This window comes from Tauraco erythrolophus, chromosome Z (genome assembly GCF_009769465.1).
Source record: "Tauraco erythrolophus isolate bTauEry1 chromosome Z, bTauEry1.pri, whole genome shotgun sequence".
NCBI lineage: Eukaryota > Metazoa > Chordata > Aves > Musophagiformes > Musophagidae > Tauraco > Tauraco erythrolophus.
The window spans coordinates 10,602,525-10,828,675 of NC_141496.1; the positions used below are offsets into that span (position 1 = coordinate 10,602,525).

At 45.3% G+C, this 226,151-nt stretch overlaps 6 protein-coding genes and 1 non-coding gene across 11 annotated transcripts; 4 read left to right on the forward strand and 3 right to left on the reverse strand.

Moving 5' to 3' along the window:
- Positions 1-1,776: 1,776 nt before the first annotated feature.
- UBAP2 (ubiquitin associated protein 2) lies at positions 1,777-121,557 on the reverse strand. Of its 3 annotated transcripts, XM_086630044.1 has the most exons (29): positions 121,513-121,557; positions 92,967-93,106; positions 88,037-88,114; positions 86,165-86,275; positions 80,916-81,069; positions 79,070-79,147; positions 69,066-69,120; positions 67,775-67,878; positions 62,604-62,663; positions 61,370-61,422; positions 55,793-55,860; positions 53,802-53,991; positions 52,926-53,139; positions 51,194-51,468; positions 49,921-50,099; positions 45,464-45,674; positions 44,236-44,275; positions 41,360-41,543; positions 38,773-38,839; positions 36,534-36,729; positions 35,163-35,254; positions 32,854-32,904; positions 10,434-10,512; positions 8,756-8,970; positions 6,742-6,841; positions 6,551-6,658; positions 4,706-4,773; positions 3,466-3,657; positions 1,777-1,913 (listed from the first exon to the last, which is right to left on the reverse strand). In XM_086630044.1, the coding sequence occupies exons 2-29, from the start codon at positions 93,063-93,065 to the stop codon at positions 1,818-1,820; spliced, it is 3,417 nt and encodes a 1,138-aa protein (XP_086486170.1). In that variant the 5' UTR covers positions 93,066-93,106; positions 121,513-121,557; the 3' UTR covers positions 1,777-1,817. The 3 variants fall into 3 exon arrangements, with proteins under 3 accessions (XP_086486170.1, XP_086486172.1, XP_086486171.1); XM_086630046.1 differs by lacking the exon at positions 62,604-62,663 and having other exon boundaries at positions 32,854-32,901; positions 49,927-50,099; XM_086630045.1 differs by lacking the exon at positions 62,604-62,663 and having other exon boundaries at positions 49,927-50,099.
- On the forward strand, positions 17,550-18,122 carry LOC147526313 (interferon-like). The gene has a single exon (XM_086629511.1). The coding sequence runs from the start codon at positions 17,550-17,552 to the stop codon at positions 18,120-18,122; it is 573 nt and encodes a 190-aa protein (XP_086485637.1).
- LOC147526314 (interferon-like) lies at positions 21,574-22,146 on the forward strand. Its single transcript, XM_086629545.1, has one exon. It carries the CDS (start codon positions 21,574-21,576, stop codon positions 22,144-22,146), a length of 573 nt encoding a protein of 190 aa, XP_086485671.1.
- On the forward strand, positions 25,598-26,170 carry LOC147526315 (interferon-like). The gene has a single exon (XM_086629391.1). The coding sequence runs from the start codon at positions 25,598-25,600 to the stop codon at positions 26,168-26,170; it is 573 nt and encodes a 190-aa protein (XP_086485517.1).
- LOC147526316 (small nucleolar RNA SNORD121A) lies at positions 50,369-50,453 on the reverse strand. Its single transcript, XR_015222952.1, has one exon. It is a non-coding gene; the product is annotated as a small nucleolar RNA SNORD121A (small nucleolar RNA).
- Positions 121,558-144,963: 23,406 nt separating the features above from the next.
- DCAF12 (DDB1 and CUL4 associated factor 12) lies at positions 144,964-170,659 on the reverse strand. Of its 2 annotated transcripts, none has more exons than XM_086628856.1 (9): positions 170,457-170,659; positions 169,405-169,659; positions 159,816-160,022; positions 158,532-158,592; positions 154,084-154,277; positions 152,991-153,056; positions 152,150-152,312; positions 148,037-148,221; positions 144,964-147,252 (listed from the first exon to the last, which is right to left on the reverse strand). In XM_086628856.1, exons 1-9 carry the CDS (start codon positions 170,526-170,528, stop codon positions 147,094-147,096), a joined length of 1,362 nt encoding a protein of 453 aa, XP_086484982.1. In that variant the 5' UTR covers positions 170,529-170,659; the 3' UTR covers positions 144,964-147,093. The 2 variants fall into 2 exon arrangements, with proteins under 2 accessions (XP_086484982.1, XP_086484981.1); XM_086628855.1 differs by having other exon boundaries at positions 152,150-152,336.
- Positions 170,660-173,593: 2,934 nt separating this feature from the next.
- On the forward strand, positions 173,594-220,676 carry UBAP1 (ubiquitin associated protein 1). Of its 2 annotated transcripts, XM_086629182.1 has the most exons (8): positions 173,594-173,628; positions 197,299-197,339; positions 202,477-202,601; positions 207,023-207,952; positions 216,378-216,413; positions 216,826-217,023; positions 218,473-218,574; positions 219,969-220,676. In XM_086629182.1, exons 2-8 carry the CDS (start codon positions 197,306-197,308, stop codon positions 220,107-220,109), a joined length of 1,566 nt encoding a protein of 521 aa, XP_086485308.1. In that variant the 5' UTR covers positions 173,594-173,628; positions 197,299-197,305; the 3' UTR covers positions 220,110-220,676. The 2 variants fall into 2 exon arrangements, with proteins under 2 accessions (XP_086485308.1, XP_086485309.1); XM_086629183.1 differs by lacking the exon at positions 216,378-216,413.
- Positions 220,677-226,151: the final 5,475 nt, after the last annotated feature.

Sequence of the window (226,151 nt, forward strand, 5' to 3'; positions counted from 1 at the left end):
AGCTGAGCAAGCTTGGCTCTACCATCAGACTGGGGAGCAAGGCATTAGAGAGGAAATTGCTGCAGAACTGCAGAAGAGCCCTGCTGGAACAGACAGCATAAGGAAATGGGAAAACACCCCCCTTTCGTCTTGCCTGGAGATGAGCGTGCCTGTGGCTGACTGCACTGTGCTGCCTGACCCCACGGCACTGAGGAAGGTGCTGGGGAAGAGGAGGGTGCCAGAGAGCAACGCAGCTCCCCACCTCCAGGCATGGAAGCACTGCCCTTCCCTGCCCACGGCCGTAACGGAGGATGGAAGTCGGGCAGCTGGGGACAAGAGAGAAGCTCTGGCTGAAGTCCTCACAAGGGAGTGCCCCTCACAGCTGCTCTGCAACAAACCTAAGGCTTGAGTGGCCCCTGTGCATTTGCACCAACTCTCATGTGTTGCCTTTTGCCACTTCTGGACCCTGACACACGCTTAAGGACTGACCTAGACCTGTAGGGTAGCAAATGGATTTCCATCAGCAAGAAGCTAAGTGTGTGAAGATGGCTCAGCACCAAGGCGCACTCACCTTTGTCACAGTACTTGGCATCCCCCTGCAGATCCGTCTGCTGCTCTGACCCTCCCAGCTGAGCTTTCGTTGCAGGAGCACGTGGAAAGGGACAGGCTGTAAAGGCAAAACTGCTCCTGGAGCCTTTGAAAATGCAGACAAACACCAGTGATACGCTCAGATCTTTATTAGGTGGAGGAAGGGCTAAAAAGAAATGAAACTCCTAAAACATTCACCGCACTGGTGCAGGACAAGAAGGACCAGGAGTTGCCTCCACGGTCTTTGTTTTAAAAAAAGTGGGGAGGGAAAGGTGAAGTTTCCATCCGTTAGCTCTGGCTTTCCTGGGCAGGGTGGCTCGGGGCAAAAAGAGGTACAAGACACAGCTTATACTTTTATTTAAGAAACCGCTACATAGTTTTTGCCTCTAATGATGCAAAGGAGGTTCCAGGACACACTGAGCCATCCGAAGTCTCTTGCTAGAGAAACAAAAAAACAAAGAAACAAAAAAAAACACAAACAAAAAAGAAAACCCTGTCTTTTTTTTTTTTATTATTCAAAAATTCAAAAATAAAAAGGCGAGGCTGCAGCTCAGGGCCACAGTGACCAAACTGCCCATGAGAGTTCATCTTCCACAGCAAGAGGGAGGAAAGAGACAAAAGAAAGGGGAAGGCCTAAAAAACACTTTTTTTCTTTTTTTTTTTTTTTTTTTTTGTCTTTAAAAGTAACAGCTATATTGGGGGCTGGGGGCAGAAATCAAACTGACAGGACACATCTTGATATTTTTTTTTGGGGGGGTGGGGGGAGAGGGTGGCACAAGAAGGGCAAGCCTCCTTATTTGCCTGAATTTAGAACTGCATTAAATAAATGGGCTCCAGCTCCAAAAAAATGGCGCAGTTCGTCTTTGACAGAGTTATAAAGCCCATAGAGCTTGAAAAAACAAGGAAGGATGCCCTGGTGCAGATGGGAAATGAATAATTAGTTTTCCTACAAAGTAAATAAAACAGGCTGCAAGATGCAGAAAACCACATTTAGGCTCTATTACATTTACAAATACATACATAAATATATTACATACAACAGCAACTCAAAGAGGAAGCGGGCGAGTCACACAGAGGATGGATGGCTGGTTGCAGTTCTCCCCGCACAGACATTTGGCTGAGAGCAGTTACTTCTTTTCCTAATAATTCTAGGAATGGGCTTCGGCTTTTTTTCTTTTTCTCTTTTCTTCTGTTTTTTTTTTTTCTCTTCCTTTCCTTTCATTCTCTCCCCCCTCCCCGGTTTTTCAGATTTAGTTTGTCCAGTATGGAGAAGTGCCATAGGCGGTTTTGGTAGCCTGAGACTTTTGCTGCATGGTGCTGGGTTGGTTGCGTTGGCCAGATCCACCCTAGAAATCAGAAAGGAAGGAGACATGGGCATCAGTGCTCCCAGGAAGACAAGCCTACACGAACATCACCAGAAGAGCTGCCACACCCAGGGACAGCCCTGACACCCACCAAAGCTGCGATGCTCCCCCCCAGAATGGATCCATTTCTGCTCTGTAACATCTCCACGCCTCACAATCCAGAACGAACGGCCACAGAGACACTAAGCAGGAGCATGGGGATGCGCCATCCCACCCCCCTCCCACCCAAGACAGGTTCAAGCACAAGAAAGGAGAGGAGCAGAACTGAGGACAGCAAAGCAGCTCTCTCAAGGTGAATGGAGGTGGTGCACCAGCCAAGGATGTCACACATTCGGAGAGAAAAGTCACTTCCTATTTCTAGACTCTAAGGCGGAACACTCTTTTTTCAGGAATATTTATAGTGAGGAAAGGAAAAAGCAGGTGCTGGTGAAACCAAATCAGAGCCAACATGGAACCTGCAAGGAGACGCTCCACTTTTCCCTCAGAGTTACAATGCGAGCGCTTGTGTCCTGCTCTCCTGGCGCAGCCAGGGGACAGCCGCACCTGCCTCAGCTTTACGCCTCACAGCCCATCTCTCCGCACCCCACATCAGGATGGCCCCTCCGCAGAATCACAGGCTGGCTGAGGCTGGCAGGGACCTCTCAAGGTATCTTGTCCCACCCCTCTGCTCAAACAGGGTCATCTAGAGCCAGCTGCGCAGGACCACGTCCACCCAGCTCCAAGGACAGAGACTCTAGAAGCTCCCTGGACAATCTGTGCCCATGCTGGGTCATCATCCCAGTAAAAAAGTGTTTCCTAATGTTCAGACAGAACCTCCTGTGTTTCAGTTTGTGCCCATTGCCTCTGGTCCTGCCTCTGGGCACCACTGAAAAGAGCCTGGCTCTGTCCTCTTTGCACCTTCCCTTCAGGAATTTATATATATATTGATAGGATCCCCTTGAGCCTTCACTTCTCCAGGCTGAACAGTCCCAACTCTCTCAGTCTTTCCTCATAGAAGAGATGATCCAGTCCCTTCACTATCGTTGTGGCCCTTTGTTGGACTCTCCAGTACATCCATGTCTCTCTGGGGAGCCCAAAACTGGACACAGGACTCCAAGTGTGTCTTCACCAGTGCTGAGCAGAGAGGAAGGATCAGCTCTCTCAGCTTGCTGGTGATACTTTGCCTAATGCAGCCCAGGATGCTTGGCCTTCTTTGTGACAAGGGCACATTGTTGGCTCATGGTCAACTTAGTGTCCACCAGGACCCCCAGGGCATTTTGTCCAAAGCTGCTTTGGCCCCCAGCACATACTGGTGCGTGCAGTTGTTACTCCACAGAGGCAGGACTTGACAGTTCGCCTTGCTGAACTTCTTGAGGTTCCCTCCCCAAGCTGGTCCACAGCATCGAGTCTGTCAGTCTGCAATCACTGTCAAGGCCCCTTCCCAATGAGCAAAACAAAAACCAGAAGGAAGCAAAAACCCCCTAGATCCTGCCGGGAGGTGGGGGGGAGCGATCGGCCCTCTGGCACACTGTAGAGGCAGAAGAGGCTGACTCACCTGCCCATCTTGCTGAAGATGGTGATGCAGCATCTGGGAATGAGGCTGCTGATGCGCAGGCAGGATATGGAGAAATGGGGCTGGAGCATAACCTGGGGCAGCACCAGGGTTCAGGGGCCCAGTTGATCCGAGAGCAGACGGCAGGCTGAAGGGAGGCGGCGTGCCAGCGTGGAATCCCTGCTTGTCAAATGTCTGCATGGGAGGTGAGGAAGACAGCATCAGAGACTGGTGTGAGCAGCCTCATGGTGACTAGACAAGAAGAAGAGTGGCCCAAACACACATCAGCTGAAACTTTCACCAACCCTGTCAGCAACCCAAGTCACATCAAATACCTGTGAGCACTTCAGCAGATGAGTTTCGGTCCTGTTCTCACTCATATTTCTGCACTAATGCCTCTGACTTTATTTTATTTTATACTATTTTATTGTATTCTATTCTATTTTATTTCATTTCATTTCCACAGCTACTGTGTTCCTTTTTTCCTTGACCTCTTTTTACTCAGTAGGACACGGGATGGCAGCAGCTGCCTGAAATCAGTCCTTCACACGTTGTGCAGGCTCAGCCTGGAGTTACTTGACCCATCCAAGGAGGCCCAACAAAAACAAAAGAAGAACTTGCATAAGATTTTCCTCCCACTGGCCAAAGCTTGACTCCTAACGCTAAAGTGTGTAGCTGAGACCTGGCTTCTTACCTGTAAGCATGGATCACAGCCACCCACTGATTCCCCTGGCTGCAGGTGCAAGGAAGACAAAACAGGAGCTGGACATAAGCCAGCTGCACATCACAGCTTGTCAAAGTACTTTGTGCTTTCCCTGAAAAGCTGTAATTTGAGCAACAGCCACAGGAGAGCATGGGACATGAATGTTAGGGGTGGGCACTACTGACTGGTCTCTCTGGTGAAAAGCAAACAGCCTCCTGACTCACCTATTTGGGGGTTATTTTGACTAAAAACACTGATGCCACCACACTTGGTTTGCACCCAGGGCACAGCATGCGTGGGTGAGCGTGGGCACCATAGAGCACTGCGCCTGTGCCAGCAGCTGCCGTCAGGAGCTGACACGGCAGAAGTGGTGGGACAGAAGGTGAGACTCCTCTCCAACAGCAAACAGCGCAGGGAATGCAGCAGCCTGCTGACCCTGAGACTGACCAGCCTGAGAACGGCCCCAGCCACCAGTGCTCCACAGGAGCAGCCATCGGCCTGGCCTCAGGCCACCAGGGAGGAGTGTCCAGCATTGCTCACCTGAGTCTTGTTATAGACTGAGCCACTGATATCAGGCACACCTGTGTTACTTGAGGTCACAGAAACACCTGGAAAACAAACAAAAAAAAAAAACACCAACAATGAGAAAGTCAACCACCACCCAGCATGAGTCCTGTGCTTTGATCCTGGCACCTCTGTTGGCCTCGGTGGATGTACCTTTGTCCACAGCCACTACACCACAAGCCCTGCTGCTGCTGCTGGCCAGCCCAGGGTTTTCCATGCTCTCAGACCCATGCCAATCCCACACAGGAACAGAAGAAAGGGCTTGGTTCCTTGCTCCTGCTGCAAAGCGGGAAACCATCGTACTGGGATAAGTCGCTCATGTCCACGACCCAGCGGTTATCACTTGGATTCAAATGCACTTAACTAGGCAGCAGCTGGCTGCACCAAACTCATTTAAGCTCATGAAAAGCTGGCTTACCCCTAGGATTAGGGATGTGTTTGGTTCTAGTGCAGCATTCAAGAGCTTTTCAGTAGCGCACTGAGTGATGAGACTCAGCATCTGCTATACATTTAACCCCTTGCCATTTCACATCGTGTGGAAGGGTGAGGTCTGCAATGCTCCTCTGCCCTGAGAAAATTAGTATCGCTGAATCATAGAATGGTTTGGGTTGGAAGGAACCTCAAAGATCATCTAGTTCCAACCCCCCTGCCATGGGCAGGGACACCAGGTTGCCCAAAGCCTCATCCCACCTGACCTTGAACACTTCCAGGGATGGGGCATCTACAACTTCTCTGGGCAACCTGTTCCAGTGCCTCACCACCCTCAGAGTAAAAAATTTCTTCCTTATATCTAATCTAAATCTGCCCTCTTTCAGTTTAAAGCTATTACCCCTTTTCTTAAAGGGGTAATGACTCAGGATGGCTTCCACCTGGACCAGCTGGTGCCACAACAGGCTCAGAAACACTCACTTACCAGCAAGGTAGTTCTCAAACCAGCCACTTGTTCACAGTCTTATAAAGAGTCTAATCATTTCCCTTGGATCAGAATAAAACAAGCAGTTCCTTTGGCCAGTGAGTCAGAGGACTGAACTCAGAAGGTTTTCACTGCTCTACGGCTGTGCCCTTCCTAGGACAGTGCTCCTTTTTGGCTTGCTCCTCCACAGAGGAGAGAGTGATCAGCTCTTGGCTGAAGACAGTCCAGCTGGTGCTTCAAATGCTCAGAAATGCTTGGTATTTGCTTAAGCCCAAGGGTGAACTAGTTAGTGCTAAGCAGTTCAGTGTACATTTCTCAGGTCTAACCAGCATGTGCAGAATAAAGCTTTCATGTAAACTGCATAAATTCTTCAGCCTTACAGTCACAAAGGAAACATTTCCAGGCATGAAACAATGCAATGAGTTACAGCATGTATGGACAGCAGCTGAAACAATAGCCCAGAGATGTGTGAACTGCCCTGCTTGCTCCAAACACACAACTATCTCAGGTGCCTACCAAGAAACTCAAAATCTAGTCATTATTTGGCAGAGGACCATTTCAGCAGCAGCATCCAACTGCTTAGGCTTCAAAAATACAGCATTGCTGCAGGACCACTACTCTTCAGCAAAGAAAACTTGGGCAGAGGCAACATCCCACTACTTCTCCCATGTATAACTGTGGACAAAGCTGTGCAAGAGCCACAAAAAATCCTTATGCAAAGTTCAGCCACGAGGTTTAGAAGGAACACTTGGGGCATTAAAAAGCATTTTGTATACGGGAGATGGAGAAACAGCTTGGATCATGACCCTGTTTAGAGCTGGCTGCTGTGTTGACTGCACAGCACTGGCAATACTGGGAGTTTGCCCTAAATCCCACACTCAAGAGCAACCTCAAGTCTCACGTGTTACCTTTCCCAGGTCCAGTGCCAGCAGATTTGTTTTGTGCTTGAGATGACCCACTGTAGCCTCCTTTGCTGTAATCTCCAGCTGCCGTTCCCTGCGTTAAGTCATCATAGCCTGCCGGTGTGTACAAGACAAGGTGTTACAGTGTGCAAGCAGCTCTGCAGATGCTCACGTGAAAAGCGCAGCGGCAAGCATACCCGCTCCATAGCCGTGCTGCCCGTAGCCACTTGCTTGCTGGAAAGGAGTCGACGCGGTGTTCAGGTTGACTCCATGCTGTTTCGCAGATGCCGGAGGTACCTGGACAAAGGAAGGGAACAAAAGGCGCTGCTCAGTGCGGATCGGCATGAAAAACCCAAGTTCCCTCTGCCCTCTAGTGGGGAAGGCACCGCCAGCTCACGTGGGAAATATAATCTGGAGTTCGGAGCACTGGGATGGTGTGGGACATGGCACTCATGCTTCCAGCAGTGACTTGCTCTAGTGGCTTCGTGCAAGTCTCAGGTTTTCTCCTGGAGCCGCCATTCTGACTGCAGTGCAGCCCTGTCTCACAACAGGCTGCGTATTTCTTTCATACACTGACTGTAAACAGCGGATTTTTACCCACAAACCCAAGAAGAAGCAACCACAGTGCTCTTCCTCCAGAACCAAATGAAACATCAACTCCTGCCTGAGGCTGTTTCATGAGGCGAGGACACATCTGGAATATTGTGTCCAGTTCTGGGCCCCCCAGTTCAAGAAGGACGAGGAACTGCTTGAGAGAGTCCAGCGCAGGGCCACAAAGATGATGAAGGGAGTGGAGCATCTCCCTTATGAGGAAAGGCTGAGGGAGCTGGGTCTCTTTAGCTTGGAGAAGAGGACACTGAGGGGGGACCTCATTAATGTTTATAAATATGGAAAGGGTGACTGTCATGAGGATGGAGCCAGGCTCTTCTCAGTGGCATCCAATGATAGGACAAGGGGAAATGGATATAAGCTGGAACATAGGAGGTTTCACTTAAACATGAGGAAGAACTTCTTCCCAGTAAGGGTAACAGAACACTGGAACAGGCTCTCCAGAGAGGTTGTGGATTCTCCTTCTCTGGAGATGTTCCAAACCCACCTGGACACGTTCTTGTGTGATCTGATCTAGATGGTCCTGCTCAGGCAGGGGGATTGCACTAGATGATCCTTTGAGGTCCCTTCCAATCCCTAACATTCTGTGATTCTGTGATTCATAAAACACTGTCCTACAGGGCCCTAAAATAGACTCATCTACCCTTCTGCCTGAAGCATCACCTCTCTCCAAATAACCTTCTTCCTCCTGTAACTATCAGCTCTGCTCTCTGGTTTAATGGGGTCTCTCCTCCATCCTTGAAAGAGTTTCCCAGGCACTCTCAGCTGACTGAGCTTTGGGTTTCCCCTTGACTCTCCAGAGACTGGTAAGGGCTTTCAGGAACATTAGGTTCATGAGCTGCAGCTGTCCGCTATTTACAGTAACCTGTGCAGGAGCCCATGAGTTATGGCCTTTTAAATTGCCCGTTTTCTTGGAGAAGGGATTGCAGTTATTTTCTCACGCTTGCACATTTTTGGAGATCTCTTGCAGACTGCGGAAGACACTACTACTCCATTCTTGTGAGACTCCACCTGGAGTATTGTATCCAGCTCTGGGGTTCCCAGTACAAGAAGGACCTGTTAGAGCAGGTCCAGAGGAAGGCCACAAAAATGATCAGAGGGTTGGAACTCTTCTCCTATGAAGAAAGGCTAAGAGAGTTGGGATTGTTCAGCCTGAAAAAGAGGAGGCTCCAGGGAGACCTTATTGCAGCCTTTCAGTACTTAAAGGGGGCTCATAAGGAAGATGGAGAAAACCTTTTTACCAGGCTCTGTAGTGACAGGACTAAGGGCAACAGTTTTAAATGGAAAGAGGGTAGGTTTAGACTGGACATAGGGAAGACCTTTTTTACGACAACGATGGTGAGGTACTGAAACAGGTTGCCCAGAGAAGCTGTGAGTGCCCCCTCACTGGAAGTGTTCAAGGTCAGGTTGGATGAGGCTTGGAGCAACGTGATTTAGTGAAAGATGTCCCTGCCCATGACAGGGTCGTTGGATCAGATGATCTTTGAAGGCTCCTTCCAACCCAAACCATCTTGTGATTCTGAGATGTAGAAGGTTTGGGCTGGAGAGAGCAAAACCAGAGAGGCACAAAGGGAGGGTTACAGTTTAGGTTGTCACACTTACGAACATGGTTGGCCCATACTGGAATGCACTGGGTACACCGGGCACACCAGCATAATAAGGTAAGCCAGTGTAGCTGTACCCTGGGGGCAGGGTCGGGTTGAGGAAGGGCTGCTGAGTCGTATGGTGAGTCTGCGTCTGGTTCTGCTGCGGCTGGGCGAGTGTGGTAGCAGGAGCAGGGGAGGCAGAATCCCCACGGCCAAATTTTGCTACGTCACCTGCAAAAGAAAGAACTGATCAGAAAAGCTATCAAAGCCACTCCAAAAGTGGAGGACTCAAAGGATTCAAACTCTCTGAATACAAGTAGACAACTACAGAAGAGAGCACATCCTACACTTGAAAGTTTGCGGTTGTTCATGGGAAGCGCTCTCCTGGTCTCTGTTCCTGATGGCCACAGGGACATTGCCTGTTTCTGGCACGGAACTCTGTGCCATGGCTAATCCATTGATAAAATGGAGATACCAATACTTACCTATCTCACACGGTCTGAGCAGATTCAGTACTATCAGGTCATTGCAATAAAACACGCTAAAAGCAGAAGTATGGTAAATAGCCAAAGAGCAAATGGTTGTTGGGTTAAAGTGTGACTCTCCTGGAGGTTAAACTGTTTAGCTAAGCTTCATGGGCTGAAAGCAGGTTAGGATTTATAGGCAATGATGGGCATATTTTTGTCAATATCTGTTTATTTGTCAAGCGTGACTAGTTAAATGTCTGGTTCCTCACACCACCAAAGTTCTGGAGACAGTAGCTGAAGGCCAGGAAAGCAAGGCTTGCATCGTGGGCCACCTTATTGAAGAAGCAGGAAGGGAAATACGGTTATTAACCCAAAAGCAGCCTCCCGAGAGAAGTGATTACGAAGCAGAAAACTACCGAATACTTGCATCTTCTGGCAGCCTACAGACCAGCACGTTCACTTGTTTTCTATGGAGGTGTCATACATCAATCACATCTATCCCATTCCTGACCAGTATTCCTTCTTGCTAGTTATCAAGAAGTATGACAATACTTCATAACATCATTATGGACATTATAACATCTATGGCTACAGTCTTAAGCTGTAATCAGACAGCAGTGGATGAAAACCACTGGCTGAAAATCCCAGATGGCATTAATGTGATCTTTGCACAATGATAACTGAAGAGCAAGAGCAAGAAGGAGGAAGGGCGTCTTAGACCACATGCTTTTGGGAATGCTCCATTACACTGGAGAGAGTGAGGGAGAGTCTGCTAGATGCAGCTCCTGCTGGGAACATACAAATGCTTAAAGAGCAGCAACAACGTATGGGGAGCTGCTGAAGGGGGCCTATTCCAGTGCCAAAAAAGGAAAGCAAGCCAGCTGAATTTTGAGAAGAATGATTAAGCTATGGAAGACTTTTCAAGCACCTGTATGGTCTCGGTGAGGGCACTAGATGACACTGCATTTACATTTGTAACAATTCTGCACTTATTCTCAAAGGCTATCCAACTTATTCCCAGAGGTCACGTACCAATTACTGACCAAAACCATGAAGAAAGACCAATGTCAGGGTTGAGAAGGAGATGCTTGCTTTTGTTTGACCAGTTTGGACTAATGGGTTTAACGGCTTACAGAAAGGAAAAATGATTGGTCTTTCAGCAATGCAGGGTGACCTGCATTTAGAAACCAGCACACCTCCCCATCCTTGTCTTTAAATAGCACTCACCTGAGTATGGGTTGTTAGTAAGGCTCCCATCTCTGCCTGTCAAGGTTGCAGGAGCAGGGAATGTAATTCCATAGTAATCCTGGGAAAGAGGCAACATCGTTCATTAATAGTTAAAACTGTAACAGAGCTGGACAGCTCTTACGAATCCTATATTACATGCCTAAGAAAATTCAAAAAGGAAGAACTAAAGGAAGTTTGGGCAGAAGCTGCTGACCTTATCACTTACAGCAGTTTTAGATTTACCTGGATCTTCAACTTCAAAATAAACCTACTTAATAGTAATTTTTAATATTATATACAAATATTTCATCTCTTAACGGCAATGACTAAATGTTTTCCCCTCCCAGTCCTCAGCTCTGAGCTGTCATCTTCCAGTGAGACTGCACCCAGAGCAGCAACAGACTATCAGGAAAGATCTGGGGTCAGGCCAGCACCGTAATCGCAACGTTGGATGTAGTCTAAAGGTTTTACACTCTTGTACCGTGGCCTGTTTTCTGAGAGTGGAAATGTCAGCTAAGAAAACAGCACAAACATTTAAAAACTTAAAAAAAAAAAAAAAAACAAAACGGAGAAAAAAAGTTACGACCTTGTGCTGGTTTTGGCTAGGACAGAGCTAATTTTCTTCACAGTAGCCAGTACAGGGCTGGTTTGGATTTGTGCTGGAAACAGTGCTGATAACACAGGGATGTTTTGTTTATTGCTGAGCAGTGCTTACGCGGAGTCCAGCCCTTTTCTGCTCCTCAACCCACCCCGCCACCGAGGAGGCTGGGGGTGCACAAGAAGTTGGGAGGGGGCACAGCTGGGACAGCTGACCAAAGGGATATTCCACACCATATCACGTCATGCTCATATAATGGTGGAAGGGGAAGACATTCGGAGCGATGCTGTTTGTCTTCCCAAGAAATCATCATGCATGACGGAGCTCTGTTTTCCTGGAGACGGCTGAACACCTGCCTGCCCATGGGAAGCAGTGAATGAATTCCTTGTTTTGCTTTGCTTGTGGCTTTTGCTTCACCTATTAAACTTTATCTCAACCCGTGAGTTTTCTCACTTTAACTCTCCTGATTCTCTCCTCCATCCCACCGGGGGGGCAGGGAGTGAGCGAGCGGCTGCATGGTGCCTAGTTGCTGGCTGGGGATAAACCACGACGTACTTGATGACTGGAAAATTTAAACTACGTTACAGCACAGCTCTGATCAGTAGTCTCTAAAGCGAGGTGTGCCAGACAATCCACTCGGGTGCATGAAGAAAATGTTTCTGGTACCATTAATAAACAAAAGTTTAAAAATTTTAAAATAGTGTTTGTTTAACCTTTCTCTCATACTTTTTTATTTTTTATTTTTGTGTATGTTTTATAACATATATATTAGTACACTAGTATATGTACATCATTTAGAAATAAAAATATATCGGGGGACAGTGCTCACAAATTTTTTATTGGTGAAGTGTGTGATCAAAAAAGGTGGAGGCCACTGCCTTAGATTATTATTCTAGCTCCTCTACAGAAATGTAAGGCAGTCCTCTCCCTAGAAAGCTCATGCTCTGAGATGACAGCAAAACCAAAGAAGCATTTTGTCTTCAGTTTGGCAGAAAACCAGAAAAGTTTGCCCTCCCCTCTCTGGGTGAACTCCACATGTGGGGCTGGTACTCTACTAAGATTTTTTCCTCCCGATTCCTCACCATCTCCAATCCATCAAGAGTTAATGCTTTAACTGCTAACATATCCATTTCCACATGTTCTCCAACACTGGAAAAACATCCTCCTCCTTCACATCCCTCTCTGCAAATCCCCCAGCACCTCAAACGCTTTCTCTGAGTTGACAACACCTTCCACCCTGCTGCATTTCTGTGCATCACCTCCCTGTTTCCTACACCCACTCCTCCATCAGTGAACATGAAATAATCCAGCAACGATTTAGTACTGCAGGTGCTTTCTGTAACTAGAAATGGTGCCATATTTCCTCATCCTTTCCTTCCTAGGTAATTCCATGTTATCAACTATGGCAGGAATCACTTAACAAAACACAACCAAATTCACATGAAAAGTAATAGCAGGTGACTCAAAAGCAACACTCCTGTCCCCTTCCAAGGAAAATGCCCCCAAAAGCAGATACGGAGAGTAATCTCTACAGCGTTTGGTGGATATGAACTGGAACTGGCATGTTACCATTCTCCTCTATATAAACCAGACAAAATATAGCCAACTTCACAAGAGAAAAGGGTGTAAGGATTGCAATTATTTCCACTGGCTCTCAGATGGCGGAAAAACACACCAGCACTGCATACTCCTATCCCACACATCTGTGCATACACACGTTGAAAATAAAAAAACCTTGAGAAATTTGAGCACAAGCCAGTTGCCTTTGTACATCACGCCCACCCACAGGTAAACATCAGAAAAGACAATCTACTCTTTGAACACCACAGGTATTTCCTGACCTACAAAAGGTGCACGGCAGAAGGTGCCTGAACTCAAAACTGAAATATCTGGAATTCAGTCAAAAAGTGAGACAGAAAAGGACTGGACAACGGTAAGTTATCTGATGTAGCAGATCACCACCAAGCAGCTTGCTAGGTAGCATGCACACCAGCTACGTATTTGTAAGATCTCTGCTACAAAGCACTCTGCAACAGACTATCAGAACAGAAAACATACGCCAATGTAACACACACACACACAAATAATAAATAAACACAGAGAGAATTTACAGCATCAACATACACATGCACCCTCAGCAAATCTGCTGACAACACCAAGCTGTGTGGTGTGGTTCACACGCTGGAGGGAAGGGATGCCATCCAGAAGGACCTTGAGAGGCTGGAGAGGTGGGCCTGTGAGAACCTCCTGAAGTTCAACAAGGCCAAGTGCAAGGTCCTGCACGTGGGTAGGGGCAATGCCAAGCACAAGTAGAGGCTGGGCGGAGAATGGGTTGAGAGCAGCCCTGCGGAAAAGGATTAGGGAGTGCTGGTGGATGAGAAGCTCAACGTGAGCCGGCAATGTGTGCTGGCAGCCCAGAAAGCCAACCGTATCCTGGGCTGCATCAAAAGGAGTGTGGCCAGCAGGTCGAGGGAGGTGACTCTGCCCCTTTGCTCTGCTCCCGTGAGATCCCACCTGGAATACTGTGTTCAGCTCTGGAGTCACCAACACAAGAATCATAGATTCATAGAATGGCATAGGCTGGAAGGGACCTTAGAGATCATCTAATCTGACCTCCCTGTCATGGACAGGGACGCCTCTCAACTAGACCAGGCTACTCAAGGCTCCATCCAACCTGGCCTTGAACACCTCCAGGGAGGGGGCATTCACAACTTCTCTGGGCAATTTATTCCAAAGTCTTACCACCCTTGTACTGAAGAATTTCTTCCTAAGATCTAATCTAAATCTGTTCTCCTTCAACTTAACCCATTTCCCCTTGTCCTATCAGTGGACACTCTTGTAAAAAGTCCCTCTCCAGCCTTCCTGTAGGTTCCCTTCAGGTATCGGAAGGCAGCTATTAGGTCCCCCCGAAGTCTCAACTTTTCAAGGCTGAACAATCCCAGCTCCCGCAACCTGTCCTCATAGCAGAGGTGCTCCAGCCCCTGGATCATCTTTGTGGCCCACCTCTGAACAAGCTCCAACAAATCTGTGTCTCTCTTATGGTGGAGACACCAGAACTGGACACAGTATTCGAGGTGGGGTCTCACAAGAGCAGAGTAAAGGGGGAGAATCACCTCTCTTGACCGGCTGACCGCGCTTCTCTTGATACATCCCAGGATGCGGCTGGCCTTCTGGGCCGCATGAGCGCACTGCCGGCTCATGTTGAGCTTCTCATCTATAAACACCCCCAAATCCTTCTCTTCAGGGCTACTCTCAACCCACTCTGTGCCCAGTTTGTATTTGTGCCTAGGATTGGCCTGACCCAGGTGAAGGACCTTGCATTTTGACTTGTTGAAGCTCATGCAGTTTGCACTGGCCCATTTCTCAAGCCTATCAAGGTCCCTCTGTGTGGCATCTCTTCCCTCAAGTGAGTCCACGGCACCACGCAGCTTGGTGTCATCGGCAAACTTCCTGAGGGTGCACTCAATGCCGTCATCCATGTCGCTGACAAAGATGCTGAACAGCACTGGACCCAGAACAGACCCCTGAGGGACACCGCTTGACACTGGTCTCCATGTAGACATTGCACCATTGCACTCTTTGAGTGCGACCATCCAGCCAGTTCTTTATCCACCGACTGGTCCATCTGTCAAATCCATGTCTCTCCATTTTAGAGACAAGGATGTCATGTGGGACAGTGTCAAACGCCTTGCACAAGTCCAGGAAAACAACATCCATTGCTTTACCCACGTCAACCAGCGCTGTAGCTTTGTTGTAGAAGGCCACTAAATTAGTCAGGCATGACTTGCCCCTAGTGAAGCCATGTTGGCTGTCACCAACCACTTGGTTATTTTTTATGTGCCTTAGTACAGCTGCCAAGAGAATCTATTCCATGATTTTACCTGGCACAGAGGTAAGGCTGACTGGTCTGTAGTTTCCAGGGTTGTCCTTGGTCCCTTTTTTAAAGATGGGGGTTATGTTGGCCCTTTTCCAATCTGTAGAAACCTCACCAGACTGCCAGGACCTCTCAAATATGATGGCTAGTGGCCTAAAAACTTCAGCCGCCAGTTCCTTCAGGACCCATCAATGTATCTCATCAGGTCCCACGGACTTGTGCACCTTCAGGTTCTCTAGGTGTTCCCGGATCTGATCAACTCCTACCCTGGCTGGTTCTTCACTCTCCCAGACCCAGCCAACATCCTCTGTGATTTGGGTGGTGTGGTTCGAGTGGTTGCCAGAAAAGACTGAGGCAAAAAAGTTGTTGAATATTTCAGCCATCTCCACCGTCCTTAGTAACCAGGTCACCTGTATCCTTCCAGAGGGGCTCCACATTCTCTCTCATTTTTCTTTTTTCTCTCACATATCTTTAAAACCCTTTTCTGTTATTTCTAATATTGCTGGCCAGATTTGACTCTGTCAGGGCCTTAGCTTTTCTAACCTGGTCTCTGAGTACACGAGCAACTTCCTTGTACTCATCCCAGGTTACCGGTCCCTGCTTCCATGCTTTGTGCAATCCCCTTTTGTATTTGATTTTAGCCAGGAGTTCTCTGTTCATCCATATAGGTCTCCTGGTGGTTTTGCCTGATTTGTTCCTTTTAGGGATGCAATGCCTGTGAACTTGGAGGAGATGATCCTTGAAAGTCAACCAGCAATCTTGGCTCTCAGACCCTCCAGGGCTTTATCCCATGACACACTACCAAGGAGGTTCCTGAAGCAGCGAAAGTCAGCTCTTCTGAAATCGAGGGTTTCAAGCTTGCTGAGCTTCCCCCTCTTAGCTGGCCTTAGGATCTCAAACTCCACCATCTCATGGTCACTGCAGCCAAGGCTACCCATGAGTTCAACATTACCTATCAGCCCTTCCCTATTGCCGAGAACGAGGTCTAACATGGCACCTCTCCTCGTTGGTTCCTCTATCACTTGGATAAGGAAGTTATCGTTAACGCATTCCAGGAATCCCCTGGATTGCTTGTTCCCTGCCTTGTTGTTTTTCCAACTGATGTCAGGGTTGTTAAAATCCCCCATGAGGACCAGGGCTTGTAAACATGAAGGACATGGAGCTGCTGGAGCAGGTCCAGAGGACGGCCATGAAGATGATCCGAGGGCTGGAGCACCTCTGCTATGCAGACAGGCTGAGAGAGTTGGGGCTATTCAGCCTGGAGAAGAGAAGGCTCCGGTGAGACCTTCTAGCAGCCTTCCAGTACTTAAAGGGGGCCTACAGGAAAGCTGGAGAGGGACTATGTAGTGATGGGACAAGGGGCAATGTCTTTAAACTGAAAGAGGGAAGATTTAGATTAGATCTAAGGAAAAAATTCTTCACTCTGAGGGTGGTGAGCCACTGGAACAGGTTTGCGAGAGAAGTTGTGACTGCCCCATTCCTGGAGCAGTTCTAGGCCAGGTTGAAGGAGGGTTTGAGCAACTTCATCTAATGAAATGTGTTCCTGGCCCTACCAGGGGGGTTGGAACTAGATGATCTTTGAGGTCCCTTTGAATCAAAACCATTCTATGATTCTGAAATCGATTTAAATTAAAAAAAGAACACACTACTCTCCAAAACCTCAGGAGAAACGCTCAGTCTTGCTGTATCAGCAGTCAGTGCTACTCTCACTGCTGGAAGTTTCCCAGGAAGCAGTGACGACATGCACTTGGCACTCTGCCTGCTTTCACTTTCTAGATGTAAGCACAATAGCATGTCAAATTCCTACTTGCTCCTGTCTCGCAGACACCTAAAGTTATGTAATTGAATAACAAATTCGAAATATAATAAAACCCCTAAAATATGAAAATTATAATCATTCCATGACCACAGCATGAAAAATTTATTGCAAAATTTACGTATTTATTTCAAAACATCAACATACTTAGGGATAAATAACTTGGACAGTACAGGGGATGACAGGAAACCACAAAAACATTCAGTAAGATATGTGAGACAAAGGAAAACCTCTTCCACGTGCAAAGCAGCAGATGTTAGAGAAGGAAAAAGAGAAAAGGTTGAAAAACTAAAAATATTTGTTAATAAGATATAAACGAAAACACGTATTGCCTCATATATACATGTAATATAAGACCATGAAAGAAGAAAAACACATGTTGGTATGCAGAAAACTTGAATGTAAAATCAATGCAGGCAAATAACAAAAGAGATGAAAAGTAAAATCTGAAAAACATCCCTACCACAGCTCCCTCGAAAGCCTCCACTGCTGCTGTGCCTTCACTTCCACAACAAACCACAACGGCAGAGGAACCAAGCACCGCCCCACACCTCGACAGCAGTCCTGGGAAAAACCAGATCCCTTCCCAAAGGCAGACCCAACTTGGGCTCACAGTTGACAAATGCAACAGAATAACTTAAAAGAAAATAAACAGAAAGCAAAACTGAAAACGAAAAAGGGAAATTCTACATAGATGAAGATGATGATGAAAGGAAAGCCTATGCATCGCATAAAGCCAGCCACCCGGCAGCACCCCAAGCACAGAGCCCACCCGCACCACCACCGAGCCTGACCAGGCTCCTGCCCAGCACCACCCACAGCCCCGACATGGCTGCGCCCGCAACCCCACGGCCCCGCCGCTGCCACGCTGCTCCGGCGCTCCTGCTCCTCCTGACGGCTCTCGCCGCCGCCCTCGCCTGCCACCACGTGCGGCCAAACGAAGACGCCTTCGCCTCCGACAGCCTACGGCTCCTCCGCATCATGGATCCCAGCCCGCCACCGCCCTGCCACCACCACCACGCGCCCTTCTTCAAAGACACCCTCCTCCACACCCACCACCCGCAGCACGCCGCCGCTGCCGCCCTCCGCATCCTCCAGCGCCTCTTCGGCATCCTCAGCAGCCCAAGCACACCGCCACACTGGGACGCCCAGGCACACCGACAGCTCCTCAACAACATCCAGCATTATTTACACCACATGGAGAAATGTGTGACAGCCAACAGAATGCTACTGAAAATGCAAAGGACCCGCCACCTGCTGCTCCACATCGACAAATACTTCCGGCACATCCAGCACTTCCTCCGCACCCACGACCACAGCGCCTGCACCTGGGACCACGTCCGCCTCGAAGCTCACGCCTGTTTCCAACACCTCCACAACCTCACCCGCACCATGCGCTGACATCGGCCCCGCCACCCCCAACAACCCGCACCCCCTCCGACGCCTCGGGACCACCGCCCCACACCCACCTCCGGCCTCCCGCCTCCCCTCCCCGACGGACACGGCCGCTGCAACCACGGCCCTGCACCCTCACCCTCCACTGACTGCTCCTCTATTTATACAACTTGGATTATTTATTTGGACAATGGATTTCATCTATTTATTCACTTCATTATTTATTTCACACCAAATAAAGATCTTTTCAAAAACCTTGACAGTCTCTTTCGTCTCCGCAGTACATGAACCGGTTTTTGGGGTGGGGGCAAGACACCTCCACTCAACACCGACTCCAAGCCCTGCTCCAAATACGGCTCACCTCTGCGCATAGAATGGTTATGGTCCTATCACTACACGCCCTTGTAAAAGGTCCCTCTCCAGCTTTCCCGTAGGACCCCTTCAGGTGCTGGCACACTGCTACAAGACCATCCTGGAGCCTTCTCTTCCCTAGACACAACAAGCCCAACTCGCTCAGACTGTCTTCGTAGGACAGGTGCTCCAGCCCTCCGATCATCTTCAGGGCCCTCCTCTGGACTTGCTCCAACAGCTCCATGGCCTTCTTGTGCTGGGGACTCCAGAGCTGAACGCAGGATTCCACGTGGGGTCTCACGAGAGCAGAGCAGAGGGGCAGAATCACCTCCCTCCACCTGCTGGCCACGCTTCTTTTGATGCAGTCCAGGACATGGTTGGCTTTCTGGGCTGCAAGCGCACATCGCCGGCTCATGTTGAGCTTCTCGTCAACCAGCACTCCCAAGTCCTTTCCCTCAGGGCTGCTCTCAATCCATTCTCCTCCCAGCCTGTACTTGTGCTTGGGATTGCCCCGACCCACGTGCAGGACCTTGCACTTGGCCTTGTTGAACTTCAGGAGGTTCTCACAGGCCCACCTCTCCAGCCTCTCAAGGTCCCTCTGGATGGCATCCCTTCCCTCCAGCATGTCCACAACACCACACAGCTTGCTGTCATCTGCAAACTTGCTGAGGGTGCACTCAATCCCACTCGCCGTGTCGCCAACAAAGACGTTAAATAGCACTGGTCTCACTACTGACTCCTGAAGAAAGCCACTCGTCACTGGTCTCCTCCACTTGGACATCGAGCCCTTGACCGCAACTCTTGGAGTGTGACCATCCAGCCAATTCCTCATCCCACCGAGTGGCCCATCCCTCAAATCCATGTCTCTCCACTTCAGAGACAAGGATGTCCTGTGGGACAGTAGCAAATGCTTTGGACAAGTCCACGTGGATGATGTCAGTTGCTCTTTCCCAATCCATCAATGCTGTAACTCCATCACAGAAGGCCACCCAATTAGGCAGGCAGGATTTGCCCTTAGTGAAGCCATGTTGGCTGTCACCAATCGCCTCCTTATTTTCCACGTGCCTTAGCACAGTTGCCAGGAGGATGTGCTCCATGATCTTGCCGGCCACAGAGGTGAGACTGACTGGCCTGCAGTTCTCCGGGTCTTCTTTTTGCCCCTTTTTAAAGATGGGGGCTACGTCTCCCCTTTTCCAGCCAGTGCGAATTTCACCAGACTCCCATGACGTCTCAAATATGATGGATAGTGGCTTAGCAGCTTCATCCACCAGTTCCCTCACGACCCGCGGATGTACCTCATCAGGTCCCATGGACTTGTGCACCTTCAGGTTCCTTAGATGGTCTCGGACCTGATCTTCTCCTACAGCGGGCGCTCCTTCATTCTCCCAGTCCCCGCCTTTGCCGGCTGTGACTCGGGCCGTGCGGCTGGAGCTCTTGCCAGTGAAGACTGAGGCAAAGAAGTCATTGAGTACCTCAGCCTTCTCCACATCCCGGCTAGCCAGGTCTCCCGTTTCCTTACGGCGAGGGCCTATATTTTCCCTAGATCTCTTTTTATCACTGACATAGCTATACAAGTTTTTCTTGTTGCCCTTGATGTCCCTGGCCAGATTTAGCTCTACCAGGGCTTTGGCTTTCCTAACCTGCTCTCTGGTTGCTCGGACAATTTCTCGGTATTCTTCCCAGGCTACGTGTCCTTGCTTCCACCCTCTGTAGGCCGCCTTTTTGTGTCCGTGTTGGGCCAGGAGCTTCTTGTTTATCTATGCGGGCCTCCTGGTCTTCCTACCTGACTTCCTCTTTGTTGGGATGCACCGCTCCTGAGCTTGCAGGAGGTGATCCTTGAATATTAAACAGCTTTCTTGGGCCCCTCTTCCCTCCAGGGCTTCATCCCACCGCACTCTATCAAGCAGATCCCTGAAGAGGCCCAAGTCTGCTCTCCTGAAACCCAGGCCAGAAGGCTTGCTGAGCGCCCTCCTGGCCTCCCAAACAATCTTCAACTCCACCCTTTCGGCCCGCGCCCGCTCTTCTCTCTGCCACCTCCCCAAGGAGGCACCTGCCTCGACCTCGTTGCAAAACCTCTGCCAGGCTTCAGCCATCGTCCTCACAATCAGCTCTTGACCGTTTGTCTCCTCAACGTTTCCCACCTCCCAGCCCGCCTGACACCCACTGACCATCAAGCACCTCTGCGCTCCTCGGCACACGGAACACACGGACCTCTTGCAGCGGGTCCACACACGGGCCACAAACACCAGACCAGGGGCGGAACACCTCTCCTCCCAAGAAAGGCTGCGAGTTGGGCTTGTTACGCCCGCAGAAGAGAAGGCTCCATGCAAGACTCTTCCCTTTCTCCCCCTTCCTTTTTCCTCCAGCCTTGCTTCCCCATTCCCGCCACCTTCAAACACAGCAGCGGGGGCCGCTCCATCCGGGAACACATCCCGTGCCCAAGTGCCTACACCCACAGACACCACCTCGCACGCCGCCGCCAGCCCCAGGCCCTCGCTCCACCACGGGGCTCCCCCAGCTCCGCCAAGGGACGTCACTTCACACAACTCTTCCCAACACGAAAAGAAAAGAGAAGACGAGGCGAGACCAGCTCAGAGGAAAACGACGGCGAGCCACAAGTGAAAGGAAAACAGACCACAACCAACACCAGGGCACCACAGACGGAAAAGCCACTGGGGCAGGAAGGGAAACTTCAGCTGCAGAGCAGCCGCCCCGCAGCTCGCCCTGCCGGCAGCAGGGAAACCCGGACACAGCTCCCGCCACAGCTGCCCCCAGGGGCTCTGCCCCAGCGCTTCCGCACCCCCCGCTCAACCACCACAGCCAACCTGCCCCCGGCACACCACCGGCAAAGCACTGCCCCACCGCCCTCCCCGCTCACCGCACGCCACGCCACCGACGCACTTCCACACTCCCCCACAGCCACCATGGCCAAAACTGAAAACCACAGCCGAAACTCGCTGCGATCGGAAAGCGAGGAAGGGAAAGCCGCGGCACCGCATAAAGCCGGCCACTCGGCAGCGCCCCGAGCACAGCGCCCACCCGCACCACCACCGAGCCTGACCAGGCTCCTGCCCAGCACCACCCACGCAGCACCCACAGCCCCGACATGGCTGCGCCCGCAACCCCACGGCCCCGCCGCTGCCACGCTGCTCCGGCGCTCCTGCTCCTCCTGACGGCTCTCGCCGCCGCCCTCGCCTGCCACCACGTGCGGCCAAACGAAGACGCCTTCGCCTCCGACAGCCTACGGCTCCTCCGCATCATGGATCCCAGCCCGCCACCGCCCTGCCACCACCACCACGCGCCCTTCTTCAACGACACCCTCCTCCACACCCACCACCCGCAGCACGCCGCTGCTGCCGCCCTCCGCATCCTCCAGCGCCTCTTCGGCATCCTCAGCAGCCCAAGCACACCGCCACACTGGGAAGCCCAGGCACACCGACAGCTCCTCAACAAGATCCAGCATTATTTACACCACGTGGAGAAATGTGTGACAGCCAACAGAATGCTACTGAAAATGCAAAGGACCCGCCACCTGCTGCTCCACATCGACAAATACTTCCGGCACATCCAGCACTTCCTCCGCACCCACGACCACAGCGCCTGCACCTGGGACCACGTCCGCCTCGAAGCTCACGCCTGTTTCCAACACCTCCACAACCTCACCCGCACCATGCGCTGACATCGGCCCCGCCACCCCCAACAACCCGCACCCCCTCCGACGCCTCGGGACCACCGCCCCACACCCACCTCCGGCCTCCCGCCTCCCCTCCCCGACGGACACGGCCGCTGCAACCACGGCCCTGCACCCTCACCCTCCACCGACTGCTCCTCTATTTATACCATTTGGATTATTTATTTGGACAATGGATTTCATCTATTTATTCACTTCATTATTTATTTCACACCAAATAAAGACCTTTTCAAAAACCTTGACAGTCTCTTTAGTCTCCGCAGTGCATGAACCGGTTTTTGGGGTGGGGGCAAGACACCTCCACTCAACACCGACTCCAAGCCCTGCTCCAAATACGGCTCACCTCTGCGCATAGAATGGTTATGGTCCTATCACTACACGCCCTTGTAAAAGGTCCCTCTCCAGCTTTCCCGTAGGACCCCTTCAGGTGCTGGCACACTGCTACAAGACCATCCTGGAGCCTTCTCTTCCCTAGACACAACAAGCCCAACTCGCTCAGACTGTCTTCGTAGGACAGGTGCTCCAGCCCTCCGATCATCTTCAGGGCCCTCCTCTGGACTTGCTCCAACAGCTCCATGGCCTTCTTGTGCTGGGGACTCCAGAGCTGAACGCAGGATTCCACGTGGGGTCTCACGAGAGCAGAGCAGAGGGGCAGAATCACCTCCCTCCACCTGCTGGCCACGCTTCTTTTGATGCAGTCCAGGACATGGTTGGCTTTCTGGGCTGCAAGCGCACATCGCCGGCTCATGTTGAGCTTCTCGTCAACCAGCACTCCCAAGTCCTTTCCCTCAGGGCTGCTCTCAATCCATTCTCCGCCCAGCCTCTACTTGTGCTCGGCATTGCCCCGACCCACGTGCAGGACCTTGCACTTGGCCTTGTTGAACTTCAGGAGGTTCTCACAGGCCCACCTCTCCAGCCTCTCAAGGTCCCTCTGGATGGCATCCCTTCCCTCCAGCGTGTCCACAACACCACACAGCTTGCTGTCATCTGCAAACTTGCTGAGGGTGCACTCAATCCCACTCGCCGTGTCGCCAACAAAGACGTTAAATAGCACTGGTCCCACTACTGACTCCTGAAGAAAGCCACTCGTCACTGGTCTCCTCCACTTGGACATCGAGCCCTTGACCGCAACTCTTGGAGTGTGACCATCCAGCCAATTCCTCATCCCACCGAGTGGCCCATCCCTCAAATCCATGTCTCTCCACTTCAGAGACAAGGATGTCCTGTGGGACAGTAGCAAATGCTTTGGACAAGTCCACGTAGATGATGTCAGTTGCTCTTTCCCAATCCATCAATGCTGTAACTCCATCACAGAAGGCCACCCAATTAGGCAGGCAGGATTTGCCCTTAGTGAAGCCATGTTGGCTGTCACCAATCGCCTCCTTATTTTCCACGTGCCTTAGCACAGTTGCCAGGAGGATGTGCTCCATGATCTTGCCGGCCACAGAGGTGAGACTGACTGGCCTGCAGTTCTCCGGGTCTTCTTTTTGCCCCTTTTTAAAGATGGGGGCTACGTCTCCCCTTTTCCAGCCAGTGCGAATTTCACCAGACTCCCATGACGTCTCAAATATGATGGATAGTGGCTTAGCAGCTTCATCCACCAGTTCCCTCACGACCCGCGGATGTACCTCATCAGGTCCCATGGACTTGTGCACCTTCAGGTTCCTTAGATGGTCTCGGACCTGATCTTCTCCTACAGCGGGCGCTCCTTCATTCTCCCAGTCCCCGCCTTTGCCGGCTGTGACTCGGGCCGTGCGGCTGGAGCTCTTGCCAGTGAAGACTGAGGCAAAGAAGTCATTGAGTACCTCAGCCTTCTCCACATCCCGGCTAGCCAGGTCTCCCGTTTCCTTACGGCGAGGGCCTATATTTTCCCTAGATCTCTTTTTATCACTGACATAGCTATACAAGTTTTTCTTGTTGCCCTTGATGTCCCTGGCCAGATTTAGCTCTACCAGGGCTTTGGCTTTCCTAACCTGCTCTCTGGTTGCTCGGACAATTTCTCAGTATTCTTCCCAGGCTACGTGTCCTTGCTTCCACCCTCTGTAGGCCGCCTTTTTGTGTCCGTGTTGGGCCAGGAGCTTCTTGTTTATCTAGGCGGGCCTCCTGGTCTTCCTACCTGACTTCCTCTTTGTTGGGATGCACCGCTCCTGAGCTTGCAGGAGGTGATCCTTGAATATTAAACAGCTTTCTTGGGCCCCTCTTCCCGCCAGGGCTTCATCCCACCGCACTCTATCAAGCAGATCCCTGAAGAGGCCCAAGTCTGCTCTCCTGAAACCCAGGCCAGAAGGCTTGCTGAGCGCCCTCCTGGCCTCCCAAACAATCTTCAACTCCACCCTTTCGGCCCGCGCCCGCTCTTCTCTCTGCCACCTCCCCAAGGAGGCACCTGCCTCGACCTCGTTGCAAAACCTCTGCCAGGCTTCAGCCATCGTCCTCACAATCAGCTCTTGACCGTTTGTCTCCTCAACGTTTCCCACCTCCCAGCCCGCCTGACACCCACTGACCATCAAGCACCTCTGCGCTCCTCGGCACACGGAACACACGGACCTCTTGCAGCGGGTCCACACACGGGCCACAAACACCAGACCAGGGGCGGAACACCTCTCCTCCCAAGAAAGGCTGCGAGTTGGGCTTGTTACGCCCGCAGAAGAGAAGGCTCCATGCAAGACTCTTCCCTTTCTCCCCCTTCCTTTTTCCTCCAGCCTTGCTTCCCCATTCCCGCCACCTTCAAACACAGCAGCGGGGGCCGCTCCATCCGGGAACACATCCCGTGCCCAAGTGCCTACACCCACAGACACCACCTCGCACGCCGCCGCCAGCCCCAGGCCCTCGCTCCACCACGGGGCTCCCCCAGCTCCGCCAAGGGACGTCACTTCACACAACTCTTCCCAACACGAAAAGAAAAGAGAAGACGAGGCGAGACCAGCTCAGAGGAAAACGACGGCGAGCCACAAGTGAAAGGAAAACAGACCACAACCAACACCAGGGCACCACAGACGGAAAAGCCACTGGGGCAGGAAGGGAAACTTCAGCTGCAGAGCAGCCGCCCCGCAGCTCGCCCTGCCGGCAGCAGGGAAACCCGGACACAGCTCCCGCCACAGCTGCCCCCAGGGGCTCTGCCCCAGCGCTTCCGCACCCCCCGCTCAACCACCACAGCCAACCTGCCCCCGGCACACCACCGGCAAAGCACTGCCCCACCGCCCTCCCCGCTCACCGCACGCCACGCCACCGACGCACTTCCACACTCCCCCACAGCCACCATGGCCAAAACTGAAAACCACAGCCGAAACTCGCTGCGATCGGAAAGCGAGGAAGGGAAAGCCGCGGCACCGCATAAAGCCGGCCACTCGGCAGCGCCCCGAGCACAGCGCCCACCCGCACCACCACCGAGCCTGACCAGGCTCCTGCCCAGCACCACCCACGCAGCACCCACAGCCCCGACATGGCTGCGCCCGCAACCCCACGGCCCCGCCGCTGCCACGCTGCTCCGGCGCTCCTGCTCCTCCTGACGGCTCTCGCCGCCGCCCTCGCCTGCCACCACGTGCGGCCAAACGAAGACGCCTTCGCCTCCGACAGCCTACGGCTCCTCCGCATCATGGATCCCAGCCCGCCACCGCCCTGCCACCACCACCACGCGCCCTTCTTCAACGACACCCTCCTCCACACCCACCACCCGCAGCACGCCGCCGCTGCCGCCCTCCGCATCCTCCAGCGCCTCTTCGGCATCCTCAGCAGCCCAAGCACACCGCCACACTGGGACGCCCAGGCACACCGACAGCTCCTCAACAACATCCAGCACCACGTCCAGCAGCTCCAACACTGCCTGCCAGCCAACGGCACGCTCTCCCAAGGACAAGGGCCCCGCCACCTGCTGCTCCACATCGACAAATACTTCCGGCACATCCAGCACTTCCTCCGCACCCACGACCACAGCGCCTGCACCTGGGACCACGTCCGCCTCGAAGCTCACGCCTGTTTCCAACACCTCCACAACCTCACCCGCACCATGCGCTGACATCGGCCCCGCCACCCCCAACAACCCGCACCCCCTCCGACGCCTCGGGACCACCGCCCCACACCCACCTCCGGCCTCCCGCCTCCCCTCCCCGACGGACACGGCCGCTGCAACCACGGCCCTGCACCCTCACCCTCCACTGACTGCTCCTCTATTTATACAACTTGGATTATTTATTTGGACCATGGATCTCATCTATTTATTCACCTCCCTATTTATTGCGCACCAAATAAAGACCTCTTCCAAAAACCCTGACAGTCCCTCTCGTCTCAGCCTTTGGGGTGGGGGGAAGCCACCTCCATGCAACACCTACTCCAAGCCCTGCTCCAAACACGGCTCGGCTCTGCACACACAATCATAGAACGGTTTGGGTTGGACGGGACCTCAAAGATCATTGTCTTCCAACCCCCCTGCCATGGCCAGGGACACCCTCCACTACACCACCTTGCTCCAAGCCTCATCCAACCTGGCCTGAACACCTGCCGGGTTGCGGCAGCCACAACTTCTCTGGCAAACCTGGTCCAGTGCCTCACCACCCTCAGAGTAAAAAAAAATTCTTCCTTAGATCTAATCCATGTTCCCTCTCTAAGTTTAAAGCCATTGCCCCTTGTCCTATCACTACACGCCCTTGTAAAAAGTCCCTCTCCAGCTTTCCCCTAGGCCCCCTTCAGGTGCTGGCACACTGCTACAAGACCATCCCGGAGCCTTCTCTTCCCTAGACACAACAAGCCCAACTCGCTCAGACTGTCTTCGTAGGACAGGTGCTCCAGCCCTCCGATCATCTTCAGGGCCCTCCTCTGGACTTGCTCCAACAGCTCCATGGCCTTCTTGTGCTGGGGACTCCAGAGCTGAACGCAGGATTCCACGTGGGGTCTCACGAGAGCAGAGCAGAGGGGCAGAATCACCTCCCTCCACCTGCTGGCCACGCTTCTTTTGATGCAGTCCAGGACATGGTTGGCTTTCTGGGCTGCAAGCGCACATCGCCGGCTCATGTTGAGCTTCTCGTCAACCAGCACTCCCAAGTCCTTTCCCTCAGGGCTGCTCTCAATCCATTCTCCGCCCAGCCTCTACTTGTGCTCGGCATTGCCCCGACCCACGTGCAGGACCTTGCACTTGGCCTTGTTGAACTTCAGGAGGTTCTCACAGGCCCACCTCTCCAGCCTCTCAAGGTCCCTCTGGATGGCATCCCTTCCCTCCAGCGTGTCCACAACACCACACAGCTTGCTGTCATCTGCAAACTTGCTGAGGGTGCACTCAATCCCACTCGCCGTGTCGCCAACAAAGACGTTAAATAGCACTGGTCCCACTACTGACTCCTGAAGAAAGCCACTCGTCACTGGTCTCCTCCACTTGGACATCGAGCCCTTGACCGCAACTCTTGGAGTGTGACCATCCAGCCAATTCCTCATCCCACCGAGTGGCCCATCCCTCAAATCCATGTCTCTCCACTTCAGAGACAAGGATGTCCTGTGGGACAGTAGCAAATGCTTTGGACAAGTCCACGTAGATGATGTCAGTTGCTCTTTCCCAATCCATCAATCCTCCATCACAGAAGGCCACCCAATTAGGCAGGCAGGATTTGCCCTTAGTGAAGCCATGTTGGCTGTCACCAATCGCCTCCTTATTTTCCACGTGCCTTAGCACAGTTGCCAGGAGGATGTGCTCCATGATCTTGCCGGCCACAGAGGTGAGACTGACTGGCCTGCAGTTCTCCGGGTCTTCTTTTTGCCCCTTTTTAAAGATGGGGGCTACGTCTCCCCTTTTCCAGCCAGTGCGAATTTCACCAGACTCCCATGACGTCTCAAATATGATGGATAGTGGCTTAGCAGCTTCATCCACCAGTTCCCTCACGACCCGCGGATGTACCTCATCAGGTCCCACGGACTTGTGCACCTTCAGGTTCCTTAGATGGTCTCGGACCTGATCTTCTCCTACAGCGGGCGCTCCTTCATTCTCCCAGTCCCCGCCTTTGCCGGCTGTGACTCGGGCCGTGCGGCTGGAGCTCTTGCCAGTGAAGACTGAGGCAAAGAAGTCATTGAGTACCTCAGCCTTCTCCACATCCCGGCTAGCCAGGTCTCCCGTTTCCTTACGGCGAGGGCCTATATTTTCCCTAGATCTCTTTTTATCACTGACATAGCTATACAAGTTTTTCTTGTTGCCCTTGATGTCCCTGGCCAGATTTAGCTCTACCAGGGCTTTGGCTTTCCTAACCTGCTCTCTGGTTGCTCGGACAATTTCTCAGTATTCTTCCCAGGCTACGTGTCCTTGCTTCCACCCTCTGTAGGCCGCCTTTTTGTGTCCGTGTTGGGCCAGGAGCTTCTTGTTTATCTAGGCGGGCCTCCTGGTCTTCCTACCTGACTTCCTCTTTGTTGGGATGCACCGCTCCTGAGCTTGCAGGAGGTGATCCTTGAATATTAAACAGCTTTCTTGGGCCCCTCTTCCCGCCAGGGCTTCATCCCACCGCACTCTATCAAGCAGATCCCTGAAGAGGCCCAAGTCTGCTCTCCTGAAACCCAGGCCAGAAGGCTTGCTGAGCGCCCTCCTGGCCTCCCAAACAATCTTCAACTCCACCCTTTCGGCCCGCGCCCGCTCTTCTCTCTGCCACCTCCCCAAGGAGGCACCTGCCTCGACCTCGTTGCAAAACCTCTGCCAGGCTTCAGCCATCGTCCTCACAATCAGCTCTTGACCGTTTGTCTCCTCAACGTTTCCCACCTCCCAGCCCGCCTGACACCCACTGACCATCAAGCACCTCTGCGCTCCTCGGCACACGGAACACACGGACCTCTTGCAGCGGGTCCACACACGGGCCACAAACACCAGACCAGGGGCGGAACACCTCTCCTCCCAAGAAAGGCTGCGAGTTGGGCTTGTTACGCCCGCAGAAGAGAAGGCTCCATGCAAGACTCTTCCCTTTCTCCCCCTTCCTTTTTCCTCCAGCCTTGCTTCCCCATTCCCGCCACCTTCAAACACAGCAGCGGGGGCCGCTCCATCCGGGAACACATCCCGTGCCCAAGTGCCTACACCCACAGACACCACCTCGCACGCCGCCGCCAGCCCCAGGCCCTCGCTCCACCACGGGGCTCCCCCAGCTCCGCCAAGGGACGTCACTTGACACAACTCTTCCCAACACGAAAAGAAAAGAGAAGACGAGGCGAGACCAGCTCAGAGGAAAACGACGGCGAGCCACAAGTGAAAGGAAAACAGACCACAACCAACACCAGGGCACCACAGACGGAAAAGCCACTGGGGCAGGAAGGGAAACTTCAGCTGCAGAGCAGCCGCCCCGCAGCTCGCCCTGCCGGCAGCAGGGAAACCCGGACACAGCTCCCGCCACAGCTGCCCCCAGGGGCTCTGCCCCAGCGCTTCCGCACCCCCCGCTCAACCACCACAGCCAACCTGCCCCCGGCACACCACCGGCAAAGCACTGCCCCACCGCCCTCCCCGCTCACCGCACGCCACGCCACCGACGCACTTCCACACTCCCCCACAGCCACCATGGCCAAAACTGAAAACCACAGCCGAAACTCGCTGCGATCGGAAAGCGAGGAAGGGAAAGCCGCGGCACCGCATAAAGCCGGCCACTCGGCAGCGCCCCGAGCACAGCGCCCACCCGCACCACCACCGAGCCTGACCAGGCTCCTGCCCAGCACCACCCACGCAGCACCCACAGCCCCGACATGGCTGCGCCCGCAACCCCACGGCCCCGCCGCTGCCACGCTGCTCCGGCGCTCCTGCTCCTCCTGACGGCTCTCGCCGCCGCCCTCGCCTGCCACCACGTGCGGCCAAACGAAGACGCCTTCGCCTCCGACAGCCTACGGCTCCTCCGCATCATGGATCCCAGCCCGCCACCGCCCTGCCACCACCACCACGCGCCCTTCTTCAACGACACCCTCAAAATTCTTCCTTAGATCTAATCCAAATCCCCTCTCTTTCAGTTTAAAACCATTAACCCTCGTCCTATCACTACACATCATTGTAAAAAGACTCTCTCCATCTTTCTTGTAGGCCCCCTGCACGTACTAGAAGGCTGCTACAATATCACCCCAGAGCCTTCTCTTCTCTAGACACAACAAGCCCAACTGTTTCAGTCTGTCTTCACAGCAGAGGTGCTCCAGCCCTCCGATCATCTTCAGGGCCCTTCTCTGGACCCACTCCAGCAGATCCATGTCCTTTTTATGTTGTGATCCTCAAAGCTGGATGTAGTACTGAAGGTGGGATGTCACGAAAGCAGAGTAGAGGGGCAAAATCACCTGTCTTGACCTGCTGGCCACGCTTCTTTTGATGCAGCCCAGGATACGGTTGGCTTTCTGGGCTGCAAGCGCACATTGCCGGCTCATGTTGAGCTTCTCATTGAACAGCACCTGCAAATACTCCTCACGGCTGCTCTCAATCCATTCTCCACCCAGTGTGCACTTGTGCTTAGGATCTGATCGACCCATGTGCAGGACCTTGCACTTGGCCTTGTTGAACTTCAGGAGCTTTGCTCAGGCCCACCTCCCCAGCCTCTCAAGGTCCCTCTGGATGGCATCCGTTCCCTCCAGTGTGTCAACCACACCACATAGGTGGTGTCACCATCAAAGACCAGGGTAGGGACTTGGCTGGTTGCTCTCCTTGCTGCCGTGAGGATCTTGAATTCCACCATTTCACGTTCACTGCAGCCAAGGATGCCCTTGAGCTTCATATTCCCCCACCAGCCTCTCTTTATTGGTGAGAACAAGGTCCAGCAAAGCACCTCTCCTCATTCGTTTCTCTACCACTTGGAGAAGGAAGTTATCACCAATGATTTCCAGAATGCTTATGACATGCTGTGTTGTCCCTCAAACAGTTACCAGGGTGGTTGAAGTCCCCCATGAGGATCAGGGCTCATGAACGTGAGGCTGCTTCTGTCTGTCTATAGAGGACTTCATCTTCGAGGTCTTCGTGGTCAGGTGACCTGTAGCAAACCCCCACTACAATGTCCCCTCTCCCTGCCCTCCCTTTACTCCTGACCCATAAGCTCTCTGTTGGCTCCTCATTCATCCCCAGTGCCAAGCACTCCAGCTGGTCTTTGACAGAGTGTGTTGAGGTTTCGCCCAGCTGACAGTTAAGGTACCATCCAGCTGCTCTCTTACTCCTCCTCTCCTCTTGGTGTGGTGGAGAAGAGAAGAAAGTAACAAGAGGCTTGAGAGTGCAGATAAGAACAGGGACGGATCATCCACCAACCATGGCCTTGGGCAAAACAGACTGAGCCTGGAGATTGAGAGGCAGGTGATTTTGCCCCTCTACTCTGCTTTCGTGACATCCCACCTTCAGTACTACATCCAGCTTTGAGGATCACAACATAAAAAGGACATGGAGCTGCTGGAGCGGGTCCAGAGGAGGGCCCTGAAGATGATCGGAGGGCTGGAGCACCTCTGCTATGAAGACAGACTGAAACCGTTGGGCTTGTTGTGTCTAGAGAAGAGAAGGCTCTGGGGTGATCTTGTAGCAGCCTTCCAGTACCTGAAAGGGCCTAAAGCAAAGTTGGAGAGCGATTTGTTACAAGAGCATGTAGTGACAGGACATGCGGTAATGGCTTTAAATTGAAAGAGGGTAGAGTTCGATTAGATGTAAGGAAGAAATTCTCCACTGTGAGGATGATCAAAAACTGGCACAGGTTGCCCAGAGAACTTGTGGCTGCCCCATCCCTGGACGTGTTGAAGGCCAGGCTGGATGAAGCTTTGAGCAACTTGGTGTATGGGAAGGTGTCCCTGCTCATGGCAGGGGTGTTGGAACCAGATGATCCCTTCCAACACAAACCATTCTACTACTTAGTGATTCATTGGATAGTTAAAATCTTCATTAACACGCTCAATTTTATTTTTTTAATTCAGGACATATACCTGGACTCACCTTTGACTACCTGACTCTGCCTGTTCCCAGACTCCACATGGAAGACCTGGCGCTGACTGTGACCTTTAAGTATGGCATTTATCCAGTGATACTCCTTTTCCAGATCACTGCTCATTGGATCCACTTCTGCCTCTATGGATGCACTGCATCACTTAATCTTGTGACTTTTCTCAATTACATGGTACCCAACTTTCTCTCCAAGATCCTTTTCCTAGTTTTCTCCAAACAAAATTCTTACCTTTTGCAATCTGGGCTGAGGGCCTCTGTGAATCTGTTCGACATTTCAGCTTCTCTAATATGCCATTTACATGCTGAATTCAGGTTAGAAAGAAAACTCTGTACACTCTCCCTCCTGCTGCTCACCTGCCTTTGTTGCCATCATGCAAACATAAAGATCTGCACCTACGAGCACCTCCAATGCTCAGTGTTCAACTCGCCTACTGGCTGCCCATCTGTATACTTGCTGTTCAACACTACCTCTTGGTAAAATAAAAGATTCACGCTCAGATTTCAACTGGATTTGATGAGGTGTCATAGTGTTGCTGCAACAATAAAACATTTCTCCACTCAAAACCACACAGCACACTTGCTTATGTTTACAGGATTTGCAGATGGATGAATGCATGATGCAACAGTTGCTCTGTATCAATTTATACCGCCTACAGAAGCTGTTTGTGGATATTTAAAAAAACAGAACACGGAACACAAGGATAAGCTCTTAATCACCACCAAATGAGCCAATTTGTGTTGCACAAATTATCAACATTGAAGATAAATTGTTTGAAATTAAATAAACCAAGCAATTTACTTACCATTGGCAGCCTGGATTGAAGCATCTGGAGATCATCATAACCATAAATCTGCTTAAAGACAGATAAAAATACAACATCATTGTAACACTTTTCTCTGATACTGAACAATTTGAGTCTTTAAACAGAGTCTGACCTAAACCCAGTCTATTTTAAAGGTGTACAGCTATACATCGCACTGTGCCATCACGGCGCACTATAGCACGTTAAAGCTAGTAGATCTAAGCTTATAACGGCTTGTCACTCTGATGCTGTTTCTTGGTGTTGGCACCCCTCTGAGGAGGCTTTTACTGTCCCATCTTCCATACTCTTTCCACAGATGCATCATTCATTCACTTGAGAAAAACCTATAGGGCATTTGGATTTGGGAGTAAGAGCAACAGCCTTATTTGCCGCCATCATTACTTCTGAAAATAGCAGGATTTAAGGTTTGATGACTAGACCACAAAGCAACCTATGGTATCCCCTTTGATTCAGTGCAATACAAAAAGATTATCAGAATAACGTTTCTGATTCAAAAAACAGATAACCAAAAATATGCTGCTCCTGGTCAGACATCAAAAAGCTATGTGCAATCTTTCAAAGACAGGCAAGACACGTGGCACATTTCAACCATTACTATAGTGGGATGCTGTGTCAATCTGCTCGAGGGTAGGGAGGCCCTTCCGAGGGATTTGAACAGACTGGATCGTTGGGCTGAGGCCAATGGCATGAGCTTTAATAAGGCCAAGTGCAGAGTCCTTCACTTGGGGTATAAAAACCCCAAGCATCGCTACAGGCTCGGGGAAGAGTGGCTGGAGAGCTGCCTGGCGGAGAAGGACCTGGGGGTCTTGGTTGACTACCGGCTTGATATGAGCCAGCAGTGTGCCCAGGTGGCCAAAAAGGCCAATGGGATACCGGCATGTATCAAGAATAGTGTAACCAGCAGGAACAGGGAAGTGATCCTGCCCCTGTACTCGGCACTGGTGAGGCCGCACCTGGAATATTGTGTCCAGTTTTGGGCCCCTCGCTTTAAGAGAGATATTGAGCTCCTGGAGCGGGTCCAGAGAAGGGCGACTAAACTGGTCAAGGGGCTGGAAAATAAAACTTATGAGGAGCGGCTGAGGGAGTTGGGGCTGTTTAGCCTGGAGAAGAGGAGGCTGAGGGGAGACCTGATGACAGCCTACAAATACTTGAGAAGGGATGGTGGGGAGGTGGGGGAAGGGCTCTTTACATTAGTGATGGGTGACAGAACAAGAGGAAATAGGTATAAGCTTAGTCAGGGGACATTCAGGTTGGATGTTAGGAAGTATTTCTTCTCTGAAAGGGTTGTCAGCCACTGGAATAGGCTGCCCAGGGAGGTGGTTGAGTCCCCATCCCCGGATGTGTTTAAGAATAGGGCGGATGATCTACTTAGGGATATGGTTTAATGGGTATTAGGGACGGTTGGACTGGATGATCTCTAAGGTCTTTTCCAACCTAAAAATCTATGAAATCTATGAAATCTATTCCAGTTATCATAGAATCATAGAATGGTTTGGGCTGGAAGGGACCTTAAAGATCATCTAGTTCCAATCCCCCTGACATGGGCAGAGAAATCCTCCACTACACCAGGTTGCCCAAAGTCTCATCTAACCTGGCCTTGATGGGGCATCCACAACTTCTCTGGGCAACCTGTTCCAGGGCCTCACCACCCTCAATGTAAAAAATTTCTTCCTTATATCTAATCTAAATCTCCCCTCTTTCAGTTTAAATCCATTGCCCCTTGTCCTGTCACTACACGCCCTTGTAAAAAGTCCCTCTCCAGCTTTCCTGGAGGCCCCCTTTAGGTACTGGAAAGCTGCTATAAGATCACCCCGGAGCCTCCTCTTCTCCAGGCTGTCAGTCCCAACTCTCTCAGCCTGTCTTCATAGCAGGGGTGCTCCAGCCCTCGAATCATCTTCGTGGCCCTCCTCTGGACTCGTTCCAGTAGCTCCATGTCCTTCTTGTGTTGGGGACTCCAGAGCTGAACACAGTATTCCAGGTGGGATCACAAACCTGAACGAGTCTAATTTTACTCAAAGGGCCTAAAACCTGATACCACTGAAAACCATAGCAACACGCACGTTTACCTTCAACAGCAACCAGATCAGGTCTGTACCAACAGTTCTGCAGTTTACTACCAACAGTAAACGCCCACTGAGTATATTTCACATATTCTCCAGCATTTGGAACAAGAATTCCAGGTGCAACACGTGCCAAGAGAAATGCCTTGGCACAGACAGTGCAGGTCTGAAGGGTCCACTGGCACCAAGGGTTAAGCAGTCAAGGACAGGAACAATTAAACTGCTTACTGGGTAAGCTGGCAGAAGTCCTCCAGGTCCCACAATATACTGGTTATGCAACAAGGGCGGTACACCTTGGGGCAGGTTTGGGGGAGCTTTGCCTGTAGAATCAAAACACAGACACTTTAAGCCTTTAGAAAAGAAAAGGATTCAGCATCGAGACAAGATAGTTCACGCACCCTGGCAGCTGCACTGTCATAGCTTGTAAAGAGCAGAACTATGCAGAAGAATTTTGTGCTTTTTGCTGAAAACGCTCAAAATAGCCTGAAGAGTTTAACCATGCCTCAAAGAAGGGAAAGCACAGGCTACTTAAGACTGAAAACAGTCCCATCAGCGTGATTTTGTGATTTACCTTGTCCAAGAGGATTACAAGACTTACACAAACTTCTCCTTTCCTCTATCCTCTCCTGAAGAGAAAATTTGGGCATCGCTCTCCATCTGAGAGAGCAATTCTCTCCTTTCATCTTCTGCTCTGTTAACACATTCCTCCTTACTGCCAGCAGTAGTCTCGAAAGCACTAAACGTTGCCAGCATACTTTTTGTGGGTGACTTATTGCAGTTCAAAATAGCAAGGAGAAGGCAGTTGAAAATAGCAAGGAGAAGACTGAAACAGTTTCAGTTCAACTCCATGAAGCGCTGCTAGGAAGCAGCACAGTAAAAAAATGCACTTTTTTTACAAGGTGCATTACAAGTGTTTTACAGACACTTCATTTACAAGGTACGGGAATGAGAAATGAGAAATCCTTCTGCAAGTAAGTTTGATCTTAATATTTAAATCATTCACTTCCCTCCATAAGATTTCCTTTTAGCAGTTCAGGTTGATTAGAGGAGCAAGAGAGAATTTAGCACTTCAGTGCAAGAGGCCTCCCCACCTTCTCTCTCTGTGGACCCTTTTTCTGAAGTGCTGTTTTGCTGTGGAATGACCCAGACGTCAGACACTTTTTCTTTTTTGTAAATGTGGGAGTAGTGAGGTGGCATACGATAATGTGGACACTGCAGTATATTTTGATACCGCCAGATGAATTCAAGTCACAGAGAAGACTGAAATTAAGACTCATGTGAAGTCAGCCAAGAGCTGATCACAGCCTGGAATACAAACTGAGCAAATCTCCTAGTCTAAAACTTCCAAAGTCAGAACTGCTCTGGTGCCTATTTATAAAGCTCTTTGGGGATGGAACGTACTATATAAATGCCACATAACACCCTAACAAATATTTCAAATACACAAAACCAGCCAACTTTATTTTATACGCCAGCAAATAAAGCATGTTGAAAATGCTAGTGAAAAGTGTGGATGTCTTAGCGTAGTGAGATGCTCAACTGACAGCCCTGCTGACTGAAGTCCTCTATTAATCCATGAGATCTGTTAATATCGCGAACCTGAAGACACCAAGGGAGCTGCCCGTGTGGTAGCAGCTGGTATAGACACACTGCTAACGCTCAGGCCAAGGCTGTTTGTAGTGTTCATACTGCTTGCCATGCTGACAACGGAAGAGGTGGTGCTAGTGGCTGAGGTTGAAGCAGTTGAAAAGGTTGTCGAGGGCTGGAGCGAAGATGTGTTCTCAACACTAGTGTGCTAGAAAGGAGACAAAAAGAATGAAGATCACAGAGCAATAAACCACAGTGAAAGATGCTGGGATAAAAATCAAAACTAATAATCTTTTAAGTAACAACAGCACATGCAAAAGAAAAGGATATGCGTTATCTATCTACCAAGCAAGCAACTAAGTTGCATGCTTGTGGTTTTTAAGTATTCAAAGAAAATTATTACATAAGAGTTAAATTCAAACCGCTGTATCATCACAAAACTGTACCACAGTAACTCAAATGTCACTCCACTGCATTACTTCTGGCCCTTTGCTTGTATACTCCTTTAAGCTAGTACTTGTTACGTTAAATAAACTCCTATGTTCTTCCAAAAGGCAGTATTTGTTTTCAAAATACAGAACGCTGCTATTGTGATTTCCTCAATGCACTTGCGGAACTTAAAAGATTAGAACTGCAGTGTCCCACAACAGAGTCAATGTGGCAAACTGAAACGCAGATCAGGTGTATTACAGAAGCAGTGAGGATAAAGGATTTCCTGGTTTGAATCCAGCACAACACAGTGCCTTAGCTGTAAGCTGATCACACTTGCAAAACAGTGTCATCAACAGACAGAAGCCAAAACAACTCTGACAACAGAAAACAACATTTGCATAACTGTGAATTTTTAAGTTACATATTGAGTAGCGCGGGAGCATTAAAAACCAAAACACAAGCATAAAGAAAAGCAGTGACCTATCTGCACACCCCAACTCGGACTGTACAGAAGCACCACACCACAGAACGAGGCAGTGTCTCTCTGATTTTTGTGTGTGCAACCTCATCTAGAGCACTGCGTTCAATAACGTTTGCCTTGTTACCTCAAATGCACTGAACACACAGGTGACAACAATACCAAATGGTGAACTCTGAAATCAGTGAGAATGAAGCATTTCTCATGACATGTATCATTCCATCGCCTGCATTTTGCCAGCTAACCTCTCCAGTGGAGACTGCTAATAGCCCTGTCCTGGTTTCAGCTGGGACAGAGTTAGTTGTTCTTTTCAGCAGCCAGAAGAGCTCCGTGTTTTGGTTTTAGTCTGAGACTTGCTCTGAGAAGAACGCCGACAGCGCACTGATGTTTGTAGTTGGCACTGAGGTCTCAAGGACCTTTCAGGTGCCGTGTTCTTGCCAGTGTGCAGGAGCACAACAGGATAGGGGGGAGAATAGCTGGGACGGGAGGTCCACGACTCTCCTTATGATTCGTACTTAGACTTAGGATGGAGGGCCAAACTGGCCAATAAGTATTTCATATCATGTAGCGTCACGCCCAGTATAAAAGTGAGCGACAGCCGGACAGAAGGGCCTTTGCTTTTCCGGGACTCTCACTTTCGGACTCTCGGAGTGCTCCCTCTGTCCTGCTCTCTGTTTTCGGGCCTCTCGCTCATCCGGGATTGCGGTGTCGGGACTTACCTGTTTCGGGATCGTTAGTTCGGGACGAGACGGGCCTTGGTCAAGGGGTGGTGAGCAATTATCCCATACATCACTCGTTTGTGTACATCTACCATTGTACATACATGTCTATATATTGATATATTAGTAGCAGTAGTATTAAATTTTTCTTATCTCGACCCACGGGTCTCTTTCCCTTTTCCCCTTTAATTCTCTTCCCCATCCCCTGGGGGTGTGGGAGGGTGAGCGAGCGGCTGTGTGGAGTTAATTGCCAGCAGGGCTAAACCATGACAAGCCCACATTTGGAGCACTTCCAGACAGCTGAATAAAATCTAAAGATTTTATTTTTTTAAATACATTTGTTAGAAGAAATTCTTTCTTTATTCCATCTCCCCTTGCTGGCACGAAAATCTCCTCTGCAGTTGTGTGACTGGCAAGTCTCTGTAATAGCTATTCCCGACCTAGCACAAATCACAAGTGGTAAGGACCTCCTTTACCACTAGATGGTTGGAAGTCCTTCCCTGAGATAAGGTTCTTGTTTCAGTTCTTAGCATACTGGGACACAATGCGCTCTGAGAGGGTCTTAATCATCAGGTAAACTGACCACACGCCAAACATCTGTTGAAATGAAAATAAGACTTACTGCATGTGATGTGCTTGAAGACAACACTGAGGCAGGGGACAGACTGCTCTGATGATTGGAAAGAGAGCTAGAAAGAAATTGAAAGTAATTAATAAACCCAATTCTTCCCAAAACTATTTTTAATATATATATACACACACAACCAGAAAGTAGGTAGCAGGGTATTAAAGAATAAAAATTGTGTGAACAGATACACACACAGAGTAGCTAAAAACAAATTGCCTGTAGGGGTGTGTGCATATATATAGCCATACACACACCCATACATATATATATATATGTGTGTGTGTATATACACACACTCCTACAGGCGTTTTTTCCTTTAATTAATATCTTATTACCTTTTAATGAAAAAAACTGAAGTGCAGAGACAACTATTACTAACAAGAAACATCTAAAACACCATTCATTTGTATTTATCAATTTACTAAGTTTTTTATAAAACAATAGTTGCTTCAGGAATTATGTAGCAATGACTCCAAGACACAAAGTCTAAAATCAGAAGTAGGTTCACACAACACATGGCTTGTTTATCCTTCTTTCCCTGAGCAACAGCTGCTGCCTGCCACTGGTCACAAGTATTAGTTAGGCGAGGCAGTGCTTTGGTTTGACTCACTATGGTATATCTCACATTTTAATCTGCATAGAACTAGTTCAACCAACTCGAACTGCAGGGTATTTGGTCTAAAACTCTGCCAAAAGCCCCAACACACTCTTAAAAGATAGGGTTCAAAACAGCAAATGAAGAGCACCTGTGAAAGCCTCAAAATTAGCCATACTACTACAGAATATGGTAATTTCATGAAGGCCAGTTCATACCACTACACCCCACCAAAAGCCACTTCCTCTTTGAAAAGATGAATCAGAACTATCAGTTCAGTTTTATACATACACTGTAAAACACGAAAATTGAGAATCCCCTCCTGAAAAACATCTGCAGACAACTTTGTTTCAGGAAGCAACTCTGCTTTAGCACCACCTTTCTTCCTTGCTGTCTGGGCCTGTGAACTTTCGGCAGTACCAGTAGCATCGACATTAATCTGTAACCCAAAGATCTTTAAATACCTCCCCGAAAGGTGACTGAAACTGGTTCTTAGATATATACGCTGACCAAAGTTACACCTCACGTTCAAGGTCAAGAACATAACTTACAGTACAGTTCGGAACAAACAGAATACACACTGAATAAAGGCAAACAAAACAAGGCCATGAAAAATACGTATGGTTTGGTGCTCAACAGGCCCCTACTCGTGTGAAACCAGAAGCAACAGAGATCCTAGCCATAACAGATAATTTCATATTCTCTACAGAAACAGCCACAAGAAAACAGAGCAGTTTTCATAACAAAGCTGCAGGCTAAATTATATGCCTTAATTTAAGGGCAAACATTTCCGGCAGCTCTTCGAGGTGTGGGACCAGAATAAATCTTGGCAGTTTCATAGATTTAATTTCACTTCAATTCTTTAAAACTACTCCCCATCTGCAGGAATTACAATGACACCACTTCAGGCAACAAGGAAAGAAATAGCTCAGTCCAACATTCAGTTTTAAACCACTTCTTCGCTCCCTCTCCCCAGTTCTTCTAATAAGCCTTAATTCACCATCTGACCTATGGTAGAGACACAGAGAAGAGCCACCAGCACAACCAAGTCAGGCACACTTGGAATTCGGGTACCATCTTTCCATGGCACTTGGTATCTGCTCAACAGCATCAACCCTCCAATTAAAATTTCCACCAAATGCACACAGCTTTTAAACCAGCACTTGTGAGGAGATGACATTTCTAACGTGAATGTAGTAATTCTTGTGATGCGATATAGTTACCATTTCATTCAACAAAACAGATTAGTGTATTAAAAGAGAATCAACCATATCCTAGCTGTGAAACTGACAGCTAGGAAAAAACAATGATATCCCATCAAATTAGTTTCCTACATTAACAAATACAGCACAAAGGTGAGTATTAAAAATACAACTCAACCAGTACAGCCTCAGGATCTCACTTGACTGAGGATGAAGCTCAAGTAACAGGTACTGACAAAATCAGACAGATGGTGCAAATGAGCTAAGTTGTGCTGAATGCACTTCCAGGAACAACAGTCTGATATTTCAAAGTGTCTTAAGGGGATGTCTTAGAAAAAGAAAGCACACACTTTCCTTGTGGAATTATTTCTGGGTTTTAACTTCAAGAAATACAAATATATATAAAACTACAATATTTCATAACTAGCTAGGATTTCACACACTAAACAAACAGCAGACACTGTGGATGAAGTAGGAAAAACAAACTGGAGGAATCAATTTAGCTAATTTAGCTGGCATGATTGAAGCAAAAGCCCCTTGAAACACAAAGTTGTTTATACACCTTGAAAACTGGAGCACGGCAGCTGCTCTATCATTAAGAGGCACCCGAGAGCTTATACTCTGTAACCAGAACATCCTGTTCTCTTCTGAATTTCTCTCCTAATTCTAGTTAATGTGAGAAAAGAGGACTCTGGTTTCTGACCGCCCCCCCACACAATCACCCTTACATCTGCCCTTTCCCCAGAATTGAACCCCTTTCACTTTATCACAACTCCTACTGTACCTGCTCAACTGGGAAAGCGAGCTGCTGGCCAAATCACTGGACTGAGGCAAGCTGGGCAATGCTGCTGCGTGCTGCGATGCTGAAGGCAGAAGCGAAGCAGTGGTGGATACCACACTAGGCAGAGAACCGGCAGAAGGCAGCGAGGGAGAAGACTCTGTCTTAGGCGCTGGAACTGATGAAGTAGCTGCAACAAGTTAAAGAGAGGCATTCAAAGACAAATTCCAGCATACCTGACATCCCAGCCTGGATTCAGGAACGCAGCAGTGTTCTTCCTGTGTTTTACAAAAACCTGACCATTGAAAACCAGTAATAGTATCAAGTAATCTGGCTATTAAGGAAAATTCAAACAGTGACAGAACTATCATTTTTTCCCCTTCAAACTCTCCATCTACAGTAGATTTATAATTTTCACTGCTACACATGTAGTAAACTACAGTCACCTGCACTTCACCTCTCCCTACCTGGATTGCTAGCTTTCGCTTGCAAGTCAATCCTCATTTTAAAATTCCTTGCATTTGGTTCTGCAAACAAGAGTCATCTGTGTCTTTCAAGGCACTGTATAAACCTAGTTTTACCTACAGCTCTGCTTCTTCATTCCAACTTAGACAGCACCTTTGATGACCGAGACTTAGATTGCTGGAGTACAAAAGCATACATAACTTAACAGTTTGGAGTACTCAGTCAAACGTGTAATGCAGTAGAATAAAAGAAGCTACAAAAAAAGGCCACAACTGAGCACAACATTAAGCACTTTTAATGGCTAAACGGTTGTCAACTTACTTTATGTGACCTAGGTAACAGAAAGTGTTTAGCTTTGATATTACTTTTTGGGCTACTCAGAGTAAAACTTGTTTACCACAGATGTGTCTTACCAAAGGACCACTATACTGTAGTAAGACACTGAATAACTCTACTGCCCAACATAATTTCCAGCTGTCTCTACACTTATCTCTTGTCCTGTGAAGATAATTAGAGGCACTCATCCACCAATAAAATTCAGAAACAGAGTTTGAGCCCTGCCTTCTGCTGGGCCATGCTTCCACACCACACCAAAGACCACTACCCGTATCATCACTAACTTGCAATGCATGTGAAGACAGTTTTAGAATGGTCACCAAACCGAATTCTCAGATATGCCTGGAAGTTATGCATCACTGTTTGTTCATGTTACTGGTTTGGTTCCCTTGCTATATGACCCAGGCTGGGTTACTACTGGGTGCTACGCAAACAGGAGTCAAAAGGTCCTGGCCTTGGCAATAAGTATGAGCGAAACTGACAACCGAGAAGGAAATTCAAATGACAAATGGAAACATGGTTATGAAGGCTGCACTATATCACCTGATACCTCCTGGGAAGATTCATATAAAAATAAGGAAACAACATTTACAACACTCAATACACAAATTTCCTCCTTGAAATAAAAGCAGATGTCCTCAATACAAGGGATAGAATCACCACCTTCTTTAAGACCCTGTACCAGATTGCCTGAACACAATGTGCAAGACAAAGAAAACGAGGAGACAAGTAGGATGGTCAGATGCTTTGATCTAAGGGTTTAGAAGCATGAGATCCGGATATTAAAGGACAAAAACAGCAAAGATGAGAAACGAACAACTAAGAATTTTATCAGCACAATGAGAAGGGAAAAGGCCAGCACTTTCAAAAGTTAAAAGAGAATTTCAAAATAGTCTGGATGCATGAAATAGATACGTGGAAGAAGACTCATTCCAGTTCATGCACTTGGGATACAGAAAAAGACCAAAAGTGTTCTCAAAAGAGATCTGGCATAGAAAAAGAGACTAATAAAGCTGTTATAGAATAATCACAGAAATATTAGGAATTCTCAGATCTTGGTGTTCCATAACAAAGACAAATCCTCTAGTGAATTTCATCAACTGTTTATTAGTTCTGTACATGACAGTAATAAAGTTTTCCACTCAAAGAGTTGTCTTTATATACAACAATCTTTTAAAAGCTAGCTCTTTGGGCATATACACTTCTTTTGCCCATTTAAGTTAAACTTGGCACTAACAAAACACTGTTTACAGGTCTGAATAATCAATTTCTTTCTACTCAGAAGTATAAAATAAAAAGCTGCCCCACTAATGACCTGCCTGAAGACACCTTTAAGAGGAGGACAGACCTAAAATTGAAGTGCTGGAATTCCAAGAGATGTTAACTCACACTACTGTCCTTGAAAACTTCCAGAGCGGCACAAAGGTCAGAAGACCAAATACTACATTTCAATGATTTTTAAGTCCAGGAAGAGAGGTACAGGGGTGCTACAAGTAAAACACCAGATTAGAAACAGGCCAAGGTGAAGATACCAGTAATGCCTGTATCAGAGCCAGTAACTGTTACTGTTACTCCACTGCAAGGCAGCAAGGAAACCAGCAGAGGGAGCATGCTAGTCACCCTCATAGCCACGGGCTTGTAACCGGGCACAAGCAGCAGGATACCCGCTGGGAGGGAACAAAGAACATGACTGTCACTACAGCTAAACGCTACTCGCAAGCAGCTTCCCGACTGAGAATTGCAAGAACTGGCAAGAAATATTATTTTAAATTTTACTTTTGTATTTTTATTTTGTATGAAATACTTTCTGACAGGGAAGTTAAAGAGAAACAGCAGGGAAGTAGCTTCTCTAAGACTGCTTACAGCTGCAGATTTAACAGTGCTGCTTTCATACTTCAGTTTAGCCACGAGGCGAGCGGTATATCCCATGCAAGTACAAAAACTCAAACGGGTCGGCCAAAAACTAGTGAGGGAGAACAACATAAAACACTGAACCAGATGTCACTGCTACAGTTCTGCACACAGCTAGTAGTAAGGAGAGATGTGAAAGTCCTGTGCGCAGCCAAGCTTTGTAAACTTACTGTCAAGAGTTGCCTGTGTTCTAACACCACCGTGCCCGTTCTGTAAACAAAGGAGAAATGAATGAATAAATCATCTTAGAGCTATATTAAATTTTCAGACTGAATCACACATTGAACATGCTTCATGCAAAATTCTACATTCATTCTAAACTGAAAGACAAAAAGGAAGAAAATTAACTATTTACTGCCTTTAACAAAATGACATAATAGTTGTCTCAAGTGTCAGGTGTCCTAAACATACAGAACCCCATACACTACCCATACTACACCCCATCAGCAGGAGACCTTCCCATGTACTGTATATAACATAAACTTCAGGTTCACACCGATATGAAAGAAAGAACTGCATTAACATATACAAAATGGTTGTGCTTTTGATCTAATGCAACTCACAATTTTAACTATCCAAGTTACACAGAGACGCCAATTTTTTTCCATTGAAAGATAAGACTTGAGAAGCACCAGTTGTTTTTTGGATAACGCTGGAGTACAGAAGTGGATAGTCTATGCTTGATCCTCACCAGTACATACGAGCTAGTGCAGAAGACAAGTGTGACTGAGCCATTAGAGAACAAAGGCCAGAAGTAAATAAACTTACAAACTCTCACATGTTCCTTAAACATTTAATAAATTAAATTCTCCTACAACAAACCTACATTCCATACACAAAAAGAGTAGGTGCTTTGGTATTTCCCAAGAGGGATGCTCTCTGTCCTAGATTAGACCTCTCCCTATGCTTTTTAAAATAAAACATGAAACGAATTCCCACTTTTGTTTAAATCCAGCAAAAGACTAACGCCAGAGGGGTCACAAATAGTTTGGGATCTATTTGCCAGATGCAACAAAAATTTACTAAATAATATACCTTTGGACAAAAACTGTCAAGTTATGGCAAAGTAACATGACTAATATTTACACACAGAGATTCTTCTTTTTTAAAAGCTAACCTTTGTGGAAGGAAACTCACGCAGAATGCTAAGTGTTACTAAGAAAAAAAGGTCAAACAGCAACTTAAGATGTCAAAACCCGTAAAATCAGAGGCTTTCATGTCCCACATACCGTATTCCCAAAACCAGCTACACAATAGGAAAAAGCAAGAACAAGTAACAGGGTGGGCTTGGGAATCAAAAATACCACCTGGCTTGGTTAAAAGTATTAACGTAGCAGGATAATCCAAGTCTAAGAACACTTCAGCTCTTCCAAAGTCTTATTTCTGAAATTAACTCACCGTAACTGCAACAGAGGTTGATTCAGACGGAGACATGGAGCTTTGGTACGCTATCCTACTATGCACAGAAGTCTGGTCATAGGAGGAAGTGGTTGTTACTGGGCTAGTGCTCTGGGATGAGCAGGTCAGACTGGAAGAGGTGATGGCAGAGGTTGTGTACGTGGACTCCTGTACTGTACTGGATATTGGCAAAGAGGTATTCAAAGGATCACTGGAAAAAGTAAAAATTATTTATAATCTTGGTAAATGACATCTCAAACACCTTCATGAAAATACCAGTTCCCATACAGTTATCTACAACTACCTTGAACATGCAGTCAAATCTACATTATTTATACTAGAAAATCTAATCATGAAAAAAACAGATAATTTTGCTTTGATCCCCAGTAATCACTGCTTCAAAACCATCAGCTGCACTAAACACCATTCACCTTCCTCCTGCCAGCCCGACCAAAACGACGAGTTTATACACAAGCACTTTTCAGTCATGTTATTTCCACCCTCTCTCAAAGGAAAAATTAATGATCATCATCTGTCTTTTTTAAACAATTAGATCCATAAAGCCTGGTATATGATGAGAAACACCTAGTCTCTTTTTACAACAGAATTCTAATGTTACAGTAACAGTATAATGGAATGAACTATGCAAAGAGGAAAAAAAAAACATAAAACACTTTAAAACATGCAGGAGTGTTTTACTTTCTAAACAGCTTAAATCATTTATAGAACTAGAAATGAATGTGAAAGTTCATTTTTACTACTATTTCTGAACAAACTTCAGGAAGCTTCTTACTGAAGTCAATTTTTCATAGAATCATAGAATCGTTAGGGCTGGAAGGGACTTTCAAAGGTCATCTAGTCCAACCCCCCTGCAAGGAACAGGGATATCTCCAACTAGATCAGGTTGCTCAGGGCCTCATCCAACCGGGCCTTGAACGTCTCCAGGGATGGAGCATCCACCACCTCTCTGGGTAACCTGTTTCAGTGTTCTACAAATCTCATAGTAAAAAATTTTTTCCTGATATCCAACCTGAATCTACCTCCCTCTATTTTAAAACCATTACCCCTTGTCCTATCACAACTGGCCCTCCTGAACAGCCTCTCCCCATCTTTCTTGTAGGCCCCCTTGAGGTACTGGAAGACCGCTATAAGGTCACCCCGGAGCCTCCTCTTCTCCAGGCTGAACAGCCCCAACTCCTTCAGCCTGTCCTCATAGGAAAGGTGCTCCAGCCCTCTTATCATCTTCGTGGCCCTCCTCTGGACCCTCTCCAACTGGTCCATGTCCTTCTTATGTTGGGGACTCCAGAACTGGACGCAATACTCCAAGTGAGGTCTCACGAGGGCAGAGTAGAGGGGGAGAATCACCTCCCTCGACCTGCTGGCCACGCTCCTCTTGATGCAGCCCAGGACGCGGTTGGCCTTCTGGGCCGCAAGAGCACATTGCCGGCTCATATTGAGCTTCTCGTCCACCAGTACTCCCAAGTCCTTCTCCTCAGGGCTGCTCACGATCCATTCTCCGCCCAGTCTGTATTTGTGCCTGGGATTGCCATGACCCAGATGTAGGACCTTGCACTTGGCCTGGTTAAACTTCATGAGGTTGGTACGGGCCCACCTCTCCAGCCTGTCGAGGTCCCTCTGGATGGCATCCCTCCCTTCCAGCGTGTCGACGGCACCACACAGCTTGGTGTCATCAGCGAACTTGCTGAGGGTGCACTCCATGCCACTGTCCACGTCACCGACAAAGATGTTGAAGAGGGCCGGGCCCAACACGGACCCATGAGGGACGCCACTCGTGACCGGTCTCCACATGGACATCGAGCCGTTGACCACTACTCTCTGAGTACGGCCATTGAGCCAATTCCTTATCCACCGAGTGGTCCATCCATCAAACCCATGCCTCTCTAGTTTAGAGAGAAGAATGTCGTGCGGGACAGTGTCAAAAGCTTTGCACAAGTCCAGGTAGATGACATCCGTTGGTCGACCCTTGTCCACCGATGTTGTCACCCCACCGTAAAAGGCCACCAAGTTGGTCAGGCACGATCTGCCTTTGGTGAAGCCGTGTTGGCTGTCACCCACCACCTCCTTGCTCTCCATGTGCCTTAGCATGGTTCCCAGGAGAATCTGCTCCATGACCTTGCCAGGCACAGAGGTGAGGCTGACCGGCCTGTAGTTGCCCGGGTCCTCCTTGTTCCCCTTTTTAAAAATGGGGGTTATATTCCCTCTCTTCTAGTCATCGGGGACCTCGCCAGACCGCCACGACTTCTCAAATACAATGGCCAGTGGCTTGGCAACTTCATCCGCCAGTTCCTTCAGGACCCGCGGATGGATCTCATCAGGTCCCATGGACTTGTGCACCTTCAAGTTCCTCAGATGTTCCCGAACCTGCTCTTCAAGTACAGTGGGCGGTGGTTCATCCTCACAGTCCCTGCTAGTTCTTTCCACAGCTTGGGTGGTAAGACAAGAGGCTTTATCAGTGAAGACTGAGGCAAAAAATTCATTGAGTACCTCAGCCTTCTCTATGTCCCGGGTAACCAGAGCACCAGTATCCTTCCGGAGGGGGCCTACATTCTCCTTGGACTTCCTTTTGTCCCCTACATACCTATAGAAGCATTTCTTATTGCTTTTTATATCCCTTGCCAAATTCAATTCCTTCAGGGCTTTAGCCTTCCTCACCTGATCCCTGGTCACTCGCACAGCTTCTCTGTATTCCTCCCAGGCTATCTGTCTCCGCTTCCACCCTCTGTAGGCTAACCTCTTCATTTTCAGTTGGTCCAGGAGCTCCTTGCTCATCCACGCAGGCCTCCTGGCCTTTTTGCCCGACTTGTTCTTCGTCGGGATGCACCTCTGCTGAGCTTGGAGGAGGTGCTCCTTGAATGTGGACCAACTTTCCTGGGCCCCTCGTCCCTCCAGGGCCGCCTCCCATGGCACTTTGCCCATCAGGTCCTTGAAGAGGCCAAAGTCTGCCTTCTTAAAGTCTAGGGTACAGAGCTTGCTGAGTGGTTTCCTTGCTGCCCCATGGATCTTGAACTCCACCGTGTCGTGGTCACTGCAGCCAAGGCTGTCCTTAAGTTTCACCTCACCCACCAGTCCCTCCCTGTTGGTGAGCACAAGGTCGAGCATGGCACCCCTCCTTGTCGGCTCCTCTATCACCTGCAGGAGGAAGTTGTCATCCACGCATTCCAGGAACCTCCTGGACTGCCTGTGCCCTGCTGTATTGTCTCTCCAACAGATGTCAGGGTGGTTGAAGTCCCCCATGAGGACCAGGGCTTGTGACCGCGAGGCTGCTCCTATCTGGCTATAAAGCGCCTCATCTGCTCTGTCCTCCTGGCCAGGTGGCCTGTAACAGACCCCTACCGTAACATCCCCTATCCGTCTCCGTCCTCTAATCTTGACCCATAAGCTCTCTGTCAGCTCCTGCTCCGACCCCAGGCGAAGCTCCACGCATTCCAGCCGGTTGCTGACATAGAGAGCGACACTCCCTCCTCGTCTCCCCTTCCTGTCCTTTCTAAAAAGCTTATACCCCTCCATGTTGACACTCCAGTCACAGGAGTCGTCCCACCACGTCTCCGTGATGCCAATAAGGTCGTAGCCCTGCTCATGTGCACGCATCTCCAGCTCATCCTGTTTATTTCCCATGCTGCGTGCGTTGGTGTACATACACTTCAGCTGGGCCTCCGACAAAGCCGACTCGCTGGCTGGAGCGACAGGGGTTCTCTTGGACGGCAGTGTAAGTTCGTTTGAACATACCTGCGATCCTTCCCCAGCCTCTGGACCCTCAGTGCTGGCACTGGTGCCATGCTGACAGCGGTATGAATCTGACTTCTTGGCTGGAGCGGCTGGAATTCCCTTCTTCTGTTCTACGGGTACTTCCAGCATATCTTTATCATTCTTGATATTCCCCCCCTCCCCCTTCAAATCTAGTTCAAATCTAGTTTTGAATAAATAAGGAAGGAAAAAAATAAGTTACTGGTACACTGGCATTTATCATTGGCTATTTTAGCATTTCAGTAGGAGCTTCAGCATACTGAAAGCCTGGTGTCTTTTCTCATCCCATAGGAGCATCAGATCTGTGATCTGGTGCCAATCTACTGACACACATATATGGTACAGGGGTCATCTTTCCTAGATGAAAAGCATAAAAATTCGGGTTGTGAGGAACAAACCCTCAAACAAATCTGAAAATCAGGACAAATATACATGAGAAAGCGATTCTATAAAGGGTCACTTATTATAAGGTTATGTACCTTCGTGCAATCTCCAAATTCACATCAACCCACCCAGGGAGATTTTGATTGTCACCAGGAAAGTAATTTCTCCTTTAAGATGCCAGCCACAGAAAACACTCAGCCTTACAGGTCATCATATTTCCCCGTCCCATTACACGGTAACTGTGCCTTGGTGAGGCACGAACTTGACCTCCTAAAGAAGATAAGTAAGTACACACAAGGGGAACTCACACATACTTTACAGATTTTGAGTACAAGCTATTGTTGGTTGCCTGGCTGGTATTCTCACTGCTTGAAGTTGATCCAAACTCTGGGAGTGCAGGCTCTGATCCAAACTCCAGAGCTCCAAACTGAACATTTAACCCTGTCACATCCGCTGATCCAGGCATCTCCACTGCAGAGGCAGGAATCTTAAAGGAGGAAAAAAAAGCCATAATACCTTTGCATGCACTGTATTACAGACATCAGCAACTGACACCCTCTACTCCCTTAGTTAGACCGCAAAAAAAAACCAGTTTACATCACATAAATTATCTTCATTCTTGTAACCTGAAATTAATTCATTGATGCTGTGCCCTAATCTGGAGCTGAAAGATTAAGCCAAACTATTCTACAATATCAAAGTGTCATCTGTGTCCATTCCCCTTCAGTCCATGTTCATCTTGTGGCTACTAAGTCAACTCAAAATCACTCAGCAACAGTCATTTTCCACACAGAGCAATCAGATCTGTGCTTGGAAAAGATAAGATCATTGTATTTTGGACCTAAACACTATCCTGCTTAGAAATTTCTGCTTTATAAACAAGAAATAAACCTCAGTCTTTGCTCTCCTTCTCCCTAGCAACTTATATATAGAATACAATCATAGAATCATTTAGGTTGGAAAAGAACTTTAAGATCATCGAGTCCTACCATTAACTTAGCACAGCCAAGTCCACCGGTAAACCACGTCTCTAAGTGCCACATCTATCCAACTTTTAAACACCTCCAGGGACGGTGACTCAACCACTGCCCTGGGTAGCCTGTTCCAAGGCTTGACAGCCCTTTTAGTGAAGAAGCTTTTCGTAATACCCAATCTAAACCTCCCCTGGCACAATTTGAGGCTGTTTCCTCTCATCCTATCGCTTGTTACCTGGGAAAAGAGAACAACCTCCACCTTGCTACAACCTCCTTTCACACAGTTGTAGAGAGCGAGAAGGTCTCCCCTCAGCCTCCTTTTCTCCAGGCTAAACAACCCCAGTTCCCTCAGCCACTCCTCACAAGACTTGTGCTCCAGACCCTTCACCAGCTTTGTTGCCTTTCTCTGGACACGCCCCAGCACCTCAATGTCTTTCGTGTGGTGAGGGGCCCGAAACTGAACACAGTGTTCAAAGTGTGGCCTCACCAGTGCTGAGTACAGGGGGACAACCACTTTCCTACTCCTACTGGCCACACTATTTCTCACACAAGCTTTTCTATTTTCTTTTTACGTTTACTAAGGACAAACCACCACTGAATTACCCACCTTGGATGCTGGAGTTATCCTCCGTTTTGGTGGTTTTATCTGTTTCTGCTGGGTTTGATGAGCAGTGACTGCCTGGTTATCCATAGATATAGTGGGGAGCTGTAACATTTTGCTAACAGCTGTAGACGTGTCAACTGGCGATGGCTCTCGGAGTTTTACCTGGGAGGAGAAGGACTCCAGCCCAGGAGGAGGAACAGGAACTGCCTGCATTTGTTGTTGCTGTCGCTGGGTCAGCTGGCTCAGAACTGGGGATGGTTCAGGCTGGGATTTAAAGTCTAGTCAGTGTGGGGAAAAAAAAAATATCAAAAGTAAAGCATTAAACTCCACTTTTCACGTTTCTACTATGAAAGAATCTTTCATAAGGGTGATGACATACTCGACAGCTATATTTTTATAGCTTGTGCAAGTCTCTTTCAGGCATAACACATGCTCCACATTGAACATTACCACAGCAAAAATGAGGTCAACATTTGACATTCTTTAAATAAAGAGCTGTGGGCAAACATTATTTAGTTTTCTTCTACAATACGAAAACAAACCTATCTAGACAGTCACACAATATTACCGCACATCAGTCCTCAAAAACTGTTATGGATGACTTTAATCAAACACTGCAAATTTCACTGCAATTAACTGTGCTGATAAAACACGATTATTTCCAAGGGGTTTGGAGATGCAATTTAGAGGTATTATGAGTCAGAACTTCCTGCCACTACAAAGGAGAAGACTTTCGCAGAGATAGGAAGGCATCTACCATCCCAATCTCGCTGAAAGTCAAGGGACACCGAACACCAGCAGTTTTTTTTTCCAAGTCTTCCCCTTTCGTATTTTTCAGACACTGAAAGCCAGGCAGTGGCTCAGATTGCTGGTCAACAACCATAAGAGATCCACAGCATTTGTAATGTGAAGTTTTTTTAATTCAGTTGGTAAAGTGCATTAGAAAGCAACTTAAAATATACATAAACATTTTTTCAGATTGCTGCACGGAAAAGATTATAACTGCAACCAAATTGGCTGCTTATCTATCTGGAAAGATATGCACACACGCACGAGACAGATACAAGAGCTATCATTCTTCACAGTGAGAATATTGCTAGGAACTACACTTGAAAAAACAACTTTGTGTCATTTTCACTGTTTCTATCAATTTTACTGAATTAAATGAAAAATCGATACAATTATGAATAGACAAAATGGGTAATCTGTATCATTCTCAGCGCATTAGAGAAAGAACACTGTGATGTGATGCACATTATGTAGAAATTATACAGTACTTATTCAAAATTCATGTAATGGTCAGAACGGAAAAATTTGAGGGAAAAAAGACAAAATATGGTGCAACTTTATACTCAGCTAGAAGCAGCACAGGCACCATAAAAATTGAGTATTTTCCAGGATTTGCTGAGAAATAAAGTCAAACCAAAGTTCCACTTCAATATTCAAGCACTTTAAACCTAAGATGTCATTACATGAAGTGTCAACAACTTCTAAAGATGCAATGACATCTATGGATAGCCTTAAGCCTACCAAAACTTAGTTTGAGATACACTCGTAATGTCTGTTACCAGCAAGTAAGTGTAACTCTTACAATGCTGTAACCAACCATATTATTAGGATTACATTTTTTAGAAAAAGTCTTTCATTAAGGCCATTTCAAACTGTCATTGTTGTTAAGAAACCTTAAGGGCCAACAGAGATAGAAAGAGAGAAAAAGCTGTGTCAAAGCACTTACCAAACTGATTAAGAACTGAGGACTGAGTAATGGGCGGTTTTAGATCCCAGGATGATGTGGTAGTCGTGGTGGTGGTGGTAGAGTTACTATTGTTTTGTTGAGAGGTAAACTGACCCAATCCTGGAGATTTCAACTGGTCCAAGATTTGGGATCCAGTAGAGTTTGCCAATTTAGAGGATCCGAGCTCTCCAAAGCCAGAACAAAGTACTGCAGACTATCAAAAAAGAAGAAGGGAAGGAGCGAAGTTAAGTATTTAATAAACAATTTGAACAGAGCCATAGGGTCAATGCCTGCAGCTGCTATTTGGCAGCAACTAAAACCTCTTCAGCCCCAGATTACTGGCAAATGACAAATAAAAAATTCAGTAGCTGTAGGATATGGCCAGATCTTCTCTGATTTTCACCAGTAGAACTTCCACCACTGTGATTGCAACGAAACTGATTTACTTGAATCCATGCATTTCAAAATAGCATGTATTTACTAATAGTTGAATTGATTTTCAGAGAATAAATACAAGTGCTCAATTGCAAGCCCTCATAATTGATTCAGAAACAGGCAGGTTTCCACAAAAAAAAAAAAAATCACTCAAGATATGTGCTTGGAAACAACACATCATGGCTTTCTGACATTGAACTCTTCACTATGACCAAATTATTTCATGCTAAATCAGAATGCAGTAAATGCATCTAATCTCTACTCAAAAATTTTGTGTATGTGTGAACAGAAGGAATCAAATTCTTAATTCCATTCCTTCAACATTCACATCTGAATTTTACAAACACTGAAACATCTCATTTAATGACTGGTACTGGAAAAGTTGTTTAACGTGAAATATTTACTCATGAAGAGCATTTAGAAAGGATAAGATAATTTTACCAGACTTTGAGGAGAATAAGAGTTTATAGCACTGGAGCCGCCAGTTCCTGACGCCAGCTGGGTGCTGTGCTGAGAATTTGTGAAGACTAGGGCTTGGCCAAAGGTCTGCTGCTGAGGAGGCTCAAAGGAGTTGCCTTCTGTCTCTCGGGTAGAAGTCACAGGCTTTTGAAGCAGCGTTACCAAATCAATGCTGTAAGAAAAAACAAAGTTTGGCTGAAATAAACATGATGATTAGGCTGCACTGAAACTGAAGAAAGCACTAAGGATACTAAAGCTGCCATACCAGCCACAGAATTATTACTGATTAACAGTCTTTTCAAACATTGCTTAGCTGTCATACAAGAAGAGGTAGAACAGAGATTTTTGACAAAGTAATGTTCTGCTAGCTGAAACTTTCCACTACAGTTAGAATACAAATGATCTTTGCACTCTTTTCAAACATTATCAAATTTATAACATCACATATCACATAAATAACCTATATGATTAATATAACCAAGTAACTGGAAACATGTCATAAAAGATACCTTATGTTTAGGTGGATCCTGCCTGGAAGCCCATTACATATATCGATAATCCACATTCTACATATATCACACTATCCCTTTAAAAAGAGTAAGGGATTAAAGTCCTACCTCTGTATAGGATAGGTATGAGGACAGTAAAGAATAAAGTCACACATGCAGCGACTGAGTGCTTACGTGATGACAAGGAAGTCAGAAGAGCTGTGGAAATAAAAGCTAAGTTTCTCAGATAGTATGTACATATCCAAAATTACCACACATACCTGGAGCAGGATGAGAAATAGGCATTTTCTTCTATTTAGCATGGCTTACTAACCCCTACCACATGTTTAGCATAGGTTTATCCAAGGAAGAGCAAAGCATGCAGACAATAAAAGAAATCTAATATAAAAATTCTCACTGAAGTTTATCCTAAATGCACTGCAGGCTTGGGCTGAAAAGCTGCTTCCAGCACTTGCATTAGCATAGATTTCTTAATGCCCAAACCTTTCTTATGGCAAATTAAAAAAAAAAACAACAAAACACACCACCAAACAAAAAAAAAACCCACCAGAATTTGAGTTGATGAACTAAAATATTTTCTAACATAATTTGAGGGACATCCACTAGAAGAATATTCGCATTAGAACAATGAACATGTGAGCATATCACCTTTAAGAAGGAAAGGAATACAAACTGTAGACCAACTGACACCATACCTCCTCTAGATCACATCAATGCTATAAGGAAAATTTTGCTGCTGTCTGGAGGACAGCAGTACAGCTGTATCAGGATGTTTGGGAATGTTAGGCCACCTAGTTTTCAGATTTTGTGCTATCCAACCACCGAAGCCTTCCTCACACAACTTCAATCCACCCTCCTGGCACCTGAGGCTAATGCAGGCAACTGATTCCACATCACCATCAGCCTGGCATCCGGTGAAGACAAAGGCAAGCAAAGGAAGGCAGCAACCATCATATTTTTGGTTCTCTGTCTGAACTCTGTATCACCGGTTAAGGCAACCAATTGTGATGCTTACCAGGAAATTCACCTTCTTGCCCATGCAAGCTTTTCTGTAAGCACATTTGTCAAAGCACTACATTCTGAACACTTTTTGCATCTACAGTGGAAGGCTTTCCATTTTCTGGACAGCAAAGCCAGAGCTTCCTTTTCAACAGTAGAAAACTTTTCTTCCCAGCTACTTTTCTTCCTGCCTGTAAGACATCTTTGTGCAGAAAACAGGGTCTTCTCGGTATTATGCTTCTGGATACAGTAAGTTGGGATCTGCTTCTGTAGTCAATAATAGGTATCACAGGAACCCACAAAACCAACAATTTCCAAGCAAGATTTTCACAATTTTGAAATTAGACTGACCCATCTTTGACCAGGGCTGCCCTGTGTTTCATTCAACATTTTATCTGAGCAAGCTAGTATTGCTTCACCAAGCAGAAGGTTTTTAAGGTATAGGGAAAACATGGAAGAGCCTACCTTTGCCCAGGAGTCACATGATTGTCAGCTGGAACAGACGAAGCAGTGAAGACTTTTGTTTCAGAAAGCTGAAAAAGAGAGAAAGGGAGAGAAAAGGTATTTTAATCACATACATGTTCACGCCTCACTGCTGTGACATCTGTAGAAATTCCATCTCGGTCATGCTCTTTCTAGATAAAAATAAAGTGAAAATACCATTACAATCGATTATCCTGCAGCTCTGCTTAAAAAGAGAAAAACACATAGCCAAACCTCAGCAACGTCTTCTCCACAGAATCAAGTACTAATTTAATTAAAGTGTTAGCAAATTTGATCCACTGAACACACACAATGGTATACCAATACAACTACATCAGCTTGAGCAATAGCTTAACTGAAAAATATACCAGTAGACAGTAATTAATGTGACAACTGGTATGTCATCAGTGCAAAGATACCTTGTGCAGACAGAATTCAGGACTCCACAGAGCAGCTCTGATAAATCTTGTTGCAGAAATCTAACACACTGCACCATTCCCACTCATTTCACGTGTCCCTGTGTCTCACATTACCGTCTGCATCACCAGTGGAAGCAGGTTTGCACTCAGGCACGCACAGTGCACTAGCACTCATGGTTCCTTCTTGGTATTTCTGCTAGGGGCACCAATAACGTCTTAAACCAATTGCTCTGTAAGCGTGAGTTTGAAAACAATAATAAAGGGAGAACCACGTAGTTGCTTACACCAGTATAACCAGTCAGACCATCCACAGTAGAAAACTACTGCTTTCACCATGCTGTTAACGATAGATACTTGCACAGGTAGCTGAGGAAGTGAAGCTGGTTGGCTGGGGTTTTTGGCAGAAAGCAGGCGATCTTGTTTTGTATGTGGGTTGGTTGGTTGCTCTTTGGGTTTTGTTTTTTGTTTGGTTTTTTTTTTTTTGTTGGGGGCGGGGGAGGTTAAATAACTTTTATTTTTTTAAAAAATAGTAGTTAAACAGCTACAAATTCCTAAGGGTAACGAACTTCTATTGACAGGAATACTTGCAAAGCAGAACAGGTCTTAAGCTAGTACAGGTTAGGTTTAATCACATAAAGATATGCACATATAATAGTTATATTTTAAATTACATTTGCACAAAATCACCTTTAACTACTTTGGAGTAGCTTTGTATTTAGACTAAAGAATAACTGGCCGACTCGAATACTCACAAAGAATCTCTTTAGAATGTGACATTTGAATACAGCTCCTCCAGGAAATCATGCATTTTTAACTGCATACATTGTTAGCAACTCAGTTTAAAGGACACCGCGGACAGAAGCCAATTTCATCTGCCATCCCAGGACAGCTCTACTGAAACCACATACATCCCTGAACACGGTCATCTGATCAGGACTCTCCCACGAAACACTGTTGATTTAAGCAGGACGCAGAACAGCTGACTGGGAGCAATCACTTACCACCCAGAGGCAAAGCTCAAAAGTTTCATGTGCTCTCCACACACCCGCTTACGTGCGACACACTGTGTCAAGAAAAAACGAGTACCACCACAGTTCCTCCCTCCACTTCCTTCCCTTTCTTTGCTGCTCATACAACCTACTTTAATCTCATCTTTCTGGAACACAGCTCTGTCCCGTGCATAATGTTGCCAGCCTGTAACTCTATGTACTGACCAAAATGAAGAAAGAAGATTCAGCTCAAGCACGTTTCCAGTTAAAAGGGCCGTTCCTCTATTGTTCAACCCCTTCCCCACTGTACATGTTATTTTAGAATGCATGCTGTATTTCTTGTAGTGTTACGAGACTCCTCCATTATGTGGCACAAGGAGGTGGCATGAGCAGCAGCCTATGGTCCACAATCCCTTGGTAAAATATTAAATTCTTTGTAATGTCAACAGTTTCTTATGCTCACACAACCCAGGGTAAGAACAACTGTGGCCAACACACTGACGAATCCTGAAAACCAAGCAAACTGAGGAGTCTGAGGACGTCTGTGACAATGCAAAAGCATGCTTGACGTATGAGAGGGGGAATGTTCTCTTCAAGTGAACCAGCATGCCAAACAAAAGCCTCCAGCCACCCGCTCAGCTACATTGAAGCTTACGCTACACCCTGTGGCAAACTCACTGCCATAAGCCCGAAACATGCACCTAATTCAGAAGTCTGCTGGGATCACGGCGTTAGTCACAACACAAGCTTCATGGAGCCACAGCTGATAAGTTTTATTATGCAGATGTATTTAGTATTTCTTAGAAGGAGTATTATCAGCTCCTAACAAAGTCATTCACGCTCCCTGTATGCGACATTCACAAATCTGGCGTTTTCCCAGAACTGAAATGGTCGTGAACCATTTGGAAGCGTCCGCCTCGCAAGGGTATTTCCTCCATCCACAGCGAAATGCCTGTGCTTTTCAGCTCCTTTTCCTATGATAAAAATCATTCTCCAATCAAACAGACAACGTATTTAACAACTAGCTACCAGCTCCTATGGCCAGTTGGTAGGTGAGGAGAACAAGAAAATATACTCCTCCAGCATCCTCATCAAAACTCGACATCAACAAACCAGAAAAATAAAAACCTTATTACTGTTTTGATATGATGTACTGAACTTAAAGAAATTAAAACAAGTTCTCATGCTGCTTCCTGGTAAAGGAAACACTATCACTAAAAGACACTTTTTTCTTTCTTTTTTTTTTTAAAGTGTTGCTGTTCTTTCAGTCAAAAACTATGACTACACATACTGTACAGAAAATGTTTGCCTTAATCCACTTTCCAGGAATTTGTATGTATTCTATTTCTCCCCTTCTGATAGTTTCTGTAGTTAAACTTTATTTTCTTTAGCCAGAAGAATATGAACACAATTTTAACAGGAAAACCCAGAGACATCTACAGTACCTGAACATTTGTCTGGTCCTTCATTGTCCATGCCCTGAATAGCCCTTCAACAAAATATCCCTGCAACTAGTTTCCACTTTATTTAGTAAGCTGGCAACCTACTCTACTTGCTCAATACTCACTACTAAAGACAAATACCAGGTAGTACTATTAGATTAGAAAAATCTAATCTTTCCCAAGTCAAACAACAATAAATTTCACTCAGCTGCCCATCACTTGTATCTGACTAGAAAACAAACATTTAAACAAAAATATTCTTTAGAAAAACACTTGGTCTTTATCTGCAGACAACAAATACATCACCTTCCTTGGTTGTTTTAATCATTAGTCATGCTGCTAGAGCTGTTGGTCTATTTTACAGTTAAACCTAGGGCTCCATTTTGCAGACATAGGCTCACATTATACCTTTTTCTGCTACACTAAAACCACAGCCCATTATATGCTACTAAAGTAACTTTTTCAGATTCAGTAAACTAAAAATCTCACTCTCAAGCACCTACTCTACCAGTAAATAATTTTCAGCTATTTTCCACAAGTTTTGTTTTGTAAAAGCAATGAATAATTGGATGCAGTACTTTGGAATCAAGTTCAGGAGAGTTCACATACAGAAATATCACTCAAAGAATGATTAAGAAACAGGGAAGAATGCCTACAGGCAAAAAGACTACAAGAGACTTTTTTTTTTTGGTAACAGCATCAGCCCTTTAGGAGATCATGCTGAGCTGTTCTATTTTCATCATCCTCTACAATCCTGAAAATTTTTCAGTTCTTCCTTTCCAGAACACAGCCTCTTGTTCTGGAGGTGTGCCTTCATTCCTATAAAACAAATAGGCACTTGGCTATACTAAAGCACTTTCAATTTGAACAGACCAAGTCTAGTAGAGGTCCAAATTTCTTTGCATGACTGGTTTACTTACAATTACCATTCCAATAATTTCTGGATTTCCCACACATTTTATTCGACAGTGATTTTATTTTTACTTCGAAATCATTGATAAAGACACTAGATGGCATCTAGCCTGGGACTGGATTCCTTTATAGCCCTCCTAGAAAAGCTCATGTTCAGTAAGGGTCTGCCTGCAAAAGATTTATTTGCCAAAATTTGCAGGGCAGATCTGAATCCACTTAATGTGTTTTGTCATAGCATGAATTATTTTAAGAACAAAAGATGTAGATCAAATCTCTTACAAGGACACACTCTGTCTTCACAGTTAATTTGTAATTTACTTAAAGACCAACATCAGGTTAATTTGAAGTAGACCTATTTTCCATAAAACTACACTGAATGGCACAAGTTGTATTCTTACACCTCTATGTTTTTTAAGTCAGATATTCAACTTTCCCTTTATTTTTCACCCAGGCATGTTTTAGGCTAATGTGTCTGCAGCTCGCCATTTCATTCACTTTTTCTGAACATCAGCACCTGAACAACCAGTCCTCTAAATTAATAAAAATTAACAGGTTAGAGATTTCATGTGCTGCTCTTTCAAGTTTCATGTGCAAATTACTCAGATTTGATAATTAATTTTAAAAGAAAAATGTATCCCTAGTTAGCTCTGGTCAACACCCCTCCTGTACTACACATGCTGTATTGCACCAGCAGCAAATAGGAGCGAGAAAAAAGGCCATAAATTTTCACTATTCTTAGCCCACAGTCCTGTAGAAATAGAGGAGAAATTTAAAAAAGATGCCAGCTTTTGAGGCCAGTAACTGATACAGAAAACCTAAGAATTTTAGAGTTTCTTTTAATTTTCTCAAAAGACATAGCCCTCTCATTAGGTAAGGACAGAGTTTTCCTATCTGTTATATGACACATTCACAAATCTCTAAGGATAACACTGACACACCGCTCGACAGGAGGAGGCAAAAGGGATGACTTCCCAGACAATCTCTCACTCTTCTGAAAATAAACCTGAAATAATGGATGTTCCTATAAAAGACAAAACAACTTCTTTAAAGCGAGGCTTTCCTTTCCATGTTTCTTGCTGTCTCGTTTGCTTTCTGAACAGCTTAAGCCCTAATACAGTAACTGAAAACCTAAAATCACAAAGGCAATTTTCACACGTGATCATCACAAATGCCAAATATTTCACAGACCAGGAGGACATCTCTTGCCTGATAGATAAGGAGAACCAAAATTGGTGTAGTACTTTAGAGAACAGATCATGACAAAACGACAGGAATGAAGCCATTAAGTGCTAACATCAGCACGCTACTTAGCTTCTTTTTTTAACATTATGAAGTAGACCAAGTGGAACAACTATGCAGATTTCAAACAAAAAGCATCAAATGAGGAGTCTAAAGTTGATAGTAAGCTTCAGCACTTAATTACATAAAAGTCTTGTGATAATACGGCTTTAAATCTCTACACAATAGCAGGAGGAACTACGTAGTTAACACCCATAGCATTAAGCAGTGGAGAACTATCATTCACAAATTCTTAATTTGGGGTAAAACTTAAAATTTTATTATCTATATATTATCCATACAGCAAAATAAATTAATATTTCTTGATTCAATTTTATTTTTAAAATAAGCTTATCTAAATATATATATTTTAAACAGGAATTACAGCAAGAAACACAGTAAAAATATCATTGCATGAATACAGTAAAGTATTATTTCGAACATTTAGTTTTTGAAGGCAACACGGAAACTATGAAAAGGGTAAACAATCAATCGGTCTATCCAACAAGGTACACTTACATCTTCATTCCAGTCTTCTGCTGTCCATTCTTCTATTGAGTTTTTCCATGCTCCTATTGTAATTTGGGGAAGGAAAGAAAAATGTTACAAGCTAAAAGCACATCGTATTTCAACCCTTCTGCTTTACAAGCAATCCTGTTTTCATTATTAGTGGAACACAAAGTGAGGAGATGGTAGTTGGAAACATGGGAAGCTCTAGAAAATTGGTCTGCAGGTGTAAAGTTCTGTGAGGATTTTTTTTCCCCTTTAATTTTTGATCTTGGGAGTATCTTAGTCACTATGGTTCCAGGCAATTTGCATCAGTGCACGTCTGCAACCAGCGATTAATCCTAAGCATTGGAAGAACTTCCTCTGATGTTCACAATGATAGTGACAGGTTACTCAGTCCTCCCACGGGATCTCCCAAGTTTCATGACGAAGTTCATACAGAGGCCGAACAAAACACAACCACAACAACTGCTCCAACATCCATAATCCTACTTTCAACATACTCAAATTCAAGACCTAATTCAAGCCTCTGGAGGCTCCTCTCCAAACTGTTAACTCTCCCCTCAGGGCAGAACAACCCCAGTCCCTCCCCTGACAGAGCAATTTCGTTTTATACATACATAATTCATACAACAGCAGCAGAAGAGCGAGTAAGCTTCCACTGCAGTTCCAAAACACTTCTTCCCACAACTTGTGGCAGAGTTTATCCGTCGAACACTGGAGCACAGTGCGCAGTCCACGGCACGCCACAATGGCAAAACCACGGGAAACGATCCGACAGATGCAGAAACCTGACCCCTTCCATAGGAAACAGCGGACACAGACATGCAAGAGCAACAAACGGACTGAAGGCCTTGTCCAGCAGCGTAAGCACAGGGAAGGTTATCCCAGCAACAACCAGAGCTTTCACTCTAAACACATAACCACGAGCAAAGAAAACACCAGCAGTAAAGTTCCTGCTACCATCACCTTTAATCAAGTACAAAAGCAAAAGAACTACTGCTTTAATCATCTCCTTTCACTTCACCAGGAGCCCTCTAAGACACATTCATCCAGAAACAAGCCCCCTGGAGACAGGATCAAACCTGGTTGGCACTAATGCCATCCCTGCATTAGTGCATTCTTCTGTACACCTTTACAAAGCAGCGTCCCGGGCAGAGAAGGGTCAAATGGCACTGACCCAGTGAGGTGAACAGGTCTATCACGAAGATACACACACAGTGGGAAGAAGAGAGGGGGTTTATACCTTGGAATCCAAAATTATTTGGCAGGTCCCAAGCAAGGTAACATCCGCTCTCTGTTGGCTCTGTGGAGCAATGTAGAGTTGCCTGAAACATCTCGCGCTCACATTGTACCAAACAGCCCCTAACCAGGTTTCTACATGCTGTGCAGAAATCAATGCACTTGAAAAATAACTATTAATCACGTCTGAGCACAGCAAAACTACTACAATGCCTCAAATTTCTAATCTGCACATTTCCACAGAAATTGTGGAAAGGAGAAAAAGCCCAATGAGCAGCAGTTTTTAGAAAAACAGTTGATTTTCTTTCCCTTCTCCTGACGAGCACAGGATCCCTTCGTCTGGTATTTCTTCTTTAAAGAAATAAATCCTAGTATTTTCCCTGCTTATATTTATCTCCCATTAGGCAGCAAAAGGCCGGCCTTTGTAGAAGACAAACCTCGTGTTGGTGCCAGGACTCTTTCAATGAGCTTGGACTCCTCTAAAACAAACACAAAAAGAGCTCAGACAAATCAAGCCCAACTCTTGAGTATTCCCCATCACTTTTGGAAGACCAAACCTGTTTGGAATAATACCTGGGACATTTTCCTCTCATTCAAATTAAACATTTATCTGTTGCTCCTACTTATGAACATGGTTCGGTGCATTTACTCTTTTTTAATACCGAACACAAACCTTCACCCTTTTATTAGTTCACCCAAGCCGCTAAGTTTATTGCTGCTGCTTATTAACACTTCAGCTTCCCAACTCAATCCTTCCAGCCTCAGTCATTATACTGCTCTTCTCTATACTAAATCCAGCTTGCTAATGCCTTCCTCCTATTGATGGGATTCAAAGTCTGATCTTGCCACAAGCTATCAATTTCCTTTTAGTCCAAAATCCACCTTGGCATTATTGCAACTCCATATATCCTCTTTCCAACCTTTACCCCGAAGCCTTGCAAAGCATCACAATTTAAGACTTTTCTGTTTTCCACTGAAATTATGCTTTATGTTTTCAAGGATCCTTGACATAGCAACTTTAACCTAGATAGCTATCTGTGAATCTTTCCTGTTTCCCTTTGTAACAAGTTCAGTTTTAGAAAGTTGTAATGCCAAAAAAAAGTAAAATACATGTTTTTCTTAAGTCTTCTGCTATTTTCCTCCAATTCTTTACTTCCCAACACACTATTTGATTTTTTTTTCCCCTTTTTTGAATAATCAGTCACAGATATTAGCCTCAAAATAATTTTATTTTGGTCTATCCCAAATTTATGTTATAATCCTTTCCTTCTGGATTACATTCACATTCCAGAATGAGCTGAAGGTTTCCTTAAAATGTTCCTTCTGACTTTTACTGCAGTCATTAAAAAAAACCATAAACAGTTCTTTGTAACTTCCAAGCTACACAATTGCCTTCTTGCCCCTTGACAATTACACTATAATTTATTTTTTCTTTCTTGTCATTCTTCAGTTTCAGAGTCATTTAAGGCTGCTCATAACCAAAATAAAAAAGCAAGTTTTATTCTGTGAAATTTATGAAACTCTATCAAAGTAGAGGTATTAGTAAATTCCTAGAATACAATACCATTTTTATAACCTACTTTGAGGAGTGACCACCTCCAACATAACTTATTTCTAAGAACTGCTGTGATTTGTTGTTCAGGATCTCCCACTGACTTGTACATTACAAAAAAGGTAAAAGATTGAACACTCAGCATGTTTGTAAGAAAATATCAATCATGCTGTTCAAGTTTATTCCCCTTTGGATGAGGACTGGTCATTTTGTTTCCTCCCACCTGTCCCTTCTCTTTGCCTTTCAGTTCTACATTACTCATATAAAAATCAGGATGCAGGAAAACCCACGCCAAATTATTTGAAATACAATTACACTTAAATGTTATGAACCATTAAAGATTCACCCTTTACTCTCTTTTTATTTCAACCAACCACACTAAATTTTACCTCCACAGAACCAACTAGCTTTTCTACAGGATTACATGATGGTGGGGAGGTAGGGGAAGGGCTCTTTACATTAGTGTTGGGTGATAGAACACGAGGAAATGGGTATAAGCTTAGTCAGGGGAGATTCAGGTTGGATGTTAGGAAGTATTTCTTCTCTGAAAGGGTTGTCAGCCACTGGAATAGGCTGCCCAGGGAGGTGGTTGAGTCCCCATCCCTGGATGTGTTTAAGAATAGGGTGGATGAACTACTTAGGGATATGGTTGAATAGGGATTAGGGACGGTTGGACTGGATGATGTCTAAGGTCTTTTCCAACCTAGAAATCTATGAAATCTATGAAATCTATGGTGCACCTAGAAACATCTTTCATTCAGGCTACGTCCTCTGGCATCTGTAACAACTCAGCAAAAGAGGTTCTAGAGCACTTTCAGAGCACGTGTGGGGCAAATACATTTTGGAAACAAATAGTGTGGGGTTTTTTTAATTGAAAATGTTGATGTTGATCCTTTCCCAGCACCCTCTAAAAGAGGACATAGTTAGTAAATACTCAGAGAGTTTATATTTGCATGATGTCTTCAAAAAACATTTTGATTCTCGAAACTGGTTTTATTTCTCCAGGTAGTCACCCAGTTATCTTCTTTTTAATGTAACTGCAGATGAAAACACATTAATTTTCCAAGTAGCTAGTATAAGTTGATTTTGGTGGTGTTTTTTTTCTTTTTAGATGAAAGAAGAAACAAGTCAAGTTAAAGAAGAATAAAGTGAGGGATTGCCATCCTGTCCATCCACTGTGCATATTCTTTTCTGATATCTTTCACTACTCCACTGCAGGCTTTACAGATTTCCAAACATACACATACCTCTCATTCACATCTTTACTAACTCCACATTGGTAACTTATTTTCTACTGAGACTGTTGATTGTAACTAACACAACAGCACTGTAAATTAAGGAAAAAACAACTGAAAAACAGTTACTTGTGATTAACAAGCCAAATCAACAGTTTAACTTTGGACAACCTGTTTCCAGTCCCACACCTCGTCTGACACTCTTTCCCCCTACCCCTGCTTCCATCTTCCTTCATAGCACTCTCTCTTCTGCTTTAAAACTACTGCCCCAGCTGCAGCCTCCTCTAATAACCCTCAAGAAACATCACAAGCTTGAAAGTGCTTCCCACTCAGACAAAACTAAATGATTCAATTTTAAAGCCTACTCTTTTTAAAATAAGAAATCATTTATTTCTCATCATCTTCTCCATACCAGGCTCCCCAACCTTCACATGCATGCCTTCAGTTGCGTTACTGAAGTTCAGTGCAAAACTGAAGTTCCATATGTCAGTTCAGTCCAAAAAGTAGTTCCAGATATCAACTAGTACACTTTGAATTTCCATTAATCTGCTTGCTCTGCAGAAAATCCCTCATGCAGACACATTCTCGGTCTTACGAGGATCTGTTTAGTCACACCAAGCTACTCTTATTCCTAAGTAGAATTATTCCACTACTGAAGACTGAGGAGATGCCTACAAGGAACAGAGGTTGCCACAGGGGAGGCACACGAATGGTACTCAGAGCTAGCAGAGAGGGTCACAAAACGTTCGAGTTCGCTTGGGAAGTGGAGCAGAAGTCAAAGTCCTTCATAAGCCACAGCCTTACAGTTGCATTCATTGATAACTAACCAGTGAATTTTCTACCTCTAGTCCAGTCTCATGTCTTTCTTATATGTTCTCTTTCTTCAGTTAGTTAGCCTTATTGCTTCTGCAATACCTGTGACTTCATACTCTGCCCTCTGCATATATATGGCAAACAATAGTATCAGTATTCCTACGTGAATTTTCAAGTCATTAGGTGTCCTCCTAACTCATTATCCGACAAACTTATTTGAAAAACTAATGTGATTGAAAGTAAAAGGTGCATTTCTGTTTGTGCTATAACCTCAAGTCGTTTCAAAAGTAATTCCCTGGAAAGATGCCACATTCGGGCGAAAGCGTTCCCTTTCAATAACCCATCAATACACTCAGTGCCACCCTCCCACACTGGACTAGAAGGCACTCAGAGTGACAAGACAGATGCCTAATAAGTCCTCCCAAACTCTGAGACTGTTATTGTCTTCTCTGGTTTAGTGGAAAATGGCTTGTATGAAGTTTAAAAAGGTGCCTCTCACGCGGCTCATAGCAGAGCTCAATGGAGCACACCCCGGCCTCCAGCACCAGTCCTCTCCTTCCACACTTGACACACAGGCTGATGCAAAATCACCTGACTAGGCTTCAGAAACAAAGAAGAGTTACCCTTTGCTAGGGTTAAAAAAAATAAATTTCTCTTCTATCACTCAGTGGTTCCCAAATGTGGACAATAACATACATTAATTTCTCCATCCTGACACAGTTTTCTTTGTCTTAATCTGTCACAGAATATGGGAAGTAGCAAGGAATCCTGTTTTCCCAATCACAGACAACCAGGTCTCATTCTTCTTTTCTGAATTGCCATGACAGCACTGTTAAGTGGTTCCTTTCCAAACTATGTCTGTCTCTTGCCTTTGGCCAGGAGTGCATACTTCACTCTTGAAACTTCATACAGAAACACAGAGCTGCCTCTATCTTCTGACAGGCAGACTGCTCTTTTGGCTTCCACTCAAGTGCTTACTCATGCTTCAGTTAATAATTTTTCTCTTCAAAGGTGGCAGATCTTGGAACTTTCCTCCATCACAGAGACTTGCATCCTTACATTCCTGTGTTGTACAGGTGGGGCTTCCAAAGTCATCCCAGTGCCACTGAGTGCACTGATATTTGTGAACAGTTTTTCTTTTCTTTTTCTTCTTCTACTTAAGATATTCACACTGTATTGCCCCATGTCTATGGACCAAACACTTTAGCAGGACTTACACTCTTTAACTACATTAGGTGAGCTCTCAAGCAGTACTTAAGATATCTCAACAGTTCTTCACATATGAGGTTCTTCCAATAACTCTTCAAATCCCTTCCTCTCTCAAGGGATTGTTAGTACTTAAACAAAAAAAAATTGCAAATTGCCTTCCCTTCATTCTAACCAGAGAGTCACTCAGGCTACAGCATGTGCTCTGCACATTTGTAGCCGTAAAGCTGTAAAAATGAACTCATGTCTGTGTAACCTAAGATGTATTCACATTTTCAGAAGTTAACTGAACACTAATAGAATGGTTATTTTAACTGCAATTTGCTACAGGTCTTCATGTCAATCCTTCCACTTCTTGAAGCATCTTACCAGTTCCATTATCTGCATCATTCTGACCAGTCTCCCAAATCTCTGATTTTGTCCCAAAGCCATCAGTGGCAGAAGACTCCGTATAGTCTGCAGGGTTAAATGTCCTAGAGTTTCAAAAGTTAAGAAATGGGAGAGAACACATGGGTCATTCAATGAACACAAGTGTCATCATTTTTAGCTGAAGTTGCATTAGATCTAACATCTTGATTTCCACACAATTTATCTTGATAGCTTTGGTTTCAAAAGGAATTTTTCCTCTATGAGCAGACACGGATAAAAACGGGAGTAAAGAAGTAAGAGGAGAAAAAAAGTGAGTAGACTGTAAAAAAAAAAAATTTCTGTAGAGAAACTGAACCAAAACAACAATTCTTGAAAAAGCAGTTAACAGCATATCTACTCCTCCCAGTCTTAGAAAGCGTTACTTTATATGCACGATAAACCCCTCTCAGCTGGTAGTTTCTCAGCAGGTAGCTGACTGACGAGAAACCAGTATCACGCCCTTTGAGAGCACTGGATCTGCACAGGACAGGAGTCGGAACATCAGTAAGATTATTTCACAATGTGCTCCTGACCACCAATGTCAAAACACACGGATGCAGCTAAAAGGTCAAAAAAGATTACTGAAGAAAAACCTCTTTTCAGTTCACCATCTAGGAGTATGAACAAGAAGCATTATTAGAGAAAGTAGAACAAGCCTTCTGTTCATCATGACATCACTAATATTACATAAAATGTCATTAAAGGCAAACACTGAGTTAAAGTAGAGGAGACTACACCTTTGAAGCAAGTAATTCCAACAAAACTGAGAACAAACTTTAGAGCTGCTGAGTAACTTCTTTTGATTCTGTTTTAGGGTCCAAACAGGTAAAGCATGAAACCTCAAAAACAGAAGAAAGTTAATAATCGCCAGTCTTTCTAGTTTTATAGAGAACTTGCATGTTCTACATTACATCGAAACAAATCTGTTTTTAAATTGACCTAGGACTATAGGCACCACACAGAACTTTCGGCCTCCTAGGCACTACGTGGCTGCTACTGATAGACACCAACAGCTTCTCCAAGTTTGAGATATTAACATTGAGCGAACTTATATTAGGTTTGTATAGGTGTGTCTAGTTAGAAATACTGGTTTAAAACAAAAATAATCCATTAATCATCTAACAGATCTGTAAATTTTTGCATCCATCATGGTTTATTGAACATACAGTAATATTAACACATTCAGTGGCAATATTAATATTGCCACTAAGTTTGATCCTTGTCAAAAATCTGTGCTCTGCATGTTTCTTACCCCATGCCTTGGGCTGAAAACCTCCCCGCTCCTCTCCCTCTGCCACGTCCAAACCCTAGGAGAGAAAACACCATTTAACAGCAACAGCAGAGGAGCCGCCAATCGCTAGTCTGTCACATTAGAAAATATTATGATGGAAGAAGAAAACTACCACAGGAAAATTTTATTTACTTCCCAAATTTCCTTACAGGACAATTTGTTTCCCTAATGCATGCAAGTGAGCCACAGTTCATCTAAGACTACGCGTTTCCGTAGGACTTGCAATCCTTTGCTATCTTTTCTGTATCTAGTGAAATAGCTCTAAATGCCAAGAAAAGGACCTAAAGACCCATCCCACATGAGACTACTATTGCCAAATCCTTAGATGCTGTTCAAAATTTTGTCTCTACTATCTCACTCCTGCCTCAGAAGTTCTAGAAGTTTGGCCTCCTTGTATACCCTGATCTCTCAAGAAATTCCCTCTAACTCCTTGTCTGTAATGAGGAAGTTTAAACACTCCAGTTGATTCCTTTTCTGACTCAGTCCACCTGTCCACCCCTACCCTCCTGCACTTTCACCAACCTGTGACCACATGTTCCTTCTGCTTCCCCCTTAATCACAGTTATTGTCATGAAAATTACCCAATTCAAATTACTCAAACAACCTCCTTGCATTCACCCACAAGAATATTAATATCTATCTTAACAACAACAAATATGTGTTGCCTCCAAATTTGGCTACTAGTTTTAGTTTACAAGCTTCCTCATACGGCGAATGGCTTTATTTTTACGTGTTGCATAGTGCCAACGAGGCATGAAATTGTGTTACTTAACCATCCATAAAGCACACATCTATGAAAACTGTTAGAAACTATTTCTTACATGGGGCATATTGCTACACAGTTGTTTTGGCGTTTTTTTTTCCTTTTTAGGACCTCAATATCTGAGGCTTTTCCAGTTCGTTGGGTTTTTTGAGGAAGACTACGATTGTCATTTTGTATTACAAGAACAGGAGGACGGCAAGAGCAGCAGACTGAGAACAAAACAATGTTTATTTTAACGACGAAATTGTGGTAATTTTAAGTCACCAAGCAACGACAAGTTTACAAGAGCACAAAAGTTATAAAGCTACTTCACCAATATACAGGTTGTCCAAACATCAGAATTACCCACAATAGGCTGTTTCAGTTTGGATCAAAATTATCCCTTACCTTCACAGGACCACCTAAACTGAGTAAGTACCTCCAGGACATGGTAAAACCACTTTCGGAAGTTCCGATTTTAATGACTTTCCCTTCCCTCCCCTCATCAGTCATCCTTCCCCTTGCCCTCGTTCACTATCCAAGACTTAAAAGACATTTCTGAACCTCTAAAATTTCCAAGGACTTCTAAGAAGCATCGAAATAGCAGCATAGCTTTACCCACATTTTGATGAAAGAGTTCACCCACATCCTATATAAGACGACAACTGGTAGCTACAGAGGAACCATGGAAACCTCCAGAGGAAAGATTCCCACCCAGCAAGACACAGAATTGTGGCGAGACAAGAACGAAGAAGAACTCAAGTCTGACACTAGGCCAGGCCTACTATCTCCACGTCTTTCCCTCTTTGCTCTCTTTTCACAGTTGGTTGGAGAAAAGACAGACCAATGTTAGGTGTGCTGGGTTTGTGTGAAGGGGTTGTGGTGGTGGGAGAGGGGATTCGCTCCCTGTGACTCCCCCAGTTTCAGAGCCGGGTCAGACCCATCTCTGGCCACCAGATCGGACTCCCATTCTCCTCGGGGTTGAGCCAATTGGCACCTCTGTGAATTGCCCTATTTAAGTTGGGACAAAGGAACCAGAAAAGGTGCTTTGCCCTGGAGTGAGGAGAGAAGGGAGGAGGGCACTGCCCCCACTCCCTGGCTCCTGGCCAGGCGGCTGCCCGCGCCGGGCCAGTGCCACCCACTGAGGATGGCGGTGGTGGAGCCACCGGAGGAACCTGGGGAGCGCCCCGCTCCCAGGGTGCCGGCTGGGCTGAGTTCACCCAGAGAGGGCTGAGATCTGAGAGAAGCGGTCACACCGACACCAGGTCAGTGAAGATGGAATGGGATGAGGTGTGCCAGAGCTGAGTTTCCCCTGCAACTGGTGGTGAGACAGCAGCAGCCCCCCTGCAGCCAAGATGGACTTGGTGGAGCAGAGACCCACTCGCGGCCCGTGGAGAAGCCACGTCGGAGAAGAGATGCCTGAGCCTGAGGACAGTCGTGGAGAATGGGACACATGACAAAAGTAGAGACGGATCTAGAGTCTGTGTGACGACCCACATCAGAGCAAGTGGCAACAACTCCCTAAGAATCCAAGACTGTGGTAAAGCCCGCACTGGAGCAATCTGTTGGAGAAGGATTGCATCCTGCAAGTAGGACTCACGCTGGAGAAGTCTGTGGATTTTCCTTGTGAGTAGGGGATCCACTGGAGCAAGGGAAAAAGGGTGTAACAACATGGGATGAACTGACCTGCACTCCCCCATTCTCTGTCCCCCTGCGCCACTGGGAGAGGAGGCAGTGCCAGGAAGAAAAGGAAAGAGGGTGAAGTGTTGTTTTTTAAGATCTGGCTTTGTTTCTTTTTATCCGCTTAAGTAACTGCTAATAAATTGTTTTGCTTTATTCCCAAGCCGAGTCTGTTTTGCCCGGCACCATTGTCGGTGGGTGCTCCTTCTCTGCTCTTTTCTCGACCCGCAGTCCTTTTGTTACGTTTTTCTCCTCTCCACTTCAGTGGGGCAGGAGTGAGCGAGCGGCTGAGTGGAGTTCAGTTGTCGGAGCAGCCTGAACCACGACATTAGGTAAGAGATAACAACAGCTGCAGCCCAGCCATCGCCACTCCTCTTCACCACCCCTAACGACGGAGCTGTGCTCTTTGCTCTGCCATAACCAGCCACGCTCCAGACCCTGCTGTACCCAACTGATTGTAACTCGGCCTCTAACCTGCTTGCTCAGCCTACCTATTCCACTGCTCTTCTCTCCTTTGCCCACCGAAACCCCCCATCTGGGAAGCTGATCCATGGCATAACAGGGTCGCAGCACTCAGATGCACAGAAGTCAGTGCACTCCGGATTATCTTTCCCCAGTAAATAATTTGAGAGTAGAACCAGTGAAGGAAGTTTACTTGGGGACACTGTAGGGGCCATCTATGTAATAAATTTACTTTCTGCAGCTATGAATACAGCATTAAACAGCATTTAGTAATGATGCACAGAAGAGAGATTAACGCTTTTTTGACAAGCTCAGCTACAAGACCGATAGGGAGCTGCAAATCACAGAAACAGTCAAGTAGAAATATTTCTGAGTGAGACAGACATTAGGTACAGAGAGATTAGCTGGAATAGCTAGCATGAAAGTACAAACAGATTTTAGAGAAGGAGGTAAGTCTCCTCAGCCTCCCAAGTGCAAAAGCCTGAAAGAATAACCGTAACGTATTAAACAGGAGACAAAGTTTTAGCAAGCAAGGCATATGTACGATGCCATACCTGCATGAGCACAACAAACTACCGGCTAAAAAGAGCAATGAGAACCTCTAAAAATTTTAGAAATCGCTAAAAAGAAATCATATTGTTCCTGAAGTTCCATGCACAGTTTTAGACTACTTGCCAGCAAGGCATTTTTTTATACCAGATCACTTTGAAAGTTAATCCTGAACTTGAATTTCAAGCGGGTTCCCTTAACTTCATAAAGCTGTGCCTATGCTTTCTGTCAAAACTGCAATTAAGTTCAATCAACAAACCCAACAAAAAGCATTCTAATGAAGACAAAAGGGAAGTGCCAAACCAGTGGGGTTACAGAAAGCACTAAATTCAAAGCTAGAAAAGACAGTTATGAATAACTAACTCAAAATACGGGACAGTGAGTACTCACCACTGACAGACCACCCTAACTCAGACACAAAATCTCACACATCATGGTCATTAGTGCAAGATGCCAGCGGGAAGGGCTGGTACTCTCTTTGACACTAATCCCTAGATCACTAATATATCCTTAAATTCTCATGCTAAGAAAGTTACTTCTCTCAGCTGCCAAAATTAAAACATGACCTTATAAGAACTAGAAGGCACAGTCCTCTAACACAGAGAAGTCAGTCACGAAGCAACTATGAATGCCCATCAGGTATTTGCAAACTTTTGACGCTTTTTAACAGTGACTAAAAGGTCAGTGAGCGAATGGGACTTCACACTGCAATTCAGAACAGGGATCCAAATTCCAAGCATGCAATCTCACAGGAACTTAAACCCATTTAAATCAGAACTACTACAACCGAGGTCATCCTCACCAGTGATCACAAGCTCTGCTCTCTTTCCTGCACTGACAGTTTTGCACATACCAGTGAGTGAGCACAAAACCACCATCAGAAAACAAAATTTTTAGTTCACTGTTAGATCAGCTCTCCAGATCAGTTCATTGCTTGTTAAATGCCAAAAAACTAGTCACCTTTACATCAGGATATGCCACCAAAAAAAACTGTTGTCCGCGGCTACCATGTTGCCTGCTCCCTTTTTTCTTTTTTGGCTTGGTTAGTTTTAAATTTACATCAATCTTCTGATACAGTTCAAGTGCACCAGTAGACAGACAGGACCAATTCCTCCCAGCAGTAACACCAGTTTACACTTGCAACACAAAAAGTATAGCTTTAACACTACTCTAAAAAGATGTGTATATATGGTTTAGGTCACAACAGTCAATGTTTACAAAAAATTTTTTCCTGTGGTAATTCACAATTAGCGGTTCTTCCATCAACATTTTTACCCACCCACAAAAAATGGACAAGTGAATTAGCAGGAGCTTACTAAATCTTCTAGTGAGTCTAAATGGATAGATTTTCTTATAATCAATCATCACACTGAGCACAAAAGCAAAGGATGGACATCAGGCAAAGAATAAAATTACTGCCCTGCCTCATATAAACCCCCATAACATCTCTTCACATTCCTTTTAAACTTGGATCTACAAATAAAAGCCTAAAGTATCAAGGCAGCATTGGTTATCCATTTCTGTTCCAGGAAATCAGGACTGTGGAACTGTGTTTAAAGTTGATTCTGACCAACATTCCTGCTACTACCCCTTATACAACATAATTTTAAATTATAAACTCTTTAAAACATCGTTCTGTTTTCTTTAACATCGTAACTCTGTTCAACTGTGTATTGTGGGGCTTTTTTTCCTGTTGTTCTTCAGCACATCTCCTTCACTGACTAGGTTCACATTAGCCATCACTTACTCAATTTATATTTTTATTCTCTGGAATGAATTCTAGAGAAGTCAACACTTATACCTAGGCAGGCGGCGAGACTTTCTGTTTCCACTAAAACCCATTGGGAGTGCAAAACACTCATAACAACACAATCCAGTCTTCATTCTGGTACCGTCCATGTTTGGAATGAACCGTTCATCTCATTCACAATGTTCTTTCCCCAAAAGAAACGCACACTGTGCGGGAGCATGAGAAAAGTGTGTTGTACCACAACTCCAAGGGGCCTAGTCCATCAACTTAATAGCCCGTTCCATAGAAAATCCAGTTCGCTCAGCTTGCAGACCTCAATTCTTCCACTGCCAACACAGGTGGCTTTATTTCAAAACCCAGATTTTCACACTGACAGGTTTAAATTGGATGAAGATACTTTCAGAAAGAGGTCTAAGAACAGCTGAAAGGAAAAGGAAACGCAGATGGAAAGCACAGGCAACAGACTAGATTTGTGCTTATCTCCGATTATACAGTACCTGAAGAGCCCTAGTCTCTGCTCTGGAAATGCAGAGCCAGCCACCCGCACACTGGACGCCGAGGTGATGGAGGTTTAAGCCTTACAAAGAGATACGGAGGCTAAGTATAGAAAGTTTGTATACGAGGCATTCCCTAGTACCAAAACAAACACTGAAGTTATATTTAATAATCCAAACCACTTTTATCTTACTAGTCATCTTAAAGCTAGAAGCATTGGATCAGTTTTATACACAGCATGTACTATTTTTAGAAGCACGTGCAGAGGACTTTCAACTCTAAAGTTACGTTAAAAAGAAAATGAAAAAAACTTACGTTAAAGCTAAATTCCGGTTCATCTAAACAAAAAAAATTTACATGACACACAGCTTCTTAATCAATGCAGAACCAACTACATCAAAACTAAACAGACTTCAGATTGTAACCTCCAGAAGGTCTGCTCTACATTCATGTTTTAGAAAAACCAACATACTTCCTAGTTCTGGCAAAGGAAATCCAAAATACATCCTGTGTCAACTGTGCTAAGCTTTTAAAACAAGAAAGTGTGTAGACATGCAATTGTGGTTTCAAAAGCTCAATTTTTTCAAGGATAGCATACTTCTTATCTAAAAAACATTTTTTTTAAAAAGAGAACAAGAATACAAGCTGGACTATAGTCAGACATTTACAAAAAGGGTGAGCTGCTTTGCTTTCTTACACATACATTAGCAGAAAAAAAAAAGTTTGAAAGGCTCCTTGTCATGCTGGCTAAGTTGAAAATTAAAATATAATGTTTCTCCATCTCATTTTCACTTCTATTTTGCTAGAAAAAAAATCCATGGCATGTTCATGTTGCTCTGCAATAATGAAGAGGAATAAAGTAGAGGAACAGAATTAAAACCAACATATCCCTTTTCACTTTGCAAATGAGGACAATTACTACACATGAATCTGTAAACATTTCTATGCTGAATCAAGTCCAAAAGTTCATCTACCTGCTATCCCATTATCAGCTATGGTCAATTAGATATCTAGGGAAGAGTACAAGAACTAAAACCACAGTGCAGTTTCTTTGGATGCTCTCATAGTCTTCAGCCATTTGTGGCTTACACTTCCTCGGCCAAAGTAATTTATATACATCAAAACCCTCAGTGTTTCTCCCTCTTCTTGTTGTGGTTCTTGTTTAGGATGAAATTGTCAAGTCTCCGTGTATAAATTTTCAGCACCCACAACATCTTAGTGAGAGGAACTCCCCAGGTTAACTACATGTACGAAGAATCACTTTTGTAAGTTCACTTGGAACATGTAACCTACTGATTTCATTTAATATTCTCTCATTTGCATACTTGCTTGAAGTTGTGTTGATTTCTCCACAGAACCTTCTCTGTAAAAATTTTACAGATCTCTACCATGCATCTTCTCAGACCTCTCTTTTGCAGGCAGAGAAGTCCTAGACTGTTTTGTCCTCACACCTCATAAATGCAGTCTTCCCAGTACCTTCAAAAGCCTTTTCTGGCTCTACCACATCCTTTTCAACATGGGTGGAGGACAGTGGGAGAACAGAGCCAGTCCTGCACTTAGAATTGAAGATGTGAGAACATTACAAAACACCAGTATATAAAAAAAAAGTGCCTGTAAAGTTTGTAAATTTGTATATAACACTGCAGCTGACAAAAACACAAATGAGGAAACGTTTCTATAGCTGACAATCCTAAAGACATAACTATGTTCCTCCACAACTCCCCCAAGAGATTCTATTCCAAACAGTTTCAAATCCTTGCAATACTGACACGCAAATACAATCACTTTGATGCAATTATATCTATCACCATTACAGCATTTTTTACATCTAAATTAAGCTCATTCAAGAAATTCAGTTCTGAAAAGACAGACAGATGGGAAGGGTAATCTTAAACAGAAATTCTTCGACTTCTTTCCAAGCCAAAGTTTACACCCTCAGTTTAGCAAGCAAAGATTAAAGGTAGAGCAATTCCAGCTGGTACGCGTCCTGAAACATGTACTGTGATGCATTTTGCTTTCTGTTAATCAGTCAATAACGTGAACCTTCTTCAAATCTCTGACCTCCTGATACCAGCAGCGAGTTGTGTCCCTACACTGTACACCTACTGCACTATAAACTTGCAAGGAATGTTACACAGTCATTAAGGGAAGATCGACTGCACAAGGAAGCTAGTGCCTACAGCACCTAGGCTGAAGTACTCACTGGACAGGGATTTCCCCGTCAGTAAACAGCACATTAATACCCCAAAGTCAACCCCATTTCTGCTGTTTTCAGTGCATGTCATTTCTTAAAATTAGGCTGTACCACAGTCAAGCAGTAATGTGATGGCCCAGCAAACCTTCACCTAGAAAGCAGCCAGTAAGATAACTCCAGTCTGAGAAGGTAGCTTAAAATAGACAGAGACAGAGCGTTGCTCAGATATTAGCTGACCCCTAATTTCGTATCCAATGCCGAGATTCCTACACACACACACTCCGCATGAAACATTTCTAAAAAAGGCTTCTGTGGTGATTACCAGCAATGTATTTACTTTCAGCTGAAGCACTTTATCCCACGTTTGACTACTGTGTGTAGCAGAAAAGAGAGACTACTGAATGAAATGGCAAGAAGCTTTTTTTATTATTTCTACTAATATCCAAAGAAAGAAGGTCATGCATCCCTGAAATACAGAGAAGTGAATTACACAGCTTTATACAACTCCCTGCAGATTTCAAGGGCTTGCACTATAAAATTAAGTTTGGTATTTCCTGCCACAGAATACACACACTTCTAATATAATGATCCTGAAGTCCAATGGGTTTATCACAGACAGTTGAGAATGCTTCATTAAGATACTGTGCTCACATGAATGTACAGTCTAAAGTATCTGGTAGAGAGATACCGCAATACTATGTATGCTAAGCCACTGAACGGAAATGATTGAAGTTGTTTGTATTTCTCCAATCAGACATGTCAATTTGATCTGATGATTAAGTGCTGTGGCTTCAGACATGTGATATTCATCTAGAGAGCTACAGTGTTGACAACAAAAGCAGTATATTGTTCATAGGGTTACAAAGCAAAAAACAGACCACATTTGAAATTTATCCCTAAGTTTCATCCAACAATTCAAAAAAAAAATCCTACCTTTATCTTTATAATTTGAGAAGAAAGGATTGTTTTATAAAATAAGTATCAAAAGACTTGCATTCCATCTACTAACAGTGCTAACATACAAAAACCATAGCTGTGAGCTATAAGACACCCTCCTCTGCAAAGCTACCTGTCTGCACACACCATTTGGTATTTGCTGATTCACACAGACAACCGAGTCATTCTTGAAACCCTCTGGAAGCTACACATCTTTTCAACTTCCCAGTTTTTCCAGATGCAGATCTGGAAACAATGAAGTTGGATGTGTCTGGCTTTGAATGCCTCACTACTGGATGTTCCAAAGAGAGGAGAGTCTTCTGAAGGCAGAATTCTTCACAAGTCAGACATTACTTATTAAGCACATTAGCTCTGCTGTGCACTTGATCAATTTATCTCATTTAATACCCACTTCTCCACACAACCTGTGCTGTACCTAGGTTACTCATTTTCATTCCTCCTGCTCTCAGAAAAAACAAGTCTCTGTCCACTCCAATCTGTGAAAATCCAAACCAGCTAAACATCCCTTGATTCCACATAGAATCCACATCATTTTCCCATCTCTTCTACAGGACAGGATCAGAGTTGCACCAAAGATTTTGCAGTATTCTTTCTCCACAGCTCTACTCATCAACTCTTCCATGTCAAACCCCTTCTCTTACCAAAAAGCCTCTAAGGTGACTTGTGCTTCCTCTGATTGGGTACTGAAAACAGAAGGTAAGCCTGACAACTGGATCCACCCCAAAGGAACACCACAAGTATACATCAAATCCCTCTTTGAGAGCCCTACAGATGGAATCTTGTAGTTTCCTGCTGCCAAGGTACAGTCTGAGGAGCCCAGTGCACTCCCACTCACAGGAGGCTGGCATGAGTGGATGTGGGAAAATGGCTCTCCATAGCCAGAGCACACCAGCCTGCTACACAGGAAATTACCATAAAGGCTATTTGTGTCAATTCTTTTAGGTTGTTCTGAGACCAAGACACAACAATGGGTAAGGGTGGGGGATGTACCTAAATTAAAGGTGGCTGAAGTGCTTATGGAATCAAAGGATAACCAACAAATGCTTAAAAAGAAGTGTTTAAAGAAAAATAAATGGGAGAGTTCCCTTTCAAGACATGAAATCAGTGCCAGTCCCACACCAATGCCACCATCTCACCTCTCCCACGGCCACGTTTCCCACGGTCTGAAGGCCTGTCTCCTTGATTGTTGTCCACTCCATTCTCTTCAGCTCTAACTGTGGAGAGAGGGCAGCTTAAGAGAAGCTTCAGAGACTCATGCATGAGACAATACAGCTGTCTGCTTAACCTGAACCCCAAAAGAAAAGGCAAGATTTTAAAGTGGGCTGGTCAAAAGATGTAAGTCACCGCTTTTCTTCGGGGGCCTAGCTGCAAGCAAGTTAAGTTCACTTTGCACTGGACAATCAGGAGGCAAAATGTCTAATAAGAGGGAAAGGTCCCTCAGCAGACACACTTTTGGTTTTTGAAAAGAAAGTGCAGTGTTTCGCAGCCTACACTATTAAATTAATTACGGCCTCGCCTCTTTAGCAAGGTAGGAAATACAGCTGCCTCATACTATGCTTCCTTGACAAGGCACTGGGTGGCAACAGTGAAAGGATAAAGGCTAACCAAGAACACCAGCTCTTCTCCTGTCTGCCCACACCACATCCCTGCACAGAGAAACTTAAAAGAACTCTCCTTTGTATTTAAATCAGAGGGATGGTGACTGGGTGAAGGTGAAGCATTGGAAAAGCACTGCAACTTAACTATTTTGTGGAAAACTCCTGAGGATGTACTCTGAAAGATGGCTGGCTTCTTCAAGACAAAAAAAAAAACAAAACAAACAAAAAAAAGACTGGCCACTGGCCACTTAAAACACTGCTGAGATTTTGTACTGCACAACTTCTCCTAATGGCAGCAATAAAATCATTAATGCTTGGACATAAAGCTAGGAAGAGAATATCATGATTTGGTAACCATCTGAAAAATCTTTAATTCCAGTTTACAAGAAGAGACAAGCAGCATCTGGCTCTGGCAAAAATTTTGGTACCTCCCTTTGATTTTGATGGATCTGATTTCAATTTGTTCTAAGCATAGCTGCAAGTTTTATAAATATTTTTTCCTATCTTGACATTACTCTACCTACAAAGATTCACAATGTCCTTGCTGGCACAATATTTGAATATATTCCAATAATGAATGAGAAGAGTTGGCTAATATTGTAAATATTTTTCTTGCTTGTAAGCAAAAAGCTAAACATACTTCTTTCATTCCAGTTTCTTTGCTCATCTCTCCGTGCTGTGTATGATCTTTAAAGGCAATGTATGCAGCTTTGATACTGCCGATAAAACTTAGAGAAAAAAGCAATGTATATCCAATGGTAATCTAACGTGATGCTACCTAACTTGGAAACATCAGTTTGCTTTTGTACAATGTAGTATTGCATCTGTATAAACTGCAGCAAAGTTCTAAATGTGTCAACTCACAAAGAATTATCTCTATTGCAGAAACTCACCTTTGAATGGCTTATGTGAATAATGTATGCTAGAGATTAATAATGATCCCAGTCTTTTCATTCCCCTTATGAGAAGATGAGAACATCTTCAGGTTCTCCCACTCATAAAAGGAGATGGTGTCAAAGCCGGATGATTTTTTCATTAAAAGAAACAAAAAAGTATCAGCTGTGCAGCGACATAACTTGCTCTCAAGCAGTCTTACAAAGACTCAATTCTAAAACTTACATAAAGAACAGCAATTTGTACAAGACCAATTAATGAAAAAAGGACAGAAACTGAAGTTAAATTGTCTCTGAACAAGCACACATCATCCCAAAACCAAGTCACAGAGACAGACTAAGCATGCCTGTTGCACCAACAAGTTACGATCCCATCAGCGTTGAGCTACAGCTCAGACGGGCTTTACTCTACTAAGAATTCGCTTTCATTTCAGCCAGTTCCAGCTGCAAGAAAAGTGTCTCAGTCTTTGAAAAGGAACCCCTATACGTACACTCTCGGCCACGGCTGCCTCCTCTTCCCCGTCTGTTGGAACTTCCCCGTCCACGACTCACTTCTCTGTCCCCTCGTTTTTCTCTGTTCTCTTTGTTTTCTGAACTTTCCTTTCCAAGGCTTTTCTTCTTTCCCCCTACAGTCTCCCAAGAAGTCTATTTGGGTAGAATAGAATTAGATACAAAAGTCAAAAAGGAACACAGAGCTCTCAATGCATACTTCCACCTCACACCCCTCCAGTTCATGGAAACAAAAAAACAACAGGTAATTGCATATGTAATACCTTGCAAACTACACTGATACAACTGGAAACATGGGCTGTATTTTTGGGAAGTGATGAGAAAGAAACAAGTTTTAGAAAAATCGGATTGTCTTATGGAATGTGAGAATCCCAAATACTTCTGGCTATAATGGATTTTTACCAGTTCAAGAAAGCCTAGATATGACCACAATGTAGAACATCTGCAAAGCAAGCAACAGTCTCCCTCCAAACTACCTCCATAAGTCTACCAAGGGAGCATGCAGTGAATTTCTCCCAGGGAAATGAAAAAATGTTTATAAGCATCATTGAGCAAGAGAGTGATGAGACTAAGTACATGGCCTAAGGGGAAAATAAAAGAAAAAAGAAAAAACATTATCCAGACGTACTAGAATTCAAGCATCAAGAGACAGAATGGCAGAACAACAACTTGGGAAAACTGGAGCCAGGATAAGCCAGACCATTCACTCTTAACAGCTACAGCTCTTCATGAAGAGCAAAATACAGGAAAAACTATGTCTAAACAAGACGAGGCACCAAGGTCCAAACATCAGTCTTCAGCTTTAGTATTAAACTCCATCTTTAAAATAAATTCAGGGATCATACCAGCTCCACAGGAGTATCTGTAGGAGTTGAAAATAAAATGACTAAACACTTGCTATGAAAAGCACAGCACCTCATATATTATACAACTGCACAGTTCGTCTATTGAGCCATAGTGGCAAAGCAAAGAAGAAAGGTATTATTTGCAAAACATTAAGGTGGCAGATGGGTTTATATATATGTACCCATCTCTAGGAGCTTGGAATCTAGGGAAGGTATTTAAGCTGGAAACGTGCATAGGCAAACGAGGTGCCATCAACAGTGAAGCACTAAAGCTTCTCCTCTGACAGGCACCTGCATTGAACAAAAAGGTTAGCTATCAGTACTTCCAGGTTCTGTTCTACCTCTTCTCAATTCAGGCAGCAGCAAGTCAGATGCCCTCATAAGGTAAGCAACAACCATCTAAGCCCAAGCTGCCTAAAACTGACAAAACTAATGCCCCTGAGAAAGCAGGTAGCAAGGCACTTTACAACTTACAGTTTCAGTGTCTCCTTTGAGAGAACAGGTACAAAGAGAATGGTTACTTTCTCTTGTTCTTGACAGGGTATTAGGTGAGAAAAAAGGCTGAAATCACATTTCAACTTCATCTCCAGTATAGAAGACTACACCGTCATAACCAATTTAGGTAAAGCACAGACAGCACGGATTAGAAGCACAAAACTACGCGTTCGAGCAACACAAGCTTATGTGTGCCACAGAAATCTGTTTCCTCCCGCAACTATCATACGGCGTCACGTGCCGTAGCCTGTGTAACTGCATTACACACTAAAACACTGCTAGAGCTTTAGAGACACTTCACAGGAGGAAAAATAACTGCACTGACAACTGCAAGAACCAAATCCATAGCTCAGAATGCACTACTGTTTCACTGGTGGGCATGGTGCCAAAAGATCTTTGACCATTTTAAGAAATAACCAAAACTGGATGATCCTGCAAAGCTTAAGAGGAAGAAGCCTCTCCTTAGTAACGTTTTACGTGGCTTGGGAAGGACCAGTAAAAGGACAACTATGAAAGCATCGCATCCATACTTTCCCACAATGTAAGTTCAAGGAAAGCCTTGAGAAGTTGGGCATGTCCTTCAAGATAGAAGACGGTGCTATCTCTGGGCATGGGAATCCATCAGAGACTATCAAAGATGCCTGCTTCTGTAAGGGAGCTAACTGATTACGATTTCAGTTGAGGATGCCTGAGGCAACCCAAATAACAGTTGTCAGCCTGACCTTCGAAAATAAGTGACAGAAGCCTTCTGTGCTAGCCTGATCTGAGACGGGAAGAAGAAGAATCTGAAAGATCCCTTTCATTCTAAATTCAGAGGTTTAGGAAGTAAAACATGGTCAGGCATAAAATGGATCCTATGCCTGTAGAAAGTTAAATGAATAGAAGTCTTGGGCAAAGAAAATGCCTTTCTCTACTCTCGTCCATAAGCCTCTATCTACCCAAAGCCAGACTGTCACAATTGTTTCAAGTGAAAAGTCTTCATAAAGACTAATAGTCACACAGCAAAAAGCCTTAAAGATCACAGCATCTAAAAAAAATAATAAAAGAAAGACAAAGCTGGCAGAGTACTAAAGAAATTATAAACAGACATTCTAGCTATCACTCCTTGCTCTTCTAATTCCTCAAATTGGATAGACACATCTTATTCCAAATGAGGTAAAACCAACTTCTAGTTCATCAAAGCAGAGTAAATCTAGAAAAAGAGATTTGGAAATCTGACTTCAGAACTACTAGCACCTTTGCTTCCAAGCTTACCTCAAATCCATGGTTAACTGTCCTGGAGTATAACGGCCTTAAAACAAACCCTTCAAGTTGGAGGCCCATGAACTTCCATAAAGAAGAAAAATTTCTTCATGCTCTGATGATGAGGACCCTTCAATTAATATTCCTTCCTCTTTGAGCCCTAAGTTCTCTGTATTTGTTTCTGAGTTGCATTTTGTCTACAGAGAGCAGTGAGTTCAGAGGGACTTGTCAAAAGAGCAGAACATGCGGATATGTTGCTTCCAATTGATAAATGAGCTCAGAAAGTTTCTTCTATGCCACAATAACAATTTGCTAAAGTAAGAAAGCATTTAAGATTCTCTATCAACCAGAACACTATTTGCAACTAAAAAATTGCAAATACGAGAAGTATGAGAGAATACAAAAACAGCACCTTACCAAGACAGATTTAATCAAAGTAAGACACCCTCCTCCACTCCAAACTTGTCCACTCACTCAGTATTATATACTGTGTTTCAGATGACCTTAACTCTTACAAATGAAAAGGATGGATGTCATGGTTTGATGTGGAGGGGGGGTGGTTCTGGTGGCAGGAGAGGGGTTTTGCTCCCTGCGACCTCCCCGGTTTTGGAACCGGGTTAGGCTTAGTTCTGGCCACCAGATCAGACTGCCATCCCCCTCGGGATTGAGCCAATAGGGCGCCTCTGCGAATTGCCCTATTTAAGTCAGGACAAAGGAACCGGAAAAGGTGCTTCGCCCAGGATCGAGCAGAGAAGGGAGGAGGGCACTGCCCCCGCTCCCTGGCTCCCTGCTGGGCAGCTGCCTGCGTCGGGCCGGCGCCGCCCACGGAGAATGGCGGCGGCGGAGCCAGCTGGGGAACTCGGGGGCACCCCACTCCCGGGGTGCCAACTGGGCTGGGTTCACCTGGAGAGGACTGAGATCTAAGAGAAACAGCTGCATCGACAGCAGGTCAGTGAGGATGGAGCGGGAGGAGGTGCCGGAGCCGAGTTTCCCCTGTGGCTGATGGTGAGATAGCAGGCTGCCCCCCTGCAACCAGGACGGCCTCGGTGGAGCAGAGACCCACTCGCAGCTCGTGGGGAGAAGATGCCTGAGCCTGAGGATGGTTGTGTTGGGGTGCACGACAAGGCAGAGAGGCATCTGGAGTCTGCGTGACGACCCACGCCGGAGCGAGTGGCTACAGCTCCCTAAGTACCCGAGACTGTGGTAAAGCCCACACCGGAGCAATCTGTGGGGAGGATTGTTTCCAGTGGGCTGGACTCACGCTGGAGAAGTTTATGGATTTTTCCTCGTGGGTAGGGGATCCATTGGAGCAGGGGAAAAGGGTGTAAGGACTCCTTCTCCTTTAAGAAAGAAGCAGCAGTAACAGCACGGAATGAACTGACCTGCACTCCCCCAGTCCCTGCCCCCTGTGCTGCTGGGGGGAGGAGGTAGAGCCGGGAGGAAAAGGAAAGGGGGGGGGGGAAGGTGTCGGTTTTAAGATCTGGTTTTGTTTCTTTCTGTCCTCTCAAGTAATCGGTTTTTGTTTCCCTTTGTCCTTCTAAGTAATCATTAATAAACTGTTTTGCTTTGAGAAAAGCTCTGCCTGTTTTGCCCAGGACCATGGTTGGTGGGTGCTCCCTCTGTTCTTGTCTCAACCCTCAGTCCCTTTGTTTTTTTTTTTCTCTCCTCTCTACTTTACTGGAGAAGGAGAGACTGTGTGAGTTTTAGTTGCTGGTTTACAGCCTAAAACCACGGCAATGGAGAAAAGAGAGTCTCCTCAGTCAGAACGGTATGTGTCTTAGATTTAGGGTGTATGGGGGGCAAGTTTCCTCATTAACCATAAGCCAGAGCACACATCCTGACAAATCACAGGAAATACTCAATGTTCAGAGTTATGAAAGGAAGTCCGGGTTTCTGTCTCTATTTAGACGAGATGGAATCTAGTTTACTGCCTCAGATATACTGTAAGAAGTCCCTCCAACTGCAGCACAACCTATGTTCCTGATACCTCCTGGGACAAAAAAACTGCTCTGTGCAACATTATAAATGACATTATTTGCTGTTATATACACATTGTTCAGCCTCCTCCTCCTGTTTTTCAATGAAGTCATGCAAATAAGCAACACAGTGAAAGAAGCAACTATGTCCTGTATCCCCTTCTGCCATCAGTAGTGCCGTCAGTGTAACTTTCAGATGTGGAAACCTCCTCCAACTTCAACAGTGGCAATGCACGCCTACAGAATTTGCACAACTTAGAACATATGCCTGCCCTTTAGGTTTATAAAGGTTGCCCCTTGTGGCAAACACTTAGTCTCAGGTCTCAGAGTTGTGGAGATGCTACTGAGTAACTACAAATATTGCAGCAAAACACAGGCTCATATCTGACAGGGCACTGAGTTCTGCTGCAGAGTTAAAATTGCTTTATGTAAACGAAAGCCAGAGGACTCTGCAAGAGACAAGCTGAACATCCACAACATTTTCAAGGCTCAGCCTACTCCAAGGCATGCATGCAGTAAAGAAGTTGCCCTGGGCTCCATTTCCTTCAAAAGAATTTCAATGGAGACATGGAAATTGAAAGCTTCCGAAATACAACTTTCCCAATCACCTCTTAGAAATAAGAAAGGCGCAGCAAACCGAAAGGGAAGTTTAATATGAAAGTAAAACCTTACCGTGTCTGAACTTCCTTCCAGCAGTATGTTGATTGCTCTGTTCACATCCCCATTACAATCATGTAGTGCCACTATGCACTCATCCTGGTTTTTCCCCGTCACTTCCATAAGCTGGCAGTAAAAGTCAGACATGTTAAAATATCCAAATTATCATCAGAAGAAAATAAGAGTTAGTACCATCACAGATTTCAAGAAAGTGCATAGCGACTGTGTCAGGGCAAATTAAACTCCTAAATAAAGGTATCTGCATATTATAGGCCTGCTTGGGATTCAGACCAGACACAGGATGAAACACAAACTAAAAGGTAAACAAGAAAGCAGACTTTTACTTTTTTTTTCCTTTAACTTTATCCTTGTGGCAAATGATGTCACTCTAGAGACAGCAGTATCTGACAGTAAAGACAAGGATAGCTCCAGTATCACCTTCTCTCCCTCGCTACCAAACATCTCCCTCTTTAACCCACTGCATGAGAACAGACATAAGGTAAACCATGGCAAAGAATAGATCTATCTGGAAAAACATCCAGACTAAGAAAAAGGTTATTTTTCAGCCAGATTAGCTCCCTCGATCCATTTCAGCATAACACCACACAAAAGGCAAAAGTGACGTCTGCTTAAGGAGACTTAGTATTGAATTACGCTCTGTGGACCTGCGATGCATATCCTGAAGGAGTGTGGGATGGAAACAATCACACTGTCATGGGACATCCAGCAATTTCATCCGAAGCAAAAAACCCCTACCTGAGCTAGAAATACATATGCACATAAATAAATATATATGTAAAATATTGGAGATTTCCTATGCAGAATTTAATTTTATCCTTCCCACTAGGAGAGCTACAGGCACTACTGATGAGGGTCCTTCAGAAAGTACAAGACTTAACTTCTGGCACAGAACGATATCCACAGCACAACAGGGACCTGGATTCTCAGCACTGCTCAAATTAATGGTCACAGTTTTAATCTGGTAATGGAAACTCAAGCATCTACACCTGAAACTCAGCATGGTAGAGGAAATGATGTGAGATTTCATTTCCACCATGTAATTCTATCATCCTAATGCATACACAGATCTAGGAAGTCAGATTTTTTTATATATATTTTTTAAAAAATAACACCTCAATTCACCTTTAAGCTATGACTAGATTTTACTTTTCCTGAAAAACAGCCAAGATGTTAGAAAATACAGCTTACACAGGCAACGTATTTTTCCCCATGTGCCTGTACAGGAAGACAAGTTGAATGCACTCTTTATTCCAACAATCATTAAGCATCAGGACCATGCTAAAGAGATACAGCCTGGAAGAGAGATCAGCACAGATGAGTTTTAGCTTAAAGGCTTGTCTACAAAGGAAAATACACTGGTGTAACTACACGGGCAGAGTTACGCTGCCACATAATTTCTTGTAAACAGACTTTACAGTGCAGTAAGAGCACTTTTTCCTAGTTAAACTAGGAAGGAAGGACTCTTTACATTAGTGATGGGTGATAGAACAAGAGGAAATGGACATAAGCTTAGTCAGGGGAGATTCAGGTTGGATGTTAAAAAGTATTTCTTCTCTGAAAGGGTTGTCAGCCACTGGAATAGGCTGCCCAGGGAGGTGGTTGAGTCCCCATCCCTGGCTGTGTTTAAGAATAGGGTGGATGATCTACTTGAGGATATGGTTTAATGGGGATTAGGGATGGTTGGACTCGATGATCTCTAAGGTCTTTTCCAACCTAGAAATCTATGAATCTATGAATCTATGAACTTACGTCCTTCTGAAAAAGGTTTCATCTAAATTAGAAACAGATGCTCTAGCTCCAAAATGTAAGCCAGCTTTGGAGCACTTTATTGCAAGGTACAAAGACTCTGTGCCGTGAGAAACGTACTTGTTTCACTTTATCTTCAAAGTCTGCGTCGTTCTTATCATAGATCATCTGAGCAAGGCGAATCTGTTCTGCTGTGGCCTGAAAAATGCAAACATCCCATAAAGTATACAAAAGGTAACAATGTATTTTTTAAAAGTGTCTCCCAGTTTCGTCTCTTTTTTTTTTCCCCCACCAGATTCTCAAAGACAACATACACAACAAGCACAGAGGAGCTATGGGGAAGGGATTAACATCTCCCCATGCCTATTTTGTAGTTAAAAAGTTAGCTGGGACAGAATTCGACATGTTTTCATGTGTTTGAACAACAGTTAAAGGTCACCACATAGACAAGACAATCATATGATAAAACAGAATTCACCACAGAAGCCAATGCGTTCACATTACTTTTATTTTAGTATCTACCACTCCGAAGTTAGAGCTTTATCATAACAAACTGGCAACAGTATTTCTAAATTAACCACATCTCTGATGATTCCTGCTTGCATCACCTTCCACAACCCTCCCAACAACAACGTGACCTTGTAGTATCAGGGGCACTTAAAAAGAGGCTGAGTCATGCCTGAAGATTTTGATGGTGAACAGCTGCTCTTATGTTCTTTATAAGCCAATACTGGTTTCTCGAAACTGCCAAAGATCTGACTATTCATGAAATATTTGGTGCTCCTGTAACATTCCCGGACCACGAATCCATGCTGGCAACTTCTCCAAAAGCTGAAAGACTAAAATGGATGGATGCAGTAAAGTGCCCTGAACTGACATCAGCTACGGCTGCTCCAGGGAGAAAGCATTTCGAGAACACTAATGTCTCACCATACAGGCCACTTCACGTATGCCATTTGCAGTCTACCTGAACTGCACGCCAATGAAAACACCAAAGATAACTCTGTGCTACATGATCCTGGAGATAACTTGATTTCTGCTCAAGCAGAAGACGCTTCCATTTCATGTTAGAGAAGGCTGATATTGAAGAGAGCCAGGACCCAAAATGTGAGCTGATGTGCTGCGGAAGACAACTTCTTCCAGAAGGGGACCAGCTCATCCACCGAAATTCTTGGCGGGAAGGATTCATCCGGGGCAGCTGGCTGAATCTCACCTTTTGGAGTCTCACTTCACAGGACACTCACATGAAATTCTGTGCCTCCTAAGTTCAGACCTAATCAGCCTCAAAGTGCTTTGCTTTTGGAGTTTACCACAAATACAAGCTCTAGAGGAGGTAGCCAAGTGTAAATGCTGAGAGGAGTCTAAAAATTACTCCACCGTACATCAGCAGCTGCTTATTTTCTGAGAAGTTACTGCAGCTGTCCCAGCTCCTTGAGGAAAGCGGTATCTGCTACGCTCAGAGGCAACGTTCCAAGACAATTAGCGTTTGTAACAGAGTTAAGTACTGTGTGCCACGTCGCATTTTCCAAGTGTCATGCTGACAGCTTCATACGTCAGTCGGCAACACGGAGGAGAGCCTGCTCTGCAATTCCCTGTGCCAGCCCTGGTGCCGCCCGCCATGAAAGCCTCCCAGTCACTGCAGTGCTCTGCGTGAAGGAGCTCGCTCTTGGCATCTGCTGAGACCTCAGCACAGAGCAAAACAAAACCTGCTGGTTTCAGGAATTACGCTTTGTTGATCCATCTTCTCACTCAGACTTCAGCCTCCTCAGGCCCACTGCAACTTTTAAGCTAGTGAAGAGATTTCCTTTAAAGATATCCAGAGTAAAAACATTCAGACAATGCAACTTCTGTAGAGACATGACCAGAAACAGGAAGCCATTAAGATTCAGTTTTTCCATACACCAAGCTTTTTTCAAGTCCACATTAGAAGACAAAAATATACCAATTTTATAACAGTATGAAGTGTCTAACGGTATCTTCAGTTTTCCTGTGTAAGCAGAGAGCTTAGAAACACAAGCAGGTGCAATACTGCTAATATGTATGCCAGCGGATTACACCCAGGTGGAATTGAAGATTCGGAAGAAAAAAATAACAATAAGAACCCACAAGATGTGTCTACTACACAAATACCAAATCATTGTCACAAAAAGTTTTGGTTTTACCCCTAGAGAGTGGTGGTTGTTTATTTTTAAGGCACCATCATTACAAGTAACTGTGTAGTATCCTATAAAAGAGTATAACTGACTTTTAATTGTGACTATGAGAACAGTAGCATTCTAAGACAGCTAAAACTTTACTCACCCTTAAAAGATAAATTATCTTTGTGGTGTAACAGACTGAAGGAAACCTTTAACTAACAACTTCAAACTAACAGAAAACAGAAGCGTGCAAATCACAAAATTAAGTGACAGAAATAGGGCTAGATCTTATAATAACATGGTATATTTATTATCTAGAAACAATGCAAAAGAACTGCAATGTAATTTCTTAAATAAGTTAATTTATGATCAATGTGATACAAGAATGAAATGTCCATTTGGGAAAGCAACATTACTCTACATTCAGAAAAATTAACCACTGGTGACTACACTGTAAAACCCTGTTGATCTGTAGAACCTGACTAAGCAGGAAGGTCCATCTCATATCTAAACAACAAAAAATGGTACATTAGAACATAATTGCTGTATGTCAAATAACCATCTTTTCCACTGAATTGATCAAATCAGTATCTATGTCTCAGTTTCAGCTGGGACAGAGTTAGTTCTTCTTTTCAGCAGCCAGAAGAGCTCTGTTTTGGTTTTAGTCTGAGATTCATTAGGAGAAGAACGCCGACAGTGCACTGACGTTTACAGATGGCACTGAGGTCTCAAGGACTTTTCAGCTGCCGTGTTCTTGCCAGTGTGCAGGAGCACAACAGCATGAGGGAGAGCATGGCCGGCACAAAGGGTTCACAACTGCCCTTATGATTTGTACTTAGACTTAGGATTGAGGGCCAAACTGGCCAATGAAGTATTCCATGTCATGCAGCGTCATGCCCAGTATAAAAATGAGGGTCAGCTGGAAAGAAGGGCCTTTGCTCTTCCTGGGCTCTCACACTCCAAGTGCTCTCTCTCGCTCTATTTTTGGGCCTCTTGCTCATCCGGGATTGCGGTGTCAGGACTTACCTGTTTTGGATCATTAGTCCAGGACAAGATGGGCCTTGGACAAGGGGTGGTGAGCAACTACAATGTGCATCTCTTGTTTGTATATATATTTATCAATTGTACATATATGTACATGTATTAGTAGCAGTAGTATTAAATTGTTCTTAACCCACGGGTCTCTTCCCCTTTTCCCCCTTAATTCCCTCCCCCATCCCCTGGGGTGGGGAGGGTTAGCAAGCGGCTGTGTGGAGTCTCGTTGCCAGCCGGCCTAAACCACGACAATCTACCAGGCCAGAAGTAGAATAAGCTGACAAAAAGCAGAAAAAGGTCTGTAAGACTTAATGCTTAAAATCAATGAATCACATAGGCTGCAAAGGTCTTCTGGTGATACTCAGTGCAGACTCCCACTGAGAGCATGTCCCGCCAGGGGAGCTGCTTGGGGCCAGACAAAGATCCCACCACCTCTCTAATCCATGACTATGTTCATGGTGAACGTTTTTTTTTTTCCTTTTAACAGCTGGAATTTCCAGTGTCCCAACTTCTGCCATTGTCTCTCTGAGAAGAGTCTGGCTTCACCTTTTCTATACCCTTTCATGACGAATCCCTGGAAGCGTTCAAGGCCAGACTGGATGAGGCTTTGGGCAAGCTGGTGTAGTGGAGGGTTTCCCTGCCCATGGCAGGGGGATTGGAACTAGATGATCTTTGAGATCCCTTTCAACCCTAGCCATTCTATGATTCTATGAATCTGAAGAGAAGATAGGACCTTGCCTTGCCTTCTTGGGGCTGAAGAAATCCAGTTCCCCGTGCCAACCCTCATTCATCTCGTGCTCCAGTCTCTCAGCCACCTTTACAGCACTTCACTGGACTCACTCCCATCTGCCAATGTCTGTCTTGTGCCAGGGAACCCAAAACTGGGGAGAGTGCTCCACTGCTGTTTTGCAAATGTCAAAAAAGGGGAAAAGACCACTTCTGTCAACCTGCTTGCTACACTCCTGCAGCTTACTTCTTATGAAGTAAAACCAAGTTCAAGTTGATCTGTTGAAAGTCACTTTCTAAATCCACCCATTAGCATGAATCACCACTACACAAAGCACTGCAGTGCAAGGAGATGATAAGGGCTTGAGCTCATGTAATTAATACTATACAAGACAGAACAAGAGCCCCTCCATGTTGAAGATCAGTCTAGAAAACAATAAAAGTCACAATTTCCCAGGGGAGCACCTCTAGATTGAAGCACTCTCTGTCAGCAGAAAACTGAGGCAATCCTTGAATTGAGTCCAACTCTGAGAAGTACCTGACAAGAGAAAACGAGTTGCCAGGAGCAGCCTCTGTAACCCAGACAAGCACACAACTACTCTGCTGCTGAGAATCAAGACAACGGGGTAAGAGCTTAATTTCAATCTCGCAGATACTCAAAATAATTTTACTTTGCCAGTGGACGGCCACCTTCTCTTTATGAGGACAATGCACAAGAACTTTAGGATTGGGGACTTATAGACGTGATGAATCATGCTGTAGAACACAGTATGCATCTAATGAAGCTTTTCCCACCCACCCAAATTCCTCTACCGACCAGAAATCTTCCAGCATCATGAGGCTGGAATATGGAAAAGCTGAGATCTGAAGACACTGAGGTCACAGGACAGAAATTCTGACACAGGTATAGGCATAGAATTCCTCACTGACGGGAAATCTTGAAGAACACAAAGCTTCTTTACAGGCAAGAAGACAAGAACAACTTAATGCTGTGCTAGATTACTGAGCAATTAAAGCAAGATACCAAACACACTCTTCCAAAACAGATTATTTTCCCTCCATCTTTTCTCAGTTTTTACTGACTCATGGAAGAAATACACATCATTACATGCTCGCTTTCAACTTAAAGAAGATTATACAGTAGCACGTACCTGTACTACTTGTTTCTGTGGTTGTGTTGGCTGTGTGGTTGAAATCTGCGTTTTGTCCCGAGTGCCCCGGGTACGTTCACTGCCCACCGAAGTCATCATATACAGTATATACAAAACAACGTATGTACAAAATAGAAAATCTGAAAGGAAAGAGGGAAAAAAAAAACCACAAACACATGAGTTAAGGCAGGGTACTGATTGAATACCCAGATAATATACAAATGCAGTAGCTTGAACTCTTCCTGCCTTTACCACGAACTCTAAACAGAGACTCCTGAGAAAGCAGCTTTAATACACTATCGTTGGATTTATCACAGCCTTTACAGTAAAAGGGCAAATGCAGTGGATAAAAAGCGTTTTTGTTAGCTGATTAGGATCTGTCTAGGTCTGTACTTCCCAGAAGACATCTAAATCTCAAAGCTTTTTCCAGTTACTTAACATACAGAATTTTCTACCAGCTACTCTGCTGAAGTTTCAGCTCCAGCTGTATCACTCCTTAAATTTCTGTAATACCTGCTGTCTTGTTTTGATGCCTGGAATTTAACCTCCCTCATACCCACTTTGCTAATGCAAAAATCACATTCACAAACCAGGCAGTTGCTCTCTTCCCTATCATCAAACCGCTTTCCTGCACATTTACAGAGGTCACGGCCAATGCCCACTGTAATTCTTACCTCTTATTTATAAAAGTGGTGATGCTTGCCTTTAAATCCAGCCTCTATAGCCAGTATTTTGTTTTGTTCTCTCTAATACTTATAGAAGTTATTCACAAAACTACCTATTACCCTGCTTTAAATACACCTTTGTTCTATGGCAACAAAGAAACCCAAAAGAAAACCCAAATCCCACAGACACATCACTGCTATTTCGTTGGTGGCAGTCAGCTTTCACTCCCATTCATCCACTAGCATTAAAATTATTCGGAAACAATAAATTTATTATTCCCCCTGTGTTTGTATAGCATCAATTATAGGCTAATTGATGAGAGTGGTTTATAGTAGCTAACTGGAAACAGATCTCTCAACTGTTTAGAATGGTCACAGTCAACTGCCTGGTTTCTGTCCCCGTGGCACTGGAAAGTAAAACTGCAAATTTAGGGATCAACCTCCAAGTGGTGCACCTGGGCAGAGGGAGAGATGCAAACAGGCAGCGAAGCACTTTTACTGCAGCCCCCAAGTACGAACGTGTCTCAGCACACAACTTCTCAGGGCAGCAGCCTGGGTGCGAGCTGGCTGTCACCGAGTTCAAAGCACAGCAGTGCTCAGATGGAAACTGAGCAAACTGCCTTGATGGAATGGACAAAGATGTGTTCGATACCCGACTGCTCGCTGGCACTCACGAGCAATGGGAACTCCCCAATAAAGCTGCAATGAGATGCTTCAGTTTAAACATTGATTGACAGGCTTAGCAGCCTCATCTAGAATCAAAAAGACAATTAACCCCATTATCATCTAAATCTTTTCTTCACTTTAGAAATACATTTTTCTTGGCCGTAACTGAACCTCGACATTGAATTTCTTTATGTGCTACTTAAAGCATTCAATAAAGTCTGAGAGAAAGTGTATTTCCATGAACTCTTACATATTTAACAAGAAAAGGCCTGCCTTTACCAGGAACTGACTGTCGTATGAGCTGAACTGGAACACCGTGTTTCTCCAGCTTGATGAAAATATTCACCAAAGCTAATCTGTCTCCCAGTCTCTTAAGGCAGTCTAATTTTGTTGCCTTCCAAGCTCCAGAACACACAGGCCTTCAGAGCACTGCGCTTGACAACCTAAAAGCCAGGTATCGTCAGAACAGCGGTTATTCAAGCTCCTGACAACATGTTCCATGGAAAGCAAACTATTAAGTAGACCTGGAGACACTCCGAACAGTAAGTTCAACCCTTATCGCCGACTATCTCATCGTAGCTGCCCACTGGTATTTTAAACACGTTACGGACAGTCTTTGGCTGAGTTTGTAGAAGAAATTACTTCTGCTCTTTGTGCTAAAATCTGGTTTATAAGCTTTGATGACTAGACTGCCAACATCTAAAAACTAACTCTATATACACAAATAACAACCTTCAGGTTGTTTGGTTTTTGTGGTGTTTTTTTACCAGGGTTTTTTTGGGGGGTTTTTTTAATCAGTCAGCTCATCACGATTTGAACCTAGCACAATGCGCAATGAAGAAAAGCCCTGAACAGAGAACACGACAACGAGCACTAACCACTCTGAGAGACAAGATAATAGTTTCAAATATGATTGTCTGGAATTAGCCCATTGTGATTTAAGATACGTTGAGAAATTTTAACTCCATTGGGTCTCAATTTGTTCATTGTTTCTGAATTAACATCATATTTACACAGATTCTGGTACCTAGAAATCTTACATCATGTTTATACAGATTTTGGTACATAGAAATCTTGACGTATATTTCACTGCTATTTTCTCTAATTTCACCAAAGCTACTCAAAATATCGGGATCCATGTTTCAGACACGATGGCTGTACACACACAATAAAACAAGGAGTCTTACATTTGTTTGTAAAGCATACACTGAACTACAGCCTACACTTCTGATAGACAGGCAACCTACGGTACCCGAAGAGGACTGTGTCTTTTCTCTCTCTTCTAACATGTATTTTACAGTATCTCTGTGCCAAAGCTGTTTAAGCCATGTCTGTTTTTCATGATAAAAGGACACTTTCAGGAAAAAGGCAGGCACACAAACGTTTGAAACACTGCAGAGGGATGAAGGAGCACAGGAAGCCCAGCCTGCCGGTGAGAACAGAGCCAAACAACCTGAATGGTATGACGGGATCTTTAAAGAAGATCCTCATCTTGCCGACTTTGTGGCCCATGAGCAGCACAATTTGGCAACAGGTCTCAGTAGAAAACCAGCAAAGGTGAGAGCCTCTTCCTGGCAGCAGTATGGACTTGCATTTGCTTCAGAAAAGCGTGGAAACACACCCTCAACTTGACGTTCCCCATCAAGCCAACACAGACATAGAATCATAGAATGGTTAGGGCTGGAAGGGACCTTCAAAGGTCATCTAGTCCAACCCCCCTGCAAGGAACAGGGATATCTCCAACTAGATCAGGTTGCTCAGGGCCTTGTCCAACCTGGCCTTGAACGTCTCCAGGGATGGAGCATCCACCACGTCTCTGGGCAACCTGTTCCAGTGTTCTACCACATACTATAATGCATTTCAGACACAATCCAGTCTTCTCAAAAGCACACTGGCAGCTTGGTATAAAGAGAGCTTTCAAAATAAAGCTATTTTATTTCCCCTTAGCTGGCTCCCATTTTCTACAGGCAGCATCCAGACACAGCAACCAGCCCAGCCCCAGCACACACGAGGAGCAGTTGAAGGGCCCAGCTCCACCACCAGCAGGGTACTGACCAGGGAAACATCACACCTCCCTGGCACAGACATGCCTTCACTACACTGGGCTGAAGCTTCGCACCCTACCACACCTACTTTAAAGTACCAAAGCAGAAGGCAGGCAGATAGCCACTGCCTTCAAATTACCACAGTGACTACAATTTCAAGTGTTAAGTGGGATATTATTAATTAATAAGACAGGGCTGAACACGAACATTTCCTTGCTCACAAAGCGGCTTCTTATTCTCTCCAATTTCTTATATTAAGTCTGTTTGGCAGGCTGTTGTCATAGCAATGAGCAGGATATCACAAACTGATGAGCTTAATTTTAACTACAGATCAAATGAGGAAAGAAGATTTGAGACTGGGAGGAATGCAACCCTTAATTAAAATCAGTTTGATAAAGATCAAAAAAATATTCAGACGAGTAGATGTTTCAGTTTCCATGTCAGGGTCTGGTTCAGTGCAAAAGTCCCTCATCAGCAGATAACACTTGACCTTGTAAACACACTGCAACACAAGTAAGCAGCCAAGACAACTGCATTTTGAAGAAATAAATACAAATTAAATGAAACAAAACATCCAGAGCACCAGCAAAAAAGGAGATTGGACTTTCCAAAACTGTGGGTAAAGAAAGTGGTCATACTTTCTTTCACGACAATAAAAAACAAAAACCAAACCAAACAAGATTGCTGTGAATCTTTTTTTCACTGATGTAATCTAGTCCCTCCAGACAAAGGCTATCTTTACTTCTACTTTAAAAACAAACAAAACACCCCAAACAAAACAAAACAAAAAAAAAAAAACAGCTTGATCAGTACTTAAGAAAATTGTTCAAGTACATTTAGCTTCTCAAGGACTAAGGAATTCAAATTTCAGCACTTCCTCATAAAGCAAATAACTAGACTTAAAAACCGAAAGTAAAACAAGCATTTAAGAGGAAAACCACCCCAAATCTCAATGTTCTGTTTTACTGTTTCCGTCTGTACAGCAAGTTTAGCCCAAGGACCTACACTACAACAGTAGATACAGTATTGTGTAACGAGCTGTCACTAGACTGGTTTCCAAAAGCAGTACCTAAGCACTGGTACCTCAACACTCAACTTTCCTAAACAGACCAAATCCCACTCCATCCCGAAGTCTCCATGCCATAAGTCTTATTCAACACATTTAGTTGTGGTTGTGCTCTGGATTTTAGAAGCAAAAGAGGAAGGCAAAGAATGAAAGAGTAATTAAATGCATGTCAACACAAAAAGCAGGTTTTTAAAGCTATCATAATTATAGAATCAAAGAATGGTTTGGGTTGGAAGGGACCTCAAAGATCATCTAGTTCCAATCCCCTGCCATGGGCAGGGACACCTTCCACTACACCAAGTTGCTCAAAGCCTCATCCAACCTGGTCTGAACGCTTCCAGGAATGGGGCATAATGCTTTCTTTGATCATTTTGTGCAACTTCCCTTCAGCAAGAAATCTAGTCCTTTTAGACTCAAAGAAGTCAGAAAAGCTAGAGATATACAGAATACAAATCGACTTGACAGGGTGGCAAGCCCCATGAGACACAGTGAATCTATTACTGAACTTCCAGGAACAAACCACGCACAGCAATGGCATCTGACTTTCAAGAATCCTTCTGAAGTTAAATTTTCACTTCCATCAACTGAAGAAAACATTTGCAGTTTCAATTCTTTTCCTGAGGCAGCCTCAAGAAAGTTATCTTCTTGACTCTCTGGACAAGGAGCTTTGATAAAGAACACTCTGGAGAAATCTCTGTGAACACCTTAAAAGTGTGATTTCCTTTTTATACTCCGATCACAAAGCTACTCAGTCAAGGATTTATCACAATGACAGAGCTTGGAAAAGACTACAGGACACTGCCTCATGATGGCATGACTACTGTACATGAACAGCGAGTCTAGATTTTACTGCTACAGCAGTAGCATGACAAGAGCATGAAGAATAAGAGCAGAGGGAAAAAATTATGTCTGCAAAACCGGTGACATGCAATGCATGTCACTCAAGTGCTGTTGTCCTAAGAATCTCTCTACCTTTGTTGCTTGAAAGGGGAAGAGTTTGCAAGAGTCAAATGTTTCTCAAGAGCAGTGCTGTTATTCAGTGTCTTATACTGCCTCAAGCCAACAATACTGAGCTTATGGATTCTGGGAGGATTCATGTCTCACCTTACAGTCTTCTACGGTAAACAGGAAGAATACTGATGGCCAGCAGTAGACCCGCATCACCATCAGAACACCACAGGGAAGAGAAATTGTACGACCTCTATGCTCTTATGTTCTACCAAAAAAAGAGGACTACTGGGAGTGGCCAGAGTACCAGCACAAACATACGAACTAACACATACACTTCCAGTTGTGCTGGCAAAGTGTACTGAATAAAAAAGTGAATGCTCTTACCCACCTTCCTTAAAACCCACTGAGTTGTTAGTTGAGATTATTATTCTGCCAAGTCAATCTATAACTAGCTACAGAAATAAATAATTTCTCATTACCACCAAAAAAAAAAGTTCATTTCAAGGATTGGTATTCCCAAGGAAATGGCATATACAGGAAGAAAAAGAAATATACAAACAAGCCTTACAAATAAAAGAAAAGATAACATTGTTTTCAAAGAGAAAGTGCTCATCCTCAAAAGACTGGAGTAAGGCAAAGGCCAGTCACTTATCCAGAACCCCTCAAAAGCATGGTGCAGAAAGGTGGCTGAATAGGTCATATTTTCCACTGGTAGAGGAGGTTTTAATCATGACAGTTAAGAAATACCATTAACATTATTTTTAAAAAATCTTCTATCTCAGAATATCTGATCATTGCTATTATCCTAGTGTCTCTGCCTAACAGACGTGGTTTACGTTTTAGTATATACTGGCGATTATCCCAGCTTTAATCAAAGTCTGCCAACCACACCCAATAAATATCCAGTGAACTTGCCCTCATAATCTCTATAAATATTCAAACTTCAGAGGCAACAAGTGCCTTTATTCATACAGAAATTGCTGAAGGAGTAATTCAATTTTCCCAAATTCAACTTTCACTGGTATTAAAAAACAAAACAAACAAACAAAAAAAACCCAGACAATTGCATTAAAATCAGAGAAGCCTAACTGACTTCCACCTAGGGCTTTATCTTTCACACAAACAAGGCAATCTTCAGACTGCTAAAAACCTGGCTAGCAAAACCCACCCAGCTCTGCTGCTGTCAGAAGACAACACTCCTGAGGGATTCTGGACCATAAAAAGGAAGTTAATGCCGTAGAAGATTCAGAGGACTTGACCTTATGTTTCAGACATCACTATCTACAAAGTCACTGCTCTCATCTTTTGCTTCCTTTCTGCAAGGAGAATGTCATTTTAGATAACAACCACTTGGACTTCCACGTGCAAAAAGAATAAAGTCCTGCTCCCTGTCCTAACTAATTATAAGCCCCATGTTCACAAGACCTGCAAGATGCACTAGTTACCAGCACTTACCATTGACTGTACTGAAACTTTAAGTAACAGAAACCCAGTTAGAATAACTGTGTATCCATGTCTACCTAAGCACCAGTCTCAGAACTATCACAACTAGAGGATCTTACTAGATCACAACACAGACCAGATCACAGTTGTTGCCAGGAACTAGACACAAAGGAGAAAAAAAAAAAAAAAAAAAAAAAGGCTGCACTGCTCCACATGTAAATATAATATATAGAAAACGGGAATTGTCTTTGAGAAGTAGCAATCATGGAGATCCTGTGAGGAAGGAGCAACAAGTTCACTTTTGAAGTATGTTTCTCTGCTCAGAAATATTTTAAGAAAAGCTCTGGCCTGTCCTGATATTCTAAGACCTGAAGGAAAAAATTAAATACACATTCCTGTCATTTCTGATGGAAGGATCTCATTTCTTGCTCTCTGTCACAGTAAAGGCTTTTCTTATGCGAACCCTCTCTAAAAGCTACCAAAGTAAAAGAGACCATATATTCCCATCACTGACCACACCATATGCTGTCCTGAACTGTCAACTGGCTCAGTATGTCAGGCTGGGAAGCATACAGAGACCACAGTGGCTCAGATGTGGTTCCTGGTGCCTGCACAGCCATGCACACACACTCTGCTTCCTCTTGCTACAGGAGGAAAGAAACACCTTCTCTCCGAGTTCCCTGCTCTCTTATTTTCTAGTCAAAGGAGACACAAGAAAATACTACCCAAGCCAATACACGGTATCCTCCTGGTTATTCTCTCTCTGCTACATTCAGTGGTGAAGAACCACCAGTACTGCAAACCTCCTCTTCATACCTGTTTCTCTGGGTTCACCTCCCCCCCAAAAAGGAACAGTCAACAAAGAAAAACAGAAGGTCCTCGGTGTTTTCCCTCCCAAAGTTTCCTGAGTAGCATCCAGTGAAAGGGCACTACAGTGTCTACAACTTCCAACAAAGCAGCAGCTAGCAGAACTACCACCTACCTCCCCCCTGCAACAAATACTCAGATTGAATTATACACTGCGTTAACTAGGAGGCTTGTAAAAAACATGAACTAGTACTTCACAAAAGGAAAGGTTTATTGCAGCTGAGGAAAAAAACTGAACTAGCAGGTTTCTCAGGGTTGAAAATCATTACCCTCTGCGGCCAGAACTAACACAGCCTTCCTAAAGTCACACGCAAGTGGAGGACAGCTGAGCAGAGTTTGGGATTAAAAAAAAAACACGACTAGAGTTTTAGTTCCCATATGGGGTCTGGCTGTGTATTCATTCAAAGTTCAACCCGTAGTGCAGGTAGAACTCAAACAGTTTATTCCATTAAAATCAAGTTTCAGCTCACACCTAACACCACACAACTGCAAGCTGTCACCAAAAACGGCATTGCTCCTCCCCTACTCCTTAACCACATAACACTGCTACTTACCTTCAATGAGACTAACGATCGTGCAGCTGCAAAGGGAGTGGGTTCAGTGAGCTGAACCCCAAGCAAACTCAACCCTCTAAAACAAAACAGTGTGTCAGTTGAAGGAGCTTATCCAGTGGAAAACTATGTGGCTATACAACTGATGAATCTGACACAAAGGACACAGATGGAGCTCAGGGGGAAAGGGTAAACTTGCATTTCAGCACCATTGTAACACAGGTAAAACGTGAGGCTTCACATTCCGTTTTCCTAGCATCCAATATAACAAGACTTGATCCTGGTCAGGCTCTCTGCATGCCACAAAAAAAAAAAAAAAAAAAAAAAAAAGAACCACAAAAACAAACCCATCTTGTAGGAATTTTAAAAAATAAAAAACTCCTGGGAAGGGACTGTGCCAGCAGAGTGACCTTGAATATATCACTGTCTTAAAGCATATATCTTTTGATCAGCAGTGGGAAAAAAGAGACTTGTATCACCTTTACTGAGGAATACAACTTAATGCTCAGCCTCTCAGACACCTGTTAGGGTTCAGTAACTTGCAGCAAAGAATACACTAAAAAAAATTCAGAGGTGCTTCTACCCAAACAAAAGGAGGGTACAATCAACATTAGGACAGACAAACATAGTTCATAGTAATCAAGAATACGGTCCTTTCCTCCAGCCACAGAAGTATCTGGCTACATTCAGTTTTGGTTATTAAACTAGTGACTCAAACTACCCTAAAGCAATTTAGCCACCAAAAGCAATCTTTACTGATTTTATACACACAACTAAATACTTGTTGCTTTTGCTGGTCACCTTTAAATTTCACTTTTACAGAAATAATACACTTAAAAATCCACCCTTCCCCTATCAAAAGCCTCACCTTCAGAAGGCTTGCATCCTCTGTAAGCTCAGGAAAACTCACAGCAGTTCCTTCGAGGGGCAAAGGAGGGAACCCAGACAGACTTGTCTGGGAAGATAAGGATGGGTAACTTGCAAGCCCTTCAGATGGTTCCCTCCATCAAAAAAAAAAAAAAAAAAAAAATCAAAAGGCAAAGCCTCTGCAGACTGTAATAATTTGCACAGCCTTCCAGTCTATCCGAGCTGATCTCAAGGGTCAGCTAGAAGCCCAGGTAAGCTCAGGGCACACACACACAGGCATACATAGCTGTAGGGGAGGAAACAGCTGCAGAGTATGAGTTAAACCAGTTGTAGATATTTTCTTCAAAGAATACACATAAGTACATATGATCCCATGTCCACTTGAGTTAAGCTATCAATACTAGAAGGAAAAAAAATATTTAATTAGCCAAAGCATCCCAGATAAGACTAAGGAACATCACTAAAGCTGCGCAGCACAGATGACCTTCCTGTATTAACTGTGACCGACTTGTTTCGAAACGACTATTCCCCATACCTCTGGTGATAAGTCAGCAGGACACTTTCAAAACAGTTAAGCTTGGGCTAAGCCAGTACATACATCACCAGCTACAACCATATACCAAGGTCCCTTCAGGTTTGCGCATAGGCCATAGCACCAACTGTTAAGACACAACAGTTAAAAAAAAAATTCAGGGGGTCATCCCCCTATCAGTCATTACCATTACAATCAACAGCTGGCTTCACCCACAAGATGAGTAATTCATAGAATGATTTGGGTTGGAAGGGACCTCAAAGATCATGTACTTCCAACCCCCTGCCATGGGCAGGGACACCCTCCACTACACCATGTTGCTCAAAGCCTCATCCAATGTGGCCTTGAATACTTCCAGGGATGGGGCAGCCACAATTTCTCTGGGCAACCTGTTCCAGTGCCTCACCACCCTCAGAGTGAAAAATTTCTTCATGCAACAGCAAAAACAGGAGAAAAAAAAAGCCGTTAAAGAATGGAAAAAAACTTTAAAAAAAAACTTATTAGGAAAGTTAATCCAGAGTAAACCAGTAACAGAACAATAAAAAGATGCTGAATCGTAACAGGAGCAGGAAAAGACAAGTACTGGAAACTGCCAGCTTTGGCTGTTGAACTGTAGCCACACATACTTCAGCAATTTGCTCTGATGTAACACCCCATATCTAAACAGCCCCTAAAATTAATTGCTGTTTACACAGAAAAGCAAACCCCGTAGGAAGATCCAAGTTGAAACCCAGGTACTCTAAACGACAGAAGGAAATAGCTAACAGCAGCCAGGAGCCGGGCTGCCAGGACAATACCCAGAAGGGGGAATTCACTTTGACCAGGGTTCTTGTAAACAAGGTGGCACACAGGAAGCATCAGAAACCTCAATGCCAGATCACCAGCACTCTCCCTGCCCCCTTCAGCTCCCTCCCGTGTCACTGAATGGCACTCTCCTGGAACAGCTTCCAAAGGAATTCTTTGAATAGAAACACATACAAGCAACAGGACTAAAAATAGTCAAGCAAGAGCAGAGACATTTGTTACGTTCCTACACTGGTGGAAACACGCTCAACCGCATCAAAAAAACGGGCACCTACGTACTTCACAGTAGAACTGACAATGAGGAACAAAGCAGAAAGTGCCACCACAAAAAAAAAAAAGTTTTGGAGAAGAGGATTAATTCAGACTCGTGAACACACATTACCACACGAAACAAAAAGCAACGGTTAAATCACAAGCCACAAATGCTATAAAAGCAAATGCACTACGTAATTAGTATGGCCGTATCTATAAAATATGCTAAAAACCTCATGATACCAGAACTCTTTTATTCTAACTTCACAGCTTTGGGAGCAACACCAAAGAGCACAGGTATCATTCCTGCACCTGTACAGAGACCTACTCCTTGAAGTAGATAACACGGGAAGATGACTAGTACGGACCACCACTTGTGATATGCTCACATATTCGGAAAACCAAAGAAAACCAGGAGTCTTCCTGAAAACACTTTTAAACAAAGCAAGATATTCTAGAACATCTTTCTAAAGTTTTCCCTCAGATGATGATATATCTCAAGGTTCATCTTAGGCAAAAGGAGAATCCACCAAAATAAAAACCTAAGTTTTTCACTGTCACACAAATGACTGAACATAAAGTTCCAGAAGAGGAAAAGAAACAATCGTGTATAAGGATTACTAAAGGTTTCCTTCCTTCACAATCTTATGCTTTTACTATGCCCAAAATCTTGATGAAAACTCATGGACATTTGGGTAAGTTCAGCTTTCCAAAGCGAAGCACTGCGAGAAGCTGAGTCCTTTTTCAAACTTACTGCCATGTGCTGAGACACGAGCAGCCATGGAAACAGCGCCAAGAACTGATAGCCGAAGGATATCACTCTTCCTTCTCCACCAAATTTGAACTGCTCTTCCGACGGTCACGACCATTGTTAGCATTTTGTCTACCTTTAAACATGGTAGCTTTTATTAGTTTCCTTTGATACTAATCCTTATCTTGACCTGCTTCAGTCAGAAAACTTGGGTTTACCCCAAGCTTTCCCACATGATTTTGGGCACCACTTTCCTCACAAACACAACTTCTCGACCTGGTGTCAGGTGTAAATATATTTACTCTTGTTCTGCCACTTTAGAAGTTTACATGAGGTCAGGTCAATCAGATCTGCACCAAAACAATACCAAACTACTAAAACAGAGGACTAAGAATTTGATGGATGGACCACTCGGTTAATAAGGAATTGGCTGGATGGTCACACTCAAAGAGTTGTGGTCAACGGTTCAATGTCCACGTGGAGACCAGTGACGAGTGGCTTTCTCAGGGGTCAGTACTGGGGCCAGTGCTATTTAACATCTTTGTTGGAGACATGAAGAGTGGGATCGAGTGCACCCTCAGCAAGTTTGCAGATGACACCGAGCTGTGTGGTGTTGTGGACACGCTGGAGGGAAGGGATGCCATCCAGGGACCTTGAAAGGCTGGAGAGGTGGGCCTGTGAGAACCTCCTGAAGTTCAACAAGGCCAAGTGCAAGGTCCTGCACGTGGGTCGGGGCAATGCCAAGCACAAGTAGAGGCTGGGCGGAGAATGGATTGAGAGCAGCCCTGAGGAAAAAGACTTGGGAGTGTTGGTGGATGAGAAGCTCAACATGAGCTGGCAATGTGCACTGGCAGCCCAGAAAGCCAACCATATCCTGGGCTGCATCCAAAGAAGCACAGCCAGCAGGTGGAGGGAGGTGATTCTGCCCCTCTACTCTGCTCTCGTGAGACCCCACCTGGCATACTGCGTTCAGCTCTGGAGTCCCCAACATAAGAAGGACATGGAGCTGCTGGAGCAGGTCCAGAGGAGGGCCACAAAGATGATCAGAGGGCTGGAACACCTGTGCTATGAAGACAGGCTGAGAGAGTTGGGGCTGTTCAGCCTGGAGAAGAGAAGGTTCCACACAGATCTTCTAGCAGCCTTCCAGTACTTAAAGAGGGCCTACAGGAAAGCTGGAGACAGACTTTTTACAAGGGCATGTAGTGACAGGACAAGGGGTATTGGCTTTAAACTGAAAGAGGGGAGATTTAGATTAGGTATAAGGAAGAAATTCTTGACTCTGAGGTTGGTGAGGCACTGGACGAGGCTGCACAGAGGAGTTGTGGATGCCCCATCCCTGGAGGTCTTCAGGTCGGGTTGGAGGAGGCTTTGAGCAACGTGGTGTAGTGGAACGCGTCCGAGCTCATGGTAGGGGGGTTGGAACTAGATGATCTGAGGTCCCTTCCAACCCATATCATTCTATGATTCTATGGTTCTAATTTCTACAACCTCATACATACAACGTGATAGAAAGGTAAAAAAAATGTCCTTCACACAGAATTCAAAACTAAAAGCAGGAATAAAGTCATCCAAGCTACTCTTGTGTGTTTAATATTTAAAAAGAAAAATGAAATCCATCTCTTACTTGTTAGTTTCTTAAGCTTTTTAAGAAGATATCAAAGAAACAAGCTGCTCACGTATTATAGAAACATTGAATGGTTTGGGTTGGAAGGGACCTCAAAGATCATCTAGTTCCCACTCCCCTGCCATGGGCAGGGAAACCCTCCACGACACCAGGTTGCCCAAAGCCTCATGCAGCCTCACCTTGAACACTTCCAGGGATGGAGCACCTATAACTTCTCTGGGCAACCTGTAGAGCCATTGCCCCTTGACCTATCACTACATGCCCTTGGAAAAAGTCCCTCTCCAGCTTTCCCCTAGGCCCCCTTCAGGTACTGGGACACTGCTACAAGACCATCCTGGAGCCTTCTCTTCTCCAAGCTGAACAGCCCCAACTCTCTCAGAGTCTTCACAGGCGAGGTGCTCCAGCCCTCCGATCATCTTCGTGGCCTCCTCTGGACTCACTCCAACAGCTCCATGGCCTTCTTGTGTTGGGGACTCCAGAGCTGAACGTAGGATTCCACGTGGGGTCTCACGAGAGCAGAGTAGAGGGGCAGAATCACCTCCCTCCACCTGCTGGCCATGCTGCTTTGGATGCAGCTCAGGACACGGTTGGCTTTCTGGGCTGCCAGTGCACATTGCCGCTCATGTTGAGCTTCTCATCCACCAGCACTCCCAAGTCCTTTTCCTCAGGGCTGCTCTCAATCCATTCTCCGCCCAGCCTCTACTTGTGCTTGGCATTGCCCCAAGTGCAGGACCTTGCACTTGGCCTTGTTGAACTTCAGGAGGTTCTCACAGGCCCACCTCTCCAGTCTCTCAAGGTCCCTCTGGATGGCATCCCTTCCCTCCAGCGTGTCCACAACACCACACAGCTTGCTGTCATCTGCAAACTTGCTGAGGGTGCACTCAATCCCACTCTCCGTGTCTCCAACAAAGATGTTAAATAGCACTGGCCCCAGTACTGACTCCTGAGGAACATCACTCGTCACTGGTCTCCACGTGGACATTCAATCGTTGACCACAACTCTTTGATTTCGACCATCCAGCCAATTCCTTAGCCACCGAGTGGCCCATCCCTCAAATCCATGTCTCTCCACTTCAGAGACAAGGATGTCCTGTGGGACAGTAGCAAATGCTTTGGACAAGTCCAGGTAGATGATGTCAGTTGCTCTTCCCCTATCCATCAATGCTGTAACTCCATGATAGAAGGCCACCCAATTAGTCAGGCAGGATTTGCCCTTAGTGAAGCCATGTTGGCTGTCACCAATCACCTCCTTATTTTCCATGTGCCTTAGGACAGTTGCCAGGAGGAGCTGCTCCATGATCTTGCCAGCCACAGAGGTGAAACTGACTGGCCTGTAGTTCCCTGGGTCTTCTTTTTTCCCCTTTTTAAAGATGGGGGCTACATTTCCCCTTTTCCAGTCACTGGGAACTTCACCAGATTGCCACGACTTCTGAAATATGATGGATAGTGGCTTAGCAACTTCATCTGCCAGTTCCCTCAGGACCCGCGGATGCACCTTATCAGGTCCCATGGACTTGTCCACCTCCAGGTTCTTAAGATGGTCTCAGACCTGATCTTCTCCTACAATGGGCAGTTCTTCATTCTCCCAGTCTCTGCCTTTGCCTTCTGTGACTTGGGCTGTGCAGCTGGAGCTCTTGCCAGTGAAGACTGAGGCAAAGAAGTCATTGAGAACCTCAGCCTTCTCCGTATTCTGGGAAGCCAGGTCTCCCGTTTCCTTCTGGAGAGGGCCCACATTTTCCCTAGTCCTCCTTTTATCACTGACATACAAGTTTTTCTTGTTACCCTTGATGTCCCTGCCCAGATTTAACTCTATCAGGGCTTTAGCGTTCCTAACCTCATCCTTGGTTACTCGGACAATTTCTCACAATTTTTGTGTCCGAGTTGTGCCAGGAGCTCCTTGTTCATCCATGCAGGCCTCCTGGTCTTCCTACTTGACTTCCTCTTTGTTGGGATGCACCGCTCCTGAGCTTGGAGGAGGTGATCCTTGAATACTAACCAGCTTTCTTGGGCCCCTCTTCCCTCCAGGACTTCATCCCATTTTACTCTTTCTGTCCAATTGCTCAAAGTTTTACTGCACTTAATTCAGCATTTATTTTCTCTTCAATGTAAGTGGGGGAGAATCACCCATAGGCTTCTTCTGAGACCCACAGTTACTGTTCCAGCCCCTAATCTTTATCTTTTCTGCAAGTCTGGACTGACCTAAACATTGTTCAGCTGCCATGTGTTTCCTGTCTCTACTAGGAGGTACTCACTCTCCTCCACCATTTCTTTCCAAGTCAGACCAGCTTATAATAAAACTGAAGAAAAATGCAAAGAATCTTTTTTGTAAAGTTTGCAAAATCTGAATGAGCATGTAAAGTTTTTCTTCAATTCTTTCCTATTAATACATCATTAAGAAATTAATTTTCTCAGAAATGCATTCGCTTATTTTCTTAAAGTTTACATTCTTTTTAAACATATTTTTGTATTCTGCTGGGTTATTCATCACTAAGCTGTACTAACCTAACAGTCCTTTATTCCACAGAGGTATGCCAGGTTTATGTACCATGCAAGGCGATACTAAAATGCCTAAGAGGAGAGTCTGTTTCCTAAAACATCTCAAGAAGGTACTAGTCACCAGTTTATTTTACCATCAGTCTAAAAGACCAAGCAAAATGACGTGACTCACTTTTGAAAGAAAAGGGAGCTGCGCTCTTCACGTCGTAAGTTTCTGAAACAGTTAGCTTATTTATATTAATTGCAGCACCTCACCCTCAGCACACATGTGAATCCTGAGATTGCATCTGGAGCACATATTTTGCTAACTGTGGTGTTCAATTCTAACAGCAGCCTTAAAACACTACAGGTAGCAGCTTTAGAAACCATATTGCACCTATAAAAACCTCACTCAACTAATGGTTTGGTGATGACAATCTTTCAAATCTTTTCGGCAGAAGATGTGCTGTAAAAGTCAATTTTCTCCAAGCAAACCAAAAAGCAGTATGTACACAGAAGTCAAGCAAAGGATGAGCAGGGGATAAACAAGACAAAATATTACAAGTTTTAAAAATCGCATTACAAACTTACGCAACAGCTTTTTAATAACAATAATAATTTTCAGTTATTTACAGAATGTTACGCAAAAATTCTAGCACAAGAGGGGACTGTTAAGCATACTTGCTGTAAAAGCCAAGATGACACTGTAAATAAATCAAGAAACCAATGGCAGGAAAGTTTAAAACGCAGAACAATATAATTTTTTAATGTGTTCTCAACACACAAAGATTGTTTTTCAAGTGGGAAGAGTACACTGCCCAAAACATGGCTTTCTGAAAACTATCAAGAACAACCTCATTCACTAGAATAAAGTAAAACTAAAAATTTTAAAAGGAAAAACGCAACTTGTCGATCTGCATGACTCCTCTGGGAAGAGCAAAAAAGTCCAAGCTGCACACACGGTTAAGGGGGCAGCATTCACCCAAAGCTGTGATCAGCAGAAAGCAACCTGCTAAAAGGCTGTTCCCTGTCTCACCTTCGGGACACTGAAACTTCCAGTTCTGCAGGGGTTTAAGGATGTTTTTTTAAAGCACGCAAGCCTCATCTAAGTAGGTACTGTACTTTTGGTTCCTCCATTTTCTCATGTCTAAAATCCAAAAAACAATGCTTACCAATCCTGGTGCTGTGCCCTAAAAATCTAAGGCAGGAGATGTCAGCATGACCTTAGTTTTAAGATCCCAGAAAAACCCTGCCACAAAGTCTGAGTTTTGGAGATTTATTGTCATGGAAGTTACTGTGAGATCACAACAACATCACAGGAACTTCTTTGTAGGATCAAATGCGAGAGACTGATAGAATGGGATAAAACAGCTCCCAACACACAGCATTTAAGCATTGCTGAGGATACATGCAACTGCTGAGAACAGCAACTTCAAGGATTAGAATTTTTACTTCCACTTATTCATGGAAGTCTATTTGAAGAGCTACAAATACATCCAAGAAAAACATTTTTTGCCAGAGGAAGAAAAAAAGGAAGTAAAAAGCATGTTTAAATAATTATCTCATTTCCAAAGCCAGAGACATAACTTCCCTTAAAACCATTCTAAGTTCTCAAATGTTCTATACACAATGAATAAAACCCAGAAAATTCCCAGAACACAAAGCACCAAGAGTAAGGCCTTCCATATCAGAGACGATCAGTTATATTTTAATGTATATTCTAGTATGCAAGCACATTCGAGAACAAAAACCTCTGTGCAACTGATTTATCCCAATTCTCAACAAATTAAAAAAGGAATAAAATAAAGAGCCCAAGGAACGCAATATGAAGTGAGAAGAAAGACTAGGATTAAACCTGGTGAGTCAAAAAAAAAATAAAAAATCAAGCTTATAAACTAATGTAAACCCACAAAAGGCTGTAATTTTACTTCAGAGGCAACTGAAAAATAAACGTTTATCTGGAACTCACTTGCCAGTAAAGATTTTAACATGACTGAAATACAAGTTGTTGTTTAGAGGTACACTGATGTCAATCTAAAATTCTTACGGTGTAAACAACTATTTCTTCAGTTGAACTCTTCCAGAGCTTTAGTTAGATATCCGACTGCTGTAAAAGACTTTAAGGACTATGTTCCAGAAACATATGATAATGTTTTAGTTAACCCTGAGATCTTTGTAGCTATGATGTTTTGGATTTAAATACAATTGGAAAATATTCAAAGCATCTTCTTTAGTATAAGCTTTTGGGAAGCTTTTGTTTTTCTAAATGGTCTGAAACTTAATAAAATCTTAATTTTATACCATTTTTTTGAAAAGTAAATTGAGGGCATCTTTCCACTTTTTCTTTTAATTAGAAATTCAGGTCATTTTAAAAATACATACAACTTCTGAAAAAGAGGGGTGGCGGCTAAATACTGTAGGTCAGTATTTCAACGAGCTTTGATACATCCCAGAACCTGAACTGCTTGAAAGATCAATTCACAACAAGTCCTCGAAGAGCTAAGCATACCACTTCTTCGAAGCTGGTCTTTAAGATTTCAAGACAGCAGAGCTCCACACTTCTCCAGCCATAGACATCATAACTAGTATAAGTATGACAGAGTCATAATATCCAAACACACATTTTGATAAACCAAACTAGTGTAAAAGTCTATTTTCAGTCTCTTATGAACATCTTCAGCTGAATACGTTCAGGCTTTGACTGTAATAAAATAGGTAGAGTTTAGATATACATTTTAGCAAGGTTTAGCACAGTGTTTGTGTTATGCTTACATGAGGTCGCTTCACCTGGCAGAGAAAGTGAGAAGTCTGAAACTGAGATTTTTTGGGAAATGTAAGAGGTGATAACTGTCCATTCCATTCAACAGGACTAGATGAATCTCTAAACAGAGCTAACTTTCCCCACCATTAGAGTGCCAGAAGAGATAGCTTATTCCCTTCCACTTCAGCATGTCTCCCTTAAAAAAGAACAAAAATATTATCTTAAAAAAACTTCCCCAGTACTTTCACAGCATGCCTGTTCGTACGTAAACTTCTGGGAAAAAAGCGAACTCGTCAATGCTGCACTCCACACACTCATAAGGGCAGAGCAAAACGCATTTACAGGAATACCATGAGAAACGAGAGGCAAAACAATCCCACGACTTCCCAGTTGGCATTACTGAAGTCTCACCGCCACCGCTAACAGACCAACACTGTTTCACAATGCTGCAACGCAGTCGCTGTGTCCAATAATTCACACACAGATTTAATATCCACAAGGGAAGCAGAGAAGAGAGACCTCTTCCTCCTCGCTAAGTATTTCACCAGGGCTCATCACTCCAGGTGTTAGTTTCAGTGCAGTTCATCAAAGCAGGAATTTTGTTTGTTTGTTTGTAAAGGCACACCTAAGGTTCTCTAGCATTAAAGACTTGATTTCTGCTGCTGTGAGCCAGACTCTGGATAACTGGAACAAACAAATCAAAGCAGCAATCTATCGTATCAGAGATGAAGAACACCAAACTCTTCCCCTGTTTTTTCCCCCACCTCAAACCTGCCTTGTAACTACCCTCAAGCCACATTGTCCTTCAGCTCCTTCACAGGCAACTCATTCTGTCCCTCGCCCTCTGCATCCTGCATTAGGACCTCTCTGTTGAGTCAAGGAGAGGACATACCATCAAAAGAACATTCTAACTGATCCTAACTTTTCTCCAATACCATGGAGCAACCAGAAAGTGAGGAAAAGCTGTGCATCAGGCCTTCCATCAGGCTCTGTCAATAAAGGGGACCTACAACCATAAAACCAGTTCCTGGCCACCCACCACTCCTTCATAAAGTCCTGTTCAGGAAAACAATGACAACTCTCGTTTGTTCTCTCCCTCATTCAGTCTCAACCCCAAAGAACTACTTGTTTTTTCTGCTAGATGGAAGAAGCTTTAGTTGCCACAGTATGACTCAACGTTCAAAACCTGCTTGTTCTGGCCTGCAAGGTAAGATGCGTCACTCAGTATGGTTTTGTGCTCCATTTTTGCTTAGATATTAAAATCAACTGGAAAGGGCTGGTTCGGCGGTTTCCTGCCCCGTGTTTTATCACCCTTTATAACAGGTAGGTCATCTCATAACTAGAGAAACACTGAGGATGCCTTCTGTGCCTGACCAACTTGGTGGCCTTTTACGATGGGGTGACAGCATCGGTGGACAAGGGTCGACCAACGGATGTCATCTACCTGCACTTGTGCAAAGCTTTTGACACTGTCCCGCACGACATTCTTCTCTCTAAACTAGAGAGGCATGGGTTTGATGGATGGACCACTCGGTGGATAAGGAATTGGCTCAATGGCCGCACTCAGAGAGTAGTGGTCAACGGCTCGATGTCCAAGTGGAGACCGGTCACGAGTGGCGTCCCTCAGGGGTCCGTGTTGGGCCCGGCCCTCTTCAACATCTTTGTCGGTGACGTGGACAGTGGCATGGAGTGCACCCTCAGCAAGTTCGCTGATGACACCAAGCTGTGTGGTGCCGTCGACACGCTGGAAGGGAGGGATGCCATCCAGAGGGACCTCAACAGGCTGGAGAGGTGGGCCCGTACCAACCTCATGAAGTTTAACCAGGCCAAGGGCAAGGTCCTACATATGGGTCATGGCAATCCCAGGCACAAATACAGACTGGGTGGAGAATGGATCGAGAGCAGCCCTGAGGAGAAGGACTTGGGAGTACTGGTGGACGAGAAGCTCAACATGAGCCGGCAATGTGCTCTTGCGGCCCAGAAGGCCAACCGCGTCCTGGGCTGCATCAAGAGGAGTGTGGCCAGCAGGTCGAGGGAGGTGATTCTCCCCCTCTACTCTGCCCTCGTGAGACCTCACTTGGAGTACTGCGTCCAGTTCTGGAGTCCCCAACATAAGAAGGACATGGACCAGTTGGAGAGGGTCCAGAGGAGGGCCACGAAGATGATAAGAGGGCTGGAGCACCTTTCCTATGAGGACAGGCTGAAAGAGTTGGGGCTGTTCAGCCTGGAGAAGAGGAGGCTCCGGGGTGACCTTATAGCGGTCTTCCAGTACCTCAAGGGGGCCTACAAGAAAGATGGGGAGAGGCTGTTCAGGAGGGCCAGTTGTGATAGGACAAGGGGTAATGGTTTTAAAATAGAAGGAGGTAGATTCAGGTTGGATATTAGGAAAAAATTTTTTACCATGAGAGTTGTAGAACACTGGAACAGGTTGCCCAGAGACGTGGTGGATGCTCCATCCCTGGAGACGTTCAAGGCCCGGTTGGATGAGGCCCTGAGCAACCTGATCTAGTTGGAGATATCCCTGTTCCTTGCAGGGAGGTTGGACTAGATGACCTTTGAGGGTCCCTTCCAGCCCTAACGATTCTATGATTCTATGTTGATCAGTTATTTTAATGGATTTGTTCATTGAGAAGAAATATAAAAGTTACATATTTTTGCTTTCCTCTCTCCCATGACTGAAGCACTCAAAAGCGCTCCCTAGCAATCCACAGAGCCAGCAAGGGAGATAAATCATATGAAAATTTGAGGTAAGTTTCCTAGCAGAAACTAAATCTCAGTGACGTTTCATTTCAGAGGACTGTACTAAAAGAGCCACCCCAGCAATTCTCAGATTCAATATCCCTAACTAAGAGGTAATTTTAAACATCTAACTTTATTTTAACTTTTGTCTACAGTTGTGGGGGTCCTGGGGATTTGAGGTAAGAGGGATGGATTTGCAAGAATAGGAAAAATCATAGAATCATTGAATGGTCTGGGTTGGAAGGAACCTCAAAGATCATCAACTTCCAACACCCTTGCCATGGGCAGGGAAACCCTCCACTACAACAGGTTGCCCAAAGCCTCATCCAGCCTGGCCTTGAACACTTCCAGGGATGGGGCATCTAAAACTTCTCTACGCAACCTGGTCCAGTGCCTCATTCATCACTCTCAATGTAAAAGATTTCTTCCTTATATCCGATCTAAATCTCCCCTCTTTCAGTTTAAATCCATTGCCCCTTGTCCTATCACTACACACCCTTGTAAAAAGTCCCTCTCCAGCTTTCCTGTAGGCCCCCTTTAGGTACTGGAAGGCTGCTATAAGATCACCCTGGAGCCTTCTCTTCTCCAGGCTGAACAGCCCCAACTCTCTCAGCCTGTCTTCATAGCAGAGGTGCTCCAGCCCTCCGATCATCTTCAGGGCCCTCCTCTGGACTTGCTCCAACAGCTCCATGGCCTTCTTGTGCTGGGGACTCCACAGCTGAACAAAGGATTCCACGTGGGGTCTCACGAGCGCCGAGTAGAAGGGCAGAATCACCTCCCTCCACCTGCTGGCCACACTTCTTTGTTGGCTTTCTGGGCTGCCCGTGCACATTGCCGGCTCATGTTGAGCTTCTCATCCACCAGCACTCCCAAGTCCTTTTCCTCAGGGTTGCTCTCAATCCATTCTCCGCCCAGCCTCTACTTGTGCTTGGCATTGCCCCGACCCACGTGCAGGACCTTGCACTTGGCCTTGTTGAACTTCAGGAGGTTCTCACAGGCCCACCTCTCCAGGTCCCTCTGGATGGCATCCCTTCCCTCCAGCGTGTCCACAACACCACACAGCTCGGTGTCATCTGCAAACTTGCTGAGGGTGCACTCGATCCCACTCTCCATGTCACCAACAAAGATGTTAAATAGCACTGGCCCCAGTACTGACCCCTGAGGAACACCACTCATCACAGGCCTCCACTCGGACATCAAACCGTTGACCTGAGCTCTTTGAGTGCGACCATCCAGCCAATTCCTTATCCATTGCGTGGTCCATCCCTCAAATCCATGTCTTTCCATTTTAGAGACAAGATGTTGTGTGAGACAGTATCAAACGTTGATCCAGTTCCCCTCTAATTTAACCAGGACTTGTGTAATTCTGCAAAGTTCTGGCTTTATTCTCATTAAAAAGTACTTTTTAAAATATTTTTATGCATATAGCTTCATAAAATTAATTCCTCAGCATGCAGAAGTACAATAAGACTTCAGCCTAAATGCTGTATGTATATTAAACCATCAGTCACAATCCACGCAGTTCCTAGACAGAACATATACAGCACTTGTGCAATTCTATCACTATCAGACAATCAAATGTTTGACCTGTTTCTTCCCTCGCAGAACTACTGAATGACAGTCTTCAGTTCAGACAGAGCCAAGACAGGCACCTACTCCTTATCTGCAAGCACAGAAACTATTCAGATTTGAAATATGCATCTTACTGCATTATCACAGCACCTTCTCTAAACACATATCCCAAAGCCACCCACCTCTCCACCTATCAAGACTCATGAATTACTGCTACCACCACCTCTACTAAATTCAATCCTTAATCCACCTCCTTCTCAAAGGCATGTAAGAACATATGGCCTTGAGTTGGCCTGAAGGACTACAGATTTCACTATGCCAAGTAGTTTAACCTAAAGAAGTAGAAAGCTTTGCAAAGGGTGTCTCATCAAGGTACATAAACAGCTGAAGGGAAGGTGCGCAGACAGAGCCAGGCTCTTTCCAGCAGTGCTCAGCGACAGGACCAGACACAATGGGCACACACAGAAACACAGGAGGCTCTATCTGAACAACAAGAAATGCCTTTTCACTGTGAGGGTGACTGAGCACCAGCATAGGTTGTCCAGTGGAGTCTCCACCCTTGGAAACCTTCAAAAGCTGTCCAGACACAGTCCTGGAAAACCTGCTGTAGGTGGCCCTTCGTAAGCAGAGGGAGAAAAGATGACCTCCCGAGGTCCCTGCCAACCTCAGCCAGTCTGTGATTAAGTAAAGAAAAAAGGGAAGGAAGTCCTATAACAGAAATGCTGTTATCAAGAATAGCCCACGAGCTTCATCAGGGACAACTCTTAAGCTCTGGCATTTCTGCTCTGACAGTCACATAAAGAAAATCAAGAGAACGTCTATCTTCAATTAAATCAGGTAGGGCAAAAGTCACTGGGACTTTATTTCCAACAACATGTCCTATTACATCAACTGGTAAACAATGAAAACTGGAGTATAGGCATAAAGCTGCAAGGAGTTTCACACTTGCAGTCACAACAGAGAACTATTCGAGAAAGCTAATGAGCATTTTTCCTTAATACACAAAGAAAAGTTCCTGTGTCTCATGGTTAGCCCGGTCGGCCACTAAACACCATGCAGCTGCTCCCTCACAAGGCTGGGAAGTGCAGTACTGCTCCTCCTCATCACATTCAGTCACCCAAAGTTAACTTCAGTAACTTAAATCCCTCTTACATCAGTCTCAAACTGGATCACAAGTCAGTGATCTGAAGAACGTGTGACTGAAAGCTGAAACAAAAGCCCAGTAACAGAAGACATCTGTCCCTTGGAGTACAACCCACCAAAAGCAGAATTTCTCACATACAAGATATTATGTACAGTCCAATAGCAGAGCAAGGTTTGGCACCGGGATCCCTTTCAGATTCACGCTGCTGAAACTGCATCTAAAACAACATGCAAGTTGGAAAATCAAGGAAGAATGTAAACGCAGAAAGGAAAAAAAAAATAAATCAGCAACAGCATTCAAACGCAGGGAAAGAAGGACAATGTGATAATATGAGATATTGGTCAAGGTTTACCATAAAATAGTCATGATCCAGTTAACGTTTAAAACCAAATAGAAAGAGAAAACAAAAAAACTTTCAGAATTTTCATTATGATTTACATCCACCATCCTCAAAACGTTTAATAAAACAAATACAGTAGAAAAAAATATTTTGTTCTCTCCACTCAAGAGCAATCGCAATATGGTCTCCAAAGCATCATCCGACTCCCAGGAACAGCATTTTAGTCGAAAGAAATACAACTGAAATGTTCTAGATGAAATCTATGCCACACACAACAAAACTGCAACAAGACTTCCTCTCTCCACAGCTAACCATTAAAAATATTCAGGAATATGACCATGGCTACTGAACTCAAATTTTACACCTTCAACCACAGGGCTCCCTAACAGACTAAGACAGACTTTATTTCCCCCCAATTAAGCCGGGATAAAAAAAGTGCAAGCTGATGATTCAAATCTGGAGGTTAAAAGAGTATTTTGTGTTTTCTTCATTTAACTTTGGATTCAAATATTAAATCATTCTGTAACGCAAATTCTGTTGAACCTGCATCTTCTGCAGATCTAGAACAAACTGTGTTTCCTGTATGATAAAGTGAAAAAACAAAACTATGAATTCACCATAGGACTTCACAGACTTCAGACAAACCTTATGTCTCGAGAAAGATCAAAGCTCTCTCAATATGGCAAACATTTCATTGTTTTTAATGCAAAATGCTACACTCAGCCAGGTTAAGGACTCTTCCAAGACAATCTGTTGGAAGACTGATTTCAGAAGCTGGGAGAGAGAGGGAAAAAAGCTTGGTAAGTTTACCTTCAAAAGAAACCACAGTATCTTGCAGCTTTCACAAAGACAGATGGACAAAAAAAAAAAAAAAAAATTCAGGAGAATTGAAAGTAGAAACAGCTCCATCCAAGGGAACTGCAAAGGTATTCAAATAACCTATCTTAGAAGTTTTACAATCTAGAGAGAACGTAAGTAAAACAATACGCTGAGCAAAATAGTTATCATGTAGCAGGCTGAGCAAGCCATGAGATCTTGGGCATCAGACTGTCATCTCTGATCTATCTGTCTGTAGTCACTGTTTACTCTTTGCAGCATTCAGAAGTAGTGGTGGACAAAGGGCCAACGGCATCACACCTGCGAATGGACTGACGGCGGAGCCTCAGGTGAGCAGGGAGCTCTGACGAGCTGCCAGCTCAGATGGCCAAAACTAAAGAGCATGGACTTCCATCTCAGAGCAAAACAGAGAGACGCTTTGTACCATTTTTGTAAAACATGAACCTCCAGTAACTGCAAAGGAGCTACTTCACAATCTTTCATTCTGGCTCCCGCTTTAACGAATGCAACCTGTTTAGGGAGGTTGAATGAAAAACAGTACAAGTCCAAATGAGAACTTCTCTGAAAAGCAGAGAGGACGCAATGAGTTACAAATGAGCAGATTGTATCAGAAAAAAACAAAAAAAAACAAACAATGCAACAAAAGCTCCAACACAGTAACAGCACCGAAGGGGATATTACTTGTATTTCCTCCAGCACTTTCCATTCAACAGTTCTGAAGTATACAAATACACCACCAAGCTTCTTTAATCTGTCATGTCATAAAGGGGACAAGTCACTTGGCTTCTCTTCTACCAAGGTCATCCAAGGCTGTTGCAAACTCAAGGAATTGTGAGTGAACATTACTATTAATAGTCGTGTTATCAATACTAATTATTAACAGACTATTAACAGTTTATGATACGTACCTTTCTCAAGCACTATTAATCAGCACACAATTATGCTACGATCAGTATCACCAGGGGTCACCAGCAACAAACACAGAATGCCATTTTTTGGTATGTTTTATGACAAAAGCACCACTCAAAACAAAAGACCATGGAAGAAATATAAAGCATGAAAAATCTGCTTCTAAGTTCTAAAATGGTAGCTTAAAAACGGGAAGAATTAAAAAAGTTGGAAAAACAACAGGTTGTGCTAACAGACAAGATTTCTTTGTTGGGCTTTCCCTTAGCTTCATTACATTTCAGTGGTGAGCCTGTAACTCCAAAGTCCCCTCGAATGGTCAAATTCTTTTGCAAGTCATGGCACCAGAAGCTTTTCTGAGCACTGGCCAAAACAAGGCAAGTGAAACAGCCTAAATTTCTGAATTTCCACGTGTTCCTTTTTATTACTATAAACACTTTTCCAATGAAATATGCTAATAAAACTGCAACTAAACCAAAGCAGAATAGAGCTTGCCTGATTCCCACTCCTCCCTCCCCCCTTTATGTTACCAAGATTGCTGAGGTTATAAACACAAAAGCTAGCTCGTTTTCCACACTACGCATCAAAATTGGTTTACACCAGTTAGTCCAGTTCCTCCATGTAAGCCTCCAGGACTCCCAAAACATCATTAATGCTGCAGAGTGATTTAGCCTTACTTCCTTTCAAGTCACCTAGTGGAGGGTTAAAAATAAATTCTTTAAGCAAGTTGGGTCAAACCACCACAGAGAGATTGGGCCCAGGTATAAATACTGAGTCAGCCAGGTGGGAATCCAGACCCAGATTCCCCTAGAGAGCATGACACAACCACGGGAATTGCTGGAAGGGCCTGGTAAATACTAAAAAAGCAAAGCCTGAGAAGGCTGAGTCGTTGCTGTTTGTTGTGAAGGGCTCCATTTCAATGGCAAGCACTGCTCTTCCAGGCCTGCACATCCTCTCCCTCCCTCCCCTTCACACACACCCAGCTCCAATTTCTCTCCTTGAAAAAAACAGCTGCTCTCATGCCAGGACAGACCCTCTACTTCACCAGCCACTGCCGCCCCGGAGGCTGTGGCCTTGATCTGCTGCTGTGAGATAAGCACTCAAGCATTTACTCAAACTGAGATGACAAGGGACCGATTGCTCCTTGGTAGCTAGAGAAGAGCTTCCCCTCGCATCGCTCCACACCAAACCCGAGGTTTCTGTTCCACACGGCTGTGTGCTCCTTTGCACACACCACCAAGAAGGCTCTGCACATCCATGTGCCTGATGTTAACACATCTGCAAGCGAGAAGCTCCAAACCAGGTTTACCCTGAGCGGCTCCCAGGTGGCATTCAACAGCACTGCAGGCGTTCCAGCACGTATTTTTAAATCTGTTTCACATCACAGGGTTCAGATCGTTGCCATCAGGCTCGAAGGTGCACCAGGCCCCTTTCCACACCCAGTTTCTTGCAGAAGGGTTTCTACCAGTTCACTTTCCCGCTGTAATTTTCTTCAGCAACGACAGCAAACACAGGAGAGCTTTCTTCCTCAGTTTTAGATGCAACACAAGCCCACCCAAAAGCAAAGCCCTGCCCTGAGTTCCAACTCCCAGCAAGCACACACAACCAGGGGTGAGGAAGGACTAGGCAAAGCAGGTTAAGGGAGACAACAGTTCATTCACCGCCATGTCCTCAAGTAACCCACTGTTGCTGCCGAGATGCTATTGTCAGTGAATTCCGTGGCTACGACCGCGACACGGATGCCCTACCGACTCCCCACCAGCGAGGGAGCACCCGGGAAGGACGGGCGAAAACAACATGGAGGTAAAGCCCCACGGAAGGCACAGATCGGTAGTTATTCACACAGCCGTTCCCCCCGGGGTTGCCAGGCCTCCTTTGGCCCGACTCGACATGAGGAAGGGGCCCGCAGGCACGCAGCTCCCTCCGCCAGCCCCGCTCCGCCTCGGAGGGGTCCGGCTGCACGCCCCTTCCTCACGGCCCGCGGAGAAGCAGAACCCGCCGGGTGAGAGCCTCCCAGCTGTAAGGGGGCGAACACAAGGCGGACGGGCCGCGGGACCCGCTCCCGCGAAGGGAAACGGCTGCAAAGCTGACCCGCCTCTCCCCGCACCCACCGGCGGCCGGGCGCGCTCCCCCTTCCCACACGAGCCCGGACCGGAGACGGGCGGGAGCTGCCCGCAACCGCGGCCTGCTCGGCGGCCCCTGCCCGTGCCCCCGGCGGGGAGGAGGGGGCCGGCAATCCGGGGCAGGGCGAAGCTCCCCCCGGGCGGCCGCCGGCAGAAGTAGGGCAGAGCCGCCGCCCCCCGGCCCCTCGGCGGCGGGGAAGGAAGGGGCGGCGGGGAAGGGAAGGGGCGGCGGGGAAGGGAAGGGGCGGCGGGCCCGGCGGGGAGGGCGGCCCCGGCAGACGCCGCCGCCGCCGCCGCCGCCGGACAAAAGCTGCCGGCGGGACGCGGTAGCCCGCCCCGCCACCGGCCCGTCCCGGCTCCTCCGCTCGCCGCGGCCCGCCGCCGGACCGGCGGGCGGGGGAGGGGCGACGGGCCTGCCCCGGGCGCGCGCGGGTCCGCCACCCCCCTCCCTCCCCCCCCCTCACCGCCGTGCGCGCGGGGGGGGCGGCGGGGGAGGGGGACGCTCTGCCTCCCCCGACCCCCCTCCCCGCGGGCGCGCGCGGCCCCGGCCCCCCCCGCGCGGTACCTGCCCAATGTGCTCACAAAGCAGCAGCAGCAGCGGCGCCCACCACCGTCACGTGACCGCCCCGCGCCTCGCTCTCTTCCCCCCTCCGCCTCCTCCGCCTCCTCCTCCACGCGCGCGCGAGGCCGCTCCCCCGCCACGTGACGCGCGTGCGTAACGCGACGCGCCGCGCTGTGACGTAACGCGGCGCGGCGCACCGCCCCACCCGCTCGCCGCGCGACTCGCCCTTCGCGCGGCGGCAGCGCGCGCCCGCTGGCCCTTCCGCCCGCCCCGGCAGTGCGTGCGTGCGTGTGTGCGTGCGTGCGCGCGGCGCGGGAAGCCGGCCTCTTCCCCCGTCACGTGACGCAGAAGGGGCCGCCCCTCGCTGAGGGGAGGTGGCGCGGCGGCCGCCTCCGCCCAGGGCCGTGGGGCCTTCCGGCTCCGGGTGGCGCGAGCGCGGGCCCGTCGCCGGGAGAGGCCCCGGGGAAGGGCCGCAGGTGCTCCCGAGGAGAGTCGGTGCGCCGGTGGCGCCCGAGCGGGAGGGGCCCTGTGCCGGGCCGGGCTGGGCCGGGCGGCCGGGGCAGACGGAGGCCCAGCGCTCGCCGGCGCAGCACGAGCGCTGCTGGGCGGGTGAGGAGCAGGGCAGCGTTCGGAACCGCGGCTCAGTTCCGCTCTTGCTCGCTGGAGGTGCGGTTCGAGGTCTGGAGCACCTCTGCTATGAAGACAGGCTGAGAGAGTTGGGGCTGTTCAGCCTGGAGAAGAGAAGGCTCCGGGGAGATTTTCTGCAGCCTTCCAGTACTTAAAGGGGGCCTACAGGAAAGCTGGAGAGGGACTTTTTACAAGGGCATGTAGTGATAGGACAAGGGGCAATGGATTTAAACTGAAAGAGGGCAGATTTAGATTAGATATAAGGAAGAAATTTTTCACTCAGAGGGTGGTGAGGCAGTGGAACTGGTTGCCCAGAGAAGTTGTGGATGCTCCATCCCTGGAAGTGTTCAAGGCCAGGATGGATGAGGCTTTGAGCAACCTGGTCTAGTTGAAGGTGTCCCTGCCCATGGCAGGGGGTTGGAACTAGATGATTTTTGAGGTCTCTTCCAATCCAAACCCAAAATTCTATAATTCGAACCGGGAGCTCGGCTTTTTTAAGTTCTACTTATTATTTTAAGGTGGCTTTTATTTTCTGCCCCACAGGGTTTTGTTAGGACTGATCATGAGTGGTTTGTGTCACAAGTTAAAGCCTGCTCAGGTCGCCAAGTTATGTTCATTATGTTTGGTGCCTCAGTCCCAGACAGTGTTCGGGCTGAGCCGACGTGGGTTCTTGGTTTTCTAGAGCTCCCTTGTTCCTTCTCTAGTTGTTGTTCTCCTGTTCTCTGTTGTCATCTCAGACCTGTTTTAACATCCCAAACAATCCGCATGGTTAGAGAATCAAAAGGCCCCTTCACACTCTGTCTTCACAGTGGCTGAGATCCATGCCTGAGCGGTCAGGAAAAGGGAACCAATTCTGCACTTAGATTAATTTAAGTGTTATTCTCTTTGCCAGGCTGGACACAGAGAGGAACCCCATGGACGAGGGGGGACAAGAAGGACTCCCAGGGCAAAGGATAGCTGCACTACAGGAGGAAAAGGGCAAGAAGTACGCTAGGGTCTAACAGAGATCAGCAAGGGGGTAGCACAGCAGAGGGATATCAGATTACTTGATGCAGCTTCTGGCAACCCGGACTGAACGGTGATGGGACAGATGGCAAGAAAGGAAGGCTGCTTCACTCCCCAAGAAGGGGAGTTTCAGGTTGTGAGCCAGGAAGAAAAAACTTTTTCCCTTTAGGCTTTTTCCTGCTATGCGTTTTTCCCATTCTGTACAGCACCTCTGGTTGCCTAAAATGTAGTGGCTGCACCTTTCTGGCATCCCGTCTTTGTAAGGCCTGGCATTTTAAGGCAGAGCTTGCTTAGCTTATGTGGAAACTGTTCCCTGCTTGGTGCTCTGCTGAGCAGGTAAGGTTGGTGAAGGTGATGGGGGCACCAGATAGCAGACTGTTCAGCCCTTGGTGCCTCCAGTGATACATCTCATGGGTTTTGACCTTTTCTGTGGCTGTACTTCCTTTACTGCTGTTTGCTCATCCTCTGTCCCTTGACCCCATACTACCCACGTAAGGAGAGAGGGCATCAAATCTCATTTTGCTCTAAGCAATATCTCAAAATTAGTGAGTGGTGTTCATGCTTCTGCCTTCACTGCTTAGACAGAGCAGACAGATTCAGGTGTCCTGCATCCTGGACTGACCTTGGTATTTATTTCATAGATGGGCTGGAGCTAGGACAGTTCCTACTGCTTGGAAGCAGCAACACCTCCCTATTCTGATCTTTTCCCAATAAGAGAGGGTCCTTTAGAGCTAAATAGAAATTCAGACCAAACAGTGCACAGGTAGTGTTGATTTTCTTGAGGTAGCTGTTGATACTTTATTACTATTGAGGAGAGAGAATTAATTATAGCTCTACATAAAGTTTCACAAGCTTTGTGGCAAACATGTCTGCAGCTCCGTAATCTGTGCAGGTTTAATCAGTATTATTAGCATCATGACTTGGCAATCCTTTGCTAATCAAGATGAATATTTGATGTGCAGCATGCTGCAACAAAGGCTGAGAGCTCTTGCCATGCTGTAGTCAGATGGTGTGGTGCCAGCTGGAGTGTGTATCGAAGATCACACGGAATCCAGCCCAGGAGCATTTGGAATAGGAGAAAATTAAACAAAGATACCAGGACTAGAGCACTGTAGACTGCTGTGCATGGAGTAAATATAAATGAGAAAATGGGATATTTCACTGCCGAAATTTCCAGAGGAGAGCTAAAGGAATAAACTGTCAGAGGCCTGGGGATACAGACCATCTCTCCAAATATTCAATACATCAGGCTTGAGGAGGAGGCCCAGCCCTAAACACAGCGAAGGTCTGACCAGGCCTGGCAGGCAAATTCTGCCTGCTGCCCATGTCAGGACTTCATCTGCTGTTACAGGGATATGTGACCTTTGCAGTTTTCCAACTACTAAAGAACAATCCAGTGCAGGTACAGATACCGCCGGACTGTATGTTTAAGCGTACCCCAGGATTGGTTTTCTCAGTCACCTACTGCAGATTCCTTGAATAGCCTGCAGTCCACATACAAGAGGCTGGAAAACACTGTTCTGGTGCTTTGGCACCCCACTTGCTAGTAGTCATGTTTGGGAGCTGGGAGGAAAACACTTGCGTTACTCCGAGTATCGCCCTGTTCCTGGTTCAGAAGTATACTCTCTTTCTGTGTTACAGACAAGAAATGAAAACCATTCGTTCTTCAAAGGCTTGGGCTGCAGTGTATTTTCCTTCTTGCTCATGTTCTTTTCTACTTTCCACTCTACCGACCGTTGCCCCTCAGACTCATGGGACAGTTAATCCAACTGAGCTAAAGTTCAGAGACATTTTTCACAATTTATTCTGAGGATTTTGTTTTCTTTGTGCCTGCTTTTCCACCCAGTTCCATCACTTGGTCTAACAAAAATGCTCTTCTCTGCAAACTATTCTTACAGCCTTAACCCATGACACCCGCATCCACAGCACTACGTTTCTCCAAAACACGCTCCAGTAGCCTCAGAGAGACACTGCATCCAGTCGTGCCGAGTCTGTAAGGGAGAGGCTCCGCGTGAAGAAACCAAGCTTGACTTTCAGGTTTGAGTTGAGTTTGCAGGGAATTAGGAATCCTCTCTAGTTACAGTGGAACAATTGAGAATCCTGGATGCAAAGTGGGGTTGTCTCAAAAGATGTTATCCTTGGGCGTGCCGAGGATTGCTGCTACATTTAGACTTGGGGTGAAACTCACCCAGATGCTGTCTAGAAACAGGACCCAATGCATCAGAATGCGTTAACATGCACACAAAAGCAAGGCTTCAGCAACGTCTGTTCTTGAAAGCGTTGCCATTTCAGCTGCAGAAGGAAGTCCTGGTACGGATGCTGCCCATTGATTCAGAGCGTTGAAGGCAGGAAGTGTAGTAATAGCATAGTGCCTCATCTCTGTACTGCCCAGGCCATTAAAATTCCGAACATCTTTGGGCTGCATTAGTCTCTCATACGTCAGCATCATCCTGGGAGTTCACATTAGACTGCTTGATCGTCCTTTAGAGTCAGTGCGTGCCTGGAGACTGCCCCTTGCAGCCCTAGGTCCAAGTTTTCTCACCTTGTAATTTGGCTGTATGAAAAAGGTGATGCATTTTCATGTGACTAGATTCTGAAATTGCTCTGCACAACCACTTAAACCCCACTGTTGTTTCCCATTCCTCCAGCTTTTCCACAGAACGTTTTATCTGCGGTGACCTTGTACTGTTCAACACAGCTGGGCCTGATTTTGATCCTGCAGAACGTTGCCATAAGCACCTCTTTGTGGGAGGATGTTGGCAGTTGTTAGTCTGTGTAGTAAGTGCTCAGTTTGTTCTGTCAGAGTCCCCAGTTTAATTCCAAGACGTGCCCACTGTTACCTTTATCAGCCAAACAATCTCTAAGAATGAAACAGGCTTTTGTTAAACAGACTTATTTTCCACACAGCCCTGTTGCCTGGCATAAACTGTATCTCTAGCCTTGAATTCTCTATTAATCAAGTCTCTTATCAGTTTTCCATTATTTTGCCTGTGACATCAAGGAAAGTAGTCCACAAGTATCTGGTCACCTCCCTGTGCCCTGGTCAAACAGTGGCATACTTCCAGCCTCTTAAAAATTACCAAAGAATAAAACTACCTCTGTGAAGCCAAAAGTTTTCCTGGCCAGCTCTTAAAGAACTTGGCCAGGGAAGTGACTAGATCATCGTTAAAGGTCCCTTCCAACCTGCATGTCCCTGCTGACCCAAACCATTCTGTGCTTCTGTGAACTCTAGGGTGTAGACACCTCAGGGCTGGTGACAGAAAACCATTTTTGACTGTCAAACGTTACTTTGCACTCATCAGTCTATAAGCTGTATTTCTTCTGTCCCACTGTGACACTGCTAGAGCATCCTGCTTCTTAGTGGAACAAGCAGCAGGTATTTTTGGAGCACTTCTACTTTTATAAAAATCTGCTAGTGCATTTAAAACTCTCTACAAGTGAGGCAATATGATTGGTAGGAACTTTTTAAGAGGTTGAAAGTTCTTGGAAGCAAAAAAAATCCTTTCTAACTTAAGTTACAAACAACTCAGAAGTTTACCAGCCAGAGACACCAGCTGCTCACATGCAGAACTAGTTCACTCTGGGATGGCTGTTTAGCTCAGCAGCAGCTTCGGTTACTGGTCCGCACCGGCATCCTCGTGCCCTGCTAGAGACTTTTAAACAGCCTTGCACTGTGTTGCACAGTGCCTCTTGCAGTGCTTACAGAGCACCTGCCGGTATCAGCTGGATTCTAACGGCTCTACTGGAATCTCAACCCTCCCTCACTCTAGATAGTGTAAATTTGCCTGTGATTGATGGTAATTAACTAAGAGTGGCGTAAAGTGGAAGATGGATGTTGCACCGTTTGCTGGTTTCCCCCAAACTTCATCTTGGAATAAATTACAAGCATTTTTATCCTGTGAATACATTTTAGGAGAATGTTTTGAATTGCATGTCCAAGGACGCTTGCCAACTGTGGTTGAATGTCAGTCACCTGCTTTACATTACAACAGGGCCGTTTGTAGCTGCAGGAACAAATCAGCAAGCCCAAGAGACCTTGAGGCGTCAGCCTCCCCTCAGTCCCTTCGAAGGTGACAGAGCAAGTAGTACTGAAAGCCATTTCCAAATGTACTGAGGACAAGAAGGTGACTGGGGATAGTCAGCATGGACTTACACTGGGGAAGTCATGTCTGACCAACCCGATCACCTTCTATGATGAAACGACTGCCTCGGTAGTCAGGAGGGGAAGGAGGAGGGGGATGTTGTTCACTTTGACTTCTTCGGCAACGCGTTCAACAGCGTTTCCTGTAACAGCCTCATAGACAGATCAATGGTCTACAAAGTGTATATGGACAGTGAGGCAGACTGAAGACTCCCAGAACTGCTGGGTTCAAATGGTTGTGATCAGTGGCACAAAGTCCAGCTGGAGACCAGTCACTGGTGGTGTGCCCTAGGTTCTGGGACCAATACTGTTGAATGTCTTCACTGATGACTTGAACAGTGGGACAAAGTGCAGCTTCAGCAAGTTCTCAGGGGACACAGAAGTGGGACGAGTGGCTGATGCACCAGATGGTTGTGGTGCCATTCAGAGAGACGTCAACAGGTTGGAGAAATGGGCCAACAGGAATCTTACAAAGTTCAACAAAGGGAAATGTGAAGTTGTGCACCTGGGAAGGAATAACCTCATATGCCAGTTTGGGCTGGGGCCAACCACCTGGAAAGCAGCTTGGCAGAGAAGGACATGGAAGTCGTGGCGGTCAAGTGGAACACAAGTCCTTGCATGAAAGGCTAACACCATCCTGGGCTACATTAGGAAGACTGCTGCCAGCAGATTGAGGGAGGTGATCTTTCCCCTCCTCTCACCAGTTCAGCACTGGTGAGACATCTGGAGTGGTCTGTCCACTTCTGAGCTCCACAATACCAGAAAGACATGGGCATGCTGGAGGTAGGGGGGTGAAGGGTCACTGAGATGATTAAGTGACTGAAGTACCAGACACACAGGTACAAGCTGAGAGCTGGGATTGTTTAGCCTGGAGAAGAAAAGATTCAGGGGGATCTTTTCAGTCCCTTACCTCATGGGAGTGACTAAAGAAGATGAAGCCAGGCTTCTCAGTGATGCCTCATGAAGTTTAACCAGGCCAAATGCAAGGTCCTACATCTGGGTCGTGGCAATCCCAGGCATAAATACAGACTGGGTGGTGATTGGATCGAGAGCAGCCCTGAGGAGAAGGACTTGGGAGTACTGGTGGACGAGAAGCTCAATATGAGCCGGCAATGTGCTCTTGCGGCCCAGAAGGCCAACCGCGTCCTGGGCTGCATCAAGAGGAGCGTGGCCAGCAGGTCGAGGGAGGTGATTCTCCCCGTCTACTCTGCCCTCGTGAGACCTCACTTGGAGTACTGCGTCCAGTTCTGGAGTCCCCAACATAAGAAGGACATGGACCAGTTGGAGAGGGTCCAGAGGAGGGCCACGAAGATGATAAGAGGGCTGGAGCACCTTTCCTATGAGGACAGGCTGAAAGAGTTGGGGCTGTTCAGCCTGGAGAAGAGGAGGCTCCGGGGTGACCTTATAGCGGTCTTCCAGTACCTCAAGGGGGCCTACAGGAAAGATGGGGAGAGGCTGTTCAGGAGGGCCAGTTATGATAGGACAAGGGGTAATGGTTTTAAAATAGAGGGAGGTAGGTTCAGGTTGGATATTAGGAAAAAATTTTTTACCATGAGAGTTGTAGAACACTGGAACAGGTTGCCCAGAGAGGTGGTGGATGCTCCATCCCTGGAGACGTTCAAGGCCAGGTTGGACAAGGCCCTGAGCAACCTGATCTAGTTGGAGATATCCCTGTTCCTTGCAGGGGGGTTGGACTAGATGACCTTTGAAGGTCCCTTCCAGCCCTAACCATTCTATGATTCTATGACAATACATGAACTGAAAATCAGAAAATTCCACTTAAAACTTTCTTTTACTGTGAGGGTGGTCAAATACTGGCACAGGTTGCCCAGAGAGGTTGCGAAGTCTCTATCCTTGGAGATAGTCAAAACCTGACTGGACGTGGTCCTGGGCAGCTTGCCCTAACTGACCTTGCTTTGGGCAGGGGGCTGGACTAGGTGATCTCCAAAGATCCCTTTCAACCTCAACTGTTCTGTCACTGAGGATATGACTTGACCTGTCTGACAATTTCTTATTCCAAGAGTGCTAGTAAGTTGAGAAAGACATGTGACAGGGAAATCGTGTCATAGGAGCCAGACTTTTCCCTGTAGCCACTTTCTGTTGCCCTCTGCAGAACATTCAAGCGCTGGATGTTTCCTTTCCCCTATGCAGAGTTGCACAGCCCAGAGTGCAGGACTAAACTTTCCCCAAAACCAAATATGCTCAAAGTACAACAGCAGCAGCCTATTGTACATATACACCAAGGTAACAGACAATAATATTTTGGGCATCAGAGTCTTGTTTATATAGGTAAAAAGCTAAAGTTGGCTTCTTGCGATCTACAGGAAAGAGATGCTCCTATAAATGCACTTGACAAGTCATCATTACTCTTAGAATTCCTTTCCTGGAAGGGAAAAAAAGTCTCTATGAAGTGGTTTTATCAGAGAGCAAGATTAGAAGTCGTTACAGCTTAATAGCTCTCTGCTGGCTTGGCTGCTGTGTGGTGTCCAGCAGACCTCAGCAGCAGGAAGCAGGCTGCCACCACAGCAATGAGGAAATGGATCGTGCTTTTCCAGGTGTTTTTCTCAGTGCTGACTAACCGTTCCTCACCCTCTTGGCTCCAAGATCTCTTTTAGGGTTCATACACATGGAGAAACTAGCCAGCATTTCTCTGTAGGTGAATACCTGCCTTGAATACAGTAGCTCTATGGGGAGGAGTTTTACAGCAACAGCGCCACTCTGTGTCTCCCCAAAGCCAACCTTAAATCTAGCCATGTCCTTTCCAGATGTCTAGAATCTCTGAAATTTGTATTGCAGATGAGCCTGCATGCTTAATGTTCACCATGTACCAGGCACTCCAGTGGGTCCATGGGGGAAGGAAGCCCCTGGACCAGTGAGACTTTTGACAACACAGGCACAGATTACAAGCCCTACAGATCTTTCCGCTGAGACTTCAGCATCCCTGGAACATGGCCCACAGTCTGTTTTTCTCTTTGGCACAAACAGTCCAAGCAACTGTCAAACTGACCTTCTGACCGCAGATTTGCACTTAAGGCCTGTGGCTTCTCTCTTACCTCGCCCAGCTCATGATACACCTTAACGAAGAGGGGAAGGTAAGAGGCTCTGTGCAGGGCGGTACTTGGCGCAGCTGATCAGTAGCTCCCAAATACCATGTTGGCAGTGCTGTGCCTTGAGACTCGCAGAGGGCTGAAGCCATCCTGACATTGGTTGTTTCAGACGAGGAGGCTTGGGCAGGACTGAGGAAGTTGGGAGACAAAGCACAGACGTTTTTGTTTTCTAGTAACACTGTGAACTTGCTTACTTTCAACCTCTGGCAAAATGGGCTGCCCTTGCCCGAAGAACAGTTCAAGCATTGTGTTCCTGGCATCTCTTAATTTATTAATCCATTTACTGGACCTTGAAAGCACCTCACACTGGAAAAGACTATCCTGATCCTCCATTCAGAAGCAGGCAGGATGAGTACAGATACGGCTAGGAAGAACTAGCAGAGTCAGTATGAAGCTATTCCCACAGTGCTGTCCTTGTTCTGCAACAGCGGTGCCACTGGCTGGCAAGAGCTGAGATCCCAAGTCACAAAGATCAGAAACAAAATACACCCAAGAAGGGAAGTGATGACAGCCAAGCAAACCTGCAGCAGCTGAGCTGGGAGATGGAGGCAGGCAGCAGACTGAGTGTTGAAAGGGATAATGTGCAGCACCACCATGTTCGTAGTGTACAGTAAAAGCAGTCAATAGCCACATAGACCTGCTGCAGGCTCCACACCAAGGAGCGCAATGGATCTCCTTTTGGTTCCACAGCCAGAAATTATGATGTCCACATGCGCACATGCCAAGCACAGCCAGTGAGAAAGCACTGAGGGAACCTGGACTGTTTAGTATAAGGATTGCAGACCATGGCCATGAAACAGTTAATCCTTTCCAACAAAAAGAGATGAGCTGCCTCATGGACAGGAACAAACTGCTTCCTCTGCACAATGAATGGGAAAGCAAGGGGACCTGCAAGACGGATCATGAGACAAAACGCGTGAATGCTAGAATTAACTGCAGAGGGAGGATTTTGGCTCTTTATTGCTGAGATTCAAGCTGGACACACATCTGTGAAGAGCTCGATCAGTACTGACTGTCTTGGTACTTCCTGAGGTCCTCAGCAATCCCCTGTCCTTTTTGGTCCTGCACGTCAGCTGACAGGCCCCACACCATCTGGATGCTGTACTCGATGGGGCATCTGATGCACCTGGGGAGTTAGTAGCCCTCATTGCAAAAGCCCTTTCTGCAGCTTAAAGTGACTGTCCCTCACCCTCCTCTTACGTTCCTAAGAGGCTCATGGGTAGAAACAAAAGCATCAGCCTGGCAGGGGATCCGTTCTATGTTAAGGAGGAGCAGCAGCAAGCGTGACCATCTAGGAATACAGCACGGCTCATAAGCAGTTCAGCTCCAGCTTCCACACCGAGGGGTTGGCACAAACTAATCCAAATTCATGGCTGTGACAGGAGCCACAGGTTGTACTGCTACTGATGCCTTCTAGCCTCATCCCACCACACATCTAACCCATCATCTCCTGCATGTCTCCAGGGCCAGGATTTATTTTTTTCAGCACTCAAACGTTTGGTTTTGATATAAGGCTCAGTAGGATGACAGTAAAGTGTTCACATGCCTGTTAGACTTCTTTTGGCATCCACGAGCCTCAGTAATGCCTAATATGGTACTACAGGGAACTACATGCCAGTCAGTCTCACCTCTGTGCCCAGCAAGATCACGGAGCAGATCCTCCTGGCAACTATGCTAAGGCACATAGAAAATAAGGAGGTGATTGGTGACAGCCAACATGGCTTCACTAAGGGCAAATCCTGCCTGACTAATTGGGTGGCCTTCTGTGATGAAGTTACAGCATTGATGGATTAGGGATGAGCAACTGCCATCATCTACTTGGACTTATCCAAAGCATTTGATACTGTCCCACATAACATCCTTGTCTCTAAACTGGAAAGACATGGTTTTGATGGATGGACCACTCGGTGGATAAGGAATTGGCTGGATGGTCACTCTCAAAGAGTTGTGGTCAACGGTTGAATGTCCACGTGGAGGCCAGTGACGAGTGGTGTTCCTCAGGGGTCAGTACTGGGGCCAGTGCTATTTAACATCTTTGTTGGTGACATGGACAGTGGGATGGAGTGCACCCTCAGCAAGTTTGCAGATGACATCAAGTGGTGGGCCTGTGAGAACCTCATGAAGTTCAACAAGGCCAAGTGCAAGGTCCTGCACGTGGGTCGGGGCAATGCCAAGCACAAGTAGAGGCTGGGCGGAGAATGGATTGAGAGCAGCCCTGAGGAAAAGGACTTGGGAGTGTTGGTGGATGAGAAGCTCAACATGAGCCGGCAATGTGCGCTGGCAGTGCAGAAAGCCAACCGTATCCTGGGCTGCATCAAAAGGAGCGTGGCCAGCAGGTCGAGGGAAGTGATTCTGCCCTTCTGCTCTGCTCTCATGAGACCCCACGTGGAATCCTGTGTTCAGCTCTGGAGTCCCCAACACAGGAAGGACATGGACCTACTGGAGCGGGTCCAGAGGAGGGCCATGAAGATGATCAAAGGGCTGGAACACCTCTGCTATGGAGACAGGCTGAGAGAGTTGGGGCTGTTCAGCCTGGAGAAGAGAAGGCTCCGGGGAGATTTTCTGCAGCCTTCCAGTACTTAAAGGGGGCTTACAGGAAAGCTGGAGAGGGACTTTTTACAAGGGTGTGTAGTGATAGGACAAGGGGCAATGGCTTTAAACTGAAAGAGGGCAGATTTAGATTGGATACAAGGAAGAAATTTTTCACTCAGAGGGTGGTGAGACAGTGGAACAGATTGCCTAGAGAAGTTGTAGATGCCCCATCCCTGGAAGTGTTCAGGGCCAGGTTGGATGAGGCTTTGGGAAACCTGGTGTAGTGAAGGGTTTCCCTGCCCATGACAGGGGAGTTGGAACTAGATGATCTTTGAGGTCCCTTCCAACCCTAACCATTGTATGGTTCTATGATTCTACAGGGAGCAGAGATGGTGCAGCTGGAGACATGGTCTCCCATAGCTTGTAATCAAAGCTGCAATTTGTCCATGACCATCGAAACTAGCACCTCAGGTGAGGCCAAGTGTCAAGAAAATGAAGATGCAGGATCTGCTTTTAGGCATATTATTTTAACCCCCAACATAAAGCTTCGATCTCTTAAGGACATCCCTCTTCTCAAAAAAAACACTCTTCCTAATTCTAGGCAAGGAAATAGGACAACTAGACAGTGGCCTCACTCTCCTGCGCAATGAAAATATGGTGGTAGATCTTGTGCTACAGATGCAATCTTGGTACAAAATGTCTTCCTGAAAACCTTAGTCCTACACCTAACCGTCTACCTATAGGTGTCTGTACCATCCAACACTTCTAAGAGGTATTTCCTTCTTAGAACAATAAAGTGATTGAAAGGAAACTTTTGCCTTGGAACAAATGAGGTACAAGATGAATGGGAAGGAGATGCTTTGAAGAGTGTAACAGTCCCAACTCTGCCATTAGGTACATTTCTTATGGAAGCAGGGAGTGTTACTGCAGCTGTACAGAGAAGAGGACTGATGTTTAAGCTATGAAAACCAGGAATAAGTTGAGAACCTGCACCTGGGCTCAGTCTGCTCACTGGTGAACGAAAAACAACAGTCACTTTATTTCTTTTCAATAAGCCATGTCAACACAGAAGCTGGACTGTTACAGGGAGAAACCCAAGCCCACTTGCTCTCAAACTGCCTTGGATTTACTTGGAGTGGGATGATTAGCAAAGAAAGGAAACCTTTAGCCAAGCCAACACACTATACAAATACATTTTATTTAGAGATACCCATAGTAAGATGCACAAATACTTTTTGTTCACCAATTTTCAGATCACACAACTTCAAGTAGTGGAAAAAACAAACTGCAATTTGTTTATTGTTAATTACAATAACCTATATAACAGGGCTGTAGTAAAAGATCCATTTGTCAGACTACAGCATGGTTAACGATACTCAGGTGAGAATGTACTGATCTCGGTATTTAAAAAGTGCATGGGTCACTGCCACATACACTAACATGCTTTTTCAAAGAGCAACATCTTTCTGCCATGTGAACACAGTCACCCGGTCAATGCAAGATGGAAAATTAGGCTCTTCATTTCATCTGGAAATGTATCTATTAATAACTTTCCTCCAAACAGCAAATTAAGAGTTATTTGTGACTGACACATGGAAAACAATCTGTAAAAATCACTGTTACATTGTCCATGTAGTCAAGCAACACACAAGATGACCTAAAGTGATCAGTTCCAGCCTAGACCTTCACAGCTCTTCTACCACAGTCTTCCGCAGAAGAGTCCAGAGTACTTGATGGCATTTAGCAAGCTGGCAGAAGAGCTGTAATCTGAGATCCAAGCTCTTGCTCCCACACTGAATTCTTCCACAGAAGAAATCTCAATCGTGACATTTCACAGACCATGTTCCACCTTTAAGCACATGAACTGGATCACGTATTGCTGGGTTTACTTTTAAATTCCCATCTAAATGGAGGGAAAGGTAGGAAGTGGTGCTGATCTGAGAGAGCAGCTGCATTGGTTTAAAGTTGTAGTTAAAAGACATGGAACCTGGACTCTTCTTTCCAGTGTCCTTCTCAAACCAAGGAAGTTCAGCAGGTTACACTGCTCAACGCAATTCCCATTTTGCTTTTAAACAGGGATAGTGCTGTATGGCGCTTGGGAAAGACCGGCAAGGACTGTTGTGTGGATGATTACATATAAGAGCAAGAAACAAGTTAAATCAGTCTTCAGTTAAGCTTCTTCCATTGGAAACAGAGAGAGAGAGAGAGACTGACTTTTGCATCGTAGTTGAGAGGCACGTTTTGCATTGATGAACAGAAAACCCCAGTTTACATTGCAACTTTCTGTGGCTTAGAGCACAAGCCTCCTGTTAAAGCAATTTTTAAAAAAGAAACAAAAGAACTCAGTTACTGTTCTTCTATTTAAAATTCTTAAACTGCTCCCTCGCCTGTTCTACCCAGAGATACCTTTCCACTTCTGTGCATGCAGCTGCTTTTCCTCCCATGTTTCTGTGCACCTTGGAAGCAGACAAATAATTCTGATGCCTCCTAGGGTGGGCCCCTGTACCACATTCAGGAGAACTGAGAAAGTCAGTAAAATTTTGTATGTACGCAGTGAGCTCCAGAATAAACAACAAGAAAAATAAAAGCCACCAAATTGAAACAGCCAGCAGTACAGGAATCAGCTCCTTCATGGAGAAGTATCAATGAGCCTGAGAAAGTATCAAGATGGGAGGTGTCAGGCACTGCCCGACCCGAAGCAAAAACAAAAACAGGAAGACCCAGAAAAGGCAACCCAAAACAAAGGGCATTCTGATTCCTCACCCACACGGCAGAAGACAGTAAGTCTAAGGTGAGCCACTAATGGAAAGAAGTCCATGCTTGGGGCAACAGGTGATCCCCCTGCTCCTCGCCTACCTCAGCTCCCCAGGTGCCCCTGCACAACAGGTATGAGGCTCTGGAAGTGGAAGGCCCATCGATGGATGGTGTAGCTGAGGGACCATCAGCACTCGAGGTGTCACCAGGGTCAGAGAGGGCTACCCGTTGTATCAAGACCACCTCCACAGGGAAGAAAAGAAGGGTAGTAGTTAATAGGCGACTCCCATCTGAGGAGGACGGAAGGTCCAATATGCCAGGCTGACCCTGCTCTGAGGGAAGTCTGCTGCCTCCCTGGAGCCCGGGTTAAAGACGTTGCTAGGAAACTTCCTAGCCTGGTACGGCCCACAGACTACTATCCTTTACTGCTCTTCCATGTGGGTGGAGATGAAACTGAAACAGAGAGTTCACGGTTGATCAAGAGGGATTTCAGGACCCTGGGACAGGTGGTAAGAGGATCTGGGGCACAGGTAATCTTCTCATCCATCCTTCCAGTTGAGAGCAATGACACTCAATGGAAGAAGCAAGTGCATTCAGTCAGTAAGTGGCTCTGTGGCTGGTGTCATCGCAACAATTTTGGCTTTTTTGATAATGGGATGAGCCACATGGCACCAGGCCTACTGGCACCAGATGGGACTTGCCTTTCTCAGAGGGGAACGAGGGTCTTTGCATGACAGCTAGCAGGGCTCATTGTCAGGGCTTTAAATTAGATTCGAAGGGGGAGGAGGGTAATATTGAGAATGATGAAGATGTGCTGGAAGTACCTGAAGAACAGAAGAAAGGAATTCCAGCCGCTCCAGCCAGGAAGTCAGATTCATCTGGGCCCAACTTAAATGCCTTTGTGCCAATGCGCGCAGCATGGGGAATAAGCAAGAGGAGTTAGAAGTGTGTGTGCGCCTGTTAGAATGTGATCTTATTGGCATCACGGAGACGTGGTGGGATGAATCCTATGACTGGAGTGTCAGAATAGAAGGGTACAGGCTCTTTAGGAAGGATAGGCAGGGGAGAAGAAGAGAAGGGGTTGCCCTCTATGTCAAAGACCAGTTGGAGTGCATGGAGCTGCACCTGGGGACGGATGAGGTCCCAACTGAGAGCTTATGGGTTAGGATTAAAGGGAGAGTGGTCTCACAAATGCAGGCCCTGGTTGTCATGGGGGACTTCAACTATCCCGATATCTGCTGGAAGGCCTACTTAGCCATCCATCCACAGTCCCTGAGGTTCCTTCAGTGCATTGATGATAACTTTCTGATACAAATGGTGGATAAGCCTACTAGGAGAGGAGCGCTGCTGGATCTTATTCTCACTAATAAGGAGGATCTGGTTGGAGCGCTGAAGGTCCAGGGTAGCCTTGGTTGTAGTGACCATGAAATGGTGGAGTTCAGGATCTCACGTGGCAGGAAAAGAATACCTAGCAGAACAGGAACCCTGGACTTCAGTAGGGCCAGCTTTGATCTTTTCAAACAATTGCTAGGAGAAATCCCATGGGACAGAGTACTGGAAGGTAAAGGGGCCCAAGATAGTTGGTTAGCCTTCAAGGACCTCCTCTTCAGAGCTCAAGACCAGTGCATCCCAACAGGTAGGAAGTCAAGAAAGGGCACCAAGAAACCTGCAAGGTTAAATAGGGAACTGTTGGGCAAACTCAAGTAGAAAAAGAGAGTGTACAGATCATGGAAGGAGGGGCAGGCCACTTGGAGGAATACAGGTCTGCTGTCAGAGGATGTAGGGAGGCAACTAGGAAAGCTAAGACCTCCTTGGAATTAAAACTTGCAAGAAAGGTCAAGAACAACAGAAAGGGCTTCTTCAAATACATTGCAGATAAAACTAACACTAGAGGCCATGTAGGCCCACTGGTGAATGAGGAAGGTGCCCTGGTGACAGAGGATAAGAAGGCAGCAGAGTTACTGAATGCCTTCTTTGCCTCAGTCTATGCTGCTGGAGGCTATCCTGATGAGCCCCGGAACCCTGAGGCTCCTGAGGAAGTCAGGATAGAGGAGTAGTCTACCCTGGTTGATGAGGACTTGGTTAGGGACCAGTTAAGCAACCTGGCCATCCATAAGTCCATGGGTCCTGATGGGATGCACTCGCGGGTGCTGAGGGAGCTGGTGGATGTCATTGCCAGACCACTCGCCATGATCTTTGCTAAATCGTGGAAAATGGGAGAGGTGCCTGAGGGCTGGAGGAAAGCAAATGTCACTCTGGTCTTTAGAAAGGGCAAGAAGGAAGACCCTGGTAACTATAGACGGGTCAGCCTCACCTCCATCCCTGGAAAGATGATGGAACAACTTATCCTTGGTGCTGTCTCTAGGATAAGAGGGTCATTAGGGGCAGTCAACATGGCTTCACTAAGGGGAAGTCATGCTTGACAAACCTGATAGCCTTTTATGAGGACATCACCCAGTGGGTGGATGATGGTAGAGCAGTGGATGTGGTCTATCTTGACTTCAGTAAAGCATTTGACACAGTCTCCCACAGCATCCTCACAGCTAAACTGAGGAAGTGTGCTCTGGATGATTGGGTAGTGAGGTGTATTGTGAACTGGCTGAAGGATAGAAGCCAGAGAGTAGAGGTCAATGGGACAGAGTCCAGTTGGAGGCCTGTATCCAGTGGAGTCCCTCAAGGGTCAATACGGGGACCTGTATTGTTCAACATATTCATCAATGACTTGGATGAGGGAATAGAGTGCACGGTCAGCAAATTTGCTGATGACACTAAACTGGGAGGAGTGGCTGACACTCCTGAAGGCTGTGCTGCCATTGAGAGAGACCTGGACAGGCTGGGGGGTTGGGCAGGGAGAAATTTAATGAAGTACAACAAGGGCAAGTGTAGAGTCTTGCATCTGGGTAAGAACAGCCCCATGTACCAGTACAAGTTGGGGACTGAACTGTTGGGGAACAGCACAGGGGAAAGGGACCTGGGGGTCCTGGTGGACAGCAGGATGACCATGAGCCAGCAATGTGCCCTTGTGGCCAAGAAGACCAATGCCATCCTGGGGTGTATTAGAAGGGGTTGGTTAATAGGTCGAGAGAGGTTCTCCTCCCCCTCTACTCTGCCCTGGTGAGGCTGCATCTGGAATATTGTGTCCAGTTCTGGGCCCCCCAGTTCAAGAAGGACGAGGAACTGCTTGAGAGAATCCAGCGCACGGCCACAAAGATGATGAAGGGAGTGGAGCATCTCCCTTATGAGGAAAGGCTGAGGGAGCTGGGTCTCTTTAGCTTGGAGAAGAGGACACTGAGGGGGGACCTCATTAATGTTTATAAATATGGAAAGGGTGACACATATGTGTCTGTGCTCTCCGTACTCCACTGCAGGCTTAATTTGGAGTTCTCTTTTTAGTTCTTGCTAACTTCAGAGTTCATTCAAATTCAGTAAGGTCCAGTTTTTATCACCGTCACTTTTCAGAGCAGAACTGATTGGTTTAACTTTGTCTTGTAATCTTTAGCACCTTCCTCTTCTCCCATTTCTTCCTAGTTCACCTGTAACAATGAGTTCAAAGCTGCTGCCTAATCTGAAAAATATCGAGTCTTAATAAAAAGAAAACCTCTAGCTCACTGTAGAAACACCACTCTGTGCTTCTACCATAAACTTCAGTGACTAGCTGGCTGCCTCAGAAGTGGAGACTCCACTCCTGTGCAGTCTGCAGAAGCTGAAATTCTCTTGCATCCGTATTGTACGGCAGATGTCAGCAGATCGGGAAGTGGAGGTGCCCTGTGTCTGCACCCAGTGTGTTTCTTAAACTGATCAGTGGTGGTTTCATCCACAAGAGAACTGGCATCTTTGGCTGCTACTCAAGGTCATAGCTAAAGATTTCATGGAGGGCAAAAGCAAGACGGTGCATCACAGACTTTCTGCTGACTTGATCCCATTTAAAGGCTTTCTCCACATTTTTTTTTTCTTTTGCATATTTGGTGGATTATGGAAAAGCTGTGCTATAGCAGCACTCTGAACTAGACTCTAACCTTGTGTGCAAAAGGCAAAAGTTGTTATGATGAGCTTTGGCCAGCAGTAGTGCCAACAGCTGGCTACACTCAGAGATGAGCTGGTAGTGTCATACATAGATTAGAGCTCCTTGACCATGTATTAATGTCAATACACCGATGACTAATTGTGCTGATTCTAAAAGCAAAGGTAGCCACATGGATCAGCAGAATGCAGTACTGTACTTCTGTTAATTATAGATATGCATGCTCATTGAAGGCCACAGCAAGTAAAGAAATGTTCCTGTTTCCATGCTCTTATGATCAAATTAACCTTACAGCTGGAGACATCTTGTATCCATCACACTATTCTCTGCTATCTGCATAAGAGACAAACTCAGCCCAAATTTCAGATGTCAGTTTGAGTTTAAAAAAAATATGTCATTTGCCAATTCAGAAAATAAAGCAAAATGTATAACGTCTTTGTATTTGGGGGAAAAAAAAATAAATCACTTTTCAGAGAGAAGAAACAATTTACAAGGTAACTCTGAACCCTGAGCCCTGTAATATTTGAAGAGAGCTGTTACTACTTCACAGCTTCTGTGATACTTCAGGATAGTTTCTGGCAGCTCAGGACTGAAACAGCAAGCTAAGAAAGGCTCTGTTAAATGGGTGGAATTGCAGGAATTGTTAATGAACATCAGACCCTGGATTCAGAAAAAAAGCCAGCAAGTATCGGCAAGTCCTGATTTTTCCCCTCCCCTACCCTCCCCCAAAAGGCTTTGGATCTTATTAAATATATTTAAAAAACAAAACAAAACAAACATTAAAAATGGTTCACCATAGGACGTCCTACCCTTAGGCAACAAGTTGTGATCACGCACCTTCTTTAACACCTTGTGTAGTTTGTGCATCATAGGCAACGGGGAAGATAGATCCAGCATTTGGGTAAACGTTAACATACAAGCAAGCACTGAGAGATGTCACAGGTAAGATTGATCCCAAGACAAACCAATGCATTGGTTTGTGCCTACAACACATCCTAAAACAAACGGAACGAGTCACGAGTAACAGTACAAACCTGCTGCAGCCTCAACACGTACATCTTAGAAAAAGACAATGCATGTACCCAGCCTTAAGACAGTGACAAATCTGTGAGATAACTTTACAAAGATGAAGGTACCAGAAGATGAAGGTACATTAACCTCTGGTTGGTCTGTTTCGGTATTATTTGAATGAGTCTTAGTGATTTGTATACCCTGAGACTGTGGGAGGCCTGGAAAGGGAAGAGAGACCAGGTGAATGGGCAAATAAAAAGTACAAGTTTAATGAGATTTTCAGATTCAGCACCTGAATTTTCCCTTTTAATAAGGGAATCTAGGAAAGCAGTTCCTAAGAAAACAAGACGTTGACGCCTAGATTTCTGTTCTAAGGTCAAGGAATCAACATCTAGGCCTATAGAGACATCACACCATGTTGCACGGGTTTTTACAACACCCTCTCAGTTTCAGTCTAATGTCCAGAATTTGTATAGAATCATAGAATCATAGAATGGTTAGGGCTGGAAGGGACCTTCAAAGGTCATCTAGTCCACCCCCCCTGCAAGGAACAGGGATAGAATACAATCAGTATTTTACTTGGTGGTTTTTCTGGATACAGAAATAGTCAGGCAGCCCACATCTTCTCAACACTGCCAACCCTGGCAACCTGTTTTAGATCTGTGTGCACTTTCTTAGACCATACTGCTCCCAGCAGGATACTAAAGGGAAAGGCTGTTAGAAAACAGCACTTAATTGGGAAGATTCCTTTCTGTCAAGATCATTCTTTTAATTAGCCAAGGACCACATGGTTTTGATAAAGAAACCCACCATCAAAAGCAAAAAGATACTTCCTAATTTAAATCCTTGAAAATTAGCATGGAGAAACAAGAATAACAAGGATATCTACTTGATCTGACTGAAAATGTTTCCAATTAAGCCCTTCCACAAGTATCTCCTGAGCAATGAATAAGTATCCCCTCTATGTTTTTAAATTCACCAGGAATCCTGAGAGCAGTACCAAACATTGTTGGGCTTTCACCTTTCCTCTCCTGCCGCCTTGCCCACCCTCACCACTCCTCAAAGCACCCAGAGGTACTGGGAAAGGCCAGGGAGATCATACTCGCATCCCTTCAGACAAGGCATGGCTGCATCCTCCTTTTCCCTCTCTCATCTGCAACACAGACAAATTTCTGGTGTCTGCGCTTCAGAGACTTTAAGTTACTGAAGACAGTGCAACACTCAGAAATGCACGTTGAGGTCACAACCATAGGGTCTGGCTGTGGGGTGGCCAGTGGTGCACACGGGAATTTTCACTTGGCCTTGAGCTCAAGGTGTGCCTGGCTAACACAGGAGTCCAGCACAAGAGCCAGTCTTAGCATGGGCTGGCCGGATGGAGGATAAGCTCTGCCTGCATCACACAGCTCTGCAAGTGTTCCTAGGAACAAGCTGTACCCCAGTTCAGCAACTTAATCATAGCAGCAATTGCAACAGAAGCTAACTAAGAACCTCTCAGATACCTTGTGAAAGTGGATTTATGGAAAATAAGGGTATTGGACCACCACAAACAGATCTCAGAGCTCCTACCTGGCTGCTGAAAGAAGTTACTGGTTTGCTGAGATGCAGCAACTGACAGCCCATCTGTTCTCAGTTTCTTGCAAACGAACAAAACAGGTGACCTCCATGACAGGTCTAGGCAACTCTGCTTTATTTCACATCTGCACCAGGTGAGGGACAGTACTTCATGAGGTCAGCCTCCCAACTGAGAGGCAGAAATTACGACACAAAACCACCACTTGACATAGCTGGGTCATAACTTTAATCTGTTAACCCCGTAGCGGCAAGCTATATACAAAGCAAGTGCTCAGGTGAAGGACGAGGATGAAATTCTGGAGATGAATAACTGATACATAAATATCCTAATACTTAAGATACAAAAAGCTGCCAAAGACCTGAAATGGAGGCAGCAAATATATCCCCATAATGAACTTCAGGAGTTCCCCTCATTAAGGGAGTCACACGTCATGCACAATATTAATGTAACCTTTGCGGTCAGACTAAGTCCAGTTAGTCTGGGCACTCTTGCAACGAATCTTAAAAATGGATCTATGTGGAAAACAACCAACCGAGGCTAGGAACAAACACCTATTAACTATTCTTTGGTAATTTACTCACCTTGGACTAACAACAGCAGCACTCATGAGGGAACCAAACAAACAGACTCACTTCTTTACCACAGTCCCAGAAAGCACCCAGGGAGAGCACTAGCAATTCCCCCTGGCTGACTTGACTCTACAAGGAAGGAAGCTGGAGAAATTACCACAGGAACAAGGTGCTTGGTGAAGTGAGTACCACCTTTGTTGCTATGCTAAGCCAACACTGCAAAGTAGCTTCTGCTTCATTAGGAATGTCTATCACAACATTCAATTGTTACTGAGGGATTGCTACCCAGTACTTACAAGGCTAGGTACTACTGAACCCATAATTAAGTCACTGGTTTGACTACCTGTGATTACGAATACTGAAAATGTAATACCCAAAGATACCCAAATTAACATGGCAGTCTACAGAAAAGAGCTGAATGGTAAAATTAATTGCTTTCTACACTTACCAGCAGCACAAAAGATCGTACATGACTGAAAAGTCAATGGCAGGAAAAAAGTCTGAAGGTCTGTTATGATTAAAGTTCTTTTCTCTCCTTCAAGTGCCTAATATGAGATAAACCAGTCTGTTCCCCGCTGCAGGAACAGACCGTTACTGTGTAATCCTGTCAAACACACAAGGTCAACTGCCCAGTTCTACAGTCTGAGCCAGCCTCAAAGGTCTACCCAGTTTAAAACAAAGCAAACCGAAGGCCTCCACCATGGCTTGACAAAATGCCAGCAAATCCATTTCTGCTCGACAGAGGTCACCACTGCAAGTACTATATTGCTACAGGAAAGACCATGATGATTTGGGGTGGAGGAGGCAACCCCAAACACCATTGAGGAGGGCACGAAAGAGCAAGGAAGGGAAATCATTAAGAAATACTGGAAAAGATAAGACATTCTGAAAATGTGCACGCCCCTGGGTCTCAGCAGAGTACAGCTGAAGCTACTGAAGTGTAGGCTGAACTGTACCCATCGCAGGAGTGTATCTGCCACTGGAACAATGGGGTACACCTAACTCACCTCCATGCAGAGCCTGGAGATTCCCTGCTGGGCAGCCATTCCTGCACTGCAATGGGAAACCCCTGCATTTCTTACCATGATACTCGATTTCAATTCTGATATCTAACCCCATTAGGCAACAAAACCAAATCAAGGTAGAAAAGCTGACTTTTTCTCTTATTTCTCCTATCACTTATCTTCAGACAGTTGGTGTATCATCACTTTTCTCTGCCTCAATTTCTAACACTGACTGGACCGAAAGTTACATATGACCAAGCACAAAATATTGTGAAACTTAGCATCTGTATCACTATAAGCATTTAGAACCACTGAAACAAGCTAAAAATTAAGTTCTCTTTTGCTCAATTTGTTTGCCTGCTTGCATCACCATCTAGTTTGTTTCCAGCTTTTTTGGGGGATTTTCATCCAGCAACAAGGACGGCTCCCTCCCCATAAGTCATCTTTGAAAGAAAGCACTTTGAAAGCAGAATAGACAGAAGCATGAGAGACTTCAGGAATTTCACATCATTGTCCAGATTCTTCTGAGAATTGCCCAAAGCTTCCTATGAAAAAAAACCACAAAACAAAACAAAAACCACAAAAACAACCCAAAACCAACCCACCAAAAACAGGAGGAAAAGGGCACTCGTACTACCAGGCTTTAGGACCACACATGGAGGTACTCATGGAGATCAGAGTGAGCAGAGACACACATTTTCCAGGGGTGCCTCTTCAGTAACCTAGAGACTGCTGACTTTGCAGAAAGATCAGCCTCAGTGTCTGGAGGCTGAAGCTCCGTCCATACAAATACCCTCTTCGCCCCCTCATCCAGACCTGGATAATGCTTCAATTAATAAATCAACATCAGGGCTAGGATTTCCAGATCAGGAGTTTTCCTTTGGCACTGGTGACACCAAGTACCTAACCAGTAACTGTTGTTTCAGAAGAACTGGAGGACACTTAAGTAGACTCAAGTCTGCAGTTTGTTTAAAAAAAAAGAAAAAGCAGCAGCTCAAACCAAGCCCAAATGAAAAAAAACTAAACAGAACATGTTCCCAGTGACACAGTGACCTTACATAGTAGCTGCAGGAGTAATCCTAGAAATATACATCCTGCCATACTTCACCAAGACTTGTTCTTCTGTGTACTTCACTTCTCAAACCCCCTAAAATAACCAAAGCAGTTATGTTACCATCACAGAACACCACAGGCACCATTACATCTTTAAAAAACAATGAATAACTCTAAATAAAATCTGAGAGCTCCTTCACTACTCCATGGTATACAGTTTGCTCCTTTTCAGAGAAAAGCCTGAATAGCCCCACAAACAGTACCTTGAACTGATTCAGTTTGAGCAACCAACCCATAAGGGAAGTAGAATGATGAAATGCCACAACATCTGTTTGTCAAGTGCTCAGTCTCAGTAAATCACACTTTTGGGACAGGTGCACATCTGGGAGAGCTCTTCTGTTGCCAGGATTTCCATCCAGATGGGGGGGAACTGAACTCCTTGCATGATTTCCATCCAAGTCTCCACTACCAACTGGAAATTAAGCCTGAGCCTCATTGCTTGGCTTTACTGATGAAGATACTGAGCACAAAGCCGAGAAGGATAGCAAGGACACACGCATACTAGCTTTAGGTAGTCTGGCAGGAACTGTGTAAGGGACTAGAGCTACTCTGCAGTGATGGCTGTGATCTCCAGCAGAGACAGAACAGAGCATGTCCCAGCCTTGTCTTTCTTCTCAACTTCAGCCAACTGCCCATTTGGCCCCAAAGCAGTGAGGTACAGGTACACTCTGCTCCACTGGTGACAGGGGCAGGGGAAAGGCATTCATCCCAGCACAGGGCAGAGGAAACAGTAACAAGCGGAGTTTGGTGCCTGCCAAAAGGCTAGGAGGAACACCGTGGAGTCCTGCATTTCAGCTGAGTGTCATGTAAGATCATCACCCTGGAATGCACACGCTTTATGGCTGGACCTGAAGTGCAACAGACCTACTGACCCCATCCAGTCCCACACGAAGTTCAAGGGAGTCTGAATGCAGAGGCAGCAGGTGATCGGGGGAAAGACTAAACCTCTCCTATAGCAAGCAGGATGACAGCAGAGGCTAGCACAACGTGAGCTAACAGCAAGTTATCTTGCTACACGGAAAGCTTCTGGCTTGCATAAGACAAGTTCAAGAAGAACTCTTCAACCTTGGAGAAAAAAAACAGTTTATTTATTCCATTGGCTTATTAGAGGAGATAGCAAACCAGAACAACTAAAAAGGGAAGTTTCCACAACCTGGGACAAAAAACGGTCCTGGGTTTCAGGCAGTTTATGAAGAACCCATGAGCTACTGCAGCAGCATACTCAGGAAACTTGGCTCATCTGGAAAATGGATAGATTCAGTTCACTTTGAATGACAAGAACACTCATGCCCTAGCCCCCAACTCCCCTCAGCACCTCTGCAGGCCCTCAGTGTAAGGTTACCCTGTGTCACCCTGCAGTAGCCACGCTGCAGAACAGCCTGCGCAAACTCCAGTTGTGCAAGCTGATATCTAGGACAGGCAGAAAAGAAACAGATCAATTTTTGCTCCTGGCACTGCTGAAAACTACAATGCAAATACAAATGCACTTTTGAAAACTCCTGTGCTTCTGCAGTTCAGGCTTGGTGGGCAATAACCCTGGGGAATCTGTCCCTGGGCTCCAATGAGTACAGCTCAAAATTACCGGATTCCTCTACGTATAAACAGTGTCATTAGACTTGTACTTTTAAAAAATAAGATCAACCCAGGCCAGGGCCAGGCTCTGCAGATAAAGTAGTAGCTTTTCCTCTTATAAATATTTTTAATATTTTTTAATTACAAGTAGTCCTCACTCCAGGTAATGTAACTGACACAAAGTACCTGCACACACGCAGCCCCTAGACTTTCACAGAAAGCCCAGGAGCAACCACTCCGTAAGAAAGGAATCCTACCTCACAGCAAAGTAGGGGAGGGGGCACATGGCCGAGATAGCCTAAATGCGGGGGAAGAGTCATTTGGAGTAAATACAATAAAAGGGATTTCAAAAACCCTTCGTATAAAGGATCAAGGTGGTTAAAGCAAAAAACTGTTTCAAAAAGATATACAAAACTGTTGGAGACCAACAGAAAACTCTGCCAAAAAACAACTTGCATTTAAATCAGAAATCAATGACATCACACAATTCTGTTGTTAAAAAAAGGAAAAGGAGTGGAAATCTGTGTCAAGATCAGCATTTATAAAGAGACGTCACTAGCTCCAAAGACCAGCGTAATTCCCATGAAGTCCTGATGGAAGGGGGCCTCCTGCCACAAAGAGTTTCGTTCCAGACGAGTCGTAGCAGTGGGTGTAAACAGCATTTGGGAAGAAATTTATTTCAGAAAAATAATTCCTCCAGGTTTCATCATGATTCTGTTAAAGGAAAGTTCAGATTGTTATTGTTGCCAAACATCCAAAACTTCAATTCACAAAAGCAGAAGGAAGCTTCCAGAGCCTAAAAAAGGATCTTTTCTGTTAATACTCCCTGAAGCTTCAGGCAGATCAACTTGAAGATACCAGACTTGTCCTGAAGCTTTTTCTGAGGACATTGGGGCCAAACACTGGAGGGGGAAAGGTGAAGGGTAGGGAAGATACCAGGTTTCCTTGGTTTTTAAAGTTACATCACAATGATACAAAAGATAATGGAGAGAAGTAACACAAAGCCATTAACTGCTTTTTGATAACATACAGGAAATTGAACTCAAGTGCCTGCCATGGCATTATCTCAGGAAGCCAAAGTTTCTAAAATTGCACACAATTAAATTAAATCTCTCTTACTTTGAGTACCACATTAGAGTAGGACGTTTTTGAAGGAAGACACTGTATTTTTTGTTAGAGGTTGTAAAAACTGTAAGTTAGATTACATTAGAAAATATAAAGACCTAGAATCTAGTTAATTTATGAATTAGCGCATGAAAGAAGCCGTCAGTATGCCTTAGACTCAAGCAAGCAACCATTCAATGCTCCTTCATAACGCTTTTGTAGAAAGCAGTTCTGCAGTACTTGCTGCTTTTCGTGATCACGGTTATGGGTTACATGATTACTACGTTGCTGGGATGCATTTCATACAGCAGCTCCCATTGCTACAAAAAGCAGCGGCTCTCGAGCCCTTCGGCACTCCCGTGTGAAGGGTAGCCTACAGCTACAAGCCACTCACCAGCCAGCCTTTCCCAGTTGCCAACTTCAAAATTTCACTTCCTCCTAATCTCTGCTTCTGTCCATAGCAGGCACGTGGGATCTTTTCATCCAGGAACCTCTGGGCTCTGATATCGTAAAACAGCAAGGAGCCTTGCCCCGTGCCCACTGTGATGATGTGTTCATAGAAGCTCACCGATCGAATACCTGTCAAACAGAGAAGGGACACGCAACACAGTAAGGAAGATGGATGCTCTGGCTCTGCAGTACTGCTGCTTGATGCCTAATACTTTGAGAGGAACAACCTACTAGAGTTCACAACACAAACTTCCCCACTGCTATGGAGTAGTGCAGATAAATCCCATTGACGCTACTGAAACAGCTGCAACAGCTGTACTACTTCCCTCCCCCTCTGAGGACGTCAGCTATACCAACGGTGCATAGTAAGAGGCTTCATTTTCAGCAGACCCCAGCTCTTCCAGATAAGCAAAGATCATAAGCCATTTAGGATGAAGAACAGCTTTGTTCTGTCTGTCCCAAGCCTCTGAGTGAACACACCATCTGAGTGCACGGCAGCAGAGGAAAGAACATCACATTGGTTTCCTCCAGGGGCTCACACCCTACCTAGCTACCTGCCAACCTATGGTAAGTGACCACATGAGAAAAATTACTGTCCCAGCTGCCACCAAGGGCATTTTGTGGATCAAGAGGCTGTCTGTAAGCAAGCATAACTGTAACAATCACTAGTCACTTCACTGCTAAGATAGATCAGGCACTTAAATAATTCTGAAATCTCCACTCGAATATTCTCATGCAAGCACACCTTATTCTCTGCAGCTGGCACTTTCAGCACTTCAGCCAGCAGTGAAAACAGACAAGGAATCCTACAACCTACGCAACGCCATCTTATGCTAGCACATGGGAAGCTACAGCAAGTTTTCTGTCCAAACAAAACATTCTAGCACAATTCAGTTATGCCATTAGATCGAGTATAAGGAGTACGTTTTGTTTTCACAAAACATACATCTGAAGCCTCAGCTAAATGAGAAACAGCCTTGGCCAGATTCTCTATGGAGGAATTTGCAATTTTCACAGTGTCCTGTCATCTCATCTCTATTGTGCAAAAGGTTTGTTTTGTGTTAAGCACTTAACCCCAAACATCTTCTACGCAGATTAAACCCCACCACATCTATGCTTTTTCTTCCCGTACAACATGAAGCCAGGTTATAAACTCCAGGGCTTTTCAAGCCCTCTTTAAAGTACCACTGAACTACAGTGTAAACAAGCATTCAAACAGGAAGGGAAAAGTAGTGAGTTATGCCAGCTACATCCATGTGCCAGCTGCTGTCACTGCACCACACCGGCCTGAACGTCACAAGACTTGTAACACTGGAATACACCCAGCAAGACAGGTAACAGCAGACGCTTGAGGTGTGGATGCAGTCAGGGAGTTTCCCCTTTCCCTCTGCACAGAGTCCTAACTAGAAACACATCCTCATCCTTCCACCTCCGCAACATGATGTTACGTCCACAGTCACCAGCACCTGCGACACACTTCCAACAGGCAAGGCCAATTTGTCTTGCTCCAGGTGTCAAGTCTTGGTTTATAGGTGGGAAACCACTGTGCAGGTCTCACACCTGCTGAATTAGATTGACGAGATTCATATAAGAATCTCCATTTTAATTCAGAGAACTACAAGTGCATCTGAGCCAGTTGGAGACATCCCCCCCTGCTGTTACAAGGGCCTGGCTCTGGCAAACACATGCAGAAAGCTTAAAGCCCTCTGCAACCAGCAAGAGCAGTCACTTGGTAAGAGGAGAGAGGCACAAGGAGACATTCTCATTTTTTCTCCAAAAGAGGTCTTGACAAGCAACTCAGCAGAACACTTATTTAACAGAAACAGGTGATGGAGTATGAAAGCAGCTGGTATATACACCTTTCAATGCAATTTATTAACAAAAAGCTATAAAATGCAGAATGACTATGGATCTTTCTCTAATCAAAAAAAATTAACTGAAGGAATCCATGATGCACCCAAGTACTAAAGGGATGCTTAGAACAGGCTTTCAAGAACAGCACTTCAAAATTGGCACCCAAGGGGCTGAAGAACCTCAGATTAATCATTCCCATCAAACTAAAAGCACAACCTGTGCCTAGAAGTGGTTGTGGTAAGCTCTCCAACATAGCCAGCACTCTACCACCTGTGGACCGGTGCTATTTGAGTCAGCAAATTGAGTCCCTCTCCTGAGAGGTAAGGAAGCTTCACAAATCCCAGAAGGAAACAAAGAGCCAGTAGCATGTCCTACACATGGAGTAGACATGGAGTCCATGCTGTGCAAGGTCAGTCCGCTACCTTAACATTGCTGCCTTTGGGATATAAAGTCAAGGGCTCAGGACAAAGCACTGCATGCCAGCCAAGCAGAAAGCATATGCTCTTGCAGATAAGGAGACTCCAGAGACTGTACTTCCCTGTACAGCTTTTAAGAAAAGCAACACTCACAAGATGCACTAAAAAGCATTAGCTACTTTCTAATGTATAGCAGACAGAATTACACTGGGTAAAAAAACAGCCCCAGTTCCAGTCTTCCTAAGCGACAACCTTTCTCTGACCTGCCTCTGCGTACAACACTAATGATATGAAGTTAACGTGGACTTTACACATTCAGTAGGTGTATTTGGAAGCTGAAAGCTCATTCAGGTAACACTTCAAAGCACCGAGAAGTCAACCCAGATTTTAGTCCACAAGTCAGTAAACAGCCTACCTTCTAGAGATGCTGTACTGCTCCAAGTCCTAGTGAGATCAATAGAAAGTTGAAACACTATCTTGGGAATTAATATTACTGAAGTGCTTCCACCACCATGCAAAAGAAAAAAATCTGCCTACTACGCAGAACAGAAAACAGCACTGAACAAAGGCTTTCTCCAGAGGTGAACTGGAGGTGCTCCAGAGGTACTACCTACACATAAAGTCATCCCCCAGCTGGGACAATCACACACTCAAGGCAGGAGCTTTCACCACCAGCCACTGCTCTCCAGGGTCTTGGTATGTCTTTCCTATGATACTGAAGGGTGACAGTGCCAAGGACCTCCAGAGAGCCGCCACTGACAGCGGGTCAGGACAAGGGCTGCTGCTGGCAAGGTGTTCAGGTGACGACATGAGCTGGTCGTGAAGCACCTGTTCTTGTATTATAGAAGCTTCCCCCATATCTGAAAGAAGCAGACCCTGGCATTTATCTAGGCAGCACTGTTCAAACTCCAGTAACCACGTAAGTAAAACTTTCCTAATCCTTCCCTACACACATTCTCTCTTTTGATAACTTGCCCAATGAAAAGATGACACCTAGAGCCAAGCTAAATAAGTACTGGAACTCACTAGTCAGCAATTAATATGGTCTAAAACGGGCATCACAGCACAGTGCTTTCTCACGCTTGAAAATAAGGGTGTAGGAAGAAGCTTACAGGACCTTGCGCCCCGCAAGCCCTCACACTTGGCCCTGGGGTAAGGTTCACTGGGACATACTGCATCCACATCAGGAAAGGAAAACAGCACTCAAATCTCAATTTTTTTTTTTTTTTTTTTTTTTTTAAGAGTGAGCTTTTGTGTATTTAAAGCAAATAAATGCACATTGAAAATTAAGAGTCTCACTCATGGCTTTAAAATTACAAAGCAAGCATTCACTCACAGCATAGACTTCCAAAATGACAGCACAGAGCAGACAACACGCTTTAACGTTCCCAGAGAAAAATGCACAAATAGAGTATTAATAGTAGTATGAAGACTGCATTTGCTTTGAGATGAAGTAAACCAGAATAAGACAAAGTAAAAAAAAAAAAAAAATCAGCAGAAGTAAAATGCACACTTTCAGTGTGTAGTTCAGTAATATTCGGGTGGTGTACAATTCAGTTGATCATAAAAGCACTAATGTTGTCTCATTAGATTTCAGAGTTGCTTTTAAGTTTGGTTTGTTGGTTGCTCAAGGAATACTGTCATAAAAGCAAAACCTATATGTTCTATTAATGATTTAGACTATCACATGAAAAACTCTTCCTATTTATTAAAAGTTCATCTACCACATTCTTAATAACTACTTCAGCAAGGAAAACATTTGAAGCAGCCTTTGACAAGTTTCTTACCACTGCCTCGTTCTTTGGAACAGACGGATTTGACATTGTGAGAAGGCTGCCTGGGATCCAGGAAGGAGACATGTGCCTGTGATCCTACTGCATACACTGACCACTCCTGACCATAAGCCAAACATACGTTCTCTCTGCAGTATGGCAACTTTGTGGAAAGTAACTGAAAAGGAGAAATAAAAATCAACTCATTATGAGAAAAGAGCAAGATGTCCATAGAACAACTCTGTAAGCTATGTTCAAGGAAGCTGCAGGGGAAAAAAACCTAAATACAGCTATAATAAGTTGACCACAAAAATAGAGCTTTAAGAGAGAAGCACTAACCTGACTCAGATAAAGAAACCTGAAGATGGGATGCCTCATCTGAACCAAACTGAAGCCAAGCATTATGCAAAGCACAATTAACATTCTGGCAAATTTTTTAAATCTTTCTAAGCTGCTATTACATCTTCAGCAGGTGTTCACAGACATCAGCTCTCAGCTGAAAAGGTTTACCTCATACACTAGCATAAGTATGTCTGGCTTTGATCTGCAATTACACTTAAATTAGGTGCCACTTCCTTTATGACACTGCTAATCAAGTACCCATCATACTCTAAGCAACAGGTCACTTTCGCTTAGAACTGGCAGAAAGTTGAGGAGAGCTCCCACTCTCCAAAATAAGGGGAGTTGGGAGTTCCTCTCCTCAAGTTCTAATTCTTAGGACATTTCATTTTACATAAAACTTAAGTGTTTTACAAACACTGCTGCTCTTTCTTCAAGCGTTTAAAGGAGATGAAGAATAGTGAACAGCCTTAACTGCTACGTAATTTTTGAAATTTTACAGCAAACAGAAAAGCACCTTTGACAGCGTGTGTTCTGCTTTCCAAAGATGAAAATATCCATCTAGGGACACAGCTCCCAGCTCCTATTAAAAAAGGAAGTAAGAGAGTTAGTTTCTGTATTACAGATGTCCTTACAAACTCACTCTCTAGCAGGCAGGCTGCATACTCCAGATCGAACTCATCCATAATCCTGTATGTGCTTAGCAAGCTAAATCTTCATTTTATACCCATCTTGATAGAATGCAATACAGCACAACGGTGCCGAGCAAGAACTAATGTAAGAGTAAACAGCCAAAAATAACTTCAAAAAGTATAGACCTTGTTAGACAACCAAATAATTATTAGACAGTACAAGCTAGAGTTGGCAATTCTCTTCAGCAGCTCCCACGCTGATTCTGACCCATGTGCTGGGTTTGTGTGGAGGGGTACAAACATTTCTTTCCAGGCACTAATCTACTGAAAAAGCTATTTGAAGTCTCCATCACAGAGCAGTAATTAACAGCTATAGTGAAAAATAAAGCCCACAGGAGCACTGTGCCATAAGCATTCAGACCTTCTCTGTTCTTCAGTGCAGAAAGAAAAGTAGTGGAGGATGAATTGCTACTCCTACTAGTGATAACGAGAGATCAGCATGTGGGAGGTTAACGTTACTGTTTGACAAAACACCACCAAAGCAAGCACTGGTGCCTGCCCTGTGTCACTTGCTGAGCAATCCAGTAACAACTCAGCCATCAGAACAGGAACTGCCTGAGTGTTGGCTGGCCTTCAAGGACAGGGAAGGAAAGCAGCAAGAGGTGTTTTGGTGCTTCATCTGCTTCTTGTAAACAATTCCCCCTCCTCCTTAGGGTGCAAATCTAAAATTAAACCCACAGGTAAACTGTTCTTTCTGAAAACTTATGGGCTTTTTTCTGCTGGAGTTCTCCATGCACTTCGGGCTGAGGCAGACGTAGCAGATAAAGACGATCATCTCGTATGAGAAGGATGCAAAAGGATCAAGGAAGAAAGTATTAGGTTGCTTCTCTGGTATTTCTGATTTAGATTACTTTTTTCTTTTTCCAATACATATGGACAGTTTTAGGACTTCTCAGCTGTCTTGCTTATCTTACTGACCTTGTTCTTATTGTTGAAAGCCAACGCTCGGACTTTGCAGTTGTGAGGATTGGTGTTCTCCTTGGGGATATCCTTCAGAGCCCTGTGTGTTATGTGGGCATAGACAGGAACTTGAGAGAGATTATGCCTGGCATCACTTTTGGACAACACATCCTCTGTGACCTCCCAGAGACCCATCGAGCCATCCCGGGAACCTGAATAAAGAGTCCATAAATAAATAGTCCATTTCACCTACACGTAAGTCCCCTTTATAAAAAAAAGGAATAAACAACAGGATCTGAAAGAAAGAAAGGATACTATTAATTTAGTCTAATGGAACAGACTGCTGGTGCTTATCTATTAATTAACAAAACCATGATTTTTCTGAACTGTAAAGTTCTTCTCATTGTGAACTCATTGTCAACTGGTTTGTCTACATGGTTTCCAAACAGCTGGATCACCTCATCTGTTTTCAAACTGATTAAGGTGCACCAAAAAACACAATCCTGTACAACAATCACAATCATAAACACAGAGGTGATTGAATGGCCTATGCCTTAAGCCTGGTTTACCAAGGCTGAGATTGACAGTCTGTTAAGCCAATATAAAAACCTCAAAAAAACTCAGCTGGGTTTATGGCAATTCGGGTCAACTTGATATCTGTGAGTATGTTCGAGAAATAAGGGAGACAAAACAGAAGGGATTACTCAAACTCTGTAAGATAACCCTGAGGAGAGGAACAAGATGACACCACAAACCTGTCAAACAAGGAAATACCAAGATAAGCACAAGGGAACAAAAGAGGATGACTAACACAAGAGATAACCACTTCAACTTGGAAGGAACGATCCTATAGCATGGTTTGGCCCGCGGGTAGGGAAAAACCCCTTCCTCTCTGAACACAGGCAGTAAAAAAAGAGGATACTGTAACTTTTAATGAAGACAGGACATTGCCAAGACCAACAGTAAGGAGAATAACTGAGCTTATCTGTAAAAGTACTGGTAACTGTCACTTAGAACGTACACCGTGTGTTAGTCACCGTGTGCTGGTGTGACAGCTTTGTGGAATTACCACCTAGCACGCATCCCTGTGCAGACATGGAATAAACAAACATCCCGACTCTCTGTGGACCAGCTCTCTGCACACCAGTTGAATCCTAACTTTTGGGTCAAGTATGCTTAGGGATATGCACACACTCATTCATGAACTGAAGAGAAACAACTATTTCACACCACAATTTGTACCAATTTGTGTAAAATCTATTCTTTACATGATTTTTATAAAAAAAAAGGTTGCACGCGGTTTAAGAATGTAACATAGGAACTCATCTTACTTTTCTACTGAATTTTAAGATACTAATCCAAAACATGAATAATAAAAGTAACAATACTGGCTGAAGAAAGCTGAATGTCTTTGGTTTGTAGAACAGCACAGGCTGAATCCAAGGCCTTATTCCCATCCCCTCTGATGTTTAAACAACTCGCTTCCACCAAAATCAGCTGTGACAGATTTGACATGTACCTCCATTTCTTCCCTACACGATGTGAAAAAGACATCCCTTGTTCTCTCACAGGGAATGCATAAGAAATACGTCATTTCTTGAAGATGCCAGGAAAACCAAAATATCTACATCAGCCTATTAAATTTATAGGCTTTGGTACATCATAGGGAGTAAGCTGCAAAGACAGTTAAGTAAAACATCTTGTTGCAGTACGGGTGGTCCAGCACAGCAGAGATGGCTTTGCCTCCTCACAGACGGATTCAGTCATTTGCCACTATCACCTGCTAAGGCCAAATACAAAAGGAGCTTCCTAAAGGCACTGCATAGCAGTAAACAGCACGTGACACTACATCCTGCCAGTCAATTTACATGCTGATGGTTTTTAATGGCACTAATCTTGTTTGTTATGGAGGCTGAACACTCAGCAGCAGAATTTCTAAACATCTCGACATACTTTACAAGGCTGGGCGGAGATTGGATTGAGAGCAGCCCTGAGGGAAAGGACTTGGGAGTGCTGGTGGATGAGAAGCGCAACATGAGCCGGCAATGTGCACAGGTGGCCCAGAAAGCAAATCGTATCCTGGGCTGCATCCAAAGCAGTGTGGCCAGCAGGTCGAGGGAGGTGATTCTGCCCCTCTACTCAGCTCTCGTGAGACCCCACCTGGCATACTGTGTTCAGCTCTGGAGTCCCCAACACAAGAAGGACATGGACCTACTGGAGCGAGTCCAGAGGAGGGCCATGAAGATGATCAGAGGGCTGGAGCACCTCTGCTATGAAGACAGGCTGAGAGAGTTGGGGCTGTTCAGCCTGGAGAAGAGAAGGCTCCAGGGTGAATTTAAAGCAGCTTTCCAGTACCTAAAGGGGGCCTACAGGAAAGCTGGAGAGGGACTTTTTACAAGGGTGTGTAGTGATAGGACAAGGGGCAATGGATTTAAACTGAAAGAGGGCAGATTTAGGTTAGATATAAGAAAGAAATTTTTTACATTGAGGGTGGTGAGGCAGTGGAACAGGTTGCCCAGAGAAGTTATGGCTGCCCCATCCCTGGAGGTGTTCAAGGCCAGGTTGGATGAGGCTTTGGGCAACCTGGTGTAGTGGAGGATTTCCCTGCCCATGGCAGGGGAGTTGGAACTAGATGATCTTTGAGGTCCCTTCCAACCCTAACCATTCTATGATTCTATGATTCTAAGATGTCCATTTTAACAGCCCTAGCAGGGGAAAAAGTTCATGTGTGTTGTTCAACTGGTTAGCCCTGCAGTCAGGGACAGCATCAATTGTTACCCCAGGCTCAAGCTGTTCTGGGAATTATTGATCCCATCTGAAGCTTCTGCCATGGAAATCTTTTTGTCCAGTCAGCACAACCTGAGTGGACTGATGCACACTCCCTCAGCTACGGCCGTTTAGTCAGGAGTTTAATCTTATGCTTATGGACTACTGAAATACACTGCTGAAGGTTTTACAAGAGCCCTGCCTTGTTCTTGTTGAAGTTAACGCAAGCAAGAAGAATTATCAAGCCCCTGGTCCTCTTTGTGCTCTTTCAACAGTTTTGATAGGAGTGAGAATATATACTGCCAAATCTCAAACCTCAGCCGACATGATCGGTGTGATCTGCCATGGGAACAAACGCCCTTTTTTCTTCCTGCGGCATGTAACATGCCCCAAGAAAGTCATAAAAAAATTGGACTTAGTTTCTTAATTCAGATAAAAGTATTTGCTATACCCTCAATGTTTAGAGTTCCAATATTTCTGCTTCACACTTGCAGATACAGATGTAATTGAAATCTGTAAGATTAAAACAACATCAGAAGTTAGTTGTCTTTGTTTTCTCCTGATTAGGATCATCAGCAAAGTTCTGAAGAACTCGGTTTAGCAATCAGACTTGCTAATTGCTTTCAATAATTTCTCCCAGGTGTCTCAAGTCTGGAGACTAGACCCTACATCCCGCTGTAAGCATCATGCAATAGAGGACATGGCAGTCTTCTGCTTGCATCTCCAACCTGGAGCATGCAGAAAACATGGAGAGCAACACAGGTCAATCTCACATGCTGTGCCTCTATTCCACCAGGTCCTTACCTTTCCCTTGGATATCTATAATCATCTCTGCTGTTCTCTTCCAGCTTACTAGGTGGCATTTTTTTAAGGCAGATATTTGGGTTGGAGACTAGCAAGAATCAAGTTTTATATTAAATTCAAAATCAAATTCCAGGCTTAGCTTTTTGTTTGTTGAAAAAAAAAAAGCCAACAAAACAACAACTTACTGAACTAATAATTCAAGCATCTCACTCCCATCAGACTGTTAACAATTTTCTGTCATCTGCAGATTGACACTTGCCTGTACACAATACTACACCCTGTCAGCACAGAAAAGACAGTAAACTACTAAATGAATGCCATAGCGTTAGTATTGCTGCCTTCACCTAAGTAATACTTTATGAAGCTACACTGATTGCCCAACTAGTTACTAAAAAGTCAGTAACTGACCTTTCTTACTATAGCTATCCCTATCAACTGCCACAGTATATGTGCATATACATAGATACACACACAGGTGCATATACATACAAAACAAACTGAATTTTCATTAATTAGTCTTTCATATGAGTTCAGGCAACTGGTATTTCTCTACTGTATTCCAAAGTTATTAACTGATAACCAACAACCCTCTTTAAACTATTCTTCTGGTGTGGAATTCTTCCCTGTAATTCATTGTGTTTAGAGATCCTCTCATGGCAACAGCTTCTATAAAGACAGTAATATTCCCTCCAGTTTCAGAAAATTGAAATCTAGACCAGGGTCCTACAAATAAAACAAAGTGAAGGACTGTACTAAGACCAAGAAGGGTTTAAAGAGCCAAAGTAGTTAGTTCCAAATGGCTTCAAATACCTTGATAAAGGTGCTTCCTTAAGACCTATAAAGTGTTGTACATCAGTATAAAATTCCGGAAAGGAAAAAAAAAAAATTGACTTTACCGGAAACAGCCATAGTATCACTGATCCATGCAATTGAAAATATCCAATCCTTATGTCCATCCTAAAAGAAAAAAAGACAGATTTTTCTGTGCCATTATACTCTAGATTAGTCTCAAAGCAGACAAGTATTCTTCATTTTGACTTTTAGTACAAACTTAAAAAGAACAGACCTACATTAAAAACATACGGAGAAGATTCCCGTATCAAGATTTTAAGCACCTAAGAGTAATTTTAACGTTTTTTGATTTTGAGTGTGTAATTAATAGAGAGCAATCAGCTGATAGCAAAATAGGTCTCTGACCCAGGACAAATTGATCTCAAATCTAAAGACAGATTTCCCATTTTGAAAGCAGCATTCTTGACTTCTGTAAAGCAGCTACATACTTCTATTTCCTCAAACGCAGATCCCTACCATAAAAAGTAACCAAAACCTTATGGTTACAATATATGACCTACAGATTAATTTTTCAGGACTATTACTTGAAGAATCTTTTCTTTAGCAGGTGAGAAACCTATGGGGAAAAAAGACCATAGGGCTCTACTTCTGTCTGAAAAGCTGCAAAGTCACAGCAGCACGCAGATGAATAGCAAGTCACACAAATCTTCAGAGTCCAGCCTTTCTGCAGCTGGTTATCTGCTACTGCAGAAACTCTGACCTGACCTCTGCTGTTGTAGTTAACGCCTATGTGAAGTCCCGAATTAAAAGGAGAAATGAGAGAGAAGTGCTTACAGGACACCACTATACTAATTTCAGCCTTTTTTCTTTTTAAGACTGGCTATTTTAAGAAGTTCTTGTGATGTTTCAGAAATATAAGCAGTAGCAGACTCAGAACTAATGCTCAAAGCCAAGTTCCACCTCTGGAATAATACATACATAAGGTGTACTGGAGAAGGGGAATATCTGAACAGTTTCTAATATCTTTTCAAGTTCTCCAAAGAGCTTTTTCACTAAAACTAGTTTCAGGGGTCATCACCACAATTTAACTTTAACATTTAGGATTCTGCTATGTTTTCAGTGCTTAAAAGCAATCTGAAGTAGATCTGAATGAGGGTGAAGAAGAAATTTGACTCGGAACCCTGAGAACCATCTCACGTGCTTGTGTACTCACTCATATTTAAGACATCTTGTCAAAAAACACAACTTAATTGGGAGTATTTTCAAGCTTTCAGAAATTCACTCTCCACTACAGACTCCCAAGTCTTAACCTTGCTCTGACTTTAGCACTTCAAAGTAGTAATTCCTCTCAGTGACAGAATAAGCTTTCACCCAGTACTCCCACTTACATCTCCCACACAGACAGGATCAAGTGTAGGCAGACGATAAATTGCAAGGCTGTTGGGGTTGTCTCCACCTGTGGCAAGAAGGGTCCTCGAGGGGTTCAGCTCAATGGCATGAATACCACATCCCTGCTGATTCACCATGCCGGGTTCACGATCTTTCAGAATAGGAATCTTGGTAATTTGACCAGTCTGGACATCTACTACAAATAACTGGGGAAAAAAACAGAAGATGTAAGTCATCATCAAAGAGTTAAGAAAATAAGATGGTCGAATATCTTCTCTATTTTGAATTTACATTCTTTTCAAGTTGGAATCCACACATGCTGCAAGTATGGCTGAAAATAGCATAAATTCCTTCTTAAAACAAATAAATTAACTTAATTAGTCAGGTTTATTTCGATCATCCCATTTGGTTTCCACAGCAATAGAATAAAGAGGAGAGAAATTTGTCATGGGAGGTTGGTTTCCCATTCAACAAAACCCTCAAATCTAAAACTCTTTTTCCTGCTCAATACGATGACAAAACAATATTATTTTCCAGCTTCCCTGTACAACAGTGAGAAACAGACCCACCTCAAAAGAGCCAGTAAGCCCCAGCCAACTTAGCACAAGTCTCCTGCCTCCCAGATAAGACACCTACCGTGAAGTTTTGGCTTTGACAAACTGACACTTTATAAATTTATACAAGTGGAGTTTATTTTCTGGTGATACATAGAGAATAGTAATTAAATATAGTACCAATGCAAACATCTAAAGCAGATATCCAGCTACATACCTCACCCTGCGAAAAGACTTGAAGTTGGAGCTCTCTGTTACTGTCCCCCTGGCAGAAAACTCAGCTACAAAGCCTTACAGCTCTTGAAACAGACATCATTACATCCAGAGTTATGTCAGTTCAAACATATACGACCACAGGATTACAGTCTGAACCAGAACAAAGGTTTACACTGCCTGCTGAAGTCCACTTTCATGTGGGAGGCTTCTGAGCTGGATCCTTTCACAGATGTCATTCAGAGGGCAGCTGCGCTAACAGTCAAATAGGTACAATGGAGGGGATGAAGCCCTGTGGGGGAACACAAGTGAGAAGCAAGGAACTGGAGGATCTGAAGCGGACTTGGGACTAGGCAAAGTGATGTAGAATTATAGCCCAGGATTATAATTAAATTCCACACACACGCCCCTTAAGCTTGTTCCTTCTATAACCAAAGAACGTTCTCTCAAAGCCTCTGGAAGTGAACTGAAGATGGAGAATACAATAACAACAAAAGTAAAGTCAATGCATTTTAAAAGATACACACCTCGAGGAAATTGTTCTGAAATCCTTTCTCATACCTTTCTAGAAGGAAAGAGACCTTCTCTCTTCTTAAGAGAGAAGTTACACACAGAAGTTGCTTTTTGTGAGCTCTGACAGACTGTAGATCTGTTCCTCAATAAGAGTAAAAAAGCCCAAATTTAGCAGCATATCTGTTATTTCTGATGTACTGAACTAGCAGAATATTAGTCTCAAATCAAAATCTGATAAAGCATGGTATATTAAACTCTCTCTACAGAGAAAGCTGAAATCCATGCATTGCCATTTGTGTTTTGTGGCTAGAATTACATATCACCTTCAGCCTGCAAGTGATCTTCCTCCGTAGGCAGCAGTCTTGCACAAACAGGTGACTGTAGAGGGACTGAATTTTGACCTTTAGTTCTTTAACCTGCATGCAGGTGTGGCATCAGGCAACAGCTGAAGAGCAGCTTGAGCAGGAGGGAGGCACTGCTCCCTTCTCCCAAGCCTTACAGTGCAGCTCACTGCTGAGACAGCTGGTGAAAACATGATGCATGCAGCAGCCCCTCTGCCCTAACCTTGTCCCTGAAAATGAGCACTTGGCTGGCACTGCAGGATCAGGACCAGTAATTCCTCCTCATCCTCCCTGTCTCCTATGAGTACACATCCTTTTCTCCTCCTGTTTCCTTTCAGCAAAAACACCCAATTGCCTCCTCCACCCTCCTTCAACTACTGAAAAATACTAAAAAACCAACAGTTAAGTATCTGAGATTAAGGCTTGCAGGTTTCATCTGCAGGTATTAAAGCTAGCACCAGAACTGCTAATTAGAAAAACACATCCACATCTTGGGATATCCATGGACTCCGGAAAATCATGCTTCCGTGTTGAGGAGATTCACACTTCAAAGAGCATCTCAACAGGTATGAGGACTGAAATTAAAACCCCTTCACATTCTCCAGTCTGACATCTCTAACATACATCTGTGATGGATACAGGTTAATAAAAGACTTAACTCTAATGCAAAATTCCTTCAGCTAAACATTAAAATAATTGGGCTGAAAAGGTGAATTTTGAAACACACAACGCTGAAGTATCAGACTGTCACACATCTGCCCTGGATCTTCAACCTCAACATCATTTTCCTGTAACAAGTTTCCCAGTTAAGGTATTCTCAGAAGCAGCAACGGGACATATTTCTTGCAGTGCTTTAACCTGCTTGTATCCAACTCTAATCCATTGTCAGCCCTTGAATTGCTTTGTTATTTCCTCACTTTCCTCCTCCAGTTACATAGTATAACCATAACCAGAACAGCAACTGCTCTTAAGGCAAGAAATTTCGCAGTTAAGGGACTGGCTTTGTAGTTTCAGCTGTAAAGTTCTCAGCAGTAGCTTCTCCTTTTGGTTTGTAAGGAACTTGGCACTAGTTTAAAAACAACCACCACCTCCCTAGATGAAAATAAGCAAGCACTGTCTGCATTGCTGGGACTCTTGCATCACCTGGGGCAAGACAGGAAGCCAGAAGCTCGCAGTTGCTCGCTGCACCACCGACTGTAGTGGCTGTAATAGCAGCAAACAGAAGCCAGGAGAAGCCAACAGTTTTTAGACACTTCTAAAGCCAAAAAGGGAGAAATGTTAAGAAACAAGACAGGCACCTAGCTAAGAATGGAGAAAATTTGAATACTGTTTTAAGACTTTTAAAGACACTGCAGTAAATAAAGTACAAAATATCTGCCTGCTTTTAAACAAGCGCAGTCAAAACCATAACACACGATGACTTGGATTCCAAGTAAAACCAGAAATCGACCTACTTCTTCCAAGCAAACCGATACCTTCGCTTCTTTTAAAATAAGCACATCTGCAAATAACTCCAAAGCAGCCTGGACTCCCAAGAGTCTTGACAAAGTCCTGATAGTTGAATTATATTTTTTCCCTTATCCTAAGCAGGAATAACAACTTCTTTTGCAGCTACTCATTATACAGAAACAAAAAAACAGCCACAAAAACCTTTTCCTGGATGCAGTAAATCTCCACGAACCTCCAAATAGTGAACTGTGCATAATTTGTCTCTTGATTTTAAGCTTCATGCATGATTTGGTTCTTCCTGCTAGTAAAACATACGCATGTCTGTCATTAGCATGCCTAATAATTGGATATCCAGGATTTACCAAGCCAGGAGTGCTTTAGCCACCTGCCTGAAGTCCAGGCACCACACTTCATCTGTGAGAAACAGACCAGACTCAGCTATCGTGTTCTCTGCAGTACAATCCTTTCTAACAAGGAAACAGGCTGGATGACATGACAGAGAGAAATTCACCTCCTCCCCATGTTTTTCTTAAAAAGAAATTCACTCGTACAGCTTGTAAATGTGCTGTCACTCGAGGACCAAGGCACACAGGCATGGCTAAGTACTACAGTTGTAGGGCCAGATCAAAGATTCATGGCTATGACTTTTCACATCCCATGATATTACTAGCTGTATGCTTGTTTTTGTTTTGGTTTGCAGAAGTGGTGAGAAGTCATTTTGGCAAATGACTTCCATGCAATTACTATGTGGCTGTTCCCTTTCAAAACAGCTTACAATCAAGTTAATCAAGAAACTGCCCCACTTCATTAACTACAGAATTCCATTTATTAACTTGCCAAAAGTAAAGCCTGTGGAAGACACCAAGTATTTGAGGACCAGAATCTGAACTGCAAAATCCATCCTTCTCTTACATATAATACTATGAGTAGAACAGCTTGCAAGGCTCTTCTGTCAAGTCTGCTTCCATCTTCTGACCTGCCTTTTGGAGACAATAGTTTAGGGGGAAAAAAAAAAACAAAAACACAACTAAAGTTACGAGTTCATTACATCTAAGTGCCCTTTCCATACAACTTTAACTGAAATCACTGACTTTACACAGCAAGATTTAAAACCAGGCCTATGAAATGCCATTTCAAGGCAGCATGAAGTCTCTCATGCCGTCCGCTGCTGCCCCTGCACACAGAACAGCAGATCAACAGGCAGCTTATCTTCTAGTTGTTCCTACAAATCAGTCGGAATAAAAACAAAGGGTGCCAGCCTGAGCTACACCGTGTTTTTATTACACAAGTAGGACAGACATAGATTTACCAGGCACAAAGAACACGCATAAAAGACTGCTTATTCTTCACATAGCAAGTGCTCACCATACACTCCGCACTCCAGCTCTTCACGTACTGCTCTCAGAAATCACAGGCGTGTTCTTGTCATTCACACTAATATTTGAAAGAAACCCCAGATAAACACATTGCCTTGCTAAAAACAGAGTCACTAGGAAAGATCAATGGTGATGAACTTTCAAAACTGGCTCAAGCCAATCTTTGAGAATCCACATGCTTCCTCCTCATCCACCCAGTCTCTCAACCCTTGTGACAGCAACGAGCGCTCAGGTGGCTGCAAGGTCAGCTGGATCATATCTGTGCCTTCAGTGAAAACTGACTGTACAAGAAAACCCACCTGAACATGAAGCAGCAAGCTGATCCAGCTGACTCCTCAGCCACACACCCATCTGTGCCAGCAAGAACACGCAGGTGGGAACATCTCATTCTGCAACAGTGCAACTACACAAAAATTTCACCCTCAGCTAAAGCTGGAAAATGACATCATTGCTCTCCTTCAAATTTGTTTTTTGCTAAAAAAACATCAAAAGCAAGACAATGCTTACAGTATCATTACACCAGTACCATTGCTGGTCACACTGAGTACCACTGTTTCATTTTTCCCAGTTCTGTCTTGCATTTTATTCAGACTGCAAACATCTCGTTTCCGTTCATAAAACGCTTGACAAAGTTCTTCCATTCTATGGCAACACAGGTTTACTAACACACGCCAAGCCCCAAAGAAACATGGACCCTTTAATGACTAAGCTATCAAACTGATATCTCCTTTCCAGTGAAGATCAGAACACGCACTAAGCACAAAACCTACTCACAGGATGACGCAAGTGGGTAATGGCCTTACACATCCTCCTTGAAAAGGTCCAAAGAGAAACAATCCAGGATATCAAGAAAACATCTGAGAAGTGAGCAGCAGTAAAAGCAGCCAGCAAGCTGACTGACTCCGAATTCACATTTCCAGAGACAAGACCATGCCATCAGGCACTCCACCTTGCTATAAAACTCTAAAGCACTACTAGCTAATGGGCACACACTTCGATGTCATTGAATTTGTTCACTGCCAAAAATCACATTTGTCAGTTTTTATTTGTGTCTTGCCCTCCATGTATAATTTCAGGAGGCCAGCAGATAGTTAACACATGTCAGTAGATGGCAAAGGATGGAGAAGTGAAAAACTTCGCCTGCTAAAATGCATCTCTACCACCCACACTATACCTGGCACAGAACCTACCACGCTCTGAAGACAGACATAGGCATCACGTGCAGCTGACAGAAAACCAAATACTCTTGGGACAAGAAACAAATCTTGACTATTTACTCACAAGCCACTGAAAAAAAGGTGAATGGAGGTATCAGTTACAGGCATCAGAGGTTTATTTACACTGAGTTTTGGTCACTGTCCAGTGGACTTTGAGCAGAGTTACAAACTGCAGGAACATGGCGTCTCACTCTCTCCCTGGGATCGGAAACAAGCAGTCTTCTCGATTCCTCATTACATGTGCAAAACCAGAAGATACGTTAACTTGCAAAGCAAGTGGAAATCATTTTCCCCACAGAGAATCCATGTTCATAGACGGAAGAGTAACTGTGCATGGTATTCTCACCACTACAACCCCAGGACTGCAAGACAAGGTGATAATTGTATGAGATGCACAGAACAGTCACAGGACTTCTTGAACAAATTATAAGTCTCTACGAAGAAACAAGAGCTGGTGATTTACAGCAGGGCATTGAAGCCAACATACAAATCTACCAAAAAGAGAGAAGGTATCAGCTAGCATTCAAAAAACAATCCATTCGTGCCTTGGAAAATACACCTGAGAAACCCGAAGAAAGAATTTGGTAAGGAAGTTTTCAAACACAAATATACCTATCAGGCCTGCTTAGGAAAAAAAAAAAAAAAACGCAAGCAAACAAAACCATCAGATTGGAGGCAACTATATCCTCAAGCAACTGGAAACTAATAAGCTTCTTTTATTCAGAGAATTATTTACAAATCTTGTATGTTTTCATCCTTAACTTCACAATTAGCAAAATAATTAAGTCCTGAACATATACACAGAACTAAAGGAACAAAAGAAGCTGCAAATTCATAACTGGAACTTCTTTATTAGAAGTTGCTTTATTCTTCATCATTTCCTGATGTGGCAAAAAAAACCCCAAACTTCAGCAATCTTGTACTCAGTATTTTCATTTGCCCTAAACTGTCTCCTACATAAGTCTCAAAGTTTCTCTAGTAAGCTTAAACAGAAGACTTTGATTAAAGACAATACCTTTTGAGACTTCTCAGGTATCAGCATTTGGTAATTTAGATGCTGTGGTGACACACCCTAAACATCTGCACCTCTCAGATGTTTGCCTGCTCATTTATTTGAATTCGAAAAAAAATAAGAAGCCCATTGCATACAACATCAAGGAGATTCTTGCAAACGTGAATCCTGCCTCAGAGAGGCCCAGGTGATTGTGTTTTAGATTTTTAGACACTTGATTTTTACACTTGATTTTTAGACACTTGAATGCTTGTATAGGTTCCATAACTCTAAATCTGTCAGAAAAAGCATGCACATTTAAGAAACCCAAATATTCAACTTACAGCTGGCCAACTGCGAGCACCAGGATCCACACGAGAACAATAAAGTTATTATACATACACAATCATACCCAGGGATATTTTTAAGGACAAAAAGTCACTCCGAATAATCAAACAAGTTATAATCCTCATTAAAAATGTGCAAATGACAGAGAGCTCCATATCCTCTTGTGTGTTTATAGTGACTAGTACTGTCAAGTGACTAGAAGCAAACCTACTCCTCTATGACAGGAGCATATTTTTGTTATTAAAAACAGCGAATCCTTCTGGCACAGCATAGCCCAGGGCAATTTATAAATTAAATGCGAAAAGCTCTCAGTCCCACATTCGAGCTTTGATTAAAATAACTGCTATGGTTTATATTTTTCTGTTGCATTAACTTTAATTATGTGCAACTCCAATGCGGCAAATCCCATTAAAGTCAATCAAGTTGGTTTAGATTTACTCCCAGCTTAAATGCCACAACTTCGGTGTATGAGAATCAGCAAAGGAATTCTTCTGCACGAGGTCACTTACTCAAGAGATGAGAGAGAAAATGTTACAAATAGAGTGTAGAGTTGTTGTAGTGTTGTAGAACACTCTACTTGTTCAAATGTGAACGCGAGGCAGCCAAGGTAAGGGTATTACAGTATTCATAACTCATATACAATCTTTCACAATGCTGAAGTGACTTCTTTTGTACAGAAGAATAAAGCAACTTCTAATAAAGAAGTTCCGATAATCAATTTGCAGCTTCTTTTGTTCCTTTAGTTCTGTGTGTATGTCATATTCTGCTAAATAAAAGACGAGGTCCATCTGTAACGTTAAGCCTAGCTGTGGAAGCACACACCTCGTTGCAGCGTATGCAGTGGGAACAACAATATGGCTCAATCCCTCTTCAGTTCTGCGATTGTTTGGTCCCAAACAATTTTCTGCAAGGTTGCGTTAACAACACCGCTTATCATCGCTGCAGCGGCGCTGGAACGACAGGAGTTACGGAACACAGCAAAATTGTTACAGCTCTATAAAACACGCAGTCATCTTGCTAAAGTAAGCAAGATTTTTGAGATCTTGAGTTTCAGCAGGAGTTTGTTTCCTGTAAACTGTTCCATGAACAGTGCTGGCTGCTGAGCAGCCGAGGTGATAAACACACAGAATCACAGAACAGTTTGGGTTGGAAGAGACCTCAAAGATGATCTAGTTCCAACCCCCCTGCCATGGGCAGGGACACCCTCCACTACACCAGGTTGCCCAAAGCCTCATCCAACCTGGCCTTGAACACTTCCAGGGATGGAGCATCTACAACTCTCTGGGAAACCTGTTCCACTGCCTCACCACCCTCTGAGTGAAGAATGTCTTCCTTATATCTAATATAAACGTGCCCTCTTTCAGTTTAAATCCATTGCCCCTTGTCCTATCAGATGTGGAGAAAGAAGGCAGAGAGGTTCTATTTCAGGCCTATTCCTGCTAAAAAACTGTTTTGTTTATACAGTTATGTCTTGCTTCTTAAGAGCTACTGCATGAAAGCCTCCCACTATGTAACTATGAATAATAACAGAACATCTGAAATGAAAAAACCCACCACTGTCCCTTGCAAGTCAGACCACTGAGCACAGCTTCTGTGAAAAAAAAAAATCTTAAGGCAAAGAAACAATCGCACCAGTTTACATACTTTGAGGTTTAAGAGCTGCTTACAATGCTCAACTCATTTCTGTAGCACTAACTAACTTCAAAGAAGAAATTTGGGATTTTGCACTAACTCAATCAGAACTTCATACACAAAATTGCAATCTCAGCCAGTGAAGCTGGGCTACTAACTCCGACAGAGAAAATACTGCCTAAGAAGTACGATCTCCATTTATTAATCACATAGGATATAATTTAAATATTCCCCTATAACGTTCCAAATCCAAAGCATCGCTTCAAGAGTCTAAAGAAGTTTTAAATCTTGCTGAAGTGCGTAAAGCCGTGGGGGCAGGGAGCAGCGCGGGGGAGCTGCCTGCTGTGAACAAGAAAAGTTATTCGAACACTGAAAACAGATTTAAAGCAAAAAAATCACAAAGTGAACAAGCAAAGGATAATCCTCTGAAATTCATTTTTTTTAAGCTTTCAACACTTCTAGCTACTCTGAGGAATGTCTGGAGTTTAATCACACTTTTAAATTTTGCAGCAACTTTTCATAATCATCAGCACAGAACCGCACATATAAACAAACTATGTAAGACTAAGCGTAATAAAAAGAGTCTAAGTAGCAACTTCTGCCAGGCATGGTAGCTACCGTTCAGCAAGCTTAGCACCGTTTTGCAGGACAAGAAGAAAGATCCAATCCCACTGTTGCTCTCCATCCCCTGTAAATTGCTTGGTGCAGATGAGACCGGTGCTGCTCCCAGGTACAGCCCTCCCGTTCAGGTGCCCAGCCATCTGCATGGTACCACGTTTTGAGATAAGAACGGGTCATCATTAAGCATTACTTCCATTCAAAATTAATTGTGCGCGATTTCGACTCCACTCGTAATTACTTCCTAATATTTTCCTTGGCAGCCTAGATACTTCGATTACGGTACGCATCGTTTAGGGGTGGAATAATTAATTGAGAAACAGAGATGGCACTTACTGTGTTGCATTTTGTCCCACACACCACTTGCCGGTGGTTCAGCCACTGGGAGGCAAACACTTTATTAAGGGTTCCGAGATGAAATTCTCTCTCCTTCAGGAGGCTGGGAAGCTGCTGGGCTGCATATCCGTGCAACACATGTTGATAGCTGGACTCATTCTGCATCCTGACCTCTCTACCTTTCAGGTAGTACACCAGAGACCTTTTCACTGGTGGGAGCCTTTTCTTTTTGGGAACTGAGTGTTCCCACCCATACTGTGGAAAATAAACACGGAAATTAGATAAGGCAACTACAACAAGCTTCAGACACGACCGTTCTAAATCCAAAGACATTTCCAGCAAAACACTGAAGTCTTCCGAATTACCCACGGAATACCGCACACGAAGATTAACCCAGAAATGCTGATACGGGCTTCGGCAGCATGAAATTAAACAGACATTCACTCAGGAAGTAACACCGCGATGATATCAGAAGCGGTCCCCAAGGGTTCGGCGCGGCCGAGAGGCCAGGCGGTTACAGAAGCAAGAGGAAACCGACAAGCGCTTTAAGGGGGTGAGGGCGGCCCCGACAGCCGCACGCCGGGAGCTCCAAACCGGGAGCAGGTTTGGGGAGACACCGCGGGGGCCGCCCGGTACCCACCGCGCCGTTCCTCGGCCTCCTCCGGCCGGGCCTGGGCATCGCTGAGCCCGGGGCCGGCGGGCACCGGACGGTTATCGGCCGAACGGCTGAAACCAACAGCGGCAGCGCCGGGTGGAGGGGGGGTGGGGGAGTGGGACGCGGACACAAGAAGTCACCGGGAGAGCCACTGGGGCACGGAGCCGCGCGGGGGAGCCGCCTGCTGTATCGCACCGACACACGCTCCGCCACCGGCGCCGGGACTACTCCTCTCCACCACCACCCCGCCCAGGACACCCTCTCTAGGTACCGTGACCCCCGCCCCAACCGGGTACCGGACCGCGGCAACCCCCAGGCAGGGTCACCCTGGGCACCGGCACGTTCCCTCACCGCCCCCCCCCGCCGCCATACACCCACCCCAGCCCTCCCGGCTTACCTGCTCCCCTTGGAGCCCGCCGGCGGCAGCCGCCGCCGCTTTCCGCTTCCTGCTAACTGTTTTCCGGGACATAGTAGAAGGAGGAGGAGGAAGAGGAGGAGAAGGAGAGGCCGAGAGCCCGGCCCGCGCCCCACATGGAGCAGGAGGGGTAGGCAGCCGCCAGGGGACGGGGCATATAAGTGCGGGGAGCCGGGCCCGGTCACTCTCTCCGCCGCAGGCCCCGCCGACCGCGCTTCACGACATTTTCCTCACTTTTTTTTTTTACGACACTCTCGTCGCACCTTTGCGGCGGCTCCCCGCCCCTCCCGAAGCCTCGTTTCCTAGCAACGGCAGGAGGCAGGGCGGCGAGCCGACCCGCCCTCTCGGCGTTGCCATGGCAGCGGGGCCTCCGCGGGGGCGGGGCGGCGCCCCCTGGCGGCGGCGGCCGGGCTGGCGGCGTCCCTGGGCTCGTCAGCTTCAGCACGGGAGAGGCGCGGGCCGGCTCTTTTCCTTCCGATTTTGTGTTGGAGCAACTGAAGCTTGCCGGGCAGAGCCTGGAGGGAGAGCCACTTGGCTAGCAGGCAGCTTGGCTTTATCGCCCGGCTTCCCCGAGTGAACACGAGGGTCCAGAGCAGTTAGTCAAACATAGAGGTCTTCCATTCCACCAGGAAACTGCCTTATTGCAGAGGAATCAAAGGACACATGGAATATTTGTATTTCATCATGCTGCTTTAGAACTGAACGGATGCGTGCTTTTCCTTATGCAACTGACATCGTCTACCTGGACATATCCAAAGCATTTGATACTGTCCCACACAACATCCTTGTCTCTAAACTGGAAAGACATGGATTTGAGGGATGGACCACTCGGTGGATAAGGAATTGGCTGGATGGTCGCACTCAAAGAGTTGTGGTCAACGGTTCAATGTCCACATGGAGGCCAGTGATGAGTGGTGTTCCTCAGGGGTCAGTACTGGGACCAGTGCTATTTAACGTCTTTGTTGGTGACATGGAGAGTGGGATTGAGTGCACCCTCGGCAAGCTTGCAGATGACACCAAGCTGTGTTGTGTTGTGGACACGCTGTAGGGAAGGGATGCCATCCAGAGGGACCTTGAGAGGCTGGAGAGGTGGGCCTGTGAGAACCTCCTGAAGTTCAACAAGGCCAAGTGCAAGGTCCTGCACGTGGGTCGGGGCAATGCCAAGCACAAGTAGAGGCTGGGCAGAGAATGGATGGAGAGCAGCCCTGAGGAAAATGACTTGGGGGTATTGGTGGATGAGAATCTTAGAATCATAGAATGGTTAGGGTTGGAAGGCACCTCAAAGATCATCTAGTTCCAATCCCCCTGCCATGGGCAGGGAAACCCTCCACTACACCAGGTTGCCCAAAGCCTCATCCAACCTGGCCTTGAACACTTCCAGGGATGATCTGGCAACGTTCGCTGGCAGCGCAGAAAGCCAACTGTATCCTGGGCTGCATCCAAAGAAGTGTGACCAGCAGGTGGAGGGAGGTGATTCTGACCCTCTACTCTGCTCTCGTGAGACCCCACCTAGAATACTGTGTTCAGCTCTGGAGTCCCCAACACAAGAAGGACATAGAGCTGCTGGAACGGGTCCAGAGGAAGGCCACGAAGATGATCAGAGGGCAGGAGCACCTCTGCTATGAAGACAGGCTGAGAAAGTTGGGGCTGTTCAGCCTGGAGAAGAGAAGGCTCCGGGGTGATCTTATAGCAGCCTTCCAGCACCTAAAGGGGGCCTACAGGAAAGCTAGAGAGGGACTTTTTACAAGGGTGTGTAGTGATAGAACAAGGGGCAATGGCTTTAAACTGAAAGAGGGGAGATTTAGATGAGATCTAAGGAAGAAATTTTTCACTCAGAGGGTAGTGAGGTACTGGAACAGGTTGCCCAGAGAAGTTGTGGCTGCCCCATCCCTGGAAGTGTTCAAGGCCAGGTTGGATGAGGCTTTGGGCAACGTGGTGTAGTGGAGGGTGTCCCTGCCCATGGCAGGGGGATTGGAACTAGATGATCTTTGAGGTCCCTTGCAACCCAAACCATTCTATGACTCTATGATTCTGTGTCCGCATGGTTCATATTGCACATTTTCCCTGTGCTTATAGAGGCAAATTTCAGAGTAACTCAAACCCAGCGGTCGCCGTTTCGCAGAGAAAAGAAGAAGGATGAGGAGAAAAAGAAAGAAATGGGTGAAATGAAGGCAGTCTACAAAAGAAGCCAGCTCCTGATCACTTGAAACCCTCTGGTGCCTCAAGTCACATAAAATCGGTAAACATACTATTTTCCCGATAAACAAAGCATCTCTTTTATGCTCTTTTTTTTGTGTGTGTGTTTTCATCTAATAAATCTCAAAGACAGGTGTGTTGTGAAAAGCCAAACTGAAAGAAAAATCAAACCTCACAAGCTTTTCTGCTTCCCCTGAGGATAAAAAGTCCCAGGGATCGTTCTGGTTTGGCTGTTTTCAGCCGCGATTTACCACGATTAACCCCCTTCACGCGCACACAACCGCCCCCGGCATTTCGGACAAAATCCCTTCATTTCGGAGCCAGGCCCTCTCAGAGGCTGCGAACCCACTGCCAAAGCCGCTCCTGAGGGTAGGCGCTGTGCTCCGGCGCATCCCGGCGGGAGCGCCCGCTCAGCCCCTCCCGAGGGGACGGGGGCGGGCACAGAGGTGGCCGCGGCCGCTGAGGGAAGAAAAGGTTGAGGCGTACGGGGCGAAATGGCGGCTCTGGGCGCTGCTCGCCACCTCCGTCCGGCCCCCTGCGGTGCCCGCCGCGTGCGCAGCCGGGAGAGGGGCACGAGGTGCTGGAGGAGCCCGCGGGCAGGGCGAGAGCCGCGGCCGGGACCCGAGCACCAGGCACCGGGCACCGGGCAGCCGCCGCCCCGCCCCCGGCGGGAAAGGGCGGGGCTCCCCGCGGCTTGGCCCCGCCCCCTCCCCGCTGGGGTGACGTCACCGCGAGCACCACCCGATTGGGCCGCCGAGGGCAGGTGACCTCACGGCGTGACGCGAGCGCGTCGCCGGGGGTGGGACGAGGAGGAGGAGGAGGACAGGTAGACAAGATGGCGTCGCCCGGTCGCGGGTCTGGAGGTGGCGACGCGGCGCGGGGTTCGTAGGGGCGGGCGGTGGGCAGTGACTGCGGGGACAGCCGGAGCCGCCAGCGGGGGCCGCCGGGCGCCGCGCAGGTAACGAGCGGGCCGGGACGGGCAGGGGGTGCGGGGGATGGTGTTGGTGCCCCTCGTACCGGGGCCTGGGCAGGGGCGCGCAGCCGGCCGCTCCCCGGGCCCTGCGCCCCGCCGCGGCTCCCAGACTTCGCCGCCGCTTCTCCTGGCCGGGGGAGGCGGGCCTCGCGCGCCCCCGTCGTGATTCAGCAGATGGGAAGCGGCGGCGGGGCGGCCGCGGGACCGGTCGTCTCCCGGGGAGGGGTCGCGGCGCGGGGGCCGCCCCTCCGGCCGCGGAGGGGAGCGAGCCCGCGGGCGCTGCCTGGGGCGTGCGGCCTGGCGCCGGCGTCGCGGCGTCTCGCTGCTGCTGGTGGAAGTGCCGCCTGATGGAGGCGAGGACCCGCGCGGGCAGCTCGGAGGGACGGAGCGTCCTGGGCCGGAGCCGGGGAGCAGGGGGGTGGCTGAGGCAAGTTGGGCGGCTCTCCTTTCCCTGCGTTCTCCTGCTTTCCGCCGGGTTTAGGGACTGCCTGGGTCAAGGGATTGCCGTTCTGCTGAGTAACCCGTGATGAGCTCGCTCTCTAAGAGCCGGTTGGCGTTGAACTCCGAGTAAACGGTTAGTGTCCCTGATATGTGGAAGTAAATTCCTCCCCACGGTGGTTAAATTTTCTGTGAAGAACTGAGGCGTATGCTCTTGTTTGAGGGGGTGCACATGTGTGTTTTAAGTCTGCCTTCAGGTAGTTTGTTAATTTCTGAGTTTTGTGTTGTGAAAACCAGAGTACTCATCTTCCCTATACCACGTGTTATTTCGGATTTCTACTGTATTCGCCCTTTGGTTGTGTCTTCCTGTAGGCTGAAGAGCCAAAATCCTGTTTGCTCCACACCTCCATTATGCTTATTACCTATTTCTACATAATTTCCAGTCAGCTGTTCTGCTTTCGAATGGGGGAGAGAACCAGGTCTTTCTCTGCATTTGAGGTGCAGACGTATCATAAATGTATACACTGGTGCAAGAATACTTAAGTTTTGTAGTTTGTCTGCCTGACAATACCTTGTGTTCTGTTTAGCTCAGTGCTTACTAGAAGCAAAACATTTAACACTTTTCTGAAGCTATTTAGTATAATTCAAGAACTGTCTTCCTGAGTTTTGATAGCTCAAAATCTATCATTTTAAAGGGACAGTTAGGATTGCTTTGTTTTTTTTAGTTAGTAAAAGAAATTACAATAGATGGAAATGAGTAATCACCTTATCAAGTGTTTTTATTCCCCACATCATGTAGAAATTCCAAATGAGAAAAAAAAAAAAATAGTCTTACAGAAATCTTATGGCATTATACTGTCTCACTAGAAGAGAGGTAAGCAGGTGGACTCTGGTACTTGGCTGTACAACTAATACAGCTGCCATCCTTGACTCAGTAGAAATGTGCTTGCGTCGAATTTAAGCACATTGAGGAGGATATTCCTAAACGACAAGTGGGTATTCCCAAACTAAGGAGCAACTGAGTGTGGTGACTGGTGATGTCCTTTGATAGGACAAGGGGTAATGGTTTTAAAATAGAGGGAGGTAGATTCAGGTTGGATATTAGGAAAAAATTTTTTACCATGAGAGTTGTAGAACACTGGAACAGGTTGCCCAGAGAGGTGGTGGATGCTCCATCCCTGGAGACGTTCAAGGCCCGGTTGGATGAGGCCCTGAGCAACCTGATCTAGTTGGAGATATCCCTGTTCCTTGCAGGGGGGTTGGACTAGATGACCTTTGAAGGTCCCTTCCAGCCCTAACGATTCTATGATTCTATGATGTAACTTCAGTGGCTGTGCTCCTAATGGAAGGTGTACTGCACCTCGTAGCCTGTTAGTCAGTTAAGAGGCTTTGGTGGGAGCTTGGGGAAGGGAATTTTGCTCGAACTGCAATCTAGGGTGTTAAAGAAAAAGAGGAAGAGATGGTACTGCAGTTAGCTAGACCTCTTCCTCACCTTCCTTCCCTTATCATCCTCGGAGTATGGGACTTTCTGCCCCTGTGCAGGCACTTCTGCAGCTACTGGTTTCCTAGGGGTGACCCTGCATACCTGACACCTGCTCTTCAACAGTGTTTTTCAGGGGAGAGGGGAAAAAACTGTTTCAGCTGCCTCCTCTCGTCCACACAGAACAAATCTGTGTGTTTGGCACTGCAGTAGCCATGGGGAAGGGAGTGGGGCTGAAATGGAATGTGTGGTAGCAGTGTAACAGAGTCAGACCAGTTTCTCCAAGGCCATGTGCAGGATGGTGTTAGGTTGCAGTACCGGAGATGTACTGCTTCTTAATGACTTCAGTTTTCTGTACATGCAGAGCCGTGATTCAAAAGTGGCAGTGGTGCTTTACATCACCATTGCCATCGGGTGACTTACACCTTTTAGGTAAAACTGCAATTCTAAGGGTAGGGAGAGAGAAAGGAGGTAGTCTTTAAACATAGCTTTGGCGAGCTTGTGGGTTTAGTCTCAGAAACAAAACTGAAAGTCATTGCTCTTTTCTTGTCTCACTGACTGTATCTGGCCTGCAAATTGACAGTTCTTTTTTTTTCCCCTGTGAGCGCACTGTGGAACAAAGGTGTCAGGGAAGAAGTTGCTTCTGCTAAGATCAGACACTCTGCATAAGTCACATGTAAGCTGAAACAAAGGCACCTGAAACTTCAAAGGGAAAACCAAGGAAATGTCAGGAATAAGACAAGTGAACGAATAAATGTTAGTTTCTATTTAATGAATTGAACTTCAATTTTCAGAATCTTTTAAGAGTATACTGATCAGTATATTCTCTATTCCGAGTAGTGTAGAGTAACCTATACAGTAAGCTCGGAGATTTACTGTATAGTTTATGTTGATGAATAAAAAAATCTTAATGTTGAAATATCATCAAAAACATGTGGGAGAGCTCAGTCTCCATTGTTCACATGGTGTTTTGCAGTGCCCTGTACTTCTCATCCTAGAGACAAAAATCTCTTAACAGAATAGAAGTCAGGTTTCTGGACCAATCCAGAAGACTACCTCATCTAATTCTGTCACGCTGGCAGCCAGAGTAGTTTTGGCTGGTGTTGGTGGCAAAAGTGCTATAATGCCACGTGCTACATCACCTTACGCCGCCTCCTCCTTTTTAATTGTATGAGCTTATGCTTTCATGTTGCTTCCACAAACTTTAGGGATTGATAATTCAGGACATTAGATATTGTTGTCAGTGTCCAGTCTCTGTATCATAAGTTTTTGACATCAACCTGTTCCTGTGTTTTACGGTTCTGCTGAACTGAATATTTTGATAAAATGATCTGTGAGAAAATTAGTTTTACTTACTAGATGGGACTTCTATCCAGCCTTCTCTGTCATTTTGTTTCTAACATAATCACTCCCAGTCTTTTCAGTCGTAAATTCCGGAGCTTCAGCTGTTGTTTTACAAGGGTCTCTACCTAAAGGCATTACTAACTATTTAAAATTGATGAATGCAATTCAGATCAATGTCAGTGTAAAGATGATCTCGTGGAGCTGTAACTGAAAAGCTCTGGAAGATGTTTGTGAAAACTATCGTTTGGAGAAAAGGCAAAGAAGGGTTGTTTACAAATTATAAATAACTTTCTTATTTGAAAAAGTGGGTCTTCTTGGGTGTATCAAAGGTTGGTTTCTTTCCTCTGTATTGTGCCTGCTTACTGTGGTAACTAGGAAGGCAGTGCTATTGATGTTAGAGTGTGTACCGTTCTACAGTTGATCATTGGGATTGCAGGTGATCAATACAAGCCCGAGCTCGCAGCTTTTCAGCGTTAACTACTTGGGTAGGTAATCCTCTGTGGTATGCAAGTGCAGTGCGTAATGCCTTGACCCTCTGACTTGGTTTGAATAAGCTCATGTTCTGTGTCCCTAATGACCTTTTGCAGTCAGCGTAGTCTTATATTGAGCTCTTCTATGAGAAACTGAGCTTTGGAGTTTTTCCTTGTCTTAAATTATCAGCATTATCCAAATCCTTGCTTGCATGGGGAAGGCATTTTCTTAAACGTTGAGGAATACTGCCTTTCCTGTGGTTGGGAAGTTTTGAAAAAACAGCTTGTATGTTCAGACTCGGCTGGGGTTTTTTTTACCTCTTTGGAAGGCTACAGGGTCTTTTCAGAATCTTTTAAGCTTGCAGTGCACTTGGAACACAGAAGTGTATCAAAGGAGGAGCAGAATATCATTGCTCTGACTTAGGTTTAAACCTTCTTTTCTAGGAGGGAAAGTAGTTTGGTTAAAAATACTGTGTTGTATTAGTAGTGTTACAATTTCTAACTAACTGTCCAAGTTCAAATGGAAATTCTCAGCTTCTACTTTCTCAGCTGCATTTTGTGTCAGAAACTTAGACCACAGTAAAATTTTAAGTGGGGAAATCAGAACATGAGTTGCATCCCAGCAGCAGTCAGTTCTTCAGCTGGAAGATGGTCTGAATGTGAATATAATAAGGCTACGAAGCTATTGGTAGTTAGTATCATGGAAACTAGTAAGAGTAAAGAGTTGTAAGTTCCTAGTTAGTCTGGTCTGCGTTGCTAGAGATCAGCATTCATGATAACTATCTACTAGATAATTTGAAAGATACAATTGAAGTCCTTTCCTAATGTTTGTATTTATGCTTGCACCATTTGACATCTCTAGACTAGCAGTGGAGGAAGCTGTGACCGAAATGACTGGTGAGATTCATTCCCTGAGTTGGGAGGTTGGGTTTCTGAGAGTGTGCATATTACTAGTTGTGTCATGTGAAGTGTTGGCACTGTGCTTAATGTAGATGTGCTTATGTGTTTGACTTGATTTGCCTTATCAGTTCTGAACTCTAAAATAAAACTAGGTTCCTAGTTTATAAACACTCTGCAAAGTAGTTGTTGAAGCATATGTATTTCCTCTTCTGATACAGCAGAGCCTCACTGGGTTCCACCCTAATGACTAATACCATCATGTGGTGTTGCACAGTAATGTACAACAATTTCAAATAGAAATATAGGAGGCACATGCAGTAGGGTGAGAAGTTTATATGAATAAAATCACCATTAATCATCTGGAATAAAATTGCGTGTGGTGAAAAAGGATAGAAAAGCTTTATGCTGCATACTCTTCAAAGAGAATGTGTTCCTAATCTTTTAACTAAGTATTAGATCACCACAAGCAGTTTGTTGCCAGTCTCTTTGACTTCCGGTTAGAAAAAGGCTGAAAGATCGAGTTTCATTTTGCTTGCTGTGTTTGTGTGAAGAGAAGATGCTTTTCAGAAAGTACCTTTAGGTTCTTTATTGGGAAGAGGGGGAACGAGTAAGTGAATGTATCTCTTAAGTCCGGTGTTAGAGTTTTGGAAACAGAAATGATGGAAAAGTTATGGTACTATAAAATAACTTTTTACTCAAGGTCGTTAATGAACCATAAAGATTGGGGGAGGAGGGGGGCAGGCAGATTGCTGTATTACCTGCCTCTGAGATTTGCGAGCTCCTTATAAACCTGGGTTTGTTATTAATCAAAGTGTAATTGTATCAGTGGTCATTGGCTGGCAGGGCACTGTACCAGCAATTGCTTTTGCAACTGAGCATGTAACAGTTTGAGTTACTGTCTTCTAGATACTATTCTTAGGAATAATTTAAAGAAAATCTTTGAGTGAGAAGATTCATTATCAAGGTTTAATCCGCCAACCATTTGCGTTAACCATTTTAGTCTGAAGAACTGTCAGACTTTGCAAGGTGGAGGGGAAGATGCGTTTCAGGGCTCCCACAGCTGGTAAGAAGTCTCGTGCTTGTATAAATGCACAATGCAGTCCCTTTAAGCCAGTGAACTGTCTGTGGAAGAACAGTTGATAGATTCTGATTAATGTCTTATCAAGGGGCAGTTTTCAAAATATCTGCAGTTATAGGCTTCCCTCTTGTTTGTAGAAGGGAGTTTAATGTTTAATTTCTGTTGACTTACCTCGAAATCTTTTGATAGCTGATAAGAAGGTCGTAGTGTGTTCCTAGATCACTGAAGGCCTGTGCTTAGTAATGTAATTTCTTTGAAAAGAAAATGCAAGTAAAGAAGGTAAAAAGCTTGTTGCTTTTAACTAACACTATTGAATTTTTCTTAATTTGTCTGCAAAGGGAAAGCTAGAAAATTCAAGTGTGGACATAAGTGTAATACTCTTACATTCCATAATGTCTTCTACATCAAGATCTTTGATTGGAAAAGCAGTAATAAATACAGCTTAAAGAATCCACAAGCATATTATGAGATGCAGGATAAATGAAGGTAGACAAAGGTGAAGAAGTTGAATGTGGCATGAATGGCTAGGTGGTCAAGCTGCTCTTGGAGTGACAGTGGACTCTAGAAATACATATTTGTATTTGTACAGAATGGCTGTCACATCTGTTTGTGTGACATGATGATACCATCCTTCTCATACCTGAGCTTCCATGTTGCATATGCAAGTAGTATGCAGTTCTGAAGGTCTGCCTGTCTCTTGAGATGTTCTGTATGTGTTATGGTACTGGACTGTCTCTCCCCTCTCCTAAAAGGAACGCTTGAAATACACTGGTATTTAGTGCAGGGATCTAGCTATACTCTGGATAAATTGATTCTACCTAGTAACGTGAAAGTCTTCTCTCCCAACATGAAGGGGAAGAGTGAAGCTGTGTATCCATTTTGCTACAAGCCTTCTTCAAGGCATAGTTCTGTAATTTGACTTTACTGCAGGAATGTAAATGTGATGCTCCCGTTCTGTTATTAGGCAGTACTGGATTTATCTGCTGAAGTAAGCTGGATTGAATCAGATATGGATCATAAAAGAGGCAAACCGGGACTGATTCTCAGCTTACAGGAGAAAATTTGATATCTCAGTCGAGAATGGCCAACTCATAGTCTTTCCACTTTCCTTCTTGGCTACTTTGTCACCGTAATGATGGTCCACTGAGATAGATCTCCGTACTGTTAGCAGTCCCATGTTGTTACCAGTCTGCTAAGACATTTGGAGAGGAAGAGCTGTGGGTATGACTTGTGGATGGTCATGGGGCAGCCTCATCCAGCAGCCTACTCTGGTCAAGTCATAAAATAGAAGTAAGACTAGATTGCTGACTCTCAGTCAGATCTATCAAAATGTCTTGAGGAAATGAAGGTCATGCATCTCCAAAGGCTGCTTTTGCACATAAAATGAGGTGTTTCCTTTAAGTTAGTCAATTGCCTTAAGTGTTTAAGGGATTGCATTCATTACTGTAGCGGCTGAAAAAATTTCTAATAGGCAGGAAAAAAGTTTATACCACTGAGTGAGACTGGAGATAGTGTACAAAAAAATGGCAGACTTTAATTTGAATTAGTAACTTGGAAATAAAGTTTGGCCTAAGTCTAATTTTGTATTATCAATCTCAAAGAACATCCTTAAGGCTTTATAATGAAAAGCTGAATAGGAGAGATTCAGTAGGGAAGGTTGAGGGGACAAAGATGTTGGTCTAGGCTTGAGAGAATGCAGTGAGATTTCTAGGATAGTTGTGGATTTGAGATTCGGGAAATACAAGTTCTGTTCTGGCTTCTTTGCTGGCTGAGCTGGATGCCTGTGGGCAAACTGCTTCAGCTTTGTGCCCCGTTCCTCCTGCAGAAGAGGTACAGTTTTACTGCTAGTTAAGTGCCTTGACAGCTATTGTGAAGGCTCGTGCAAGGACTCGGTGGTGCTGAGAGTATGAGAATTTTGGCAAAAGTACCTTCTGCTCAGGGAAAAGGTAACGAATTAATAGTGTGTGTGTGTAAGGGTGTTCAGTTCCTTGCCCTGTGAACATCCTGTAGCCTTCTAGATATCATCTGACAGCAGTGTCTTTTTGTGCCGGTGGTTTATTTTCCATTCCACTTGGGCATGAAACTCTAGTTCATTCTCCATACGCTCATATCGTTGGGAGGCTTGTAATTGTGCATTTGTGTGTCGCTCCCAGTACCTTGTGAGCTTCTGGATTTTGCTCTGTATATTCGTGATAAAGATCATTCTGTGTTTGTAGTGGAGTGCAGGCTCCCAGTCTGCACTGGTCCTTGAACTCATCTGTTCCAAACATCAACTACAAGTTTAGAATTGCAGAGCTGGGAGGGCAAATTGAATTGTTGTCTTACACAGAGAGAAAGCAGACCTTTTCCATTTTTTTAAGTGAGGAAATGTAAATCTTGGAATTCATTTTATATGAAAATATTCGGAATTAAGATAGGTGGGTGCGGAGGTTATTTTATGATGCTTTTAGGGATCTACTGAGTATCTTGTCTGAATACAGCCAGTGACCATGCGTAGCACGGAGGGAGGAATGACACTTGTGATATGGAAAGGCTTTCTGAAGCAGTATGTAAAGGTCAATGTAGCAATTGGAGCATCCTCGAAAGTTATGTCTCGGCATGGGGCAGTTGCTCTGCTTTAAGCCTTCTCAGAGGGTGAGGATTGTCTGCGTGTTTGTGTATCCTCACTGCTAGTAACCTCAGCTGTGGCAGTTGCACACACAAAGTGAACCTTGTTTAACAGAGGTGCTGACTGTGGTTTTTCACTGTTGCTTGTAGCTTGAATTCTCAAACTTTCCAATCTGTTGTTTGACTAGGGGCTGAACCATATTTCCATTTAAGCAGTCCTAAATAGAGTGGCCTTTGCTGTTTGGGAACTCCAGAATCAAGAGATTGCAAGGAAGATGTTTCTGCTCAGGGCTGGAGTGCGCTGTCTTCAGGTAGCGTAGGACGCTGAGGTTTTCTAACACACAACACAATTTTCTAACACACAAGCAGCAATTCTACTGACCATATTCTGTTTTTGTGATATATCCACGGTAGCTGAGGGCAATTCTTGTTTGGCTTCTCTGTGCAAAGGTAGATTTCTACTTTTTTACACTAGACAAAATCACTTAACTTACTGTGTTGCCTATAATTAAATTCCAGAAGTGTACTTGGTGTGGGTGCCACCACTTTGCCGAGCCTGTTCAGGTGTCTGCTGCTGTTTTCATATATCAGACTAATTTTTTTTGATAGCCAGTAGTGATACTTATAGAATCATAGAATGGTTTGGGTTGGAAGGGACCTCAAAGATCATCTAGTTCCAATCCCCTGCCATGGGCAGGGACACCTTCCAATAGTGCTGGTTGCCCAAAGCCTCGTCCAACCTGGCCTTGAACACATCCAGGGATGGGGCAGCCACAACTTCTCTGGGCAACCTGTTGCAGTGCCTCACCACCCTCTGAGTGAAAAATATCTTCCTTAGATCTAATCTAAATCTCCCCTCTTTCAGTTTAGAGCCATTTCCCCTTGTCCTATCACTATGGGCCCTTGTGAAAAGCCCCTCTCCAGCTTTCCTGTAGGCCCCCTTTAGGTTCTAGAAGGCTGCTAGAAGATCTGCATGGAACCTTCTCTTCTCCAGGCTGAACAGCCCCAACTCTCTCAGCCTGTCTTCATAGCAGAGGTGTTCCAGCCCTTGGATCATCTTCGTGGCCCTCCTCTGGACCCCCTCCAGCAGCTCCATGTCCTTCTTGTGCTGGGGACTCCAGAGCTGAATGCAGTGTTCCAGGTTGGGAATACTTCTGTTCCTATGTGTTTTTAAAGAGCAAAACTTCATCTTTGCTATCAGTTCTGGTCTTCTCTAAAGTTAACAAGCCTTTTCAGGAAATAATTAAGGTGTAAGTATTCCCTTTAAAACTGTTTCCTGCTCTTAATGCTCCATTATGCACCAGTCTGTGTTCAATTAAAACAAGTGGATCTTGCTCATTTAAAATGACTTCTGGTAGTGGAATTTAATTTAGTGTTGACTACTGATAGTATTTCCTATTTAAGTCATCTTTTTAATGCAGTTGTTCAGTCTTGTTTGGACTGGGCAGAAAAACGTGAAAGCAAGTTTAACTGGTACTATATCTGGAGATGGAACAAGATTGAATCTTATTTAGGCATTACTGTAATTGGACCATATTTTTGTTAGCTTGATTCACTTTTGTATTTCAATTTGATATCATAGTTCTGTCGCGTTAGTCTGGGAAGGAGTGTGTCCCTACTGAGACCTCAGCTCAGTGAAGGTATGAAAGTAGCTGAAGTGAGTGTTCACCTTGAACAGTGGTGGTGGTGTTTTTTTTTTTAACTTTTATGTTAAGTTTTGTCTTTCATTGCAGCAAAACCTGGGATCTTTTCAGATGTGTATATCTGTATATGCTTATTTTTTTGTCTTAGACTTGATAGGAAGGGTTCAGTGGAGACAGGTACCTATTGGCTTAGTAGGAGTGACACATGGATTGAGGACAAAATGAGCTAGCATCAAAAGCTGAAACTGTACCAGTGACACATTACTGGGTCAAGGAAGATGCATAAAAATCAAAAGAAGTCGAGTAAGTATACGAAGAATGTCACATCTGTAGCACCTAAGAAGGAATTCATGTTTCCCACATTAGCACTATCAAGACAAAGGCAAAGCAAGCTTGTGAGATAAGTTTTGAAAATCAGGAAGGCTTGAGATATGACATAAAACTCACAGTTTTGCAGGAAAGCGTTTTGATGAGCACACTTTCCCAGACTTGCTGTGATCAACTCCTAGGCGCTTAAGTAGTGGGAAGTTTTTAGAACTTCTACTTTCATATATCTCAGAATATATACTTGCTGACAGAGTAACCTATGGGTGTTTCTTGGAAAATAGACAACATTGAGAGAGGAAACTGAAAGAAGGTAGGTTTAGATTGAGTGTAAGGAAGGATTTTTTTTTTATATAATGAGGATGGTGGGATACTGGAACAGGTTGCTCAGAGAAGTTATGGATGTTCCATCGCTGGAAGTGTTCAAAGCCAGGTTGAATGGGACTTTGAGCAACCTGATGTAGTGAAAGATGTCACTGCCTGTGGCAGGGAAGTTTGGACTAGGTGATCTTTGAAGATCCCTTCCAACCTGAACCATTCCATTATTGGTGACTTCTAAATCAAGTGAATTTGCAGGGAACTTGCATTCTCAGAAGGTGGCTTTTTAGTTAAAAGAAATGGGGTACATTAGTGGAAAACAGGGGTGTCAGATCACTGGAAAACCACAGCAGCTTTAACCACTTGGTGGCAGGGATCCTGTGGGGAGTAGGAGAAAGCCGTTGGTGGCCTTATGTTTATTTAAACTGCTTGGACTGAGGGTGCAATCAGAATTTGAAGCAGTGGCTCCCATACAGAGTTCAAGGTTTTAGCCTTGGTGGAGTTGTTTGTAGGTGGAATAGTGAATTTAACAGGCTGTATTTTCTGTCAGTACCATACTGAGTTTTGCTGGGAAAATATTAAATGTGTGGTGAGAGTGAAGTAATGCATGTGACCCTAGTGTAAGAAGAAAAATTGGTGAATCTATAGTAGTCTAACACTGGTCCCACTATTCTTGAACAGTGCAGAAGACATGTATTTTGACTGAGTTCAAATATATGAAATGGCAAGTGGTGTCTGACCTGCTGGCAGATTTTATTTTTCCATTTTAAATATTCTGTCCGACTTGATTTCTTGCTAGATGTTTTTTGTCTGCTTTGTTGAAGTAATTCCATAAGCACTCGTATTTCACCAAATTTCTAACCAAAACCATAACTTTCAATAAATAGTACCATTTCTCTTCTGAGCTTTAACAGGGAGAACGTGACAGTTGTATAGCTTTCTTTGGAATGGATTTTAAGTGGAGTAATTTAATTTCTGTACTGTGTTTAAATGCGTTAAATTCCATTACTTAATATTTATCAAAAGAGTACAAATTGCTTTCTACAATAAAATAATTTGAGTTCTTGTGTCAGTATTGGAAGTGGATCCTGGTATGGTAAACAGAGTTGAACTTATTTGTAGGTGATGTAAGATCAGCTACCTGTAGTTGAAATGGTAGTTGAAAGCAGTTTCTCTGCTCATCAAATCTGGGACTTGTTTCATTACTGCTTTGTGAGATTATCGTAGCCTTCAGTGGTGATATGAGTGCTGGATCATATTTTATCACTTTTTTCCTACAGTGTAGGACTTGCATAGCATATTTATATTATCTGGTGTGGTTTATCGCATGGATGTCTATCTTGCTTCTGTTGTATCTTAAGGAGGGTAAGACAGTCCTTCTATTTCTAGTATACCACCCTTTTCTTAATGATGTTGTAACTTCTAGATTGGTGAAGCTGATCTTGAGAAGAAAAAAAAAGATGTAAACCTATATATTTTTTCCTCTGCTTTTCCGTTTAGATCATCTTTAAATAACTTAGGTAACAATCACTAGTAGGAACTGCACCCTAAAATCCACATCTGCTCTTGGGAGTTGACAGAACCTGGACTATCTCCTTGCTTGCTGAGTTTGGAAGTCAGGCCAGCCTTAGATGTTAGTTGCAGACAGTTTTCTCCTGTGACAGGACTCTCTTTTTTGGAAAGAGTGTTTTGAAAATGTCACTCATTTGCTGCAACAGTTACCTGTGAATTAAGATACAGAAGATGTACTGTTCTAGTTTGACACATCAGCCTCTGGCAAAGGAAAAGCTTGCGCTGGTCTGTCTTGATCACAGGGCTGCCTATAGAAAACTTTTCAGTTTTCTTTTGCTCTTGCCTGTGAAACTTATAGTTCTAGAGGCTTGTGTGGTGTATAAGCTTTGACTTCATTGGAAACTTGTGTGACTGGTAAGTGATTCAGTGATTCAAAATCTGGTGCATTTGTGTACCGCATTTCTTCAGCCTTGTAGGGTTTTCCCTTATTTCGGGGTGAAACATATGGCAAATTACCTTATGTTTTAAATACACAGTTAAGATCTTAAGGGAGGAGTATCACAGAATCACAGAATGTTAGGGATTGGAAGGGACCTCAAAGGATCATCTAGTGCAATCCCCCTGCCTGAGCAGGACCACCTAGATTAGATCACACAAGAACGCGTCCAGGCAGGTTTGGAACATCTCCAGAGAAGGAGACTCCACAACCTCTCTGGGCAGCCTGTTCCAGTGTTCTGTTACCCTTACTGGGAAGAAGTTCTTCCTCATGTTTAAGCGGAACCTCCTATGTTCTAGCTTGTATCCATTTCCCCTTGTCCTATCATTGAATGCCACTGAGAAGAGCCTGGCTCCATCCTCGTGACAGTCACCCTTTACACATTTATAAACATTAATGAGGTCCCCCCTCAGTCTCCTCTTCTCCAAGCTAAAGAGACCCAGCTCCCTCAGCCTTTCCTCATAAGGGAGATGCTCCACTCCCATCATCATCTTTGTGGCCCTGCGCTGGACTCTCTCAAGCAGTTCCTTGAACTTGTCCTTCTTGAACTGAGAGGCCCAGAACTGGACACAATATTCCAGATGCAGCCTCACCAGGGCAGAGTAGAGGGGGAGAAGAACCTCTCTCGACCTACTAACCACACCCCTTCTAATACACCCCAGAATACCATTGGCCTTCTTGGCCACAAGAGCACATTGCTGGCTCATGGTCATCCTGCTGTCCACCAGGACCCCCAGGTCCCTTTCCCCTGTGCTGCTCCCCAACAGTTCAGTCCCCAACTTGTACTAGTACATGGGGTTGTTCTTACCCAGATGCAAGACTCTACACTTGCCCTTGTTGTATTTCATTAAATTTCTCCCCACCCAACCCCCCAGCCTGTCCAGGTCTCTCTGAATGGCAGCACAGCCTTCAGGTGTGTCAGCCACTCCTCCCAGTTTAGTGTCATCAGCAAACTTGCTGACTGTGCACTCTATTCCCTCATCCAAGTCATTGATGAGTATGTTGAACAATGCAGGTCCCAGTACCGACCCTTGAGGAGCTCCACTGGATACAGGCCTCCAACTGGCCTCTGTCCCATTGACCACTACTCTCTGGCTTCTATCCTTCAGCCAGTTCACAGTCCACCTCACTATCCGATGTAGAGTAGAGCTGTCTGTTATCAGTAAAGAGTCTTAAATCCTTACCCACCTCAGATAGTATGTGCTTCTAACAAGTGCAGTGTCTTTTATAAACAAAGTGGGACGTGAGGATAGCTGCATAGCTACAGATGTGTACTATCAGTGCAGTGAATCCATACAGAACAACAGAGCGAGAGATGCCATGCCTCTGTGAGAGCCTGTGGAAGAGCTATCTTCTGCTTTAGCTGCCCATTGATTGATCTGTACTGAAGCAGAAGGTCTGATTGCCCACTATGTCACATTGAGCAACGGCACAATCAGAAAAATCAATTTCTCCTAATGTTTGTCTCTGCTAGGAAGATGCTGTGCAACATCTGCGTGTAAAGCCTCGTAATTAATGTTATTGCTATCGCTAGAGAGTGATATCTCATAATCCAGTAACGTGATCTGCACATGGAGCTACTCTTCAGGGGCTCTTTTCTCCCTGTCCTTCCTACTCATGTGTTCTGGAAATGTTTTTAAAACTGCCATTTTATTGGTTTCTGTCTCTCTGTCTCTCAATCATTACACTGGAAATAACAAACTAAATTAGTTTGATGTTGTAGACTGTCCTTCAGAATTTAGATCGCTTGTCACAGTTGCTTGGATTGTTCATCCGTGGGGGTGTGTATGCAGCAGGCATATCCCATACCTTCTTCCTTCCACTCCGTTACCAGTGTAATCCCTACTCTGCACTCCAAACAGCTGAGGGAACTGGGACTGTTTAGTCTGGAGAAGAGGAGGCTCAGGGGGGACCTTATCGCTCTCTACGATTACCTGAAGGGAAGTTGCAGGGAGATGGAGGTCGGTCTCTTCTCCCACATTATGAATGACGGGACGAGAGGGAATGGCCTCAAGTTGCGCCAGGGAAAATTTAGGTTAGATATCAGGAAAAATTTCTTTACAGAGAGGGTTGTGAAGTATTGGAACAGGCTGCCCAGGGAGGTGGTGGAGTCCCCATCCCTGGAGGTGTTTAAAAAACGTGTGCATTTGGTGTTGAGCAACATGGTTTATGGACCCTGACAGCGCAGGGTGAATAATTGGACTCGATGATCTTGAACGTCTCTTCCAACCAGATGATTCTGTGGTTCTATGATTTGATTAAATGTTGGGTGACCACCTGCACTTACCCCATGATATGAAGACGTGTCATTAGATCTGTTTTAACTGGTAGCCATTGAAAATTGACTGGAAACTCCATACCTGTATTTGCTTTAAGGAAGGTCTCGTTTGTTCTTGTTGATCTTAAAATAAACCAAGAACCTTAATGTATTTTATCTCTTGGATTGCAGTAGCATTTAAAAGGAATTACTGTAGATACACTTAAAACTTTTTTTTTCTGATAAGACCAGTGAAAGTAATGCTGGTTTTTGAGTGTGTGTTGTTTTTTTTCTCCCCCCTCCTTGCAGGTTATGTAGTTGCAACATGCGAAGCTAGTTTTGTAACAGCTTTATCCAAAGAGCTGTTATCAGTGGCTCAACATGATCGTGCTTTATGAAAGGGGGGGTACCTCCATGCAGCTGACTGTGCTCTTTGCTTGCAGAACTGTTAGAGGTACAAAGCAGAAGCATTTACTGCAGATTTTAGAGCGATGTCATCTATCTGGAGACTGCAGTAAAGGAAAACAATCTGGTTTGTACTGTAGTAGACTTCTGTGATCAGCTTTTTACTGTCAGTCTGCATAAGAGATCTCAATTGCATCGCAATGGTTGAACACATACATGGGGGGGAAGCTTTGATACGAGAATCTTAACTTTTGTTTTATCAGCAACAGGCACAGTCTACTTCTGGTTTTGTTGTATGAGGCTATATGTAGAATCCTGATGTTGGTTGTAGCCTTCCACTTGCACTGAAACAAGCAGTTGTAATGAAAATTTGAAACACTGCCTAAATCTGGAATACCTGTGATGCATTAGAAATCAATCATAGAGTGGTTTGGGTTGGAAGGGACCTTAAAGATCATCTAGTTCCAACCCCCCTGCCATGGGCAGGGACACCTTCCACTAGATCAGGTTACTCAATCACTTGAATCAATCAGCTTTCCACTGTTTTTCAGTGTAAAATCAGTAGCAGTTCATGAATGTAATACAGGCAGTAAAAAAAATGATCTTTTCTTTTTGAAGTTTTTTTGTCTTTATAGTTTTTGAAATGAATGGATGAATCCTCAGTTCTGTATACTTAGACTACACAGTGTGTATTAGCAGGCAGAACGAAAGTTGCAAGATCAGGTCTCTCCTCTGAAAATCATGGATGGGCTGAATGGGTTATGGTTGATAATTTCAGGCATTTTGGTTTCCTCTGACCCTTACCAAGTACGTTTCTCATCTGCCTGCATCTTAGGTGGGAGTTACTTCAGAGAATTCATGTGGTGTGGAATCTAGACATACTTGCACCCCAAAATGGGGAATATAGCAACCAGAGGCCAGTTCTTGACAAACAATTGAATTGGCTTGTGTTATCACTGTGAAAGTTGTTCCAGGTACCACTAGTGGTAGGACACTTCTAGCTTGACCAGTCAGAGCTCCTTCAGAAGAAAAGGAATGTAGATATAAACTTCAGGGAAAACACCAATAGAAGTAATATGCAAATAATAATTAAAAAACACCACAGCTCCACAGCAGCTCCCCAGGAGTCATTCTTGGTAGTAATTGTTTTTTTTTGTTGATGAGACTGTCCCTTTGGTATTGCTTGACTGCACTGAGTCACACTTCTCTGCGTTCTCCTTGTTGTCTGTCTGCACAGCTAGATAGTCATTCAAGTTTAAGTGGTGACGTGCCGGGTGGACTGTCTTGGTCATGCCTATGCTGTCCCTTCAAGTCTTTCCAGCTTGTCATCTCTCTCTGTGTGCCAGTTGTTTCTGTTGACAGTTTTGTCTTGTCACTTCTCTGTTTCTGCATATTTGTTTCAGTTGTTTTTTCTTGTCATCATTTCCCTGTCCCCTCATCCCCTTCTGTTATCACTCCAAGGTCCTCTGCACTCATCTTGAGCTCTGCTGTACTGTGTTCCTCTGGCTGGCTGGGTTTAAGAATGTTGCCCTATTGCCTCAGTGTTATTGTCGTGGTTTTAGGCTGATCCAGCAACTAAAACTCACACAGTCTCTCCTTCTCCAGTAAAGTAGAGAGGAGAGGAAAAAAAAAAACCAAAGGGACTGAGGGTTGAGACAAGAACAGAGGGAGCACCCACCAACCATGGTCCCGGGCAAACCAGACAGGGCTTTCTTAAAGCAAAACAGTTTATTAATGATTACTTAGAAGGACAAAGGGAAACAAAAACCGATTACTCGAGAGGACAGAAAGAAACAAAACCAGATCTTAAAACCGACACCTTCCCCCCCCCTTTCCTTTTCCTCCCGGCTCTACCTCCTCCCCCCAGCAGCACAGGGGGCAGGGACTGGGGGAGTGCAGGTCAGTTCATTCTGTGCTGTTACTGCTGCTTCTTTCTTAAAGGAGAAGGAGTCCTTACACCCTTTTCCCCTGCTCCAATGGATCCCCTACCCACGAGGAAAAATCCATAAACTTCTCCAGCGTGAGTCCAGCCCACTGGAAACAATCCTTCCCCACAGATTGCTCCGGTGTGGGCTTTACCACAGTCTCGGGTACTTAGGGAGCTGTAGCCACTCGCTCCGGCGTGGGTCGTCACGCAGACTCCAGATGCCTCTCTGCCGTGTCGTGCACCCCAACACGACCATCCTCAGGCTCAGGCATCTTCTCCCCACGGGCTGCGAGTGGGTCTCTGCTCCACCGAGGCCGTCCTGGTTGCAGGAGGGCAGCCTGCTATCTCACCATCAGCCGCAGGGGAAACTCGGCTCCGGCACACCTCCTCCCGCTCCATCCTCACTGACCTGCTGTCGATGCAGCTGTTTCTCTCAGATCTCAGTCCTCTCCAGGTGAACTCAGCCCAGTGGGCACTCTGGGAGTGGGGTGCCCCCGAGTTCCCCAGCTGGCTCCACCGCCGCCATCCTCCGTGGGCGGCGCCGGCCCGACGCAGGCAGCCACCCGGCCGGGAGCCAGGGAGCGGGGGCAGTGCCCTCCTCCCTTCTCTGCTCGATCCTGGGCGAAGCACCTTTTTCGGTTCCTTTGTCCTGACTTAAATAGGGCAATTCGCAGAGGCGCCCTATTGGCTCAACCCCGAGCGGGATGGCAGTCTGATCTGGTGGCCAGAACTCAGCCTAACCCGGTTCCAAAACCGGGGAGGTCACAGGGACCAAAACCCCTCTCCTACCACCAGAACCACCCCCCCGCCACATCAAACCATGACAGTTATTAAGTGAAAAATGAACAAGCAAACAAGAAGGGAAGAACTCACATCAGGTTGCTTCAGTGACTGCTGATGTTAAAGTTGCTTATAACTTCTAGGCACTTGTAGCCCTGAGCTTCTCTTCAGAGGGTTTGGCAGAACTGAGAGTGAGGGGATGGGGATAAGGAGGTCTACATTTACAGAAGAGAGCTGATAGGTGACTAAGAAAACCTTCTACTACTGTGCGACTAAGTTGTTTCTCTAGCCCAGAGAAAGTTTTGAAAAACTTTACATGCAGTGGAGCACGTTCTTTGTCAATTTAAAACGTGCAGTAAAGCACAATTTGTGCCCCCAGTGTGCCATCCCCACAGATGCCCTTCAGCATCTCTTCTGGAGTCTGAAGATCGAAGGCAATCGTGGTAGGGCAGCAGTCATCCGTTACCTGGTTTGGAGTAAGGCTTTGGGAGCAAGGCCTTTAAATTTCCAAAAGAGTGGTGACAAAGGTAAGGATACCTTTACTGCATGGTGTAAGGGCTTTGACTAAGCAAGTACAGTTCAGGCCCAGCAACACAGTAGCAATCAGTAACCTTCTAACTGGCTGCAAATATTTTTTTTTTTCCAGCCAACAGGACAGAGCAACGGCAAGACACTTGTAACAGTGGTCCCTGAATAGCCTATTAAATTTGATTAGTCAGAAGATACCATTTTAATCAAACCCCCTTTGGAAAAGAGCGTAACACAACGCGGCTGGCAGCCTGTTCTAGTGCTACTGTGTACAGTGCTTGGCAACTCTGACAGTGCCTTCTGCACTAATGATACCTTTGTAAGTGCACGCTCACGTTGTGTCAGAGCTAGTATGCTATAAGCTCAAATGCTACCTGAATCTAAGGTGTGACTTTCAGGAAATGGTCCATTTCATCATTAGGTTGCTCTTCATATGCCTCCTGTAGATAAAGTACGGTGTTACGTACAGCAGAGCAAAAAGTTATTCCCATTGCACCTTGAAGTTAATGCAAGTGCCTGGTCTGCACTAGGATTTTACTGCAGGATTGCCAGCAATGGCAAGATACTTACTGCTTATGTGAGATATTGTGACACTGAGTGCACATCCAAGACTTTATGCAACTGCAGTTTGATACACTACGGCAAAACTCCCTGGATGCTAGATGTGCAGATCTTTGGTTTTGCGGGATTTGTACGCATTGCTACTAATGTCCTGGAGCAAATTGGGAGTGTCATGGTAACTTAGTGCTGGGGCACCTAAGGTCAGTGTGTGTGAGGCAGTAAATTTAGCGTGTTCTTACAACGGCCTGCTGGAGAGGGAATATAAATTATCATTCTAAAAGCTGATCTCTTTGAATTTTCTTTCCAATGTCCTTTATGTAAGTACAGTCTGGAGTAAGCTGCTTCTGGTAAATGAATTAGCATAAACCGTTTTGCCTGTAGATAACTGGTGCTGCATTGAGAAAACTTCCTTTTCAGTTGAGTTGCCAAAATGAGCAGGTTACTTCCTCTCATCGGAAGTATTAAAATCTTACAGAAAAGGACTGCTTTTATTCTGAGATAGTACCTAGAAGAGCAAGCTGAGAGCACTTTAAGAGCAGCAGAAGGGAATTCCAGCCACTCCAACCACTGAGTCAGCTTCATTGGAGACCCAGCTTAAATGCGTCTGTGCAAATGCAGGTAGCACTGGGAATAAAGAAGAGGAGTTAGAGATGTGTGCACGCCTGCAGGGCTACGATCTCATTGGCATCACGGAGACTTAGTGGCATGGCTCCTACCGACAGAAGTGTTGGAATAGAAGCATACAGGCTCTTTGGGAAGGACAGGCAGGGGAGACAAGGATGAGGTGTCACGTCCTCTATGTCTCTCTCCAGCTGGAGTGCATGGAGCTCCACCTGGGGATGGATGAGGAGGTGACAGATAGCTTATGGGTCAGGATTAAAGGGAGGCCAGGGACAGGTGACGTTAGAGTGGGGGTCCACCCGACCAGGAAGACCAAATGAATGAGGCCCTCTATAGACTGATAGGAGCAGCCTCATGCTCACACGCCCTGGTCTGCATGGGGGACTTCAGCCACTCTGATATCTGTTGGAGGGACAACACAGCAGGGCATAGGCAATCTGGGAGGTTCCTGGAATGCATTGATGATAACTTCCTTCTCCAAGTGTAGAGCAACTAACGAGGAGAGGTGCTATGCTGGACCTTGTTCTCACCAACAAGGAGGGGCAGGTCGGGGAATGTGAAGCTCAAGGGCAGCCTTGGCTGCAGTGAATGTGAAATGGTGGAGTTCAAGATCCTCACAGCGGCAAGGAGAGCACCCAGCAAGGTCCCTACCCTGGTCTTCAGGAGAGCAGACTTTGGCCTCATCAGGGGTCTGCTTGGTAGAGTGCAGTGGGATGAAGCCCTGAGGGAAGAGGGGCCCAAGAAAGCTGGTTAATATTCAAGGATCACCTCCTCCATGCTCAGGAGAGATGCATCCCAACAAAGAGGAAGTGAGACAGAAACACCAAGAGGCCTGCATGGATGAACAGGGAGCTCCTGGAAAACTCAAGCACAAAAGGGAAGCCTAGAGAGAGTGGACGCAAGGACAGGTAGCTTGGGAGGAATATAGAGAAATCATCTGAGCCACCGGGGATCAGGTTAGGAAGGCTAAAGCCCTGACAGAATTAAATCTGGCTGAGGACATCAAGAGTAACAAGAAAAACGTCTATAGGTATGTTGGTAAGAGGAAGACTAGGGAAAACGTGGGCCCTCTCCGGAAAGAAGGAAGAGACCTGGTTATCCAGGATATGGAGAAGGCTGAGGTACTCAAAGATTTCTTTGCCTCAGTCTTCACTGGCAAGTGCTCCAGCTGCACAGCCCAAGTCACAGAAGGCAAAGGCAGGGACTGGGAGAATGAAGAATCGTCCACTGTAGGAGAAGATCAGGTTCGAGAGCCTTTAAGTTTGTCAGGTTCTTCGAACATCTCTGCATCTCTCTCAACAGTGGTATTATGTCCAAAGCCACTCCACTAAGCTGGAGAACTGGTTCTGGCACTAGCGAGCAACTGCTGCTCAGAAGCCAACAATACATTGCAGCTTCAAGATGAAAAAAAAGTAGGTGAAACAGTGCTGAGCCTGTCATTTCAGGAATGTGGCTGAAGGTAAAGCTATAATTATGATCAACTGGTACAGTTGCATGTCAACTACTAGAGCTGGATGGGCCTAACTGGTCCCACTGCCACAGAGGAAGAGACCAGACTGCAGACGACAGCACATGAAATAGGCTGCACCTTTCAGACCCAGACCACACTGTCAGGCAAGCTGCTACATTGCTAGTTCTTTGTGAGAGTAGCGATTAAAACGAGAACTTGATTTGTTATTATTGGAAAACCCAGGCCACTTGTGAAATAATACAGCCTTCACATACCTCACCAGTCCTCCCCATGTCACCGGAGACTGTAAGGCACCACGTGCAACCTTGTACTATGGCTGCCTGTTGTCCACCACTATTACACTGGAGCTGAACTAGGCCTCTGCACACTCCCTTTAGCTTCTCCAAGATCTTCTTTGTCAGAATCATAGAATGGTTTGGGTTGGAAGGGACCTTAAAGATCATATCGTTCCAGTCCCCCTGCTGTGGGCAGGGACACCTTCCACTAGATCAGATTGCTCAAAGCCTCATCCAGCCTGACCTTGGACACTTCCAGGGATGGGGCACCCACAAGTTCTCTGGGCAACCTGTTCCAGGTTCTCCCCACCATCAGAGGAAAGAATTTCCTCCTTATAGCTAATCTACACATACCCTCTTTCAGTTTAAAGCCATTGCCCCTTGTCCTATCACTACATGCCCTTGTAAAAAGTCCCTCTCCAGCTTTCCTGTAGGCCCCTTTAAGTACTGGAAAGCTGCTATAAGATCACCCTGGAGCCTTCTCTTCTCCAGGCTGAACAGCCCCAACTCTCTCAGCCTGTCTTCATAGCAGAGGTGCTCCAGCCCTCTGATCATCTTCGTGGCCCTCTTCTGGACCCGCTCCAACAGCTCCATGTCCTTCTTGTGTTGGGGACTCTAGAGCTGAACGCAGGATTCCAGGTGAGGTCTCACAAGAGCAGAGCAGAGGGGCAGAATCACCTCCGTCAACCTGCTAGCCACGCTTCTTTGGATGCAGCCCAGGGTATGTTTGGCTTTCTGGGCTGCCAGTGCACATTGCCAGCTCATGTTGAGCTTCTCATCCACCAGCACTCCCAAGTCCTTTTCCTCAGGGCTGCTCTCAATCCATTCTCTGCCCAGCCTCTACTTGTGCTTGAGATTGCCCCAACCCACGTGCAGGACCTTGCACTTGGCCTTGTTGAACTTCATGAGGTTCTCACAGGCCCACCTCTCCAGCCTCTCAAGGTCCCTCTGGATGGCATCCCTTCCCTCCAGCGTGTCCACAACACCACACAGCTTGGTGTTGTCAGCAGCGTAATGTTGAAAGGTACCTTTGCACAGCACAAGGTACTTTCTTAAAGGGCTTGAAACTGGCTCTTCCTGACTCCAGTCATATCAGCAGCTGCCGGGAGGAATAGCTAAGCCATCTGTGTAATCCTCACCTTATGAGACATTTGCAGTTGGAATCTGCAATGGAAATGGTGAGGCTCAGAGTCAGACGTTGACTGAGGAATGATGGAGGTGAGTGTTAGATCTGCTCCAAGTTGTGCTTTGGGTGCAGTCTGCTGCTGGTGAGGATGTACCGGCTAACTTCGTGTTTTTGTTGGGCATTTCAGTCTATGAGCTGGAGGACCTCAGGAACAAAGGGCAACTGGAATATATAATGTCAAAGGAGGACTGTAGAATTCAGTTATTCGAAGAATTATACTGTGGTGTCTTGAGATGAATCATGTGATGGACTTCTAAGCTATCAAAAGATCCAGTTATATTCTTGAACGCACCGTAAGCAACCTGGAGCAGGTTTTGGCTGATGATTAATTAGACAGCTAATTCTATCTTAAACAACTTTTCTCAGGACAGGTCTGCTCTCTGTTAAAAGCTAGGTACGCGTTTGTGTGTCTAACATCCTAGCCTCACACGATTTGCATCCAAATTTAAAAAGTTGTCAGTAATTCTGTGGGCAGTGGATGAGGACTATTGTTAGCATTGTTTTCTTGTGTGTCTCTGAAAATATCGTCCTAATGGTACCATTTATTGTACATTATTGTTATCTGTGCATTACCCAGTGTGTCTGCCAGTGCCATGCTGGCTAACTGACTGCCTACCCAATATCATAGTATCCCTTTTTAGAGCAGCAGGGATTAAACTGAAGAGGATCAGTGTGGTATTTCCAGTAGGAAGGACTATTCTTAATGCCAAAGGAGGCAGGGTCTGCTCCATGAGCACTGTGATCTGCAACTCTCTGCCTTCCTATCAGCCTGGCTGCCTCTTGGCTGTTTTGTTTTTTTTTTTTTCTTTCTTCATTTTGCCATTTAGGTTGTCAGACGCTGGACTAAGTTATTTATCTGCTCAGTCAGTACTCAGAGCTATGAAATAAGATTGCATGTCTGTCTTGGGAACAGGATAAACAGCAAGTGTCTCCAATATGACCTACGATCTAGAGATAAGACTCTGTAGAACTGTGTAGACTTATGCTGTGCTACATGTATAAAGTTGTTAAAGCTGTTTTAAAATGTTTTTCAGGTTCTAAATGGCTTCTAAGAAGTTGGGATCCGACTCTCATGGTAAGTGAAACTTGGCATCCTTGTCTTTTTAACGGAGTGAATCCTACTTATTACTGCTGCTGACTAATGTCACAGCCTAGTCAGTCCATAGAGACTGATCTGTTTAGCCTCTGAGTAGGTTTTTTTTAGGAATGAAGTGCCTTGGCTTCCTTTGTGCATAGTTGCCTGCTGATACTATGGCTGTTCTGTGTTAAACTGACATGCAGCCTGTGACTGTTCCCTGCTTCTTCATGATGGAATAATACCTTCCCCTTCCCCACTTCCCCCTTCAAAATTTGATCAAAGCTGAACTGCAGTTCTGATACTAATGTTTGCTGAAGTGGACACTAGACCTGTAGCTCCTTTCTGTGGAAGTCAAGCGAGAAGTTGTGTTGAAAATGAAGCTTTTAATATATCTTTGAGCCACACCTGCTTTTTGCTCAGCAGTGATTCTTTTTTTTCCTAAACTGTACTAATCTGGCTCAGCAGTTCAGTTAGGCAAAGTGAAGAAGATGGTGTTTTCTTCTACATTTGAGATGTGTAGTATCATACAGATGATTGGTATAATAAATTGCTTGCCTTTATATGTGCTTATCTTTTAGAGAACAGGGTGCAATTTGGAAGGATTAATGTTTCTGTGCAACATTAAAGTTCAGTTTGTTGTACATAATGTAGCTTCTTCAAATCAGTAATCATTCAAGGCAGTACTGGTAGGTTCATGTGAAATTGCTAACATGATTTTTCATGCTATAGAAACTTCTACCTGTAGAAACTTAGCCTTTGTTTTCCTGGATAATCTTTCAGATAAAAGTTGTGGGGAATTCCATTTTTCCTTGAGCTTTTTATTCAGGCTTGCAAGTGTAGAGCTGAAGTACAGAATAAGAAGTGCCGCACTGAAATATATAGTTAAGGATGAATAAAATGGCTTATCAAAACTTAATTTTTAGATTATTTCCTTTGCTGTGGCCCAGTGATCTTGCTTCAAGACAATTAATTTATTAGATAGCTGCCAGCTCTTCAGCAGTTGTTATCTGTGCGTAGTCTCTGTGAACACTCTACTGCTTGTCTTCTGAGTCTTTGTTTCACTTTTCTGCTTCCTAAACCAGACTAGCAAAGAAACTGCTCAGAGCTAGAATTCAACCTGTCTTAAATATTTCTCAAAACAGTACAGCGTGGTGGAACATGCTCTGAAATAACAAGATCAAAACAAATGGTGCTGTAAGCTGGCTGGTTAACTTCTGTACTCTTTTATGTACCCTCTGTTCCTAATGATACCAACGACACTGTCACAGTACTGTTTCTGAGTAGCGGAGCAACTTCCTTGGTTGCTTATGTCTTAAGAAATCATCAGAGTGAGTGTTTCAGTTTTCTCTGGACTTGTTAAGAATTAATGCCACCAAGTGAATTTTGGCTTACTGTAAAGTATCTAGCTCAACAGCTATCTTCAGCTCAATGTCTCTGGCAGTCTGATTAAATTGGTCAACATAGTTGTTGCATCTCTTGTGCTTATTGTTTAGCTGTTTATTGGAGCTTAGAGGACTGTTGCTGAGTCACAGAATGGTTGAGGTTGGAAGGCACCTCTGGACATCATCATATCAAAACTCCCAGCTCAAGCAGAGCCACCTAGAGTACGTTGCTCCAGACCATGTGTCAATGGAGATGGGAACAGAAAATAAGGGTGAAGAGAAAGGAGCCCTTTTTCTGTCTTGAAGGGTATTCTTAGCATACACCTTTTAACTGTGCCTAAGCATGTAACTTCAAATGCTCTTCTGTCAGTTGAATAACTGTAAGTTAAAGCTTAAGTTCTAGTGATTAGTGGTGCCTAGAAATGTAGCTCTCATCTGTTGCACAAAAGGCAGGGGTTATACCGAGTGCAGCACACTAATATTGCTGTTGTATTGTCACTGTCATTATACAACTTAAAAGCTTTTAACTTCAATTTCTGAGAATTACGCACGTATGGTTTGTGTGATCACAAAAACTAAATTCCGCTTGGTTTCAAAACTGTTCCCTGTTCATAACCAGTCACTGGTTTTATCAGAAATGTTTCCATTTTGCTACCAACCTGGAAGACGCTTCTATGAGTTGACCAGTGATTTCCACAGTACGCTCAAGTGGAGAGTAATCTTATTCGTAGTAGTTCCTTGGGCTGGGAATACCATGTAATATGCAGTGTCAGAGATGAGACTAACAGGCACGGTTTTGCTGGGGCTGTTCTCAGAACTTCCTCAGTATGCTTTTAACTGTTAGAAGGATGAAGTGGCTAACAGCTACATTAAATAACAGCTCAAAATAACCTTTAATTGCTTCACTTGCACATAGAATCATAGAATGGTTAGGGTTGGAAGGGACCTCAAAGATCATCTAGTTCCAACCCCCCTGCCATGGGCAGGGACACCCTCCACTACACCAGGTTGCTCAAAGCCCCATCCAACCTGGCCTTGAACACTTCCAGGAATGGGGCATCCACAGCTTCTCTGGGCAACCTGTTCCAGTGCCTCACCACTCTCAAAGTGAAAAATTTCTTCCTTATCTGCAATCTAAATCTCCCCTCTTTCAGTTTAAAGCCATTGCCCCTTGTTCTATCACTATATACCCTTGTAAAAAGTCCCTCTCCAGCTTTCCTGTAGGCCCCCTGTAAGTACAATGTCCTTACATGGCCTACACAAGTGACTACTAGAACATGTGGCTATTGAAACAGTGGCTTGCATAATACTTTCTAAATGTAGGTTTTCGTTTTCCTTATTGCTTTAGCATTTGTTGTTTAGAACAATTTGCGACCCTACCCATCAGTGTGTTCAGGCAGAAGGGTCATCATGTACAAAAAGAAAATAATTCTTGGCTTTCTGGATCATCTGGATCAGATTGTAACTTCACTAGACTAGTACTGTTTTGATTGGGCTGGAACAAAGTGAATACCATGTGCATCAGCTTTTTGCTTCAGAAAGACTTTTTACCGTCAAATGTCATAAAACACTTGGTGTGTTTCTGAGCGTGTGCTTGCAGGTTTTGTCGCAGTTATATTCCAGATGAGGTTATAGCAGTGGTTGTTATTAAAAAAAAAATAGTATACTGGCGAGAAACTATTATTTTTATTTTATTCCTTAGTTTAGCTGCTGTCAGTGCAGCCTATCTAGTCTAGGTGTGTTTACTGTTGTTTTTTTTTTAATTTACTGCAGCAAAACAGAGTCTTGCTGTGTAAATGCCACAATCTGTGCTTATACTCTATGGCTGGCACCTGTTTCAGGCAAAGGTGGCAGCTGCGCAAGGGGAAGTGTCTACCACTTACTGTGTCAATAGATCTAATAAGACGTGTTTGCACACTGAGCAATTTGGGCTGTGAGATCGGTGCAGAGAGGTAATCCTGCTTCGCTTGGATCATCCTGCTTAGAGCAGGACTTGTGCCAGTGGGACTGAGCAGGGCATAGTAGCGGCAGTCACGCTAGCCTCTCAGCAGCCGGGAGATCTGCTTGTCTCTGGCCTGGCCATGATTTACCGCTCTCAGCGCAAAGGCGGCCATGGTTGCTGTTGCTGCATAAGCAAATGCTTTGGCATAGCCAGGTTCTCCAATTGCCAGCTCCAATACTATTCGGATGCTGTGTAGCAAATAGTGGTGGTGGTGGCCAGCGAGGGGCCATCTGGATGCTGTGCTGTGTAATGCTTGAATGTGTGCTTCTCAGAAACGATCAGTCAAAACATTACTATATTCTGCCTGCAGTATTTTTTTTTGTGCTGGTGGTGCAGGTGGGATGTAGGTTGTCCAGCAGAGGAAATACCATCTGTGTCCTAACATGACGTGCAGTCCATAGTGTGAGAGCTCAAGTGATGACAGCACGTAAACATTTAACTCCAAGTTAACAGGATGTTCCAGTTTTCAAATGCTGTGTGTCTTTCTGGAGCCGATAGCTGCCTTGTAGATGAGTCAACAGTGAAGGAACACAAACAGTGTTTAAGCTGTCGTCTGAGTATGAAAATGGGTCATATAAAAATGGCAAGTCACAGCTCAGTGAGCAAGAGGTTAGTCACTGAATACCATCTTAGATGTTGCGAGTGATGTCTTTTTGGATCTGTAACACTCAAAGTGAGGTTAGAAATGAGTGCTAGAGGAACACTTAAGATTGTTACACATAGGCAGAAACCTTGCCTGTAATTTAAAAAGCTTAGACTACTTAGATAAGAGACCCTTTCAGTTAGTTGAGAAACTGAGTGCAATTTATATTGTGGATTTTCTAATAGTTCTTCTCAGCAGCTCAAAGAAGACAGACTTACAGTCTGGCTTCTTGGAGGTGGTTGAGCTGTAAGTGATTCTGCCTCACAAGTTTTGCAGGATGCCTGAAGGAAGAGTTTAATCCTAAACCACTTTTTAAAGACTACATGTAAGTGATATAAAGGACAGATGGAGGACCATGAAATAAGTCTGAGACTTCTCGCTGGAGTGATCACAAATCAGGCAGCTAATTAGGTTAGATTACCTTGTTTCAAAAGTCAGAATTGCTATGCTAAATAGTCTTGAGCTATTTCACTGTATTTTGGTTAAAGTGGAGTGCCTACACTTGGGGCCACTTTGCCCTTGTAACTACTTCTGTCCAGATGTTACTTCCTACTTGTATGGCAAAACCTGGATTTTAGTTTATCTTAGCTTCTCTAAAGCTGGGTCATTTTAAAGCCTGTTTTGAATGTGACAAAGTGGTGGGTCTTTTGTAGAGACATAACAGAATACAGTGTTCAGGAGAGCTCAGCTTCTGGTTGTGTAGGCATAGTCTTGTCACAAGGGAAGCTAAGATGTTGAGTATATTGACTTCAAAGTCTGTTCAGTTCTTGGATTTTTATGTTGTGAGTTTGGTGGGGTTTTTTTTGTGGTGGTGTGTTGTTGTTTTTTAAATAGTTATGGGCTAGAACTTAAAAAACAAACAGACAAACAAAATCCCCACAAAACCCAAAACCAAAGCTGAGGCAGTGAAGTCCAAATAGATTCAATGTGTTTCTGATCAAGCAAGTTCTTTTGTATTGAGTTGCCTGGTGTAGTCAGGGCAGCAGAGATAAAATAGCTCCCAAATACAGAAAAGTGAGTCTTAATTGAATACATGAAGTTCATAGGTTTGTTTTTTTAATACAGTTTTCATAAGTTTGGCTTTTTTTTTCTTGCTTTTGATCTTAGGGCCCTTCAGTTATCTTGATGATGTCCCATTTAAGATAGGAGACAAATTCAAAACCCCAGCAAAGGTTGGATTACCCATTGGTTTCTGCTTGCCTGATTCTTCCCAGCTTGTCAGAGAAGCCCAGGTAAGTGATGTGTTTTGCCTTTCTGCTCTCTTTCCCCTCACCCCTGGTCCTCAGCATGTGGTGCTGTAAATTGCAAGTCGTCTCAGTGTTCAAATGTTAAGTCTTGTCAGTCCTGTAGTGTCATTTCGTATGCTGGGCAGTAGTTGCAGAAGATCTGTTAGAGTGTATACAGAGATAAAAATATGATAGGCCATGCAAAAAGTTCCTACTTCTTACCACTTTAAAAAGCCAAACAGCATTTATTTTAGTGTACCTACTTCAAAAGAGCACAGTGCTTTTGTGTCATGGTTACAGGTCTAAATGTTACCCTGACTAAATTTGAGTAGCGTTTTTAAAAGGAAAATTGTGTGAATTGATACGCCCGTGCTGTGGCATGCTTCAGAATCTTGTTTGAGGGTAGCAAGTGTTTCTATTACCATATTTTATGGGTTCTCACATAGCGTGATTAAGAAATAAATTTCCAGTTCTTGTTTTCCGTGCAGTTCTGAGTAGCAGTTCTTTTTCAGCTGTAGGGCAAACAGGTTACAGCTTGATACAGTGGCTTCCAGGTCTTTGAGGAGCATGTTTCTATTACCATGAACTCGTGGTAGCATAAAATCAATTGCTTTAGTGTTCCTGTTGAAAATCTAATCTCCATATGCAGGTTGTGATACAGGAAATCTAGTCGAAATATGTTTTGTCATTTGGTTCCATGGTTTTCCTTGATCAGTCCCAATTGATAATTATTTTCACTTCAGCTGTGACAGATTGCTGCTTTTTTTTCCTGCTCTGTGTATTACCTTATTATGCTACATTATGCTTTTTTCATTATAAACATTAAATGATTACCTTGTTGTCCTAATACACGTATTTCCGCCCAGTTAAGCTGGTGTGGGAGAGGTAAAGGAGACTCTGATGTCCTATTGCTGGCTTCGTTGTGCTATGTCTCCATTTTCCTGCCAGGCTGAGGCTCATGTATAGTCTGCCTGATTGGACTGCAATGCCTTGCATAATGTGATGCGCCTATACAGACCATGTATCTTGCAGTGCAATTTAACTTCAGAGCTAAGGGAAGGGAAAACTGTTGTATGCTTTAGACAACTGGTCTCCAGGATCTCCCTGGAGCCCACTTGTTGTGGGTTTAGGCCGATCCAGCAACTAAACTCCACACAGCCGCTCCTCCAGTAAAGTGGAGAGGAGAAAAATATAATAAAAGGACTGAGGGTCAAGACAAGAACAGAGGGAGCACCCACCGACCATGGTCCCGGGCAAAACAGACTCGGCTTTCTTAAAGCAAACCAATTTATTAACAGTTACTTAAAAGAATAAAGACAGGCAAAACCAGTTACTTAAAAGGATAAAAAGAAAACGAGGCCAGATCTTAAAAACAACAGCTCCCCACCCCTCTTTCCTTTTCTTCCCGGCTCTAACTCCTCCCCCCAGGGGGGCAGGGAATGGGGGAGTGCAGGTCAGTTCATCCCATGTTGTTACTGCTGCTCCTCTCTTAAAGGAGGAGGAGTCCTTACATCGTTTTTCCCTTGCTCCAGTGGATCCCCTACTCGCGAGGAAAATCATAGAATCATAGAATGGTTTAGGTTGGAAGAGACCTTAAAGATCATCTAGTTCCAACCCCCCTGCCATGGGCAGAGAAATCCTCCACTGCACTAGGTTGCCCAAAGCCTCATCTAACCTGGCCTTGAACACTTCCAGGGATGGGACATCCACAGCTTCTCTGGGCAACCTGTTCCAGTGCCTCACCACCCTCAATGTAAAAAATTTCTTCCTTATATCTAATCGAAATCTCCCCTCTTTCAGTTTAAAGCCATTGCCCATTGTCCTATCACTACATGCCCTTGTAAAAAGTCCCTCTCCAGTTTTCCTGTAGGCCCCCTTTAAGTACTGGAAGGCTGCTATAAGATCACCCTGGAGCCTTCTCTTCTCCAGGCTGAACAGCCCCAACTCTCTCAGCCTGTCTTCATAGCAGAGGTGCTCCAGCCCTCGAATCATCTTCATGGCCCTCCTCTGGACTTGCTCCTGTAGCTCCATGTCCTTCTTGTGTTGGGGACTCCAGAGTTGAACACAGTATTCCAGGTGGGGTCTCACGAGAGCAGAGCAGAGGGGCAGAATCACTTCCCTTGACCTGCTGGCCACACTGCTTTGGATGCAGCCCAGGATACGATTTGCTTTCTGGGCTGTCAGCACACGTTGGCGGCTCATGTTGAGCTTCTCATCCACCAGAACTCCCAAGTCCTTTTCCTCAGGGCTGCTCTCAATCCATTCTCCGCCCAGCCTGGACTTGTGCTTGGCATTGCCCTGACCCACGTGCAGGACCTTGCACTTGGCCTTGTTGAACTTCATGAGGTTCTCACAGGCCCACCTCTCCAGCCTCTCAAGGTCCCTCTGGATGGCATCCCTTCCCTCCAGCGTGTCCACAACACCACACAGCTTGGTGTCATCTGCAAACTTGTTGAGGGTGCACTTGATCCCACTGTCCATGTCTCCAACAAAGACGTTAAATAGCACTGGTCCCAGTACTGACCCCTGAGGAATCAGGGGTCAATCCAGAGACTTCTCCAGAGAGAGTCCTACCCGCAGGATACAATCCTTCCCCAACGGATTGCTTCGGTGTGGGCTTTATCACAGTCTTGGATTCTTAGAGAGTCGTTGCCACTTGCTCTGGCGTGGGTCGTCATATAGGCTCTAAATGCATCTCTGCCTGTGCCCATGCTTCACAACTGTCCTTGGGCTCAGGCATCTCCTCTAAACAAAACACCTCCCCACTGACGGGGGTCATCCCACAGACTCTAGATGCGTACCATCCTCAGCCTCAGGCATCTCTTCTCCGACGTGGGTTTTCCATGGGCTGCGAGTGGGTCTCTGCTCCCCCAGGACGCTGTGACTGCAAGGGGGCCACTTGCCGTCTCACCACTACTTGCAAGGGAAACTCAGCTCCGGCACATCTTGTCCCGTTCCGTCTTTACTGACCTGGTGTCTGTGTGGCAGTTTCTCTCAGATCTCAGTCCCCTCTGGGTGAACTCAGCCTGGTGGGCACCCCGGGAGCGGAGCTCTCACAGAGTTCCCCAAGCGGCCCTGCTGCCGCCATCCTCAGTGGGTGGCACCAGCCCGGCCTGGGCAGCTGCCCAGCCAGGCGCTGGGAAGCAGGAGCAGTGCCCCTTCTCCCTTCTCCTCGCTCCTGGGCTAAGGCACACCTTTCCGATTCCTTTGTCCAAACGTAAATAGGGCAATTCGCAAAGGCGCCAATTGGCTTAAGCCTCAAGGGGGATGGGAGTCCGATCTGGTGGGCAGCTTCCGCCACCAGAACCTCCACCCCCATATCAAACCATGACACCACTATACGATGGGATGTGACACAACACATAGCGAGTCCTAGTAGAGGCCTAGCAAGCTTTGCTGGCTTGTTGGTCTTTAGAGCCAGGAATTTTTATGAGCTAGCAGTCCCATGGCAAGAACACACCTGTTTAGTTATGTGCCAATATCCTGGCAAAGGTATCTTATGACTTCTGGTGAGTCACAGGTAGGTTACACCTTGGACTTAGCTTGTAGGCTATGTTCTCTGAATGTTTTGTGGTTATTTGAAGAGCATTTGAGGCTTTTCATTCTCCATAAGATCTTAAAGCTTTAAGTAGGTTTAGTCTGTTCAAAATTTTGTCCTCTCAACCAAGTCACTATGGTGGCAGTAAACTGGTAGTGAGTAGCTTATAAATGTCTTCCTGTGCTGACCTGGCCCTGAAGGAGCTAATATTAAATGAGAAAAGCTTGTGGGATCCTATCATGCTGGTAAGTGCAGCACAGTCTGCTACTGCAGGTGGTTGTCATTGGTGGAGCTGGTATATCCTCTTTGGCTGGTGAGCCATTCCCACTAGGTGAGAACACCACTACGTCTTAAACTAGTGGGTGTGAAACTCTGATGTCCTGTTCCTGGGGATCTTTTAGGGGGAGCTCAGTAATACCATATGGGTCTTTGAATGCGAAAATACTCTCCCCTAGTCTTGAATGACTTGTGACACTCGTAGACAGGAGGTAGTTCAGTGGTGCCAGGTCTGGGTATGATTGTCCATCTAGTAGTGCATTGGACTTCCCTGCTGTCATGGGAGGGCTGTGAAACGGACCTTGGGCTCTGATCAGAAGCTCTAAAGCAAAACTAAATGTAGGAAGGAGGCAAAATAACGATATTCTAATCCAGGCTATAGACAGGGTTTGCTGCTAGAGGCAAAATGAACTACTTCTGGTGTCTCGTAGCTTTGCCAGTCTGTAGGTTACTTGAGATGCTGGTAAAAATAATGATGTTTGTTCATGGTAATTTGTGTAACTTTTATTCTGTGTTACTTATGTTGCTGTTAGAAGTAGTGGCTATGATCCTTATAATTTATATATATATTATTTTTTTCCCCTCTGTGCCTTTCCCCTCCACCCACTATCAGTATGACTTCTCACTGGAAAAGAAAACAATTGAGTGGGCTGAAGATATCAAAAAAATTCAGGCTGCGCAAAGAGAAGCCGAACGCAAGGCAAAAGAAGCACTAGCAAACTCAAAAGTGGCTCCAGAGGACAGCAACAAAATGGGGTTCTCAGAGGGACCTTGCCCTGAGGCCATGCCTCCTCCTATCAACCCCATCCTCGCCAGCCTGCAGCACAATAACATTCTTACTCCCACGCCAGCCAACAGCAGCTCTGTGAAGCAAAAGGTTCTCAGTCCACCTCGTCCAAAAGCAGACTTCAACCCAGCTGATTTTGAATGTGAAGAAGACCCATTTGACAAACTGGAATTAAAAACCATCGATGATAAGGAGGAATTAAAAAATATTCTTGAAATTCATGTTGGTACTACTGGGCCAATTGTTGCCCAGCTGTTAGATAATACTTTGCCCAAAGGAGGGTCTGAGTCTGTGTTGCAAGATGAGGAAGTTCTGGCATCTATAGAAAGGGCCGCGTTGGACTTCAAGCCCATTCACAAACCCAATGGCTTTATCACTTTACCGCAGTTGGGAAACTGTGAAAAGATGTCCTTGTCTTCCAAAGTGTCCCTGTCCCCTATCACTTCAGTGAGCAATATCAAATCCCTGTCCTTTCCTAAACTTGACTCCGATGAGAGTGATCAGAAGTCATCAAAGCTCACGAGCACTTTCCACAGCACTACCTGTCTCCGCAATGGCACTTTGTTGAGCTCTTTGCAGACCTGTGCTCAGAGTAAAGCTAGTGAACTGAATGGACACCATATGGTTGGTCTTTCTGCTCTCAATGAGGACAGTGGCATGGAGACATCAACGTTATCCTCTTCATCCAGGCTGCCTTCCCTGGCTGTGTCGACAGTTTGTACGGAAGAAGAATCATCTCAAAGCACAGCAACTATGGTAAAGACACTGTTGATAAAAGTTGGGGTTGCTGGGGAGATTTTGCTTCTGTGATATCCTGTGGCTTTGGTTTTAGTTTCATATAATGGGAGCGATGTGTAGGTGCTCTTAATTTAAATGGCAAATTCATGAATCCAACCGGTCTTCATGCTGATAGTTCTGAACCTCAGATTATTACTCTGCAGGGATCCTGCCCCTGTACTCGGCACCGGTGAGGCCGCACCTGGAATATTGTGTCCAGTTTTGGGCCCCTCGCTTTGAGAGATATTGAGCTCCTGGAGCGGGTCCAGAGAAGGGCGACTAAACTGGTCAAGGGGCTGGAAAATGAAACTTATGGGGAGCGGCTGAGGGAGTTGGGGCTGTTTAGCCTGGAGAAGAGGAGGCTGAGGGGAGACCTGATGACAGCCTACAAATACTTGAGAAGGGATGGTGGAGGTGGGGAAAGGGCTCTTTACATTAGTGTTGGATGATAGGACAAGAGGAAACGGGTATAAGCTTAGTCAGGGGAGATTCAGGTTGGATGTTAGAATTTCTTCTCTGAAAGGGTTGTCAGCCACTGGAATAAGCTGCCCAGGGAGGTGGTTGAGTCCCCATCCCTGGATGTGTTTAAGAAAAGGGTGGATGAACTACTTGATATGGTTTAATGGGGATTAGGGACGGTTGGACTGGATGATCTCTAAGGTCTTTTCCAACCTAGAAATCTATGAATCTATAAAAATCCGGTATTTTTAGACCAGCTCTGGTGATTTTTCTTTCACCTTTTCAGCTCTTGTTGTTCATAGTTGCATACCTTTCAACTAAGCATATAAGATACCTTCTTTGTGTAGTTCTGCATTCTGTTTTATCTGACTGAGATGTATCAGATTCTGAAGTGCTGTTAGGTTTTGAGTTAATCTCTACTAGATTTGTTCCTCGGCTTGCTTGTTTATTTGCTGGAAATAATGGGAAATGCAAGCTTTTCAAGGAATAGAAGCAATAACAAATTAAAAAACAGATGTGCTGTGTCGTTTGGGAAAGAAGGTGCTTGCAGTTGACCCGCAGTGAATTTTTTTTTTTTAATTTCTTCTTGAGATCTTTTTAATATGTAATCTTAAAAAGGAGGGAAATGATAGTGCTCTGAAATCTGGTTTTCACCCTCTTCCTTGTGAAGCAAGGCGAAAGGATTGCTCGGTGGATACCAAAACCAGTCTTGAAGATCATCTCGGATCTAATGTTGCAGTTGGTTGCCATAGACTCTGAGACAGGAGGTTGACAGTTTGTTTCTTCAAAGTTGTAGCAATTTCTAAAATTAGATGCATAGAATAATAGAATGTTTTGGGTTGAAAGGGACCTTAAAGATCATCTAGTTCCAATTCCCCTGCCATGGGCAGGGACACCTTCTACTTTGATAAGGTTGCTCAAAGCCTCATCCAGCCTGGTCTTCGACACTTCCAGGGATGGGGCATCCACAGATTCTCTGAACAACCTGTTCCAGTGCCTCACCACCCTCATAGTGAAGAAGTTCTTCCTTAGATCTCATTGACATCTGCCCCCTTTCAGTTTAAAGCCATTGCCTCTTGTCCTTGTGAAAAGTCCCTCTCCACCTTTCTTGTAGGCCCCCTTTAAGAACTGGAAGACTGCTGGAAGGTCTCCCTGGAGCCTACTCTTCTCCAGGCTGAACAGCTCCAACTCTTGTAGCCTGTCTTCATAGAAGTGCTCCAGCCCTTGAATCATCTTCATGGCCCCCTTCTGGACCCATTGCAACAGGTCCATGTCCATACCGTCAACATACTTGTTCATGTTGAGCTTCTCATCATCCAACAGCTCCAAGTTGTCCTCCTCAGGGCTGCTGCCAATCCATTCTCTGCCCAGCCTGCACTTGTGCTTGGGATTGCACCAACCCATATGCAGGACCTTGCACTTGGCCTTGTTGAACTTCATGAGGTTCTCACAGGCCCACCTCTCCATCCCTCTGAATGGCATCCCTTGCCTCCAGCATGTCCACAACACCACACAGCTTGGTGTCATCTGCAAACTTGCTGAGGGTGCACTCAATCCCACTGTCCATGTCACCAACGAAGATGTTAAATAGCACTGGTCCCAGTACTGACCCCTGAGGAACACCACTTGTCACTGGTCTCCGCTTGGACATCGAGCCACTCATTGCAACTCTTTTAGTGGGACCGTCCAGCCAATTCCTTATCCACTGAGTGGTCCATCCTTCAAATCCTTGTTTTTCCAATTTAGAGACAAGAATGTCATGCAGTGTCAAATACTTTGCCTGAATCCAGGTAGACGATGTCAGTTGCTCTTCCCCTATCCGTCAATGCTGTAACCTCGTCATAGAAGGCCACCAAATTAGTCAGGCAGGATTTGCCCTTAGTGAAGCCTTGTTGGCTGTCCCCAGTCACCTCCTTATTTTCCATGTGCCTTTGGATAGTTTCCAGGAGGATCTGCTTCACGATCTTGCCAGGCACAGAGGTGAGACTGACTGGCCTGTAGTTCTGCAGGTCTTCTTTCTGCCCCTTTTTAAAGATAGGGGCTATGTTTCCCCTTTTCCAGCCAGTGGGAACTTCACCAGACTTCCACAACTTCTGAAATATGATGGATAGTGGCTTAGCAACTTCATCCACTAGTTCCCTCAGGACCCGCGGATGTACCTCATCAGGTCCCATGGACTTGTCCACCTTCAGGTTCTTTAGATGATCTTGAACCTGATCTTCTCCTATAGTGGGCGCTTCTTCATTCTCCCAGTCCTTGCCTTTGCCTTCTGTGACTTGGGCTGTGGAGCTGGAGCTCTTGCCAGTGAAGGCTGAGGCAAAAAAGTTACTGATTATCTCAGCCTTCTCTGTATCCCCGGTAGCCATGTGTCCTGTTTTCTTCTGGAGAGGGCCCACATTTTCCCTAGTCCTCCTTTTATCACTGACATACCTATAGACACTTTTCTTTTGCCCTTGATGTCCCTGCCCAGGTTTAATTCTGTCAGGGCTTTAGCCTTCCTAACCTGATCCCTGGCTGCTCAGACAATTTCTCTGTATTCCTCCCAAGCTACGTGTCCTTGCTTCCACCCTCTGTAGGCTTCCTTTTTGTCCAGGAGCTCCTTGTTCATCCATACAGGCCTCCTGGCGTTCTTGCCCGACTTAATCTTTGTTGGTATGCATCTCTCCTGAGCATGGAGGAGGTGATCCTTGAATATTAACCAGCTTTCTTGGGCCCTTCTTCCCGCCAGGGCTTCATCCCACTGCACTCTACCAAGCAGATCCCTGATGAGGCCAAAGTCTGCTCTCCTGAAGACTGGGGTAGGGACCTTGCTGGGTGCTCTCCTTGCCGCTGTGAGGATCTTGAATTCCACCATTTCACGTTCACTGCAGCCAAGGCTGCCCTTGAGCTTCACGTTCCCTGACCTGCCCCTCCTTGTTGGTGAGAACAAGGTCCAGCATAGCACCTCTCCTCATTGGTTGCTCTATCACTTGGAGAAGGAAGTTATCATCAGTGCATTCCAGGAACCTCCCAGATTGCCTATGCCCTGCTGTGTTGTCCCTCCAACAGATTTTGGAGTGACTGAAGTCCCCCATGCAGACCAGGGCGTGTGAGCATGAGGCTGCTCCTATCAGTCTATAGAGGGCCTCATCCACTTGATCTTCCTGGTCGGGTGGACCCCCACTATGATGTCATCTGTTCCTGCCCTCCCTTTAAGCTCTCTGTCACCTCCTCATCCATCCCCAGGTGGAGCTCTGTGCACTCCAGCTGGAGAGAGACATAGAGGACGTGACACCTCATCCTTATCTCCCCTGCCTGTCCTTCCCAAAGAGCCTGTATGCTTCTATTCCAACACTTCTGTCGGTAGGAGCCATGCCACTAAGTCTCCGTGATGCCAATGAGATCGTAGCCCTGCAGGCATGCACACATCTCTAACTCCTCTTCTTTATTCCCAGTGCTACCTGCGTTTGCATAGACGCATTTAAGCTGGGTCTCCAATGAAGCTGACTCAGTGGTTGGAGTGGCTGGAATTCCCTTCTGCTGCTCTTCAGGTGCTCTTCGTTTGTCCCAGACAAGCCTGATACTGTCCTCCTCCCCCTTCAAGTCTAGTTTAAATCCCCGTCACTGAGCTCTGCCAGCTGATGTACAAAGACCCTTGTTCCTCTTTGAGAAAGGTGAATTCTGTCTGACCTCAGCAAGCCTGGTGCCATGTAGGCCATCCTATTATCGAAAAACCCAAAATTATGATGGTGACATCAGCCACAGAGCCATGTATTAATAGACTGGGCACATCTATTTCTTCCAATGTCACTGCCAGCAACTGGAAGGAGAGAGGAAAAAATAACCTGTGCCCCAGATTCCCTTACCAACCATCCCAGGGCCCTGAAGTCTCTTTTCATTGCCCTTGGACTATACGTTATGGCTCCATCACCACCCATGTGGAAGAGCAGTAATGAGTAACAGTCCAAGGGCTGTACCAGGCTGGTCAGTTTCCTGGCGATGTCCCTAACCCGGGCCCCAGGGAGGCAGCAGATTTTCCTAAGAGGAAGGTCTGTCCGGCATATCGGACCCTCTGTTCCCCTCAGATGGGAGTCACCTACAACTGTAATATGTCTCTTCTTCCTCATGAAGGTGGTCGTAATACAGGGGTAGGCCTCTCTGAGCCTGGCAACACCTCTGGTAGATGATGGACCATCATCTATCGATGGGCCTTCCACATCCAGAGCCTCACACCTGTTGTACAGAGGCACCTGGGAAGGTGAGGTGGGCAAGGAGAGGGTTCACCTGTGGCCCTGAGCATGGATGTGCCTCCATTCACTCCTTTCCTTTAAGCCATTGCCCTCCGACTGGTGAGGGGAGGATACAGAATCCCCTTCATCTTGGGACTTTTTTGGTGCCTCTTCCTGTTCCTGTCTCAGGTTGGGCAGAGCACAGTTCCACCAGTCTCTCTTTTTCTCAGACTCTTGGTTGCTCCGTGACCCTTCTGCTTCCTCTTGCAGCTCTGCTACCATGCTGAGCAGATCGTGCACCTGGTCACAGCTCAGACGGCTGTTCCCACCACTGCCGTCTCTTACCAGTGAATGGCTCCGGCACTCCCTGCAGCCTGGGACCTGGAGAGCCGCACGTTTTTGTGGGAGCTCTGTCTGTGTTGCCACATCCCTTCTGCTAAGTGCAGAGGGCTTGGCTTTCTGCAGAGTGGATACCACAGCTGAGCTCCTTCTGGGAGGGTGATGGCCACTGATTGAACCCACCCCTTGAGCTGTCAGGGCAACCGTGTGCCCTTCTGCCCAAGCTGCCGCAGCATGCCCTGGCTGCTGCCTCGCGCTCTGTGCCCTCCCTTTCCTCACCGATCCTGCCCACTTGTGCTCCCCATGCTGCTTTTGGTGGGGGGGGCTCCCCTCGGCAACTACTTTAAGGACACAACTTCACACTGACTGTTGTGTTTGTCTGTTTGTGAGTAAGAGCAGAGCTTTGAGTAAGCTTGTGGGCTTTTTTTTTCCAAAGAACTGAAGATCTGGACACCAGGATGCATGAAACCTAGTGAAAGCTGTGTAGTCAAATCCTCTAGCTGGATCCAAGATAATTTCGCTTCTTCTGTCCAATATAAGTGGTGCTTCAGTGGTTCCGTGGTCTTACTGGCATACTGCCGGTTTTTGTGTGGCACCATGTGCTCACAAACACGTAACACTGCTTCTCTCCTGTTGTTCTTTCACCGCTTCTCCGGCTTAGTTAAGTGCACTATTAATTGTGAAATAGTGTTCTGGTGTATTTGTCAGAGCGCAGCAGAAGAGTAGGTTACTGGTCTCTAGAACAAATACAGTACCGTAAGCTTTGGCAGAAGCAGCAATGCAGTGAGCAGCTGGTCACTGCTACACATCACAGGTTTGAGAGGCGATTGTGTGATCACTTGTAGCTCTGAGCAGAAACCTCCGAGTATGACATGTCTCTAGGGATTAACAGGAAAGATCACGTAGAACTAGGCAAATGGGAGTTCAGATGGCCAAATTCTCGCTCGTAACTATTCAAATCTCTGTTCTGGATTAAAACTTACTGAAGAACAAGAGCAAAGATATTCTTAAGAGTGCTGTAAGGGAAGAGACAAACTGATAAACAAAAAAATAGAATTACCAGAAGAAATAAAGATCTTCATTTGAAACTGTTTCTGCTTTGGAAGTAGCAATCCAAGAAACAGGCTTGCTGACAGAACTAGTTCTTTCTCTTTAAATTCCAAGACTTCAGACTTTACGTGTTTCATGGTTCCACAGTATGGTCCCAGTGGCTGGAAAATAACAGCCGAGCTGCAGGAAACTGAAGTAAATGCAACTAAAGTATTGAAATGTAACAAAAATCATCAAAATATGAAAATGATAGAAGTCACAGTCATCCCTGTGTTTGGCAGCAGAAGGGTCAAACCCTTTTCTGCAAGGTTACACAAGAATGAGCCTTTTTAGAAAGCCTCAGGACAATTGTCTGTCCCAGTGAATTCCACAGTGATTTTATGTATGATTTTTTTTTCTCACGAGACTAGAAATTGTAACTTTGGGTTTGGAGTTACCACTGGAGTTTATGCTTTACCAGTGAATTGGATCTAGGACTTTTTGGATGGAAGTAAACCTGCGATTTCTCTTAGGCTGCACTGATTCTGTCATGGGTGGTCCCATCCCTGCTTTTTTTTTTTTAAGTTGACTGATTTGCTTTTTGCAGCACTGTCAGAGGCAGAAATGACTAGTGAAGACAATAGGAATTGTTGGAATTAAACAAAAGTGGTTAATATGATGCATTTTATTTACAGAAATCTCTGGTTGCAGGAGGCTGGGGCGCTCCTGGTGGACCGTTGGGAATACAGCGCTGCGCTAGCGCGATGTGTGAGGGCACACAGCTACGGGCAGGGCTCCCGGCCTCTGTATGGAGCCCCTGAAAGTAGGCACAGTGTGCAAGTGCAGAGCTTTCAGTACGCACCTCTGCTTCTTGAGGGGCATGGAAAAGCGAGTTCGTCAGGGAGCACAGCTGCTGAGTGACCATTCCCAGCTTTGTCCCCTGCAATTTCTTTAATAAGCGTTTCCCTCCTCTGCTGGAAGTCACCGACCAGAAGCATGGGTTGTGAAGCTCAAATAGATGGAGGAGGAGGAGTTTGTATTCTCAGACCTTGGAGTCTCTGGTGTCAGCAGCAGTTTTGGTTTTCCTGGCTGCAGCATTGATAACAAAGCAGCATCCGTAAGTTTAATAACCAGCTGATTTCAGGGCTACTCCAGACCCCCGTTTCAGTGTATCCCATATTCTAGTAGCTTTTTGCTTTGGCAAAAGCGCCTGGAGAGCGTATATTCGGAGAACTTTTAACCACTCTGCCACCATGAGGAGAAATTCTTGGGTAAACCAGTCCATCAGGCTGAATACGATTTCTTAGGCTTCGTCTCCTAGAAGGGAGATTCTTACCTGGAGAGGAAAATGGTCAGAAATACAGAACAAAACCTCCTGGTGGTGGTTGGGGGCTTTTTTTTTTTTCAAATAAATGGAATTTGTCAAAATCCCAGTAAATTTTATCAGAATTGGTTTTCTATAAGCAGTTTTTTCTTGTTTAGTTGGGGCCCAAAGAAGGCCTTTCTGAAAGTAGACAAGCTTTCAGGCAATCTATGTGGCATAACAGGTATTAAAAAATGCAAAAAAAAAATGAGGCTTTTGGTCCACAGTGATTTCCTGCAGTCTTTTCTAATTCTATTTAAAATGCAGAAAGACTTCTAAATGAATGAGTTGAAATGTGCAGATTTGGTGGGGCAAAGTTCTGCCTTTGCGCTGCTGTTATCTTGGGCGAAGCAGTAAAAAGCAGTGGGTTGGTTCTGCCCTGTGGCAGCCTGGGTCTGCAGGAATGGAACAGGTGCACAGCAGGGAGCGTTACCCAACCTTGTTGGCATACTGGGAATGTGACCAAGTGTTGGGCGTTGGTAGAAAAATCACATGCTCTTTTCAGCCAGCATGTCACATTGCTCATATGTGGTGTGTGGAACGCAGTGCCTTTAGACTAGGAAAGGGTTGTATGTTTCTCTCACCCCTTGTCATGCTCAAAAAGTCAAGAGAAGTCTCTAGGCAGTGACGTCAAAAATATCACAGTCGTTCAGGCCTGAACAGGAGCCAGCGTGTTACGGTGAGCTGTGTGAACATGTAGCGGTCACAGTGATGGAATAAACAAGCTTACAGTTATTATGAGGGGGAACGCATCCTCCTTGGGGTATGCTCCATTTGTAGAGTGCTGAGAGAAGAAACAATCCTTGTGATGGCTATTGTATAGCTACATGCAGCTGCGTAATGTCTGCATCTCACGTGTGGAAGCCTGGTCTAGGTCACAGGTCTCCCTAGTATGGTAGACTTACTCCAAGACCTCTCCCGTCAACCCCTTCTGCCCTAGCTGTAGCAAATTCTGCTCACTAGTGCGTACTGTTGATAGTCATATCATTCGTGTGTTGTCCAACAGGTACACCCAGACAACAAGGAACCAGAAATCCCTGTGGTAAGTTCCCACATACCAGTGTGCTGGTACTGGATCATGTTTCTGGAAATCTCCAGCAATAGTGTTCCTTTGAGTACAGAAAATCATAGGCAATGAGTAAACTTGAGGTGAAGGAAGCAGGCTCCATGCTTGCTCTGAGGTACATGGTTTAGCTATATCATAAGGACCTTCCCTGTTGGAAAGGTTGGGTATTGAAGGGTTTTGGTCCCACCTGTAGGAGAGGGCATATTGTGAAGCATCTGGATTACTGATTGCTGTTTCGAGGATAAAGAGAGTATGATGGGAGTCAGACCGTGTGCACTGCTCGGTTTCTCAGATTAAATACATGGAATACCCTGGTTCTGCACTAGCCAGAAACAGAATGTGGGGATGCAGATGACCGTCACCTCAGCCTCTGCGTTTTCCCTTTTAGGTAATGCACCAAAATTTCCCAGTGTCTAAAGTGCCCAATAACACCAGCTGCACAAAGCAGTCAGGTAGCCCTGCTCCTGAGCTACAGCAGGCCCTCTCCGCTAGTGAGAGGCAGTGCATAGAGACGGTCGTCAACATGGGGTACTCACCTGAGAACGTCCTGAAAGCCATGAAGAAGAAGGGACAGAACATAGACCAGGTAAGATGTTGCGCAATGGGAAAGAAGCCCTTGATTGGGTGCTGATTCTGCTGAGAAACAGCCTTGGGTTTCCAAAGGGACAGGGGAAATACTTTTATTCCAACAGGGGGTTGCAGCCTGTGGCTGCTGTGACATTAACTGCTAGAGAAGTTGTCACCTGGCAGTAAAGGCTCCCAAAACCAAAGAAAAGAATGTTTGTTTGTGATGAGAGATTGCTTGAGTCAGCCACACCTGTGGGTGCTGAATCAGAGCTGCCCTGAGCTTGGGATGGGCCCTGAGCTCCATGTGAACCTGGGAAAGGTACTAGGTCTTCCCAGGAACCACAAAACCATCCAAAGGAAGCTTAGCGTGGCTCCATGGTATGCTTAGTACTGTGTGACAAAAAAGCTGCCGACTTCCCTTGTTCTCAGCACAAGGGATTGTGATGCTGACGTCTCTCCTCGTAGAGAGAGGCTGGCCCCTGCAGCCTTACCCTGAGAAGGCACCGCTGACCGACTTTCTTCTGTGTGCTTGGTTGTGGTGCTTCCTGCGTTGCCTCAGACGCGTGCTGAAACCATGTCACAGCGGGAAGCACTGCACAGTGCAGCGTGCCTCTGGGTCTTGTATCCGCTTCAGACAAACATTTTAAAGCGAGGAGCACAGCCAGGCTTTCCATGCTGACCCGAGGCAGGCTGCGTGCTGCGCAGAGCATCGCCTGGTGGGACTGCACCTGGGCAGAAGGGGTGTCCCAGTGACTCCTCTGTTTGGAGCTGATAATGCTTGCCCACTGCCTGCACGCTGAGAGCGGTTTAAGCTGTGCCTTGGAGTGAACTGTAGTATCAAAGACGTCCCTTAGGAGGACGATTTTTAAATCCTGCTGTATTTGCAGGCTGCGTTCTTTTTCCTGCCTAGCATTACCTGTCTGACCTTTCCCTGTACCTCTCCAAGCTGAGGACTGATAAGAAACTTGGCAGTGGTGTCTGTCTGGGTGTGCGAGCCGGGATTTGCAGCTCGCTCACCAGTGTGCTGAGCTGATCTTAGAAGGCTGACTGCTTTCAGATTGCATCAGCTCCTGCGGCTGTCTGAGAGGAAGCTGATAGCTGACACAACTTGACTGCGGGACCTGAGTTTCATTCTAAAAACTTGTAGTATAAAAAGCAGTTAAACTTTGCCTTCTGCTCAGTGATCAGGCACAGAAGTCTGAAGATGGGCTTCTGAGACTGTTCTGACTAGAGCAGAAGATGACTTTCAGAGCTGGTGGTAGAGCACAGGAGGACAGAACGGCTCGTCTGTTTTCTCTGAACAAGCTCTTGCATAAAGACCATCTCAGCTGTACTAGGAAGGACTTTTAATTGAGTCCCTGATGGAGCCTGAGGTAGTCATACTTGGCCCCTCTGCAAGTACAGAGATGATAATCAACCACACGCTGCGAATGCCACTCTGCAAACTTAACTCCTTCATTTCCCACAGGTTTTGGATTACCTGTTTGCACATGGACAGCTTTGTGAGAAGGGCTTTGACCCACTTCTTGTTGAAGCAGCTTTGGAAATGCACCAATGTCCAGAGGAGAAGGTGAGGGCACAGCGTGCTAAGCAATGGAGAGAATGCACCATGATGAGGAATTCCAGCAGCAGTTCCTCTGACTGGTGTAATTCTGGCTTTCATGGTAATGTTGCCTTGTTTCAAAAAACTGACTGCTGAGGGACATCTTTGCAGTGATAAAGGGGATATGTGTTCAAGTATTAGAATTCTTTTGCGCTGCTTTATTACTCTCCCTTGCATGCATTTTTATGGGGATGGGATTTTTTTAAAGACCCTGCTTATTCTGGTTGTAATGTTTTGAACCCAGGGGTCTCTTGTTGGCAAGGTGCTCGGCACAAAGACAGTTAATTTCAGAAGCAGCAAATTATCTTTCAAACCCTGCCAGCCTGCCCTGGCCATGAATTTTCTCCCTTGCACAAACACATCTCCCTGGCTGCTCAGCAAATTGAGTTAGGACGCACACTGGAAGAAGCTGGAAAATAAGGTTTTTGGGGTCTGGTTCATTGTCTGCCTGCTTTACCAGCACCAAAGGAACAGAGGCAGGAGTGGGTAGCCAGGGCAGAGGACAGCAGTATCCTTTAAAGTCTGCCAGCCTCTTGTGTGCCAAGTTATTGTATGAAATCTTCAGAGGTGCAACCCAAACCCCCACTCCAGACATATATATGCGCCTCCTTGCCTTTGTTGGACTTAGTGATGAGCTTGCAAACAGAAGAACAACTGTGAGGATGGGAGAAGTGACCAAGTTCAGGAAACACATTTGCCACTGGCTTAATCCCAAAATTGGAAATGGCTAATCTCATGATGGTCCTTTTCAGCCTGCTTGGTTGTTTTGGGCTTTTCTTTCCTCCGAGTGGAGCGGAGGCACTGTAAACAGCAAAGGGTTCGCAAAAGCCTGATGAGCTCGTTCACTCCTTGTCACTTTATTTTTCCAAAGCTCAAGGAGGATTCGTGGTTGATGTCGATAGTATCATACACAGCATGTCCAGTAGGGTTTGTCCTAGTCCCCCAAGTTTGTCCTAGATCTGAAGAGCCAGTTCATAGCAAGGGCAACTGTACTGTTCCTAGTCGAAGGAAGTTTTAGGGGCTGCTGGATTGGAGAGTGCTGTACCATCAGTCAGCATTTTTGGGAGCCCAAACTGGGCCAGACCGATAAATTTCCTACTGGGAGACACACCCCCACAGACTGAGCTTTGGTGCCTCTGGTGGACCCAGGGACTGAAGGCGGGGCTCCTTACCCTGCTGCGCCCAGAGGTCTGCTGGCTCTGGTGTGAGTGGACTTTGTCCAGAGCTGGAATGGGTTCTGCCTGCAGAGGAGGAATCCACCCTGTGGGGTGCGGAGCGCTGAGGACAGGCTCTGTGCTGAACCTCCACCAAGCACTGATTCTCTTTTCTCTTGCAAACAATGGACTGTCTGTGTCTTTCAGATCACAGAACTTCTCCAACTAATGAGTCAATTTAAAGAAATGGGCTTTGAACTAAAAGACATTAAGGAGGTCTTACTATTGCATAACAACGACCAACACAGTGCTTTGGAAGATCTAATGGCCCGTGCAGGAGCCAGCTGAAAACACATTCCTGGATTCTCGGTATGCAGTGGAGCAGGACCGCCCGGCCACCTTCACATCCAGTGTGATTTGCTCTCGGCAGGAAGGAGTCCAGCTTTTTGCTTACATGGGAGAGTGACTGAGCAAGCCTGCCTGCGTGCATCACTCCAGCATTTCTCTTTCAACTGAGAGCCAACTTTCTTTCTTAAATTAAATTTTTTAAGTGTCCTTTCCTAAGTTTCCTTTTTCCAGCTTGGTCACGGAGAGCTTAGACTGCCCAACCTCTACTGGAATTGTACATAGGTAGAGACAGGAGTGGTTTCTCCCCCTCACTGTTGCACTGGAGTTAGACAGAAGAATACTAAGTTGGTTCTGAAACTAGGATGCTTTGGTTCTTTGAAGCTGCTTTTGTGGTGTCTGCTTGTACTGAATTACTTGACTGTGTCACAGTCCAGATTAACTGGTTAAATTCGACCTTTAGTGCAATGGAGTTTTACTTTTTGGTTGAAAGTTAGTCTGCAACTTAGTAAAACACTAGTTCAGAAACTGTCGCTATGCATAAAGAGAGAAGCTGTTCCTCTTGTGTGTGGTTTTTTGTTGGGTTTTGTTTGTTTTTTTTTTTACCTGTGCATCCATCACTTCTGCCAGACATGAGCATCCAATGCTGAGTGGTGTGTGAGTTCTCTTGCAACAGGTAAGCTGTGAACTCTGCCTGGACCTGCAGCTTGTGTTGGTTCTTGAACCTGATGGTGGAGAGCTGAAGCTTGGTATTCTTAATCCCCCAGGCTTGTAGGATATTTAAGACAATGCCCTGCTAGGAAATCAGTTATCTTTTTGTTTTAAACAATACTCAGTGTGATGCAGGAGGTTTTTTTCAAGCACTTTCTTTAAAACACATGTACTCACTGCATTAGTTCCGTTTTTTTCACACTGCTATAGAATTACGTAATAGCATCTAGTACTAGAAATCAGGTTTTGGGTTGGTTTTGATAGTTCAGAGTATTGCATTGTACATTGTTCAAGTTCTAAATACATCAAATATCAGCAGTCTTGAGGAATCTTTGAAGTAATTTGCTAAATATTTTGATTCTGCAGAAGAACAACTAATAAAACCCTCAAATGTAACTCCCAGTGTCATGGTTCCCATCTCTCACACTTTGTGGCTTTGGCAGATGAAGAATGCGCTGGATGCTGCCCGTCCAGGCACTGCCTTCTCCTGCAAACATACATGAACACTGTGTGTTGGGCAGAATGGCCAGAGGTCTCCAGGCGGGCAGCTGCAGTGGTGGAACGCGCTGCTTTTTTTCTGTAGCTTATTTCTGGTTTGTTGCAAAAACCAAGGATCCAAACTCATGTTAGAGCATGGATCTGGGAGCATTTGACTTGAAGAGGGGATCACAGCTCAGCTCATTGCCTCAGCTTAGGTTTTTCAGTAGTAGATTTTAGCTCATCAGGACCCCAAGGGAGATGGTGTTTTTCTCCATTAATGATGTTATTAACTTTATGTGACCAAAACATCTAATTTGGTTCCAGTGTTAATTCCTGGAATTCTCTGTGAGGTGCTCAACAATGTTAATGAAATACCTTTACTTAAAACAAAACCACGCTGAGGAGATATGTAGCTGACAAGTATCTAGGAGACATGGGGATGGATGATGAGGCAGAGTGCCTTCCATTGTATCGTGTAGCATTGCACTTCACCAGCTTCTAGTGGTGGGGCTGAAATCAAACTTTGTCTAAGAAGGACATTCAGCAGCTGGTGGGTCAGCAGCTGCTGCCTCTGTGGGTACAGGTGAAGCAGTTGCCCAGCTGTCCTTCCCAGATAAGAAAAAAAGGGAAACTGGGTTCCTGATTAATCAGAAAAGTCGGAAAACAAATTGTGTTAATGTCACTGCTGAGAGCATTTGGTTGTGTCGCTTGTATTTGATTTTTCTCAGTTAATGTCCAAACAAGTCCCTTTCTGGTACTGGAGTGTCCTGAAGGGGCGAGAATTCTCGCCAGCAAAGAAACATCTGTTTAGACCAATCGTCTGAATAAAATAATCTCTTTGGTTGTGTTAATGCGTGTTAAGTTTTTTCCACAGTTCCCGCCACGGGGGCTGGCTCTAAACCCCCCTGTTCACAGAGACTGTTGTAGAGGTGAGAGCAGAGAGACGAAGGTGGGAAGTGATACCTGTGGAGCTGGTCTCCTTCCAAAGAGACGTACCCATCTGTGTCTTCTCTGGTGATGTTGCTCTTGCTCTGGCAGTGAGTTTTCTGGATTTACGTCACTGGGTGACTGAAGGTTGGAAGCATGTTTCTGGGGCAGCTTCTCACAGAGGGAAAGAGCATGGAGTGAGGCGGTTAACCTGGTGGCTTAGGGGAGAGGCACTTCTGAATAAACGTGCAAGGAGTGAGTGGCACAATGTGATGAGATTTGAGTGTTGTTTTGGGTGCTGTGTCATGCTGGTTCTGACGTTCTCTGCTGTCAAGTTATGAACAAAGCTCAGCCTGGATGTGGGGATGTCCTGCTGATGGCTGGTGCGAGGCTGGGCTCTGCCCTGCTGCTAGCTGGTAAGAAGATGACTGCGTCTCCAGTCACGCTCGAGACCTTGGGGCTTTTCCTTAGGTTCTCATGTCAGAGTGATTTCTGTGCCTGATTTGTGGACCTGGCACGTGACAGTGCTTTAACTTTGTCAGAGGTTTTTCTGCCTTCCCGTGCTGCTGCCACATACTGAGGTCCAGCTGCCTTGGCAAAGGCTGGTGAGGAGGGGTGTAGAGGCAGAGCCAAAATGGGCAGTTGTGCTTTGAGCCAGAGACCACTGAGCTGCCTGGAGAGTTCCTGGAGAGCCATCAGCCACCCACACAGCAGCTGAGGCCTCCTGCTCTGCCTGCGGATGTCTCGAGACCCGCTGGGACAAGAGGAGCCACAGCAGTCGCTGCCTTGTTTCAAGGGTGACTTCCTTCTGGGATCCTACAGTCTGTCAGACAGCAGAAGCTGCGGATGGCCCCGTGCCGTGGGGCTGCAGCGTGCCCCAAGGCTTTCTTTGGCCACCTCATGGCTCCTGCAGCGGCTGGGATCTGCCAGGGCGCCCCCAGGCAGCTGCATCAGCATCTTCTCTGCGTGGCATCTGGCTGGGCAGCGCTCCGTGCTGGGCAGCCCGTTGGTTTCTGCCAGCGGTGCAGCAAAACACATGGGTCGGCCACACGTGGCTGGTGGCTGCAGGACAGCTGCCAAAACACCAGCTCTATCAACAGGCCAGGTGAGAAGGGGATCTCATACCAGTTCCCAGCCTCAGTTAATCTTTTGCAATCAAACAGGAGTTTTGATCACATTTATTTTAAAACAGATTGTACCAGAGTTCTATAGTAAATTGAATTTTATTTTAAATAATGTAAATTGTTCAAATAAAATATCGAGCATCTGCCATGAGCATTGATCAGTCTTTGTTGCACCTGAACACAAAAGTGAACCCATTTTAGTTCTGTATTTATTTGGTTGTAGGTGGCCAGGCTCTCTTGGTCTCTTGGGCTGCTGTTACAACAAACAATTTCACACGTTATCCCCAAGCTGAAATGAAAATCATTTGTATCAGCCATCAGTGCAATGTCAAACAGCAGGACGGGAGTGATGCTTTTAAAATGCTCATTTAGCACATTTCACACAAAAATTAAAGCAGCACCTAGGTAATAACTTTGAGAGTGGAGAGAAAGCGTTACCATTTTTGAGAACAGTTTCTGTTGCATACCAGGAGCCGTTTTGTTATCTCCCGGGCGCGCAGCACTTCAGCAATGTCCGTAGTCCTGTTACTGCCAAGGATGGGTGAATTTTCACAGCCAGGGCTGTAAAAATTCAGGGTTATTTTTTATTTTATTTTAGTCAAGTCTTGCATTCAGTATGGAAAATAAAATTCTGAGAACAGACTGATAACAAAATCTTACATTAAACAAGATACAGTCTTGAGGAGTGGTTGGACGGCTCCAGTTTAAAAAAGATTAGCAGACCTTGGAAAGCTGCTTCATTGTTGTTTTGTTTTTGTTATTTTCTCAGTGTTCCTGGCTATTCCTCTAAGGAGTGAATAGTTCCTGCTTTGGGAACTTGCCCTGAGGCTCAGATCTGTGACTTGCCTTTTTCACATTAGACAGGACAGGATCCATGGGTGGCTCAGATTTGGTAGCTGACTTCATTCCCATCTCCCCGCTCATGGAAATTTTTGGTCACTCATCTGTCTTGTTACAACTACCTCTGAAAATACCAAGGTTAGGACGTGACAGTATTACCATACTTCAGAAATGGCCAGTTTGGGTAAGAGACTGAGAATGCCTGTGAACGTGCTTTGCTGAGCTGCTTTTGAAAAAATCTGAAGGTACAATCAATCAGTACTCTTCCAAATGTCAGAGTACATGAAGGGAAAGTTTTCTTCCCTAGCACTGCGTTACTGGCTGGGCATCTCATTTTCCTGACCTGTGCATGCATCCTGCAGCCCGACTTTTTCCTCAGCTCCAAATGAAGCTGCGAAACTGCTCAGCAGCTCTCCGATAGCCCTGTTTCCTGCGTGCTGGGGAAACTACTGTAAGTGCTCGTATCCGTTTATGCTTTCAGAAGCTTACAAGGACTACCCAGCTGCCATGTGTTCTCCTCACCTTACGCGCAGGAAAGCTCTCCCTGGCCCCAGGAGGTGGAGGGAAGCTTTCTAAGAGTTGCTTGTTTTAAAGGGGAGCTCAGTTTTAATGCCTGCTCTTCCCTCCGTGGTTTTAACAAGATGGTGGATGTCCCACTGCTTTGTAGCTCTCTGATGGCTGTCAAGCACCGCTGCTCTGTGCTGTGCACAAATACCAGCATACTGCTGGCACTGACTCTTGTTCTGGAAGCCTCTCGGTGAGGAAGGCTTCTGAAAAGGGGGCTGGAAGGCCTGGGTTTGGGTGTGAGCTGCTGCTGGCCTGTAACCTGGACAGAGGAACCATCTCGAAGCCATAAACTCAGACCCTGAAGGGACTCTGCTCTACAGAGTAACTGGTCTCAATGGCAAGGTGTAGACTAACCACTGCGAAAAAAACCCAATGTAAGACTTTGTTCTTCTGTCAGGAGTTCTCCCCTTGCACTTCTGTTTCCCTGGGCATGCAGTGTGACATTCCTGGGAACACTGGCACCAAATATGCAGCCCAGATAACTGTCACTGCGATTACGGTATTGCTGCTCAGCCAAACCTGGGCTCCTCAGGGTGGCTGAAGCAGCAGGCGGTAAAATTCACAGCTGGTCAGGCAGCAGCATTCCCTTACTTACCCTTGGCATTTCTGGCCACCAAGCAGGCTTTGACTGAGCTACTACAGGCATTAATGAAGAGACACTGAGATGGCTGAATGTGCTGCAACAGCCCTAATTTTGGAGTGGGAGTGTTGGCACAGCATGTTATCAGCTGAGCATGTTTCAAAGTCACTTGTGGCTTCAGCAAGTGGACTGGTTTGCAGTTCAGATGTGATGTGTGCAGCAGCAGAGCTTTTGCAGGGCTGCAGCTGCTCCTTCTGTAGTTCTTGATTCAAATACCAGCTTCACGTAACAGCACAGTTAGCTTCTGAAAGCCCACGGCCTCTAACCAGACCCTCTGTGGATGTGAAAAATCAGTTCTGTCAGCCTGGAGGATGAGCACTCTACAGCTGTGCCGTAGTGCAGACCTCAGACATCCCTTGCAGCAGGTATGTTGGCAGCAGTATGAAACCCACATGCCTATTGAGATGGACCTTCGGCACAAGGTCCCTATGAAACCACTCGTTACCCATCACTTAAGCCATCTCTTTCAGGAGCTCTGGAGGTTCGTTCCCAAGCAAAGACCAAACGTGGCAATAGCCTTCCTTCTGAAAGCGACACCCCTTTTCGTCCTGCCTTGACCTCCATTACTTAAGGTCTGGTTACCTTAGCGTACTTAACAAACAGTGGCTCCTCTCTCTTTCCTGATGTCTGTTGGCAAACACTTTTCTGGATAGCTTTTCAGCATTTCTGTTCAGACCTGTGTCTGGCTTCAAAGTGTTTTTCCCCCCCCCCTCTATTTTCCTGGCAACACTGAAGTGCCTTTAACATGTGAGAAGC

Coding starts and splice junctions, on each gene's coding strand:
- UBAP1 (XM_086629182.1), top strand. CDS start 197,306: ATGGCTTCTAAGAAGTTGGGATCCGACTCTCATG. Junction 202,602..207,022: donor AGCTTGTCAGAGAAGCCCAG/GTAAGTGATGTG, acceptor ACCCACTATCAG/TATGACTTCTCACTGGAAAA. Junction 217,024..218,472: donor AGGGACAGAACATAGACCAG/GTAAGATGTTGC, acceptor CATTTCCCACAG/GTTTTGGATTACCTGTTTGC.
- UBAP2 (XM_086630044.1), bottom strand. CDS start 93,065: ATGATGACTTCGGTGGGCAGTGAACGTACCCGGGGCACTCGGGACAAA. Junction 79,148..80,915: donor AGGCAGCCGTGGCCGAGAGT/GTACGTATAGGG, acceptor CTCTCTCCACAG/TTAGAGCTGAAGAGAATGGA. Junction 67,879..69,065: donor TTTTCAGCCCAAGGCATGGG/GTAAGAAACATG, acceptor TTGAAACTCTAG/GACATTTAACCCTGCAGACT.
- DCAF12 (XM_086628855.1), bottom strand. CDS start 170,528: ATGTCCCGGAAAACAGTTAGCAGGAAGCGGAAAGCGGCGGCGGCTGCC. Junction 153,057..154,083: donor CTTTCAACAATAAGAACAAG/GTCAGTAAGATA, acceptor CTTTTTTAATAG/GAGCTGGGAGCTGTGTCCCT. Junction 147,253..148,036: donor CAACTGGGAAAGGCTGGCTG/GTGAGTGGCTTG, acceptor TTCCTTTAACAG/AATCATGATGAAACCTGGAG.
- LOC147526314 (XM_086629545.1), top strand. CDS start 21,574: ATGGCTGCGCCCGCAACCCCACGGCCCCGCCGCTGCCACGCTGCTCCG.
- LOC147526315 (XM_086629391.1), top strand. CDS start 25,598: ATGGCTGCGCCCGCAACCCCACGGCCCCGCCGCTGCCACGCTGCTCCG.
- LOC147526313 (XM_086629511.1), top strand. CDS start 17,550: ATGGCTGCGCCCGCAACCCCACGGCCCCGCCGCTGCCACGCTGCTCCG.